This window comes from Hetaerina americana, unplaced genomic scaffold (genome assembly GCF_022747635.1).
Source record: "Hetaerina americana unplaced genomic scaffold, ioHetAmer1.1.p SCAF_3, whole genome shotgun sequence".
Taxonomy (NCBI): domain Eukaryota; kingdom Metazoa; phylum Arthropoda; class Insecta; order Odonata; family Calopterygidae; genus Hetaerina; species Hetaerina americana.
Genome location: NW_027286874.1, coordinates 30329181 through 30617538, shown reverse-complemented (window position 1 = coordinate 30617538; position 288358 = coordinate 30329181). Strand labels below are relative to the sequence as shown.

At 34.8% G+C, this 288358-nt stretch overlaps 8 protein-coding genes across 13 annotated transcripts; 4 read left to right on the top strand and 4 right to left on the bottom strand.

Moving 5' to 3' along the window:
* The first annotated feature begins 6092 nt into the window (after positions 1 to 6092).
* LOC139690839 (DNA excision repair protein ERCC-6-like) lies at positions 6093 to 38836 on the top strand. The gene is made up of 19 exons (XM_071588433.1): positions 6093 to 6481; positions 6570 to 6727; positions 6809 to 7013; positions 7102 to 7277; positions 10080 to 10358; positions 12626 to 12735; positions 12821 to 12952; positions 15020 to 15230; positions 17495 to 17650; positions 18926 to 19053; positions 19285 to 19646; positions 19745 to 19861; positions 20736 to 20912; positions 21754 to 21891; positions 28007 to 28117; positions 32928 to 34050; positions 35326 to 35548; positions 37552 to 37701; positions 38411 to 38836. Exons 1-19 carry the CDS (start codon positions 6269 to 6271, stop codon positions 38727 to 38729), a joined length of 4488 nt encoding a protein of 1495 aa, XP_071444534.1. The 5' UTR covers positions 6093 to 6268; the 3' UTR covers positions 38730 to 38836.
* A 4779-nt stretch (positions 38837 to 43615) lies between these two features.
* On the bottom strand, positions 43616 to 74265 carry Smurf (SMAD specific E3 ubiquitin protein ligase). 3 transcript variants are annotated; one of them, XM_071587365.1, is made up of 16 exons: positions 74145 to 74265; positions 70974 to 71012; positions 70468 to 70576; positions 70243 to 70376; positions 66398 to 66716; positions 65446 to 65568; positions 60481 to 60695; positions 59111 to 59417; positions 58152 to 58423; positions 56118 to 56311; positions 52877 to 53095; positions 50439 to 50617; positions 49856 to 49993; positions 49236 to 49419; positions 47363 to 47501; positions 43616 to 46470 (listed from the first exon to the last, which is right to left on the bottom strand). In XM_071587365.1, the coding sequence occupies exons 1-16, from the start codon at positions 74197 to 74199 to the stop codon at positions 46286 to 46288; spliced, it is 2811 nt and encodes a 936-aa protein (XP_071443466.1). In that variant the 5' UTR covers positions 74200 to 74265; the 3' UTR covers positions 43616 to 46285. The 3 variants fall into 3 exon arrangements, with proteins under 3 accessions (XP_071443466.1, XP_071443468.1, XP_071443467.1); XM_071587367.1 differs by having other exon boundaries at positions 60481 to 60665; XM_071587366.1 differs by having other exon boundaries at positions 60481 to 60677; positions 74145 to 74264.
* A 16954-nt stretch (positions 74266 to 91219) lies between these two features.
* Positions 91220 to 128371, top strand: not (ubiquitin carboxyl-terminal hydrolase nonstop). Its single transcript, XM_071587493.1, has 9 exons — positions 91220 to 91473; positions 91818 to 91950; positions 92030 to 92245; positions 92369 to 92541; positions 93547 to 93797; positions 97676 to 97925; positions 104102 to 104247; positions 122675 to 122824; positions 127386 to 128371. The coding sequence occupies exons 1-9, from the start codon at positions 91354 to 91356 to the stop codon at positions 127426 to 127428; spliced, it is 1482 nt and encodes a 493-aa protein (XP_071443594.1). The 5' UTR covers positions 91220 to 91353; the 3' UTR covers positions 127429 to 128371.
* Positions 128372 to 128799: 428 nt separating this feature from the next.
* Npl4 (nuclear protein localization 4) lies at positions 128800 to 197780 on the top strand. Its single transcript, XM_071588266.1, has 13 exons — positions 128800 to 128922; positions 129227 to 129307; positions 129526 to 129727; positions 129864 to 130056; positions 138129 to 138266; positions 146073 to 146196; positions 148942 to 149121; positions 157019 to 157156; positions 157247 to 157394; positions 174871 to 175031; positions 191842 to 191993; positions 194418 to 194556; positions 196858 to 197780. Exons 1-13 carry the CDS (start codon positions 128902 to 128904, stop codon positions 197215 to 197217), a joined length of 2037 nt encoding a protein of 678 aa, XP_071444367.1. The 5' UTR covers positions 128800 to 128901; the 3' UTR covers positions 197218 to 197780.
* On the bottom strand, positions 176496 to 180237 carry LOC139690779 (uncharacterized). Its single transcript, XM_071588337.1, has 2 exons — positions 179988 to 180237; positions 176496 to 179551 (listed from the first exon to the last, which is right to left on the bottom strand). The coding sequence occupies exon 2, from the start codon at positions 179549 to 179551 to the stop codon at positions 177734 to 177736; it is 1818 nt and encodes a 605-aa protein (XP_071444438.1). The 5' UTR covers positions 179988 to 180237; the 3' UTR covers positions 176496 to 177733.
* Positions 197781 to 208987: 11207 nt separating the features above from the next.
* Positions 208988 to 237396, bottom strand: Atg18a (Autophagy-related 18a). Of its 3 annotated transcripts, none has more exons than XM_071588809.1 (10): positions 237177 to 237396; positions 236685 to 236767; positions 234922 to 235088; positions 231395 to 231589; positions 230975 to 231246; positions 230684 to 230860; positions 227819 to 227926; positions 226773 to 226999; positions 219584 to 219727; positions 208988 to 210955 (listed from the first exon to the last, which is right to left on the bottom strand). In XM_071588809.1, exons 1-10 carry the CDS (start codon positions 237311 to 237313, stop codon positions 210846 to 210848), a joined length of 1620 nt encoding a protein of 539 aa, XP_071444910.1. In that variant the 5' UTR covers positions 237314 to 237396; the 3' UTR covers positions 208988 to 210845. The 3 variants fall into 3 exon arrangements, with proteins under 3 accessions (XP_071444910.1, XP_071444911.1, XP_071444912.1); XM_071588810.1 differs by having other exon boundaries at positions 219584 to 219640; positions 237177 to 237395; XM_071588811.1 differs by lacking the exon at positions 219584 to 219727 and having other exon boundaries at positions 237177 to 237393.
* Positions 237397 to 238948: 1552 nt separating this feature from the next.
* Positions 238949 to 256956, top strand: LOC139690107 (monocyte to macrophage differentiation factor 2). Of its 2 annotated transcripts, XM_071587345.1 has the most exons (7): positions 238949 to 239155; positions 239440 to 239577; positions 241117 to 241211; positions 243882 to 243969; positions 248855 to 249027; positions 250581 to 250833; positions 254658 to 256956. In XM_071587345.1, exons 3-7 carry the CDS (start codon positions 241117 to 241119, stop codon positions 254832 to 254834), a joined length of 786 nt encoding a protein of 261 aa, XP_071443446.1. In that variant the 5' UTR covers positions 238949 to 239155; positions 239440 to 239577; the 3' UTR covers positions 254835 to 256956. The 2 variants fall into 2 exon arrangements, with proteins under 2 accessions (XP_071443446.1, XP_071443447.1); XM_071587346.1 differs by lacking the exon at positions 241117 to 241211.
* Positions 256957 to 260660: 3704 nt separating this feature from the next.
* On the bottom strand, positions 260661 to 274496 carry LOC139689973 (pickpocket protein 28-like). The gene is made up of 10 exons (XM_071587130.1): positions 274297 to 274496; positions 270042 to 270275; positions 268982 to 269084; positions 268556 to 268707; positions 266460 to 266676; positions 264138 to 264408; positions 263919 to 263975; positions 263653 to 263839; positions 263487 to 263578; positions 260661 to 261075 (listed from the first exon to the last, which is right to left on the bottom strand). The coding sequence occupies exons 1-10, from the start codon at positions 274494 to 274496 to the stop codon at positions 260951 to 260953; spliced, it is 1638 nt and encodes a 545-aa protein (XP_071443231.1). The 3' UTR covers positions 260661 to 260950.
* Between the last annotated feature and the right edge of the window lie 13862 nt (positions 274497 to 288358).

Below are 288358 nucleotides of genomic sequence, written 5' to 3'. Positions count from 1 at the left end.
TACCCATGTTTTCTTTGAACAAAAAACAAATAAACAAGAATACCGAGGTTATCAGTTCAGACCAGGAGAGCAACGTCAAACTAATCCCAAGATTGCTGTCTATTGATACCATGACGTAGTACCTCGCATTTATTAAAAACCACTGATGATTATTTTTTACGGCGAGCGAAGCCAAAAGAAAAATTTCGTTAGAAAAAATGAATTATTTTTTGATTAGTGAATGACGCACACAAGGTCTCAAACGAACCCCAAAGCTGTTCTGGGGGGAACAAAGATATCTGCTCCGACATGATCACCACACAGTGTCGGAGGGTAGGAGCCCGGTATCGTGCCCAGTAGTGGAGGAGGAGAGGTAGCCTGCGTGAATATCATCGGAAAAAATCCTTGCATAACAGAATCGATTGTATCGGCAGAAAACAACAGAGGACAGCAACTGCTAGAATAAGGACTTGGAAAGTTAGGTGGATGTTGAGGGCGGGGATTTTAGAAGAAATGAAGCAGGAGATGTAGAGAGGGAGAATTCACCCAATACTAAGCCCAACGGCATGTGAAATTCATACATAAGTTGGCCAGATCCTTTCCTTGTGTCACCCATGGTTTCTCAGGAAGTGCCCAAAGAGTCACGCCTGGGAATCAAACCTGGATCCTACTGTTAATAATCCAACACTCCATCCCTGGACTACCACATCCTCACAGTATGCAAATACAGAGTTATAAATGACCGCCTATTTTGCTTACATTGTCTTCTACATATCCAATGAAATAATTTTTCAGGAAGAAGTTTTAAATGACAAAACTAAGCCTTTTATCCATCTTGTCCCACACCCATAATCACCTATCTCTATCACTAACTCCCCTGCAGATAGGAATAAAAGTTGGTGCCAGGCAACCAAAGGGGTAGCAAAGAATTGCTGAGCACATTGAAAAGTCAGTATGATAGCTATGGGATGAGAATAAATTCAAACAAAACAAATGTTATATGGTTTTTGAAAAAGAGAAAGGCTAAGTTACATATCAAATAGGAGTTCATAAACAAGAGCAGGTGGATTAGTTCACCTATCACAGGAGTGTTCTGGACCCAAATGGTCAAAGTAAGTGGGGCATTAAAAGGAGAATTGTGTTGGGCAAATAAACTTGCACACAGAGGAGGGATTTGATGAAAGGGACTTTGAGTGTGGAGGTTAAGATACTGCTTATCAAAACTTTGATATGCATTGTGGCTTTGTATGGCACAGAAACATGGTCATTTGAGCAAGATGATGTAGATTGGAGGCTCTCATAAGGTGGGTGTGGAGAAAAATGTAAAAGGTGAAATGGACAAAAAGGAAAACAAATGAGGAAATACTAGGCATGATGGGGAAGGAGAGGAGATTTTCGGAAGAAACCCAATGGAGGCAAGAAAGATGGATTCATAGTGATTTCATTAGGAATGGGATGATGAAGACTATGAAAGAGGGGAGAATGTTAGGCAAGCAAGGAAGGGGAAGGAATAGGACAGGTATGTTGGATGGAATGAAGGGAGGAAGGAAGTGGAATTTAAAAAATGCTTACTGTAGGGTCAGATTTCAGGTAGTGTTTTGTTCGGAGAGGCAAGGAAGTGAATCCCATTAACCACTCTCTTAAATGTACTTAAATATCTGATGGGAACACAATTTTATTTATATTCTGAACTACTGCTTTCAGCAAGAGTTTGGCATGCACCTACTGCATTAACTACAAATAATGCTAAGCAATACAATTGAAGTAAAAGAATTCATAGAGCCAAACAAGTCAATTACATTTGTTATTTCAGGTGAAACTTTACCTCATTATAACATTTGACCCCAAAACCCATTACATTCCTCAGTAAATACTGTGAGGAATAACTAAGTATATGTGTCTTAATTCAACAGACAAATTAATATTACATTTCACAGAAAATGGAATACAACATATATTTTTTTTTCAATATTTGAGCTGACACAAGCTGAAGTACCCAGTTACGCTCAGCACATGAATTAACTGCAAGTTTGATTTGCATTAAAGCAACTTTGTAAGCATTTAAAAGACTAAAATGCTACGTCAATTTGTAGAGTATGGAAATACAGCTTATTGGAACATGTAGTCTAATAAATAATTTACTCTTAAAAAGAATTAAAGGGGTGTGGTTTTCCAGTGGGCTGGGCTACTGACCTGAGATTTGATTTCAGGTAATTCCTCTGGGGACCCTCAGCTTCACACAAACTGTGTGATTTTTTCAATAACTGCAGGTAAGCCAAGGAAAGGAATTGACCCCCTACCCTGATGTGCGAATTTCACAAGCAGCTGGGCTTGGTATAAAGTGAACTCTACCCTCACTTATCAAACAAACCTTCAGGATGATTAGTGTATTTTAACATATTTTGTGGACATTTTCTTCATCCTGTGGCAAGATATGAAGAAAATTGAGAATATGAATCTTAATAAAGGTATTTGAAAGAATTATTATTGTTCAATTTCATTGCTTTGCCACTGTCATGGTATTTTATTATTGACTTTAATACCACAGCATTGGATTTCATTTATTGCTTCAATTTTGAAAATTTTAGGAGCAAACAATTGATGAAGGTAAATGATTGTACATTAAACAAAAAGCTCCTCCCTTAAACTATTGAAATTTATGTAAATACCAAATATAAATGTATCTCAGCTAAATGAATAATTCCTAGATGGCTAATAGGAATTTTTAACATGGTATATTTCCAGAATATGGTTAATGGCAGGTTTCATTTGTTCATGGGTCACATTACATTAGTTTGATTTGCACCCCAAGTCTATCATTATGAATATGCTACTGGAAAAAAAAACAGTTTCAGCCCATATTGCGATAACATCTTTGAGATAGAAATGAAAATGTAAGGGACCCTTAAAGTGATCAAATAATCATTAATTTTAACATTCAGGTAAGTCCCTCTTCAATTCTGCATACCTCCTTCCTCTCTTCATTCTATCCTAAATGTCTTCTATTCCTTCCCCTTCCTCATTTGCCTTACGTTCTTCCCTCTATCACAATTTTCCAAATCCTACTGCCAATCAAATTGCTTTTTATCCATTTTTCTGGCCTCCTTTGAATTTCTGGCAAAAATCCTCTCTCCTCCCTGAGTACATCCTCCTTCATTTTACTTTCCTTCAACTTCAGCTTCTCCATCCTTCTCCAAACCAACATTTCAAAAGCCTCCAACCTACATCTATCCTCCTGCTTCAGTGGTCATGTTTCCACGCCATACAAAATTATGCTCTATATCAAAGATTGGATGAAATCTTTAATCAATGTTTCTGTCATCCACTCTCTCTCCTCAAGTGAATGCTTCTTGGCCTAATGAAATTCTCCTTATTTCCCAACTATTTTGACAATTTTGATTCGGGACACTTCCAAGATAGCTACACTGATCTCCCTCCTCTAGTTTAATGACTTCCTGTTTTAATATTTAACATAGCATTCCTCTTTTTAAAAAAATCACATAACCTTTTTTAATATATTTGCTCACACCAATATTGATCACAATAACTCATCAATGTGTTCATTAATGTTTGCAAACCCTTGGCTAACTGGCAAACAAAAGCTTGATCAATAGCAAACCTAACTGATTTTATGGATTCCCCACCAAATATCATACCTATCTCCAGTTCTTTCCATGCCTCTTTAATTATTTCCTCCAAAAATATGTTGAACAGCACGGACATTGACACTCCTGCATTACTCCACTTTTTAACACAGTCTATCAAAACTCTTCATCCTCCAGTTGCACCTGAGCAGTCTGTGGCATATACAGGTTGTTGATAAGTATCCTATCCCTCCAATCTACACCTATTTCCTGCAATACATTCATTAATTCTACCAGTTTACTCTATCAAATGCCTTTTTGAAATCTATGAAACAGACAAATACCTAAACCCTAATTGTATTCTGTATGTATTTTCCTATCTATTAGTGACCTCATTACTGCTATTGTTACGTGAGCCTCTCCCCTTTCTGAATCCAAACTGATCATCCCCAAAGTAATCATTAGCACTGCTCCCCATCCTCTTATTTATGATCCTGAGAACCACTTTCAAAATCATACTTACTGTTATGTGGTCTTAACATAATGCTGCCTTTCTCTTTTTTAGAATCGAAACTAAAACTAATGTGATGAAATCTTTCGGCCAAATTCATCTCTCATAAATTCTATGAATTAGTTCTAAGAAACTCTACTTTTCACATTCTTGTTAACCTTTAAGTAGTTCCATAGGGGTTTTGTCTACCCTTACAATCTTATTTGATTTGTATTCCCTTAATATCCTTTCTATCTTTACATCAAGTAAGCTTGGACCTACGCTATCCTCATCTATGTCCTATTCTTGTTCTATGTCTAACATTGCTGGCCTAGAGTCTTTACCTTATAGTTCTTCTCTATTTTCCCTCCTTTCTTGATTCTTCCTTGACTAAACCGATATTTTTCCTGACTCATCTATCTTTGATTTTTTGCATGAATTTTCTCTCCTTACTTACCAACTTTTTACTTTCAGTAGTAATTTATTGAAATATGATTAAGGTAATTTAGTGGTCCTATAAATGCATTCAAGAGGAAAGTTATTTGGGAAACAAGTTTTGAGCAGCAAAAAATTATTTGGTCACAACATAATAAATGATTTCACCTTCTGTAATGGCTAACCATTATTACGAGAGACAAAGTATACCAATATTTTCAAAACTTATGTATTTAAAATTATATTAGCTTCAGCATCGTATGTTACCCCAAAGATTAAATATTTACCATTCCTGTATTATCTTTTCATAGGATTTTGTGTTCAAGATAATCTGCTTTAGAGCATATTTCCAAGAGCTCTGGATTAAGTTACTTTTATATATTTATTATTTCATCTCATTATTTTATAATGATCAAATATAAGATATGTCATCTAGAAACAAAAAAATACATTTTATATTAAAACATAAATGGTTACAGCTCATTATGCCTTGTAGAAAAATACTCATTTAAGTCATAAAAACAACTCTTGATTAAAAAATATTTTAGTCTAGATTTAAACATCTAATATTAGTTACTATCTTTTATTCCTCCTCATAAATGATTATAAATTTTAATGCCATCATAAAGGGGTCTGTCTCTTTTGAAACAAAGAAGTGAAATTCTGTATTACATGCACGGTTTTTGTCTTGCGGCATAATAATGGATACTCTCATTTTTTGTGAATAGGTACATGTTTTCGCAAACAAAAATACATGCATGATGCATACAGTACAATTCCCCTTATTCTGCAACATTCTAATTTTTCCAGCAACAAAGGGTGGTCTGCACAGTCAAAGGTGAGAGAGAGGTGTGTTTAACTACCATGACTGGAATATCGCATACTTCAGTAGATTGCATATTTTTGAGAATCTATGCAACATTCAGTAATTCCTTTGCAGTGACTGGGAAATAGAAATTAAGATGAATACATGTTTTTTACATTGAAAGTCAGTATGATTCCCAACGGGCTGGGCCTGTTTTAAGGTTTGGGGTATGTTTCTTTATTCACATTCCAGATTGGAAATTTTGTCACCAGTTTCATTTTTTAGCATTAAGTTTTCTATAAACTGGCGTGTCTTGGCACACAAATAAACTTCTAAATTCAGTGATAAGAATTATGATATGAAATTTATGTAAGGATATGTAATAAAACAGAGGATCAATAAATAATACATATTTAGAAAGATGTATTTAAAAGAATTCTTACGTGATTTTGACTACTGGTGGCGGGAAAACAATGTTCACGTAACGTCTATATGGAGGCGGCAGCTTTTCGCTATGGGGTTAACCGGATAGATAATGATGGAAGGTTTTTAATTAACTGGAGCATGAACAACTATCCTCAATCTGTGAGATGAGTTCGGTACTAACGTTTTTAAGTAAGTTCTAAGTCGACAAGCGTTCATTTCGGCGCCTCATTTCTGACCCAATCGGCAAACGCCTTTGAGATACTATTGGGGATGTGAGAATAACAAAAGAGACTTGTTTTCCGAATACCATTGATACCACCAGTGTAGCTGTAATGTTTTCATTCTCAACAAGTAGCACGAGATATTCTGTAACTGTAAATGTCAATACGATTTACGTTAATAGCTTTTACATTAGTAATAAATTCTTACTTATCCCACTCAGTTACTGGAAAAATCCAGTGCCAATGTTGTCTTCCTTGAAGCCAATGCTGCAGTGTTAATGTATTAGTAAATATTTGTGTCAAAATTTTGCTGGAAACAAGCAGACAGATGGATGAGGAATTGGACTCGTCAACCAGTGTTCCTGGTGAAGGCATACTACGGAATCTTTTAATAAGTAATATAAATGAGAGAAAATCACCAGAATTCGCGATGACAGCTGATGAAAGTACCCTCAACCAACCCCAAAACGTTAATACTGATTATTCTGAGACATTTCAAATCGACATAAATTGCATAAAGAGTGTGCCAAAAGAAAATCAGGCAAGTATGAAAGGCAAAATTAAAATCATCGCGAACTTTTCTTACAATAATGCAATCTTTTTAACTTACTTGTGGTGATCGCCTTTAGGCAATGGAATTGCAAGAACTAGGAGTATCAGTTTATGACCAGGAGACATTAGAAAAAGGAATTATACAGCAGTTCGATGAAGCCATAGAGAAAGAGAAGTTGGAAAAACTTAGAAAAATGTTTGACCTTCAAATCAAGTCTGTTCAGGAGGACATAAAGTGAGGAAAACTTCACTATTTCAAAACTTACTCTGCATAATAGAAAATGCACATAAACACCCTTAATACCGTTTTTTGCAGATTTGTTGAAGAAGAAGTCTTAAAGTATGAGACATCACTTAAGAATCTTCCAATTAATGATACTTTATCTGATTATAATGAAGCCTTGTCTTTGAGAAGACAGATCGATCAAGGACTAAGGAGGATTACTATGCTGAAAAAAAAGGAAGCAAATTTGTATGTTAAAAGAGATCACTCAGGGAATTGTAATTCGGAAAATGAAATGGTGGGTTAAAAGTTCTGTGACTAGTAAATTAAGATGAAGTGTGCTGGCTAATCTAAATTCTTGCAATTTGTTGACCAATGTTTAACAGGGTTACGGATGCAGTGATCAAAATGACTTCATTGATCATGGCTTGGAATTACTTGCCGCGGATAATGGCTGTGACCACTTAGAAGATGAGAAAGAAACTGAACAACAAAAAATGATTCGCCTCGGCCAGATGACTCCATTTGGAACTATTCTCTCAGGAAATATCCCAGTCACGGAGTAAATACTTTTTTGGAATCTAAAAATGTTAAATCGCTGCTTAATTGGTTGTTATCCTTGAAAACATGATCACAAAAGAAACTATACTTGGGGCCTCTCCACAGATAAATAGGTCGAACTAGACTAAGCCTTTATGACGGTGTAGAAAATTTTACTATTTGCCTGACAATAAGAAAATCTTTAAGATCCATGCATTATGTCATGGTTGATCAAACCACATAATGGGAGGCGTAGACTCTCGCATGGTTAGATTTATTATATATATTTTTCCTTTACTTTGCTATCATAACATAACCAACAATGGGTGCACTAACATTTATGGTGTATTTTAGCCATTTTTTTAACAAGCATCTTTCTAAAATTATATCAATTAAAAACCATATCCTGACACCATATTCATATGTATTCACATGCTTGTTATGGTGTAGATAATTTGTTCGGTCGTTGTTTTCATGAACTTCACAAATTGCCACTTTATCATTTATTTATCCTCAGTGATGACTAAATTTACTTAGTTCCTTTTTTTAGCATTTTGGAAAGTAAACTAAAATGATAAGAATATAGAACTGCTAATTAGCTTCTTACGCCCATCCCATTTTCATAGTTGAAGGAGCATTTTGTTTGTTCCAAAGTCTCCGTATCACATATTTATATATTCATCTCGTCTCATTATCACACTCAGCTTATAAAATAGTCCGTGACTTTAAAAATAGTGATGATATATATAGAAATCATTAGGCGATTCATGTAGAGAACGAGAAATCGTGGAGAAAAAATTTTGAGGATGTGGACATTAAAATGCTTCTTTGCAATCATTGATTTACTATTCTCCTGCTATTCTTTATTCTTAAATCTCTAACATTTGTATCCATCCAAAGTGCCCAGCTTAATACCCATCATCCAGCTCCATCCTAATCCACACCTTAGCTGTGATTACATTCTTGTCAAAAATAACCTATGATGATTCGAATTATTGTATTGAATGCATCACCGCTCTGTTTTCACATTCGTATTGCGTCTGGTCCTCATCATTTCCCTTCTACCCCAAATCAGTTTTCTCCTACCTCAAAGTTGCTGAAACTATCAAATGACTGTCATTCACTCCAACATTAACATCTTCTCTTACCCAATCAAGGACCTCCCCCCACCCTTCATACTTTTCCTATACCCACTGTGTTAGTAAAGGGTGCGACAACTTAACATCCATTTTTATAGGGGTTTTGCTTTATAAAAAAGGAAGTTATGTTGCTACACCCTGTATATAAAGTTCTGCTTCTGCAATTTTATTTAATGATACTGCTGCATGGCAAAAACCTTCAATGCCTAATCAATGATTTGAGGAAAAGTGGAGTATTAACCTAATTATAATAACTTTAGGATCTTTAATTCCTTATGTGGTGCTCAAAGTGGGGAAAAAATGTTTTTTAATCTCACAGCGTAGCTGGGTTATTTTCAAAATATGCTGCATTTATGATATATTTTTCTGCAAAAATAAAATTTCCTGGAGTTATATTTTCGGGACATTTAGAAGAGATAGGACTTAAAAGGGTATAAACAGTCATGAGCACTCTATGAAATACATGATTTGAGAAAAAAGCATTTTTTAAAATTTCAATGGTACTTTTTAATTTCCATGATGCTTACAAATGTTTTAGTTTTTATGTTTTTAGAGAGAGGTCCTGGATTTTGGGCACTATACTTTGCTGTCAAGTGTATAATTTGCTAAAAGCATTGCAGATGAAAATTTTCCTATGATGCTTCATTTTTTAAATAGAGTACCCATTGAAAAAGAGTGAAAAATAGAATGAGAGTCGAACCACATCCACCCCAATTAATCAAGCTACTACACCTTATATGACAAAACTGCTGGAATATATTGAGTCATTCCTGAGAAAAATGTTGTTATAAAATCAAGCTTTTTTCACTCTTGCCATCACTATTAAGTCATCTGGCAGTGCATTGTAATGGTATATACTTCAAATTATTTCATGATAGGTATCCTAAAAAAATAAACTAACTGCATAGAAACATGAGTAGCAGTTTCAGAGAGCATGGGTGACATTCTGACTTGCACTATCTTTTACACTATATGTGTTATATTAGTGGTTATGTTAGCTTTATGGGCATTTGTGATAGTAGTAAGAAGTTGATGTTTGAATTTATTGGAAATCAAACTCTTTATTCTCTTTCAAATTAGAAACACTTAATTTGACCAAATTGTGCATAGTAAATTGTAATGAAGAACTTGTCTTTTTCTCCATAGTGCTCATAAAATGGTAATTAGACTTATAAATTGTACATTGAGATTAGCTTATAAAATTTTTCTATTAATATTATTAGTGTTCCAGAGCCAGTGGAACAGGTATAAATCATGGTGGAAACATTTCAATACAGCTGGTTATCACGAACATGGTGTTTGCCCATTATCTTTCCCAATTACCTGATGTTATTTTGGTTGGTTTGCTCCTGGGCAGTCGTGATATGATAGAGTAAATTGTTATGCACTCTATGCTAGAATCAGAGCAGTAGAAAAGCTCCTCAATGAACTTGAAGTGACAGACAAGAAAATATACCAGCAATGCCCAAGAAAACTAAGAAAACCACTTCTTTCTTACTTCCATGGTAAAATTATATTGATCTTTTAAAACTTGATTTTCAAATCTGAATATGAGGCTGAAGCTAAGAATTGGGATCGACATCTCTAATGTTTGCATGCCCAACAATTTGCAACCTTTGATCAAAGGTTAATGAATTAGGATGGAAATAGATAACCTAAAGTGCTCTTTATTGCTTTTTTTTCAGGCCAAAAAAAAACATGATATCCAGTTTTCATAAATACTTGGAAAGTCAGGCTAACTTGCATCAAAGTTTAAAAAAGTCTTTGGATGTGAAGAAAAAGGCTGCTGTTGCCAATTTGGACAGAAATCAGCCAGGTCCCAGTGGTTTGGACTTCTCTCAGAAGTTTGGCGAGAAGAAATCCAGCCTTAAATCTGTTAAAAAATCAACTGTTCTCAAGAAAAAGGTCCTGCATCCAAAAAGGAAGAAGAGAAACACTTCATTAGGAACAGAGACTGAATTTCTGTAAGTTTTTAGACTTATTTGAGGTTAGTCTTGGATGTTTATGCTTGAATGCTTAAAAAGAGCAATGAAAAAATATATATCAATTTTGTGAAAGTCCTAAATGTGCATTTAATTCCCCATTAATCTTTACCGGTTCTTATTACCACTGAATCTCACAAGATAGGGCTAGGTTCATGGACAACTGTTTTCCATGAAATTCAGTATTTATGTTCCCCTTAACTTCCTGGCTGAAAAAATACATTACCTTGTTTATGAGATAATTGTATTTAAAATGGCAAAAAAGTCTGCAGGAGACTGATAAGTGATTGTATCATGATGAACAGAAGCAAGTATTTGATGCAGTGGTAACATATTAGGTTAACATTGGAACGGTGACAGTTTCATGGATGCCTTAGGTACAATTTTTTTACTGCGTTATTGTTTTTAACTTTTGCTAATTTTCTTATAATTCCATATGCATTGTCTCTATATTTTACTTTTGCTTTGCATTTTCCTCCTAACCTTCAGTAGGGTGATAAGTGTCATAGAAGCAGTAAAAACCCTCTTTATTTTTTTCAATTGGAGCACCTTGCAGAAATTCCACTCCCCGGAGATGCATATTTATTTTAATGATGTCCTCTAGAAAAATCACCTGCTTTGTTTTGCAAAAAAATCCCTGATCTGTTTCATTGTTATGAATCTCCATAGCAAATTCTAACATAAAAAATAAAATGCAGTATTTTTTATGGTTGCATTTAATCAAATTTTTTTAAATGTTATGAAATCAAAACATGCCACCTGGCAGATGGAAAAATCGAACGGATAATGACAAGCATTTGCAACAAAATCAGCAAAAATTGAATCATAACAACGCTGGAAAAACAAGTGATGAATTTAGATTGAATTGGTAACCTCAAGGTCAATACCTAAGACATCTACCATGGCAGCAGAGGGTAGATACTTTTGGCAATATTTAAATGTAAATAGATCTTATAGATAGATAATTTTTGTATGAGGAGAGTTAAAGGGAATGTAACTACCATGTTTCAATTTAAGTGTGTCATGATTGGTCATCTATTGACCTTACTGCCTCCTTTTTAGTTTTCTTATTGCCCTTTCATTTATTGATTTTGCATTTAGCACCTCGCGGCTGCTATTCCTGGTCTTCGTAGTCTCATCACTGTTGGTCATTGCTTCTTTTACCTCCAAAATTTCCCAATAACCATAGTCTTAGGGAATAGTGGGACTGAAAAAAAAGATTCCATGCTCTCTGTAGCTTTTGACCTTTCATATTTGATAAATTTGAAAATTAGAGGCAAAGCTAAGAAGAATACTCTGTGTAATATCACAAAGTTGTCTCAATTTTTATCATCAATATTACCTTAAAGTTAGTGTTGTTGCCATTATCTAATATAAAGCAATTGGCTCTCTATGCTAATTAGAAATCCAGTAAATGCTATTTATGTTAATTCCATTGGGGGGGGGGGGGGGGGGGAGATTAAATTCTTGTATTGTTATCATACTCCATTAAATGAATTTTTCCGGTTGGGGAAATTTAAATAATACACTAAATAATTAAAATTAAAGTTAGTTTGAGAAAAGTTGATATTTTAAGCCAAAAGTCTATTCATTTTTTTTTTGGTGATTTAATTGTGATGACAGTAATTATACAGTGCTATATATAAGATGGAGAAAAAAGAGATAATTTTATTTTAAATATATCTTGCATTCTTTGAATAGTGTTACCTTCATTTTATTACCCCTTTTGGTTGTTTCTCTTATTTTCTGCCTATAAGGCTTTTGAATTATGTCAAAGTAGATTTCAATTGATTTTGGCGGCTACATGTTCCTCAAGTATTTGATATTTTTACAAAGGCATCATTCTCTTTATTCTCCTCTATTATCTTCAATTTGGTCATTCACATAATTATTTGTCACTTCATCCGTGTGATGTCTGTAACCAAACTGTCTCCTTGCATGTTGAGCGTTCATTGTTCCTGTTGTCTTTAAAAAAATAATGTTAGTTGATTATTTGTCATATTTTTATGAATTAATTGTTATTTCCCAAGCCTATCATAGTGTCTTAGAATATTTCATAGTTTGTTTCCTCACTTATTTTATTATTAGTAGCTATATTTTTGAGACCTCAAATTTGGTGATATATATTGCAATGAAGACATTGTGATAATTAACTTCATACTGTATTATGCTTTTTAAGTCTCACATCAGTCAAAGATAAAGATGACTGCTGACTGCAAAACGGGTTCTTTATTTTGTCTGAACACCAGGTATTATGATGCTAAGCCTGGTGCATTACCCTCAGAGACATCAACGATGAATCTTGAGAGCAGTGGAAGTGAATATGTTCCATCAGATTTAGCTGAGTCATCTGGAGAAGGTAGAAATCACATTTATCATCAAAATATGAATATGGGAAGTAATAAATGGGACCATAAAATGAAACTAACTCGGTTTTTTTACAGAAATTTCCATTCCAAGGTCAAAATCAAACAAAAAGGCTCGAAAACAAAATGCTTCTAATGATGAATGGCATACTGATGATAGTGATTGGGAATACTCTGATGAAGAAAGTGTAAAGCGCCGTAGGAAGAAAAGTAAGAAATATTAATGTATTAAAAAGTATTCATGAAATTTTGCTTAATGAAATTTGCTACTGCAAATAATTGTGCAGTATAATGATGAATTGCTCTGCCTTCTGGCTGATCCCTGGTGTCTTTCTTAGTATTCTTTCTTAAAGAATCTCTTTTAACTTTCTGTAACTTTATTCATACTTTCAGATTATTCAATATCTTTCTATTTCTTCCCTGCCTGCTTTCTTACATTGCTGCCTTTAGTATGGCTTCATGTCTGACAAAGTTGCCAAGCCAGTTCTCTTTCCTTATTTTCATTGATGTGTGGCAGAAGAAAGAAATAGCCTAATATGCTCTCCTCTAGCTCCGGATTTTATATACTGTGAGATTGTACAATATAGCTGGAATAATTTTTTATCCAGCTCAGATGCGATTCCTTATAAATCAATCCTCATTCCTTTCTGTTGGAACTTGCAACTTGTATCATAAACTTGCGGTGGAGGGGATCGGGATGGTGCGGTATCTAATGTACTTGCTTCACACCCAGTAGGCCTGGGTTCCAATGCAGAGGTGGGAGATATTTTTCAATTATATCTACTTGAGGTGCTTTGTGGAGGGTACTTCGAGTGAGTACGCCATCCATCGAATGGAGCATTAAGCTGTGGACCCTTGGCGCCTTTTGTTATGGGTAGGCTAATGCCAAAGCCTCCACCCTTCATCCTTTCCTGTCTATCCCTAATCACGCAAATGACCTCAGCTGCTAGTCGCCTCCACTAAAAAACCACTTGTGGTGAAAAGTATGTAACTGGATACAAGAGAAAAATATTAAGGAAAAAATAGGAACAACAGAGATGCATTCAGCTCCAGATCACAAGGTTGCTTACAAGCAAGGCAGATATGGACCTGTTATGGACCAGATATGGACCTGTATCAGAGGTTGATGGAGATGTTGGGAGTGTTTTGATTGGACTACCAACATTTGTTGTAAGAGAGCAGATGAAGAAAGGGTTGAGGCATTTAAAAATTAAACTTGAAGAAGAATTTCATGCTTAAAATGAATGGATAAAGTATGGAATAAAGAGGTTTTACCATGTGCAGGAGAGGATAAACTTCTTTCCTCCACCATAAGTATGTGACATGAATTGCAAACATCAATTGAATGGAGCGAGAAATGATTTATAATGAATGAAATCCGTGGTGGATAAAAATTATTCCCAATAAATTGTGCATTCTCACAGTTAATAATTTGCTTTCATAATGCAGATCTACTCTATCCTTCATTATGTTCTTCTATCTGGTAGTGCTGGAACATGGGGTACCATTAACTAAAAAATCAGTTTGTTGTATAAACTTTATATCCTGTATGGTAGAATCAGTATTATATACCTTCATATTGAAATGTAATGAAATAATTGACTTTGTAATTCCACACACTTTATTTTAAAAAACACAACCCAGGTTTCAACGTTGAACGTCATCATCAGGACGTCACCTGATGATGACGTTCAACGTTGAAACTTGGGTTGTGTTTTTTAAAATAAAGTGTGTGGAATTACAAAGTCAATTATTTCGTTACATTTCAATATGTTATGCAAATTCCATAAAGTTACGCCTGAGACAACAAAAAAAATATACCTTCATGTTGAAGTATGTAAGAAAAATTAGTTCGTATCGGTCTTAAATCAATATTATAGACCAAATTTCATGGGCTGTAATTCAAATTCTAAGTTATGTAGGTATTTTTAATGGTTTTTCAGGAAATGAAAACATTGAAAAATGCATGTTTTCAAGAAAATTAAGTAGTGCATTCTAATTTACTAACCATATAAATAATCACATAGTTGAGAAACTGTATTCACAAATCCACTTAATTTTGTAATTATAAATTTCTGGACTGTTAAACATTTAGAACTCAATTTTATATTATCCTTTACTATTTTTAGGGAAATAGTTAACTTTATGATAAAGATACAAAAATTAATGTTACTTTTCTATTTTGCTAATGATTTATGAATGCTGATTTTTTTCAACATTGTGCATATTTGTTTGTTAAAAGAAAATTATTCTAAATGTAGAGTATATTTTTTATAGGAAAGAAAGTAATAGATGATGGGAACCTTGAAGATTTTGTTGATCGACTAAAAATTTGGGAAAAAGACAAAAAGGCTCTTCAGAAAGATAAACAAAAATTGAAGAGGAGAGAAGGTATTAATGGAGACAGTGAAAATGACAGTGATAATGAATTTCAGGAGCTAGATGGTGGCTTAAAAATTCCTAGCTATATATGGGATAAACTATTCAGGTGAGTATGAGATGATACATATAAAACTTTGGTTAAGTTTCACTCATGCATTTGTATGTATGCATCAGGAATCAACCATAAGTAGTAATTGTTTGTCCATGACTTTTGAACTGTGATTTTTTAATCTTTTCAGTTTACTACTTAAAAAAACAAATTTTATGAAAATTCTGCATATTTAATTTTTACTTACACTGCTTAAATAATTTCATTTGTTTATATCTCAAATATTAAAAATCAGCCAATAATTACCAATTACAGTGAATACAAAAAACAGAAATAATATGGTAAAGTTCAATGAGAATAAGAAAGAAAACAATTAGACACAAAAAATTACCTTAGAACTAATATAGTCTCAAAAGGTTAAACACAGTTTTAGTAACAAAAATGTTATTCCTTGAAATGGACAAATACCTCAGTAGGAGGCCACGGTTCTTCTTAGATGACTGGTGAAAGTGTGACGGAAGGTGAGAGAGTCAAGTGAGGAATTGGTTGTGAAGAGTAATTTGAATTATTTTAGGATTCAGTGGACCAAGGATTGCTGGAAGAGTGAGAGATGGAATTTAGGTAGGTGTGGAAGATTTCTGGCGCAGGCAGGGATTTGAAGGGAGTGGTAGGGAAGGATGCAATTGTATTGGAAGTTACCATTGATCATGAAATGGAGGAATTTAATGCCTTGAACAGTTCTGTAGATGGACATAGTATGAATTGTGTACATTAGGATTTCAGTGGTCGTCAAGGGAGATGACAAAATTAAGATGATGCTTGCAGAGTTTTTTAATTACTACAATCAAATTGTGGAGCAGTACGCAGGTATGGGAATTCAAGTGAAGTCAGTTTTTAGAACTGCAAGTCTGTAAAAGATTCCCACAATAGACATACATGTATATTTATATTTTATTTCTTTTAGATGAGAAATGAATGTAAGCTTATTTTCAAAGGAAATGCAGAGGTCCTTGTAAGATGTGGTGACAGAAATCATGTTGCCTGATTAAAAATAACGGTTGCAGAGCAGTTTTAATTTTAAAGGAAATTATATGGAGGTTTTTTTAATGGATGAGCATACAGGGTAAAGAGAAGGGGCCCAAGAATGGTACTTTGTGGGATGCCTGACGGAAAGGGAAAGCAACAAGAGTAGACAAAGTTGACCACATTTCTCTGGATATGTTGCATCAGGGAAGTCAGAAAGAATGGTTTAAAGATAACTAGATGTTGAAAATGTCTTGAGTATATTCAGTAAAAGAACATGATTGATAGCATTGAAAGCCTCAGAATCACTATAACATATGTTGAGTTTGGAAGAGGCTTCAAGAGCAGAGGTAATGTGATGACGTAAGATGGGGAGGTTTTTCTGTACAGGTATCTTTTCAGAGGAAGCTGTGCTCTTACCTGAGATGTAAGGAAGAGAGACGAAAGACAATCATGAAAGAAGCACTCAGAAAGGATCCAAATAGTGAGAGAGTTTCAATCCCTTTGACAAAATTTGGAGAGTTCAAATGAAGGCTGACTGAGAATTATTCTTTTTGTCAATAAGCCAAGTTTTGGAAAGGGTATTCTCTCTGAAATCACAAAAATCACTATGATGGGAAGCAACAATGGAGAGTTTGTTTTGACATTTCTGATTGTAAAACTTAAATTAATGACTGGGATGAATGTTTACATCACCTGCAAGGAGAACCAAGAAGGCGAGGAAAGTCCACCCCAAAGCAGAATGGAACAGTATAGAGTCAAGTGGATGGAATAGTTGGAGATAGTAGCCATTGAAACTGTGGGCATTGAGACCATTGCACCAGAAATTATATGATTAAAAAATGAGTGTTTTTATATGGATTGAAATCCAGTAATCAGATTGTCTGCAAAAAAGACAAATAGAATCATGAAGATGCACAATATAAAAATTCTTTAGTGCTATTGACTCTTAGATTAGTGGGACATTAGAAGTTAGTCAGAAGTTTTCAGTAAGCAAATTTACTTGGTATCTCCCCATTCCTAGTTATTCCCTAGGACCACCAGAGTTTTACATTTAGATAACATTTTGACTCGGGGTCCTTGTATAAGAGTGAAGAATAGTTGTAAAAAATGCAGTATTGACACTGGAACAAAAGTAAATTTATTATATTTTAATGACAAATATTTGTTATTGCAAAAAAATATTTATGCTTTTGCATTTTGTCCATACATTCAGTAAATTACCTACAGTAAATAATTCAACATAATGTATTCATTTTATGGCAGCAAAATTATTATATTTTTTGTTCCAATTTCAGTTATCAAAAAGTAGGTGTCCAGTGGATGTGGGAGCTTCATCAGAAGAAATGTGGAGGGATTTTAGGTGATGAAATGGGGTTAGGGAAAACTATCCAAATCGTCGCCTTTTTTGCAGGACTTTCATCCAGTTCGCACAAGTCTTCTGTTACTGGATGGTGGGTATTACTGCCAAGTTTCATAAATCTAGGTGTAGTGATGCCATCCATAAATTTATTTTGAGTGAAGCTCTACCAGAAGTGATCATAATTGCAATGATTATTGGTACTGATGTTTTCAAATTATGGCAGGATTTTGGTGATCACTTCAAGCATTTATTTATTTATCACCCCTCCAACATGTGCCAAATTGACCTTTATGTTAAAGATAGCATGAAATAAAATGGACAATCACAAATACTAAGGCCTCCTAGCCAGGTACCAAAACATTACCTACTGTTGACCTTCTTACTCGTAACTGTTTTGCTTCTTTATTTATCTGTGTAATATTTCCCCAAGAACAAGTTTTAATAATGCTGTGTGTAGCAATAACCTCTGTAATTTTTAACTTTCTATTAATTATAATATCTCACAATATAAAAAGCATTGAAAGTTTTTCTGATAACACCAGGAAAATGCTATGAAGCATAAATAACATTTAATTTAAAAAATTGGCTGCACATTTCAACTGTCAAGAAATATAAATATTGACTATTTTTTGACTGAACTCACTTTGAATCACTCAGAATGTGTTGAATTTGGCTTTGAATTGCATATTTGTTTTGTAAGCATAGACATCAATAAATTCTAATTGGGTGTTGTTTTATTAAGAGTTCACCACATTTTGGACCTTTCCCCGTAGAAAGAGTAAATATAATTGCTTAATGCATGTGATCTCAGAATAACTAAACATTTGGCTTGAAGACAACCATGTTTCTTCTAATGCAACACTTTTTTAAATTTAATTTTTAGTTCTAAGTCCTGCAATTTTTTCAGAATTACCGCTTATCACTTAAGAATTTGTCAGTTAAGCCTCTAGATGAGGGCTTATTAAGTTGACTTTTAGCATTTTAGTGACCCCGTTGTGTCATTGACATAAGCTAAATGGTCCATGCTTTCCTGTACTATTAGTATAATGGAGCTTTAATCTTAATATTTTTATTCTAATCAGTTCACATCACAAATCAATTCATATCAGTAATTGCATAGCCTGTTATGTTGAACCAACCTCAAATTTACACTCTTTTAAATTTAACCAAAGCATTTAATTAAAGCAAGGATTGATTCCTCTTCTCTTAAAGGGAAGGATTCAATTTTGAAATGAATCCAGATCAAAAGCTTTACGAACCTAACTCTTTTTATTTATGCAGTGTCATACCACCTGTGAAATAAAGTTTTGTGATTGTAAATTGTGTGTTGTAAAAATATTTTTTCCTTTGATCACACTTGAAACAGGTCAAAAGGTCTAGGACCCTCCCTTATTGTTTGTCCAGCTACAATGTTACACCAATGGGTAAAAGAATTTCATGAATGGTATCCTCCACTTCGTGTTGCCATTATGCACGATTCAGGATCATTTTCCGGTAAGAATAATAGAACTATTTAAATTTATTGTTGGGTAAATGAATAGTGCGGATAATTACTGCATGTATGAGCAGATTTGCAAATTAATGGGTTCTTCTGTTGGTGATGATTAACTTGAAAACAGTGCGAAATCTGTCATTGACTTAGCAAAAAGTATTGGTATAATTTCGATGAAGCATTTTTTGGTGGAATTTATTCTAGTTTCTAAATGAGATGTGATTATGTTTCAGGTAAAGGTGGTAAAGCTGCTCTTGTAAAAAGTGTTCGTGCTTCTGCTGGAGTGATAATTACATCATATGAAGGTTTGTCAAGGCAAGCAGATGATCTCACCCTTCTAGACTGGCATGTAATTGTTTTGGATGAAGGCCATGTAATTCGAAACCCTGATGCCAGAATAACATTGGCTGCTAAAAGACTTCGCACACCTCATCGCCTGCTGCTATCTGGCTCACCCCTTCAAAATAATCTTCGTGAACTGTGGTCTCTCTTTGACTTCATCTATCCAGGGAAATTAGGAACTCTTCCCGTATTCACAGCTGAATTTGCCGTCCCAATAACTCAAGGAGGATATGCTTCAGCATCTCAAGTTCAAGTAATGTCTCTCTTTGTTGTTTTATGTGAACTTGAAGATATATCCTTAAATGTAGGACCTACTGAAGTCATCTGTGATTTATGCATTTTTTCCCTTAGGTTATCACTGGTTACAAATGTGCAACAGTGTTGAAAGATACTATTGCTCCTTATCTTCTGAGAAGAATGAAGAATGATGTGAAAGATCATATAAACTTGCCCACTAAGAATGAGCAGGTGAGCCTTGTCAGAAAATTAGTTTTCTTTCTCCTGGAGTGAATAAATAATTTACCTCATTGTTTTTAGAACTTAATTTCTTCCTTTGACAATTACAACTAGAACATAACTAGTTTACAGTTCAACCTAATTAAATGCTTTAAATCCCACATTATGCATTGGACAATGAAAGTTTTCATGTGTAAATGACCAACTTATGAAAAGCTGCAGTCAGCATGTCAGTTATTGGGATGTAAGCTTCATCATATCAGAAGACAATAACTCAGTACACAAATAATACAGTAACGCAATAAAATCCTATTAACAGTTTAGGGCTGATTCATATTGACTGTGTTTATTTTTTTAATTCCTCCATTGATGGCCCACAAGAACTGATTTTAACAAAACTTAAAATATATTGTCTCACAGACTAACTCTACCTTTGTGACTAACATTTCTGCTGCCTGTTGGAGAAGGTTTAACCTTATATTTCAAAAATAGTTATGAGCTTAAGTGGCCAAGCCTCCAGGGCAGACATGGAGAAAAGCAAAAGCTCCTTTACTCATTTGGAATTACCTTAAAAAATCCATTATTACTTCCACTGTAAATGATGTATGCATAGTGAGCGCTGTATGATTAGTGATTTCATATTAAATTAAATACAGGCCAGAATAATTTCCATAGTTTGGTAAAAAAGAATATATTCAATAAAATACAGATTCATGTCTATCAAGCAAGAAAATGCCTTTAAGAAACTAGTTTAAGGTTATTTTTAATTCAGGAAAAATCTTTTTGAGGTTGGACAGCATATTTGAATCTGTTGCACTTTGTAAAAATTTTTATTGCATCAAATTATTATCAGTTAAATGTATTAATTTTATCATTTTGTTTTCAGGTGCTGTTTTGTCGACTAACAGATGAACAACGAGAAGTATATCGAGAATATATTAAATCTGGGGATGTTGACAGGATCCTTACTGGCACCTTGAAAATTTTTGTTGGTCTTATTAACCTGCGAAAGATATGTAACCATCCACATCTTTATACTGGTGGACCAAAATTATTTAAATGGGTGAGGAATCCTTATTAATAGCTGTGAGATCTGTATCAATTCGCTATGATGAACAACAATGTTTTTTCACTCATCAAGTCTGCATCATTATGCTTCCTGGCTTAAAATTATTTACATATTAACAATTATGCCATTATATAATTCTTGTTACAAAATAGGCATCCTTGTCAAGGATCATTATTCCACTATAAGTTGCTGTTTGTACCCTATGTATAAGTCAGAAGATTGATTTTGGTAGAAAATATATTTGTCATGTCTAACTATGTCTAAATAAATTTTAAATGCCAAATAACCAATTTATGGCACAAGAAATGGGTTTGAAAAAATAGAAATTTAGATAACTCAATAAATTACCTTCTGTAAAATAAATATTGAATTATTGCAAAAGAGTTTTCAAAATAATATTGTATATGTTTAATCCTCTTGTTTTTTCATAATATGGTTGGGAGCTCCAACTTGACCATCTTTGTAACGTTTACATGTTTTTACATAGTATCTTGCACTGTACTTTTTGTAACCAGTGACAGAGGACCTAAATAACTTTTAAAGATCTTAGTAAGGAAAATCAAATAACCTTTACTGTTGAAATTCATCATGCATGACCTGAAATATGAAATAATATGGCAGAAATCCAAACATAAAACTATAATATAGATTTTTTTACACAGATGTGTTTAATTTGCATTCATTCAATTATCTGCTCATTTCAAATAATGCGTTTTCTTTTCTATATTGACATGCTTAGAATTTCACTGGAAAATACTTGTAGTTAACTTGAATCCATAACATTTAATCACATAAAATCAAATAACTTAGTGTTCAATATGGTTTTAATATCTAGGACAATGAAGACACTGTTCCTGAGACTGAACGCTATGGTTACTGGGACAAGTCTGGAAAGATGATAGTTGTGGAAAATTTGCTAAGAATCTGGCATCGGCAAGGCCATAGAGTGTTACTCTTTACACAAGGAAGACAGGTATAAAATGTTGAAAGGGCTAGCATAAGATTTTTAGTGTGATCCTTAAAAATAATATTTTCTGCAGCAAACTAGACTATAAGATAATGATAGAAATCCATGTTGTATAATAATAATATTTTATTGTCCACTGACCATACATATCATGTAGATATAGAAGTCGTCAAATACAAAGAAAAGGACAAAATACAGGTACATTTTGACGCTATGAACTTGCTTGAAGAAATGAGCTTATACATTGAAGTGTGTATTAAAACACAATGCATTTTAACTGCTTGTCATTTAAAAATTCATTTAATGAATGATAACACTTAATTAGAAGGAGTTTCCTGAGTTTCAATTTGAAATTGCATAATTTATCATTCGTTTTTAATGAGTGTGGTAATTTGTTAAAAATTCTTACACCCATTGCCATTGGACTTTGTAAATGAAATTGCTGATTTATGATAACTTGTGTGGATGTTGTGGTGATTTCTTTTTGAATAAGAGTGAATATTACTATTTGCGTAAAATAAATGGGTATTATTTTTGATGAAGATAGACATGGCAAACATATACATAGATGGAATGGTGAGAACATGTAATTGTTTGATTAAGGGCCTACATGGTGTCCTATTAGCAGCCCCAAGAACACATGTAATAACTTTTTTGAATTATGAAAACTGTGCAACATGTGCACTGATGATCCCCAGGACACTATTCCATATGATGCCCTGGAGAAAAAATTAGAATAATACAAGAGTTTTAATACCTCTAGAGACACTTTGTTATGCAGGAACCAAATAATGTACATCACAGTGTGCAGTTTAGAACACAGATTATTGACATGAATTATCCACCCACCAGTTTGTTGAACATGTAGGCCTAGGAACTTATAGTTGGATGCACAAATAGCATTGTTAATATTTAAATTCTTGCAATATTGCCCGATTAAATAAAAGGGACTGTGTATTTTTGCAATTTAATTAGTCTTTTATCACAACACCTGTACCAGACACAGTCTAAGACCTTTTTAGAAGCCTTTGACTACTCTTATCAGAACTGATAAACTTAAAATCATCAGCAAATATTATGAAAGTAATGCTTTGATCATTTCTATTTATTAATGGTAGGTGATTGATAAATAACAAAAATAACTTAGGTCCTAATATTGAGCTCTGCAGAACTGCCTTGCCAACAGGATAGGAATTTAACATATGTTTTATAGATTTCAATGTTATTTGCACTTCTTGTGATCTTTCAAATAAATAATATTGTAGCTACGGCTACAATATTATTTATTTGGAAGGCTATACCTCTAACACCCACTCTATTAGCCTTACTCAAAAGGAGGGAATGGTCAATGAGATCAAAAGCACTCATGAGTGCTGACTCCTTAGATTTGCCTTTATAATAACCTCATGCAAATCAGAGATAACTTGGAATTCATCAGGAAACCCTACTAATCTAAAAAAAATAGCTCCAATAGTTAAGAAAACTAAGAGATATTGATCTTTTATTGTTTATTTCCTTTTTTTTTCATCTTTATTTTTGTTTACTGGTATTTGTACTTTGTGCTTTGTATTGCTAATTTTTCATTGTTCAGGAAATATTTCACATTTCATGGACTCATTTATTAGATGAGTGAGGGGTTCATTTATATAGCCCGTGGATTCCAACCACTGTCCAGGTATACCATCTATCCATGTAGACAGTTTTTTTTAATCTTCTGAAGGCAGACACCTCTTTATGATCACAGGGATAGAGAAATAATGTTTCTGGGATGCCATTTTCATGAGCAGTTATCTGCCTTGGAATATTTCCCTGGGTTTCTGTATAACTTAAAAAAAGATTCATTTATTCTATTTGCAATAATTTTGGTATAGGTGATAATAGTACTAGTTCTATCATATGCATCAGGAATTGAGCTATCTACCCTTTTACTAGTTTCCTTTGTTATTATTTTCCATGCATCTTTATTTTTATTATAGGCTATGAGCAGCTTGTAGTTATTGTACCATGTCTTATTTACCCTGATAAGGGGACTACGTACACTCTCTCTTCATTTTGAGATAATCAGACCTATAATCTAGGGTATTTGACAATTTACAGAATCCAGTTTTTCCCTCACTTTTCTAGAGTGTGCAATGATGTCATCAAAAAGCCAAGGCTCTCTCTCTTGTACTTCAGACACTTTTCTTTCACTCTAACAGTTGGAATAAAAAATTCAAATAAATGACAGAATTTGAGTAAAAATAATTGAAGCTGGTTTCATAGGAGTTGGCAGAGTAAACTTCTGCCCTAGTCTCTTTTTTCAATGCATTGATAAAACTCAATATTGCTCCCAGAATTAACCTTTTTGGAAATAAACCTGTCTGGTTGATACAGTCTGTCCAAGGTTAATGTAGTTGCCAGAATACAATGGTCAGACAGTCCTGGATCAGACACATGTGAAGCACTTTTTGAGGGATTGTAATTTGTAAGTGCATTGACAATATGTGTTTTGGGTGTACTTGTCACTCTAGTAGGCTGTAAAATTAGTGTTTTCAGACCTTAAGAACATCGCCAAACTCTGATTTTTGGATAGAGTCAAAAAGAAAATTACAATCAGTAACGGGTTAGAATAACATTTCTCTCTGGAAGATACATTAATTTCAATACTTTATCCAGTTTTTCTGTAAACAATTTAATATCACTATAGGGATAAACCCCAAATTATACAAATTCACAATTATCACATTTCCAGTTACAAGCCACCCATTCAAAGCATAATTCTTCAGTATAGGGTACCTTCATCTCACGTGCATCCAAAGCTACATTTTTGTTAGCGAAAATAGCAACAGCACCATTTTTACGCTTAGTTCGGGAAAAACTGAATACACAGTAGACATCACTAATTTTAATAGAACTTATTTCTTCATCACTAATTCAATTCTCAGATAAGCATAGAAAATCCGGTGCATTACCTTGCAAATATACTTCAAGTTCGTTTACTTTATTTCTGAGGCACTGAATATTCAAGGTGTATATCAAAATAGAACTGGCTTTCATTAACTATGTCTTTGTGTTGGGCAAACCTTCAGAAAAAAAGATAATTACCATATTTCTTCAAATCTAAAACACACCTTTCTTTAGTAAATGTACCCCTCAAAAATCGGGGTGCATCTTAGATTTGCAGGTTAAGATCAGATGTAAGAACGGGTGAGAGACAACATGTGTGACCCGCACAAATACGCTGTATTACTCCCGAGCATCATAGCGGTGTGCCAGTAAACATGTAGGCTTATTACAAGGAGATTTAAAGGAAATGAAACAGATGTCTTAGTAATCGATTGCAAAAGGAACTTTAGTAAAAGCACAGTAATGGAAAAGTGGGTACTAGGTAATGCTATTGTTAAGGTTGCTCTTATTTGTTGTTTCGATGCAATGTTTGGTGATCCCTTTAATTGTCGTCTTTTTTGTCTGAAGTGTTGGACGAATCACTTTGCTCCCACTGAGCATCTGAACAGAATATAGGTGCGTGTAAACGCATGTTGTGAAACTGGAGAAAGGGATAGACCGAGTTATAACCTACGGGTAATGAAAATACATGTACTTTCATCATCCTCGTCGGCAAAGACGTCATCTTCATCATCCTCCTCCCAAAGGACGTCATCTTCTATACCATTCATTTTATTGCTGATACAGCTTTTCTTGAAAGTCTTCACAATCTTTTCCTCAGAAATGGTTCTCCAAGCCGCAAAAACTCATCTTGTGACTTTGTTAGGAGAAGCTTGCTTGATTTTTCCTATAGCAGTCAACTCACGCTCAGGTGCAGACAACTATGAAATGTGTTATTCTTGGAGTCGGTCCTTGAATGGCTTATCAACGACAACATCCATCAGTTGCAAAGCAGTTGTCATTCCTGCAGGAATAACCACAAGTTCTGACTTCACCCTTCAGGTTTCATATTTCTTGCATCAGTAAGAGAGCCCCAGGAAGAGTCCAGTACAAGCATAGAGGGCTGATTCAAACAGTCACCTGATCTGTGACCACACATGGTGTTTAACCTGTCAATCCTTAATTATTCTGTCATTCAGTCTTTTTCTAGGGCCCAAACAGTGACATCTTTTGTGAACCACTCTCCTTTTGGGATCGTTTTTCTTTTTAAGATAAGAAATGGCAGCAACTTTCAGCCATCAGATGTAGTGGCCAACATCACAGTTACTCGTAGTTTTTCATGCATTGTTGTCTTCAGAAGAAATTCTTGGACCCCATTCCTCTCAAGGGTCTAATTTGGTGGCAAATCTAAGTAAATTGCCATCTCGTCTGCATTAGTCATGTCCCCGACATGGAATTCCCTTTTTTTCGAAGATCAAGTACGTGATTTTGGTAAGACACCAATTTGTATTTGAAGTTTGGGGTAATATACTTCGCACTGCCCCATTATTTTTACGTAAATTGTAATACATTTTTATTTTGCTGCTGCCGTAAAGAGGATTGCAGTTAATATGAAATTTTTCCTTGGATTTTGTTCAATGGAATTCTGGTTTTGAATTGAAGGTCCCTCAATAAAAGGTTATCAAATTGATAGATCCCCCTTAAACACATAATAGTAAATTGTAATACATTTTTATTTTGCTGCTGCCGTAAAGAGGATTGTAGTTAATATGAAATTTTTCCTTGGATTTTGTTCAATGGAATACTGGTTTTGAATTGAAGGTCCCTCAATAAAAGGTTATCAAATTGATAGATCCCCCTTAAACACATAATAGTAAATTGTAATACATTTTTATTTTGCTGCTGCCGTAAAGAGGATTGCAGTTAATATGAAATTTTTCCTTGGATTTTGTTCAATGGAATTCTGGTTTTGAATTGAAGGTCCCTCAATAAAATGTTATCAAATTGATAGATCCCCCTTAAACACATAATAGTAAATTGTAATACATTTTTATTTTGCTGCTGCCGTAAAGAGGATTGCAGTTAATATGAAATTTTTCCTTGGATTTTGTTCAATGGAATTCTGGTTTTGAATTGAAGGTCCCTCAATAAAAGGTTATCAAATTGATAGATCCCCCTTAAACACATAATAGTTTATAGACTAAAATAATATGCCATTGATAAAAAATTTAACTGAAAATGAGAAATTTGTTTAAAAAAATCAGTATGAGTTATTTGCTCACCAGTTGCATCATAATTCTGATTTCATGTACCATGCTTAATGCCATGTAGAAATAGTTATTTAAAGCAGCATTAATAGAATGCGGTTATTAAACCTTCAAGTCATTTGAATTTGCATCCAAGATTGATTAATATTGGTATGCATTCAGCATAGAGAAGGATTAAAAAATATAATCTACCTTCCAATTTATTTTTAAAAGCTTAATAGTAATTAAAGTCCACCTTTCTCTCACCCCTCTTTAGTCATGCCTTAACTCTCCATTGCCTGGTTTTCACTATACATTTTAGGGGTATAATGGCAAGGATCAAACTTGTGTCACAGAATCAAGAATTAAACACTTCCCATGAGGCTAATATACTTGTATTTGCTGGTAAATGCATCATTAGTAATGTACTTCAGCCAGTTAGCTTCTTTTTCTCATTTTAAAAAGGAAATATCTATCTTGAAAACTGGCCAAATGGATTATTTTCCAAGAATATAAATGTCATGATTTTTTAGTATCTTTCATTACACAGAATTTTAAAATTTGCATTTTTTTAACAGAATTTTGAGAGTCAGAAAGTATTCAGAGCTAAAGAATTAGTTATTATAATATTTAGTATGGGATTTCAGGGTATCTTGAGTTATGTTATTAAGGGCTTGTGAGTACAGTAGTGTGTATTCCCAGGGTTCATCAAAAACCTAATGTAAGCTGGTGGACTAATAATTATACAAAATTTTATGGTGATTTCCCAACCCCCTCCTCCCCAGGCATCCATTTCTTGTCAGATGTTTCTTAAGGTTTGATGAAAAAATATTTCAAATTTAGTGGAACACACAAATTATCTTAATTTTTGTTTCATCATTTTACAAATTTTCTCTGTTGATAAAGTTCTCACTCATTTGTATTAATATATTTGAATTCCATATATTGATTTAATGGAGTTGAATTGCTAACTATTTTCACTAAGTAATCTTTAATATTTGAATTTTCAGATGATGTGCATTTTAGAGAACTTCCTCATTCAACAAGGATATTCTTACTTGAAGCTTGATGGCGCAACTAGTGTTGCTTCAAGGCAACCTTTGATCAGTGAATTTAATCAGGTAAAATATATTCACTTAAAATATTTGCTGAATTTTCAGCTTATTTCTTTGGCAGGTGGTTGATAGTTTGCTTCTAGAACATTCCTTACTCTGATGTTGAGAGCAAAGAGCTCAGAAGCATGCCCAGTGCACGTGATGCTTTCTTTCACATCTTTTATGTGTCCCGTACCAGTGTGTCTCGAACATAATTTATCTTTTCTCTCTTGCTTCCCCATCCTACATATTTTCACTCTCATATTTACTCTCCCAAGTTTTTTCTAGGTTCGACCATGATCATTAAAATTTGCATGAGATAGTAATATTTTTCAGGCTGTAGGGCTGATGATAATGCTTCATATCCTCAAAATTTTTGCATGCTGATCCTAAGTTGTAAAAAGCATGACATTAAGTGAAGGCACAAGTTTTTTGTAATTGCTATTCCGAGTGAATGACAGTTGGGGTTTACTGCACAAGGTTTGTCCAATAAATATGCAAACTGAGGCTATAAAAACTTTATTTTGCAAACTTTAGTCTACATTAATTTGGTCCCCTTCAAAGTATTCTCCATTCATTGCTGTGCGCTTATTTCATCTTCTTTTTCACTTTTTAAAGTACCCTTGGAAGTCCTTGGCAGTTAAGCTTTTTAGTTTTCTCACTGTTTCTTGCTTTATTGTGTCCACATCTTTCCAGTGATGTCCCCTCATCACATTTTTGCATTTTGGGTAAAGGAAAAAGTTGCAGGGGGTGAGATCTGGCAAATGAGAATGATCAAGGATGGTGATTGAATTTTTTGCCAGAAACCGGTGAAAAATCAATGTAGAATGTGCAGGTGCATTGTCATGGTGAAGTATCCATCTATCATGTTCGGTTAAAATAGTGTGCTTCGTATCAGCTATCATTCAAATAGTTTTTCGATGATTGGTATGGACAAGGGACCGCACACGATCAATGTTGTCATAAACACAGATGGTTGAAGGTAGTCCCGGCCTTCCATCATCCGTGCGTCTTGTCAGCCATCTTTAAAATGCCTAATCCACTTGAAAATGGATGTTTTCTTTGGAGCATTATCACCATAAATAACTGCCAGCATTTCACTGATTTCTTGATAACTTTTACTGCACTTCACCAAAAAACTTGATGCTAATTCATTGCTCCGTTATTTCATCATTTTCCATTTTCGACCAACAGTAAAAACAAGGACAACAGAAACTAACATAACTGGCACTATTCGCACCGCTCGACAATCTGCCAAGCACAGACAGCTTGGGCCTCAGGCAACTAGTGTTGCTAGTAGGTGGGGCTAAAGTCCGCGTCGTGGCCACCAGATTGCAGCAGTTGGCGCATTTATTGCACCTACCAATATGTATGTTTAAGCGGTTTCTAAAATCTGGTTGTGTCGCATATGTATAACAGAATATTATCATCATTTGAATGTTTGGCTTCATTGTAGGTTTCAGTTGAAATTACTGTTTTCTAATCAAAAGTGTTTATTAAATTTTCATTTCCATTTTTTATTGTGCAAAAATTTAATTTATATTATATTGTTAGCTTAATGTGTAATGTATTATGTGGTATAAGTATTGATTTGAATCTAGGATTACATCAGTGGCAGCAGCTGAAAGTTGAAACATGTTCAATTGCAAAGAAACTGAGGAAGATACCACGACGTTAACTTTTGTGGAGTTATCTGCTAATGAATGCACATTAAAATTCAACAATTTCAAAGTATGAATAATGTTCACGCGTTGAAATTGTTGCAGTGATATGTTCATTTTTCCTATGCTTGCTTGTATGATGAAAAACTCATTCTACAAAGGTGTTTCTTCATACTGGGGAACAGGAAAAAGTCATATGGAGCTATAAGGAGGATGAGGAACACATTTCACAGTGATTTTTCTGAGATATTTAGCAACAGCTTTTGCAGTGTAGTGGTGTGGTTATTGTGGTGCATTCTCCAGCCAGTCTCATTGAAATTGGTCCTTTTGGATTGATTGGAGACTGATATGGAGACTTGGAGACTCTTCATTCATCCTAATAGTATGTTCCATTTACAGTTGTGTACGCTTGTATGACATGCTGGTACACCATTCCCTGAGTATGAAAAATAAGATGACTTTGACTTTCCTTTGGAGAAGCCACCATTGTGGCTTTTTTTAGTGTTGATGATACCGGAGATTTCCACTCAGAGCTTTGCTATTTGCTCTCAAGATCAAATTGATTCAGCCAAGTTTCATTTACATTGATAACCTTCCAAAGAAGCACGTCTTTCTGTAGAATCAACTTCGACCGTGAACCAACCTGCAAACTAACATCCTGTTCTTGGGGTGCAAGCCGTCTTGAATCCCAGTGCATGAAAACATATCAAATGTGTAATTGTCCTCTTACCAATGGGTGTGTGGCACCCAATAAAATTAAGTATTTCTGATGGTTTTTTTAAGTTATCCGAAGCAACAGTGATGTTAATGTTTACTTCCATTAGAGCAGTGATCCCACCTTCCTTTCAAATTGATTGTCATATCTCTTTAATCATTTAAAAAAAATCTTCTACCTGTGCTGTAAAAAAAAAGTCTTTCCATAAGTTTCATGTAGCATCGCATAGACTTTGGCTGTCAGTTTGTTCAAGCAGAAGCAAAATTTCACTGTAGGATTATGTATAATCCCCATCATAGGCAAACTGAACTTGCTTCAACTTGCAGCAGCTGCCTTATCTATGAAATACATGGTATTTCAATAAATAAATCTATTATTGACGACCTAAGATTCAATTCATAGCATCATGGTCAGTTCAACCTGAAGATGACACCATATATCGAAACCTAGGTCATCAATACAAGATTTATATTTGGAAATAATCAATGTTTATCTAAGCCATGAATCTTTTCTCCAAGTAACAATGGAAACTGTCTCCTGAATCAATTAAACCTATGCCACGTGTACATTTATATTACACATTGAATTAACAGTATAACAAAACTACAGTTTTCAATCCTAAGGTCAATTTCATAGGTGATGTTAAGAGTTCATTCAATACTAAGCCCAACGGCATGTGAAATTTACGCATCAGAGTTGGGGGGTTCCATTCCCTGTGCCACCTATGGTTTTCCAGAAAGGCCTGGTACTCAAAGAATCACACAGCTTGGGTGAAGCTGACGGTGCCCAGAGGTACACCTGGGGATCAAACCTGGGACCTTTGGTCTGTAGCCCGAAGCTCTACCACTTGGATGACCATAACCCATGACATAATAACCTAAAATTAAATTTTTAGGCTATATTTGTGCAAATAAAAAATTCATGAAAACTCTTTATGGAAAAGCCTTTGTAATCATTTATAAGGGTTGTTCTAAAATTATTACTGAAACGCTTGCTAAAATGTCTTCACAAAGATATATTTTAGTAATTTTATATCCTCATTGCCTGTCATTGAATGTATGTATTGTGGTTTTCTTTGTTTATTATTCACTCAGCTGTGGTGCCTATGCTGTCATGGAATAAGCTCAAATAACATAAGAACATTAACTATATCATTATCATTCCCCATGAACTTTCTTCTGTACCCTTTTTTAAATGCTAGTATTGCACTTGTTCTATATTTATTATAATTACATGTGAGTACAATCTTTTTAATGTCATAGATACATAAATTTAACCTAATTTTGTCACTCATTTATAAAATAATTGCTGTGAGTTTGATATTTAATGATTTTTCTCTTTGTATTTAGAGGAAAATCAACTTTTTTGTTGCAAACCGTGAGAAAAGTAAATGGATAAATATGATGTGGCCTATGCATAACTTCTTCCGTTGCATTGATGCTGTGCATGAGAAAATTATAGGTCAGGTACCGTTTCGACAGGCCATATTTTGTTCATATTATAACTTATTTTTTCAAGATTCTTGTTTAATTGAATTCTAACACACAAATAGCCATCCATTCCTAAAACCTTTAGCATTATAAAACTACGAATTAATTATTGGAAAATAATACACTGACACTTTTCTAGGAATGAATTACTGATTTTATTCAACTTTATTTATTGCTTTTAGAGGATAGTATCTTTAATCGGCCGCATATTTGCTTGTGATTATGATAAAACATTTGGTCAAGGTGTAAAATCAGGGTTAGTTCCTTTTTCAACAGGCCTCATATTATTCATATCAATTGGTTATAATTATTTTTCAATAGTGAAGAGGTTCTTATTTCCATCAATTTTAAAAATGATCAACAGACTTTTTATTTTCTGATGTGATAAGCTCAGCTCCATGAATTATTATGCTTTTGGTTTACCAACAGAAGTGGTTCTTTAAAATTACTTAAAATAACAATGGAGTTGTTGACTTATCTTAGTTGAAATAAAGTCATTGAAAATCAAAGAGAAGCTGAATATTCTGCAAGCAGAACGAACATATGCACATGTGACAGGAAACCTTACAATGCGAGAATCACTCTTAAAATTTTTTAGTGTTTGGCCTTAATACACTTACTACTGCTGTTATTATAAGCAAATTATCAAAATTTAAATTGTTCATTTTATTAAAATCCTATGATGTACTTCATTTATTAAACATGAAAATACAATCATAAATTTTTTTTATTCCTACCTCAGTTTTTCACAAACGTTGATTTTACGTATTATTCCTGAGGTACCTTAAAAATGTAAATTTTTAATTTCCACTGTATTAAGGTTCTGTGGAAGTATTGTTCAGGAAGTGTGTTACTCAGGATTGCTACAAATCCTGATGGTGTGTTTCTTTTAATTTATATTTTTCAGGAGTTCTAATGACTCATAGAAGAAAAGCATCTTTATTTCATCATCTTTTATGATATTGTTTCAGAACTCCTCCCACTTTGTGTTCCTGTTAACAACCCGTGTCGGTGGACTTGGCATAAACCTCACTGGAGCCAATAGAGTACTTATTTATGACCCTGACTGGAATCCTGCAACAGATACACAAGCCCGTGAACGTGCTTGGCGTCCAGGACAGCAACGCCATGTTACAGTTTATAGATTGGTTACAGCTGGGACGATTGAAGAGAAAATATATCATCGGCAGATCTTCAAACAGTTTTTGACTGATAGAGTGCTCCGTGACCCTAGAAGGCGGAGGTTTTTTAAATCTAATGACTTGTATGAATTATTTACTCTTCATGAAGATGGAGATGATTTAGGGAAGCGTGGAGCAAAAACAGAGACTTCTGCCATTTTTGCTGGCACTGGATCAGAAATTTGTGTTTCTACCTCTTCTTCCTCAAAGAAAAGAAAGGGCAATGAAGCCCATTTGAAAGAAAATTCTGGCGATGGTAAAAAAGTATTACAGAAACATAAAAAATTACCATCGATCTCTGCAAATGATGAAAAGTGTCCCCCTATGAAATTGGTAAAGAATAAATTTTCCATTCCCAAGAAAATCAAATCAAGTAGTAAAACTCCCGATTCCAATGGGAAAGGTGTTAGTGAATTAACAAATCAGGATGATGACATCTGTAAAGATCAAGTAATCACATTTTCCAAAGATAAAATTGAGATGATGAAAAAAATGGCTCAGAATTTAAGTGAAAAAATCGGGAAGCAAATGAAAAATGTTCAAATTTCAACTGAGAGTGAGAAGTGCAATCAGGGGAAAGGGAGGGAGTCCGATACCTGCGTACTTAAAATACATTCCAGTGTTTCAAAAAGGAAAGAGGAAAAAGTTCACGCGGAAAAGCAAAGAACTAAATCGCATGAAAATGATGTTTGTGCTAGTTTAGTAGATAAGCAAGTTTCTTGTGACCGAGTCGAGAAAAAAAAGAAGCATCGATCCCGAAAGAAAGATTGTGTCTTTGAAGGGGAAAAAGTAGCTCACTTAGTTAGTGTTGGAGAAGCATCATCCAAATCCAATGATTGCAATGAGGAAGATGGAGAGGACTTGAACCAAAGCCAAGATGACTATGTGTTGAAAAAATTATTTTCTAAGTCAGGTATGTATGATCTATTTTCATCACTGGAGTATTTACTAATCTTGTGATACTAGAAAAAAAAATGTATGATAATGTTTTGAGAAACATTTCTGCTCCACATGTACCTTAAATGGATTACATTATTATAAAGCTTTCACGATTGAATGTGTTGAAATGCAGAAGTGAAAATGAGAGTGAAGTAATGCATTAAGTAGATTTGCTGATGGAAAATAATCTGTAATGTTTGCAGTGAAATAAGATAATGAAGGAAAAGCTTACTATAGTGAAGTGCAGAAATTTCAACAACCTCTTTTTCCCACTCTTAGCCTAAATATTGTTATGAGGTAAACGAAGCGCTGTGCAATAACCTTGTCAGGCCTCCCTGAAACCTAACCCTTAATTAACAGCCTAAGAAGTTAGCATCCCTCCTCGACGAGATGAACCTCTGTTATTTCCCTTGCTCTCTTATTGAAACCCTAGTAAGAGAAAACAAAAGCAGCATACAAACTCTGATTTCATGGATACTTCAAAACTGCTTACCATATTTTGTAAAAAGTGTCATTTTTTAATTAGTATTTGAAAATGAAAATCCAAGTCTATTAAAAAAATTACTGCCCAACTGGGGGAGACTGAAGAAAATTTCATCATCATTTTCCCTTTCAATGATTGGTCTCCTCCATATTTTGTGTTTATTTAAAGAATTTAAGCCATTAAGCAAATGAATAACTGATTGAAGCACTTTTCCACTTGATAAAATTTCTTATTTTACGGCTGGGTTTCAATGTATTACATCATCATGATGAAGATGCAATGATGGGTTGTTTCGATGTATTACATCATCATTATGATGATGTAATACATCGAAATGCAGTCACAAAATAAAAAATTTTGTCAAGTGGAAAGAAAAGTGCTTCGATCAGTTATTCATTATGTTCGATTCGATTAGTAGCGTATCTTTTCTCAATACCCTTCATATCTCTGAGGTCTGCTTGGAACAAATTTTTACATTAGTTTTCTGGTGATATTACTATTCAAAGGGTATCTTGAAGTTATGACGGGAAGCAAATGTGAGCGGAGGCTATCTTATTTAAACATCAGAAAGATTCTCTGCTCCATTTTGACATTTTCTAAATGCCTGATCTAAAAAAAAAACCTTTATTTGACTTTATTTTAGACCTTTTGAGAAATAAAAGTTAAATTTCATCTCTTTAAAAATTATACCTTTTACTTTCATACAATAAATTTAAAAGGATATTAATGTGAATTAATTTGACTTATTGCAATCTTTACCTTCAGGACTTCAAACTGCCCTTCGCCATGATGTGATAATGGACGGTGGTGATGCAGACTATGCTCTTGTTGAAGGTGAGGCAGAAAGAGTGGCCCATGAAGCTGTTAAGGCTTTGAAAGAATCCAGGAGAAGCTGTTGGACTGCCAGGTCAGGTGTCCCAACTTGGACTGGACAAAATGGAAGTATTTGCCAAAGTCCATCAAAGGTTGGAGGAGAGAAGCCAAAGCCGTTAGTATATTTCTTTTGCATACTTTGATATGGATAAAAGTTATGGCTGTAAAAAATTTTCCTATATTTTTAACTAAAAATGTTGTTAATTAGTTAGTTTAATTTTTAGGAGTATTTGCTTAATAATATACTCTTTTTTAAATGATTATGCATAGTAAATTAGTTTGAATATATTGGTTATTATTTTGGTGTATTAAGATGTACCACAGTTATCACGCATTTTCTATAGCCTTGTGAGATGTCCTACCCTGACATAGGATCCATGTGATCTCATGATTTTTTTTATTTGGGGTGGACCACTTTTAGATATCCTTAAAGGAAGTGTAGAAGTACGAAAATATTTGAGCTAATCAAATTGAATTTTAAATATTTTCTCATCACCCTGAACCTCTAGGAACTCTCCACCCCTGAACTCTGTGGGAGATATTTTTAATAATTCATTCTGCCTAGACATTTGTAGAGACCCACAAAATATGTGATGGCATGGGAGCTTGCTAAAAGAACATAGAGAGAGAGATTTAATTTTTGTAATATACAAAATAGTACATAATTGTGAAATCACCCTGAAAAACATTTAGAAAGTCATTTTAAAAGCAGAAATGTATGTACTTTACCAAGGAAGGCTCTTTGCAGCAGTGATGTTTTAGCTCAGAGAAGTCCTGGTACTACTTACAATTCCATTGATTTCTATGAACCAGACTCTATTTGATGGAATAAGTTAATCTAACTTACTCTGCATTTTTAGCTTTCAGTTGGCATTGAAAACTAATGCTCACAAAATATAAAGAAAGAATCATTGTAATGGTTAAAAAGCCTACTTGTATTCAAAGATATGAATAGACATATGCCAATAGAAGTGAAGTAAATGCTTTGAGCACCATTGAAAAAAATGTTTTCGAATGTGAGAATTTTTGCCTATAGAATTTATGTCATGGACAGTATCATCTTTATTTAACAACCCATAGATTGGTTTGCAGCAATCATTTCGCTTCTCTACCCATCCTGTTTTCATAGCAGTGTCTTTATTATGTGAAAGTAGGAAATGTAGTCCATAAAGTCCTTGTTCATTTGGATTTTTGGATTTATTACATTCCAGATTGCAGGACGTTAAAAAGGAAGTGCCCTTCCATGATGTTTTTTTTCACTTCCAGGAAATTTACCATGTTTATGGGTTGAAAACAACAAATGAAATTATATTTTAAGTACTCTTACATTATTACTATTACCGTAAAAAGTTTCAAATTGTTAAGTTCCATCCCCCCTCCCCACCAAAACCTCCACAAATAACTTTACTTTGGCTACAAAATGGCTCATTTCTGAGTTTGTTTCTCAAAATTTTCATCCAGAAAATTGAGTTATACAAGATAAAATTATTGTAAATAAATTTAGTGTTTTTAACATCAAAATTATATGTAAGGAAAAACCATTATGAAAAGGATAAATTTTGTGAACAGATCAATTTGGTTTGTTTATTACAGTTGTCAGCAATTTTTCAATTTCTGTAAGGAATATTTTATCTTTTATAACTTTAGAAACAATATTCACATAGATTTAATAGTATTTATAGTCTCATCAGAACTAATGCCTTAGCAAATGTCATAAACCTCTCTAACTGTCAAATCAGTGCAAGTTGATTTCAAAAAAAATTTCCACAATATTTGGGATGATGAAAAAAATTTTCTTCAACTCATTTTGATATTTTTGAAGATGTTATCTTTGTAAAAAAAGAAAAAATGCTGCAGCTTCAATCATTTGATGATTTCACATAAAATGACCCTATTGGAAGATATCTGATGGTTCAGAATGATATGAAAATGTGTTGAAACTGCATGAACACAGGTTTTGTGGAGTAAATAGTTCCTTTCATCTTGATAACAAAACCATTGGTACTTACCAGGAACAGTTTTTCGGTATGGATGGGTTACTTGAGCTAGTATGTATTGATTTAGGTATTTTAGGTGTGTAATTCATGTGAATATATAAAGGTCTCTATCTTTTTGCAGTTTAAGATTTGGAAAGAAGAAATCTCAGGTCTCATTGGCTAGGGATGTTCAAAACTCATCCTTGGATGTAGCTGGACAAGCTAACACCCTCTCTTCCCAGGATCTGTTAATTCAAGTGAGAAGTAAAGAGAGTCTCCTGGACTATTTTAGGTAATTATAATTATTATGTATAAGAGGCCCCAGACTGATTTGGAATTTGCTGAGTGTGAATAGTGTTGTTTCTGTCGTTGTAAACAGCCAAACTCTACATATGAGACTCTGCTTCTAAAACTAATTAGCAGAGCAGTACTTGGACATGAAAATGGGTGTCAATGTTTGAGCCAGTTACATGTACATATAAATTGCATTATCTAGTAAAATATTATTTTGATTTTATTTATTATGAGTGAATGTGCAATTTTAACTTTCAAACATGATCCAGTCTAGAGTTATGGAGATTTTCTCACTTTTGGGAATGAATTAATTAATGTTCAAAATTTTTCTGGTTCATCACTGATTGTCTCAGGAGTGTGCTCCTAGACTCTTGTGATGGCCATTTGCAGATTTCCTTGAATGGGGTGAAAACTCTCTGTATTTCTGCCTTGAGTATTTAGTAAAGAATATTGAAAGGTTTTTTTAGATTTCCACATAATTTATTGATTATAAAGAGTAATAAATTTTAGCAATAAATTTCAAAATATCAAAGTAGGTGATGACCAAACACTCAAAACGATAGAAAGCCCATAGAAAGAAAAGAAAGAAAAACCCATAGAAGCATAATTGCTGAAAAATTCCTTGATTTGAGAATATGAGGGTTCATATTTGTTATTTCTCTGTTAAATTGTGCATCAGGGATAATTTCTAAAATGCTTATTCAAAGGTGGAAGAAAAGAGTGAGAGATGGGGATCAAAATGAAGATTCTGAGGTGAATGAAGAGTATAATCCACTGACTACTGGTGTGAGTAGAGAGCAAGCTGACTTATTGGATGACATCAGGGTATTTGTTGCATGTGGTGCCTCACATGATGGTGAAGCAACTACCTCTGAGATTTTGGCTAGGTTTCAGAACCGACTACCTCCGTCTGCTACACCACAACTCTTTAAAAGTATGCTGAAATCAATCTGCAATTTAAACAACCATGGTTCAACTGGTTCAGGATTATGGAAGCTTAAGCCTGAATTTTGTGATAGAAGTTGAAACTTGTTTATTATATGCCAATCAGGTGAACCTAATAATACACTCTTAGTTTGCATAATATTTAAGTGCAAAGATGTGTAAAACTTTCTGTGATTTTTGTATTTATTTTTGAGAGAATTAAAGTATTTTATTGTTATTTATAAATTGTAAGTAATTATTTTATTTTTTCTTCTCCAACATTTGATGAAACACACTTCTGGCCAGCAAATGCTCCTATACCTTTCAGAATTCGCGTTCTACATTGCTCTAATGGCACGGTTGCCACATGCCCAGTTGTTCCAAAGACACAGGTGATCATTTGCTTCAATTTGCTTTGTGTATTAATCACTTTTGTTGGATTTGGCTTGCTTGGAAGACCCATGCAGTGGATTGCTGTTTTGTTGTGAATTGGGAAAAACTAATGAGTATATTGAAGAAAATAGGAATAGATTGGAGGGACAGGAGGCTAATCCGCAACCTGTACATGTCTCAGACTGCTCAGGTGTGTGTGAGGAACAGAGAGTCAGGATGGGCAGTGTTAGGAAGAGGTGTAAGGCAGGGTTGTCCATTTTCACTGGTGCTGTTCAATGTATATGTGGAGGAAATGATTAAAGAAGCATGGGAAGAATTGAAGGTATGAATGAAGTTCATAAGGAATTTGTAAAATCAATTAGGTTTGCTGATAACCAAGTCCTAATATGTCAGCCAGCTGAGTCAACTGGAAATCAAGTGCAATAGATATGGGATGGGATACCTTGTACAATTTAAGGCATGTACAATAAATGTATGTGTATTTCATAAGCAGTGTAAAACTCATCTTTGAAGAATGTTTTCCTAAATGAAAAGTTCCTGTGAAAGGCTAGAGTAAAATTAAGTCCTGGGTGACAGATGAGGTGAGAGCAGCCAGCCATGAATTTAGGGAATAATGTACCTTGAAAAAAGGGCAGGATGGACTAGGTTTCATTAGGGAGTTATATAAAAGGTTATAAGTCTTTACTGCTTCATTGAAGGAAATCATATTATAACACAGTCATCAGCCAATCGGAGAATATGACTAAGTAAGAAAGTCGGCGGGGAATTTGTAAAATCATTTGGTTTGAAGTTGGAGTTGGTTGGTTGATCAGTTGAAGTGAATTGGAAACTCAGTGCGACAGATGTGGGATGAGAATCAATATTAATAAAACAAAGGTTATGCTATTTTCTAGAAAGAAAAAGGCTAAGCTAAACGTTAACATAGGAGGGCAAAAACTAGAGCAGGTAGAACAGTTTAGGTATCTTGGAAGTGTTTTGGATCCAACACGGTCAAAGTAGTAGTGACGTAAGGAGAATTTGTGCTAGGCAAAGAGCCTTCCATAAAGAGGAGGGAGTTGATGACAGGGACTTTGAGTAAGGATATTAAGAAAAGACTAGTCAAAACTTTAATATGGAGCATAGCTATGCACGGTGCGGAAACATGGTTATTCAAGCAGGAGGATAGATGTACATTTGAGGCTTTTGAAATGTGGGTGTGGAGAAGAATGGAGAAGGTGAAATTGACCGAAAGGAAAACAAATGAGGAAGTACTTGGTATGGTGGGCGAAGAGAGGGGTTGGTTGGGAGAAATCCTATGGATGAGGGCCATATTGATCAGCAGTAGGATGTTGAAGAATGTAATAGAGGGGAGAATGTTAGGCAAACGAGGAAAGGGAAGGAACAGGATGGGATGAATGGAGGAAGGAAGTACTATGAGATGAAGAGGGACCTCATGTAGATTGTCTCTTGTCTCCCTAAGTTGCTAGATTTTGTGTTTTATTAGGACTCACAAAATATTTATTTAGAAGCTGTGTCCATGCAAAAACCTACCTTAACTGGTAGACTACCTAATAATAATAATTAATGCTGACCCCGGTGGTGGCGGGGTAACGTCCTCGTCTACCATTCCAAGGGTCGTGGGTTCGATTCCCGCCTGGGTGGGTTTTCCTTCACCTAGGGCTTGGGTGTTTGTAAATGTGACCATTGTTAATAGTCCGATGTAAAGGCCAAAATATGCTGTTTTTTGACTAATGCTGAATAAATAAAATAATTATATCGAACCCAGGACCCTCCTGTCAGCAGTCCAACGCTCCACCCCCTGGACTACCGCAACCCATATATATATATACATATAATGTATATGAAGTTAGTACTACTAGACAAAGACAAAAACATAAAAAAGACGAGAAACTCACTACTTGGTTTTGAATTTTCGGTGGTCCAAGCCACCTTTCTCAAGGAAGAGGACAGAACTGAGGAAAACACGAGACTGGAAATGATGGATAAAAGGGGAAGGTAGGGAAAGATTAGTGAGGGGAAGAGTTAGGAGGGGGATTTTTAGAAGGGTGGGGATAATAAGGAAGGTGATAGGGGATGAAAATTTTCTTACTAGGAAAACAAATGAACTGGTAGTTCCTGTTCCAGTTCTCATCGGCTTGCATTCTCAAAATTTGAATAAAATTGATGAATAATAAGTTGATCACTATTTTCTATAGGCATTTTGGCAAATCATTCTCACTACATTAAATTGAGTTCTCATCAGCTTACATTCTCAAAATTTGTATAAAATAGATGAATAATAAGTTGATCACTATTTTCTATAGGCATTTTGGCAAATCATTCTCACTGCATTAAATTGAGCAAAATACTCACAATCACCATACATGCCAATTGATTTTAGTTGAAAAAGAGTAGGAAGTTAAAAATTTTACGCACTAAACTTATAACTTATTTCACTCTAGATGTGCCAATACGACATTGTATCATAATCTACCATAATGCCTGGGCAATTAATTTTTTGAAGCTTCATTTACTCATTACTAGAACTCTGGCCTTCTCTATCTTTAGGCATCAATAGAGCCCAGGTAATAAATTGAATCACCAGGATGAACTGACGAAGACTACCATGTAAAACTACACAATGACAGTAAGGTGTTAACACTTGTTCACAATGATTAACACCTTGTTCCTCACTAATTGGCCATTGTTGAGGATCCTAGAGTAGGTTATGTGGATGATTACTGCAATGAACAGATATAGAGATAATACAAGGAATCTTTTTGCTTATGAAACAATTGTGCCATAATGTTCTTACAAACTTTCAATAGGATATGTTTATCGACCTCAACAGATCATCAATTGTTAGCAAATTGTATTTTCAGTTTTTCATGCACTTTCTTTTGCCATACGTTGTACGTGCTCGAAGTGTGGTCCCATAAGTAACCCATCTTACCTAGAGATGGCAGTGGTTATGTAAAATATCACTGTATTAGAAAGTATGTAATCTATAAAGCATATGTTTCAAGTTTGAAGGCACTACATTGTTTAGTATTTGTTTGGCAGCCATCAATAGTGAACGTTTTCTGTGAATTTGTGAAAATTGGTCATCGTTATGTGATACAACTCTTTTATTTGAAAGGCCTCAGCCCAACCAATATAAAAGCTGAACTCAATTCTACTCTGGGTGAGTTTGCTCCTTCGTTTACAACAGAAACATATTGGGTAGCAGCATTTAAACGAGGCTGTACGAGCTGTCAAGGTGAGCCTTGTATTGGGTGACCAAATGAGGTGATGACTCCAGAAACGGTCAAGAAAATCCACGAAGTGATACGGGATGATCATCGACTGAAAGTGCACGAGCTAGCAGACATAGTAGGCGTTTCAAAAAGTACTGTACATTGCATATTAACTGAAAATTTGGACATGAGAGAGCTGTGTGCAAGATGGGTGCTGCATTTGGTCGCCACACTCAAGCAAAACAAGTGTCGTGAAGATGTTTCAATTGAATGTTTAGCAAAATTTCACAGCAACAAAGCAGAATTTTTGTGCCATTTCATAACCATGGATGAAACATGGGTCCATTACTTTACACCAGAGACAAAAGAACAGAACAAAAAAACAATGGATTCCAAAGGGAGAACCCGCTCCAAAGAAGGCGAAGACCATTTCAACTGCAGGCAAGGTCATGGTGTCGGTTTTATGGGATGCGTGTGGGATAATTTTCATTGCCTATCTTGAAAAAGGAAAAGCTATCAATGTCAAGTATCATGCAAAACTATTGCAACGTTTGAGCAAAGAAATCAAGCAAAAGTGGCCGCATTTGGCTAAGAAGAAAGTGTTGTTTCATCAACCAAATGCACCAGCTCACAAATCTGTTATTGTCAATCTTGTCAATGGCCAAAATTCACAAATTGAAGTTTGAATTGCTACCACATGCACCCTATTTGCCAGATTTAGCCCCCTCGGATTATTATCTGTTGACTAACTTGAAAAAATGGCTCAGTGGTCAAAGATTTGCCAACCATGAAGAAGTGATGTCGGCAGTTAATAGTTATTTTATGGAGTAAGACAGTTCTTATTATAATAAGGGTACCGAACTTCTTGAACATCGCCGGCAAAAGTGTATAGAGCAGAAAGGATATTATTTTCAAAAATATATTTTTTTGCAAAATTTTGTTTTCTTTTGTTGTGTTGGGTACTTCTGGGACCACCCTTGTAATAAATTTCTCCTATGGAAAAATCACAATGATCAGCTATATAATAAATTTTCTTGAAAACATATCATCGCTGGGTGACTTAAGCACCTAAAATAATCAAAGTTAGACTGCACTTGCGCATCATAAAACAAGGCACCCAACCAATTTTATTTTTCTTTAAACAATAAAATCATTTAGACTTTTTAAGGTCATAAGGTGTCAAAAGATTCATAATTCTAAGATTAAGACTCAAGTAATCAAGTTAATAATGAGCAGTAGAGATGAGATAAAGATCAGATAAGATGATAAAGGTAGATAATAATGAGATGTAGATAAAGATGATATTTCATTGCAGTCTGCAAAAAAACACAAAAGAACAGAAACCAAAAAAAAAGACAAAAACACTGATTAAAGGTTCAACAATTTATTTATACAAAATTAGGTGTTACTCTGTACAAGCTACTTACAGAAAAAGTGTCCAACAAATGTCTCTATAATCAGTCACAAAGAGACAGGCCTGGAGATATTTAGCACATGAGCAAATATAATTTTCAAGGCCTTCATACAAGGAGTTCAACCAAGCATTTTCACTGACATAATCTCATTAAATCAATCACATTATAAAATGTCAAAGGCATCACTGTAGATGTTTCTGGGAGGAGAGCATATGGCAGAAGGCACAGGGTGTTATTACTATATAATTATTATAAAATATGAACTAAGGTTGAAGTTAAAAAGTTACACAAAATGCTTGTAAAAATTTAAGTTTTGCATCAATAAAATAAAACATACAAGCATGTAAAGCTCACCATTTTAATTTATTCCTGTAATATATCATGACATTAACAATAGAGGAAATCTAACATAGTGTAGTCATCTGCACATATGAAAAAATACACAGGATACATTTTTGTATTCAATATACAGGATTAATAGGTACCAAACTGTAACATTCTAAGCAGGATTTTCAAACAGACAGGAATTCTATATCTTATAATTTGCCTTTTAATGTGGATTTTAAAAAATGGACTGTGCCACAGTGAGTCTCCAGTGTGCATACCATTGTTTTATACAAATAAGCATCAAACTTCAAACAGTAATGCCTTAATGGTTAAATCTACTACCAGTACTGGATTTTTGTACAGATTTCTGAATACTTGAGGGTAACAGGGAATGAGACACTTTTGAAAGGGAGTTAAATAGTAACTATAAATTCTTCAATTCACAAAAGATGAATTAGAAGATCTTTTATACAAATTCTAAATTTCATCTGTCTATAGACTAAAGAGTTCTCCAATTTTCATTAAAGGAGCTCCGTAAACATCATCAAAACATGATCAACACCGATGTGAAAAAACCCCAATTTATGAGTGGCTCAACCAGTAAAGTATAACTGTTAACATCAACCTCCTGGGAATGTCAATAGAAATAAAATGATATAACAGCAAAATGGACCACTAATGTGTGACTAGTACTAAGGTAATCATGCAGGTCTTTTTGTCATCAATTTCAAAAAAGGATACATTTCGCTGAAAGATCACAAAAAAAAATATTACTGATTAACTACTATCAAATATGGAATCAAAAAAAAAAGATAAGATAATTTACAAGACATACAAATACAGTTGATGACATGACCTACCTGACGACCACCCATATAATTAAAATGCTGCCTAGATTCCTTCAAAATTTAATACCAATAAGAGTCTGCTACAGTAATTATGGACCATAAAAACTTGTAAATAGTGAAGTAAAAATAATGCCTAAAGAGAAAATGCTGTGGTAAAAAGTATAAAATAATTTTTCAGTTGACACCTCAATACTATTCTGCACATAAGGCACTGTTTTTCATATGTACTAGTACAAATAGTCATACTGCAGTTAATATTTAACTTATTTTCATAAGAGAACTTACTGCCATGATTATTTGGCCATATATTATGGCATTTCTCATTTCCCAGTCCAAATTGGTCCACTAGAGAGACTTCCTTGTATGAATTTAAAGCTCAATATGTAAAAATGTGCAGACAGAAGTCATACTCATAAATATGTAGGTTGGCAAAATATTTATAGTAATTTGTAATAATTTATTGTGCAATTTAAATATGACATATGTGATAACACATTGCTCTCTTTTGTTATCACACCACCCTAAGGAAATCCACCACTAACTGTACAATTTCAATTCTAAATACTTTATGGACATGATTTTTAGGGCCATGAATCACACATTTCATTAGAAAATATTCATAATATGCCCTTTCAATCTTTACAATACTCTTAACCTCTTGGATAAAATTGAAGTATTGTCGATGATATGAATAGAGAATAAACTTAAAAGAAGTAGGAAGCAAAAACCACTCTGCTGGTTTCTGCAACAATCACAGTTGGATTAATTTTTCTCTTGGTAGTCTTTGCATTCCAAAAACCCATATCAGCAGCTGTTCTGCTAATGTATCAATACAGGCTATTCACATAAACTATATGAACCATAAACTTATTATTATGCATCTAAAAAGCTAAAAAAAATTCAATATCAATTATAAATACAATATGTACACTTTCAATATTACTTTTACACGCTAGGTTACCTCCTAGAGGTAATATCTTCCAAAACATTTCATTTCCCAAGCATGGAAGAAAAAAGGAAATAAAAATATTTCATTCCAAAACACAGCGTAACTTGCTTCTAGCCAGTAAAACCTGACAGGATTTTGATGCACAGAGAAAGAAATTCTGGAATACTTCCACAAATTACGTATCCAGCATATAAATTACCTCAATTACTTTAGTGCAAACATTTTACTTCAGTTATTCTGCAAAATATAGTGTGGCTTGTTATATATATGGCAGTGTTTTCTCTTATGCAAAACATTGAACTTGGTTTGAATTTTCATTAACCTGTGAAGAAGTTTTGTCTGATTAACAACAGATGATATGGATGACCAGTTGAATGATGGTAAGGCAAACATCTATCACAATCAGTGGAAGTGAAAGCTCCTATTTGGCCCAACTGATGATGCATCAGCATAGAGAAAACCAATAAGACACTGGATAAGAAATTTTTGAGAAAAATTAATTTTCTCAAACTCATTCAACAGCAAAGCCACACGTTTCTTCTACTGCTTGGGTAAGCTTTTCATACATTCGTTGGTATGTAGTGTAAGGAGGCAGATCTATGCGATTGAAACACGTGTGTGCCTTTGGTAAGTTTTCAGCAGGTGAGTCAACTACATGAATTGTGAAAAGGCGTGGTCCTGCAGCCCCAGTTGATCCTGAGGAAAAACGGAAGAAGAGTTAAAATTGCATAGAATATTAAAAAATTAGCGTAATGTTTTTATAGGCAATCATCGAAAAGAAGTTTTATAACATCCAGTTTAGTGAAAAAATCTTTAAAGAAAAGCACATTCTTACTAAATGGAGCAATAATCATGAAATAAAATACATTCGTCTACTTCAATCCAAACATTCGGAAATCCTAAAATGACAACTCAGAAACCAAACTGTCTTATATTTTGTAGCATCTTACATTCAAGCCAATATGGTGCTGCTCATGTAATTACATTAAAACTAAGCCACTTAGTAAAATTTTATATTTACTAGCTTCTTAGTGGATCCACAAGCAAGCAATTATGCATTTACTGTACAGTTCATTTGCACACAAACAGTTAAATTGAGAGTATCTCTATCTCCCAGTGCAACTTCCAGGCATGGAAAATTAAAAAAAAAATTATATTCACTGTCACTGGAAATTGTGTGCAATATTAAATGGTGCTATGATTGGAACCATAAAATTATTAATTTTATTTGCAAAGAGCAAACTAATGTAAAACTGCTAACCACATTTATATTTACACTATTTTTTCCAGCTGAATAAATACCTTTACAATTTAATGATTTCTATAGGTGGCAGAAACTCATACTATCATTTAGTTTTATCTTGAGGAATCTTTCCATAAGTCAACAAAAAATATTCTACCTATTTAATTTAACAGTAGTTTTAAATGTTCCACTCTTCTGGATTGCAAGGGAAAAATAACTCTCTTCTTAAAAGATGATGCAGTGTATCAAAAAGGATTATGTATAGAAATTCCATATGATACACTAGTGTTATTTAGATTATAGAATCAAAACCACACTGTTGGTACATTAAAAGAGAACCTTTACCTTGAAGTGCTTTGAATCCTTGAAGAGGCACTCGGGAACTCCCAGTCACAAACTGGAGTAATTTTGCTCTCATTTCTTCACTATAAGACTCTACTATCTGCCAAAACCACTTTACCACTGGAGTTTCGGAAGTACAGTGCTGAAAGACATTAATTTCATACATTAGACCATACTTCTACAATAAGAAATACAAGAGTATTTTCTAATAATAACAGTATACATAAATATTCAACTAAAATCAAAGAAAATCATTTCCCTAATGAAAAATTACAGAATATAACCCATTGCTCATCAAATGATGAAATAGATTTTTTCTTAAAACTATTTTAATGGGCATATAACCCACCACTTTATGGCATAATTATGCCAGTTTAATTAAAATTTATGCATTATCATATATTTAATAAGTACAAAGCAAACATATTAATGAAATGAGTAACTCTCAACCATGTTGCAAACTAGGGGTATTCATTAAGTAAAGCATAATAATTTCTTTCTAGGACATCAACAATGATACTGATATGTGGTTGGAATGTTGAGGCGTCTTAATTTGAACCTTGCACCTCCATTGTGAGAAGTAGCAGAGTCAGGTAGAAGAAGCCAGACCGAAGAGAGTGTTGACAATGGCGTCTGTCAGCGAAGCACAGTAACACCATCATGCTGTGATTGAGTTTCCCATTGCCAAGGGATAAAGCATTGGGAAACTCACTCAATTTTGTGTAATGAGTACGGAAATTACACTGTTGACCAATACATCATTAGTCAATAGGCGCAACAAGTCTGTGGCTGTAGAGGCCAATCTTTAGCAGACTAGCTACAAAGTGGTCAGCCCACCATATCTATGATTACAGTGATGATGAAGTGCAATGATTATCTGATATGGGTGAATCCAAGCATTAGTATCTGACAGTAGAGTGAAAATTTGTCAATCAGTGTTCATCATCACCAAATCATTCACTGACTTGGGTACTCCGAAGTGTGCAAAATTGATCCCCTAAGAGCTCACTCATGACCATAAAGCAGCAAGAAATAACTTTTATTTGAAATGCTTTAAATGCTACAAGGGTGAGCAGGACGGCTTCATATTCTGTATTGTCACTGCCAATGAAACATGGGTTCATCAAATCAAGCCAGAAACAGTCACAGTCAATGGAGTGGCACTATAGCCAATAGGCATGAAATAAAAAGATAAAATGGTGCCATAAGCAGGCAAGATCTTGATCATTGTATTTAGGGACATGCGAGGAATTATTTTGTTGAGTAGATAGTTATATGGATCCATCATCAACTCAGATGCCAAACATTGCTACGCTGCAATGACTAAAGCCATGCTTCCAACATGTTTGGCAAGATATGGAAAGAACCAATATATGTTTTATGCCTTTCTTTATGTAAAGGGTTATTCCCGTTAAATAAATAAATAAATGAACAGGCTACTGCAGAATAAGGCTCCATTCAAGTTTGAGAACTTGTGAAGCAATCAAAAAGCTTGGGGTCAGCCTCTGGCACCCACCCCACCACATTTGGCCTGTTGAAAGAAGCACGGTGTGGGATTAACTTTGTGACAGAAAATGATGTTCTGATCACTGTGAAAAAGCGACTTTGTGACCACAAGCAGGTACCGAGGGGGAGTATATACTCCCTTTCAGAATGCATCCATAGAGGTGAAGAAATGGGCAGATGCACCTTTAAAAAATTGTCAGTGGACCTGAAGCATGTAGCAATGCACTTCTAAAGTTGCGAAGTTGTACATGCCATGCTTCCAGAAAAATTAACTATTGTGCATTACTTTTTGAACATCCTTAATGCATGGTGAAATATGTTTAACATAACATAATTCCAGATAAATGTTACAATTACATTTGAAACATACCTTTAACCTTGTATTCAGCTTCCAATCTGTGATATCAATTGATCCTAAACCTCCAATAACTAATTCAAGCTCCTTCTCATCAAAGGGCCTTAAAAGTTGTGTTGGAACAAGTTCTCCAAAGCCCTTCTGGAGAGCCAGAAATTGTTGCTCAATACCCCGCATAAATCGATAATTAACATATAACCTGCACACAAAACAAGCAGACGGTAGAATTAACAAGGCAGAATTAACATTCGACAATAGAAAATTTTTGTCATGGGTTTTTACTCACAGAAAGACGTGTTCAATGATCAGGTACTAATTGATAGTAATTTTAAAAAAATTACAACTTCATTTACACTAATTAACTTTTTACTATCTTGATTGCTCTCACATCATCTGTATTGTCATCAGTTATATTGAATTGATGATCGTTAGCCAAACCATTATTAAATAATTATACAAAGCAAAATTGTGCTAACATATTTTGTACATTGAAATTAATGTTACTTTCTTACTTATATTACTATCACTTAAGGTATAGTAATCATATTTATTCATAATTATTATATTTTTCCTTCTCAAAATTCACAAGAACATCCACTCTTTACTTGGAACTATATACATGAATTGGCACTCACCTAACATATTCTTTTTTGTTTACTTCAGTAACAGAAATCTCTCTTCCTCCAACCTTTAACTCATGAACCTTAATTACTCCAAAGCTATTGTGTTCCACTGAGAAAGTTGTATCAATTACTCCTGTAATGTTATTTTCCCTGAAAAATAAAGAGAAACAAATTAATATGCAATGGATAAAAAATTTTCTATAAAATCCTATGAATTTATAGGGAACATTTTCCACACAAGCTAAAAAAATCATGAACACTGAAAAGCATAACAGTTTCAGGTTTAACTTTGTGAAATTCCTTCATTATGAGGGTCAAAAGAAACTTAACACTTCCACAGTAAAGATTTAATATTTCACGCCCATGGTTTTGATGCTGCACAGTATTTTCAGAAAAAAGAATTAATTGCATGTTTACAATGCAACAATTTTCTAAGTGTTAAAATCATTCGCCTTGACCAGGATTTGAATTTTTCTTCAGTTTTTCATGCATTAAATTTCCTAATAAAAGGAGTGAGAAGACATCCAAGTAGGGACAAATATGTAGGTACATAATACCCTTTAAACTAGAAATGAATTTCAACAAAGAAACTCACAACATCCACGTGAGACTCCGATGAAGCTCAGGATCAACACCTTCAATGTCACCTAGGATTATAGGTTTATTTAATATCATTTTATAAAATGGTGTTGTAAATCCACCATCAATATGGTGGCCATGGAAGACAGCAATTCCCATTACTCGGCCCACAAAGTGAAAATAACTCAAATGCTCCTGTGAAAGAAAAAAGAAATATTAACACCCATTTAAAATCCATATAATAACAAAATGCCATTTATAAGGCAGCTTGTTTTATGAGAGAGATTCAAACACTGCAATGAAATAAAGTATTACATATAGAATCCAAGTCTTTAGCCCAATAATATCTCTAATTATTTTGCTTCTCAAATACAAAAACCTAAATTAATGTTCTATATCGTTTTAGATGAAGTTATTAACTTATGAGGTGTAAACTAATTTGACTTCAAAACATCCTTTGCTTATAATGAAGAAAAACTAGACTAGCAAAAGTAACCATGAGTAATTCACAAACTCAGGTAGGTTTTCTCCAGCAATTTTTTAAGTTCAATTTCTGGAAACCAATCACCGATACAAGAAATATGCCATGAATTCAGCCTGCGCTTTTCATAACATTATGGACACAGAGGCAGAAGAGAACTGCAGAGAGAAGATTTGAGATTTTCCTCAGGCAAAACAACTGATGTGCCTTTGTAATTGTTCCCAAAAAACATTCTCAACCTCATGGCATAAGTTATAGCCCACTATGACAAAAGGAACTGCTGACAATGTAATTTCAGGCATCATCTATTCCATTAACCCACTTGATCTTGAGTCATATTAGGAAAACAGCAGATGGAGAAAAAGTAGCTATGAATGGATTTATTTTGCAACAGCATCTTGCATGCACTTCCATTTAAATAATATAAAAGAATCCATGAAGATTACAATAAGTTAAGACTATAAATGAAAACCATGGATGTTCAGGGGCAAACCAATCTGTACACAAAAAACATTTATTACATTGCTATCTTATTAAACTGGACATTGCAACATAAAAATAAGTATGTGAAAAAATTACAGGAGGTTATATCCTTGGATGATAAAAATAATAAAAACAATATTCACTGATATAAAAAAAGCACATTGTGTTCAATCAAGTAAAAAAGTTTATTGTTGGTAGAGAGCCAAACAATCACTAAATATATAACTAGTCACTACCATTTTAATTTTTATCCACACAAGAGCTAAGGTATCAGACCACAGCACTGTAAAAGCTTACGTGGTCTGTGCAATAAATGTGCAAACTGGCACAATCTGGTGACCATGACGGGGACAATAGCCCCGCCCCCTAGCGGCGCTGAGTTGCCTTAGACCCAATGAGCCGTCTGTGCTGGGCAGATCATCAAGCTGTCTATATGGTGCCAGTTATGTTAGTTTCTTTTGTCCTTGTTTTTACTGCTTGCCAAAAATGGAAATTGGCAAAATCACGGAGCAATGAATCAGCATCAAGTTTTTTGGTGAAGTGCGGTAAAAGTTATCAAGAAATTACTGAAATGTTGACAGCTGATTATCGTGATAATGCTCTGAAGAAAACATCCGTTTTGAAAAGGATTAAGCATTTAAAGTTGACCGTCAAGACACCACCGATAATGCAAGGCCGGGACGACCTTCCACCACCTGTGTTGGCAACTACATTGATCGTGTGCGGTCCCTTGTCCTTACCGATCATTGAAAAACTGTCCAAACGATAGATGATGAACCAAATTTAGGAAAATCCACAGGATGCATCGTGTGCAACCAAATTTGACTCAAGGCGATGGATGAATCCTTCACCATGACAATGCACCGGCACATTCTACATTGATTTTTCACTAGTTTCTGGCAAAAAATTCAATCGCCATCCTTGATCTACCTCATTTGCCAGATCTGACCCCCTGCGACTTTTTTCTTTACCCAAAATGCAAAAATGTGATGAGAGAACTTCACTGGGAAGATGTGGACACAATAAAGCAAGAAATGACGAGAAAACTAAAAAGCCTAACTGCCGAGGACATCGAAGGGTGCTTTAAACAGTAGAAAAGAAGATGGAATAAGTGCATAGCAATGAGTGGAGAGTACTTTGAAGGGGGCAAAATCAATGAAGACTAAAATTTGCAAAATTAAGGGTTTATGGCCTCAGTTCGCATATTTATTGGACAGCCCTCTTATATCCTATGGACCTTACCTCAATATCCCACATAATGAAACTGTTCTTACCGCATTTAAAGTTTGGTGAGATCTACAAAGTTTTTTAAAATTCCTTTACACATATATTCTAATCTAATTTTACATTTAGCACTGTTTTGGTCATTTTCAAGCAGCAGACTAATTACAATGAACACAAATTTATACTAAAAAATAATCATGAGTAATAAATATGTGAATTTTTTAAAAGACATAAATTAATAAAATGGAAACATAAACATAACTTACAGGATTAACACTGCTATCAGAATTTATTTGTAGAGTATAGTTGTCCTCACGAGAATACTGAAATAGGCCATATTGGGGATTCAGCATTTCATGTGATAATAGGTACAGCCATTCTCTGGCTACGCCACCATAGTCCAAGCCTTCTTCACCACGGAATTTCACCATTAACCTCTTCCTCATATCCTTAGGCCTCATCTTCATTATTAACCGATATGATTCCTATAAATAAAAGTAAATTACATTAGCATGCATACAAAGAGCTATAAAACTAATAGAATAATAGACGATAAATAAACAGATATAAGAAAGATATTTACTAAATGTTTTGTTTGGAATCTCTCGATTTGGAATGCTTTAGAGAAATGAAAAAATAAATGCTTTAAAAGAAAGATGAAAACTACTGTGAAAGTTTTGAATTATGGTCGTAGAGAGGAATGCTTAGGATAAAGTGGACTGATAGACTGAGGATTGAGGAAATGCTAATGAGAATAGGAAAGGGAAGAAACTGCTGAGAGAAATTAAAAAGAGAAAGACATCTTGGTTGGGGCATATGTAATGCCAAAACTGCTTGCTGAGATGAGTCGTAGATGGGAAGAATTAATGCAAAGAGAGGAAGGGGAAGAAGGTTTTGAATACTAGATGGATTATGTATGAATTATGCAATAAAATTTTTTTGGCATCATTACCTAGTGACCATGAGCTCTGGTTGCGGTATCAAGTCTCCTAAAAAAGTCCTGGGGTTAAAAGGCACTCTTATAAACATCAAAACCTCTAACAAAAAATTTTAAGAGCTCTGGAAGAGCTAACAAAGATCTCAGGAAAAGCTCAGATCAGCATCATTATCACAAAAACGAAGAATTTCTAAGAGTTAACTTCTCCTACTGAAGTCCAGGGATATAAAGTATTATTGGAAAGTGTGGGCATAGGTCACCATGTTGACAAACCAGTTCCCATTAGATCACAAAAGATAGTGTTGGGCTTGGATAGAGGTTGAATGGGTGCCCTTCATACCTTAACTGTGGTGCTATTGTCCCATCTGCAAGTGGCAGACAAGTTAATCATTGGTTAGTACAATGGAACAAGGGGTCTAGTGCTCGGGGCTCATGTGAAAAGCACCCATTCCAAAAATAAATTATTGGCAGGTGCCCATATAATCAGAATGGTAAAAAATACTTAGTAAATAATGTTCCAAGTAAAATGAGTATTTTGGATGATTAAAAATACAGTAATTAACCTTAAGGTTAGTTGGATAGGTGAGGGTAGAGCTCAACTAACATGAAAATGGCACATGAAATTCACACATCTGAGTAGAAGGGTCAGCTCCTTTGCCTGTGCAACCTATTATTTTCCAGAAATATCTGATACCCAAAAAGTCAGATTGAATGAAAATGAGTCAGAAGCATTACCCAGAATTAAACCTGGACCTTATGGTTGGTAACCCATCATTCTACCTACTGGATAATTGCCCAGCTTTTAGCAGAAAAATTACTTTTATTTGATAAAATCCTTCATAACTAAAAGTAATGCAGTTTGGAATGAGGAGTAGAAAAATCAAATCCAAACTTTCAAGCAAAGAAGTCATACCATTTAATGATGAAAGTGAAGGTGATGCTGATCCAAACCCTTTCAGATATATATGAGGGGGTATCCAAAAGTAACTGATGGTTAAAATGAGCTAATATGAACATAAAGGAAAACTGGGTCCTAAGTACTGCGGCTGGCAGAGCTTACATAGCACACATTTCTTCTGCTAGGTGAGAATAGCGCAACTTGTTACTGGTTCTAAGAATGCATTGCTGTCATCTGGGAAGGTCAAGGTACATCCCAACAATTAGTTTCGTAAAATCAGTTTGCTTGCTACCCGTTTTTCATCATGGTGTATTTAAGTGAGCATTGTGTCACTGTGAAATTTTTCTTCCTGCTAGGGAAAAACCCCGCAGAAAATTTTGTCATGTTAAAAACAGCTTACAAGGATTGTGCTATGGGAAAAACTCATGTGTAACAATGGTTTTCTTAATAAATGAAAAAGAAACACTTTGTTCCAATCCACCACTTTATTACAGGTACGACTAGTTTCGACGCTACGGCGTCATCCTCAGGTACCCGAGGATGACGCCGTAGCGTTAAAACTAGTCGTACCTGTAATAAAGAGGTGGATTGGAACAAAGTGTTTCTTTTTCATTTATTAAAATGAACTTCCACAAAGTTGAGGCTGAAACTATTGAACTAATGGTTTTCTTGTTTCAAGGAAGGTGAAAAGTCTCTTGATGACAAACCTTAAATAGGACATCCACGATCTTCTAGAATTGACGAAAATGTAGAAAAAATTAAAAGTCTGACCAGGTAAACAGTTTCTGCAATGTTTTTTACAAGCAGGAAATTTATTGACTTGATGTTTTAATGTCGTGAATGTGCATGAGTTGATATAATAAACTTATTGCATTATCCTGTTTATGTCTCCTCCTATTTTTCAACATCTCATCAAAATTTCAAAGGTTTGTAACAGAATTTGAACTGTACCTGGCATATAATGGGCTTAAATGTTTTGCCACAAGCATATACTTTCAGATTACATGAGTCAGGAGCGAAAATCTCTTGATGCGATTTTTAATTATTGAAATCAAAACATTTTTCACATATATGTGAGCTCATTGACAAGGCTCCCTATTCTGCACATTTACTCACAAAGTCAAGAAAACAGAGTAGAATAATTTTATTAGAACTACAATGGATTAGTCTCAGCTGCTTTTTACCACCAATTTCACATAGATGGTGAGGGTATAAGGTGTATAGTCCAAAGAACTTCACACATCATTTTTTAGCATGATCCCATACATAAAGCTTCCCAATTATTTATTTTTAAATATTTATGTACTCAAACAATGAAAATCTTGGAGAAATGGTTGTTAATTATAGGCACTGAAAATATAAACAAAAAGATAATTATTTCTGGCTTTAAAACAATACTCCTCTAAATGAATTATTATTTGCCACAAGATATTGGCCAAATCAGCTTCATATCAATAAGTGTTTACTGCATTTAAAATACATTATTGTATTAAAGGATAACATCTATCATCCCATAACACACCCTTGAAACAAAATAAATTTGGTACCTGTGAATGCAGCATCCTCTTCATAGATAATGGTAAGTTTTGAATGCAACTTTTGGTGTGCAAAAATTGAGACTAAAATTCACTACTTCTGAATCAAGACAAAAATATTTAGAGCATCTCATTACCTCAAATATTTCCATCCTCGATACCTCCAGCCTGCAATGACCACTCTGCGGTTGAAGAGCTTGAAGTTCTGTGCGCAGTTGCCGTAGTTTGGCCACTAGATCCCTTTTGTATTTCACAAAGCAGTCATTGTCCTTCGATGACGATGGCTGATGTTGAGATGACTGCCCTGCACTCCCAACTAGACCACCATTTTCTGATCAATGGAAAAATTCAGTTAGAAGATAATCCAAATTTAATTACTGGATTTTGCTATCAACACATGCATTTGTATGGAAGAAACATATCATTGAAGATGGTTTCAGTACCAAGAGACCCTAAATTAAGGCCATCTTAAGGTAAATTTCTTTGCCTTGAGCCCAAATGAGTATGTCGATACTACACTTAACCATATTCATGAGAATGATATAGTGCATACTTTTTTGAAAATGGAATGTACGATTGTTTCTCCAGTTCTGAGCTTTTGACTTTTTTCATTCTCCTAGTTGTTGCATGAAACCAAGAATCCTACCTAACAAAAATGTCACATTCATGAAACAAAGGGTTATTATCTGAAACTTCCTACTTTGAATTTTTATCAAGCAATATGAGGGTCATTCAATAAAAAAGAGAAAAAATGCTCTCATTTTTAAAATATTCAACGTATCTTTATCATTTTCAGGAGTGTCAGTTGGCAACCTTGGGATGAGCTCTGATTAGCTGTTCAATTATTTAACGTCAACAAAATCTTCAGTTCGCCATGGCAACTCCACTAGAAGATTGCACCTTAGAGCAGCAGCGCTCTGGTATTAGATTTTATAGTTGCAGAAGGCAAAAAACCAAGTGAAATACTTTCTACATGTTGATACTACACAAGAAAAGTTGTACGAACTGTGCAAATGTTACAAGTGAATTGATTGGTTTAAAAGTGGCTGAAAAAGTATGGGTGATGAACCCCAAAGTGGACGTCCAGTCGAAGTTTCAGGTCCCTTGTTAGAATTGAGGATTGATTGACTTATTCATGATAACAAGAATAATTACTGTTGAAATGATAGCTTATGCAGTTCAAGTAAGTGCTGGAACTCTTCACAATACCATTCATAACCATTTAAAGTTTAGATGGGTTCCCATGCAGCTTACTGATGCTCATAAAGAGTCAAGACTTTTAATTAGTCAAGACTCAAAGCAACAAAGTTTGATAGAAGTAAACACTTTTTTTGAATGAATAGTGACTTGTGATGAGGTCAGGATCAATCACTATGATCTTCTTGAGACCAAAAGACACATTATAGAGTGAAAACACACCCACCCTAAGCGGGTAAAGTGATGCTGACAACTTATGGGACTAACATGGCCCAGTCTACTGAGATTTCCTTGAAGGTCAGCAAACTACCAATAGCCAATACTACTCTGAGATGCAGGAACACAAACTTGAACCAGCAATTAAGATTTACAAATGCTGTGGACTGATTCATTCAGAAGTCATTTTTCAGCATGACAACGCCTGCCCTCATATGGCCCAGCTGACCTGTGATAAGTTTCAAGAATTGGTTTGGGAGGTCTTCCCTCATCCCGCCTACAGTCCAGACCTTGCCATCTGATTTTTACATCTTTAGACCACTCATCAATGGGTTAAATGGAAGAAGGGACCATTTGGTCTCAATTTCACCAAAATAAAGACCTCTTTCTATTTCTCTATCAATGCCCTGCAGGGAAATCAAATTTGCCTACAACAAGGAAGTCAAGGAAGCAGTGCAAAATTGTCTTTGGGGCAAACCGAAAGAATTCTTTGCCAAAGAAATTGGGAAGCTACTACAAAGATGGGACAAGTTCATTAATTTTGTGGGCGATAACATTAAAAAACAGCACAATTTGTAATTATCCAATAAACCGTTTTTGATTCATAGCCATTTTTCTCTTTACATATTCAATGACCCTCACACAACTGGCTATGATAAATAATGAATTACATTTTGCAGAACTTGGTGGTAAATGTTGATTGCAGTGCTAAATGTCAGAACAAAAATTTGGGGCAAATGAACCATAACAGAACTTACCTCTCTCCACAACGTCACCTAAAGTAATTGCCTCTGTGTTCTCCACCGAAGAAGTAAGGTCTTCAGGTTGAATTTGGCTGTCTTCTTCAATGTTTTGATGGTCACTTGGTGGCTGAACCTGAGTCTGTGGATCAAGCTGAACTTCTGATACAGAAGCAGGAACTGGAGCAGATGATGGTGTAGTTGAAGTTGAGTTCACACTAATATCCTGTCCGGACTCATGCTGTGATGCTGTACTACCACAGAGGTTTGGAAGAGGAGGAACTTGCTTCCTGAAACAATAGTATGAAAATATAATGTGAATTTTCCCAACTCTTCTCTAACACCTCTGATTAAGTCAAAAAGAATATTGTCAATACACCGGTGGCATATAATCTAAGGAGGTAGAGGATAGGAGTATTTGCCCCAAAAAACAAAGAAATGGGAGAACATATATTGCATCAGATCATAAATACCAAGCAACCCTCTAGTAAGGTAATAAGTGGGTCTCTATCAACTGTATGATGAAAGGCAACTAAAATGATCAGACCCATATTTACAGGAATGCATCCAGTACACCACTTTTCAAAATACATAATCCAAAATGTCTCTAACATCAGAAGAGTTGTGAACTTTAAACTTTATTGTTTCCTTTAATTATTTCTATTTTTTTCTGACATGAATCAAACTAATCAAGACCAATATTGATAACGCATAAATATTCAGCATTTCAATTTCACTAGACAAACAGAGGACTCTAATCTTATCATTTCACCGACAAATTGAATTATAATTTCCTGGTCTTCTCCATTCTCTATTCTGTGTGGAAGAAGTTTAAAACAATCATGATTCCTAGAAAATAGGTCAACATTCCTCAAGATATGCCCAGGACATATTTTGTAACCTACAATGCCTCTATTGCTAAATGAGCAAATGGAAAGCACCAGTCATAAAACAGTAATACTATATTCTTCACTCACTTAATTAACCCACGGATAACTGGGCCAGAGAGCCTTGGATCTGTAAACTGCGTAGTCCGGTTGTTGTGGTCCACAAAATAAACACGACCAGAAGCCGTCTGACGCATCTCCCAGCCAGATGGCAATGGTCCCAAATCAGCAGTGGCTACAGATCTCACGCCACTCACACCACTACTTCCTTCTTCACTGTTGTTAACACTGGACGCAGTTAACAAGAGGTCACGAGGAATACGGGGATCATGCCAAGTGCTTACACCAGTTGGAACATGATAAAAATAAACCTGACCCTGCTGGGTAGTCCTCAGTTCTGAAAAAAAGCATAGCATAATTTTTTTTCAAGATTAGTTTTTAGGATCAAAAAGTCTATAAATTTACTCATTAGAGCATGAGATTGCTCCCAGTAAAACATTATCAGCAACAAATTTCAAAATTTTCATGAATGAAAATTTTAAAAGAAGTAAGAAAGGAAAAATTCAGAGGAATAATGATTACTAATTGTGGTATTCTATTTTTTTTTATTTAGAAGTGAGAAAAAGAATGAGAAGTTAAAGTTGATATTCTTCCCAAGATTCTAATTTATTTATTTTCCTTCTAATCTGAGCATATGGAACCAAAGCCAACAAAAATTCTATCTGAGGCTGCAGTTTCACAGAGAAATATCTCATTAGGTTCTTGACATTGTTTCTCCAAATAAGCAAAGATGGTCCAGAGCTAGGAGCAGTATTAGAGAATCTGTCATCAATTAGACAAATACAATTGAGATTATGAAGTATGGTTTGCAATCAGTAGTATATCAAGTATTGCAGTAGCATATGACATATTCAACCTTATATGACCTCAATGTAAAAATGTTGGGAATTGGAATGAGAAACAAATATAAAGAGTATCAACGACAAATTTGATAAATGAATGTCAACTCCATGATAATTTGCAATATATAATCAAACCTTCCAAAGTCACTTCTTTGTATTTGGCATTGGTAACGTCATTCTTTGTAAGTTGGTACTTGCGTACAGTCACCTTCAGAATTGACATGGGGGATATTTGAATTCAACTGACATAATTTTATAATTCGAATCAAATCATTTATGTGATTCCCAAATGGAATTAAATCTTGAAGCTCCACAGATCACTAAATAAGCATATGAATAATTGTCTATATTTGCACATTTGAATTTTTATGTCACTTCAAACACATACTAGTTCAGTTCCAAATTATGTGACATTTACTTGGTAGTTCACTTGTCCTCCATTAATCATTCATTCCAAGTTTGAAAATCATAGTAACTTGTGATTGGATGTCATTTTAATGTCATTTTATTCTCACCAAATTATAAAATGATAATCTGAGATATTATAAGAGTAATTACCGTAGCCTTCAGGTAAATCCACCGGCTGACTAATGTGCGATCTTGCCTGAGCTCTTTGCCTTGCTGATCTTCTCCTCGCTGATGATGAAGATTGTAGAGCTCCATTTCCAGAGGATACAGCACCATCTCTGCCAGCATTCCGACCGCCTTCTCCATTTTCTTCATGCCTTGAACTTCTCCTTTCCCTAGAATGAGACCTGCATTTAAAGATGATACTGCAGTGTTAATTAAGGATAGAAAATATGGACCAAAGACTTAATATAAATACATGTATATATATATATACCTTGTTTCCTAAAATTTAGTTAAAGAGAGATCTCATTGGCTAGTCTTTGCATCTCACATTAATAGCAAAATAAAATCATTAATCTATAATGCTATTAAGATTATAATATTATGTGACTCTGATGCTATTCAATAATCATTACTTAATTCATCACAGAGTGAATTTCATAAGTAGTTTTATTTTATGCAAATGATTCATTGTTTGCCGACCTTTTTTCTTCCAAGGAGTTTTTTAACATTCACCATTCTGCTTGGAATTGATGGAAAAAAGGAGTTCATACTACAATATACCAGCAAAGAGTTAAACTTAAGTTTAAAAAGCAGTCTTGATTCCAATCTTAATTGAAGTAAACCTCGTCCTTACACGGGAACATTCAATTAACAAACTAAGTTATTTAATCACAATTTTTATTTTTTGCTCATTTAAATTACAGAATTAGTTATTATTTCAACTGACCCTTAGAAAAGCTAGACTTACAAGAAATTGATAGTTAAATAAATACTAATAAAAATGCATAATGATAGAAAATATATTTAATCAGAGAATAGAATTTTAAGAAATGAAATGGCATATTTTACTCATGACAACAATGGAAATTGAAGAGATACTCATTGGTTAATATAGTAAATAAATAATTTGAAAATATTTTGAAATAAAATAAAAATTGTTTGGACAATACTTATCCTTTTTTAAGTAGCTACGAGGGCGCTTCAATAAGTACCCGTGTTTGACGACAAAGGCCGTTCCTGATGGAAGTTTATGTTATCATTGTGTGCTGCCATCTTTCAAATGACAGTGAAACAAATTTCAGACAGATTCAAAGGTTTGTTTAGTTAGTTAGTTATGATCTGAAGCTAGGAACAGAATCTGTCCACTAAACGGCAAATACAATCAAGATCATGAAGAATGTCAAACACACCTTAGCTAGTCAAGTTTGTATTGGAATGTATTTAATCTCTTGCAAACATTGATGCAAAATTTTATAACACTACAAGTGATAATGAATAACATGCAATTTGTTACTTCAATATTCTTAACCCCTAAAATGCAAGGAAGTCTTTAGATGCACTCCAGAGGCAATGCCAAATTAGGGGGAGCATCTATAGACGCTTCACCTAAAATGATTTTTCATCCTTGGGGAGCATCTATAGATGCAGCTCTTTCAGACCTATGGTGTGCATGCATCCGCCATCAAGGGTAATTTTTTTAAACTCAATGGTGTTAGCAGTAGACGCAAAGGAATTCTTTACTTTTGTGAGAGTTTTATGGTATTTTTGAAACTAATGGATCCTTTACATTACTTTTTCTTTCACTTACCCTCGGTCACTTTTCTAAGGGAAGTGGATTTAGTTTTAGTGCGTATTCTTGGTGGCTGACCATGTTTTTTTTGAGATTCCTTCGCAGTTCTTTTGAGTAAATAGTCACAATCATACTTTGAACATTTGCTATTCCTCACTTATTTTGAGTAGAAATCAGGCTCTAGTAATGCTTTGCGTGTTTTTTTGCTACATCATTCTGAGATTTGTTTCTTCCATGTAACAGATAGACTTGTGTTACTCATTACACTAGACATTCCTACATTGTGATACCCTGGTCTTGAATTATCTAACCCAGAATGTGCTCTTCATTCTCTGCAGCTGTCATTGCACTTTCCGTCAGTGTGTAGTTTTTGAGTTTTGGAAAACTCCTTTTAGTGATTGGGTAACTTTTTCATATAACTCTCCATCAGTGTGTAGCTTATAATGTTTAGAACTCTATAATTTTTTTTGCTCCTTTGAAAGAATTTTGTTGAGTGTATAGTTAATAATTGTTATCCCATGCTCTAAGTTATCTATAAAATAACTAATAGATCACCTACACTGCCTGATTTTGTGAATAAAATGTCGGAGCTTAGTGAAAAAAAGGAAAGTCTTAGTGAAAGCAGCTCACTATTAGAGGATAAACCCTCAAATGTGTCCGTGGGGATGATTGCTGTTGCCAGAGGGAGAGCAGCAGCGTTTCTTCACAGAATACAAAAATTGCAGGAGATTTTGGATAGCAAAACAGAAAGTGAAGTGGAGGATGATGATGAGGAGGATAGCGAGATACCATGCGATCACATTCCAGAATTTTGGTTGAAAGAGGAAAACCAAGATCTAGATTCTCGGTTAGATTTGAGGCTTGTGCAAAAGGTGATCTAGTCGACAAAATTGAGTCATGAAATATTTGAACATTTTATCGATGATCATATACATGACTACATAGCACAGCAAACAAATTTGTACATGCAGCAAAAAATAAATGAAAAGGAGAAGCCGCAATTAAGTCTGGGTTGACACAAATGGATAGGAAATGAAGTTTTTTTACATTGATGATGTTGCAGGGTATTATACATAAGCCCACTATTAGCAGATATTTTACCTGCAACCGGCTCTTGGAAACCCCTATTTTTTAAGAAAGTATGAGTGAGAAATGTCTTTTTCTCCTCTTGAGATTGCTGCATTTTAAAGATAATAAGTCATTTAGTGACACCAGACCAGTATCCCCGAAGTTGTGCAAAATAAAGCCTTTCTTTGATCTTTGCATTGGCAAATTTTTGGAGAGAAACATTCCTGATGGAGATAGTTCTAACGATGAAAGTTTATTACTTTGGAAAGGTAGTCTAGGGTGGTAGGTCTACATTCCAAAAAAATTGTCGTGCTCCGGCATTGAATCTCACAAGCTTTGTGAAGCAAAGAGTGGATATGTTTGGAATATGATAATGTACACAAGGAAAGATCAGGAACTCAAATCGTGAGATAGAAGATAATGTGCAACATTTTACCAAACTCTCGCAAATTGTGCTAACACTATCAGAAAAGTTACTGAATAAAGGTTATCTGATAGGTTTAGACAATTATTACAGCAGTCCTGAGCTGTATGAATTTCTGAATTCGATAGAAACTTGTTGTCACGTAAGCTGAGGAGGGAACCTGCTGTAGAGAGTGCAATGTTCCACTCTGTGCAGCTTCATGCTTCCATGCATACCACACCCAAGTGCAGTACTAGATGAGAGTTGAAAATGTGTCCAGTGTGTAAATAAACCTAAAAACAAACTAAAATCAATGATGTTCAATAATGAAGAAATAGCCATAACGGAAAGCAACCATTTTTTTCCAATTTTATAGCATGAAATTAGCTAATTGTTTTTAGCAATAATTGTTTAAATAATTAAGGTAAGAGTAAAAATAATTTTTGTCATTTGTTCACTCTTTAACAAGTCAATAATATTATATTCCACCAAAAATAAAATTTATTTATTCACAAATTAAAAACCCCCTCCTGGTAGGGACAAAAATCTGTTCCCATTTAAGGGGTTAAGCTGATTACCAAAGGTAGTTTGACAATTGGATGAGCCTGAACTTATAGAAAAATGCCAACTGTTTTACTTACATAGAACTTACTCCATGGTACCCAGAGCTATTGAGTAACACAAAATAAAATAAAATTTCAATAAATAATATATTGATTCAAAGCAATAGACCCTCACAGAGCGATAACTCCGTATGCATCAAAACAATCATATGGATCAATGATATGAAGGAAATCTCACTATTTATTCCGTAATATATGTCAGTGTTTACTATTTTTTTCTATCCATTATCAGAGTTAAAAAAAGTTGTGCCATGAAAATTATCATTAAATTATTAGCATAATAAGTTTAAATAACAAAGTGAATTTAAATGGAACCTGTTAAATTGATATAAAATGCAAAGAATTGTTTTTCAGAATGCAAAGAAGTGTATTAGTAGCAGTCCACTGACTAAGGGTGGGTATTTAATTGATCCTGGCAGTACACACAAGCCCTTTAAAAACATGGCAAAATATCCTTGCACCCCATATCATACTAATTCATTCTTTAGCCCTTCATATCCCAAATCTACCTTAATTTCATCCAAAATGCATAATTTTTTCCACCCTCTACCTCACTTTCCCAGTATTCTATATCCCATCTTAGGCAGCCTGATGTCACTTGCGCTGCCTTAAAATGTTTTGTAATAACTATCATCTTTCTCATATCATAACTAAAAGCTCACCATTTGTTTTCTTTCCTTCTATTTTTTTCCATTCTTCTCCAAACCCACATTGTAAAGGCCTTCACAATCTATGCCTATCCTCCTGCCTCTAAGGCCAAATTTTTTAATCACACAAAACTAAGATCTATATTAAAAATTTCATTCGTGCATTTCATGTGCCTGCAATCAACTCCTACCGCTTTCTTAATGATTACTTACCTAATGCATTCCTGCTTTCAATGTCCTAACCACTCTGCTCACCATCATTTAAAAAACTTCCCAAATGGGTGAATTATTTAACTGTTCTGTTTGCCTCGCCCCCCCCCTTCTGTCTCTTCAATGTTTACCATAGCCTTCCAATTTCTTGAGATCATTACCTTTATTTTTTTGTAATTAATTCTAAGACAATAGTTACAAGCATGAAATTAAAATTCATTTTAAGTTACAAAAATAAATGATTATTCTTTGTGATACCATGCAAAGCCCTGTTCTATTAAAAGAATTTTTAATGGGGCTTAAATTTAAGCCCATGAGTCATTTTTTCATTAATAATAATGGAAAAAAACATTGTTTATCCTTGGGAAACTAGTTTAAGAAATATAATAAAAATTTAGTAAATAAAATAAATTTATGACCATTATTCACCTTGAATTAGATGAATTTCTTCCTTCAGTTCTACTGAGTCCATTTCCAGAACTTTCTCCAGATGTTTGATGCTGGCTCTGCCTCTCAGACGTTGTACTGGTGGAGATAACCCCATTTGAAGTCCTATAATTGGAAAATATCAAGAATTATAAAATTACACATTGTAATTATTACCATAATCTGATCTAAAAAACTAATATATGCATACTATACTCATTAATCTTCACCAAATTGTACACTATATGTATTATTTTCATTTACACACTAAAATTCTAAATTCAGACTGCAATAACATTCCCATATTCTCCTATGCTCATTTACACTAGATTTATATAAACAACATAGGCATTGATCATAAAAACTGCATCAAAACATTCTAATAATAGTGGGGTCAAAATAAATGTTACCAGTAATGAATGCTGCATGACAGGCTAACAACTACTGATTCAGTAAGAACCAAACTATCCAAAACATAAAGTTAAATAAGAAATCATAGGGGTTAGTTATTTACCTAAAACTAAGGAGATGTTATGCCAATTGCATATCTATAGTCAGGAGCAATGTTAAATTTTTCCTCTAGCTTGTAAATAATCCAACTTTCAGCAATAAAATACAACATAATCAAAAATGAACTGTACTTATGGATAATTGACACTAATTTTGGGAAATACCATATTTAAAAAAAATTTAGATGAGTTGTTTGAGCTGTGTAATGAAGGAGTTTTCTATGTTCAGCCAAAGACAAAATATACTTGTCTAGTAGTTAATAACGAACAAAATAAATGGATGACATAATATAACAAACTTGAAATCTGTAACTTACTAAAACAAAAATTAAATATCTTTAAATGTTTGGTTAAGGACACTATCATACTTGTATATTACTATTGTCACTAAATAAAAGGACTCCATCTTTCCAATTGCTTCGAGAGGAGCATTCAGAACCACTGACCTTGTTGGTCGGACCCATTGTGTGGTTCTTGTGGGATGATTCACATAATAAAGTCTGCCAGCAGGAGTTCTCCATTCCTCCCACCCCTCCGGAAGATCTCCTGTACAACTTCCATTAGAGGCTCCACTTCCATTACCAGGACAGCTCAAGTTCCCCAAGTCATCTACAACAGCATTTAGACTAACTCCAACACCACTGCTCCCCACCCCACCTCCTCCATTGATGCCCCCACCATCTCTTGACAATAGTGAAACAACTATCTGTCCTTTCACTGGATTTGGGTCATCTGCATCAGCCTTACACAAATCAAGCCTTTGATCTGTTTTGATAGAGTAAAAAATGACCATAATTAAAATTGAGGTAATTGGCAGATGTGATAAATGTGAACACGAAAAACTATCCATATGCTCATTTAAGTTTATTAAAAACAAGTGAAATGAGAAGGGTATTTAGCCATTATTATTATCAAGTAATCTATCAGTTAGGGTAGGTTTTGCATGGACAGAACTTCCAAATAAACATTTTGCGACTCCTAAAAAAGCACAATCCAGCAACCTACTCTACATCAAGTCCCTCTTCACCTCTGTGACCTTCCTTCCTTCCATCACCCTCTCCAATACCCCTAATCTATTCCAGCCTTTTTCTCATTTGCCTAACATTCTCTCCTGTATTCAGGAGTTTCAAGAATAAGTGTAAAGCGGCCAATAGGTGATAAACTTCATTAATCAGTGATTACTATACAATTGTACTTATTAAAATATTGTTTGTATGTGATGTGGATGGCGCTAGAAGTTGTATTGCAAAAGTGAATGAAGTGTTAATAGCACTGATTTTGAATGGTATATGAAATTGAAAAGTACATGATTATAGCCAGGTGTGGCCATGGACGGTTGGAAATGTACTCATATAGTGTGAACCTAGACCATGAGTGATGGTGAACGTGCAGTTGGTAATCTTGAAGTGTCATTGTACATAAGATAAATAAATGACAGTCTTTAACATCCCACTGCCAATCAATATGCCCTTCATCCATTTTTCCTGATGATGGATAGAAACATTTACTTTTAGATGCATTAATTTTTACTTCAACTTCTCTGCTTGTCAAATAACTTTCCATCCAGTCAAGTAAGGAACCACTCATTCCCAATGCATCTAACTTTCTAAGAAGCTCATGACTAACGTATCAAAAGCCTTATTGGAGTCAGTATATATGACATCTGTTTCTAAGCTTTTTTCCATACCTTCTATAAGATACTTTTAAAAACCAAAGGATTAATGACAGTTGATCTTCCTTTAGCATAACCATGCTGCTAAGGGATAGTGATTATAATAAAGATAGGAGTAAGATGATCTACAACCAATGATTCTGAGATTTTTGCTATATGTGAGAGCTTGGCAATCGGACGATAGTTAGACACGTTATTTCTGTTGCCCTGCATATGTATTGGTACTATATATGTGAATTTAAGTGGCACTAGGAAAATTACCAGTAGCAAGGTATTTATCAAACAGTATTTTTTTAAATTTAAGTAATCTACCGGTTAGGGTAGGTTTTGCATGGTTAGAGTTACCTAATAAATATTTTGTGGATCCTAATAAAACACATCCCAGCAAACTACTCTACATCAAGTCCCTTTTCATCTCTCTGTACTTTCTTCCTCCCTTCATCCTGTCCAACATCCCTATCCTATTCCAGGCCTTTCCTCGTTTGCCTAATATTCTCCCCTCTACTACAATCTTCAAAGTCCCAATGCCGATCAATACACCATTCATCCATTTTTCCTGCCTCCTTAGGATTTCTACCAACAAACCCCCCTCCTCGCCCACCATACCAAGTACTTCCTCATTTGTTATCCTTTCGGTCCATTTCACCTTCTCCATTCTTCTCCACACCCACATTTCAAAAGCCTCAAATGTACGTCTATCCTCCTGCTTCAATAACCATGTTTCCGCACCGTACACAGCTACGCTCCATATCAAATTTTTGACTAGTCTCTTCTCAACATTCTTATACAACATCCCTGTCATTAATTCCCTCCTTCATGTGAAAGCCTCTTTCCCAAATGCAATTCTTCTCCTTACAACCCTACTACTTTGACCATGTTGCTCCAAAATACTTCCTAGATACGTAAACTGCTCTATTTTTTGCCCTCCTTTTTTAATGTTTAGCTTAGCCTTTTTCTTTCTGGAAAATCGCATAACCTTTGTTTTATTTTACAAATTCCTCTACGACTTTCATTCCTACCTCCAATTCTTCCCATACTTCTTTAATCATTTCCTCCACATATATGTTGAAGAGCACCAGTGACAATGGACAAATGGACAACCCTGCCATACACCTCCTCCTAACACTGCCCATCAGGACTCCCCATTCCCCACCCACGCCGCAGCAGTTTGAGACATGTACAGGTTACGGATTAGCCTCCTGCCCCTCCAATCTATTCCTATTTTCTGCAATACACTCAAAGAGTTTTTTGGACTATACTCAAGGACAAGTTTTCTATACTCAAGGATCTTTTCTGTTTCAAATATTATCTTACCCAACTTATCTCTAATTATTAGCACTGATCTTCCCTTCTTACTTCCTGATAGTTTTTTTATCTTGCTGTAGAGTGAACCAATTTTACCTTTCTTTTGCTAACTTTCCATACTCTCACTGCGTCTTTCACCAATCTTCTTTTGCTTTATTTGTTTTCCGTCTCAATTCATTATTCAACTCTTTGAACTTCCTTCTGCCTAACTCTGTATTTACTGTCTTCTATTTTCTTCTTCATCTATCTCATTGTAATCATTTCTTCCGTGATCCATGGTTTCCTCGTCCTTTCCCATTAATGGTTACTATAGTTTCATTTGCGGCTTTCGATATCCCTTTTTTATATTTATTCCATAGTACTAAGCTCTTTACCCTCATTAATGATTTTACAGCCTGCTCATATTCCTTCCTTGACAATCCATTTCATTCTTGTACATTCAATATCCTAACCTGCCACCCCTGCCTTATCTTTTTGAAACGGACTCTACACTTCATAAGAACCAAATTGTGGTCAGAGTCCGCATCCGCTCCCGGGAAGCTGTGCAAATTGATCACACTGTTCCTAAACCTGTACCTATCCAGAATATAATCTAACTGGTACCTTTCTGAGTCACCTTTCAGTCATTTCAACATCATTTATCAAATGAAAAATTCTTGAACAAATCAAGTCAAAACACAACTTTTAAACCTAAGATACAGGAAATAACATATCCCCCTAAGTACTACAAATAATAAATACAAACTGAAAATGTGCAATGTTTCAAAGGTACATCAACAGAAAACAGATGGCGAGTGTACTATTCTGCCAAACATTTTAGGATATGAACTGGCATATTTTTGAATTTTTGTAAATGCAGTCCACATGGATGGTATATATGAGAAAGTTTTGTGCTCTAAGATAAAAGGATGACATATGGATTAGGAGTAGAGAACACAAAATGTTGACATCACGGATTGGTTTTGAGCTAAAATGAGCCCTTAAAATCTTGATGTTTACATTTCACTAATTTTCCATGAATGAGCACAATTATTAATTCAAAATGTTTAAATTAAAAATCATGCATTCCAATCACATAAAGTAGGGATAAAGACACCACTGAAAAATATCTGTCATCTCTAGGATTTGAATCCTCTGGGTGAGAAGCCAGTATGTTACCACCACACCATCCCGAACCCCATAGAGTGTACTTTTAATACATAAATGATACTGGAATTTGCAAATCATGATTGTAGTTTAAAACGGCAGCAATAGACCATAAGAACAAAAAAGTACAACACCGCTCAAGTGAATCTACTAGCAGTTAATACTTACAACCAGTGTCTTTGAGCCTCTGGATAGTATTAGACATTATACGGACACAGCCAAGGAATCCACCCCATTGCTTTTTGTGAATCTTTTTATGGTTCCAAACACTGATGGTAATGCCATCTGTCTTTCCTAGATACCTGAAATTGTTAGATACATTATTAGATTAGCACATTCTAATTAAACAATATGGATTTTTAAGAGAAATACACAAAAATAGAAGCTGAATACAAATCATAATGCTGGTTCCACTTGGGATCCAGAGTGGATTTGCAGGTCTCTGTACTATGACACTGCCCCGAACCATCAACACTAATTTTTGCAAAAGGATCTGGCAGTCCTGGAAAATGGTAAGATTTTAGTGAACGTAGAAAAAGAAAATAACATAAACAAAATAAAACAACACAATTTGAGTAGCTTCAGGCGTGATGTGGTGGAAGTTGAACATAATGAATAACTGATCGAAGCACTTTTCCATTTGATAAATTTTTTTCTATTTTACGACTGGGTTTCGATGTATTGGACCAGATGTTGAAGCAATAAATCGAAACCCGGTCGTAAAATAAAAAAAAAATTATGAAGTGGAAAAGAGCTTCGATCAGTTATTCATTAATGCACCACAATATTTTTCCAAAAGTAAGGATATACAACATTAGCACAACTAATGAAAATACTTTCCAAGCACACTAATAAAATCAATGATTAAAATATATTCTGAAAAAGATAAGTTTACTTACTGAACAATTCTCTCCTGGCTAAGTTACGCGCACAGAGTACTGTAAATAGAATTTTATGAATTAGGACATTTCCAGATGAAATAAACATCATAAGTTCTAAACCTAAAAAAATTCTAGAAGTTTCTTTAAGCTCATAGTATGTATATATACATTACAATTCTTACATTCTTACAAAATGATATATGTATACATACATACTATGAGCATAGGTCTGTCTGAGATACTACTATTTGTCAGGTCTGTCAGGATCAGATGATACTGCTTAAGGTCAGGTATGTCCTGAAGTAGGCCTCAAAGAAGGCTGAAAGTTCAAACAATCTAAAGTGTGAGTGTCCTTCTGTGTGTTATCTATTTTACTTTTGTGTTCTATTGTATCATCCAAATGTTAAGTATAAATATGTATTTGTTGGGGAAACCCAAACCGGCACAGGGAAAGGAACTGGCCCCCCTACCTTGATGTGTGAATTTTACATGCTGTCGGGCTTATTAATGGGTGAACTCTACCATCACCAACCAAACCGAACTTCAGGTTGATTCTTGGCCAATGGGTTAAGGTTGCCCACAAAGATCTGGTACCCAAAAAATCACATAGCTTGGGTGGAGCTGCAGGTGCCCAGTGGCACTTGCCCGGGAATCGAACCCAGGCCCTTCGGTCAGTAGTCCAATGCTCTACCCCAGGATTACGGCTACCCACTTCATATATATATATGTACATGTATATATTTGTTGACTCTGGCATAACTATGGAATTTGCATAACATTGAAATGAATCCCACTCACTTTGTTAAAAGTAACCTGGGTCATGCTTTCAAATAAAGTGTGGGGAAATAAAAAGTCAGTAATTTCATTCTATTTCAATACTTATTGTCAAGAATTTGAATCTCATCTTGGACAAGATGTTTAATAATCATTGCATGGACTTGTTTTTTAGCAATTTTCCACGTGATACAGGCAAAATCATTGCCACTACTTTAAATGCCAATTTGCCAATACCAGTTCCATTTCAATGATTTTCTTTTGAGGGCAAGAATTAAGTGCCAATTCATTTGGTGTAAATAATCAACCACACTTCCGCAGGTGGATATTGGGAATTGATATGCATAGCCTTTTTGCCACTCTTCTGACTTATCAAAAGAATTGATTCTCATTCCAGTTCAGGATGATTACCAGTAAATAAGGCTGCTTCCTTTTGTAATAATAAGGGACCACTGTCAGAAAAATTAACTAAACCTGGAGAGTTTTCTGATGAGTTAACTATCTATTCTTTACCGTTAAATTAGGTAGAGAGAAAAGTGGGCAAAGACCATATTGAAAACCCACGGGATGTTGAAGGCTCAAAAGGGAGGAAGATTGTTGAGCAAGTGAGGTAGACAGAAGAAAAGTATTAAAAAGAGCATACCCACTTTGGACAGCAGGATAGGAGGCAGATGATGTGTGCATTTGAAGAGTGATATAATGTTGCACATCTGTTTTTTTCATCCTTGAAGTTGCAACGCCCTGTATTTTACAGTATTATATGATTGTGACATGTTGACATATTCTTCAGGGTCCATTTATTCTTATCTCTGGCTAACAGAATACCTTTGTTTACAATAATAATATGTTGCCATATATCCAGCAGGGATGGTCGTAGCTACTACAGAGCAACCCCTCTCCCAAGTCTTCAGCCATCATAAAGGCAAGAAAATCAATTTTTGCCAAAGACTTAGAGTTGGATTTCTACATATGTAGAAACATAATAGATAACTGTAGCAAGAGTCTAGTTCAAATTGGTGGTGTGACTTATGGGCGGAAAAGTAGCCTGTTGGATTGGGGCTTTCATTAAAACAACAAGATATTTTAAAGGACATCTACAGCTAAACTCAGGTTGTGCAATTTTCTGGGTACCAGGCTCAATAGAATTTCAGGCTTCCTACCTTGAAGGTGTAAATTTCATACTACAAAGAGTTTTGTTTGAAGTGAGCTCGATCATCAACTCTCAAATGAGCGTTTGTGTTACAAATATCATTTATAAGGAGTATTTGCCTGATTTGATCAACTGAACATTTTACTCTTTTGATAAGCATGACTATGATAGAAATGTGTTAATTCATTTAATTATATAATATACCTTGAGGAATACGTGTTAATACAGTGCTGTAAGAGGTGTCGAACGTAAGTTCGCCACCTCTTACAGCATATATTAGGAGCTAAACATAATGCTCTACCACCTGCTTATAATTCTACCAAGAATATCGAGGTGACACGGTTCCTTAAAGTTTTTCAAAAATAATTTTGGGCTGAGAAAAATATTGAAAATGAGATTCATAGTGGCATATGAGACCGCACTGTAGCGGCGATCTCTCGTTTCATGCGTCAACGTTGCCTGGAGGTAGGACTGTAATATTTCATTCGATTTCAAGTAGCTCACATCGCAGTGCACCAATATTAGGCTGTATAAAACACAGCAATGAATGAACTAAGTAAAATGTATCACTTTACGTATACTTAAAGGACGAATTCTGTGCCAGACATCCCTGTACACTAAATATTCATAGAGGGCGATTGATTAAAAGAACGAACGTCGAAAATGTCTGTGTTGTTCATAATGTAAATCATTATCGTATCTTAATACGAAGTTATGCGAAACTTTCATTATAATGCCTAGTAACCCTGTGAGTCAGTGTGTAAAGGCAATTTTTATCGCACATTCAAAATTGTTTCAAACGGAATACAACTATCGGGAGTACTCTTGTGAAGCTGTCATTCATTATTTAAGAATAGTTCTCAACGTGAATTATGATAACATGCCAATCACACTCCTCCTGTCTTCTGCGGTGTAAAGCGAATCGTGTTCACTAAATAGGTAGTTCGGAACACATTTGTATCATACCTATTACGTCAATCTAAAATTACAGTGTATATTTTGGTAAATCTTCAGATCGACTTATGCACCCAGCCCTCACGCAGTATGTTTAAACCTATTCCCAATTGCGGATCGCTTTGAAAAGGTATTGGCTACATGTTTACCAAACAACACAAGGTGGTTTCATGCATAAAAGTCAAAACAGCACATAAAATACACTTAGTGGTGGCCATGTTGAAATGGGGATAAAACACTCCCTTTACACACTTTTCTCGCTCTTAAACAAACTGTGAGGGCATGCTGAATGACCTCTTGGCATAACTTACTTGTTAGACGAATTTTCATTGCACCATTTCGTCTGCTGCCACCTGGATTGGACATTTTATCAACATAGTTCGTCACCACATCACGTAAATGCGGAAACCTACTCCCCCCCTGGCGACTCAACAACCGATGTGTAGCTAGGTGTAGATGCAAGCGGATTCATCGGATTGCATCAATTGCTGGCAACGATGCAGCAGCGGTGAGCAGCTTCAAGCGGTAGCAACGGTTGTCGAAAGTTTAATGAACGGACTTGGAAAACTTTCGTTGGAGACGCGCGTAATTTATGTGGATTTTCGAGCGGATTGTTATGTTCCACTGCCAACTAAAATAATTTTCGGTAATATACGATGTGTATGCTGATTCAATTTCTTGTTCAATGAAGAGTGGTTTCTTAGTCGTAGTGTAAACAGCAGATTCTTCCATAATGGGAACCTATGCTTGTTACACGCTTGTATTGTTTATCGTTAAATTTTTACGGTTTCCACTATTAAATTTAGAAATGTGTAACTGTAATAAAGGTTTTTTCTCCTGTCTTATAAGGCACTATTTACTTTGTTCTTTTAACGTGCCATTTCCGTCGCTTATTTCTTTTACTTTGCTATTCTTTCTCTTATTCTCCTCTGTCTGTGGTCCATACGACAACACTAACATGTCGAGAAATCTCTATACCTTCAGATGTTATGCTGCAAGGTACTGTCAATGATTGTGCTCTCCTAGTGACAACATCTCGCTGATATGAAAAAAGGGTGAAAAGTACTTGGACTTCGGGACAAACATACTATCTTAAGATTTGTTACATTTTCTTCTTTAATATTTTATTTACCGAAACAGGGTTATCTGATATCATTTATAAGTCATTATACGTATATATTATATTGAAGGTGTTGAGGATCCGGTTTCGATACCCAGAAATGGGAAACCTAGCTGGTCGTGTACATGAGTATGGCTCTGTGAGTCGAAACGCGCGTCGTACACTTAAGTTTTATTTTGTGGAATAATTTTATATCCTTACTTTATTGTTAAACCTAGCAATGTTATTTTTCGATTACCTCATCTTCATGTGAAACTATAGTCGGCCCATGGAAAGGTACTGGCCTCTACCCTGACGAGAAAATTTTACATTTTGTTTTACTTACAATAGGTACCTATCAAACCAACCTTTGAGTTGATTACTGTGGTACTGCTATAAATGGCATTAGATTTTAACTCAACTCAATTGAATCATTGATAAAACTATATATAGATAAGATCACAATTCATTATTTTTTCTCTTAATCTTCCCAGGTGTTCTGCTCATGGTAGTAGTTTATTAATTGCTATTCTGCATACTTATGCTGAGCAAGTTTTTGTCCGTATTTTAGCTTTTCATTCCTCATATTCTCCGACCTTTTTACTACCTTGATCAAAAATTTCCCGGAATTTATTCAGAAAATTAAAAATACAAGTTTATTCATCTAAATCTATATTGTCCCCTTCAAAGTAATCCCCATCGACTGCAACACACTTATGCCAGCGCTTGATCCAATCCTCGAAACATTTTTTATATTCGGTTTTCGGTATGTCCATCAGTGCTTCCTGCGATTTTTCCATTACTTCCTCTCGGCTGCTAAAACGCGTTCCCCGTAATGGTTTTTTAACTCGATTGAACAGAAAGAAGTCACAGGGAGCCAAATCAGGTGAATTCGGTGGCTGTTGGATGGTATTTGTTGCATTTTTCGTCAAAAAATTACGAATAATGATAGCACTGTGCGACGGTGCGTTATCATGGTGCAAAATCCACGAGTTTTCTGCCCACATTTCTGGTCTCTTTCGGCGAATTGCTTCACGCAAACGTCTCATAACGCCCAAATAATACTCTTTGTTTACTGTCTGGCCTTCTGGCAAAAATTCATGATGCACTACACCGTTGTAATCCATGAAAACCGTCAGCATTGCCTTCTTTTTTGACTGAAAACGACGTGGTTTTTTTGGTCTCGGCTCATTTGGTGAACGCCATTCACTTGCCTGATGTCTGGATTGCGTGTCGTACTCATAAACCCACGTCTCGTCTCCAGTAATGATCCTTTTGATGAATGTGGGATCGGATTCAGCCTCGCAAATCATGTCTTTTGCGACGTCAACACGGTCTCTTTTTTGCATGAAATTGAGGTCTTTCGGCACCAACTTTGCTGCTACACGACGGAAACCCAAATCATTAACCACAATGTCTTGGGCGGATCCATAGGCAATGTTCAAGTCCTCCGCTATTTCTCTGATGGTTAATTTGCGGTTATTGACCAACATTTCTTTTACTTTATCAATTTTTTCACCGACTTTCGATGTCGATGGTCTGCCACTGCGTTCATCATCTTCGATTGACTCACGACCACTTCTGAACCGCTCGTGCCACTGGTAAACGACCGTTTTTTTTTAGAGAATCGTTGCCGAAACACTTTTCCAACATTTCCAACGTCCGTGCGCCACTAAATCCGTTTTTTACGCAAAATTTAATACAAGTTCGTTGTTGCAAATTTAAATCCATTTCTGCAATTGTAAAAAATCGCCAACACACACAGAGATAGATGTACTCTTGGCTACGTAACTTTTGCAAATGTCAAGTTATGACACTAAGATTTAAAGGGAATATCAACAACAGATGTACCAATTTAACAAAAAAAAACAGAACTCAAATCGGAACGATGGGAGCGCCACACGGTGGTTATTCCGGGAACTTTTTGATCAAGGTAGTATACCAAACCTGACTCTGGTGTGAATTACTACCTTAAACATAATTCAATTGAAGATAGTACACAACAGTATCAAAACACTATTACATCACAGAAACTTATATCAAGTTGATATCCTCTGCAAGGAATCGTCAACTTGATGTTTCTTACCTATTTCATGACAATTAACTGTTATGTGGTATAGGAATAGAAATGTTTGAGCATATATTTTGATAAAAATTTGGAATAGGATCTGCACATCACTCATTGCTGTGAAAATAAAACTGTGCTATCTTATTTTACCCATACCTTGAGTATTGTTCTTTACATATTGTTGATTGGTAAAAAATTATTACTATTATTTGATAGATGGTGTGTACAACCTTTCATCACTTTATATTATAATGAATCTAAAAAATGATGTCCCAAACCTTCTGAATACATTTCTATTAGTGTTGGTCCCTGTGAAATATATTTTGCAAGGTATTTAATAAAACTACTGGTTTAAAATTCTCTTGTACCGCTGTCCCTGATAATATTTCATTAAAATAAGCTTTAATCATTTGTCCTGTTACTCGACCTTTGGGAAAGGTAAGGGAGGTGGCCAGAAACTTTCCCAAAGTGTGAGTTAGAGGACTAACGTTGGAAGAGATTCCATGGAAGACCTGTTTGAGTGAGTGAGATTTGCAAGGGCTAAGGCATTTATGCATTCCCAAGCAAGTAAGTGATTGGCAGGCCATTAGGGTAGGGAGAAATCTTTTACAAGCCCTGGGTGTATGAGTGCTTGAGACTAGTAAGGATCAATGCTATTTAGTACATCCAACCTAGGGAGTGCATGATTAATTTGTATTTATTTTATCACTTGTGATTAAGGGGCCACTGGCGCCGGGAGAAATCTCTCGCAAGTCCTGTGTGGGTGAGTGCTTGATAAGGGCAAGGGTCAATGCTATCTAGTACACCTTAGCCAGAGCATTTTTGTTGTCATATTTTGGTTTAATCTTTTGTTCTGTTCTAACCCCCCATTTTATTTTTCCTTTCTACTGTCTCTCACCATATCCTTTACCCACTATTAAGAGTACGGCTGGTATTGATTCTTCCCATGATATTCGTATGGCCATAGTTACCGTTCCTTTTAATTCATCATCAATATCACTACAGATTTCAAAACATCTTTCCTACCTACGAGTACTTTAAACTTATTTAGAATATTCTTCGATCTGTGCATGGTGCAACTTCCTTGTTGGTGATGTTTACTTTCCCCCTTATGCTAAAATTCAATGTTATGAAGAGAGCAGCTAAGGCATTAAGAGTATTGCTAGTTCTCTAATCACCTTTCAGGTATTATAATATGTAGTGTTTATAATTTGCCAAAAGTACCCTGGAAAAGTAATAATGTGTTATGTTGTCACTGCAAGCTAGGTTTTCAACTAATTGTTTTTCATTTCATGTATTTACTGAAGATACAAAATTTTAACAAGGTTAATTTAGACCTTGCTTTTGTACCTTATGCAGTGAAATCACAATAAGCCTGACCCAGTCATTTCTTGAGATACGTACATATCATTGTATTAGTATTTAATGAGTGTGGTAGTCCTGTGGGTAGGTCATTAGGCTATTGTCCCGAGATACCTGGTTCAATTACAAATAATCCATTTGGGCATCTTTTTAACCAGGTCATTTGATTTTTCATGTACCAAATCTTCCTGGGAAACCACTGATGGCACAGGGAAAGGAACTGGCCCCTTACTATGATGTGTAGATTTCGCATGCAGTTGGGCTTAGTATTAGGCGATCCTCATTGGTTAACCAACCTAGATATTATTAATTGGTTCATAATGCATTATGGTATAAATTTGTGGTTTTTGCATACATTTTTTTTTCTTTCTTCATTACGGGTGATGTTTTAACACCCCACACGCCATTATGGCGGCTTTTGGGGTATTGAGTAAATGTGGATACAATTTTTATTCTAGTCTTTGTCAAGTTATTGACTCATTTGTATGGAAATATTATTTCTTCAATGGTATAGTATTTTTGGCTTTATATAAAATGTTTGAGAACAGATAAAATGATATCCATAATATTTGAACCACTCAAGGGATGATTATGATATCAAAAAATTAGCACAGATGTACAAAACTTCTAAGATAGAATGTATTGAAATTAGGATCTATACAGTCAAAATTATTAAGTACGTGCAATATATTTTTTATATACGTAAACTATTTCAAAATAAAAATATAATTTGCAACAATTAGCTAACAAATCCATTCATTAATAAAATAATACCCAAAGAAGGAATCAAAGACTGCATTTCCACAGGAAGGAATTTATTGTGTCAACTAGTTTTGCTACACTGTAGTATCATCTGGAATGGTTACTAAAAATATGCACATATATATATATATGAATCGTCAATAGGTGGGGTCAAGCTGGGGATGGAGGGAAAGTGAGGAGGAAACCAGGGTGGTTGTGATGTGAGTAGAGAGAGGGTGATGGGGAATGGTTGGTGAATGGTGGTCAGTCACTGAGTTCGGGGAGGGGGGGTAAAGGTCATTAGTTGTTCTTAGGTAGTAATTATGGAATGTCTTGGAGGGGGGAATGGAGAGGGAAAAGGTAGTCGTTGGTGATCACAATAAATTCTTTCCTGAGGGAAAGCAAAGTCTTTGATTCTTTCTTTGTGCGTTACAAATGGATTCCCGTAAATATCGGCCTCAACCATCTGTCACGTCAATAACAAATTTGATGTCCACATTTTGCAATGCTTATTTTCTTCTTAAGAAAACTTGTTCTATAGTTTCCACAAAGGATTACCTTTATGCAGCATTTTCGACATAAATAGCCACCACTCAGCATTATTACAAGCCTCTTTTGGTCTTATCTAACCCTATTTTTTTCATTAAAACCCTTGTGAATATCTGGATTTGAAGTTTTTCAAAATCTAAGATTCAAAGTGGACTATAGAATTTTGTGTATGTGCGAGTAATGACTAAAATTGGTATTTATAAGTTTTATTTATCATTTCCCAATACACAAGATCTATGCTGATTCATATAATTATATAGTTTGTTTATAATTTAGTATATATATTCAGTAATATAGAACCTCACCATGCTGTTAATATTGATTTTCTTGAGAGTGGTCCATACAAACTTCTTCATATTCTTATCCATGGTCTCATTAATGCCAGTATACTGTTGATTATGACTCTGTTATGTCTTCCTTGATCTTCATTGGCAAGCAGAAAATATTGATTCGGTGTTTTATCTACCTTTAATTGAACAGCTGCATTGTATTTAGCTTTTCCCATTAGTAAATATTTTACTAAGTTTAAATTTTATTTACTAAGTATATTCAACTAAGTCAGAATTTTCAGTTGCTTACAGACCGCACTTTCTCAGCATGCATAGAGTAGGATAATGCAACTAATTGCTCATGATAGAAAATGGTGTCTTGGTCATTTAATTTAGGTCTCTCGTAATAATTAAAACACTACTACCCACGAGCACTAAAATTGCTACGTTAGACCCCATACGAAAGAAGTCTCCTTTCCGCTGGGAGACTTCGCGAGAAGAAAACGTTTTATCTAGTCTCCCGGAGAGATAAGTTATAGACTTAGGCCACAGGTATGCAGAAATATATGTCTAACTTCATCTAAAACTCTTCCGATTAGGTGACCTTTTGTGGTTTTGGTGTAATCTACCTCGTATACTGATGATCATAACAAAAAAAGATTTATCTCTTTAATCACATTAAAATTTCTAATGGCATTGGGTTTTGTTGCTTTCATACGAAATTTTGGAAATGGAAGTTATATGCCCAAATGAGCGTCTATTAAGAAACTTTGTAACAGAGTTAGAGAGAACTTTTTTATGAAAGAAATTACATGCACGCTGTCTTTTCATGAAGTCTAAGCATCTGGGTAGTTTCCGTACTCGTTATGAGTTCCTGTATTACAACTCGCAAATTACAACTATAAGATTCACATAATGACAGGTTAAAACTTGTTTTAAATGAAATTAACAACCAGATGGCATATGAAACTTAGGAATGTCATCACTATACATATCTACTATGTTTCATAAATTTTTCGGAATTCGAATCAGGCCATTTTATGTAATAAGTATGATTGTCATTATTATAATTAAGAGATATGAAATTAAACGAAATATCTACTCAAGAAATGCCATAAATCTGTAACCAGCAGAGACAAATTAGTTCAACGGTGTGGAAAATCAACGCTTAGTAATTTTACTACTGTATGGATTTCAGGACGATTATTACATCACTTCAGTATTGTTATTTGATAACAGGACATGATGCCATTTTGGAAGAAGACAGGTTCAATATTGCATTGATATCAATGATTATAACGGAAAGTTGATTCGCTACGAATTACATATCGCATAAATAATTTTTCGCTGCGTTACTGACGTTAAGTTTCTTTCACACGGCTATTCAATGAACTAGAGATTAAGGTAAGGCGTGCGGGAGATTTGAGATGTTTTTGAGGCAAGGCTTCCGCGGTCATTATCCCACCGTAACCTTGCAAGGGAAAACCCGCAGCGGCAGGACAGAAGACGCAGAAGAAGAAAAATATAATTACAATAGGAACTTGGAATTTTATGACAATGTTGAGGACAGGACAATGAGAGAATATTAAGCGACAGTTGGAAAGCAGAAATATAGATATTTTAGTTTAATGTGAGTTGAGATGGAAGGATAGCGGGGATTACTGGATTGATAGTTAAAGAATAATATACAGTGGTGGGGATGAGAGCAAACAAGGGGTTGCCATAATATTGAATAAAGATTTAGGAAGTAGCATTGTAAACATAGAAAAAGAAACAGATGAGAGAATATTACTAGTAGAGATAAACGCAGAACCGACGAACTTGCTCATTGTTCAGGTATACATGTCGCCAATCAATCATATGAAGGAAGAAGTCGATAGGATATACAATCAGTTAGAGGACATAATCAAGTGTTATCCTGCAGGGAAACGTTTGATGTTGACAGGGGATTGAAATGCGATGGTAGGCAAAGGAAAGATGGTGATGAGGTAAGGGACCACAGTTTAGGCTCCAGGAGTGACCGCCTCCAAGGGAGAAAGCAATTGAGTTCTATAGGAGACAGAGTTTAGTCTTCACCAACACTTGGTTTGGACACCACAAAAGGCATAGGTATGCTTGGAAAGTGCTAGGTGACTCATTGAGGTACCAGTTAGATTATATTCTTGATAGGTACAGGTTAAGGAACAGTGTGATCAATTTGCACAGCTTCCCTGGAGCGGATGCGGACTCTGACCACAATTTGGTTGTCATGAACTGTAGAGTCCATTTCAAAAAGATAAGGCAGGGGTGGCAGGTTAGGATATTGAATGTACAAGCATGAAATGGATTGGCAAGGAAGGAATATGAGCATGCTATCAAATCATTAATGAGGGTAAAGAGCTTAGTACTATGGAATAAATATAAAAAAGGGATATCGAAAGCCGCAAATGAAACTATAGTAACCATTAATGGGAAAGGACAAGGAAACCATGGATCACGGAAGAGATGATTACAATGAGATAGATGATAGAAGAAAATAGAAGACTGTAAATTCAGAGTTAGGCAGAAGGAAGTTCAAAGAGTTGAATAATGAATTGAGACGGGAAACAAATAAAGCAAAAGAAGATTGGTGAAAGACTCAGTGAGAGTATGGAAAGTTAGCAAAAGAAAGGTAAAATTGGTTCAGTATACAGCAAGGTTAAACAACTATCAGGAAGTAAGAAGGGAAGATCAGTGCTAATAGTTAGAGATAAGTTGGGTAAGATAATATTTGAAACAGAAAAGATCCAAGAGAGAAGGAAGGATTATATATATAGAAGAACTGAATGGTAAAGAACTTAGGCCAACAAAGTTAGATATGGAAAGAGAACATGGCATAGAGGAAGATAGCTTAGGTGCAGGCATACTCGACGATGTGTCATCAGATCAGTGTCAGTTCCTGTTCCGAAAAAGGAAAAGGCTACATCACGTGAGGACTACAAAACGATAAGTTTGATATCCCATGCAGCTAAAGTTTTACTCAGGATCATCAACAAAAAGATAGAGAGTAGGACAAATGATTACTTAGCGGATGATCAGTTTGAGTTTAGGAAGGGGAGGCCTGTATGATGCCATTGCAATAATGGGATCACTAATCGAGATGAATATAGAATTCAATCAGGAAGTATTTGCCTGTTTCATAGATTTCGAAAGGGCATTTGATAGAGTGAATTGGGAAAAACTCTTGAGTGTATTGCAGAAAATAGGAATAGATTGGAGGGACAGGAGGCTAATCTGAAACCTGTACATGTCTCGAAATGCTTCGGCGTGGGTAGGGAATGGGGAGTCCTGATGGGCAGTGTTAGGAGGAGGTGTATGGCAGGGTTGTCCATTTGTCCATTGTCACTGGTGCTCTTCAACATATATGTGGAGGAAATGATTAAAGAAGTATGGGAAGAATTGGAGGTAGGAATGAAAGTCGTAGAGGAATTTGTAAAATAAAACAAAGGTTATGCGATTTTCCAGAAAGAAAAAGGCTAAGCTAAACATTAAAAAAGGAGGGCAAAAAATAGAGCAGTTTACGTATCTAGGAAGTATTTTGGAGCAACATGGTCAAAGTAGTAGGGTTGTAAGGAGAAGAATTGCATTTGGGAAAGAGGCTTTCACATGAAGGAGGGAATTAATGACAGGGATGTTGTATAAGAATGTTGAGAAGAGACTAGTCAAAAATTTGATATGGAGCGTAGCTGTGTACGGTGCGGAAACATGGTTATTGAAGCAGGAGGATAGACGTACATTTGAGGCTTTTGAAATGTGGGTGTGGAGAAGAATGGAGAAGGTGAAATGGACCGAAAGGATAACAAATGAGGAAGTACTTGGTATGGTGGGCGAGGAGGGGGGTTTGTTGGTAGAAATCCTAAGGAGGCAGGAAAAATGGATGAATGGTGTATTGATCGGCATTGGGACTTTGAAGATTGTAGTAGAGGGGAGAATATTAGGCAAACGAGGAAAGGCCTGGAATAGGATAGGGATGTTGGACAGGATGAAGGGAGGAAGAAAGTACAGAGAGATGAAAAGGGACTTGATGTAGAGTAGTTTGCTGGGATGTGTTTTATTAGGATCCACAAAATATTTATTAGGTAACTCTAACCATGCAAAACCTACCCTAACCGGTAGATTACTTAAATTTAAAAAAATACTGTTTGATAAATACCTTGCTACTGGTAATTTTCCTAGTGCCACTTAAATTCACATATATAGTACCAATACATATGCAGGGCAACAGAAATAACGTATCTAACTATCGTCCGATTGCCAAGCTCTCACATATAGCAAAAATCTCAGAATCATTGGTTGTAGATCAGCTTACTTGTCTTTAATATAATCACTAACCCTTAGCTGCATACAGGTACTATCCCCTAGCAAGCTTACAAACAGATGTTATACATACTGACTTCAATAAGGCTTTTGATACGTAAGTCATGAGCATCTTAGAAAGTTAGATGCATTGGGAATGAGTGGTACCTTACTTGACTGGATGGAAAGTTATTTGACAAGCAGAGAAGTTGAAGTAGAAATTGATGCATCTAAAATTAAATGTTTCTATCCATCATCAGGCATTCCCCAAGGATCCCACCTGGGTCCACCATTATTTAACTTTTAATGCAACAATTTCAGAGCGTAAAAATCATTCGCCTTGACTGGGACTCGAACCCAGATCCCTCAATATCCGGTCGAGTGCTTTAGCCACTTAAGCTACCGAGGCGTCCTCTTAAACTCTGAAATTTTGGGGCTTTTAAAGGAACTAGATGTTATGACGAAATACCGTACATACAATGTCACATGCATTCGTAGTCGTGCGCGAGGCGCCACTGTCCACGAGGTTAAAAGCCAACTTTAAACACGTATGGTGTTTTCCCTTTGACAAATTCCAAAGAAACTGCGGGAGATGCATTAAATTAACTAAAATAAATTAAAATAAAATTGTTGCATTAAAATGCACATTAGCGGATGACTCCGTTAAAAGTTACTGTTGCGGCATCTCCCGCAGTTTCTTTGGAATTTGTCAAAGGGAAAACACCATACGTGTTTAAAGTTGGCTTTTAACCTCGTGGACAGTGGCGCCTCGCGCACGACTACGAATGCATGTGACATTGTATGTACGGTATTTCGTCATAACATCTAGTTCCTTTAAAAGCCCCAAAATTTCAGAGTTTAAGAGGACGCCTCGGTAGCTTAAGTGGCTAAAGCACTCGACCGGATATTGAGGGATCTGGGTTCGAGTCCCAGTCAAGGCGAATGATTTTTACGCTCTGAAATTGTTGCATTAAAATGCACATTAGCGGATGACTCCGTTAAAAGTTACTGTTGCGGCATCTCCCGCAGTTTCTTTGGAATTTGTCAAAGGGAAAACACCATACGTGTTTAAAGTTGGCTTTTAACCTCGTGGACAGTGGCGCCTCGCGCACGACTACGAATGCATGTGACATTGTATGTACGGTATTTCGTCATAACATCTAGTTCCTTTAAAAGCCCCAAAATTTCAGAGTTTAAGAGGACGCCTCGGTAGCTTAAGTGGCTAAAGCACTCGACCGGATATTGAGGGATCTGGGTTCGAGTCCCAGTCAAGGCGAATGATTTTTACGCTCTGAAATTGTTGCATTAAAATGCACATTAGCGGATGACTCCGTTAAAAGTTACTGTTGCGGCATCTCCCGCAGTTTCTTTGGAATTTGTCAAAGGGAAAACACCATACGTGTTTAAAGTTGGCTTTTAACCTCGTGGACAGTGGCGCCTCGCGCACGACTACGAATGCATGTGACATTGTATGTACGGTATTTCGTCATAACATCTAGTTCCTTTAAAAGCCCCAAAATTTCAGAGTTTAAGAGGACGCCTCGGTAGCTTAAGTGGCTAAAGCACTCGACCGGATATTGAGGGATCTGGGTTCGAGTCCCAGTCAAGGCGAATGATTTTTACGCTCTGAAATTGTTGCATTAAAATGCACATTAGCGGATGACTCCGTTAAAAGTTACTGTTGCGGCATCTCCCGCAGTTTCTTTGGAATTATTTAACTTATTTATAAATGCTATTATAGTGGCAGTAGACCCAATTCCTTTTCTTTTGTATGATGATGACTTAAAAATTTTCTTAACAGTCAATCAATTGATGATCACCTAACTCTGCAAAACTGCCTTAATAGGCTTCAAAACTGATGTGAGCATAACTATCTAACTTTTGATTTAAAAAAATGCTATTCTGTAACATTCAGCCAGAAAAGGAGTCCACAGCTTTATGAATATAGACTATGCAACTATCCTATGGCCTGATTAATAAATATAGAACACCTTGTAGTTATATTTGACCCACAGTTGACATTCCATCAACATTATAACTACGTATAAGGTAAAGCATACCAATCGCTTGGATTTATCTTCCAATAGTGTAAAAGGTTTAAACATATAGAGCCATTGAAAGTTATGTTCATCTCATTAGTTAGGTCACTCGGTGAATACTGCTCCACTGTCTAGTCGCCTTACTACAATTTCCATATTCATACAAGCAAAGGCTGTCAAAGAAACTTCGTGCGCAAAATTGCATTCAAATTCAATCTTCACAAAGATCTTTACGTTATTATGAAATTGTACCTCTAATAAATCTTCCCTTCTTGCACAAACATAGAAAAATTAATAACATAACTTTTCTTTATAAATTACTGCACAACAAGATTGATTTCTTAGACTTCTTAGGGTAATAACTTATGGAGTACCTTCACATAACCTAAGATACGAAGCACTCCTGGAAATTAGATATCTTGCACAAAATTACACTTACTACTCACCTATAAGCCAGATTAAGAGAGATGCCAACAGTTGTGTTTCTATGGACCTAATCTCTATTTCACTAGGATCCCTTAAAAAAATGTTATTTAAAATATCTGAACATTTTTGGAATTCTAAATATTGCTAGAGAAAGCCTAGCCTACAGACATAGTGATGGTGCAGGTGTATATGCCTACATCCAGCCATTCAGAAGAGGAAATTGAAGAAGTATATGAAAAACTGGAAGAGTTCCAGGAACAGTAAAAGGAAAGGAAAACCTTATAGTAATGGGACATTTGAATGCTGTGGTCGCTGAGGGGCGAGAGGGAAGTACTGTGGGATACTTTGGATTGGGATAACGAAATGCTACGGGAGAGAGACTGATAGAGTTCTGCAATGATAAAAACATGGTAGTGGTAAATAACATCTTCGATCAACATCCGAGAAGAATAATGTCCACATGGAGGATGCCTGGAGACCAAGCACGATACCAAATCTAATACATCCTTGTCAGAAAGAGATATAAGAACCAAGCTAAGAAGTGTAAGAGTTACCCTGGCAGAGATATAAATAGCAATCACAGCCTGGTGGTCATGGACAGCAGACTGCAATACAAGAAGATGAAGAAAGAGAAATAACAACCCAGATGGAATGCAAAGATACTGGAAGAAAAGAGCTTAAGAGATAAATTCCCTGCGGCCATTGAAAGGGAAATAATAATGATAATACCTGCACTAACGGTCGACGGAAAGAAATGAAGATGTTAATTACCAAAGTGGGAGATGAGTTCATTAGTAAGGCGGAAATTTCTAAGAAGCCATGGATAACAGCTCAAATAAGAGGTCTCTTAGAGGAAAGAAGAAAATACAAGAATCCAAGAAATGAGCGTGATAAAGACCTCTAGAAACAGTTGCGGAACCTGGTCATACAAGAGTGCAAGAAGGCAAAGGAAGAATGGATAGAAAGCTGGTGCAAGGAAATTAATGACAAAATGAAAAAGGGATAAAGCGAGATGGCTTATAAACTTGTGAAGGGGCAATTCGGGGAAAGAAAAACAAAATCACTAAACATCTGAGCCGCTAATGGAAAAATACTAATAGATGATTACATTGGGAATAGATGGAAAGAATAAATCGACGTACTCTATCAAGCTCCCAAACCACTAGAAGATCGCTTAATTAAAGATGAAAGTATGATAGGTAAAGACGATCGGGGTCCGCAGATATTGAGAAGTGACTTTAAAAGAGCCATGACAGACCTGTGAAATAACAAAGCGCCAGAAGTTGACAAAATACACAGAGAAATAGTAAAGGCACTCGAGGTCAAAGCAAAGGATGCCCTCTATGGAATAATCAAAGATAGCTATGACAGCGGATAGATACCAGAAGACTTCGAGAAAAGTATAATGATTGCGAAACCAAAGAAACCGAAAATAGATAAATGTGAAGAACATAGAATATTGAGCCTGGTGACTCAAGCATCAAAAATCCTTACTTGGATAATTTGCCGAAGAATGGAAGGAAATTTCCCAGAAAAGCAATCCAGAATCAGGAAAAACCGAGGAGCAAGAGAGGCAATTCTCAGCTTGAGAGTTCTGGCGAATAAGACAAGGATGCAACCTCTCACCAGCAATATTCAACATATACTTGGAAGAGGCAAAAAAAGAAACACAAGAATTGGGTATCAAAGAAGTCAAGGTAAATGGAGAAGAAATCAACATGCTACAGTTTGCAGATGACATTGCAGTAATGATTGAAATGCGAGAGGACCTGTAAGCAATTCTAAGTGCAATGGATCAAGTACTGGGGGAATATAATATGAACATCAACTAGAAGCGAACTAAAATTCTTGTGTGTGGAAGATAGAAGCTGAATGCAGATATCACCATTTGAGGGGTGCAACTAGAGCAAGTGGAATCCTTAATCTAGGCAGCAGCATAACATGGGATGGAAGAAGTTCGACCGACATCAAGCAAAGAACAGCCCAAGCTAAGAACGAATTCATGAAGAAGAGGCAATTACTATGTTCAAAGAACCTAAGACTGGAAACAAGGAAGCAATTAGTCAAGACTTTTGTGTGGAACATGGCACTTTATGGTTCCAAGACTTGGAACATTGGAGAGGTGGACAGTGAAGAATAGAAGCCTGTGATCATGGTACTGGAGGAGAATGCTGAAGATTAAATAGACAGACAAAGTAAGGAACGAGGAAATATATAGAAGAGGATAGGACCATATGTAGAACTCTATGGCAAAGAAGAAATAGATGGATTGGACACACATTGAGGCACAATGGATGGATTAGGACTCTAATAGAAGGAAAAATAGAAGGGAAGATTCCACGAGGAAGACCAAGAGACATGTACATAGGACAAATTATGAAGGACATAAAACAGAGAGAGTATCAAGGATTGAGGGAATTGACATTAAATAGAGTATAATAGAGGGCTGCAGTAAACTAATCCTAGGATTGAAGTACTGATAATGATGAATTATTGCTGTGTGCATATCCGCACATGTTAAGCAGTTACTCCCAATGCCTATTTGGAACATTTTCTCAATTGATGCCAGAAGGTCTAGTTTATAATTATTACTAACATTTGTAATTTTGTACCATCATCTGGCCTGTAACAAATATTATATTTCAAATATTGTCTCCATTTTTTTTAATTTGGAATAATATTTAATATTGATATTTTGTCTACAATAATTAATCTACCTAGTTATGTTTGCGAAACTGTATGCCATCTGAAAATGTCTTTCATGCATTGCAAATCAAAATTCTTCTTTAATTCTACATTATATTATAATTCTCATTAATGAGTTTGTAAGTTTAAATAATTTGTACCTGTATGTAAATGTTTTTTTTATAATTATGGAACTAATATATATTTTTTCCTGTCTTTTTGTAAAAGGGCTGTTCCTGTGAATAAATAAATGAACTAAAAAATATCTACTCCATGCTTATTTAGACATTACCCTGAAATAAAACAGCTAACAATATTGGGCTGAAATACAAAACTGTCAAAGCCAGACATCACAATTACAGATAAAACCATTATGCTGATTCTCATGTCTATTCAGAACTGATAGAATTGAATAATTCCATGCTTTAGAAGAAAAAATAATTCAATTTAAAATATAATTTTATGGGGAAATATTTTTAAATAATAGTAAGGTACTTGATGAGCTCACAGCAAAGATAATTCATTGAATAAGAAAATATTTGCTTCATAATATATGCAAATACATATTTTATTCAGAATGAAACAAACAAGAAAATTTGAAAATATAACCCCAAAAAACTTCATTAAATTCACAAACCATGAAAAAATTCAAACTATGGTATCCTTTTAACAACAAACATACTTCTACTCCCAGAAACAGAAGTGAACAGCAATCGATATTGCAAGCAGAGGAGCACTTTAGGTATACAGGAGAGGCAGAAAGAATGGGATGGAAGTTGGATTATTTTACTTTACCCTATAAATATTAGTATAAATGATCCTTCTTATACCTACTACCTAAAGTATTAAACAGAGAGTGAGAGAAAAAGGTGATTTGCCCAATGAATAATGACACTTAAGATAATAGTGTTTATTAGCAGGCTATTGCCCTTTTTTACCAAACAAAATATACATAGCAATACTCAGGTAACACCAAAATTTATTATAAGTAAATAAAGTATCTACTTTATATTCTCATATGTGAGTATATAAACCACAAGAAAACAGTTATACGCAAAAAATATATGCCTATTGCCAAGAGACAACTGGTAATTAAAAAGAAGAAATCATCTAATTAATAATACTAATTTTTGACAGTTTAATATTAATTATTAATAGCTGAACCATTACTTTTTTTGCAGAGCAGCACTGTAGGTGTTTTAAAGGAGCATAATGACATGGTTGGTAAATTAATGCTGCTAGGCAGTTCATTATGTTGTCTCATAATTCTATTTGAGGTAATAAGGTAGGACTATATTTATTAAAAAATTTAATACAGAAAAACTTATTTTATCTTTCACTAACTTTTGGGATTTTGGGACATAAAATACAACGGAGAACAGGGTAATCTAGAATATCGTTCCAAACCTTATGTCAGAATTTGCAGTCGTGGACCTCTCTCCTTTGTAATTGGGTAGTTTAATTTATGAATTACAAATCATCATCACATTGTAAGAAAAATGTCCAAATTTTGTGTGTACCAATTTCAGGAATTTGTGTTGGACTCTATGGAGTTATATTCCAGAAATCATACCAGTATGGTACGATAAAAAATTTAATGATAACGGGATAAAATTAAAATCTATGTATTCCACTTACTACGAGTATTTTATAGATGAAGGTAACCACTATTTCGCGCGTACTAGTTAAACGTCACCGATAATGTGACGCCATAGAGATTTTAGCGTCGCTGATTTTCACGTGGCAATTATGCAAACTAACAATGTACAACGTATCGTCACACGGCTGAGTTCGAAGGTTGACCGATACCAAGGCAACTCAAAAGTTTCGTCCATCCACTGTAGAGGCGCTCAGTTTTTCATTGCATTGAGGTGCTGAGCCGGTGCGAGCTCGGTGCTCTAGAAGGTGTTAAAGTCATTATTGTCGCAATTGGTGCTACCTCGTTGAACAGTATTTTATATATTTGAGATGACAGGTCATGGGTGTGTTCATCTAAGCAGTTTTAAGGCGACTAGTGGAATACAACCGTACCGAAGTATTCATAGATATTTTGTTGCTTGCACATCAGCTGAGCTGAGGAGACATAAGGTATGTTTGTACGGCAGCTAGGATCTGTCAGACAAACGTATGTTTAGGTATACAAACTGTTTCTGTTTTATCCAAAATAAGAATATGAGAAAGAAAATGGATGGATACCCTTTTATCAAATGTGCGCCTTGTCTGTCAAAATTGGGCGTGTGATTTTCCAGAGAATTTCTATACGGCAGTCAGTGTTTACAAATACGATGAAGTTCTTTCCTATTGTCTGTAAATGTATTTATTTACTCTGGTTGCTATGTTGAAAGTGGAATAAATTGAAAATCGTAAAGATCACAATTCTTACGAGGGAATTATGTTATTAATATTGATCTTCGTCAATTTTTTTACTGCAGGCTAGGTCATGTTTTTGTCATATGTGCCACAATACTGGTTCCCGTCTCCATTCGTGCCTATATTGCATTTTCTTTGGCTGCTACTCCCTTGGACACATTCAACAACATGCTGAACAGAAGAAACACTTCTTAGGTATTAGAACTGCCTGAATTTTTGCGGTAGAAATTTAGTTGAATTTAGTCAAACTGATGTATTTTCGTTGCCATTATAGCTGTAGATCTCAATTACGGAATGGTGTACTGTTTTCAATGCGGAGATTACGTCTACGAAAAAGATTTGGAGAATATTGCCAGAGAGCATCAAATGAAAGCTACGAAGAGCCTTGGGATGAAAATAATGTATAGACCATGGGAGCCTTCTAGTCATGAAGTTGAATTACTTAAGCGCAATCCCCGTCGAAAACGTATTACTGAAAATTCAACTATAGGTATGAAATTTGTAAAATCTGTTTGACCCTGACTGGTATTACTGTTGCTTTGATGATTTCTTTGTAAAATTGTAATAAAAAAACCTACCAAAAATTCTTTATTATATAGAATTTTTTTTGCAGGCCTCAGAGGTCTAATAAATCTGGGAAACACATGCTTCATGAATTGTATCGTCCAAGCATTGACTCATACACCACTACTGAGAGATTTTTTTCTTGCTGATCGCCATTTGTGTCAATTTTCCGACCAGCCTGGAAGGTGTCTAGTGTGTGAAGTGTCCCGACTTTTTCAGGAGGTAAAATATATAAGAAGTTTATCTTTAAACCTGAATGTTTGGTATTTTTTGCGTTTACTAGCAGTCTTAATTTCTTGAAAAAGCCTTTGTTTGTGAAGAATTTCTCAACTTTTCAATCTGTTGGTAATAAAATTTCTTTCCGAATTAATTAATTTTCACGCGAAAGTTCTTTAGCCCTCCAGGCTAAGTACTCATGAGTGGCTCCAGCTGGAAAGAAAAAAATGAAGATATCAAGTGGGAAACTAAGAACTGACATTTGAAATATGCCTGCAGGGGAAGATACTTGTTGTATACCATTAGCTCTTCAAAGAAGCCTTTATGAAGAATTGTATGCTTTTTGCAAAGGTTTATTGAAATATGGCGTATAATGTTGAAGTCTAAATTATTTTATGGGCTCTTCACATAAAAATGTGATACCATGATTGGAATTGAATGTTTTATCAATATGGCCAATAACCATGTGCAGTTTTATTTCTGTGTAGGAGTTTCCTTGGTGACAGCATTGTAACTTATTTTGCCATCTATATTAGTTAACAAAATGATAATGTCACTACTAATTTATGGTCAAAAACTGAAATTATGGTTTTTTGCAGTACTCTCGTAATACAAGTGGGATGACATCCTTTTCCATGGGTAACTGCTGTTTACATAAAACATACATTTGGCTAATTATGAGGGTTAACTGTACATTATTTTTATTCAAAGCCTTTTAATCAAGTTGTTTTTGCCCTTTCAATAATGGGAATGATAGACTATAATTTCACCCTATGAAGTTTATGTACTTCATATTGTCTTATAGTGCATGTAATTTTCTAGAATCATTGCAGTATTGACGAAATATTAATTGTAGTTATTTTAATATTATTATATGTGTTTCCTTCATGTTTGGGTTCAAAAACTTTTAAGCTTTCTGATTTTCACGATGAACATTTGACATAGCTTGTTCATTTGATTTCTAGTATTTGGTTAGGTAAGGTGAAGTTTTATATGTGTATATTTTTTTAGTTTTACTCAGGAAACCGTGCTCCCCTGGTTCTCCATCGTCTTCTTCACCTTATTTGGACCCATGCACGACACTTGGCTGGTTATGAGCAACAAGATGCCCATGAGTTTTTCATTGCCACCTTAGATGTACTCCATCGCCATTGCAAGGGTTCAAGTCCAGTTCCTAGTTCCAATCCTCATCACTGCAACTGTATAATAGACCAAATATTTACTGGAGGTCTTCAGTCAGATGTTGTCTGTCAGGCATGCAAGTAGGTACCAAATAGTATGTACTTAGATTATAGGAAGTTATACTATGAGAAATAAACAAGAGTGGGCACTGTTACTTCTTATCATGCATTATCATTTTGTCCCCTGTAACATGAGTAAATGCAAATAATATATGACATTTATTTTTTAAATGCAATAATTATTAATTATGATTAATTAGGTAACTTAGTGCTAGTATTTTGTTTATTACTATGGCCTACATGATTTGATGCAAAAAAATCATCACTCAACATTTAGAAACGCCTAGAAACCAAATACTTTGTGCCAGCCTCGACTTGGCCATCATAACATTTTATTTTTTCAGTATGAAAAATAGTTTGTATATTTTAATGTGCTTATTTATGATAAAAACTTGTATTCCATTATTTACTCTCTTTAATAATGTATCCCATCGATTGAATTTTCGCTGTTGGTTAGTCGAGGCTACGACTTGTGTTTCAAATATCCATTGAAATCTTGTGATATGGTTGCTATGTGCTATTTAACTAAAAAAATTGTTTTACTCATTTATACAGTTCAAGTTGCAAATGACTTTGAAAAATATATAACATTGGCATAAAGCTTTGATGTTTGGTTGAAATAACTTTTTATCCAAAAATAATAAGCTATCGATATCCCTTTGAGAAGGTTTTCAATTTTCCTACCTATTTTTTATCATCTTGTGGATGACTAGTGTGTAGAAAATTCTTTTAAAATGATACCTTACTGTGTTGAAAAAGGTTATCACTTTAATTGAATAAAGAATGAACTCTCTTCCAAATTGTATGACATACCCAAAATTTAAGACTAAAGTAATTAATTTTTTACTAATCAAGTGATACTCTGCCTTAGGTGAATTTTTAAATAACAAGAATAAAGTTTTTTAATAATATACCGAGTTTTATTTTCCTGAGTACTTTCTTTTTGGATTTCTTTATATTGTCTTATTAGTATTATATTATTATTAATGGTGGTCTCCTGGTTAACATTTATTTTGAATGTATACAGAGACTGACCAATGCTACATTTCTAAGCTTCACATGGTATGACACAGAACAACATCCTACACTACGATAATCCCCTCTTAAGTTTTACTTTCTTTCTTCTCCCTTCATCATGTTCATGCCTTCCTTTTTCCTTCCCATACCTTACTTGCCTAACATTCTCCTTCCTCTCACAGTCCTTAATTTTCCATTGACAATTAAAATGCTCTGTGTCCACTTTTCGAGTCTCCTTCACATTTCTTCCATCAGCCCTCCCTCTTCAATCTATAGCAGTTATTCATTTGTTTTCCTTTTCATCTGTTTTAGTTTTTCCATTATTTGGTTTAGGGATCCCCTAAGATTTGCTATTTTATAGTTTCGCCCCCAAATTAGGGAGCCTCCTCATTCTGTTTATAGAGTTGCCCATAATAAAAGAAGTATTGAACTATGGGTGTGTTGAAATGAGTACTTTGGCCAAACCTGTGCTTGAATGAGTTGTAGTGTATTCTTGTTTGAATTTTTTCAAAGGTAAAGGCAAATGATTTTTACCATCTGAAATTGTTGCATAGTATCATGAAATGAAAATTTACTGAAATATCTTCTTTGTCCCAGTCAGTTTTCTTCAATATTTGAATTTAGGCCATAAAGTTAATACATGTGCTTTAGAAATTCCATGAAAGGTGTCAGAATACATGTCTCACATTTCACCAAAATGTATGCTAGTGAATTCTTCTCTTAATTCCACTCTATTATGTCCAATTTCCTCCAAAATACTTCCAAAAATGTTTATTGTTCTACCTTTTGTTGTTTATTCCCTCTAACTTTAATCTTATAGCTTTCCTTCTTCTTGAACATCTCATTACTTCTGCCATCCAGTTAATATTTTTCATGCCATATAGTGCACATTCCAGCTTTAAAGTACTCAACAATAACTACAATCTTTTGGCTGCCTGATTATTGCTTGATCATACGCAATTCTAACTGCTTAATCATATCACCTCCAACTTCATTCTTCACTCGAACTCTTCCTTGCCCCCTTAGCATTTCCCTGGTGAAGTAGGTGATAACGGAGAAACCTTATCTCACTTCCCTTCCTATCACTACCCTTCCAGATTTTTCCTACACAACCAATGCTGTCTGGAACCGTCCGGTTAGTATAGAATTTGCTTAGAAGTCCCTCCAGTCCACTCTTATATTTCACAATACAGGCTCACGTTTTGCACTCTATTGAGTGCCTTCATTTGACAAGTGTAAAATTTCATTTAAAAAAATGCAAATCTACAAAGCTGTCACATTCTGGTTGTATTCTGTAACTTTTTATCCAAGTTCTAATTACTGCTGGGGTCTCATATGTACCCCCATTTCTGAACATAAATTGGCCTTCACCTAGGTGCATAGTTGTTTGCACTTTTATGTAATCTTCTATTGATAAATCTTAGTAGTACTTTGCCAAAGGTTTTATTCAATTTGTTTCTTTAGTCCTTGCATACTGCTTCTCTTCTATTTTCTGGGTGGAGTTCAAAATTGACATAATACAGTCTTCTGGCCAGATTCCTTGGTCAAATTTTGAAGTAATTTCAAAAAAATCTTTCTTCAATTTTCCTTAAACCCTTTAGTAATTTCACCATGATATTATACAATCCTATTCCCTCGTTAAGTTTCATTTCCTGTTGTACATTTTCTATCTCACTTTCTAGAATTCCTGGGCCATTGGCAGATTTGTTCTCATTGCATTCCTTTTATGTCTAAGCTAGCTGTCCTAATGTCTTTTCCATAAATTTCTTCATCGTCCTCTTTCTTCCTTCCTGGATTCTCTTATTGTTCCACAAATAACCTGCCTGTCTTTTCTTTTAATGGTTAGTGTAATTTTTCCTTTTTTAACTATTAGGAGTATTCTATCATGTTAGTTAGGTTTTTGATGGTCTCTTACATGATATTTTACTGTGCTTCTAAGCCCTGCCTAATATGATACAGGATAAACCTCATACCACATATTACAGTAATTTGTACTGAAGTAACGTTTGCTCTCTCATACTTTCTACCTCCCTTCATTACATCCAAAATGCCAACACCTTTCCTCCCTCTGCTTTGGTTTCCCAACATTTTTGCCTCAACCAACATCTTCAGTGTCCCGCTGCCTCTTAGTATCTCTTGCATGCACTTGTCCTACCTTCTTCTAATTTCTGCTAATTTTTTTCTCCCTTTCCCAGACATATCTAGAACTTCATTTATTTTCTCTCTGTCCAAAATATTTGCTACCCTTCTATATTACTACCTCAAAAGCTTCCATTCTATGCTAATTTTTTCCTTTGATATATACTGACTCTTCTCCTTCTGTATTATATGGTGTTTACTCTTTTTCCTGTCTGGAATTTCTCCAGATCCTCTAAATGCTCTTTCCCCCATATTTTTCTTTGGCTCTGTTGTTTTCTTGACTGTTTTTGATTATTTCTTTGTACATTTTTCACCAGAATTCCATTCTAATCATTTCTCTTGTTGTCCTTGGCTGCCTAGATCCTTGTTTACTTATTATTCTTATTGTTTTCTCTGCATCCCTTTTTATCCTGGTTTCAAGGTTTACCCCACTTTCCTCGGTATTTCTTATCTCTATGCTGCCCATAAGATTTATATTATTTCTTAATAAAAATGAAATCAGGTGAAAATTCAAATTTTTAAATTTGCTGAACAATGTATGATGACTGTATTTGGAACACTTGACATAAACTGGTATTGTTTATCACTGTTCAATGTAGGGATCACTACTGAACTGATATACATATTCAAAACTGAAATGATTATTACCTATTTTGGAAATGTTTTTTAATTTTTCTCTTGGAATTAGTAATATCACGCCTGAAACGTCTCTTTTTATTAGTAAAACGTTTGTTTCTTTGCAGTGGAGTATCAACAACCATTGATCCTTTCTGGGACATTTCCTTGGACCTTGGCCCTGCACCTACTCCCAAAGATGGTGAAGTTTCTGATGCAGAACCTACTTCTCTAGTAGATTGTTTGGAGAGGTTCACAAGAGCAGAGCACTTGGGTTCTTCAGCAAAAATTAAGTGCAGTAATTGCCAGAGTTATCAGGAGTCTACTAAACAACTCACAATGAAAAAGTTGCCCGTTGTTGCAAGTTTTCATCTCAAGGTTAGTTTGATAACAAACCTCAGGCTTTGTGTAATTGTTTCATCAAAAATTCAGTTGCAAGTTTTATTCCATGGATACAATTTAACACTAAAGTGTATGCATACACACATACCTCCCCATGAACTACAAACTTGATTTGGCGGAAAGGCTTGTGCATACTGCTGAATCCTAGGGTTATGCTGGTTGGAGCAATGATTATTGTGTCTGGGAGGGTCACCCATGCCCTTGGTTGATGGGTGTGAACCAAACAATAGATTTGTGCTCACAGCATCTGTTCTTCAGTGAAGCGGCTGCAAAAGGCATCAGACCCCAGTGGGCTGGCCATTTAAGTGTGTCACATGGAAAACACTTTTTAGGAAGGCTAAAGGAAATCCCTAAATTATTTATCTCAAGAATATATGATGGATACAATTATGAGAATGAATCCTAGTAACAATAAAGACTGCTTGCTAGGTCTTATGTCATGACTGGCAGAGGAAGGGGATAGACTTCCACTGCTGTCATCTTATCATTGAAATCCTTGCAAATTGAAATGAACATCAGAAACACAGAAGACAAAGAAGAAGACCAAATCAGTTAGAATAGGGACTTTGAATGAATGAAATGGAGTACCTGTAGACAGTAGAAAAATATATATATGTGAGGATTGGGAGATAGTTATAGTGGAAGAAAGATGAGAATATCTCCATAAAGGGGTATCTAAAACCATTAATGTAATCATAGGAACAGTTAATGCAAAAAGAAGGAAACTATGGATTACAGGCAAGATCATTTGGAAGCTAGATAAGAGTTGGATATGAAAGAATTAAAGTAGAATTAGGAAGAAGGAAGTACAAAGATTTGAACAGTGCACTGAAGCTGGACACTAATTGGGTTAAAGAAGCATGGTCGAGGATGCAGTGGAAGGATTTGGACAGTTTTAAGGGGACAGATTTGCTGAGTGTGCTGTACAGGAAGGCAAAAGTGCTATTAAAAAGTAATGAGAGAAAACCTATGTACATTATCAAATATTCTCAAGAAAACTATTAACTGACCCATGAAAAATTGAAGGAAGTTTGAAAGAATACATCAAGAAGCTGTATGGTAAAGTTGTAAGGCAAGACATAAGAAAAGAAAATGATGTAGATGAGGACAGATGTGGTTCAGGCACACTAGGTTGTTATATAGAAAGGGCATTAAGGAAATTAAAATCCAATGATACGGCTATTATGGAAAACATCCCGTCAGAACAACTTAATGGTTTTGGAAAATGTGGAAGGAAAATTTTGTATGAGGTTATTCTTAGCAATTATGAGGGAGAAATTTGGCTGGAAGATTTCATCAGGCCATTATATTCATATCCTAAAAAAAGCAAAATGCATCCATATGTGAAGACTAGAGAGTAATAAGTTTGATTTGCATGCAGCTGAGGTGTTACATAGGATCATCAATAAGATAATGGCAAATGACTACTTAGGATATGATCAGTTTGGGTTCAGGAAGGGGAGAGGCACACATGATTACATAGCAATGATGATGTTGCTAATAGAGAGGAACATAAAGTGCAACTGTGACGTATGAAGGCAACTGTTGCGTGTGTGAAGTGTGCATTGGTGGTGTGGTGAAAACTACCCTTCAATGTATAAAGAATTATAAATTGTGAATGTGAAAGTGACGATGAGAGCATTGAAAAGAAGAGAAGGAGAGATGGTAGTGCAGAAAGTGTTTCAAAACCAGCTTGTGTACTTGATTATAATCAAGGAATGGGAGGTGTGGACCAACAAGACCAGCAGCTGACATGCTTTCTGTTGATGAGAAAGTTCATGAAAGGATATAAAAAAAATGTTCTTTTATATCTTTGATGTTGCAATGTTTAATTCTTACACATTTTACTCAAAAGTAAACAAAAAAGAAGAAAGGTATAACTAGTTTTCGTTTGGATGTTGCAGAGGCATTATTGGCAAAGATCACCCTGCCAAATTACAATGTTCCAAGGACAACCTTCACATGGTGACATATCTGTCCGATAGCAAGCTAAAAACTGGGCTCATTTTCCTGAACATATTCCATCAACAGCAAAGAAATAACATCCAACAAAAAGATGCCATGTATGTTTAAAAAATAATGTCAGAAGTGAGACAACTTGACAGTGTAAGCACTGCCAGGTACCTTTACATTTGCCGCAGTGTTTTGAGAAGTATCATACTTTATCTGATTATTAATTATATATATGTATATACTATTATGTATTCCAATCTATTGTATAATAATGTTGTCTCACTTTAAACATAAATATGTCCTAATTATTAACTTTATGAATAGATTTTCCAATGACATACATGTAATTTTCTTTTTCGTTAGTATATAATATTATTATTACAGTTGTAGTTAATAAGAAAAATGTCTTGATTAAAAAAAAGCATTTAACTTGATACTTTACAATATGAAATAATAATCACTTTTTATTTCATTATTCTCAGTTGATTGCCAACTACAAAATATCATTTCATTACCTACCATTCCATTTTAAAGAACCACAGAAAAAATAAATAGAGGATAGAAGCACGATATTCAGAAAATAAATTGAAGTGTAAGGGGTTAAGGGTAAAATCAGTCTCACCGAATGAATTAAACTTCAAAGATGTTATCTGCAATATTGCTCAATTGGAGGAGAAAGTGCCCATCATGTGGAAAGAGGTGTCCCATTTCTGTTTGACAGGACACAAAGCATTCCATGCCATGCCCAAGTGATGGAATGCTGTGAACACTTTGTCACATAAGTGATAGCCTCTGTATAATCAATTAGATGAAGTGATCATGTATGTACATGGAAGAAAACTCCAGATTGTGATGGGAATTGGAATGTGTTGATAGGTGAAGGGAGAGAGGAGAGTGTGGTGCGACGGTTTGGATTAGGAGAAAGGAATGACTGCAGGGAACAAACTAGACACTTTTGAAAAATGAAAAGTTTCTGGCGTCACTTTGTGGAATTTCTTCATATTGAAATTAAATTTAAAATACTTCGCCTTTCAGTAATAAAAGTGGTTTATGTGGAAAGGTGAGTATTTTAAATTTAATTTCAATATACACTTTTGCCAAAGAAATAGCTTAATTATAACTAACATCTGGTTTGAATAATACAGTGGACATTGGTACGCATATAAAATGCCAAGGGATACAAGGCAATATCAGTTAAAATATATTATGGTTAAGTATAGATTTAGAATTAGTGTAATTGACTCAAAGTTGCAATAAACTGGGGCAAGAAATTAAAAGAGCAAAGGAAGCATAATGGATAGAACAGTGCAAAGATGTGGAGGGTTTGCTGGGTTAGGATGAAATTTGCTCACTGTAGAAAAAATTGAAGGAACTATCAGAATGTATTGGAGGAAATTCCATTTATTATTTTTGAATGCAATGAATAAAATATTAATCATAGCATAATAGATTCTGGTGCTATGGAAAGAATATATTAAGAAGCATGTTAAAGATGAAAGGCAGAGTTTGGATCTAGTCTGGAAAAATGTTGATAAGGATAGCTTTGGGCAGGAATATTTGATTGTGAGGTATAAAAGGCAGTAAAGGAAATCTTGAAGACTTAGTTATTGATACTATCCAAGGAAAGGGATCATCAGCAGTATCTAAGGACTAAAGGACTATAAGTTTGACTTCAAATGCTGCAAAAGTACTAAAGGTCATCCACAAAAGGATGGAGAAAAAAGCAAATGAATATCTAGGAAAAGCTGTTTGAGTTTAGATTTGGGATTAGTATGTGTGATCCCTTAGCAATGATGATTTATAGTAAAAAGGAACATAGAGAACAATCAGAATGTATGAATGAATATTTTGCAGAAGATAAAGAGTACACTGGTGGGATAAATGACCCATCTAGAATATGCTCATGACTCAGACTGGAAAAAAGAGGCAGTGAAGTAAGTTTCCATTATGGACTTTTATTTTCAAAATATATGTGCCGGAAATGATACGGGATGCATGGGAAGGGTTGGAGGCAAAAGTGAAAGTCAGGGGGGAACCCATCAAATCAGTTAGATTTGCAGTCGAGCAAAAATTAGTTTGCTGGTCATCATTGTTTATGGGATGGGAATTAATCAAATGGAGATGAAGGTAATTAGATTCCAAAGAAATAGGAAGCCTTAGGTAAGCAATGAAGTTGGGGGATAAACCAGAAGGGCTAGAACTGTTAACCTGTTCAGGAATCATTTTATAAGAAAGTAGGCAATGTAATAGTAATGTAGAAATGAAGAATTGTGTTAGGTGAAGAAGCATGTACAAAGAGGAGTGAGTTGACAAAGTTCATGACAGGAACTTCAAGTAAATATATAAAGAGAAGGCTGGTTAAATTATAATGTGGTGAGTTGTTTGTATGACTGAGAAACTTGTAATTCAGGCAAGGGAATGAGCGTGGACTGGAACCTTTTGACTTGTAAGTCTGGAGAAGAATGGTGAAAATAAAATGGATGGAAAGGAAAATAAAGAAAGTTACAGGCATGATATTGGAAGAGAGATGGCTGTTTGTAGAAATTTGAAGAATGATGTAGATATTGAGAGGTAATGGAATGCTGAAGACTAGTAGTAGTAGAAGTTTTCAGGGGAGGCGACCGACAGCTGAGGTCATTTGCACCATTAGGGATAGATGGGAAAGTATGAAAGGTGGAAAAAAACCTGGTTTCGGCATTGGCCTACTCTTAACAAAAGACATCAAAGGATCTGCATTTTAACGTCCCATCCGATGGATGGCGCACTAACTCAAAGTGCTCTCCACAAAGCACCTCAAGTAGGGATCAGGACCACTGAAAAATATCTGCCATCTCCAGGATTTGAGTCTGGGCCCTCTATCAGAAGCCTGTACAATAGCTGCTTCACCATCTCAATCCTCTTGAAGGCGTCGTTCGAAGAAAGGAAATGCTGGGAGAAAATTAGAGGGAGCGAAAGAATAGAAGACATTTTGGATTGAACTAAGGAAGGCAGAAAATATGTAGAGTTAATGAATGCTTAGCTAAATATTTATTAATGAGTTTACAGGTATCTTTCATTGTGGTAGTTAGGTCTTGGGAGTTAAGTAGTGTGGGATGCGTAGGCCCATCAAAAACTTACCCTAACCTGGTGCAGTACTGCTGATAACATCTTCCTGGGAAATTACAGGCAGTACAGGAAAAGCAATTGCCCCCTTAGTCTGGATAAATTTCTCATGTTTCATTGGACTTAGTATTTGGATGAGCTCTACCCTCACATATCAGACAAACTTTTGGTTTGATTGTTGTGATTTTGTTATGAATGTCATAAATGTGAAAGAAATATACAGATCAGCTTGGTGGAAATGCATAGAAGGTGGCAGTATATCCCTAAAATAAATTGAAATGAAAATCTTTAGACAGCGTACCTCAAAAGAGAATGGCAAAAGTGTACGGGTGTAAGCATTTTTCCTAAAACTATAAGAAAACAATTTTTTCTGCCAATTTGTTTTGGCTTACAAAAATATATTTTCAACTTACCTCAAAGGACAAATGTAATTATCTGCCAGAAATAAATGAAGATCTTATACAATTCATTGGTTGAAGTAACTTGTGACTCGTCAATATTTTACCCCTATAGCCTAGGTTTTAGAGGTTTTCTTTGTTTTTAATCATTCATGCTCATTAATCATTTCTCTTTCAATCAAGTCACTTTCTGAATAGCCAAGAAGAGTACCTCATGCATTGTGCTGAAAGAATATAGTATTAGATTTACAGTGTATTTATGCTATTGAGTGTAATTATTTTATGCTGCGGTTTCAATGTCATATGGTTAAATGCTCCTAAATTATTTCTAAAAAAATTACTTTATTTGAAATGGAAGGCAGAGTATAAATGGGGAGTTTTTTTTCTTGTTGATGCTGATAACTTCGTATCAACATCTTTAACAAATTGAAAATAAGATTCCTGGAGTCTCCCTGTAAAATCTAAAATCCCCCTTCATTTTGAGATTAGGATTCTTATGTAAAATATAATGTAATTTGCCATTTAATTTGCAGTTGCTGATTTTCATTAAATTGTTTGTTGATTTTTGGCCTTCTATGATATCACACATTAAATAACTTGAATGAAAGTGTCTGGCTGTGTTTGTTGACCATCTGTTTAACAGTGATATTAATGCAGATTTGATTGTTTGTGTTTACAAATTCTTTCTTTTAATTTCAGAGGTTTGAGCATTCCAGCCGATTTCACAAAAAAATATCTACTCTCATTACATTCCCCGAGCATTTAGACATGACCCCGTTCATGTCTCACTGGAGAAATAACCATAACAATAATAAAGATTTAACTACATCTCATGGTGATAACAGGTATGTACACACATTTTCAAATATTACTAATGCTAAAATAGTTTTTTTAGTCCACACAGCTTAAATTATGAAAACACTGATATTTTATAATTGTTATAAACATTTTCATCAGTGTCCATTCGAATTTTTGTTCTCTCTTGTTTTATTATAAACTGTTGCATTATATCTAAACTTTGTATAACTGAAAATATTGGTTTCCTTGTTAAACTCAATAATGCTTTTCTTCTGTGTTGTATATTTCTCTAATCAGTAAGCTGGGAAAAAATAATAATAATGTATGTAATAATGTAAAGTATTATTAATTGTTGCCTTAGTTTTGTTACACTACTCATTTGTTACACTGTAACTATCATGTACATTAGTTTTTTGCTCTAATCAATGAATGAATTAAAGAACCATATTTTCAGAATACTTGTTTTTTTAATTTGTATCTCTTTGTGATTTCTTTGTAATTTTCTTATGAGTTGATCATTGAATTTGATTTGAAAAGCTAACAAATCAAAATTATATACCTCACCTACTCCCCAACATATGCTGCAACTAACCTCTAATCAAATCTTCACATACTGCTGCATGCTTATATGATGAATATTGAAAAAATATTTTTTCTGAATAATTTTACAAGTTGAACTAGCCAGAGACTCCTTAGATAATCTATCATATTCCATTTCCAAGAAATACATATCTGAAGGGACTCAATTCTACTTTCATGATGACTTCAGTTTTGGAGATATTTTTTCTAAAGGAAATATGCATTATATTACTCAATCTGTGCTCCAGCAACATACACATTCCCTTGCATGGGTTGTGATAATATCAAGCAATGTACTGGAAGGAACAAAACATAGGATTGTCAGTTACAAGATGAAATAAAATCACTGCAACATTAAAAACTTTTCTAATAAAATTAATTGTAGATTATTGAATGTAGATTAATATTGGCTGTTAGATGCTAGCATTGAAATGGATTACAGATATGTATGGGAAGGGATGGCATGCCTCTTTCTCTCTGCTGCCGTGGTAATAATTCAAATAAGTTATTATAGAGAGCAATTTTTATTGTGATCATTGTTATTTGTATTGGTATACATTGGTATTTTCTACAAACAAGGATTTCAAAGATGAAATACTTAGGTAGAAGTCATTTCAGAATACATATCAAGGTTTAAAATTATATCCATAGCAAAAGAACTTATTGGAAATTTTAAAGCAGTAGAGAGAATTTTCCTTCTAATGAAATGTACTAACGTGATAACATGATTTGTTTTGTATAAGTATTTGAATAAATTAAGTCCTCTATCATGGATATTGGTTTATGAAACCCATTGCATTGTAAGATAATTATTGAATCATAGGAATTTGTCCGATGCCTAATCTATTGCATAGTGATCAATTTGACTATATATATATCATTACTACATAATCTTTCATCATGACATTCAATAAGTAAACATTTTAATGCATTAATAACTTTTGGAACAAAGGATTGCAAACCCCAGTATCCTCAACCCTGAACCAATGAAATGAAATGTTTGTACTGTAATTAGGGTGTGGGAGACTAATTTATTATAGTTATATTTTGATTGTTTTCTCATAGTCTTAATTTTATGAATAATAATTTTTATTTATCATGTTAATTTTCATTTATGTTTCTTCAATCTGTTTGATTATAAATTGACATTTTTAGCATTATAATGGCAAATTTCTTAACATAAATAATTTGATGGACTGGCGTGATGGAGTGGCGTTTATTATATCTTTCATTGTTAAAAGAAAACTAGCCTGATGCTTAGTTGTTTTACCTTACTCTAAAACCAGGCAAAGTACTGCTTGGAAACCATGCATTTTTCATTTCCTGAACTAAGACGTGTTTTCAGTGAAATGTGTCTTGACACTGAATTATTGAGTAAATAATGAGAAATTATAGAGTAAGAAAAGAAAAAAATAGTACCTCATTCTTATGGTTGCTGGAAAGTAATGTAATTTGTCATAAAAAATCGTATTACTAACCTGATATATGATCCTGGCCCAATTCTGAAATAGGAAGAATTCCAAAATGAGAATATGAAACTGCCAATTCTTAATTTCTCGCTTTTCCTTCCACAATGAGGAAATGGAATTTAAAGCAATGTAAATGCTGTTCCTGTACCAAATTGGCAACATTTCAAAAGGAAAGAAGGATAAAAGTAGGTTTGATATGCAATTTCCTACCCAATTGGACATAACTGTATATGCAAGCTGCTAAGCCATTATTCTTTACACTTACTTTTTGTCCCTTTGTTCACTTATTTTGTGAACCTTGTCATATCTCTCAAGATCAAGATCAATTTAGGGAATATCGCAGAAATGTTCATTTTTTTAAATATAAAATTTATATGTTATATTTCATCTTTAACTTCAAATGTGGAAAGAGCAAGATGTTTAATGCACAATTTTTATATTATTTAAGTTTATCTGAGGCATAGGCATCATGTAAATGATTTACACATAGTTGATTTTGTGATATTAGTCACTTCAGACCACTCAACAGATCTACGAGAGACTTGAGAATGAATTCACACATGCTTATAGAGCGCGGACAAAAACAAATAGCAAAATTGTGCATAAAGTACATTGAAGTTCAATTCTTAAGTTTCAAAATCATATATGTATTTATTTTTCAACATAGTCACCGTTAAGGCTAACACATTTCTCCCAACACGTAACAAGTTTTTTCATTCCGTCGCTGAAAAACTCTTCCAACTCTTCTCGAATCTAGGACTTGACAGCTACCTTCACCTCATCGTCCAAGGTGTAATGATTACCCTTGAGGTGCCTCTTGAATTGAGGAAAAAAATTGAGGAAAAGGGAGGGTGTAGAATCGGTTCAAATTTCAGGTTTCGCAGAGCCTTTCCAGTTGTGCATGCGGCATGTGGACAAGCATTGTCATGTTGCAAGATTATTGGCACCTGGCTGCCTTTAACATGACTAACTTCTCCCTTGGATAATCCAATATGGTTTGTTATGCGCTTTTGGGTGATTCGCCGGTCATTTTGAATCAAGTCTTAAATGAGTTTGCGATGTTTATCATCTGTGGTATTGATCGGACATCCGCTCCGTGTTTCATCAACAGTTATGGCTTTACCAGGCTCACAACCATGAAATTTTACCACCCATCGATTTACAGTAGACCTATCAACAGCATCATCACCATAAACAGCCTTTAAACGACGACAAATATCAGTAGGAGTCGCTTTTTTAGCAGTCAAAAATTCGATAACAGCCTGCTGTTTATATTGATAGAATTGAGCTCTTACGGCAAGTAGTATTAAATAAATGAAAAACTCCAACAGCTGTAAGCAGTTTAAAGGTCCCTCAGGCTTTGTTTTCAACTTTCTTTTTGACCACATAGTGAATTTTCCTCACTAGCTCCTGCCAGATCCCATATTCCAGATTGGTCTTACTCACTTTCTCCTTCTCACTCACAACTCACTTTCTTCCTTCTTGGCGAATGTATTCATGTCTCACTTTGAGTGCACTTTTAAAGAAAAATTCAGTTACTTCCCTGCGGTTTATTTACAATATGTTGATGACATCTTCTCCATATTTGATATGACTAAGTGTAAACTTAATGACTTCATGAACAATCTCAATAGTCTTTTCCCCTCCATCAATTTCACAGTTGAAACGGAAAAGAATAACATCCTCAATGGTCATTTTTCTGTAGGTTGCCTTTCACTTCTCTCTCCCCCTCTAACGTTTGCTTAATGTTTGTGCTAAGCTTCCCTTTAACTTCCCCCTTGCCATTGCAGTAATGAGATTATTAATCGAGAGGAATATAGAACACAACCAGGAAGTATTTGCCTGTTTCGTAGATTTCGAAAAAGCGTTTGACAGAGTGAATTGGGAAAAACTAATGAGTATTCTGCAGAAAATAGGAGTAGATTACAACCTGTACATGTCTCAGACTGCTCAGGTGCGACTGGGGAACGGGGAGTCCGGTTGGGCAGTGTTAGGAAGAGATGTAAGGCAGGGTTGCCCATTATCACTGTTGCTGTTCAACCTGTATGCAGAGGAAATGATTAAAGAGGCATGGGATGAACTGGAGGTAGGAATGAAAGTGGGCAGGGAATTCGTAAAATCAGTTAGGTTTGCTGATGACCAAGCTTTAGTTTGTCAGTCAGCCAAGGGGCTGCAAGCATTGCTGAGTGAATTGGGAATTCAGTGCGACAGATATGGGATGAGAATCAATATTAATAAAACAAAGGTTATGCGATTTTCTAGAAAGGAAAAGGCCAAGCTAAACATTAAAATAGGAGGGCAAAAACTAGAACAGGTAGAACATTTTACATATCTCAGAAGTGTTTTGGACCAGCAGGGTCAAAGTCGTAGGGACGTAAGGAAAAGAATTGCGCTAGGCAATGAGGCTTTCACAAGGAGGAGAGAGTTGATGACAGGGTCGTTGAGTAAGGATGTTAAGAAAAGACTAGTAAAAACTTTGATATGGAGCATAGCTATGTACGGCGCGGAAACATGGTCATTGAAGCAGGAGGATAGATGTAGACTGGAGGCTCTTGAAATGTGGGTGTGGAGAAGGTGAAATGGACAGAGAAGAAGAAAAATGAGGAAGTACTTGGTATGGTGGGCGAAGAGAGGGGTTTGTTGGGAGAAATCCTATGGAGGCAGGAAAAGTGGATGAAGGGGATATTGACCAGCAGCAGGATGTTGAAGACTGTAATTGAGGGGAGAATGTTAGGCAAGCAAGGAAAGGGAAGGAATAGGATAGGGATGTTAGGTGGAATGAAGGGAGGAAGAAAGTACGCAGAGATGACGAGGGACCTGATATAAAGTAGGTTGCTGGATTTTGTGTTTTTTTAGGAGTCACAAAATGTTTTATTTAGTAGCTGTGTCCATCCTAAAACCTACCTTAAGCAGTAGATTACCTTAAAAAAAAAAAAGTGGCCTCACTGATTGCACATCACCAATCAAGGGTAAAAAACAAATCAGTTATTAAAGAAGAAACTATGCTAACCACAATACATTTGTGATTCAAAGATCCTTAATTCTTGAAGAGAAGATAAAAGAAGTTCAAAGATTCAGTTTTTACATTAATTTGGTGCAGGGATAAATTTATTATTTGAGCAAACTGAATGTACAGTCTGTAGGCTTTCAAGTTTGCTGATTTCCGTGCTCATTTTTAGATGTAAAGTGTTAAAAGTGATTGTGGGATTAAGCTGGTGCTTTCCAAGCATATAAAATTCACATTATCAGGATATGGGTGGCAGTCCCTTTCACTGTTATTCCAGTAATTTCTCAGTCAGAATTGAATCTGTAACACTGTGGTTATTAGGTGGAAAGTAGTAATTGCTGTGTTTAAATTAAATTTTTCTCTACAAAATTTGTTGTCACTGACGTAACCTTATGAAATTTACATTACATATTGAAATTAAATTATTGACCCAGTAATTCCACCCACTTTAATAAATTTTTCCCATTAATGGATATGTAATTTAAATATATAGTTATTTAATTGATTGTGCTAAAATTTAATTCTGTTATAGTTTTATCTTTAGGCATTATGTATGTGTGGTACAAGTTTCATTGATTTAACTACGCTATTGTGTCAGCGGCAGCTTTTATAATTTGAAACATGTTTAGTTTGCCTGTGGTGATAATGAAGGTAACACAGAGCAAGAAATATGTTGCATTGAAATGTTGCTTTCTCATGAACAAATCATCGACTGAGGTCCATGTAATACTAAGGACATTAATGAGAGCATATTCTTCCCTTCAGCACATCTGGGGGATGGTTAAAAAATGAGTGGTAATCAATTTTAAAGGAAAGTGGAGTCACTGCTCTTAGAGAAGCAAATATTTATACTGTTGCTGCCACTATGGGAAAAGATTATTTAATAATGTAGGGAGTGCAATGAGAAACTGAAATTTTCATCAGTTTTCAGCCTCACATTAGTAATAGAAAACTTGCAGGTGGGAGATGTTTACAGGGCATAATACAAAAATTCAGAAAACTAAACCATGACCATTTTCTACAAATTATTCAATGTATCCCCCTCCTGCCTGAATGATGGCCTCCAATCTCGGTGTGAAGCTTTCGCAAGCCTGTATTTACCCAATACAGTCCATATCGGCGAATGTCATTTCAATGTGGCTCTCAATGATACAAAATTTGGATGTCTGGACTTATTGGAGACCCTCTCGACCACATTGCACACATAGTAGTCCAACAGATTTAAATCTGGGCTGTTAGAAGGCCAGAATTCTTTGGACCAAAACATGTTGATGTTGTCCGACAACCAATTTTGCATCTAACGAATTATATGGGCAGGATGCTGTCCTGCTGGAAAATGTACAGCCTTCGATTTGACACAATTTCCATCCATGGCTTCACTACGGCTGTCCGAACACATAAATAAACTTCTTTGTTGATGTTTTTTCCCCATTGTTAAAGAAATGTGGTGGCATGACATCACCCTCACTGGACCCAACTAGCATGAGAACATTCACCAGGAATTTCGTTTTGGAAACAATTGAGACATCTTCTGGGTCATGAGTGAGCCAGCAGTCATTCCTACGATTGAGGAGATAACTTCAGGCGTCACTTTGTGGAAACGATACATATTGAAAAAGAAAACTTGGTTTTTCCTCATAAAATATTTATTCACGACCTAGGTTTCGACGCTCAGCGTCATCTTCAGGTGAAAAAAAAAATTTTTTTTTTCCACCTGAAGATGACGCTGAGCGTCGAAACCTAGGTCGTGAATAAATATTTTATGTGGAAAAACCAAGTTTTCTTTTTCAATATTCCTACGATTGGTTTTAGCATCCACAGCAATATATTTTGAAAAAAAATTAATTCACCCAGCATTATTGTTTTTTAAGGAACACAAAAGCAGGTGGCAACGTTCAACTTGCTTTGCCCTGGCAGCTTCAGAAAGCACCTGTCTTATTTTGATGGTGTAAAATTTGTTGTAGAGGTCCTCCTTGATGATTCTATCCATAGTATTTTCACTCACACCAACTGCAATTTTCGGATCAATTGCCCTGGATCTTCAAAAATGAGCTCATGAGTCTGTTGGATTACATTGGGCTTCCTGACAATGTGCTCCTTTGAGTGAGTTTTCCTCGCTGAAGTCGCAAAACCATTGTCAAACTTTTCCAACTCATTATACTTTGCAAAGACATCATATATCATTGATCTCAGGTACCTGAAGATCTGAATACTGTCGATCTCGGGTAACCAAAGGAACAAATAATTTATCTTGCTGAGCAACCAGTGTGTACACTTTCAATAATTGTGGCTATTCGGTTATACTCTGCGCTTGTTCTCAGCATTGTGACCGTTTTGAGGTTATCACTGTTCAGTACATATGTCAAGCTTATTTGGGTGCCAATTCATGTGATATAAAATGCCAGGAATTTCAAATTGAATTTTGTGCCCATGCACCCTCTATACACAGTGGGTTCTGAGTCTACTAATATACTAATACCCAACAACAGGACGTAAGTTAAGGTTTTTTTTGTAGTTGAAGTCGATGTTACAGAAAGATAAGTTTCTTTTGTATGTTTTCACAGGAGGTGGAACTTTGCTATATCATGTTAATCCTGAGAGATTAAAGTAAAATTCTGTGTGGACATTTCTGACATCACCAGGGCCAAAAAAAGTTTTGGCTTCTGTTGGGAAATTAACGGTCATATTCGTTTCTTTATTTAGGAAATTTTATATCACCATGTTGATATAGCATATGCCGTAATTGGAGCATACTATAGAGATGTAATAAAAATTCCCCAAGGCCACATCAATTGCAAAAGGTTACATTTTAAACAAACATTCTGAATACTGCACCAAAAATATGCAAGTCAGTGAATAATAAATTTCTGCTGAATATTTCATATCAATGTAAAATGTGTCCCTTATCCTCCGTATAGTTCAGACCGAACTCTCATATGAATTTTTCCTTCTCTCTGATGTGAAGAAAGACCATTGTGGTAAGCGTTTTTTTATCATCAGAAGCAGACGTAGGTAAACTGAAGATGTTTCAACAGGTAACTGCTGCTGCTGATGCAGTACTTGAGTCCAATCATTAAAATTTGTACCACATGTACACTAAGCTAACAGTGTTCTATTAAAATTAAGTTTTGGCTCAATAAATTATGCTAATAAATCAGATTTTGACCTCACTTTATTGAACAGCATACATATTTTTGAGTTAAGCCAATTCACATGATTTTTTGGTGATCTCAGCCACCTTAAGATTTTGAAGAGTAATTCATGGAAGGAGAGAATCCATTGAAAACTCCTCACATATTACTCACTCCTCATGATCTGATGAATTAGGGGAGGCGACTGGGACCACCAGAATATTAGGTCATGAGCAGGTATTTTTTCTTCTGTGCTTCTTATATTAATTGAAGTTCTGTCATTAACAACCCAGCAAGATACTTCTGAAGAAGTAACCAAATTATATTATGCTATAACTACCTTACCAGAAAACTCTAAAAGGAAAATTGTGCTTTGCGTAATTGCAAATATTAAAAACATTGTCAAATACTCATCCAGTAAAGACAATGCCTCACCGAAAAATCTTTGTTAATTTCATGAATGATACAAACCATTTTTTCCTCTAGCCCTTTTCCCTTAAGTTGTTTTATTCTCTATGTAATAGCAATTATTAACATCATCATATTGAGCCTCTTTTCTTATTAAGCCTCCTTGGTAGATTCTGAGTGGTCATAATTGCTTGAAGGATGGTTTGAAGCTTTTTGACTCTACAATGCTGCTGTCAGTGACTGTAATAATTGATTCTAGTCAATTGAATTTTCTGTATATTTAAAAAAAGTGGTAATGGTGATATTGATAATGGAAGGCTGCTGCTGTTTTTTTGGCTGTGGATAATTGGTTCTCCTTCAAGTAAAATATTCACATAACCCTCAATGATAATTAAATTGCACTCAAATGAACCTCTTTCTATGAAGGTATGAGTAGATAATTGCCTTAAGTTGTATATATGGATACATTATTTTAGTCATCACTACATTCAGTCGTAAAATTTGCAGTTTTGGTTATTCCTATTAATAAATTTCTAACAGGCCAACTACACTTGCTGGAAAACAAACTCAATGCGTTTACTATTTCAGTAGATTATCTTGGACTCAGTAGTTGACTTAAATTGGCATTATATATTCATAAATTCCTCTTTAAGGGAGAATAGTGTGAAAGAAGCTTATTGATTGTTAGTTGTTAATGGGCTAAAAGTTCAATATAATAGTCATTTCTGTGGCATAATAGTCTCCAAATTAAGTGTATGGATGTCTACTTGAGTCCTAGGATTTGTCCTCATTTCCCATGGCCATGACTTTCTTAGGTAAACGACATCTGTTAATGTGGAGGCATTCATGTTTGAATACTTCAAAGGTAAATCAGTGCATAGTAAAATCAGCTGTGGTGAAATTTCCTTTGGAGATGAAATTTTGTGAGGAGAGAGATCCAAGCTATTTTGAATGTGAAAGTAAGACTTGTAAGTTTTGTGTGGTTTGAGGTGTTAAGAATTTTTCCCTGTGAAGAGCTCTATGAAGACATTTCTGCCATAAGGAATTATATTGAACTATTCACAAAGTTGAAGGAATAATCATATGCATCATAACAAAAAATATGTTCAATTTGAAGTTATGGGTTATCTGTCCCTTGTCAGATTGTTTGATAAAATGTAAAATTTCACATTGGGTGATTTTTGCCATGCATTACGATTGGGAATTAAACAGAGGATATGTTGTGGGTTCAATAATAGTGTTGCTTTGCCAAAAATAAGTTTATTCTTTGCCATTCCTACTGGATTCCACCTATCTTAAGTGCAGAAATGAGTGTCTTCTATTGTCCAAGTCTTTGGAATTTGTGGCCATTGCTGGTCACTTTTGTAGAACCACTTTCAACAATACATTTATGAGAAGCACCAGAGAGAAAGAGGTATGCCTACAACCTCAACAGAGATAGAGGCCCCCAAATCAGTTGATCATAGATTACAGTTTTAAATAAGAAGCTACAATCAGTCTCTCCTCCTAGCCACTTGGCCCACTTAAATGCCTCTCTTACCCTCCTTTTTATATACATACATATATCCATGCTATGTTAGCAGCAGTCATTAGTTCCCTTTGATAAAGGTGACCAGCTGTGATCAATATATGCAGCAGATCTATCATCATAAGATGTGAAATTTTCTATGAAGCAATATTAGAAGTGATATAAATAATATGTTTAGATGAGTGCTGCTTGTTTGGGGAAACATTATCTCACATTTGGTGTGGATACCAATATTGTTTAAAAGATTTTAAAAATAGCATGATTTTCTGAATCTGCCTCAGATGTTGGTACATCTTAATTAAAACCGCTATAATTGATATAATATCATAATTGAAACAAGGTAATGTGATTACAAAGATGACCAAATGAACTGAAACCCAGGTGTATAATTATGATATGCATGGATGTGTGGTGTATGGTGGCATGTATTCAAAAGAATCATGCCTGATTTTTGGGCCTCAAAACTTAGACACTTTTATTTTTTTTTAAATGATTAGTCCACTGTATTTGAGGTATGGAAACAGGTTCACATTTTTGTGTGATGATAATAGTTATTACAATTTGTGAATACCATAGGGACTCATGCGTTCATAAGTTTTCTAAAGAACAATACATAGCAGTAATGCACATCAAAATACTAATTCTAATGAACAAGTGGTTATAATGTAAACTAATAAGTAATATGAATAAAAACAAAAATTTTAAAATTTCTGGAAAATTCCCTCTCACTTAAATCACATTTGTTGAGCCACAGTAATATAAGTATTATTGATTGTAAAGATTCTCTCGGTACAAGTATGGTAATGAAAACTGGAACTGACAAGAGAAGATGTGGTTTTAGTTTTATACTAATGTGTCACAGGTGGGTATATAGATGAAATAATGTGTTAAAATGTGAAAATTGCAGGCAGTTTATTCCAATTGTTTATGTGGGTTGTTTTTAAAGAAGAAATATCTTCAAGGAAACAATTCTATTCTCCAAAAACATAATGCCCTAAAACATGTGAGAGTATCCATAGGTATTATAAAATGGTTTAAGTGTGTGTTGATTAACTTAATGTGGGCAACTTTCTTTTAAGAAAAACTCGTATTTATGGTTTCATAACTATTTGGAAGAGGAGACAAGTTAGTATTGCCAGGAAGTGAGTCCGAAAACATTTTATATATGAAAAGGTAATGAGCAAGGAAACATAGATGTTACTGAATTTGATATAGGTTCGTAATGTAGAAATGATGCAGTGTAAGCTTGTTATTACCTATCTGTTTAGACAGAAAAGTTGCTATTTAATTGCTATTCATTTTGTAGAAATGTTTTTGATTCTGTTGAAAATGTAAAAAATCTCAGGTTTGCCAATCTTTATTTTTTAATCATGAATATATTTCTAAATTATTTAGGTTATTTCAACTCTTTACAGACATTTACACAAAGGTGAAAATGCAAGGTAGTGTTTGGAAGCTCTTTCTGCTTCAGTTGTTGTTAATATCAATTGCGTGTATTTTTTTTATCTTCTTGGGTGTGTGTGTGAACAAAGATATGCAATAACCCTGATTCATTTCAGTTGTCATCAAGAATCATTTCACACTTGAATTCTATGTTTTAAAATATGCTACTTGACACAAAAAGTATCTGGCCCTGTTATATTACTAACTTTAGTCAGTATGTTTCCATGTTTGTTCCATGTCTCTGACATGATCAAAAGTATGTACAATCCAAACTGTTAAACTAGACATCATCTGTTTGTCAACTCTATTCATATATATCCATAAACGTAAAACTAAACTTGTCCAAATCAGTAGTTTTGAAAACTTCAATAAATCAACTAATTGAGCATGTACAAAGTTCAGCGTTACAGAATTTGGAAGTAAAAATGCAGTGTAACCATACTAAAAATAACTTTTCCTCTTTGTAAATATGGCCCCTTTATAAATAACCATCCATCTCAAATATTGACACTTGTCTATGTAGGTATGTAGATGAGTGTCAACATTTACATTACTCCACACTTGACTTTGAAGTGGCTTGTACAACTTTAATAAAAGGAGCAAGGAATACAATAGTTTGAATAATTTAGACTTAAAAGAGCTCATAATTTTCTCCCATCCAGAAACGATAGAATCCAGCTTGAAATTTTATTTGAATTGCAAAGACATCCAAGTTTGTATTTAAGTATATATTTAAGGCAATTTTGGCATTGTGAAGAACTTTAAAGTTTGTATAATCTGACTTCAGTCCTAATTCCGATCTTCGAAAATTCCCTGAAAAATTGGGTCAATGGCCCATTTATATTCAAGTTAGTTATGTTATATTTGCTTGATTGAGGAATTACTAATAAGGGAGATGTTCCATTGTGTTTTTGAGAGACAGTTCATCTTCAGTAAAGGCCACCGGTTGTGCATTCCCTAGTAAAAAAATTATGGTAGGACTATGTGCTGATAACTTTGGCATATCCAGTAATGGGTGATTCACAAAAAGTACCTGGTCCAATTTAAAGCACTTAATAAGAAAAATCAGCATGGTTGTGAGGAAAATTGGAAAACTATTAGGAATGTGAAATCTAGAAAATGCCCTCAAATGTTTAAATACCATAGCATAGATGATTTGTTAGTTGATCTGTCTTCCGTAAGTAATTTTAGTTTTCCAATTAGAGGAATGGAGATTCTTAAGTAAACAGATGAAATAATTTCTCGAGATTTCTCAGAAAGAATTGACAGCAATAGCAAATTGATTAGCTTCAGGAGTGATGTGGTGGAAGTCGAACATAATGAATAACTGATGGGAGCACTTTTCCACATGATAAAATTTTTATTTTACGACTGGGTTTTGATGTATTACATCATCAAGTAACCAAATGAAGTAAACTCTTCTTCCACTATCCTTTGTAAACGTCTCTTTCCCTCCCCTCCTTGTTTCCTACCATGTCCTCTCCCCTGCCAGAATCTTAAATGCGTATAAGATGGCACACAACTTCATTTGGTTACCTGATGATGATGTAAGACAACAAAACCCAGTCGTAAAATAAAAATTTTCTCAATTGGAAAAGTGCTGTGATCAGTTATACATTATGACAGCAATAGGTTTATAAATGTGAGTCATAAGAGATAGCCCGTTTTAGGAAATATTATTTAGTTTGTTTAACTTGCTTTAGTATAGATTGAACCCGATATGAAATGGAGGATTGTCTAATGATGTAGATGGGAGATAAACCTATCAAATGAGAAGGAATGATTCAGGCATTGAAAGGAATTAAGCCAACAAAGAAGAATTATGTAAGAATTTAATGGCATTTTTGGTATTCAGAGGATCAGATGGCTGTAAAAGAATGAGTGAAGAAGATCTTACCTTTGAGAGTAAGAGAAGGCTATTTTTATTTTAGGACAAATATTACAAAATTAGTCAGGTTTTAGTAATTTTGAGGGGGTTATGTTAGAAATTTTCAATCAAACTTAATCCTAGTATTAGAAATTCCATGTGGGGTTCTATTTTAGTTGTTTTTATCTAACAATCTTTCAAATTGCCTGTAAATTTTTCAAGATTTTGTTTTTCATCCTTGTGATTAGTAAATAACATTAACATTGGTTGAGATGGTTAGAAAAAAATGTTTATGAGCATGTATAGTATGAGATGATGAGAAAATGAGTAATATCATGAATTACAATGATATTAAAGTTTTTAGAAATGGTTCCTGCAATATCCTGCTTCATTATTGTATGAAAGCCTAAATAAATGATGACTTGAAAAATATGAATTGATCGGCTATCTATTACCTTATGACCAAGTAAAAGAAAGTTAAGCATATGCTTAAAATAAGTCTCATTTTAAGTTTTTACAGGAAACCTACTTTATTTTACTAATCTCATCTATATTTTATCTTAGTGTACTTATTTCATCCTCATTGTGTTCACATGTTATTTCATACTTTCGTTGTACCCGAGACTGCTGCTATTCTTTGACTTGGGAGTCCCTTTGAACAAATTTACCCATCACTTTCTTGGTCCATTACATCCTTTCTTTCTCATACTATATTCTCTCTACCATCATATCTCTACAAAGAAATTTAACGCTCATCCATTTTCTTGTCCTCAGCAAATCACAGTATCTCGCCTCTTTCATACTAGTGCATCATTGCTGCATCCAAAACCCCTTTTTTGTTAACCTGTTCATTCCTCACAATAACTCACCTTTTTTTGTAGCAAAAATTCCTCACCAAAGTATTTTAAACCCCTGTACATACAGGTATATGTATTCAACTTTTATGCTTATCCTGTAATACCTAGTAGCAGATTGAGAGTACCTCTAGTGGGGCGGTCACTTCATTTTCACATATGAACAAAAATAATTTTATAAAATTTATTCCTATAAAAAAAGCTGAAAATCATTCTAAATTTAAAACTAATTGCCCTAATATAGAGAGTGAAATGCATCCTTCTGTAGAGAGTTTTATGCTCTAAGAATAAAAGGTGTTTAAAAAAGGTAAAGTCTGGAGGACGAGTATTGAGTTTGAGTTTTATTAAAACCAAAAGTATTCGGCAACGGGACATTTTTATCCAGTACTAATCCCCTATTATCCACCGCTGGGAATATCCATGTTTCACTTTTATATGTTAATGTGGTTTAAATTATACGCAGCTCTGTTTAATGCCTTTAATGTACATGTTTTTATATAGGTACTCTACATTTTATGAGCAAGATTTTCACCTTTGTATGTTCCCTATTTCCTCCTCCTTTCTCCTATTTGCGCCAAATTCACTCACTGCACAATCCCCCTTGCCATTCCCCTCATAAAATTCTACTTCTCCCTTTTTATACTTATTTACTCTCAGTTTCATTCTCTCTGTTATCCCAGGGCTCTCTGTAGATGTTGGGCTCCAAGACAGCATCAATGCATTGCCAGCAAATAGAAGGACAGGTATATGAACACATCCAATCAACATGCATGCCATACTCATGCTAACAACTCCCCACATTTGTCCTTAAACACACTGAACAGCCACAGTGAAATTGTGCATCTGTGTTTCACATAATACCTTATTTCAAACCATCTTGTTCACTTTTACTCTTGCCTTACTATTTTCATACAACTTTTTCATAGCTTTCAATAATAGATCATTCACTTCTCAAATTTTCTCTATTCATCCTGCCATATGCCTGCCTTATCCAAACCACAATCTAGTTTTTTCATACATCCATACATTTCTCAAGTACATGCTGAAACATAAGCAGATGATCTTTATGTCCCCTGTGATGAATCCACATCCATCCTAATGTTAGGTAATTTTCACATCCTTTTGTTCAACTCTTTCCCTGGTAACACTCTATAGACTAAAATGTCTGTAATTCTTACATCCCATGTTTTCCCTCTTCTTTTATGCAGAGGTACAATTATTGGATTTTTCAAATAGTATTTTCTAGGTACAACTAAAGTTAGTAAGCATAAATAAAACATTATCTCAGGTTAGTTATAAGTAATATTTCCCATGCTTCAACTTGCCACTAAATATTGCCATTTCCATGTGCAAATGTCCTATTATTTAAAATTCTCTCTGTTGCTAAAATCTCACGTTCAATTAAATCAACCTGCATTCATTTTTACCATTTTCTGTATCAACTGTTTTCCAAAAGTCTCTGCATTCATTCCACACATCGTCACCACTCTTGTTCTCTTTTCCATTGGATCCTTTTCTCTCCTCTTGCTTTTTACCAATTTCCAATGTAATTTTGTTCATTAAAAATCATTCTTTGCTTTTTCTCTTCGTGTAAATCATATTCTCGTGTTACTTTCTTTTGCAACATTTTAGTATTGATTCTTTTTCTCTTTTTTAACAGAATATTCAATATAATGTGGTACTAGCTGACTAGTATTACATGATATGGTATATGATGTTAAAAATTGGCTTTTTATTTAAATCTTTAACATTACCAAGCCTCCTCACCTGTAGTTACAGTCATGTGTCCTTTCGTTTGCACCCTTAGAATCTCTCATGTCTTCATTCTACAAGGCATCACCTTTTTATCTCCTGACAACACCGTTTCTGCATACACTCTCAATACTTTCAACAATCATTATATAAACTTTTCAAAGCATCACTCACAATTTTCTTTGTTTTTTTCGTTCCTCTTTATTCAATGTCAGTATTTATTCAAGCATACATTCGTATTAGAATGTTATGCTTTTGTCTCACAAATTTTCAACTTTCATTCACAATTGTAGATGAGTTTACGTGCTATTCACTTTCTTCTCAGAACTACTTTTGAAACTACGAAATAGTTCTCTCTTTCACATCCAGCACTTCTCACTGCCTGGTGTCCTTCATTGATGCTGTTTCTCATCATGCATGAGGGTTCTCCTAAATTAATGCCTTGTGTTTTATTATGTTGAGATTATGGCAATAGTGTTTGCACATTCCCAGATATGTCTATAAAGTTTCCCAATATGACATGAGACAATTTGCAACAGAGAATTATGAATATTGACATAAGACATGGAAATGTTTTGGAAGAAATGTACTTGTATCATTGAATTCCTCCATGGGGAAAAATTGCACTCATTGTCATACGTAAATGGGAGAAGATAGATGGCTTGTTTCTGCATATATAATTTTGATAGAAGTAAGTGAGAGAAGAGCCACGTAGGCAGTTCAGCATTTCTGCCAGCTCACAGGATGAAGAGAGCCTCAGTCATTTAGTGACTCAGCTGGTTATGGCTGGGGAAATGTGATGGACATGAATGTTATCTTCCGGGCTCTGAAAATGATATGGGAAATATTAAGATGTCAAAGCATTTATGCTAGATGGCTCTAACAGGAATAAGAAGACCTTCGATAGCAGGTCTGTCAGGACCTACTGGATCTGTAAGAAGTTGTAGAGGAAAGTATGGACTGTAAACATGTCAAACAACAATGTGTAATAAATACAAGCTGAACTAAAAATTATATTGCATGGAGTAGCCAAGTGCAACATGCCAAAGGAGGAAAATTTTCAAGGTACAATTATCAACATGTACATTGCATACTCTTTTGTGATGGAAATGGCATGATCCTCGTGTATTTCCTTGAACCCCGGAAAATTGTAAACTCTGGATGTATCATTGTGACATGACTAAGCTGGTGCCCAGAATTTTATTTGTCCTTTGTGTGTGTTCCTATCCCTTTTCCTTAAATCTGTTTCTATATAAATGAGTATTTGTTTGCCATTTGGCAGGATTTCGTGTTTGAATGTGTGTGTGAGTATATATATATATATATACACACACACACACACACACACACACATATATATATATATATATATATATATATATATATATATATATATATATATATATATATATATATATATATATATATAAAATCTCTTACAATTTGACAATGCCAGGCTATATACCAGTTCCAAATTGAAGATCATGGAGAAAGTTGCCTTGGCTGTTTCACCATACCTATCACACAGACCAGATTTGGTACATTTGCATTTGCTTTCATTTGTTCAGGCCAATAACCACCAAAAAATAGTTTTGTAGTTGAAGATGTTTTTAATTAAATATTGTTATTTTAATGTTTGATTATTTTGTGGTTGCCATAAAAAATAGGTTTTACTGCTATCCTCTTATGGCTAAATTATCTTTTTCTTGTTTAAAAATGAATTTCATTGATACTTTACGCGTATATTAAGCAAAAATGATCCATTTTCAGAGTAATTCCTTCTGACACCAGCCCAGACAATCATGTATCCTAATGCTATTATTCCATCACCAGTTATTTAAAACTTCCCTCAGCATATTGCAGAAATTATTTTTCATTCTTTTTGTCTTGCCATCTACTAATTTACAGCAAACTACAATTGCAACTTTTTGAATACCAACTACCAAATGTACTCTGAGTCCTAGTAGCATTAACACATTTCCTTCCATGGATCCCAGTCCTCAAATCGAGAATCAACCCTACACTCTGACTATTGTGTGCAACTGTCAACTCGTGACCCCAATGCCAAACTCTTCATATTAATTTCAACAATGTCTCAACTCTAGCACTGTTTCTCAAGTGTACCCACTGGAGGGATGTGCTATTCTATGGAAAACCTCATAAAGTTGAAGCACCAATAGTCCATGTTAAAGTGTGATGCTCATCTCTAGATATGCCATGCACTCCAAGGGTGATGGCCAGTATTCCATTGCCTATACTCACCTTTAGGACATAAATTTGATGTGCTCTCATAACAAGATTATTAGGACTTCTCAAGTTCATGAAGTTTTCAGATTCATGTGACGAAATTGAGTGCTAACGTTTTCAAAGTTTAATTTCAATTGTGACTAAAAGTAATGTTGTTTCATACTCATCATTGCTGAATTTCTTTTTTAGGTATTCATTATTTGCTGTGATAAACCATCTGGGATCATTAGATGCAGGCCACTATACTGCATTCATTCGCCAGCACAGAGATAATTGGTTTAAATGTGATGATCATCTTATCACCAGAGCTAAGATACAGGATGTCCTTGACAGTGAAGGGTATATGCATATTTCATTCATTAATCTTTTGTGATATAAGGTGAAGGTTATGGCTAAAGAGTGGATGTGCATGCTTTTTTCTTATTTGATATTGATATTTTTATTTCAGGCGACATTAGACAATGCTAGAAAGGTATATGTTTTATGTAAATGCATATATGAACAGTTAATCCATACAGTAAAACCTCATTATTCATTATTTCAATCAAACTCATTCAAAATAGTTGTAAAATTCAACTCTACGATCAGTCCCATGCATAAGTCTTACATCTGAAATTTAAAATTGTGAATTGGTCAAATAATAAACAAACATATCATATTTTTAAATTGATTTGCAATGAAAAATATGCTTTACAATGCTCTGTGTAAAGAATGTTATGACTTTCTGTATGATTTGAAATCTCACATATGTTTTATAAATTTCCTTTAAAAACTTCACCATTTAAGTGAGTTGAGTACTTCTGTAGCCTTTTTTCAAAATTTTCTGCCAGTATGCTTTTATTTACATGTGCATTAGGCTTTTCTAGTCAGATATAACTTAAAAACTCTAGTTTTAAAATTTACAAACTTATAGCTGCTATGTTACTTTATTGGTTTTATTATTATTATTATGATAAGCATTTAGAGGTCCGTACAAAAATTAGGATTTGTTTTTCAGCCTTAATGTTGAAATCTTGCTGTTAGCAAGACATGGCAATGTCAATTTCTCGCTGAAAATGTTTTCTTCATAATAAGAGATGCATTCAAATTATAAAGTCTCCTAATTTTTTCCAACAAATGACTTGTACCAGAAAGGTGGAACTTCTGTTACGTATCAACACGATCTTACTGTAGTTGTACAAATTCTTCACCACGTAAATGCTTCTGAGAATGCTTCCATAGGGGTTCCTTCTGTTGACTAGATAAACTGGTTAGTCAGTGGCCGTAGCTTCATGGGTTCATTTTCACATGACTTTCAGCCTTCTTTGGATTGTCATACCCATATATGCAAATTTTTTGCATCTATAACATCATCATGGCATGTCTCACGCAATTGACAAATTGTGATGGATGATAAAACACGCAAGTGGAGAAAACGTATGATTGCATGCCACTCTTGTACTCTAAAAATGCCATGTTTAATTAATGAAAATGATTCTCATGCTAGTGTCAGCTAAACAAATTCTATGCAGTGTATGTTGCTGCCATATATGTCGTATATTCATAAAGAGTGCACATACACATCATGCTCAACCATATTTTACCATCTTCTGAGTCCTAAGAAAAAATTGAGTTAACTTGTAACTTGAATGCACCTCTTCTTATAATTGTAAATCATGGCCTTCCATGGTAACACCATGGCAAAATAATAGGAAGTTAATGTACAAGTGTTCTTATAGCACCTTGTGGTAATCATTGGCATCTGTTGGGGAGATCAAAGGGATGTTGCAATAAATGAAATTATAAAAAGGAAATATTAATCATTTTATAAAAATGTGAAGCAATACTTTTCCATAATACTCAAATTGCCAAGCAATTGGTCAATAGTTCCTCACTGTCTTGATTCACCTTCATCACTAAACTGGATTAATTTTTAATTTTGTTGAAGCTATAGGAAATATGACAAGGCCGAATTAATTACAATAAGTGATCCATTTGCAGGTTAGAGGAGACTAGTACACAGGAATCTCATCCATACCTGGAGTGAATTTCTAGCTAAGATTAAATGCTCTGGTTGAATATGGTAAAAAAAGAATTAGGGTAATATGCTATGTTTGGAGTTAGTAGAAATCGATGATGCTGGTTTTTAGGAGAATGGGAAAAATAATCAACAAATATGGTGGCAAATTAAGTAAAGTCAGCAATAACCTCATCATTTGAATCTTACAATGTTAGGAGGATGGAAGTACTTGCCAATATTATCATTATCCCTACATATAATGCTCTACATTTGTTCAGGTTTATTATTTCCAATAGCCAGTCAGTTGTTATTAAATGTGTTATGTCCATACAAGGTCTGTCCAAAAAAAGATGAGGCTGGTCTTTCTACGCACAGACTGCTTTACGGATCACAATCAGTAAGGTGTCACCTCCTAGTGGTATCTATGAGAAGTAAAACACCACCTTGCATGTGGTCCTATCTTGACTTGCCTTCGCACAACAGTGATTCTTGTCTGAGCTTGCACATGCTTGCTATATAAATTGTTGTGTCTGTTAGAATGAAGGTATTAGTGAAGCAGCACGTGTGCATTGAATTTTGTTTTAACCTGGGGATAAGTTGAACGGAAACTTATGCAATGATTCAAGATAGATAAAAGAGGAAAGGTCAGAGACAAACATCAATGCAAAGATGCTCACGTCAACAGTGTGAATGAGTTAGTACGAGCAAACTGTAGGTTAACAGTCAGGGAGATCGCCAATGAAGTTGAGATTGTATTGGATCATGCTCCACCATTTTGACAGAAATTTTGGGCATCCAGCGCATCACATTGAATATTGTGCCGAGAGTGTTAACGGATGATCGTTCAAAGGATGACCAAAACATCTTAAAAACAGTTGTCATGGGGGATAAAACCTGGGTTTATGGTTATGATATTGAAACCGAAGCCCAGTTTTTACAGGGGAAGGGGCCATCTTCCCCATGAACCAAAAAAGCGTGGATGTCGTGATCAAACATGAAGGTGATGTCAATCATTTTGGTGCGGTTGGGAAGGGATTACTCATTATGAATATGTCCCCAAATATGCAACAATTTCAGAGTGTAAAAATCATTCGCCTTGACTAGGATCTCAGTCAAGGCGAATGATTTTTACACTCTGAAATTGTTGCATTGAAATGCACATTAGCGGATGACTCCGTTAAAAGTTACTGTTGCGGCATTTCCCACAGTTTCTTTGGAATATGTCCCCAAAGGACAAACAGTGAATGGACAGCACAAAATATAGGTTAAGAAAAGGTTAAGATATGTCATGTTGTGGAAGAAACCATAAATGTGGGAAAACAAGTCATGGTGCTTTCATCACAACAGCACACTGGTGCATACATCATTGGTAGTTACCAAGTTTTTGGCCAAAAACAGCACAATGGGGATCCCCCAGCCACCCTACTCCAGCGGACTTTTTCCTATTTCTTAAGTTGAAATCCACCTTGAAAGGACACCAATTTGAAACTATTGAAGACATCCAACAAAATTGTACTGCAGATTTAAAGACTAACCGGAAAGAAGCATTCCAGGCAGCATTCGAAAGCTGGAAAAAATGTTGTGAGCATTGTATTGGCAGTCTAGGGCAGTAATTTGAAGGCAATAAGTGTGATTAAAGGGTAACTAATAAAATGAAGTATTTATTCAAAGTCTCATCATTTTTTGAACAGATCTTTTAGATCTTGTATGTTAAATAATCCCAGTTGTTATTATTATTATTTTAATGGTCATTGAGTAGGCATACTAAAGAGCTGGTCAAACAGGTCACATCGGAATGACACAGTTTCAGGTGTAACATGGTGGAAATCCTTCATGATGGAAGAAGACAAGATCGTATCTGTTTTTCGATGGACAAAAAATTCATTCACTGGGTACTGAGCTTTAGAGGCTAGCCATGCATGCAAGGTTTCTTTTTAAATTTGGCAGAGCTGGTTTTTCTAGTAGTCTGCTGCTGTTAATTAAAGTCATAAGTTACTACCATATGTAGATGTTGGTCATTAATATTTCCTGGGAAATGCATGCAGTTCCATAAAAAGTGACATTAAATCTAGGTAGTTTTTGATGCCATACTTGACAATAAGTACTATATTAGAATATCTTTGGCCAAATTAGTATCAAGATACATATCAGGATGGTATCTTATTCTCTGTTTGTTGATATACTGGGGTGAGGTCAGCTTCTGTGCCCATGATCCAAAATGCATACTTTTCTAAAAGTGTTTTACCATTACATATGAGCTTTTTCCGAGATTTAAGTGAGAGTTGAGGTCTTCCAGAATTGTGGTGCTGCATCCGGGATATAACCTGCTGATGTTGTATATTTTTTAGCATTGCCGAGAGAAAGATTGGGGAAATTTACCTTATCTCCACAATTTAGATGCTTAATCCTTGGTTGTTCTTAAGTCTTAAATTAGCCATTGTGGATTTTCCAGCACTTCTGGTGTATGGACTTTGGGCTGAATATGAATGATACTTATTTTATTTTGTTAGTATGAATGTTTTCACTGATTTTCAATGTTTTTATGAGAAAATAATTTGCAAATAATTGCCTATTCAATCATTTGGAAATGATTTTTATTTTTCAAAGGAGTTCAAACAAGTTTTCCAAATTATTTGTAAAGTGACTGGCAAAAAAAGTTCATTTTACCTGGAAATTCAAAATTTTCATTTAATTTAATAAATTTTTAAAGATTCAAGTCAGGTTAATGAAACTTTGCCGAATGGTGTATTTTTATTTGTTATTTATGTAAAAAAACCTTTTCCTTTAAAGCTGCCAGAATATTTATCAAATGAGATGAAAAATATCACAGTTACCCCTACTTGAACAATCATTTAGAGTGAATCAGGCTCATCAACGTTAATTATTGTTATTTTTTTCTAGATACCTCCTCTTCTACCACAAGCAGATCCTTGAATATGAATAAGAGAGAATGGGTTCAATTAGAAATTGTATCCAGTGTTAGAATGAAACCAATGTATATATATGAGTCTACTGAACGAGGAAGTTCATGGTTGTGATTGCAGGTGTGAAGTGTAATTTGCAATTGATTGATGTGGATGTATCTATTATTATGTCAGTGTAAAATGTTAACATTGTCATTTGCAATGAGGCAGTCTACCAAGCAGTGCTAAATGTCTGTACATGATCTAATTAATGTCTACCTTATCAGTTCATGTTAAATATGATTGTGATTGAGGAATTACTATTGGTACATCTTTATGTAATGTGATGATATGGACTGCTTACTGTAAAACACTTCCTAAATACTTAATTGTAAAAAAAAAAATTGCGATTCGAAATTTGGCTGGTAGGTTGCAAAATTGTTATCTTATTTTGGTGTTTTCAAGTGGTTTGCAATTTATGGACATTTGAAATCACCGAAATTATAAAAAGTTAATTATGAGGATTGATTTTTTTCTGATTGACTATTGCTGATATTCAGTTATCAGGTCAGTGCTCACCTCTTAAATCTCTTCATAAGAAAATGTCGCGAGTTTTTATTATCAACTAGCAGGAATTTTGCAATGTCATCTTCTCAGTCGAATTTACCACTATGTTTGTTACTTGTATTATTTATGTTTTAACTTGAAAGGAAAAATCCTTTTGGGTGTGTTCTCCAGCGAAGATATTTATTATGTTTTTTATAGAATTTCTAATTAAAGGCGAAATCATATATGTATTTACTTTTGTTAAATTCACTGACGAAGGAACTGTATCTATTGGAGAATGAAATAAGACTGTTAATTATTTTATTTAAGAATAAATCACTTCTAAATAAGGCTAACTGGGCCATAAAATGTATCAGTGAAACTGTGTGTTATGAATTGTTGAATCCATTAGTATTCTGCATTGTGCACACACTAAAATCCTTTGCACAATCATAAGTTTTATTATTTATACCTCCCGCCAAATTTAAACGAATTTTGGAACACATATGAGATTCCGAATGAGGTAAGTAGTTTACGTTTTAATAAAAATTAATGAAGATCTGGTTTTCTATTTCCAAGTTTTGTGGGACATGATAATAAACATTAACTTTTCGTTCGCGCCTGGTAATAAGGAGAAACGAAAGCTAATGTAAATTCAACGCTGAACCGTTGAAAATATTTTCTAATAACACAAAAAAATGGGAAAAATATTGAGATGCATCTTTATCTATAATAATCAGTAATTATTTTCGGTTTGGTGAGTATTAAGTGGATTTCTACGAATGGTTCTACGAGCTGCTATGACTTAGAAACAAAATGGCGCATTTGCTACTTCATTTAGAAAATCTGTAGGGAGAAAGACGTCTGTAATCGCTGTATCACTTCCGGTCGTGTGTGGTGCATTTTATAACCGAAGATTCGTCAGCTGATTTCTAGAGAAAGAAAATTTCTAATAATTTGAGAAAAGCATGTCAAAATCCAAAAGAATTGTAAGTGTTTGAATGAAAAAGAAATTTTTGACGTTATCCTTGTCGGTGTTTATTTTACTTAGTAATTAATAATTTAGCAATAATTGGGTTGTAAATAATAAGAAGCAAACTAAGAAGAGTAAGTTAACAGAATGTTTGCTTTTCTCAATGAAAGAAGGTCATACCTTAACAGAGGGAAATAATACGTATCAAATGGATTACACTACTTTCTATGTTACTTGCGATATCATTGTAAAAGGAATAAAATTAGTAAGTATAATAATGTTGAATTTCTTGTTTGTCTTCAAAACACTTTCACAACTAGACGGTTCGTGTGCAATCCCCCGAGGGAACGAAAAGGGTTGAGATAGGCCCGTATGATACCACTAAGCTGCTTTATGAGAAGGTGAGAATGTCCATATTTTTCGCCGGTTTTCTTTCTTTACCTTTAATTATAAGTTCTGACATCCTCGGAACTGTCACATTCCTGATTGTAAGTTTCATTGTGCTTATAAGGATATGTTTTCTGGTTGAAAAAAACGTAGATACACTGAATCAAACTTTTACATTCTATGTTGACGTTCTGTTCATGATAATGACGACTCCATTCTTACATATAAATAGGTACATGATGCTTTTGAGCTGACTGGCTTTGGTTTTGCGCTTTATCGGAATCGAGACAAGAAAGACGAATTGATTTCGTCTCGTAGCCATACAGTGAGGGATTCACGATTGGCTCATGGAGATATGATTTACCTCTGCCCTCTTAATGGCACTTTACTGCATCCTAACAGCCCTTCTCTAAGCGATTATTGTGGTAATACAAGTAAGTTGTTTGAATAACTATTTTGTAAGTAAGTTTGTAAAATTCATTGATGTGTATAATATGGCATGGTTTCACAACATTGCTGAAAAATTCGAAAGGTGGCTTAACGTTTAACCACGACTGTGATTTATGTTAGGCGGAGAAATTGTACAGGGAAGCTCAAATCAGGAAGCATTTGAGAGAAAGCCATCCTCCAGCTCTTTGAATCAGTTAATTTCAAACCCTTCACGAGATGGAATAACCAACAAAATCACTGCAAAGGAAGATGATGTGGATTTGCAGCTTTGGAAAATGGATGGAAAAGTACAGCGTCAAAGAGATAGAAAGCTGTGAGTACTTTGCTAACATTGGTGATTAATTATAGGTATTATCATTCTTTTGAAGGTGAACGTTTAAAGATTCAACGATGAGTCTACGAAAGAAACTTGAATTGATTGGAAACTATGTAGTCTTTAAGGTAACATGAAATTTTAAATGGTGTTCTTTTATTTTACTGGTGTTATCAGTGTTGTAACACCTGAAACAAGACACTACTTGTGAATCATTTTTGTGTGTATCCTCATCTCATTTGTTTACTTTTGAGAAGATAGGATATCTAGGAAGCTAAGTCTTTACCACAAGTTAGAAAACTTAAATTGCCTTCTTTTTATTTTTCTGCTTTAGCAGAATAAATTCATTGTCTGTGCTAGTGATTTTTCCCACATCTTTGATTAATATTTTGCCATAATTAATTTAGCATGTTGATTAACCTAGTAAAAAGTTCACCTGATTTGGGATTCAAAAGCCAGACCTTCCATTTGCAAAAAAAATGCAGAACCTAATACTGCTCAGGATTTTAGGTTAAAATTGAATTTTTTTGATGCATTGAAGCTAAATTTTATATTATTTCCTCTGTATTCTGTAAGGAATGGACTAAGAATACTAATATTGATCATGGTTTAAGTTCTCCTCATCGTAAATTAATATCAGACATCTGGTAGATGGCCATTGAATAAATATAATTGTATAGGTTCATGGCCATATCAAATATTTTAGTTTGTAATTACGATACAGTTTATGTCTAGGTGTCTTCATGTCAATTGTGAGTAATGAAATTCATTTATTGCCCTATTTAAGATTAGAGTCTGATGCCTCTTTGAATAGTCTATCTTTAGTGAATCCAAGAGGAAAGTCATTATATATAGTTACTTCAAATTCACCAAACGCTACCTTAGTATTATAATGCAACAATTTCAGAGCGTAAAAATCATTCGCCTTGACTGGGACTCGAACCCAGATCCCTCAATATCCGGTCGAGTGCTTTAGCCACTTAAGCTACCGAGGCGTCCTCTTAAACTCTGAAATTTTGGGGCTTTTTTAAAGGAACTAGATGTTATGACGAAATACCGTACATACAATGTCACATGCATTCGTAGTCGTGTGCGAGGCGCCACTGTCCACGAGGTTAAAAGCCAACTTTAAACACGTATGGTGTTTTCCCTTTGACAAATTCCAAAGAAACTGCGGGAGATGCCGCAACAGTAACTTTTAACGGAGTCATCCGCTAATGTGCATTTTAATGCAACAATTTCAGAGCGTAAAAATCATTCGCCTTGACTGGGACTCGAACCCAGATCCCTCAATATCTGGTCGAGTGCTTTAGCCACTTAAGCTACCGAGGCGTCCTCTTAAACTCTGATGGCTCTGAAGGCGTCCTCCTAAACTCTTTTAGCGGATGACTCCGTTAAAAGTTACTGTTGCGGCATCTCCCGCAGTTTCTTTGGAATTTAGCTACCTTAGTATTAGTAATTCTAGTTGGCATTGGTTCTCAACATTCACTAATCCTGTGATAGATTTATAGTTTGCTGATTGTTCAAGTATATTTTCTCCAATTGTAATCAGTCATGGACTTTTCATGAATTTTTTAATTAATCTTCCTATGGGGTGACATTTTTGCTTGGAAATAGGCTTCCTGAGACTTCTCAGTGTTGAGCCCTAGTAAGTGATTGTACCTGTATGATCGAGATATGCCTATCTATAGTTGAAAAGGGGATAATACTGGTGAGTACCTGAAAATAATCAATGATCAAATGTCTTTCTTTTTATCATTGGGCTGAAAAATATACAATGAAGGCTTATTTGTAAAGTTGTTCCCCAAATTTCCTACAGTTCACACATAGACTTTTTCTCTTCACAAATGTAAAGAAACACCTTTGTTGAAATTGCTTTTCACCATCAGAAGCAGGTGTAGGCAAGCCGAACATGTTTCTACTTGCAATAGCTGCCACCTATTCATATCAGTGGAGTTCGTACATTAGGTAATAAGCTGGCAGGTTAACAAAATAAAATTTTTGCGCTATACATTATTTTGATAGTGTTTATACATGGCTTACAATTTGACAATCATCATACCTATTTTAGGCAATAAAAACCCATTTGCTTCTGGTAGCATTACTATCCATAGGTCTCCTCACTACTTCTAATGCTTGTTTGCCATTCACGTTACCAGTCTTCACATCAATGGCCTCTTTCCATTGCTTCTCCTGTGAATGGATTACTCCCTCTCCTGCAGTTTCAAGAACAAGTGTTTCTCCACTTGTATTTCAGACCAGTGTGCTATAAGGGCAGTCCGTGGGGATTCCATGTTGAGTGGTGTGGACCTTCTCTTGTCTCTGAATTCTCTTCTCAGGGTTACCCCACTTCTTGCACTAAGGATACCTGGAGTTGTTAAACCTCAGATTCAGGATTAGTCTCCTTGATGTTGTTCATTCCTTTCTTGCTCATTGGCGTCATTACCAGTGACCCACCCCTCCACTTGAAATATCTACTCTTAACATTATTCATGCTGTTCAAGCTTGTTAGCTCTTTTTAAGTGAAAAGATCTACTCCCCCAACTCAAATCTTGACTTATTTTGACCTTACCATTGCCAGAAATGGTATTATTTATTCCTGTGGGAGGGTTGGGAACAATATAATTTTCAGAGTGGGTTTCCAGTTAACTTCCTTCAATAGTTACTGCCCTTTGCCTGGCAGCCATAGGCTCTCCGGTATTCTATGCCTCTGTGCTCCATGTTCCTTCCATGTCTCACTTCAAATCGAGTAGTGAGAATGATTGCTTCTCAAGGGCACAGGTTCCAAAGCTGACAGTAGACAGAAGATTCTGTCTAGAACTTAAGTGGCAATCCAGATTGAATATACATGCAATATCCATGCATGTTAGTTTCCACTTTTCTGCCAAAGTATTTTCCCTTTATAGCATTGTGAAGTACAAAGAGACATAATGCAGGATACTGCACTCTTTCAGATTGGTCATGAATGAATGATTTGTATACTCTTTGCTATTGTGAGCCTGTAGCTCTCTCTTATGATACCTTAGTGCAGCTCTACCTTGACTGGGAGGTTTTGGAACTCATAAACAGTATCAATTTTATTCCAGACTGGGATGACTTTTATAAAATTGTCAGTAAATGTGACAAAGTACGTATAGCTCCCTGTAGACTTAGGGAAATTGGGCCAACCAATACAGAATGTACTCACTCCAGCACATTGTTTGTCTTATTCTTGCATTCATCTGGGAATGAAAATCATCTTGTATTCTTTTTTTATAATAGATACATATTCTTATGCCTCACTCAGGCATTGTTGTCAAACTTCAGCTTATGCAAAAATCTTTTTCAAGTTGTAGTAGTAGTAGTACTAGTTTTAGGGGAGGCAACCAACAGCTGAGGTCATTTGCACCATTAGGGATGGAGAGGAAAGGATGAAGGGTGGAGGCACCCAACATTGGCGTTAGCCTACTCTTAACGAAAGGCTATGAGAGGTCCGCTGCTTATCATCCCATTCGACGGACGGCGTACTCACTCCGGGATTCGAACCCCGGCCCTCTGGGTGGGAAGCCAGGAGTTCAGCTACTGCACCATCCCAAACCCAATCTTTTTCAAGGCACCTCAATTTTGTTATGATAGAATAAGAGTTATTTGTGACTGTCAGTGAGATGCAAACAGCTGATGTTTACATGCCATTATCTTTACTGTCTCACCATGAGTTCCAATTTTAAGACATTTCCCCTCTAGCATCCTCTGTGATATTATATTATTCTGCAGTTTTGGTGCACACTAGGCATCTCTGAAATCTATGTCCCATCTTTTTTCCCAGATCTTTCATCTGTTTCTCATTCATTCATGGATTATTTTCTCACTTCTCTGTGGTTTCAGTTCATGATTAAATCAAATGTACAGATTTCATCGTATTTTAACTTAGGACCACCCTTTATATTTCTGTGCAAGTCTGTGATCATGCTGAAATGCATGCATGACTGCATGCATGTATTTCATCATGACACACTTCAATTTTCTTCATGTTGACTATCTAGTTGAGAAACATAGTTCACTGCAGTAATCTATAGCTCATGGAAGCAAGCCTCAGCAATTGTTTTCCACCCTTCATTGTCTAATGGGTGCTGATGTTGTCTAAATATGAGCCATGTACTAATGACAGTAAAATAATTAGAATGGAGGAAACTGTTTCAGGCTTTATTTTATGGAGGTGATTCATCATGTAGATTTTGGGAATAGCTAGAGTTCTTATCATAACTCTTCAACTCATAAAGGGATTATGGGTGGAATACTTGGTTCATCTTCCTGAGAATTTCTTCGTTATCTTCCTAAACAATCATCCCTTCCAACGTACAGTGCATAAATGCAATGTGCATACTTCGTTTCCCATGAAAACATTTCATCTCATTTACATTGGGACTACAAATTTCTTCCATGAATACTGCCAGCATGTAGTCTCTCTTTGATCGCAACATATCTCTGACTTGTGATAGTTCTCCTTTTTCTACTCCACAATATGCCACACAAAGTGAAATTATTATGTTTGCTTAATTTATTTCGAAGTGAGTCATTAAACTCCACACTTTCCAATCTAGGCTCAGCAAACCTCTCTGGGCTGGCCCAGGCTTTTTCAAGTGTTTATGTTGCACAGGTAGACATGGCTTCAGGCAGAGATGACTGTTGACAAAGCCCTTCAATCTACCAACAATAATGTCCTAAAAAACAAAGTCAAGAAAATGCTTACATAAAATCTAGTTTTTTAAAATTATGATCAAACCTTCTTCCAACAAAAACTGCATTTAAGAAGTAGGCACTTCACAGTCATAATTTCTTCCTTGATATTTGGGGTTTTATCATGTCTCTTATAAATGAGAGAGATCAATATTATAATAAAATGTAAAAACTCTATAAACTTTTACAAAACAACAAATGTAAAGTTAATTTGTATAATATCCAGGGCTGTTGTGACACCACTATGAATAATTAACACATGTAGAAAGTATTTACATGATATTGATTATTAATACTTACATTTGAGAAAACCACAGTTATCAACCCAAAGGGTGTTTTGATAAGCAAGTGTTGAGCTCACATAGTACTAAGCCTAAGCCTAATGGCATGTGAAATTCATGCACTAACAGGTAAAAATCGGGGCCCAGTTCTTTATTTCCTGTACTGCCTGTGGTTTCCCAGGAAGATCTAGGGCCTAAAAAATCACACAGCTTGGGTAGAGCTGTGGGTGCCAAAAGGCATCCATGGGATTTGAACCCAGGTTCTTGGTCATCAGCCTAGCACTCTACCACCATGTCCCCAAATTTATATCAGTAGTTTTAATAAACAAACATGGTCTCGTAGTTCAGGGAAGATAAAAAGCAATGGCATTGCTCTAAGAAGTGACTTTTCTGTAAATAGTAATGTAAGTTTTTGGAAAAGAAATTTAGTTAGAGTTAGTAAAAGAGTAATCAAATGTAAATCATGATTGTTCATTCTTATTGTATTGTGTATTCAGTGGAGGTGAGTGAAGAAAATTTGTAGTGGCCATTACAGGTCACCTGGAATTTCATAAATAAAATGACAAAAATAAGATTTGACAACTTGCTAAAATGTTACTTAAGCTACTAAAAATGGAATCAATAATGGAGCTGGAGAAATGAGGTCTACCAGTTACAAGAAATATGAACTGTCCATCATACCTCCACAATAATTATATGTGGTGGAGTGGGTTCTACAAGAACTTAACCGCACGGGGGTGAATCAAAATGGAGAAGAGGACTCCAGCAGTGGCCACCCCATCTTTTCCAGTAAGATGGGAAGCCATTTGATGCCAGGAAATGCCATGAAACCATTAGACAATCAAGCTAAGAAGCAAATCTGTAAACATTCAACCGTGATGGCCCAACTAGGAAGATAGCATGAATTGCTGTGAAGATGTCTATGAACACTTCCAACGTTTTTAGTTTGGAAGATGATATCATGAACAACTAAATTGCGGTAGAAAGGGTGAGTAAGGCAACAAAAATAACTGAGAAAAGTGGGATTGAAGGTAATTGTCTGGAGCTAATGGAGGAAATCTGGAAGCACCTAAGTGCATGAGGAAGAGGTATGACAAGTTTACTTCCAAGCCATTATAATAGACAGGAAAGACATCATGAGGGTAAGAGGAGTGAGGTAGTCAACATTAGTCTACAAGGATACTTCAGTGAGCATACCATTTGAGAAATGAAAAAAATATCTTTCTGTATTCAGAAAGCCATAGAACTGTAATGCCAAAGGATTATTTAACCTTATTAAGTGAAGTGCTGGCTGAGTTGCCTTATCTTTCAACCAAAATAGAAATATCAGGAACCTTGGTCGATTATCATACACTACGTTATATGACGACTCACAATGATTCATCTAATCTGATACCAAACTTGTGAAACTTACTGAAGAAATTAAGCAAGCCGATAGTATTCACCATCCTAGAGTTGAAATCTGATTATTTTTATTACTGTTGTTATTTAGGTTATTGTTAAAGTTGTTGAAGAGTCTTATAGATGAACAGCAATTTCTATCCCAGAAGGTCTTCCAAATCACTATGATGCCATTTGGGTTGCAAAAATGCACCAGCAGTTGCTGAACCAAGTTGTTCCATCAGGGTGTATTGGAGGAGTATGCTCTTTACTAGTGGATGATGTTCTAATCCAAAGTATGGCATTCGGAGAGCATCCTGCCCATTTGTCAGAAATTCTAAGATTTTAAAATTCATGAGTTGATATCAACTAAAGAAATGTCAATTCACCTCCCCAAGAGTGGAATCCTTTGGTCACACTTTCACAAAGGAGGAGTTGGAGAGACAACCTGAAAATAATGGGGACAATAGAAGATGCAGATTCAGCTTAAAACCACATGCCAAATATATTATTCCATTTCAATTTTGTCCTGTCATTCATCATATTATGTGGTCTGTGTGGATGTTTTACTAGTTTTTATACTGTTCTTTGAAGGGATTTTTTGTTTACTATTACAACTGTTATAGATCTGCCCATTCACGTTTACTCCCAAAAGCCTATCAATTCTCCTTAAATATCAGAATCAAAACAGGACAGAAACCAAGAACTGAACTAACACCAACTGTAGTGGAAACTAACTCATCACAGATGTGTACCATCTACACCTGAAGCGTTCCCATTTTTTGAAAATTTTGACTTCATTTAATCTACATATCTTTTTCTTCCTCATTCTGCCCAGCATCGCCTATAGTTTTCTAGACCTCACTTTTTCCAAATGCTCACTACTGTTATAACTTCATTTTCACTCAGTTTAACTTTCTTAAATTTGTTTTCACCCCTGACTTCACTTAAATCTCAAGCAATTTCACCACTCTCACTCTTTCATACAATTATGCCTTTTCTTATGTATGCTTTATTTCTTTTTACCATTATATAACCTAATTTCTTATTTTATTTGAAATTATTCTGTATTTTTTCTTCTTCTGCGATTGGCATTCCATCTTTACCATATCTCATGGGATATTTGCATTCAGTCTATTTCTCATTGTAAACTATTTGTGATATCTATCAACAAAACTTTTCTCACCTATGCATTTCACTTTTACAAAAGGTATATTCCCCAGGTATGACTAAATGGCTGATGGCTATTGATGAGCTCATTTATATCTTCCAATCACTAATGCAAACAAGATAAGAAAGAAGATATCTAACTATCAAGTTTATTTCATCTTCAACGAACTTACTTCCTACCTCTTCTATGATAATATAAATAATTGTCATAACAAATAAAGATAAATAATTGAGCCAAGAGGGTCATTTTATTTTCTTTTTTTGAATTGAAAACTATCATGTACTGTCATGAAATTGTAGTAATATTTAATATATTTTGAGCTGTCATCTCAAGGATTGGTAGCTGTTTCTCCTTTGGTGCAAAATTTTGAATTTCAATGTTAGATTTTATGAGAGAATTCAGTTTATATCTCAAAGCAATGGATATAATAGTAGAAGACCAAATCTTTATAGTTTTGACGCCCATCCCTGATATTTTTGGTTTATTTTTAAAGAATTGATGAAGAATATTTTTATTCTTGTCAGATGCCGACATGGACCAAATGGCTGTTGTGTGCATTGCTCACCCCTTGAGCCTTTTGATGAAGTTTATCTAAAAGAACAAAATGTGAAGCACTTGTCCTTTCATGCATATCTCAGGAAGTTGACTGCAGGAGTTGACAGGTGAGTTACTGTTATGTATTGATGAAGCTCTCCTATATTGTTATGCAGGGTGCATTAGAAATACCTGATGGTTACGTCAACCTAATTATCTGCTTTAATGCTACAAAATATCTTTATGTTTACGGTTGTATTGCTCAGTGCTCTATAATATGTTGTGGAGATGCATTTGATACGTATAGTTTGTAGTGTGACTTGCAATATATTAATTGGCTTATTGGCCCGTTTTATTTAATTTTTTTAAGAATCAGGGATGAATGCCACTAAACAGTAACTTGTTGGAGTGGTACCCGGCCATTCTGTAAACATATCCGTTAAATGAGTCACCTATATATTGACATTGACTCAAAATATGAGAAAGGGGCTCCAAGGGATCCAGTACATTACTCCCAAGATTCATCTAGGGTATTGTTTCCTGTATTCTGTGAATAGATGATTATTTAGGGCACCAAGTTTTCCCAAACATGATGCTCCAAAGGTACCCACACTGTCCGACACCAATTATACCAATCAGTTAATCTCTGTTTGTTTTTACTATCAATACCAGTTCCATTCAAAAGTAATCATGCATATTTATTTCTGGAGAAAGTTCTATGTGCAGCCGTTGTGCTTTCTGACTAGTAAAACTCGTGCTATATCATTTTGTGTCAGATTAATACATATATGGTTTTTATGATAAATGCTTCTTTAAAGGAAACATTGCCAGGATATGAAAATAGGAACAGATGAATATAAACTTATGCAAACTTATGTTAGAATTGCTGTTAAACATTAGTTCGCCTTGTTTCTCTCACCTTGTACCATAATCAAAATGAGACCACCCCTAAAACTGCCATATGTATATGAATTATCATGCAAAACAGATGAAAATTGGATTTTTGGCCAACTTTTCAGGTGAACTGGTCCACTGTGGAGGGTGGGTCTGTAAGCCATGGGGGTACCAAGAGGCTCTTGGATCCCCCTGAAAAAAAACCAATATTACACCTATGCACAGTCATGTGCTGCACTTGTGTTTCAACAGGATGGAGCAACTGCTCTCACATCTTGACTTTCCATGGCAGTTCTCAAAGAATGTTTACTGGCAGAGTTAATTCTCATTTCGGGAATGCCAACTGGCTCACATGCTCACATAATATTTCAACACCAGATAGTTTTTTGTTGGGCCAGATAAAAAGCAAACATTGTACCCAGCTGATAACACTATTTCAAAAAGTGTAGCTTTGGGAGTGTATTCAAAGAAGCTCTATAAGCCTCAACCTTAAGTATTATCATCATACTTGTGATTCCCATGACAGAAATGCCTGGTACATAATGGAAATCGCCCATTTAGTGCCATTTTCAAAAAATGTTGTATTACAATAACGGTGCAGTGGAAGCTAGAATGTATTTATCAAAATCAATAAAATTTGTGCATTTATTTTGAAAAGTTATTTCAACAGAAAAACCATTAGGTGTTTTTGACACCCTTTTCTTTAATAATTACTTTCTTCTATTTTTTTATTTTTGGAATGCAGTGTTAGGGTGGAACAGAAATCTTGTTTTAAAATAATTTAAAAAAAATAAAGTCTAGTGCACTAGATTCTCTTGTGTCTTGCTATGAAGCATAATATATAGCTATAGGATCATTTTAATTAATTTAAATCAAAGTTAGTAGTTTGCTTTTTTGATTTCTTACAAGAAATCTCAGCATCAGAATCAAGTTAAACAATGATCTGAGAAGTCTAATTTATCAGTATCAAAACATGCATTGTTAGCATTATTATTTTGATAAAATGCAACCAGAGCTATGGTCATATTGAGCATTCAATGCCATCGTTAAAATAAAAACCAGACATTCATTCAGAATGTGATTTGAGTACAGCTGAGCTAAAAAGTAGAATAGTTAAAAATGCTTTCATGGCCGTAGGAATTCAGTAATTAGCTTGTTAATGTAGTTAACTTATGAAGTGGCACTCCAAAATGTCTCATAGCATTGCACATGACTTCCAAATTTACCTTAGCCTTGGCTGGTTTTTTTTTCGGTAATTAATGTAGGAGTAAACAAATATTTCAGTTCGTGTTGTACAGTGTAACCTCCATTCATCATTTTTCTGTATGCATTTGAGAGAAACAATTGATCCAGAATAATGATCCTGGAGTTTATGTATTATGAATAAATATGTCATATTTTTGTATATTCATTTATTAAATCAAAAAAGGGATGCGTGTAGTAATGGCACTATTGTTGTTACTTTTACAGTTCAAATCTCACAAGCACTTCTATTAAAAAACTCATATTTTGAATTGTCCCTTTTCAAAACAAATAACTTTCAACTCATTTGTAATAAGTTGGGGGAATTTTTGTTTTGATGGCATGCCCTTTACCATTACACTGGTTGACCATATATCCCAATTTATTTTTAGTGTCATAGTGCAATTATTGCCAGTGGAAGCGTGCTATCGTTCAAATGGGACACTCAGTATTATTTTATATTTATCAACATAATCACTAACATTTTCCCCTAGTTCCCCAAAATTAATCAATAAAATGAATTTAACATTGGATTACTGTGCAGATTATTTCTTTCTGCCACATGCTGTGGTTGGAATGATAGTAGTTTGAAATTGTTCAAATTTAAGCTGTTTTAAACCTTGAATTTGATTAGGATGACTTTATTCAAATCGTTTTTTAATGTTAAAAAGTCACCATATCACTTCTCATGGCTAAGACAAAATGTGATGGCCCACAGGTGTGAAGCAAAAGTAGTTCAAATGCAATTCAGTTCACATTCCATGTTCTCTTTCACGGTGGCATGAATTTCTGACACACTTTTTTAAATCATACTTACCCATAGATAAAGGAATAATTGTCTTTGATAAGCTTCAATTTAAATCAAGGCATGGTGATTGTTATTAAATATATTTCTTTACGTAGTGGCTATGAGTATTTTAATAAATAGTTTTTTGCTATTCAAAATTTTACAATTAATTATTCTTGATATATGAATTACTACTTATTTTAATGCATTTATAAGCACTCTAAAATAATCTTTACACTTCTCATGAATCATTGATTAAGATGGCTTGGTGACTAATTACAGAGCGGCAATGAGTTTGCGCCTATCTTCTTTTGGTTGGCCTACCTCTGAAATCTACTTAATGATACTTGCGGAGTGTGAATATTGTTATGTGGAAGATATAATTGAGTGTTGATTGAGAAGAAAACATTCTCAATGATAGGAAGTACAGAAGTGTTGAACTAAAAGAAATAAACCTTTAATTTGGCATTATGGGGTCATTCAAACACACTACTTGAAAAAATGGATGTGTGCATTTGATGTACCTCTGACATTTGTTTGTCTCTATAGATTCACTTGAGGCAGCAGGAAAAGTAATTGGTGATATACAAGTGAATAAGAATATTATGCCTCATCCTTTATTCTATTGTTTTGTTAAGAGACATGTATGAGGAATATTATGGTATCACTTTTTGACATTGTGTATCGTTTAAACTGTTGGTCACATTTACGACCTATTTTTACCAAACAAGAGATAATTGCAACAAAGACAAGTATTCAAAGCTGTTATGATGTGTGGCCTGGTTGTAAGAAATTGTGGTGTATTGTGTGTGCAATTCAGAAGTTGTTCCCGAGAATGGTTTACTTTGGTTGATTTTGGAGGTCTTTATGTTGGTTGCCATAATTTCATGGTGGATAGTGAAAAGACTGCCTCTCACGTTCACCTCATGATCAATCAACTCAATACAACCCATAATCCCTCCATTTTAGTCCATATTGAAGTGATTAATATCTGCCCTTGAGCAAATAGGAATCTTGAAGATATTAGCTCAGTGATGACTTGTGTCAAGAAGAAAGAATGGAAATGATAATCATTTTGAGTCCTGTAGCAAGCTACTCAGAAGGGGTAATGTCCCAATAAATGATGTTGCTACAGCCCTCATTATAATTCAAACCTCATTGATATTAAGTGATTACCAATTCTTAATGCTCTCGCATACATGCTCCAATTTTCATCATGAATCAGTCCAAAACTAAATCACTGCTTGGATTCAGGGGTATTTGGTGCCTCGAGCGTCGAGGTGATGACATTTGAGCCACTGCCTTGGAATATGTGAAAAAACTGTATGCTTGAAAGGAAAACCTCCTTCAAGACTGAATACCAGGAAATTGAAATTAAAATCATCCAAAATTCTTCTAGTTCTGTTGTAACTGGTGGGTGAGTGTATGCCATACCTCCTCATTCATAAGCACCTTATGTGTAACGATCCCACATGTGCATGAAACAAGCTACTGAACAATCATCTGAACAGAATTTTGGTATGATGTGAATTTTGACTAAAATGCAAGTCAAGAGACATTTTAGATAGTGGAGCAGATGCAGAAAGCGTACTATGGCTGCTCATAGAATCATTCTACACACAAAATATATTCTGTTGGGTCTTCATTAATTGTAGGGTATTGTAGAGGATTGCAAACTAAGAAGTAGCTATAATACTTTCAACAAATAAATAGCAGAGTGATTGTATTATTTTGATCCAAAGAAGAATTTGTACCAAGAAGATCCATGGTGGTGTTATAATTATATCATATGATAGCAGCTTAAATCACTCTCAAACTGAGGATATGCACGCTGTTATAATTACTTCATACAAATGTTAGGGTTTAAGATTTGGTTGGGTTTAAACTTTTGTTTTCAATCAGCCAAGGAAATAAGTGAGGTAGGGGGAGGAAAATGAAATGTTGGGTGGAATGAAGAAAGTTGGAATTTATGCAGAATTGAAGAATTCATGGTAGTGTGTGGGGTGTCAGGTTAGAGGAGGCTTAAAAATGGTTGGTTGTTCAGTCTGTCTCCACTACAACCTGCCTTTTATGGTAGACCACCAAAAAAGCTGGGTTAATTTTGAAAAAACGTCTGTGCGTTGATAATAAGCTTCAGCTTTAAAAAACATGGATGTATAAATGCCATTTTGCCATTGACTCTACATTTTTTCATACCATTTCTTACACAATCCATCCAGCTCTTTTCTATCTTTCACCATTACAACTTTTTCTATATTTCTTTCTTTAAACTTGTCTGAGCAGGTGGCCATTCCACCCGCTCAGACAAGTTTAAGTCAGAACTACAGTGGTGACTGTTATAACATTTTCAGAGATTTCAGGCACTATATTAAAGCTGCAAATAAAATAAGACACATTTAATCAGGTTCAAACATTACAACAAGGCTTAGCTTTAGAACAATGATTTCTAATTGTTTACTTATGAGTGGACATTTGAGTGTTAATGTGGGTTAGCACAATCAATCTAGAACAAAATTCATTAAATAAGATGGAATATCAAAGAATGTACATGGAAAGTTTTAATTTTTATGCTTAGCAAAGTAGTGTGTGGTAGATAGGTGATTCGTGTGTGAAATTAATCATTGATATGGCGGGAAATGAAAATTTATCAACCAGAACAAATATCTGTAGCAAGTTCTTATAAAGGTATGAGGGAAAAGGAAAGGAAGAAAATGTAATATTTATGGGGGTGATGGATGGTGTTGGAAGGTATGAAGATGCAGTCATGAAAGGAGTGAGATTTTAAATAAGTTCCTGGAATATTTAAGGAATCACTAGAACTATTCTCATTGCAAAAAAACAAGTTTTGAAAGGCATGTAGATAAAACCAATTCTCCTAGAAATAGTGTACTTTGTTCAGACCTATACTTTCTCCAACTGCTTGTAGATTAAAAAAAATTTCTTCTCTACTCCTGGTGGTGAATAAGCTCTCATAGTAATTGTGCAAACTCAATAGATATATTTCAGAATTGCATATTTCAAATCTTAAAAGACTCCTTTAATAAGTACACTTTGCAAACTAGTACAGTCCTTGAAAGTTTGAATCAGTATTGGTTTTAATTTTTTCTCCAAGGAATGTTTTTAATCACGTCGATGCAGTGTTCATGAATAGGATAACAGTAACAGATGCTCAGATAGTCCCATACATGTCCTAATGTTGAGACCATTCAAGGTGGAATTTTGATCATTTCCTGAATTTTTTGAGCAATAAAAATGTTTGTGCATATTTCCACATATACATTAAGTGCGCTCTGTTTTTGGCAAAATTGACTGCTTTTTTTCTTCGTTTCGTTTTCTCAGCATTAACCTAAAACATTAGGTATTCCTTATTATTGAACAGATATTATTATATTATATTTTATGAATTAAACCTAACCCAGCAACCTGAATCAAAGTCTCTGTAATGAGAAAATCATTTTTTTATGGTGGTATCTATGTGGTTCTTCATATCTGAAAATGGCAGTTGTGTCACCCTCAATGTCTCAAATACAAGAAAGGGTTAATGTTGTCTTATTTCCATTACAGTGATTTTAGAGTAATACTCGCATCATGATAAAGTATTTTCAGATGCATGTCACATCCTTCTTGGCAGGTTAAAGCAAAATAAAATGATTCCCTAATTAGCCTGATTAATAAACTAAAATGACTTGACTTCAAAACAGCCATCTTTAATCTAGTGGTGTAGGCAGGATTAAGATACCTTCATTTGTTATGATTTACAGGTAGAGATAGGTGCCTGACTCACTCAATGCTAAAAATATTGGGGACTGTACTTAGAGAGAGTTCCAAGTTTGAAAATTTCAAACCGTATTAGAAATGACCTTAAAAATTGTGACCTCACATCTGGCCGTCCTGAGATCAATACTAATAAAATCCCAAGAGTCCTTTTTAATGAGTAGGTTAAATTTAGTGGTGTTTGTTTTTTTAATCTGTGGAGCTACTAGGTACTGAGTTGAAGTTTTCAGGGATTGTATATGGGCACATTTTCTGTATATAAAATAAGGTCCATTGGCATTGGTATCCACTATGACATTGGAACTCAACTAATTTATTTCATTTGAATAATATTAAAAATATATTCCATCCTTTGTAGACTAATTTTCTTTTATTATATAAAATATAAAAACTTTCTTTTATTGACTTCAAATTTGGACTAAAATATAACAGAGTTCCAAGTTTTGTATTCTTTTGATGTTTTCCTGCCTTTTTATTTTATATTTTACAAAACAATTCGGACAAACACAACTTGTCATTCAATTACTCTCCATCATGTGGATGGCTGCAATGGAGATCCATTGTCATACCAAACATCTTCAACCATCTTGCAAAGGGGTAATGTGACTTTTAAGACTGAATGGAATTATTATTGGGCATTTTTGGTTTATTCACTGAACAGAGAATTCAATTAAGCTATGTTATTATTCAGCTTTTAAGTATAGTCCTTATCTTTTGATAATTCATTGATAATAACTGACATTCACCTTCCAACCAGCTAAATCGAAGAATATATATTTATGTGTATATATATATGTGTGTGTGTGTATATATATATATGTATATATATATATATATATATATATATATATATATATATAATATTTATATATATACACACACATGTACAATCGCCATATTTAGTATGCTATGAAGAATTAAATTTGGCCTATGCATAGTAGTTAGGGCACAAAGTTCGACAAATTGCAAAATACGCATTCTTCCAACTTATGTATTAATTTTTAAACCTATGCATAAGTATTTTTGCGTAGTATTACGATAATTCCTATCTGTTGAAAAATCATTCCCTAAATCGTATATTATTCTCATATTTTTTGTGTAATGAATGCAAATAATCATATGACCAACTTAAGATGGGTGTTCTATCTCAATCATCACCCACATGGGTGATTGTTGTAAGCACCATGCAAGATATTTCATCTGAGTGTTTTTAAAAATGCCTCTTAATTATTTCCAGGGGAAAGTTTGTAGCATTGGAAGACATTAGTTGCCGTATAAAACCAGGCTGCAATGATCACCCCCCTTGGCCAAAAGGAATCTGCTCGAAATGTCAGCCAAATGCCATCACTTTAAACAGACAGGTTTGTTTTGCTTTTTGGTTTCAATGGATAATTAAATTAGTGCCTGATTGAATCTTGTTATCCACTGAGCCTAGAAGTAGGAATCAGTTCTTTTGAAGAATATTTGTAGTGTAATGGCAACTGATATCTGTGAAAAATCATGGCTTTTTTTAATTTGATGTAATGTACTTTATTAAATCATTCATTCATTGCTATGCATGTAATTTCATTTGAGCAAATGATACAAATAAATTAAATTTAAATATAAATTTTCGAGCAAATGATAGAATATCTTCACAAATTTTAAATTCAAAATAAAACAAATGAACTTTTTAAATAGGGAAAGCTGAATGCTCAAACACACTTGGCTTCCAAAGAGACTGGGAAATGGCACAACAGTAACTTCAATGGAGTCACTTGCTGGTGTGCACACATATGCGAGAATTCCATAGTGAAATATTATTTGCCTAGACGAGAGCTGAAACCCATATCCCTAAAAAATTCTGTGCAAGTAGATGCCTTAGGTTTTTAACTGGATGAAGAACTCTGCAGAAAATTGAGGAATCCATCAGGCTTGAATCATTGCTGAAGTGAACGATTTTTACATGGGTAAATTCTTGCTCTTAGTTTTCAAACAAACAACTGACTCCACTAAAGTTACTGTTGTAACATTGTTTGCTTTTATTTTTGATTCCCCTAAAGTTAGTCACCTCTATGTGTTTAAATATCAAACACTGCAGTGGTACACTGCACATGACTATGATTACTTGATTGGTATGGCATTGTACGTACAGCAATTAGCCGGTGCATCTTATTCCTTATAGACCCTTGGAAATTTGCCGCATAAGGGTTAGCTTAAGTCATTTATCAAGCTAAAGCACTTCCCAGAAATCAAGAGATTCAGGTTTTATTACTGTTGTAAGCAAATGGTTTTTGCCAAGTAAAATTTTTGCAATTTGTTTGCAATATTTATTCTCTTTCTTCTTAGTAGAAGTGATGATGAATTATAAAAAAATTAAGAATGTATGCGTTAGGTAAAATTATCTTCAATTTAATGATGGTGACTAAATGTATTGCTAATTTTTTGTTGCACACATACTGAAATGCATTCCTAAGACTTACATCCACATTTATATCATTGCTTATGGAAGGAGGGTTTCTTTTTTTCAGTTTTTGTGCATTAATTTTTATTATTTCCATCAAATTCCTTTTACTATACATTTCCTCTCTATATTACATGCGAGGCAAATTAAGGTGATGAGTGAAGCTCAGTCCACAATGAACCCTTCTTCAGCCCCCATCTTTATTTATTCACTTGGGAGAGTAGTCTGGAAACCTAACAAATTAATGAGACGTTTTTTTTCTTTGCACCGATTTTTATTTTTCAACGTAGTCTCCTTTAAGTAAATACACTTTTTCCAGTGAGGATCGAATTTTTTTAACTCTTCCAAATAGTAGTTTACGTCTTCCTCCATAACATAGGCATTTATGTACAGGGTCCATGCAATTAGTATCGAGACTAGTTCCAAAAATCAAAATTTATTGCAGTTATCATTACAATTACTTAATAATCTTCAAAATACATTCCTCCTGCATCAATAAACTTAGTTCGGCGCACCACCACTCGTCAAAAGCCCACTGGAAGTCAGTTTCTAGAATACTGTTGAGAGCCTTTGCCCCACCGCTTGAACCACCTCGATGTAGTCGAACTGATATCCTTTGAGCTCCCTTTTTATTCACAGAAACAAGAAAAAAACAAAGGGAGCCAGATCGGGGCTGTAGGGGGGGTGAGGCAACGTTGCCATGCCAAATTTTGTCAGCAGCTGCCGCACAACAATCGCACCGTGGCACATTCCTTGCTCAAGACTTTCCGCACAAGCTTCGCACATGCTTTCCTCATGGCAATATCCTCTGTTACAATGGTGTGGACAGTTCTGACTGAAAGTCAGTCTCCTCACTGATAAGAGCGATGGTTAAACACCTGTCAGAGTCCAAAACGTTTTTCACTTTGGCCACCTGAGCATCGGTTCGAGCAGTTGTCGGGTATCCGGCACGGTGCTCATCTTCGATGAGCTCATGGCCTACCTTAAACATTTTGTGCCACTCAAAAAATCTTGCACGGCATAAGGCATCATCCCCATAAGCCTGTTAAATGAGTTCAAGGGTCTCCGACATGGATTTCCATGGTCTCCAAGTTTAACGCAAAACTTTGCAGCGTAGCGATGCTCAACGGTGCACTCCATGCTGGCGCGATGACACCACAAACCATCACACGTCACAAAAATCCACCTCCTGTCTCAATGCATGCCCAGAGACGACTGAACTAAAGTGCGCCTGAGTGGTGGGTGACCCCTCTACTGAGCCGAACAATCGGACCGCCCCATTCACCGCTCCATTGAGGTTACATTAAACCAGTCATGATACTTATTTTACAGACCCTGTATGTGATATCCTCCTCTGAAAATGCTGAAAAAACTCTGCAAAACAGCCTATAATTTTTTTATTTCTTTAATTTCATCCTAAACCTTGTATGTCACTAATGTTTCACAAGAATAAGTTTTCAAAAATTTCACAAAGTATTAGACAATTTATATTGTACCAACTTAGGTGCCTAAAATTACATGAGTTGAAGTTTTTCCTGTACATTTAGTAGAAATACTTCTTTAGTCTCAAAACAAATATTTTTGTTTAGAAATATCTATTTCTAAAATTATCTTAGCAAATATTGGTTTTAAAAAAAAATGTTTACTCTTTTTTCAATCACAGATTTATCGACATGTGGACAATGTAATGTTTGAAAATCCATATTTAGTTGAAAGATTTCTCAACTATTGGAGAACCACTGGTCATCAGCGCATTGGTTTCCTTTATGGAAATTATGAAGTCCATGCTGATGTCCCCTTGGGAATAAGAGCTACTGTTGCAGCAATATATGAGCCACCTCAGGTAATGAAGTTTTCTTTGTTTTCATACTGTTATCCCTATAATGCTCTCTAGAGTTTGTATCACCACAAACTCTGTATGATATTATGTATACATTATTTGGCAAACTCATGAGGCCAGAAGATGTAATCAGAACCAAATATTTGGTGCAAATGAAGATGCTCCAAGCAATCATAAACATAAATAGTAGGTCATTATTTAATTATGAAACTGTTGTCTATCCAAGCCAATAAACTCCGTGAAAACTCAAGAAACATGCAGACCTCATTAAATCTGCACCTTGGAAACCTCCAAATAAACATTTTATTTTGCAAAAATAAGCTATACTACTTGAAAACTAGGTGTTCATTAGCTGGGTTAATTTTTAAAGTAAATCATTGGTTATTTATTTTTATTTTGCAAATTATAGAATTTATGAGGCAAGAAATATTTATTTGGCTGCTTATAGAGCACTCAATAAAAGTGGAACCATTCATTATCAGCAACCTGAAAAGTCATCTTTGAATTCCTATCTTCGAACAACAGTATTCAAATATACTGTGAGTTCTTGCTTTATAATGGGTACTTGGCATGATGGAATTGCTTTGCAGTGTACTTTTCAAAGAAGCTTCTGGTTCACTTGATGGCAACTCACAGTGATCGTGAACATTCTTTTAAATACAATATCTCGCAGGATTTAATGTGCTCCAATCATAAATTTCCTCAATTCTACGCCACTGTTCAATTAGGCAACAGATTCCTGTTATAACTCAATAAGATTGGTAGGAACATTTTTTTATTTGATTTGAAACTTATTTAATCGTTGTCTTACTAGTAATTTTTACTTTTTTCTCCTCATTTACTCAGACGTTCTTTTTAATAGAGTTCTGGAGAGAATTGATGTTTTCACTATATTAGTATTCTTGGGTGAATTAATGTTCAAATTTCCATATATTACAATATGATTACAATTATCAAATAGTTCTTCTCTATTAAGATTATTTAATTATTTATGGAAGTGTTAAGTTACTGTTTGATGATTTATACCGGCATAGAAAACATAATATCGAATCAATATGGTCTGTATGATTTCACTAAATTAGTAAGCCAAGGGATATCCCATCTCTGTTGCTGCTCCATTCACTGATTATTTTTAAATGACATTTTATTAATTAAAGCAGGTTTTACGTAAACTTAGGCTGAGCAATGATGAATTAATTTACCTCTTCCAGCAAAGCACAACCTGATATCTAACTCTGAATAAAACCCTTCACATATTCCTCATTCATGCCACCTTCCTTAATTCCATCTAACATGCATATTCTTTTCTTACCCCTTCCTTGCTTGCGTAACGTCATGCCATCCATTACAATTTATATCACATCGACAATCAAAATGATCTGCATCCACTATTCCTGTCTCCTTTGGTTTATTACAGTAATCCCGTCTCCTCCCTACTAAAGTTTGGACCAGCTGGTTCTTAGTATTTTTACTCAAAATCCTGTCCTCAATTCACTCTTTTTGACAGCTTAAGTGTGTAATATGATTATTCTTCTGACGTGATTGAAGAATTGCATCATCCACTTCAGTTTTTGCCCTCCTGTTTTAGCATGTAAGTTAGCATTCCTCTTCCTCAAAAACCATATAAATTTTCTTTTGTATGCATGGATTCCCATTTCGTACATATCAGACATTATCTAATGCACTCAGAAATGCTTGTAATCCCTTTGATAACCGGCTGATTAGTGCTTGATCATCCACAAACCTAGGTGATTTTATAAATTCCCTGGCGACTTTCATAACTAGTTCTCCAGTTCTTCCAATACCTTTTTGGCCATTTCATCCAGATGTACAGTCATGGATGATAGTGAACATACGTCTGACCCGTCTTCGTGGTACTGCCCATTCAAACTCTTCATCCACCACATGTGCCTGAGTAGTTTGGCTCATGAGCAAGTTACAGATAAGTTGCCTATACCTCCAATCTACTCCTATTTTTGGAAATACTTCCATTATTTGTACTCAATTAACTCTGAAATGCCGCCTTGAAATGTATTTAAAAAATCATGATTTTATTCTATGTTCCTCCCCATTTGTGACCTCATTTCTGCTGTACGAATGCTCACTCAATGACATCTGCTATATGCTAAGTGAATGACAAATGTATTGATGAAAAATAAAATATTAGGGAAAAGTGAGATGTTGCGTGATGAATTTTTTTATTATTTTTTAAGATTAATTATCTTTACTGTGAGTATATGTTAGTCCAGTGGTAAAACATTTGGGTACTGACTGGAGGCCCTGGTTTCATACCTTGACAAGCCTCTGAGCACCCTCAGCTACACACTAGCTGTGTGATTTTTTGAGTACCAGATCTTCCTGAGACACAATAGGCAGCAGAGGGAAGGGAACTGACCCCCATACCCAGAACATAAAGTCCACATGTCGCTGGATTTAGTACGAAGTAATTTCTATGCTCTCTGGTCAAATCAATCTCTGGGATGATTACAATGGTTTTCTTTTTTGCTAGTATTGGTGTCATGTTAAAAACACTTCCATATTAACTTTTTATCCCATAATCTTATGATGGACACAATTATGAATATGAATCCTGGCAACTATGGAACCTGACCCTCTGGGCCATGTATCATGCCAGGCAGTTGTAGATGCAAGGGTCCTGTTGGTATCGCACAAAATTCTTGCAAAGTGGAACCGACAGGCAGCAGCGAAGAAGAAGACAGAGGATGACTGAACCACCCTTGAGTAATCCAAGCCCTGAGTTTTCCTTAACCCTTGAGTGCTTCCATGGGACTTTATTTACACTCACAGCCTTATTTTATTTCAATTCCCTAAATGTTCTCTCTTTCAATCCGGACCTAAGCTATCTTCCTTTAGGTCATATTCTCTATGTCTAAGCTTGCTGGCTAATTTCTTAACTGTACAGTTCTTCTATATATTCCTTCCATTTCTCATGGGTCTTCTCTGGTTCAACTTATATTTTTCCTGGCTTATTTTTTTATTTTTATCACAGATTTTCACTTCTTACTTCCTGGAAGGGTTTAACCTTCTTCTACAGTGCACCAATGTCACCCTTCCTTCGTAAACTTGGCATATCCTCACACTGCATCTTCAACCCTGCTTCTTTCAACTTATTAGTTTCCTATTGAACTTAATTATTCATCTCTTTATACTTTCTTTTACCCAAACTGTTGTATTCTTCCATTTTTTTCTCTCATCTATTTTCCTAATTATCTCATTTGTAATCCATCTTTGATTGTCCTTCTCTTGTTCACTGTTCTTATAGTATTTTTTGATGCTTTCAATATCCCTTTTTTGATATGTTCCCATTTTTCTTCTATCATACAAGTCTTTCTGTCCTCATTCATCATTTTGACTTCTGCCTCCTAGTAATAATTTCTGTTCATCCCGGTCAGCACTTCTACATTCCATTTTCTCAACCATTTTCTTATTATTTTCCTTTTCAATCTGATATTATGTTTCATTAGAACTAAATTATGATTCTAATCTGCATCTGCTTCCTGAAATTGTGCGCATTATTGAAACTGTTCCTAAATCTCCACAACCATATTATAGTCTAATGTCTCTCTAAATCCCCAGGCATTTTCCTTGTATGCCCATGTCTATATGACCCGCTCCAAACGCAAGTGTAATAAATCTGGGAAAAAATTTATTACAAATCAAAGTACAAATTTCAAAAATTCTTCAAAAAAATTCAAAACAGCACCCACTTGTATCAACACACGGATACCAGTGCCTCTGCCAGTCACTGTTTGTTTCCTAGAAGGTATCTATGTGAACCTCATTCAGGTGCGTCGTTATGGCCTCTTTGACGTTTTCCAGCATTCCAAAATGTTTGCCTTTCAAACTCCTTTTAATTCTTGGGAACTACAAGAAGTCAAGTGGTACCATCAGGGCTGTAGGGTGGCTGGGGCAGCATTTCCACCATGTGCTTGGCCAGGTATTCAATCACAAGGAAGGCAGTGTGAGCCGGCATGTTGTCATGGTGCAGCCTCCATTTGGTAAAGATCTCCTTCCAGACTCTTTTCCAGACATTCATGTAAAACTTTATGTTCACTATCTGTTCTTGAGGCGCAACTCATCACAGAAAATCAACTAATCATGAACAAGTCATTCTGCTTATTTTTGGGACAGACCCTGTATGTGGTGTTTTAAATTTTTTTTGTTTAAACCTTTTTTTTTGTCTTTTTTATATCTAATGCTTTGCTCTCAAATGTTTTTAGCCTCAATATTAATAGCCTATTTGCAATTTAATTTTTAAATACCCTAAGCTTGCAGAATGATAACTGTTTATAGAACATTTTACAGCATTAAAATGTGTACTATATTGAATTGTATATTCTGCACACATCATATCAAATTGTAGATGAAAAAATTACCTTCACGTATATGCAAATAACTAAGATCACAGAAAGAGAAAATGACGTAGCATTAACGAGGGAGCAATTAGGCTGGAAGACTTTGTGAGATCAGTGTTAGTTCTTCTGCATTATCCAGTGTAGGGCTTTATATGATTTATCTTAACTAAAATTTTAAATTAATTTTGGCTAACCTTTATTTTTACATTATTTGTGTTATAGTTTAGTTGAGGGTAAACAACGATCGTTTTGGAAGCTGTATATTTTTCCAAATATTCTGATCCATTTTCATATTGTTATTTCTGTCAAAACCCTTCAGAATAACCTTTCAGCAAGATTACTTGGTATCAGGCAACGGCGCAGAAGGAACATACAAAAATCTTCGATTCCATTATTTAAGTAAAACCCTGTTGTTTCTACCATTAAAATTAAGATTGCTAGGTAAAAAAACTGAGGAAAACAATAGTATTTGAATAGGATATTGCAATGAGGTAGTGTCTTATGTACAGGCTTCCCACCAAGAGGGCCCGGGTTTTAATCCTGAAGACAGCAGATATTTTTCGTGGTATCTCAATCCTACTTAAGCTGCTTTGTGGATATCACTTTAAGTGAGTATGCCTTCTGTCAGATGGCCCATGAAAACATTCTGTAGACCCTTTGGCACCTTTTTAAGGAGTAGGCCAATGCCAACACTGGGTTTCTCTCCACCCTTCCTCCTTTCATATCCATCCAAACAAGTAGGTAGGGATGGATGTAAAAGAAGGTACAAATGATCTTAGCTGTCAGTTAATTACCCTAAAACTACTACTAGTCAATTTGGTTCTTACAACATGGCTTCTATTATTTTAGCATGATGCCTGATAAACCTAAGGCTATGTGAGCTTGAGAATAATGCTTCGGAGAAGTTTAACCTAGGCTAATGATGTGGGCTTCCACATCCTCTACTGTGGGCTACAACAGTCCTCTTTCTTTTTTATTTCAATAGCACCTACAGCATGGTAAAAATCATGTAAATAGTGTGTTGTTTTATCTTCATAGTGTGGAATCCACTGAACTTACAAACATATGGGGTATGCTTTACTGGATTGGTGTTAAAGATATTTTTGAAACAACTTAGGAAGGTATAAACACCTTCTATTTGAAATGTTGCCCATTGTAACTGTGTTGATTAAAGGGAGCGATGACAAAAAGTAAGCGCTAAAAATATGAGGAAAGGACCTGAGAAATGTATCCACTGGCATTTTTGTTTTAGTAGAAGAGTTTTTAGGTAACTTTAAATAATCCTCTGAATCTACAAGCATGGTTTATATAATAATGGTATACCACCCTGTGCAATAAATACACAAACTGAGGCCATAAAAACTTTATTTTGCAAAATTTAGCCTACATCGTTTTTTCCCCTTCAAAGTACTCTCCATTCATTGCTATGCACTTATTCCATCTTCTATTCTGCTGTTTAAAGCACCCTTGGAAGTCCTCAGCAGTTAGGATTTTTAGATTTCTCGTTGTTTCTTGTTTAACTGTGTCCACATCTTCCCAGTGATGTCCCCTCATCACATTTTTGCATTTTGGAAATAATAAAAAGTTGTAGGGGGCGTGATCTGGCAAATGAGGAGGATGACCAAGGATGGTGATTGAACTTTTGCCAGAAACTGGCGATTAATCAATGCTGAATGCGTTGGTGCATTGTCCTGGTGAAGGATCCAGCCATCCATCATGTTTGGTTAAAATAGTGTGCACTGTTTTCCTAAATTCAGGTCATCAGCTATCATTCGGACAGTTTCTTGATGATTGGTTGGGATAAGGGATCGCACATGATCAATGTTGTCATCGACACAGGTGGTTGAAGGTCTTCCCGCCCTTGCATCATCTGTGGCATCTTGTCGGCCATCTTTAAAATGCTTAATCCACTTGAAAACGGATGTTTTCTTCATAGCACAATCACTGTAAACAGCTGTCAACATTTCATTGATTTCTTGATAACTTCTACTGCACTTTACCAAAAAACTTAATGTTGCTTCATTGCTCCGTGATTTTGTCAATTTCCATTTTCGACTACAGTAAAAACAAGGATAACAGAAACTAATATAACTGGCACTATACACACAGCTCGACGATCCCCCAAGCACAGATGTCTCATTAGGTCTCAGGTAACTAGCATCACTGGTGGGCGGGGCTATATTCCGCGTCATGGCCTCCAGTTTGCACCAGTTCGCGTATTTATTGGATAGACCTCATATATAATTTATATTTAAATGGTCCACTAGAATGGTATATAAATGGACCGCGACATGACTAATTTGTACCTGATGATGACGCCTAAGCGTTGTAACTAGTAGCACCAAAATAAAGAACAGTGGAAAAATACATTGTGTACTTTATTCTATAAACTCCACTGACTGTTGGTTGATTGACCAAAACTTACCCTTGGTCGTATGATTTTTTTGTGTTGGCAGAATTTGTAATATTTTAGAATAGTGGAAGAGATTAAATAGCTTGCATTAGAATTTTTGTAAGTTTGTAGAGTATATTGGGGATGTGATAGTTCAGTGGGTAGAGTGCTAGGCAACTGACTGGAGGGTCTGAGTTCAATTCACAGGGGTGCCTGTGGGCCCTCTTAGCTTCGCCCAAACTGTATGATTTTTCAGGTATCAAGCCTTCCTGAAAAACCATAGGCAGTATCCCTACCTGATGTGTGAATCTCATTTGCCAGTGGGATTAGAACTTGGTGAGTTCTACTCTCACCTATCAAACCAACCTTCAGTTTGCTAACTGTGGTTCGTGGGTAGAGTATATTATGAAAATGGATCTCTAAGGCAGCAAAATGTCTGTGCATAAAAGTATACTCGTCCTTGCATTATTATATTGAAGTAAATCTTAGGGTATAAGATCAACGGGCTTTACCATCATTTAGTAGAAATTACAAATATTGGGTGTGCTAAGATCCACAGTAGTGCATACTGAACACACTGGACTGAGAGTCTCTGTTATGAAAGTAGGAGAGATAGGGTGAGGAATGAGTAAGTGGTCATTAAATAACATGGATTAACTGCATCAGTGAAGTACAAGTAAGGAAGATGTGTGATATGTATCTTTGGTCATTTGAAGTGCATGGATGGGAATTATATCACCAGGCGGATAACGACTATAAGAGAAGAATGATTTGTTGACAAATTCCTCCAATGGCAGTGGGTAGACAAAGAAAGTCATGATATTAGGTGGTGGAAGAGACAGTCCAGACAAGAATTTTTATGTCATGTATGCAACAGTCCATGAATTAAGAGAGTTTGTTTTTTGTTTAGAAACCAACTTAAAGCTATTATATACCAGTTAAGATGACACAAGTATGGAATATGTTTTGGGGTTATACGAAGAAATTTTCTTCAGCACTCTTTTATAATGCATATTGTTGTTTTCTCATAAAATTGAGCACTAATAAATTGCTGTTCTATTGCTTTGTAAGACATCAACTGATCATGGTTTCATTTGTCATTTATATTTGTTTTCTGTACATCTGTTCTCAGGAAAGCACAAGAGATTCAGTTAGCTTGTTGCCTGATGAAAGGGAAGAAGATGTTGAAAATTTGGCCTCCCAACTTGGCTTACAACGGGTTGGATGGATTTTTACAGATTTGGTTGCAGATGATATCAAGAAAGGAACCGTAAGCAATGATAAGAGTTTGAAAGAATTAGGTTTGCTAGATAGTGTTACTTAAGCTACCTTTAATTCTTTATTCAAACATTTATTCTAGGTGAAGCATTTCCGAAATATTGAAGGCCACTTTCTTTCTGCTGAGGAATGCATCATGGCTGGCACATTTCAAAACAAACACCCTAATCCTTGCCGATTTTCACAAAATGGTTATTTTGGCTCAAAATTTGTCACTGTTTGTGTTACAGGTATGTCATCTCCTTTTATTTTTTATCACATTAAAATGTAATCATTGGCATGAGTGGGGCATATATGCAAGCAAAATATTTGGCAGTTAGCACTTTTGTTTCGTTGTTTAGTTTGTAGAATATATTTTATCCTTCTTTGCCATTTTCTTAGTAGTGTAAATATTTTTTCATAAACATATTTGGAATTCCCTCAAAAGGAAGTGTGCATATGCCTGCATCTTCCATAAAGTTTTGTGAAGTAGGAATCTTTGAATCCTTGTCAAAACAGAGCCAATAAATTGATCTTTCTGCATGCATGCATATTGACCATTTGTCGGCTTCAGGAGACTTTGCGTTGAGATATGGTCATAGGCTACCCTTATGAAGAGCTACATGAAATTTGATAAAAGGTATGCTTTGTTCATAATTTATAGTTAGTGATAATATATATTCAGCCTGTGTCAATATTTACTTGAAGATTAAGTTGTGAAAATATGTGACATTGTTCATTGGCAGGAAGAGGCAGTATTGGTTAATAACATCTCTTGTGTTGTTTCCAGTTTTATGATTTAGCTTGACTTTATTCAGCAAAAAATGGCATAGGTAGTTGTGCACTTGGTACTCATTCAAAAAATGCCTTAACATCCACTCATTTGCTCCTTTTTATTCAGAGCATGTAGCACCACTGTCATGAATTTTTATCATTTGAGCATTCAGTTTAAGGGAGGGTTTCAGAAACCCCTTTGCACGACCATTACTTATTATTAAGAGCTAAATCCTCCATTACCTCCAACATCCTTAATTATAAGTTATCTGGTTCTCCATCCAATGACAAAAATCAGATTTAATAAGTTAAATCTTTGTTCATTTTTCTTGAACTATTCCTTAATGACAAGTTCCAGCATTGGAAGTTTGCCATTTATGTTGAACAGAGAAACATTTCTTTGATGAGTTTTTCTTTGCGGAGTTAACATATGATTATCATTATGCATATCCAGGCTATAATCAATCCTTTCAATTAGTATCATCTGCGATGGGTCTGTGAATCGCAAATGCTTTCATCCGCATGCATAAAACTTGGAAAAAGTGACTAGCGATCTCTGTTGGCAGTTGCAGTAGTCATAGCAAAATCACAAAAGAGACAATTTAATACATACCTTGCTTTGTGGAATTTTTCCATTGTAGGATGAACTAGTATATACTGTTAATTCAAGACAATTCAGGACAAGTCTTTGTTGACTGACTTAGATTTCATTTCATTGAATAATTTTCAAAGTATAAAAATTATTTCAAAAATGAAACACCATAGGTATTGAAACCTAGACAATCCATTAAAGACCTGCCAATAGGAGTTCACAATGTCTTTGTTTGTTACCAAAGAATTTCACAAAGTGACACCTAAAAGTTTTATTTGTGAATTCATTATCTTTAATGGACCACCATTATTTTCTTCCCGAGTTATTTCAAAGTACAAGTATATTAGTTGGAATTTTCAAAATCGGCATTCTACTGCTAACGAGCAGTTTGTGACTATCATACATTTGGATCTTCTTTCTCACCCATGACATTTCTCATAAAGCTGCTTGACCCTCCACAATTGATCATGTTCTGGACAAAAAGATTAGAACTTGCATTTGTTGCATACTCTTGGTCAGTTCCCAATTTTGTGGAACTTCAGCCTCCCAAAACTTTATAAAGCCGTAGAGACTGCGGTGTTCCCCTGTTACTTTGCAAGATCATCTGTGGCTCATTTTCTCCAAAGTCAGTGCACCCGGTAACGTTGACTAATTTGGCTCTTCAGCTTGTGTGAGTACAATTTTCTTGTCAAACTTATGTTTTAAAATGATATAAAAATGATATATTTTTCAATGCCTTCATTGGCTCTTTTGTGGAAATTGAAATGAATTTTGTCAATTATAGTGATGTAATGCTTCAAGAGGTAATTCAGAATCTTGAAGGTGATGGCTTTGGATTCGACAAGATATGCATCGAAATACCAAGGAAACCACTATCTGATGAAAACTCTGCCAGAGAAGATGATATGGGAATTGTGGAAAATTTGAGTGTATGCCAATGACAATTTAACATTGAAGTTGCTTTTGAACAAGATGACCAAATGGAGATATTTAAAGGAAAAGATAAGGACAACTGTGCATATGGTGAATCTGGCTCGAGTCATGCTGAAGACCTCTGAAATGCAAACAGATGATAAAATATCAGGAATTTTGATAAAAATATTGGCCAAGAAACAACATCACCTGAAGCTGACTACTCATACTCTTTGTGAAGTGTCCTCCATCAAAGTGTTAAAACCTTTTTTTGGTGATGAGGTTATTTCCCATCAATTGCATTAAACAAATATGTATGCTACAGTGCTGATCCGAAAATAGTATGGAGAAATTGAAATGTATATTGCAATTCTATTCCTTGGTGCATATAATGCAGTTCCTATTAAAGGCATTATTTGCAGGCATTCCTGGATTTTAGGAATGAGTTTGTAATTTGATTCAGATACAGAGATTCCTACCAATAGCAAATGTATTCAGTGCTTCGAGAGCACTTCTTTGGATGTTTCTGATAAAATGTGGAAATATGATCCCTTATGGATGTAGCAAAGAAAAAATACAAATAATTTTCATTTAGGGAACTGCATTTTCAGTGCTTCAGTTGAGATGAATCACTGATTCCATAATTCTGCTACAGTTCATTCAAGGGAAACCAGTAAGATTTGGATTTGAAGTTTTGTGTTGCAATAGTCCAGGTGGATACCATATTTATCGGGGAAATTATCAATGGGAAAATAAATATTATGAAAGGAAATTCTGAAAGGCTGCAGCACCTCTAATTGGGATGCTAACAGTGAGATAAGAGCTAGGGAGAACAGAAGCTGCCTTTTCCAATTTCATTTTGATATTTATTTCACCAATTATCATTTACTCGTTCATCTACATGGTAGGCAGTATGGTGTGACAGGTGCAGTTAGAAAAAATAGATAACTGAAATACAGTCCATTGAAATCAGCTGAGAAAATGACTAAGATGAAAAGCAGAACTTTTGAAACCAGATGTCACTGACAGCATTGTCAAAGCCAGATGGGTAGACAGTACAATTGTGATAGTGGTGTCATGAATCCATGGGATTTATCCATTGTAATATGTTGGTGGATTCTATAAAAATAGAGAAGAAAGAATAACAGTCTCTCCATCTGGTGTTTTAGGAAATTACAATGCATTCATGGATGCAGTAAGACAGAATGGATTAGAAAAATTTCTATACCATGTAGGTGTGAGGGAAAAATGTTGGTGTCCAATATTTACATAGATATTTGATGCCATGTTGCACTATGTATGGGTTTATGCATATGCACAATACCAGGATATGAAATATCCAAAAAAAAGTCTGGTTGAGATATCAATCACCCAGCTGGAATTTCTATGAGCCATTGCGCAAACCTACTTTGAGAAGGTCAAGAATCCCCTGAAATCAGTGGGAACTGAACCTGGTTCTGAAGGGATGGAGACAGGAATAAAGTAAGTAAATTAAAAATAACCCAATCAATGTTATTACACTTAACTTCATGGGAAGTGGAAGTCATTCATAATTAAAGACTTGACTTCATAATTCACTTAGAATTTAGCCCATCTGCCTCCCATTAGCTCTTCTAAACTCTTCCAGATGTAAAGATAATAAAAAGTACATTGTGCACCTGAAGATGTTGAAACCTGGCAAAACATGGGTCATGTTAAACAAAGTTGTTTCTTTAAGTAGTCAGTTTATTTTTGGTGTTTCTAATGTGGTTAGGAATTCAAAGAAACTGCTGGAAATACCGCAACATTTCAGAGTGTGAGGATGACTCGGTATCTTAACTGGCTAAAGCACTCAGCCAGACCTCAAGATACCTGGGTCGAATCCCAGTCTAAGGGAATGATTTTTTAATCTTTGAAATTGTTGCACTGTAGACATTAGAAATTATGAATACAACCATCTAGTGAAATACAGCCCCCAACACCGAAGATGTATGTTGAAAACATTTATGATTAGGACATGAATGGAATGCTTGAAATGCAATGTGGGATCGTGCATTGATTGTTTTGTGCTGTTTTATGTGTATCACTAAAAATCTGTAAGATTATATTTATATTAGTTTTAAATACGTAAAGTATAAAAATTGATTTTAATGTTTTTATTAAAAAGTTTAATTTAAATTTGCCTGTTTCAAATAATAAATATTTTTTTTGCATGTTCAATTTTGAGTTATAGATGGTATGTGCTAAAGCCTCCACACTTAATGTGAGATTATTAATAGTTAATACTTTTCCTAATTTCCAGTTTAGTATATGTTAGTGCATAGCAGTACATATGATTCTAGACTATCAATACAGTCATTAACAGGAAAAGTATGGGAGTTGATTACTTCTACTCAAAAAATAATTACTATCAACATATTAGAGTATCCTTCTATACTTTTTTTATGGGCATTAACAGGGGAATTGTGGTAATCAATATTTTTCATAAGCTAGAAAGGGTCATGAGCACTGTTGATGGTTTTTCAAATTACTTATTTTTTAAGAAAAATAACCCTCAATACCATACTTGGAAGATAGAGTTCATATTCTCTAAATGCCATGTTGTGAAACCCTTATGTTTCATGGAATTGTAAGTTTCATGGATATTATAACATTTCGAGGCATGTGACAGTATTGGTTATTCTTGATGATGCCTCAAATGTTACTAACATTTTCAAGGTAGGCATCCTAAAGTTTCATACCTTCCGATATGTATTACTAAGATTGCAAAGCAGTTTCTGTAGAGAATCAACCTTTAGTCTAAATTTTATTTCAATTTCTAACTCCAGAGATTTGTTAAGCACAAGTAGATGTTTAATAGAAACTGAGTGGTATTTTGCATAAGTATGGAAATGATTAAAAATAAGTATGTAGTGTTCTTTTTTTTAGTTAAGTTGTATAGGCCCTTTGGATAGCATGATTATTGCTCTTTATTTTTATTGCACCAACAGAATAATATGTATGTTTAAAAATTTTTGTACTTGTTTTGTTTGAATTTGAACATCATGTTTGATTGCAATGGATATATTTTGTTTGTAGTGAGATAGATCATTTATTTTTTTAAAACATTATTCACATACAACAGTAGCGCCAATTTACTGTGAAAAATGTAACAAACATGGAAGAGGACAAAATAACAATAACAGCATAACAATAAACAACAAGAACCGAACATGGACAGGGGGAAAATTTAATTTGTTGAAAGGTGGGATAAAGCTTGGGTGGTGAAATTGTTTCATATACTATATGTATGGAAAGGATACATTTAATTGTGTTAGCATATCTTATAGTGTTTATAGCAGTCTTATGCTATAAGAATATAATGCATTAATAAACCTAGTATCTTATTCCTCAGCATGAAAATGCAGGGAAGCATTGTCTTAACTTCTAATACTTCAGGTACATACCTGCATTTTTATAGAAAATGCAGTGAAGAAGCATTAATAGATTCACTCTGTGAAAAAATTATTAGGGTGATTGTTTTCTCATTGAAAATTGGAAACAAGAACCTGGGAACAGAAAATATTAGACAACTAGATTACTCCAATTACTATGATATTTATATTGCGAAGTCTTTTCTCATTTTTAACTGTAAGAACAAAATAACCCCTTAAGTGTCAAATTGAGGGTACTAATGAGAAAAGTTATTCAAAGGATACAATTTTATACTCTGTTGTTATGCCAAAGGGTATTAACTACTTCAAAAGTGCACTAAATGTTGGACTATAACTCTCAGATTGCTACGGTGAGAGAGTTATTAATAGTTAGAAAATTGATGTTATTGAGCATCGGACACCTCTTGAGGATGTGAGAATTTTCATAATGGTTTTTTTATAATCATCCATCTCTCCTGAAAATGCCGCTACTCTAGTGCTCTAATTTTTAATTACCCTCCTCTTCAGCCCTAGTATTTGTGTACCAGTTAGATAAAAATTGCTATCCAATAGTCCTTTGAATCCAAAGAAATTCATACATACTGTTTTCATCTGTACACTTCACATAATTTCAAGTACTTCTAGACATAGAAACCATCAAATTCCTGCTATAGTACATCTTAATTTTTCAAACCACAAGATATTAAACTCGGGGCCTTACCTAATTGAAGAAAAGTATTGTATCAGTTTAATTTTGTCACGAAAGGATTAATTTTTTAGAAAAATTGTGAAAGTTATTGGTAAAATGGAATGACTGAGGAGTTGTTGAATGTTCTAAAGCAATGTATGCTAACGTTAAGACAAGTATGAGAGTGAATGTACCCATGAGTGACTGATTTGAAATAAAGTATAATGTGAAACAAGAATTTTTAATGTCACTAAGAATTTTCAATATTTTTGTTGATATTTGTGTGAGAAATAAATGCAGGCAATGCAGCGTTGTTCACTAGGAATTTGACAAAATTACAGGAAGCCTTGGATAAATTTATTGTAGTAGTGGAGAGGAATGAATCAAGAGGGTTAATTTTCCATGATCGAAAGTATGTAGATAGATAGATTTATTCGCCATAGAGCAATACATAATTGTATGGGCTTCATTAAGATTCAGTTACATTTATAGGTGCATTAACATAAATACAAATTTATTAGTGTCCTTGGCAAGGGGAATGGAAATAATGATACTTAGTGAGTGTAAGCTGTGAAGTTGTTGAATAATTGGGTGCCTCTGTTGTGTTCAGAATATATGTGAATGATGGTAGGATAAATGAAGATGAAAAAGATTTCTTCTTTTTGTACTCTGTGGAGTACATAAAATCATTGTTTGTACAAGGCAGTGTATAAATGTGTCCTCCGTACCCTCTTCATTACATGGCAGTAAATCAGTATACTAATAATTGCCGAGAACATATAGATAAGATACTTGAGGAGTATTTGTGGTGAAAATATGAGTACTATGGTGATTGATATGTGGGTATTTAAAGAATACAGATTTGATGGACTGGAAAATTAACAATTATGAAAGAAGTGCGCTACTCTGATTTAGTTAGAGAGGGTGACTTTTGAATTATCAAACACTTACGAGAGAAGAGTAAATATGGTTTAAGATGAAGGGGTGGACCAAAAATCATTGGTGAATGTGATTGAAGATACTCGTCACTCAAGTAATAATAGATGTCTCAGGAATAGGTCACATATGAAAAAATGTATGAAGGAGACAGGTGAAAGAAGCCTACAAGTATCGAGCCATATGGAAGAAATAATTAAAAAGGAATAAGTTTTCTGGAAAAGTCTAAATGAAAATGTAGCTGTCAGGGCAAGTTGGGCTTTGATCATCCTAAAAGGAAATGAGTTTAAGGGCGTGTATGTACTTTTGAACACTGTGAGGAGAACTTAGTGATATATTCAGGCTGATTTTGCCTTTTTCAGAAGTTGCTGAAATTTGCAATTTCATTAGTATAATTGAAATTGAATGTTATTATTTTCTTATTCAAAAGCTATATAAATGTCATTTCTAAAAGTATGAAACCTGAAATCTGCCTGATATAAGTTTAAAAATGGTGGCTACCTGAACTGAAGGGGATTGCAGTGGTTATTGTACTGGCTTCCCACCCAGAGGGTTTGAATCCCGGCAGTGTCGAATATTTTTCAGTGGTATCTCGATCGCTCCTTGAGGTGCTTTGTGAAGAGCACTTTGAGTGAGTGATAGCACTTTGAGTACGCCATCCGTCGGATGGGACGTTAAACTGCAGACCCCTGGGCACCTTTCATTAAGAGCAGGCTAATGCTGATGACGGGTTTCTCTCCACCCTTCATCCTTGCCTGTCCATCCCTATTGGCACAAATGACCTTAGCTGTCGGTCGCCTTTTCTAAATACTACTACTACTGAACTGAACCCATCAAATTGTAATTGTTACATAAATTGAAATTGTTTTTATATTAACCATATAGGTAAGCGCACACAGGGAAAGCTGTTAAAGTGTTGATTCATTTTAAACCTCCTCAATTGATGTTTAGCACTTGACTCAATACAATGAGAAATTTGCTACTTTTCGTGAAACAAATTAATTCCCCTTGGCGTTCTAAAATATTACTAAGTCTATTCCATCTAAGTCAAGTTAATAAATGCCATGTATAATTTTCACTTTTACATGGAATCTGAAATCTGTGCACCCAAACAAATACCCAAAATGATTAGTATTAGAATTAGAATTTGTTTATATGTTTTTGTATGTATTTGTATTTGTTATGAAATCAAAGTATTAGAATTTGTCTATTATTTTCATTATCAATAAATGCTCCTAGGCATTCATTGATATTCCATGCTTGATCTTGATGGAAGACAATTGTTTGGATTTTGAGACAAGTATGTCAATCACACACTCGAGCCATGCTGAAAAGCTGTGTGAATGAAAACAAAACTTAGTTTAACTCTCTTCTACTACTGTCAGCAGTACCAATGCAGTGATGGTATAATTTTAATGAAAAATTGGTAAGATTCGCTAGAGTAGTTCTCAAGATGCTGGTCATATGCTCAAGGAAATAGTTGGTAGTTAGAGACCTTGTGTAGGTGTGTATAATAAATCCACTGTCTGTCTTTCTGTAATCATAAGAAGTTACTATGTGTATATATCCAATAGGGTAAGCAAACTATATTTGTTATTTTATTTCATAACAACATAATAGGATGTCCAATGTATTCATGTTTGCTCTAGGAGTCTTTGTGTGGTACTGAATAAAATAAGTAGATGAATTAAGGTGGAACTTTTCTGGGTGCCTGGCCATGAAGGCATAACTGGAAATGAAATAGCATATTAAATAGCAGAAGATAGAGCAAGCTGCCATCTGATTGCTTCTGAGCCAATCATACCTAAAGTGCCTGCTGGAGGAATGTCAGAGATAGTGAGTTTGAAATTAAGCCAACACTCTGTACTCTGGCAGACTTAATGCAAGGATTAAGACAGGCCAAACTGCATAGAGGGGCCAAGGCGAGGGTTTTCTAAAAGACACCTTTCCTGGACAAAAGTATACAAAGGATGATAATAGGACTTCTCCCTGGCCACTATTAAGTTAGGAGATACCTGTACCTTTGTGTTTATCAGAAGAATGAAAGTACATTCCAGATAGTAGAAATTACTACTACAGATGCCTGTTGCCCTGTATAAAGGCAATAGGTTTCATTCACAATAAGGTGATTGGCACAATGGACCATTAGTTACTGATGCAACTATACTCCTGCTGTCAGAACATTAATCATGCATCCCTCTCTTGTCCAGTGATGGGCCCATCAAAATGATTAGAACCATTGTGGGATAATTGTATATGTATGGCTATGTAACACACATACAATAATGGGTAAAAGAGGTGCAAGGCATGAGTACCTACACTTGGGGGTACTCTAACAACTTCTATCTATACCCATTATTTACAAAATTCCGTTTTTCCTGAGCTGAATTATTTAGCTGCATAAGAGTGAAATTTTACAAGAATTGTTTTCCTAGTTATTTGATTATACTGAATCTACACCTTAAGAAATAATATTAATCGGAAATAAAAAAGACAAACAGCTGAGGCCATTGGTGCCATTAGGTTATAGGTGGGTTATTTGATAGAGATAGAATTTTCAGGAAATGGGTGAAGGACCAAGAGAAACTCAGCTTTAGCCAACTCTTAACAAAAGATGCCAAGGTTTTACACAATTTTTTAACTTTCAATATGATGAACAGGTTACAATACTTGAAGGGCTCTCCACATATAACCAACCCCAAGACGGATTAAGATATCTCTGAAAAATTCTTTACTCTGCTGGGATCGAACCTAGGCTCTCAAGGTGGGTAGCCAGCATACGAGGGTAATCTGAGACGTACCCAACCCAAAAAGAAAACAAAAATTTTGGAAAAAAATGTATTTATTTTTCAACATAATCTCCTTTCAGCTCTATACACTTTTCCCAGTGATGTTTAATAAGTTCGATGCCTTTTTTATATTGAGAACCATCTTGCTCCTCAAAATAGCCATTAACTGCTGACATCACTTCTTCACAGTTGGAAAATCTTTGACCACCGAGCCATTTTTTCAAGTTATCGAACAGAAAATAATCTGAGGGGGCTAAATCTAGTCAATAGGGTGCATGAGTTAGCAATTCCAACTTAAATGCATGAATTTTTGCCGTTGCAATTACAGATTTGTGAGCTGGTGCATTGTCTTGATGAAACAAGAATTTCTACTTAGCCAAATGTGGCCGCTTTTGCTTGATTTATTTGCTCAAACATTGCAATATGTTTGCATAATACTCACCATTGATAGTTTTTCCTTTATCAAGATAGTCAATGAAAATCATCCCATGCGCATCCCAAAAAACCGACGCCATGACCTCGCCTGCAGATGAAACGGTCTTTGCCTTCTTTGGAGCCAGTTCTCCCTTTTGAATCCATTGTTTTGATTGTTCTATAGTCTCGGGTGTGAAGTAATGGAGCAATGTATATCCATGGTTATGAAACAGTGCAAAAACTCTGCTTTGTTGCTGTGAAACTTAGCTAAACAATCAATTGAAACATCTTCATGATACTGGTTTTGCTCGAGTGTGAGCAAACGCAGCACCCACCTTGCTCACAGCTTTCCTATGTCCAATTTTCCACTTAACATGCAATGTACTGCCATTTTTGAAATGCCTACTATGTCTGCTAGCTCGTGCACTTACAAGCGACGATCATCTAGTATCATTTATTGGATTTTCTTGCTGTGCCCATCTGGAAGTTCATACATTGGCGAGACATGCCGAGCAGTGAAAACACGCCTTAAAGAGTATGAAAGGGCTACTTGGAACAAGCAGTTCAATTTATCAGCCATTGCTGAACACACTTGGAGTGGGCCTGGCCATGAAATCAAATTTGATGAGACCAAGATAATATCCTAAGAGAGAAGATATTATCCCAGGCTAATAAGGGAATCAATCGAGATACTCAAAGAAAAAGACAACTTCAACTGAGAAGATGGCTACCGCCTATCAGGAGCCTGGAAAAGGATTTGGCTGGAAACCCCCGACCAATCACGGAGCAGGGAGGGAGATGTGAAAAACACATAAACGTGGCCAAAACAACATCCCGGGACTGCAACCTGAAGACCCTCGTTTAAACATCGGTGAAACTGTTGTCAGAAAAACAACCTATGCGTGGACATCCCCAGAATAGAGACTCTTTTGTTCACTATTGATGGTAGCCAAACAAATACTTAACAATGTAGCCTCTTCAAACTTGAAACTTATGCTTAATAGATTGCATACTTTCTAATACAGTGATATTTTTCAAACAACTACCGCCATCTCGAGATCAGGTCAGGTACTTCTGGGACCACCATTGTATAAGCCACTGCACCAATTGATATATCCTCTGGAGGATATATCAATCCAATATCCTTTTGAACCCTATCCCATATTGATATATCATCTGGGGGAGAGCTCAGTTTGAATTATTTATGGTCTGAAATTATGAGTCTGTATTCAAGCATTGAAAACAATTTTTTCCCACTTTGTGTAATTTTGGCATCAAAATTTCTCTGTTTTACATTATCAGCTCTTGGGTGGTCAACCAGTAAATGGGTCAAAAATAATTTTATTTTGAAAGTGAATAGTGGGTTCAGATTTGTTTTAAAGATGATAAAGTATCAAGAAAAAGTCATTGTCACTGCCACGAGAAAATAAGGACTCTATATGCTGAGTATAACCTCTAGAAAGAAATCCAAGGAACACCAATGAGGTCTTCAGATCTCTGGCTTTAAAGACAAGTCAAATATGATATATGATGCTAATTTGAAAAGTTCTCGGAATGGAATAGAAATAAACGACTTAACTTCAGTGAAACTTTTTTATTTTTCAATGTAGTATCTCTGTGCACTAGCGCACTCAGTCCAGCGACGTTCCAATGTCTTGATCCCATCTCAAAAATTAAATTCCTTTAGGCCTGCAAAATAACTATCTACTTTGGCTGTTAGTTCTTTGTTTGAAGAAAATCTTCATCCACCGAGGAAAATGTTGAGCTTGGGGAGAGATGGAAATCTGATGGAGCCAAATCAGGCGTGTAAGGCAGGTGTGGCTACAATTCATATCTTAGTTCACGTATTATTGCCACGTTAATAACACTTGTGTGTGGGTGTGCATTGTCTTGATGTAAGATGACTTTCTTCCTTGCCAAATCTAGCCTTTTTTCGTGTATATTTTGCTGTAGTTGGTTGAAGAGGTTGGCGTAGTATGGCCCAGTAATTGTTTGACTAGTGGGAAGATAATCTATCAGCAGAATCCCTTTTGCATCCCAGAAAACTGAATTCATCACCTTTCCAGACAACTGTATTGCCTTTGCTTTCTTTGGTGGCAGTGAATCAACATGTTTCCACTGCTTTGACTACTGTTTTGTCTCTGGAGTATAGTAGTGGACCCAAGTTTCATCTGAGGTAACAAATCAGCGCAGCAAATCTTGTTGTTTGCTCATAAAATGGGTCAAACATTGATTGGGAACTTCCATTTTTTGATGCCTTTGTGATCCTGCGTCAAGAGTCATGGCACCGATTTTTTAATTAATTTTCTAATATGGTTCCACTGTCAAAATGTGATATGCCTGTTCAGGTGACATCCCTACAGCTTCAGTGATTTCTTGCACTTTCAGTTGGCAATTCTCCATGACCACTTCATGCAATTTTACAATAATTTCTGAGGTAGTGGCACAACTTGGCCGACCACTACGGAGATCATCATCTAAGCTATTCAAACCAAACTTGAACTTGTTTGTTCACTTGGCAACAGTTTAACATGAAGGAGCAGGGTCCACCCAGAGTGTTCTGAAAGTTGGCATGAATTTCCTTTGCTTTGATACCTTTTTTTATGCAATATTTAATCACAGCTCATATCTTATTTTTTTCCATCCTCACAAATGACTACATGGGAACAAGAACAGAGAGGCATCAGCACCATAGTTCTCTTTCCAGAGCACTGAAATGGTACATGTTTACAAATAAAGGATTACATATTACTGTGCAGGAAACTCATTGCACTATAGCTGGAATCTGGTGGTGATTCCGAGAACCTTTCAGAATACCCTCATATAACAGTGAATCTAATGAAAATTAATATTTAGTCGTGCAGATTTTGTAAGGTTCATTAACATACCTTTCCTGCATGCATTTAAAGAGGAAAATAGTTTGAAAAGCAGAGAGTGATAATAGCTGTAGGAATTAGCATTCATTATTTCACATTGTTTAGCCTTAAGTAGCAGCATATTGGGATTAAAAGACATGAATGCATGTTAATTTTGCTGACTTTTATTTGCAAGAAGTACGTCTGTAATTTAAAAAAATTAAGGGAAGCCAAAATTTGTGGAGTTTAAAGTTGCATTTGTAGCAAATGGGATAAAAATTTTACCCATTCTGAACAGAAACATTGTTGCAATGCTAAATAAAAATTTTCCAGGTGATTACTGGTAGATTCACTGAATTTACAAAAAAATGGTTATCTTAACATTCAAAATGTCACTAGTTAATATGTTTCTGCAACATTTAAAGGAAATTTTCCATGATTGGCCCTGCAATCTTTTGAATGTTCATGCAGTAATTATGAACATTCTTTGAATACTCTTTCAATATTCATAATTTGAAGTGCATATATTTAAATTGTGCTATGAATGCTCTTGCAATGTACATGGTTCAAAGTGAATATCTACTGCATAAAAAAATATTAGGTCTCAATGGACTGTTCCTAATCTTCAATCATAGTGAGAACAGTAGTCACATATTTGATGGATACCCCAATCGATTTGCAACCAACACCTGACATATGATTAATAAATGCAATAAATGATATGAGTAGTAAAAGCAATATAATGGATGATTGTGTTATGAAAGTGAAAGAAAGATAAGTATGAATGATAAATGAATGAGGTACATTAAGCATAAGAAAGGCACTTGTTAGAAAACTTTTTTTTTTTAAACATTGGAAAGAACAAATGTACACCAGTTCAAAACTAAGTCAGCAGTCCTGAGCTAGTTGGTATGTGTGGTTGATTCAATTTTCCTCTTATATGTGACCTAAGATGTAGCTGAATATGGTTACATTTATAATGGTAAACAGTGTGCTTGCCCAAAAAACTTGAATTCATTTAAAATAGTAAACAAAGAAAACTTGAGGTAATCCGAATTATATAATTTTAGCATATTTTATTAGTGTGCACTTAGTAGAAGCGGTCACACGAATTCAATATGTAAAAGTCAGATGTATGAGGACTCCCTTAAATGTATTGCAGTCCACTTGATTATAAGGTAAGCATCTGTATAAATGTGTTCACTAATATAATTATTATAAAAGTCTATTCTGTACAGATGATCATGATTGCAGGAATTCTCATAATGGTTAAGTAACTATTTGTGATGCATCGCCCTTTTAGTTTGAAATAAATAAAAATATTTTTTTAAGAATTAATTTGGCAGAAAAGTTCTAATTTGGAGAGTATAAGACATGTTCTGTGTGACATATATTCTCTATGCAACCAGCCAAAATCTACCTATTACTTATTTTCTTTTTGAAGTTGCATGTAAATTTCAATTATGATACAGTCTTAGAAGTTAGTTTCATTGCAATGCTTCTATTTTTTATTTGCAGTGACAAGAAAATGATTTTGTCCATAATAGTAGCTCTCCTATAATTTAATGTTATCAATAGTTATTCATGTATTCTTCTACAGTGATGTTGAACAATTCTACATGTAGCAGGGGATTATAAGATTTTGCCAAAATACGTTGAAGAGCATATAACCATTATTTTAATTCAGAAGTGTCTTTTATTAGACTACCACCATATGTAGTCTGCAGTAAAATCTGATTTTAGGAAAGACAAATTTTTCTACTGGGTGGAAAGAAATGATGGGCCCTCAAAGAAATGAATCTTTCTACTCCATTTTGTTAATAAAAATGTCCACCCAAATTAGCAATTGGTAAAACATCTTGACAGCAAGTAAATTGTAAATGTAGTAGGCCTCCATATCACACCCTTATCGAAGTTTCAGGTAAAATGTAGAAGTAAATAGGAGTTACTTAAAAAATATTAGTTCCAATGCATGTGACCGCACACCCATGGAGTATAACATGATTTTTGATATCTTCAATTAGTTTTTGTCTTAAGGTGCTAGATTTAATGGAGGTTGTTCCACCATTTGCAACTCACAGGATGCAGTTGGTAAATATATGCATTGTCCTGAAAGGAATCATCTGAAATTAAAATTTAATCTCTGGTGATGCAATCATATTTTGATTTAATACTTAATCAAAGCATGGCTGCATGATCAGATAAATGAAAAGGAGCATCAAATAACTTTGAATTTAATTCTAACTTATTTAAGAAACTCATGTTATCACTGTTGATACTCTTCTCCCGAGTATCATAGTATTCAAAGGCTTTGGCATTTCATCATTGAGCTATATCGCACTTAGCACTATTGTGCAGCATTACGTATTGGTCTTCCAAATGAGAGCTGTTCTCATACTACTCATGCTTGTCTATGATCTGTTGCTGTGACTTAACAATTTGGGATGTACTTAATTGCTTTAATATTATTTGCTTGTAAGCTTTCCCGGCCTATGTCAAAGAATCTCCAGCTTAAGTTTCCTTGAAAAAATTAAAGGCGTAAGTGGATTTATTACTTTGAACCATAACACTCCATGGGATACTGAATTGGTTGTACTCTAAGAAAAATAAATGAATTTTGCATCTTGTGAGCAGGACCATTTCCCCTAAATGAGCATTGTATTCTTTCCTCTTATTTCTAATTCTCTTTTATACGGTGATAAAATAGCAATGCAATGTTGGTGATTTGCCTTATGCCAGAGTCTATATTTTGACTCATCCTTGTACTTTTAACATCTAAAGTGATTACAGGGTCTTGTTCTAATACTCATCCAAGGCTTACCTCACTCCGTTCTCAGCATGTATGCTATCTCCTCTGAATCTCATCCAGCATTAATACTCCTCTCCCCATAATCGTGGATTATAAATCATTCGTCTTTCTCTTGTGAGCTTTTAGCATCTCATTATCTCTTAGAATATGTCACCGCCAACCTGCTCTGCTTTCTTCAAATTCCCCAAACGAAATCATTTATTCCTCCTCTATTTGTCCTACTTTTTTGTAATCGTCTCTCTCCCAACTTATTTTCTGAATTTTTCTCTTTCTTCCCATTTCTCAAAACCCTCTTTTGCGCATTCTCTTTCTGCAAATATCTTTTCTACACTGTATTTTTTTTACTATTAAGTCTTATGTCTTTGTATGGAGTTCTGTTCTCAATTCCTTCTTCTTTGTCGGGGAGGTGTACCAATGTTTTTTCAACTCATTGAGACCTTTTTGCATTCGGGTTAGCCTGTTTTCTGGGATTGTAACACTCACTAATATAGTCAATCCAGATATTCACAAATTAAAAATAATTTTTTTAACACTTTCAATCTGTAATGTAACATGACCAATATTATAATTTACTTATTTCATAGTCACTTTGTTGCTGCAACATTCCATCAGTTCCGCTGCTTTATTTTATTAATATGTTTACACCATATTATACAGTACACCTCATTTTAATCACTATGATATGTAACATTCACGCAACAGGATAGAGGGGGTAGTTCTTGGTCCTTTGGTTTCCAAGGAAGATTCTGTATCCAAAATATCACAGATGTGAAGTTGAGGTGTCCACAGTCACCCAGGTTTCAACCCAGATGCTCTTTGTCAGTAGTCATACCCACTATGCTTCCAAGGACACTATGAAATTACCGAGTGAATAATTTTATTTATGTAATCATTATTAGCTCGCCCATGCTTTATCATACGAGCTCAATATGCTCTAAAGAATTGACTTTCAGGCAAAATCTGAATGAAAAGTTATGAATCAAAGTGGAGCGAGTCAATATTCAATTTGTTAAACCCTTAGGTAACGATACTACCTAGGAATGGACAAGTTTACATCATACAACTATTTTTGAACAATGCAAACTTCAAATTAATATACTAATTGTTCCTCGATAGAACTTTTTCATCCTGATGTCTTATGATAGAAAATGTTAGATATTTATTTTTTCATAACCACCCTGAACATTTTATGGCAAAATGTTTTGAAGACATGCATTTGAAAAATTAATCATTTTATAGTAAGACTCTCATTTAAATAAGCCCAGCATACCTTGCTACGCATTGCCTTCGTTTAATATTCTGTGACTGAAATGGCATATGCATTGATAGATTAATTGGTTATTGCCCACAAAAATATGTCATGGCTATCCAAAAGATAAACTGCCATGTTTTTACTAAATATTTGTACTAATTTTCTGAATCAATCAAATCTGAACTTGGAAGTCATTGTTATACCATTGAAATGTTTTATACACCACATTAGTTACAAGGCTGACAATCAATCTCTAAGGCTTGAAAGATTTATTTTAGTTGAATCATGTAGTTTCAAATTTCTCATTGTTTCAGGGGATGCAAGCAATCAAGTCCATATGGAAGGATATCAAATTTCAAACCAGTGCATGGCCTTAGTTAGAGACGACTGCTTTGTGCCTACAAGGGATGCTCCCGAACTTGGATATGTGCGAGAGTCTTCTGATCGCCAGTATGTGCCTGACGTTTACTATAAGGTAAGTCTAAATTTATTCCACCTATGCATGATGAAGGAAATGGCGATTCGTATAGTAAATAAATAAAGAGAAAGTGAAGTAATGCTATGAAAAAGCCCAATTTCTGTTCCAGAGTTTAACTGTTGAGAGCTCAAATTTAAATAAGATCTTAATGGTCTATTTTGATTTGAGTAAAAACTGTTGGCTAAGAATCACTGAAAGTAAATTGTGACACGTGAAAAATATTTGGTTTCTCCTTCACTTTTTCTATTAACATAGATGCTACCAACTGTTATGAACAAAGGTATAGGTTTAAGGAGGGCTGGGACCAGTCTAGGCTTCTTTCGAACCTTACGATTTTATTTAGAAAATTGGTTGATTTTATTGCATTCAATTTCATATTCAGTTAGCAATTGAGCACCTATGCTTGAGGATCAATCAAGGCAGGGTAGATTCACTGATTGGGTTGAAATATTTGTAGGTTTAGTTTATAGGTTAAGCTGGAGAGAAACATGATTATATACTTAATGAGCTTTTTACTTTGGGTTCATTTTAATTGTATTAAATCAAAAAGAAAAGTCATTTGGGGCCTTTCCTTTTGCATTACTCCTTAAAAGCATATTATATACGCAAAAGTATTAATGAATTAATCGCATTTTTTACGATGGAAAATAGCAGTGAAATAATCCCAATATGCAGAGAAACGAAATATCAGAATGAATAAATATAGGATATCATTTTAAATCATTCTATGTAATCCTCTTTCTTTGCGTAATATTACCTCCTTTTGAAGTAATTCTCTATGAGAAAAGGTAAATTTCACTGAGCAATTACTTAATTTACTGCATATGTAGGTATGCTTCAAAATTCTTCTGCAAAAATTACATTAAGATTACTATTGTGGTGGGTAACATTTCCCACCTATCCTGTCAGTGCATCCTTAAAAGTGGCATTACAATTTTTGTTATTCTTTGGGTCCATTGCCAGATAATATTGATTATGAAGTAAGACAATATTTTCAAGAACCGCAGATAAAATTTTCCAATGGTAAAGAAATTGTGCCCTCCAAGATTACCTATGCTAGTCTTGTTATTTTTAAGTGACTTATGCATGCAGAGAACATTTTCCAGGAAAGATAATTTGATTACATATGCTACAAGGTTTATCAGTAATCTCAACCCATTTTACCATCCAGTCATTGTTTTGCAAAACTGTAATTATTCAAATTTGCCTGCAAATTTCTTCTTCTCTTCCTGTACTTTCTTACCCACTCATCACCTGGAACCTCCTTCACAAGCATGATCCGATTCTAAATCACACTACTCCTGGAAATTTTGATTTGTAGTTGGATCAGGGTAGAGCACATTACCACAAGCTAACTAAAAACAGTAAGATTAATTTAAAATTTGTAGAATTTTTCTTTTGTAATGAACATTGCAGTATATCTAAACCAATGGTACAAAGGAAAAGAAATAAAAGACAGCATTTTTATTTTGCGTATATTTCCATCGATTGGAGCTACACGATTTTATCACAAATTTAAGGCACTTCCTCAGTGCAACGATATCTTGCAAGTGACCTTTAGGTTTGAGGGGCATATATTTCGTGGTTGCTCCTCTAACCAGTATAGCTCACTCGGTATGACAATGGAATGTGTCCCTGCCACGATTGTGAACCCCTCCTCATCTTTCGTGGGCTCTTGTATATGCCATTGAGGGAGGAATACGAAGGACGAAGGTCACTACTTAAGTACAAGGACAAATCGCTTATATTTAATTCGCAGATTACAATCTAATCTCCCACCCCCATTGTACATGAATTTCACGCTCTTCCGGACGTAGTTTTTTTTATGAATTTTTGTTAAATATTTATGGCGACTAGCTAAAAGCTACAGATAAAGCCACAGTCAAAACTAAAAGCTGCTATGTGAATAAGGCACAAATAAGGATGGTTTCCGACTTTAGTGACTGATGTGGTTTGGTTTACTTGGGAAACTCTTTGAATAGGCAATTGTTAAAAGCTTTACAACTGGCTTTAGGGTAATATTAACATTAAGATATTATAAATATTACTTTTAAAAGAAATGAAGTTTGATTCTATTGCAATGGAAAAAATTAAAGGCATGTACATAAGTATAATGCCAAAAATGCTGGAAAAAATTTGATTCTGAAAGTTGAATGTTTGTTACAAAAACGTTAAATTTATTCATTGATGGCGACAGTAAAGATAGTTTTGTTCTGGCAGTTAAGAATAAAGTTTTAGGCTACTGTCCCTGAACTACACAATGAAATTGCTCACTTAATGTTTATTCACTTGAACAGTTCTTTGTGAGCTTAAAGGAATGTAGATACAGGAACAAGTAAAGAATCCAGACTCTCATTTGTACATGTACATTAATGCATAAGTGCCATGAACAATTTTGACCTTCATAACATAAAAATAAACATATGAAGCATAAGGAACTGAGGATGTAAAATGGTGCTCTTGGCACATACAGGGAGAGATGGCATATGGATCCTATTTAGGCCTTCTGTGTTGCTGAGATCAGACCCTAGACACGCACATTAATAGTATTGTTATGATACTCTCCAATAGAAGCTGTGCACGCACAGCAGTTTCCAAGCAAAGCTCTACAGAAAAATGGTCCAGCCACCATGTTGGCATACCTTTCAGTCCCAGGATCTCAAGCGACCGACCTGGGGAATAGTGAAAAGTTAAGATGCTCACAGTTTTCCACACTTGGAGATCATAATAGTTTTCGTAGGTTTGCCTGTTGGATCTCCATATGTTGATATCTTCTCCACAATCTCCAAACCCTCAACAACATGTCCAAAGATAGCTGTAAAACCACGCATTTCCTGCAGAATGATACGAAATTGGGAACCCACCATTCCCAAGTTATCATGGCGCTTTTGGGTTCTACGCATCCCAACAGCACCCCTTACAGCAGGAAACTTAGTATCATCTGGCATGAAATACCCATCTTCAAAGATACTACGTCCTCCTCTACCATTGTTCAATTCAAAGTCTCCAGTGATAACTGATTCACCTTCCCAACACTGGAAAATTTGGCAGCCCTTATAACTAACACCAACATCTCCTGTGCATAAAACACCAAAGTTCTTGGCCATTTTGGGAGCGACATCAGGACATACTTCTATGACAATTCGACCTAGAGGAATTCCATTCACATCCACGTTAAAATAATATAGTGGATAGGGAGAAGGGGGTGGACGAGACCCCAAAGACGGTGGCTGTTGTGGTGGTGGTGGAGCGCTGACCACCACTGCGCCGCTGCTTGAATTTCCATCTCCCACTGGTGGGGGATTGACATATGGAGGAGGTGGTGGGGCATGGTGAACGTGAGGAGGTACCGCAACTGGGACAGAGCTTCCAGGAGAAGATACAGGAACAGGCCGTGACGATGCCACTGGAGTTGAGTGAGGGTTCGCATTAGCATGGGATGGGGCTGGAGGAGGTGCCTGCGGTGCTTGTTGTGTCTGAGGAGAATACTCCGGAACTCCATTTTGCTGAAGATGGTGGGATTTAGTTAGTACATGTCTGGAATACAGCTGGGACATGCAGTAGTTGGCAAGGAAAAGGATTGGATTGTGAGAATGGTGATCTGAAGATCCATCAAGAAAAAGTGATGGCTGTTCATTACGATGAATGGTTTGCAATGCTTGTTTAAGAAGAGTGAAGTCAAAAACAATACCGCTATTACTAATGAGGTCATCGAGTTGACACTGCAAGAACATTTCCTGGTATTTTGCTTGGAGTTTTTGCTTCTCCATGGAAAGAGAAGCACATACGGAATGGGCATCAGCGGGCCCTTCGACTGCATTAAGTCCAGCCTCTGCTTTCCCTAACATGTCACGAGCTTCAGCCACTTCCGGAACATGGCTCCACCCATTTTGCAGGTCAGTTTCGACGTGTGTTTTAAGAGTAACACACGCTTCAAGCACCTTCAGTAGAAAGTCACGTTGCTGCATCATTAGTCGCTGAATTTCGGTCAGCATTTTCCCTACTGATGCAAGCTCCGATCTTGCCTCCGCCACCATTTGGTCTCTTGCCTCAGAGCGGGAATCGACTCGATGACCAAGTCCAGAGACATGGTCTTGGCCAGCACATGCACGACAGATCATCTCTCGACAAGTGTGGCACCATAGAGCTAGGGGCATTCCGTGGGTATGGCAATTTTCGCTTTGGGATACTTTGTTACCGCTGCTACTACCACCTCCCCGCTCCTTATCCGGTGGCTTTGACCCAAACTTGAGGGAAGAAAAGTTCTTAGCGAGCACGAGGACGGCGTTATAGGACTGTAGAGTATCATGGCCCCTCTCTGGCAATTCGGTGGGTTTCCAGCAATGTACACAGTATAACTCATGACCCTTGGTGAGCACCGTCTGCATACATTTCAAGCAAAAGAAGTGCTTGCAGCCTAGAAACTTGGGCGCACGGTCCGAGTCGTTAAATCGTTGTTTGCAGTAGCTGCAGATGATGATTTCTTCTATGTCGGATAATATACTTGGATCCATCATCTGAAAAAATTGAAGAATAATAAATGAAAATGCATCCTACTTCCAAAAATTTCTAATTACCAGAGTATTATATTCAATTAAGTATATTTTCAATCTTAGTGGTTTATTTACGGTGTGAAAAACTAAAGAATGATGTTTCGGCTAGTTCATTTGGGCCATACTATTTAGAAATGAATCTGTAAATTAAGCCAATGGTTGCCAATTGCGTTAAAGAAATTCGGAGGAAGAGTAAGCTTAAATATTAATCGGTCAAGTACGAACTGATAACACAAGTCACAGCGTGGAACCATTTCTTATCAGTTTCAAGCCATAACTCTAGTGCGCGAATCGGAAGTAACTTAATAATGTTGCTAATTAGTTACATATGAGAAATATCCAGGTTTAGTAATAGGACATATTTACACTAAATTTTATTCCATCATTAAAGCCATCATACCGTGATTATTGTTGTCGCCGCAGTATATCGGAAGTGGAAACGATGCTAGGCAAGATACGAGACTAACAAGTAGCGGTGAATTCGGATGATTTGGCGAAATATTAACAATTATAAGTAGCTTTCGATGCCCGAGGAAGCAGTGCGTATAATTTACATCACGACATACGGTCGCCGGCGGCTTAATTACAGCCACAAGCACGACCGTTGTGCCACATCATGATGTTTGCACTGAACCACTTGGCATGGCGGACCATGGGTGCCCAAGGAAAGCTCTTCTGTAAGTGTCCGCAACTCTCCCGTAAGATGTCAGTAATGTCCCTTACCTAGGTGGCGCTTTTGAAATTTTATATCGTTTTCTGAAGGAAAATTCGGATTTGGTAGAATTTTGTATGCTTGTTCACGGAATCATGATATGTATGATTATATTTCTGATAATGATGAATTATTTTATTCCGTGATATCGTTTATTAAGTTGTTTTTCTAAGGTCGCTGGACTTTGACAGATATACGAAAGGAAGCCATGTTTCAATCGCAGGGGTCTGGAAGTGGGTTAATGTTGACATATGAAATGTTCTCAGTGCCAGTAGTTTTTCATGGGCTGTCTTTGTTTCCCCTGAGTGTTAAAATATTGGATAAATATCTTGCCAGTATGCTTTTTTTCATTGAAGTACTCTGTTCCTGAAATGAGGAGTATCCCAAAAAACATTAATCAGCTCTGAAGTTGCAGTTACCTCGCATTAGTCTGCATTAAATTATTGTTTACGGAGTAAAATCGATAGGGATGAGCCGTATGAAGGTCCGCCAAGTAGTTTTTATGGGAGGGCAAAGTAATGTGTGCTTGCTTAGAAAATTTTTATTATGAAACCTAATACTTGAAAGTACATGTACGATTTTCGCACAATTTCATTGTTTTATCAATAAGCAAAGACCGAAACTTGTTAACTGTTAGGACTGTCGCTTTTTTATCCGTCCGAGTCTTCGAATTCTTGATGTAATATCACCGTAAGAGTTTTGACAAGTATGACTTGTATAATTGTTTAAATTAATTACAAATTTTACAAAATAATTTTTTTTTATGGAGACTGATTGTAAGTAACTATCCCTGTCCATCTTAGGATCATTTAATTAACAAAGCGCCATTGTCGGGTGTAATTCAAGGCCGTAGAGGTACTTCTTCCTTCAATAAATTTCCTTTTCGTTGATTGAGGAAGTAATCGCGTACTTGTCAGGGAACGCACTTTGTTCGCTCTAGTGAAGTTTACATTGGCGTTGTATTAAGGAAGGGAAAATTTAATATTAGTTCCTGTTTTATACTTAGTGCCGTATGATTGACAAAAAAATGTCAACCATTAATTTCCAATCATCTTGCCCTGCGTATTTAATTGCAGAGACAAATATGTTGACTGTGTACTAAAGAAATGTGCATCCCGTTTAAATAAAATTTCGGTTAAGTGTTAAAAAAATATTTGTTCTTATATCTTTCGTTTCGCACTCAAGGTCACAGAGAACGCAGACAGTAAGCGAAAGTACAGATGTAAACAAAAGTATGTATTTTTATTTTCATGCATTTGCGTTTCCACCAGATGTCACTTAATCAGATATAATGAAGGAGGGTATACCTTCGTCATATTTTCACGTCCTTTATTAATTATATGCTTATTATTTCCTTTTTAATATTTATTCCGAGTCTGTTGTACGAGTACTATGTGTCAAGTTAGAAGCTGTAACTATGTCGTGTTTCAAATAGCTACATTATTTAGAATAGTAATATTTTTGGATCACTTTTTCATTTCCACCAATTGATCAAGGTCTCTGAGAGCTTCTCCTTTAAAAGTTCCTTATTTTTCCAATTTCCAAAATTTAGCTTATAATGTTAAGTTAATATCTCTCGTTACCGATATTCCAGATATTGTTAGTTTGTCAAAATGTCAATACCTATTAATTCTGCTATGTTTGGAAAACATTTTAAAACCTAATGTTTTCGAGTATCATCCTTTTCTCTTCATTGTTCATAGTTGTAACAATTCCTCTCTTTAAACATTAGTAAATGGTATTTATAAATGGATATACTTCCTGTCATTTGGAGGCACTTAATTTCCGGCACAATTCCCCACAATTATTTTTCCCGCTTGGATTAACTAGCGAACTGTCTTATCTGTATACCTTTGGGGAAAAATCTTTCCTAGTGAAATTTGTACATGCATTCTAAAATTGATGTACCAAAAGACACAATTTTGCTAGATTTTTCAATTGTTTTTTAAACGCCAGAAAAATACTAATCAACCACTAATAAATACCTTATCAATTATAATTTTAATCCTTTACTGAAGAAGTTCCTTGTAGGTGATAACAGTTGAAAATCTAAGTCACTTGACTTGAGCATTGAGCCTAGACTTAAAAGACTATCCATCTTTATAGATATTCTCCAAGTACTTGAACTGTCATGTTGTGCTAATTTTCAAGTCGGGCATTCAAAATTATCACCCCAGCTCAATTCAACCTTGTCAACTCATTCCAAGTATTTGAAAGTATTGTATTGGTCCCATTTTTGGAACACATTATTATTGATCTGCTACGTGGCTTTTATCTTTGAAGGTTAACTTTACAAATTCAGAACTCGGGTGAAAATATACAAGGTCTTTCCCAAAAGTAGTCGGACTGAGTTAATTTAAAAAAATTATCTCCAGAATTGATACATTCACTCAATAGTCTTGGAAGTAGCACCCTTGTGCACTCACACACCACTGCCAGTGGGTTTTCCGTACTTCTTATGCCTTCTGGAAGGCAGGGCCTGGAATACTGCTAAGCCTTCCTCATCACAACCTGTTGAAATGCTTCCACCAAGCCGTGGTGACATGTGTTCAGCATGAATTTGAGGCAGAGAAAGAAGTCTGGTGGGGCATTGTCAAAAAATTTGGATCCCCTCTTACATGGTCAAGAACTCTTGGTAGATCCACAAGCGAGTTTCCTTTTGTTCGTCCGATTGCACTCGAGGCACCAACATCGCGCACACCTGTCTCATGCCCATGTATTTGGTCACTAGTTGATGCGTATCGCTTTCAGGGATGCCAAGTTCATCAGAAACCATGCAAACCCTCAATCTGAGATCTCAGTCCGATAAAGCCCTCACTCTTGCAAGATTTTTGTCACTTGTTGAGGTCAAAGTGCATCCTGAATGTTTGGCTTCTTCAATATCTTCTTTACCCTCCTGAAACAACTTTTGCCACTCAAAAATACCCGATCTACCCAAGGCATTATCATTATAAAATGCATTGAGCACGTCATGTGTCCCTTCCCCAGTTTTGCCCAGTTTCATGCAAATTTTGATGGCGTAGCACTTCCAATAACTGGTTCATGACAGAGCGTAATTAGGTCACATTATAGAGGTTTCACAAAATAATGATCTGCACTACATAAAGGCTGGAAGCCACCTGCCTCCAGCCTTTCCTGAGGCTCCCCTCCCTCGAACTGAGCCAGAGAAACCGCCGCCTGTACATCTGTCTATCCGGGGAAAAATAAGACATACTGCTTTTGGGACAGACCATGTATTCTGGAGGCCTTAAGTGATAGGAGTACAAGAAGTAGATGCAATGTATACATACTTTGAGAAGCCCTTCAATTCTTTTAGAAACACATATTTCTGGGATAAACGTCATGCTAGTGGATTTTATGGTAATCTTTTGACTTGGTTAAATTATCTGAATGAAAAGCAGCAGGATGTGTGTTTAATCAATTTATTAATGATTTTGGTTCACCTTTAAACCTGTACAATGTAATTCTCACAGATTTAAAAATGTACTGGACAGTAAATTTGTTGGAAAACCACTTCTTCAATAGATATGAATAAAAATATTAATGGTGCATATTAAGTGTAATGGAACCTTGGCATGTGTTCTATCATAACATTCTATTGTAGCAAAATTCTGGTTGACTGAAATGTCTTTTTATTTGGTAGTGTAGTGTTGAAGGTAAATTTTAGATGGATACTCACAGAACACACTAACTGAACACTAATTCCATTTAAATTGTACCACCCATCTATTCTGTCGAATGCCTATCCTTTTCATCCTCTCCTTCACAATCTTCCAAATTCCATTGGCAATCAAGATGCCTTGCATACACCTTTCCTGCCGTTTTTGGATTTCTCCCAGGAATCCTCTCTGTCTTTATCCACCATTCCTAATACTTCTTCGTATTATTTTGTTTGTGGTTGCTTCAAGATCGATGGTCATTTCACGTACTTCTTCGGTTTGTTAAGCCAAACTCAATTATTAGCATGACTAAAGATTGGTATAATGACTTAAAGATAGATGTATCAATAAAATATTTGGACAATCTCGCAAATCCTAACATTTGGCAGGTTTTTTCTAACTGGTATCTGTATGTGACTGATAACGTGTAATTTGTAATCAAACAATAAGCCCAGATCTTTTATGGTATTTGTTTTTTTTACAAGAAATATTTTCATTAGCATAATTCAAGTCATTTAATTACACTATTAAAAAATGGTCCCCTCATTATTGTTGCTACGTAGGAATTCATGTCATATGTGATCTACAATAATATGTAATACTTGGAAGAAAGAAGAATGGCATAAGAATATTCTAATGAAATGAATATTTATTTAATCAATGGAAGGCATTTATTTATTTATTTGTTTATTTATTTGCCTGAGGATCTGGGTACGTTCATGTTCCAAGATATACGGCACGTCAAAGGTCTTAACATAAAATACAATGCATTGTTACATATTCAGAAACTCATCAATAGTGTAGAATAAGTGTAGCATGAAAAAGTCCCTCACTTTGAATTTAAAGGTGGACATTTTTTCTATGCTCTTGATAACCAGAGGAAGGTTATTATATAATAATAGTCCCATGTTATGGGGGGGAAAAGTAGACTTGCAAGTTCTGATGAAGTTCACATGTAGATGACTGCAGGTCCTGGTATAATGATTGTGAATGCTATTGTTAGTGGTATATAATGAGATATGGCGTTTAGCATAAACAATAGCACTTAGCATATACACACATGGAAGAGGGAGAATACAAAGTTTTTTGAAAAGGGGGCGACATGGAGCTCTGAGGGGTGCATTGCACATTAGTCTTAGTATCCTCTTTTGGATTTTAAATACAACATGAGCACAGGGTAATGGGCCCCAAAAAGAATACTAAAAATTACGTGGGCATAAAACTCACCATAATAGATAGACATAAGAACTTCATTATTTACAGTTTGCCTGATAGAACGTACCAAATAGCACGCTGAACAGAGTTTTCTGCGTAAACTAGAAATATGGCTATCCCAGTTTAGTCTACTATCCAGGGTAACACCCAGGAAGGAGGCATTATCTTTCCTCGGAAGAATCACATTGTCAAAAGACACTGATATATCTGTTAGAGGCTTATTTTTATTTACAAAGTATATTACATTTATTTTTTCCTTATTAATATGAAGAAAATTATGATCCATTTATATCCAATATTGTACAAAAATGCTTTTAAAACATTTTTTTAACCATATATCTGCCAAAGATTTCTCTTTGGAAGTGCATGATCATTTTCTGTCAGGTTCCTTTTTTAAGGAACTGGTGATGATTGTTTCTTCAGTTCGAACAATTTTGTAGAATTCCTTCCATTAAATAGACAGAGTAAGTGTAGTTTTGCTCGATTCTATAAACAATGCAGGCATTTATGTTATTAGTGCATAGTACCATCATTTAAGATAAAATAATTTCCACTGCACTGCTTACATCATTAGTATGGCCACATTTATCAAATATTGAAGATTCAAAACCATTTTGTAAGAATGTAAGGAAGCTTGGCTTAGATAAAAATATCTTTTGCAAAAATTCATGGAGATCATAGTCTTAAAGCCTTGTGTGATACACCTGCAAACATTATTTTTGTATATGCTGCTGAATTACTTCATATCTTTTTCCTAAATGTTAGAGACTATACTACTTAATTTACCAAAATTTAACTCAAGAAATTATAGCCTGTTTTACATTAAGTAATGTAAAACAAATTACTTACATGAATAACACCACAATTAAGAGGGTTGAGAGGGGCAGATTTACTCCCTACTAAAGTTGATCCTCCCATCTTCAGCTTTGAAAGGAATGAGTAATGGTATTACTTTATTAAAATACAATTTTACTCTACTCCCTCTCATTATTTGATTTCAAACTGCATAACTTACTCGTTGGAATGATAATTTGAATTGATTGTTCATCCTGTAGGCCATCATAAGCATTCAAAATTGTCCTTAATCCACATCGCATCTGCTGTCAGTTCTTTTAAGTGGAGGTTGACATCTCCTCGGTAAATATATTTCTGTGATCATGTATTTTATTTTTCTTATTATGGTAATTAATTCTTTAAGAGTTTCCCTCATCCTTGTAGAGTCATGTCACCTGCTGTCCATCTCCATCAGCATGCAACCCAGTCTTAGATGAAGTGTTAACCTGATGTTTGCCCATATTCATTATATTCCATTCAGTGACCATGTGTACTATAGTTTTATCTTTTTTTTTTACATGGATTGAAGAATCAAAAAGGCATATCAAATCCAATCCATCAATGGTTATTTGTAATTTCAGTCAACCTAATCACTGTTGTCCTTGAGCAGTAATTTCATTACCACCTCTAAAACCTATTGTTCTGGCACTATCTGTGAGCCAAGCTCTTTGTATAGCCATGATGACAACCAAATGACTTCAGTGGAAGTAAATGTGATTCTTGTGAACAGCTGTAAAATAATTCAGTTGCCCTTTAATTTTACAATTCAGAAAACATTGGAACCTAATTAATGTTTATGACATTAGTAGTTCTGGGGTAATTTGTAGACATTTTGGGTGTCCCCAGCAGTAAAAGATGTTGAATTTCCCCCAGATATATTTAGCACAAGGTTTTAAGCATTTCACAAAGCATTCAATATCTGGAAATTTTTGTGAGTTTTGATTCCAACATATGGTTCTTAGAATATCAGTAAATAACTAGTTTTTGTTGGGAAACAGAAAGACTGGTATTTTCCATGAGTCTATTTGAGAGTTAGTTTGCAAAAGGCAATAGACCATGAGAGATGTGGAGTACACTTGGGAGGCAACCTGCTTTTTGAGAAGATATGGGTGGAATTGGTAGCCCGCTAAATAGTTCATCACCATAGAAGAGAATGAATATTATGAGTGTGCATGAGGTCAACTTTTGGATTTAAAAAATATGAAGATGTGAGTTGTTTGCTTGTTGTTTTGGAATGATGGAAAAACTACGACAATGAGTATGAAGGAAGTAGGTTATGAATGGATTAAAATTTGTATGGAGAAAAGCATGCAAGGTGAAAGGAGGCCTGGAAGAAATTGTACATTACGAAAGAGATATTTGGAAATTATGATCAATCACCCTAATTATTCCTTGGGCCCATATTGTTAATGCCTGGTCTTAATACCAAGCATTAATAGTGTCCTGGACTATAAGTAGTTACTTTTCAAGAACATCAACAACAAGATACACACCTGTTAGCTATGTTCTTATCTTTATAGGATGTTAAGTTTTTGGTACCCCATGGACTTAAGCCATCCTTGTTCTCCTGAATTGCATGGTGGATGCAATCACTTTTTGTAATTTTTTATTTAAGTATATATACTGTAGCAGTTGTTATATATAATATTCTTGGAAAGTTTTCCTGTAAGTGATAGCCCTGTGTATCTAGTCTATTCCCTGAACCGTGTATAGTTTGAATACTGCATATTGCCAATTGTTATTAAACTCCATGCCTTGTTAACTTTTAATTGTGCACAATATCCAGGATATGTTTTCTGCACATCAGTTCTATTAAAACAAATCACCAAAAGTATTGCCAATAATTTAAAAAAGTCAAAATTGAAAAGCAGGGTTGGATAAACAATATTTGTGAGAAACTTTTCCTTGTTTTATTGAGTGCTACAACTGACCACTGCTCAAAAATCACTTTTAAAAGTTCCTGCTATAATAGTATTGATTAGAAAGACACTTAACTATGTACTGCAATGAAAAATGCTGTAGCACTCGTAGATGTATTATACTTGTATATGGCCAGGTATTATTATTAACTAATATGGGAGATTTATCACTAATTACTATGTTTTCATGCTTTTATGGATTTCTTCCTGATTGACAGAGCCACCTAATGACGGTAATTATATAAATTACAGATTTAGGTGTGGTGGAACTTCCATAATAACTGACAGTTTTTGCCGATGGTAATTATAATGAAAAGGGTGGTTTTCAAAAGTGAGGTGGTGTGTTTTTCTTATGCTCCAAAATGGCTAGTGTGGATGGTATTATTTTAAGCATTATAAGTGAATGAGATGACATGTAGATTTAGATTTCGTATAATATTGGCATCCTCTTCATTTTTTCATACATGCTTTTAATATTCTTATAGTGATGGGGTTAATAATATCTAATGGAAGGCTACTTTTGTTATCAATATTTCCAGTAATTTTTCCTTTATCTTTAAAGTTAAGATGCCGTTCAAACAGTATCTTCATCCTGGAAATTGAGCTGTCTGCTATCTTTGTGTATTTCTTGAAGGATCATCTACGCTTTCATCAATTTTTTTCTCCGAATGCTCTTTTTAATGCTTTCTTGAAATTTTAAATCTGCTTTTAATCATCTAACTTAAAATAATAAAAGGAATGCTTGGAGAATTCTGTACATACGTGTGTCATTATGTTATGACAAAGGAGAGTTGGAGTAGACGGTCTAGAAAACTTTGAACAATAAGGATAGTCAAATGTAAAATGCTAGTCAACCTGTGAAATCTCATTGGAAAATACTTTTCTCTAGGATAACACCCTGTTTAATTTGAGAATACAGTGGAACCTCACTTAACAAGGACCTCACATAGCAAATAATTCTGATAGCAAGCCCAATTTTTCAAAAAATGACTTCTCTTAACACATGATTTTTACACGAAACAAGGAAAGGGTGCATTCCCAGAATTATTGCATTCCTGCTGTTTCTTGTTTGATCACAAATTATATTTTAATCAATCATATTCAGTTTATATTTAGCACTCCTTCCACTAACCACTTTGTGTCACTAGTGATCAATCTTTTTTTCAAAACTTGTGTTCAGACGTATTATTTGTTATTTTTTGTGAAAGCAATAAATCTGGCAAAAATGTCCCTGAAGAAAAAGCCACAAGAAGACAGCCATATGATAATAGAAATAGCCTTATGAATATAAACTAAACTCTTTGAAAAGTGAGAATAAGGTGTGAGCATGGCTGATCTAACAGGCATAGGCTGGCATCAACAATTTGCACTCATGAAGTACAAGATTAAGGAGATACTTCAAAGGAAGCAACCAAAATATCTATGTAAATGTTATTCATTCTTAACGATGTTGAAAGGTTGCTTCTCGCATTGATAAGCAAAAAGCAATGTTAAGGCAGTGCTATTAACATGGAACATCATTTGAGAGAGGTTATAATTGATTTTCGTTGACCTTGTTAAGAAGATGCCAAGATCAACAATGACTGGAAAAGTCATTCTAGTCAAGTATTTGAGTGAAGCTGTGGATGATTAAAGAAGTTAAAGAGAAGAACTGGTATCCACATATTCGTGAGGCATGGTAAAACAGTGGGCTCTGACTCAAAGGCAGCAGAGAACTTCATCAGTGACTTTAAGAAGTTTGTTGATTCTGAAGGATTGCCTCCCACAACAGATTTTTAATTGGGATAAGACAGGTCTCTTTTTTTAATTTTTTTGTAAATATTGAAAGTAAAATATTGAAGCTTTGGGAAAAGCAAATGTTTCTCAACAGCTTTCTAGTAAAAATTAATAAGGAATTTATCATAAATAATGAAATAATTACATGTATTTTGACATTTTTGTTTTCTACGTATCAAATTTGCATTCCAAATATGTTTAAACCAACGTAGAAGAAAAGATGAAGATCATTCACTATCCTGAACAGCATTTTATATATTTTCATTGAATAAAACATTATCATACTTTATATCTTTCAGCATTAAGCACATAATCATATTCTACATTAATTTATCTGGGAAAAATTGTTTAATTTAATCTTGTGTTTCTATTTACGAGAAAGATTCTGGGACAAATTATGTTAGTTGTGTGAGCTTCTACTGTATGAGTGCTGTGGTCACCCTATGTGATAGACAGTTATCCTAAGTAAATTTTCAATATTTTTTCACATTCACCTGTTTCCCTTGTAACTAGAATTTTTAATTTTTAAATTGGAAAGCTCAAAAGTTTAGTCTTAAAAACCTGGAAAGTTCCTAAAGCATTGGTAACACTGTATATTTAAGACATCTCAACTCAAAACAACAATAAGCCACTGCTGACATGACATGTCCAAAGATAAAAAATAGCTGAAAATATACATTTTCCAATTTTCCTTGACCTGAATCAAAATAAAAATAACATTGAAATATGTAATCTCATAACTTGCCAGTGAAGTTGTATTATAATAGTGATAAGCTTGTAATGCTCTGCACTAATGGACAGTGGGTGAGGATCAATATAAGATGTTTTCTGTTAGCAAAAACTTGTCTAAAACTTTTGTAAGAAAACTTTTTAAAAAATGGTTATGGTAATTGGTATATCAGTCAAAATAATTCTTCATTGTCCAGTATGAAACTGAATGCATAGCTTTTTATGGACAGCAACAAATTCCTCTAAACTGTTTAACCAACCATTGCTTCATCAATGTTTTAAAGATGAGTTCAATGTTTTCACATGCATTATCTCGTAAGTGGTATCCACTCTTAAGCATAGGTACCCTTCAGTGGTACTGGAATTTGCCTTTACCAAATCTCCACTGCAGCAATTCTTGGGTCTTTCCCCATAATAAGATATACCCTTGCATTATTTGGTTAGAAATATAAAATAGACATAATTAGTCCCCCACAATTGAATATCAATGTTGAATGCTTAATAAATATTCCATTTTCTTTTAATTTTAAATTTATCTATGTTGGCCAGCCACGTGAGGTATTTCTGAATGAAATTAATATAAATGCATGAGTCTGCATGATGTGAGATATTTATCATCTATTGCCCTGGCAGTATTAGGTTTACTTAATGAAGTAATGATTTTAATCAAAAAACTTAAGTTTATGTACAGTGTTGCAAATGTAATTATAGCATTTATTTGTCAATAAGATCTGTTGTCCTCTAAAAGGATGGGACTAAATGATTTTTGTGAGGAGACTATGAATCTGAAGCATAAACCCAGTAAAGAAGGTTATAAAAATTTGACATATATTTTAGATAAGTGCTTTGCATTGATTCCCTTCATTATTGACCATTATTAAATACTTTTCAATTTAAAAAAACATTAAGATTTGTGGGAATACTTTCCAATTTAAAAAATACACTAAGATATGTGGGAAATAGAAAAATGTTTAAGGAACAATTTATTGCACTGCAATCTTAAATTAATTATTTGTTAAACGTTTGGAATGCTATAAAATTTTGAAAAAATATAGGATTTCCAATGTATCGTGTCCTGTGGATCCAGTATATGACACTTATAGATGCATAAGGGAATTATGTGTCACCAAGACAGCAATTAAAAGCAAGGGTATAAATTCAAAGAACTACAATGACATTTACTCTGTTATCTACTAGCCTTATTGTAATTGTTCATGTTTTATCTCATTATCTGCGTTGTTTCATATGTGATACTTTAACTTGGTTCATCTGATATTTAAATCTGTGCAGTTACTCTTAAATTTTCATCAGCTTCATGACTTCAACTAATGATCCTGTTTTAAGAAATGATGCTTTTGTATTGTGAAATCAATACCTTGTAATAAAATGATCTATCACTTCACATTACAGGAGAAGGACAGCTATGGAAATGAGGTTCCTCGATTGGCTCGGCCCCTTCCAGTGGAATATCTTTTGGTTGATGTCCCCGCTTCCACACCCCTAACTCCACAGTTCACATTCCACTGTGACCCTGCTGTTGATTCGTTCCCTGTAGAAAACAGGTATGTTTCATTCATAGCTGAAATAATTATCAGTCTACTATATTGAATATGTGGATCGCAGTAGTCCAGGGGTGGAGCATTGGCTTACTGACCGTAGGGCCCAGGTTCGATTACCAGGTGAGCCTCTATAGGCACCTGTAGCTCCACCCAAGCTTGGTGATTTTTCGGGTATTTGGTCTTCCTGGGAAACCATAACCGGCACAGGGAAAGGAACTGGCCCCCTACCCTGATGTGTGAATTTCATCCGTTGTCGGGCTTAGTACTGGGTGAGCTCTATCATCACCTACCAAACCGACCTTCAGGTTGATTACTGTGTTTATGGTTTTATATTGAATATGTATGATACTATGGCATAGCCATAAGCAAGAGATTCCATGCATTAAATTAGTGATAATCTTACCAGGTTTCCTAGTAAATGGGAAACATTAACAAGTGAAAATTTAATGGGTCTACTTTTAACTAACAGTGTCTGATTTCCTGGAATGGAAGGTAGTGCGGTTTTTTTGAAAATATTATTACTATATATGACATCAAAGGAGAATAAATTGCAGTAGTAGTAGTTTTGAGGGGAGGCGACCGACAGCTAAGGTCATTTGCACCATAGGGGATGGACAGGAAAGGATGAAGGGTGGAGAGAAACCCGGCGTCGGCATTAGCCTACTCTTTACGAAAGGCGCCAAGGGGTCCGCTGTTTAACGTCCCATCCGACGGATGGCGTACTCACTCAAAGTGCCTTCCACAAAGCACCTCAAGTAGGGATCGAGATACCTCTGAAAAATACTCAACACCGCCGGGATTTGAACCCCCGCCCTCAGGGTGGGAAACCAGTACGTTAGCCCCCGCACCATCTCGATCCCCGAATAAATTGCTTTGAGTATTTCTTTTCAATGGGTAAATGTTCTTTTCATATAATGGGAAGGATGAATCATATTTGTGCGTTGGCTAGTATCCTAGTTTTCCAAGCCAAGAAGTGGGATTTGAATCCTATCTCATCAGCTTTATCAGTAGTGGTATAATCTCAGCTTTGGTGCAGTATCGATTATAGAGTGCAGTATTCCATCTATCTGGTGAGAATTTGATCTGTCAATCCCTTGAAGTCCATTTTTTTAAGACGAGGCTAATTCCAGTGTTTAATATCCCTTAATTCTTCCTCCATTTCATATAGACATGTCTAAACCTAATTATCTTTGTGTATTATTACATTTTGGGCAATAGGCCACTCCAAGAGAAACTTGAATTCATCATAGGCACATGCAAACAAATAATTTTGGGCAAAGTGTATACAAATAAAGTAGTTCTGGCCACTAAGGAAAGGAATCAACAATCACGGAATCAAGGTAGTTAGCAACAAGGATAATTGACTATTCTGAGAAAAACTTAAAATGTTTTGTGCTCTTGGTATTCTCAAAGTCCCATGTTTATACGAGGGTCATCCGGAAAGTAGTACCCGTTCGTGCCGCATGAAGTGCTGACGACGCGAGTAGCCGCTGGACGAGGTCAGATAGCTTCAGTGGCTTGTCTGCCTTCTCTGAGCCAAGTTGCGTGACGCTAGCATTGCCTGTGTTGTTTCTGTGATTGTTTACAATGTTTAAAAAAATTGAGAACGCCGCCAGTTGTGAAGTGAGGGCAGTGATTAAATTCCTCAATGCAAGAAACGGTCGCCCATGTGATATTCATCGCCAATTAAAGGAGGTGTATGGAGACAATGTAATGGACGAGTCGTCTGTTCGGCGGTGGTGTCGCAACTTCAACATGGGGAGGGGGAACACACACGACGATGAGCGTTCGGGGAGACCATCTGTCATTACAGACCAACTGGTGAGCTCAGTTGACGAATTCGTGAGGAACGATCGGCGCGTCACAATTGATGACATCTGTGAGCATTTTCCCAATGTTTCTCGAACAATTGTTCATGAAATTGTTAAACACCATCTGCATTATGCAAAAATTTGTGCAAGATGGGTCCCTCGCGTATCTCAATGAGCTGGCGGCGAAGGACTATGCAGCAGGAATACAGAAACTTGTCACACGTTATGACAAATGCCTTAATTTGCTTGGAGATTATGTTGAGAAGTAGTTTAAAGTATCCTCTTTCAAATAAAATTTTTTATGTTTGTTAATATTTACTTTTGTGTCTTTATTTCACGAACGGGTACTACTTTCCGGATGACCCTCGTAGTTTTCTCCCAGATCTGGGAACCTCTGTGAGGGGTCTCCTAGGTCATAATTTCCTGTGATTTTTAATATCAAATACTCAACCAGCACTCTCCGTACTGAGATATATAATAGGAAATATCTCTTTCCAAGACCCCAGAGGGCTACCCAGAGCTGGGAAGTATATGGGCATTGGTTTGAATATGGTTGATTCTTTGGCCCTTTATAATAACTCCTTTGTAAATTTTCATGTATATCTTTTCCTTTTAGATTTGTTGATGGCCACATTCAAGACTTTAATGCTCTCACTAGCTATCTGAGTCAGTTTCGAGATGGTGATTTCCTCTTGGCTGTGTCTGATTTTCATCTGCTACTTTACATTTCCACAATGGAGATGTTGCCACTTAAGGTAAGTTAACTCCCTTGACAGACCTTGCATTTAATATTAAAAAGCTTCAGTCATGGCATGACATACTATAGTCAATGCTGTTGCCTTTGGAGTGTAATTTTTGCTGGAATAAATTAGCCATTAAATTGTAATCATTTTATTTTTTTGAGCACCTAACGAGAAAATTTCGCTCACATTTCACATTAAACACCTGAGAGAACGCCTTCAGCAATAACTGTAAAAATAACATGATTTTCCATGATATTTAGGAAGATATTCAAATATAAGTGCATTAGGTAATAAAAATTGTTACAGCATGAAATAAAAATTTAAATTATTACATGTGCAGTGAACTCTCGATTATCCATGTTACTCTCTTACCAGCACCTCCAAATTTTAATGTAATTACAATCGTAAGGATAATTAAAATCAAAAGTTGTCAATTCAAACACTATTATTCTATCCGTACTTTCCCATTATTGGCTCTCTCGCATTCATTAGCCCTTATATGTACATATTCTCCTTTAAATTGAGCAAATGCATAGTTTACTCTGCAACAAACAAGTCATTTGGTATCTACTATGCATTGTTTTAGTCAGTTCCATATGAAAAATATTAATACGCTTTGTGATCCTTGTTTAAAATTCATCCCTTGCGATACATTTTGTGATAGTTCTGTGTTCTGGTAAATCTATAATTCAGCCCTTATAATATGTTGGAAAACTCAAAAAAATGTATATTCCATACCTACAAGACCCGAATCAATCACACGGAATGAAAAAGGAGCATTTCCGTGTATATATGTTTATGTCACCACCATTATTTCCACGCATTTCGGTTATCCATGATTTTTTATTATCTTCTCTTCATCATTCATCCATTAGCATGGATAATCAAGAGTTTACTTTATTTCTTGTTGCCATCACAGGGTGCAACACTTAAATACATGAAAAGATAATTAACAGTAAGCTACTAACATGAAATCATTAAAGTAACATGATATCTATTAAATTACACAACTGCCAACAGTGTTAACATTTTGCTATGAGAGAGTTGCATTGTAAACTTCAGTTGAAGCATTTTTGGCAATTTGGGAAGCTCCAACAACCCTGGAAAATTTGTGCACTGGAAGGTCACCCAGATAGTACACACCAATTTCGTTAAATGTCAATAGTTAATCTAGATTAATCTAACCTTCTGTGTGTAACACTTCCACAACATGGATGTCCTCTGGCTATTCCAAGTTATGTAAACCTTTCTCTTATGTTAGTTGACTTTAAACAGGTTGTCTTCACGTATTGGGTAAATATTCTCTCTGACATTATTATTATTGGTTAGTTCTAACCAGCTGGAAAATATTTGCCTGAAATAATTTAATAGTATTTTTTGATAGAATTGGTTAATTTCATGGATATATATCTCTTCATGTGAAATAAATCAAAGTAAAATATCAATCCATATAAAATCTTGTGGCCAATTCATTGAAGTGCATTAGGCATTTTTTTGCTTCAGTTTGGTGTTTTTGTATTCCACCACTAGCTGATTAATAATAATTCATTTATCTTGATGATCACAGAAATAAATGTAAATCTCTCCTTATTGGTTTACACCTGCATTGAGAGGTTAAAGTCCTTAGAAAGGAATCTATTATTCTATCTGTCATCCATCACATAAAATGTATACTTCTTGAGAAATGGCAAAAAAAGGTTGGAAAATGGCAAAGACATATTGACTTAAAAGTATGAGCTTTTCTTATTGGTTTCAAATGCATATATTTTGCATTTCCTTGTCAGTATTACATTGGTTCTAAGAGGATTACATTGGCTTGCCTTAAGAGAACTGAATTGCATTCATAAAACTTTTATTCGTAAGCATTTGTAAAATCATTATTTTTGAATATTCAGTTATGTGATCATTGTCAATTTCAGAGAAATTATTTTGTGTAAAATATTGTGTAATTAGAATCAAGCATTGCCATAAGTCGGTCTCAACACTTAGATACTCCTGGAAATATTCTTCTCACCAATAATTTTAAAAGACTACTTTACAAATATTATCTACGCTTCAGAAAATTCACCCTCATTGGCAGCAGCTACACATTATTTTCTAAAAAGAGGTATTTTATATTTGCTAATTTGTGCATGCTCATATAAGATGGTACATTATTGCCTTATATAATTTATTAGCTGTTTATGCAATCACTGTAGGCACACATAAGCTCATTGAGTGTCAAATAATAATTGGTTTTATAAGTTAGACTGCTGTATACTTGAAAGTGAGGATGGAACCTTAATTAATTTTCTTGTTTCCTATATTCATTAGGAATATATTGGTCCATTACTAGAAGCTGTTAAAAATAAAGATGAAGAAAAGGCAAAAGATTGGGCTCAGTCAGAACACTGGGCCACTGTTGAGCAGTTGATTGCAGCTAGTTCTAACTCTGGGGGCCCATCCTCTCCACTATCCTCTGGGTCTGTCTCAATTGGATCTATGTCTCGTGTAACCTTTGCTGATCTGGGAGAAGATGGTGCAGCTGGTGGCTCCGTAGGTTTAATTGGACCATCTTCACCGTCATCTGTCCCACTCCCTGGAAATTCAGCAACAATGTGGACATGCCGGCACTGCACTTTTCTCAATCGTCCACAACTCAATGCATGCGATATATGCAGCTTGCCAAGGTAAAGAAGATGCAACTGTGATTGACAGAATATATATTAAAAGTGCAGTGTTGACGAAAGTTTAAATAATTCTGTGAAGTTTTATACCGCATCGATAGTCAGCAATGATGTGGATGAACTCTTTTCCATCACTGAAGAAATTGCTCTTATCATAAAATTATCTCCTGTGATGCTAATAATGCATTTTTTCATTTTAATAAAGACCCAACAGCCTGAAAGTACATTTAGAGGCTAAATACTGTTTGACTTGAAAATCAAAAATGTAGAAGACACTCCGTTGTTCTTATTTACTTCACATCAGTTTGGTACATCAGTATCACCATAATAATGTTTATAAATTTGTGCGTTGAAGCTTTGGCTTATGTTTAAAATTACAAAACTTTTTATAGATAATTTGATCATTAAGTTCTTTTCAATAACTGGCAGTCAGCTTTCTGCTCAAGAAACTGTGATTGGAATTGTGTTATCTTAGCCTCAAGTTCTTGAACTGTGCTTTTGTTTCCGTTGGATTTTGTGAGTTATTTATTAGATGAAGCATCAATAAAATATTTAAAAGGCTCACTTTAATTTGTATAAGTTCTTATTTTTCATGATATTGTATTTATGAATAGAATGTAAGCTTTGACATTCATGCCTGATTTTTGGTGAGAAAAAATAAAAACTAGAATTGGGTTACTTTCTTATTTTCATGCATTAGCAAGTCCTATTAGTTGGCTTTAATGCTTTTATGTATTTAAATATTTGAATAACTAGGTTCTTATTTCAAGTCTGTGCTTCATTGATAATCTCAAAAGGTTCAAGCATTTGTTCATAGCATTTGAATTTTAAATTATATGATACATATGTTTTTGCAAATTGCCTGCATTAATGCATCTCATTTACATAAAATATGGAGACTAAGGTGAAGGAACACTAATGATGTCATCGGCCCTTACGCTCTCATGCCATATTTGGTTTTCAAACCTTTGAACCTCATGCCTTAGTTCTGTAAATTTCAACCCTTTTTTCAAATAATTTTTGTTAGTTTGTTTTATTTCAAGGATATTGAAATTTTAACTAATAACGAAAAACATATTTTGGTTTCTATTTAAAAATTTACTGGATGTGTAAATATTAGAAGCAATTTTATAAAAAATATTTAATAGAAAAAAAATTTTTAATGAAACCCAAAATTTTTGTTATATATAGCATCACTGTTACAACCTCAACATTTGTCAAAAATTGAAGCATATGTTATAAATTGATACATATTTATCACTACTATATCCAAATTGGACCCAAACATTCCCATTTGTTCAAGAGATAAAACGCATAGCATGAAGAAGTACTTTTCCCACCAACTGAATTTGTGTTTGGCCAAACACTCCCCATGCAAGCCTTTATTACATTTAATGCAGACAGTTCTGGATCTTTTCCTATTAATTTAAGATCTGCATACACAACAATTAGCTTCTTTTTTGGATGCAGTTTTGTTAGTCCTACTTTTGACAAACTGTCTCTTATTGAAACCTACTCTTTAACCTAATGCTCAATCATACTGATTACAAATACTAGCCTTAACTAAAGTTTCCCAGGTCCTTTGTAATTTTCCTTATATAGAATATAACTATATGGCTGCGTAGAATATAACTATTCAAAACCATTTTAGAAAGATATTGGTGGGTGCATCGATTTGTTTCTATAACAAAAAGAGCTAATGGGATTCTGTAAAGAACAGGTGAAAATATGTAATAGGAGGAAAGTCTCATGAAGGTACGTGTTTTGGACTAACAATATCCTGGAAGAGATGGATGGGATGGGGTCGCTCAGGCTCTTCAATGACTTCCCATCCGTTTTCCCCCGAGTTAGATTCATTCTCACTGTCTGTTATATATGGTACAAATTCAAAATCACTTTCAGATTCAAAATCACTTTCTAATGAGAAGAACGATTCACTTTTGTCTGATCCGTAAATTCTTTGTCAGTCTGCATAACTTCTCTTGAAGAGCCTGCCATTATGGATATCAGAAATTATCTGATCCAGGTATCATAGTTTTGGCACAAATAAAAAGTTAACAACAAATACACGCGTCCTCCTGGTAACGTCTGCTCTGCCAAATGAGAGAAAATTATTTGAAGGCAAAGGAAAATGATTGTGACAATGAATTAGTAGGCATGAAAAGGTGATTCGACAAAGCAAAATTGTCATACCCGACAAAATTGTAAGATGTAATAAAGCCAGACAATGATGCTCAAGAGTTTGCTGACGAAGTTGAGACTTAAGCATTACCATTCCTTGAGATAGGCAAGACAAAGAAAAATAACAAAATTTCAGCTAGCATTTTGTCTCACATGAAATATCAGGCTACGAATTATAGCATTGTGGTGGAAGACCACAGAAGGCAGTTCATACGATATGAGGGAAGAAGAATGAAAGGCATAACGGCGTTTACAGGTGTATAGCAAATATACCTGTATATAGCAAAACCTACAGACGTGAAGAGAAATGAAAATTTCAATGACGACTCACAGTCGATTAGTTGCATCTGATGAATGGAAAAGATACTAATGATTACTTTTATTAATGTATAATACATAATTAATAAAAATCACTCCCATTTTGACAGAATAAACAAACAAATATATTGTAATCAGTTTAACAGAGATTGACTTAATTTGCATTATATAACAATTTTAAAACCAGTTTGAAACTGGAGCTGCACCTTGAGCTTTCTAAGGCAAATATGAGGTGGCAATGAATCCACACCTTGAGAAGCTAAGGGTTAAAGCCATTGCAGATAGAATTTTGGCTCATACTCTTTATTGTACACTTCAAATAAGATAAAACTCACACTTTTTGTGATACACTGTAAACAGCAAATTCATTTATCCCATTCTGATAATTAATGATATTCTTGATCATGTCTAAATATTTTATCATGCTAAAATGATGTCACTATTATGCAAAATGAAATAGCACAAAAGATTGTTTTGCATTAACACATGTGATTGTTTTGTTGATCACAAGTAGTGTAAAATATTAAGTTACTTTGCCAAGCATTATTTGTTAAACTCATTCTTTCTAATGTCTTACATAATATCCATACAGATCCGTAGTTCAATTCCCAGTTAAGGAATTATTTTTGCATTATATATGTATATTTTTACATAGGCCAATGTTCCACACCCCTGAACCTTAGGATAAACAATCATCGCGCCTCGTGCAATCTCTTCTGCCCATCTGTGGGTCTCCCCATCCCTAAACATGCTTCCCATCATAACAGCCCCTTCAATCAGTGCTACAATGTTTCTGTTCTAGCGTCCCTTCCCCATCCGATAACCCTATAGAATTAAAAACTTTAGAAATGGCATTCATTTGGCTTTGCATGGCCTATGAGCATCTGGGTCTAAACATCGTTCACTAATGAGAATGGTCGGAATTGTCACTTTGTGGAAGCGATCTATATCGGAAAGGAAAATACTTGGTTCTTCCGCATGAATTTTGTTGTATGTTGCCTGTGTTTTGACTTGCAGGGTCTTGATTATGACTTTGTAAGTTGAAACCTGGGTCTTGGATGTTACATTATGTGTGAGTGAGCAGATTGTTTTCTTTTCTGATTATGCATTAATTCCACCTCCTCCCTCTCACTCTTTCCCTATTTCCGCTCCCCTCTAGTCTCTCCTCTCCCTTTCCTCTCCCCGAACCATTTCTCTCACCCCTCCCCTGCCCCCCTTCTCATTCTTGCATTCCTCAACTCCCCTATTCCAGCAGTCAGTACTACTGTTTCTGTTTCTTCTGAGGAAGACAGAGCTAAATTACTGATGCCATAAAAACTTTATTTTGCTAAATTCAGTCTACATCGATTATGTTCCCTTCAAAGTGCTCCCCATTTGTTGCTATGCACTTATTCCATCTTCTTTTCCACTGTTAAAAGCACCCTTGGAAGTCCTCAAAAGTTAGGATTTTTGGTAACCCCTCGTTTCTTGCTTTATCGGGTTCACATCTTCCCAGTGTTGTTCTCTCATCACATTTCTGCATTTTGGAAATAGGAAAAAGTCCCAGGGGGCATAATCTGGCAAATAAGAAGGATGATGATTGAATTTATACCAGAAACTGGCGAACAATCAATGGTGAATGTACAGGTGCATTGTCATGGTGAAGGATCCATCCATCATGTTCGGTTAAAATAGTGTGCACATGCTATAGCTGTTGCTCTTAGGAAAGCTTTTACCTCAGTGTCTCATAAACAATCAATTCCGAAGTTGGGATGTTACCATTTGGTAGTTTGGTGAAACAATTAAATTAAATTTTTTTTTCTTCTATGGTTAAAAATTGAGGAAAGGCTATGTCAGGAATTCCATAAAGCACTGCTATAGAGACATTATTTTCCTTAATTTTTTATCATTATCTTTCTCCTAATTTCCTGGACATTTTGTTTCCTCAGCAAAGTTACTTACCAATGAGTGCATAATTCATAGATCGAGTAGGAGCCCAACCAATACGTTTTCCAAAATGATATTAAGTGAGCATTCTGGTGATCACTGATCTCTCCACCAGGTGGACTGCAGTTTTTTCTCTTTCAATTCTCCCCATACCACCTGGAACAATAAGTCATTCCAAAAAATGTTTCTCATTCACTACAGGATTACCAGAGCATAGTATATTCCCAAGCAGAATTGTTTCTTGGACTCACTTTAAAGATCTCAGGCTTATTCAAATGGGTGAACTCAGGATATACTTAGCTCATTATCAAACCAATACCCCCCATATAACCTGGCCCTGACTTCTCAGAATTATAGCAGAATGAAGATATAATCTACCAGGATCAAATTTCTAATTTAGAAGAAATGATCAATGCACTACCATGTCCAATAAATAAGCAAACTGAGGCCATATACCTGTAAACTTTATTTTGCAAAATTTAGTCTACATCGATTTTGGCCCCTTCAAAGTACTCTCCATTCGTTGCTATGCACTTATCCCATCTTCTTTTCCTCTGTTTAAAGCACCCTTGGAAGTCCTCTGCAGTTAGGCTTTTTAGATTTCTCGATGTTTCTTGCTTTATTGGGTCCACATCTTCCCAGTGATGTCCTCTCATCAAATTTTTTCATTTTGGTCATAGCAAAAAGTCGGTGAGGGCGAGATCTGGCGAATAAGGAGAATGATCAAGGATGGTGATTGAATTTTTTGCCAGAAAATGGCAAACAATCCATGCTGAATGTGCAGGTGCATTGCCATGGTGAAGTATCCATTCATCATGTTCGGTTAAAATAGTGTGCTTCGTTGATTTTCCTAAATTCAATTCATCAGCTATCATTCGGATAGTTTTTCGATGATTGGTAATGACAAGGGAGCACACATGATCGATGTTGTCTTCAAAACCAACTGTTTAAATAGCTCAATAACTTACAGACATTATTACTATGGTTTCTATTTTCACATTCAATGATGTAAAATTTTGTGTGTTCATAAAATCAAATTTTTTGGTAAAGTCCATGTTAACTTTCACATTGACTGAAAATTGCATTAAATGTGAAAAAACTAGGCCTTAATCTCACAAATTAAATGGAATGAGTGTTAGGAGAGTTTATGGTAAAGCAGTGGATATCTGGATTGGATATCCATAGTTTGAATAACCTTGAATGAATATCCATATATATGCCAAATATGGAGATTCAAGTTATCCGTATTTTATCCCCTAATAAGACATGTTGTGAGTTGAAACATCTCAAATTTTCATGTTTGACACCTGCAGTCACATGATATTGTGAAGGGATCGCCATAACGATCACCTTAGAGAATTCTCAGAATTTGCCAACGTGGTATAATCTTCACAACAATGTTGGCTCCTGGCTGCATCAGCAACATTGGAAAAGCAAGAATCTTGAAATTATCACCAATACATATCTCATTGACCACAATAATGGTTACTCAGGCAGTAGAACCAATGGGCTTCCATGGAATGATTTCAATGAATATAATTTTCTTTGGAACAATTTTTCATAAAGAAATGAATAGAACCAATGATAGGAGGATGGATTCTCTTTAGGTAATAATTTTTACTTTGCTAATAACTCCCTACTATCATGTGAGTTTAAATGTTAAAGCTTACCCTTTTGAAATATTTCTAAGTATGTACTATAAATTAACTCCAATTAAGTTTAGCTCAGGGATCAAAATTTGAGGGGTAAATTTACTTCAGGGTAAGCTAAGTGCATATGACATATTGAGAATTTTAATTCATTACACCCCAAAAGTCCCAAAATTCAAATTTATTTCATGGTGAAACTTAAATTTGACTGTTTAATAAGCAATAATATTGAATTTAAATAAAAAATACCATAATTATCGGAATGAATATAATAAAAATGAAAAAATAACCAAACGCTTTAGCAGTAACATTATTTGAATATCCAAATATAATTAAGTATATCTGTGGCCCCAAATTCAGATATTTGGATAACTGGGTTGTGACTTTATGATCTGGATGAACAAAACACGCTGCATATTTCTGATTCAGATTTTATCCTTGTGCTCATCATCTGAATATTTATAGCACATACATATTTCCAGATTTAAATCACAGCCCTAGTAAACAGTATAACACTGGAAATGCATAACTTTTAGTTCTTGTAAGTGATGATAGATCCAAGGCTTTTAATTGACATTTAAAAGTAATGAAAGATAGAGTGTCCAGGGTTATCAGCCTTTTTAGTACCTAAAACATGACGTGAAGCTTTCTGCTGTCTAAGCAGCATTCTCTGATCTGGTTAAAGTCTCTACTCCTCTTTCTGAATATTTTCAGCCACACAATACAAAAGAAATCAAAGTCTAGTAAAAAATAGGCCTGCTTTTATTATTCAAAATCAGCTAGTATAGAGAGACCTTGATAGTCATCTTTTATTTACCTACTACTAAATGAGGAGTTATTTAGCAGGGTACTAAAACATGATTAATAAAACTATTATGTTGAAACTTCAAGGGCACTCAGGAATTTCAGTATTTCATTCCTAAGAATGGTTTACTGCAGCCCTTCATTCTTCTCAATTCAGTGTTAATTCCTCCATCCCCTGGTAGCTTTTTTATGTCCTAAATTTGTCCTGTGTTCTTTATCTTCCTCATAGGAATTTCCCTTCTACTATGTTTCAAAATAATCCGTTGCTCCTCAAGGTGAGCCTAATCCATCTAGTTCTTTTTTGTATTAGAGTTATCTATATGTTCCTTTCCTCTTCTCCTCTTCTTTATAATACCTTATTCCTTACTTTGTCTGTCCATTTAATCTTCATCGTAGTTATCCAGTACCATGTTTCAAAGGCTTCTATTTTTTGCTGGTCCACATCTACAATGTCTCTGATCCATAGAACCAGTACTTGTTCATGTGTATAGTTTTTTTTGGCCAGCACCCTCATACTGAACATTGCCTCTCTTGCTCCTCAGATTTTTTTCTGAACCCAAATTGGTTTTCCATGAGGCTTTCTTCTTTCTTTAAATTCTTCAGCAAATGATCTCAGTAATTATATTGGATACTAGAAACATCAGACTCAGTGTTCTGTATTCTTAACGTTTACATGTTCGATGTTTCTTAACGTTTACAAACTTCACTCTCTCCTTGAATTCTTATAATAGTTTTCCACTGTTGTAGCTATCTTTGGTTATTCCATGAAGGATATTCTTCATTTTGACTCCAAGTACCTTGACTAATTCTCCATTTATTTTGTCAACTCTTAGTGCCTAGTTGCTTGTTAAGTTTTTATGGCTCTGTTGAATTATCTTCTCAGTATTTACAGACCTCATTTGTCTGCATCTATAAATATTTGTTTTGTAATTTAGTCACCTTCAAGTGGTTTGAGCCCTTAGTAGAACATCTGGATGTATTCCTTCCCTCTCTTTCCAATATCTTCATCTTCCTTTAGTATCTTTCCATTAGCATCTCAGGCATTGTGAGATTTAGTTTTGCTTTCTTTGAATTGTCTCTTCATCAGGTATAAGACTTTTTGCTGTTCCCCTTATTTATATTGTAACTGACTTCCCTGCAGCAGCTTTTTATCTACTCATTCCCGGCCTTCTTGCACTCTCATTATTATCTTGGTTCTGCAATTTTTTATGAAGGGTTTCATCAATTTAATATCTTGAATTTGTGCATTTTCTTCTTGCTTCTACGAGGTCTCTTATTTGAGCAGCAATTAGCTTCATGGCTTTCACCGCTTTACTCACAAGTTACTCAGCTAACATTTCAGTTATGACATTCCTTATTTCCTCCCATCGTTCTTCTAAGCTAGTCTCGTGTATATCTTCAATTTTTCTGTCAATTTTCATTTGAACCTTTCTCTTTCTTGATTTTCCTTCAGTATCTTTGTGTCCCATTTGGGTTCCCATGTCACTTTCTTCTTATCTAAGTTGGCTGTCCATGAACATCAGGTTGTGATTGCTATTTATATCTGTGCCAGAGTAGCTCTTACATTACTTTATATGGTTCTAATATCTCATTCTGACGAGGATATAGTCAATTTGGTATCTTGCCATGACTCCCAGTGCCTTCCATTTGTATCTTCTCTAATGTTGCTCAAAGAGGGTGTTTGCCAACACGTTAATTTTCTACAACTACCATCCTTATCATTACAGAATCCTGTCTTCCTGGACTATCCCATCGAGTACAAAAGACCTCCGCTGTCGGTTGTTTCCCCTAATAACAGCTATTACTACATAATGTAATGGGAAATAATATGTGTATCCTGTGGCATAGGCAAAATGTGGCATACAAGTGCTTTCCGGGTTATTGCGTTTTCAGGGGCGATAAAATAATGGGGTAAATAGTTGAGAAAGGGCTGCCCTACTTTTCCTATTTATCGTACATACAACCCTTCCTTCCTCTTTCCCACGCTTCTCTTTCCCCAACTTTTTATCTCTCCTCAAAGCAACCACCAGATCCTCCTTCCCCACAGGTACCCTTCTTGATGATGTCGCATATGTGATGAAATTGGTCATATTGCAATTAAATTTAGTAGAATCTACAAAGCTTTTCTAATTGGTGAGATTTCAAAAGTTAGATTTCCTATGTTGTAAATAGAAAGAAATTTAATACATTTTTCAATTGGTTTATACTGTACCCTGGGATTGATAGATGAAAGATGGCAGGAAATGAAATTTAGACTTTGGGAAGATGAGAAGAAAATGACAGTGCAATGGAATCCTAGGAAAGGGAAACTACGGATCACAGATGAAGTAAATGATGGAACTAATGGAAGAGAGGGGGAAGAACAAAAACTCAATGACTGAGGTAGGACAAAACTGTTACGGGTGAAGAAATGAAACCAGCCAAAGAGCCAGAAATGCAAAAGAGGAATGGCTGAAGAAGAGCCTGTGTAAAGAAGTACAGTAAAACCTTGTCTAAGGAAAATTGGAAGCAGTTACGGTAATGTAAGGCACCAATTCAAAGAATACAAGTATCAAACTCTTTCTGGAAAACAATGGATAATTTCTTACTGAAGATAAGCCAAAGATGTAGAGTATTTTGAGAATCTTTTTGCCAGAAAATAAATGCATGCTACATTATTGGAAAAAGTGGTTACTGTTTATATTACAGAGAGAGGGAACTACATCCTCAGATTTCAATTTAATGCTGCAGTAAAGAACTTAAAAGCGTACAACTGAAAACACTCTTGGAATTAATAAAATTAAGAAATACTACGAACTTATGAGAAGGGAAATACATTCATGCATATACAGCCTTATATGTATTAAGCATACAAGGAAAAATAGCAATTGACTTTAAGAAGAATAAAATCATGTCTATGGCATATGTACTCAAATAGGAAAAAGTGAAAACTATAGAATAATTAATCTCATGACCCCTCCACCAAAGATTAATTAAAGGGAGTAATCTGCCAGAGAATGGAGTGGAAAACAGAAGAGTACTAATTGAGAGCCAAAATGAATTTAGAAGAATAAGAGATCATGCAGCTCTCAGATTTTTATAGAGAGGATACAGACAATTCAGCTGACTTTACTGTACCTGTAGGTTGTATGAAGCTTTTAACAGCATGGGGCTGGAATTATGCAACATATACTAAATAAATTGACTTATAAAAACTATTGAATCAATGACTAGATTTCAGCAGAATATGACCAGAGACAACTGAATTTAAACTCAAGACCCTCTGACCTCTAGCTGAAAGCTCCATTCGCTGAATTAAAAAAGAAGAAAAGATATTTATTCTTCACATTCAATTATGACTTATAGGGTTAGTTTTTGAGTTTTATGCTAGAATTTAACATACTCAACCTATTGTCTACAAACTCATGAGATGGGAAATACTGGGCAAATATGTTAGCATGTGTACCAGTGGAATTCCTACATTTGGAAAATAATTTCTAAAGATGAAGCTAGGAGGAGGAACCTTGAGGATTTCTGATGGAAAAGTGAAAGCCTCCTTTCTTGGAAGGATGGTGGATTGCAGAAAAGTCAGTGGTAATTTAGTGGAGATATTTTTGGGGATTACATTTCCAACTCATACTATTAACCTTTTCCTTCATCCTCTTTTCCTCTCCTCACCTGCAAAAAAGTGGGGTTTTGTCTTCTTATCACTACCTGCTCCATTGCCCTCTCCTCCAGCAAGATACAACATATTTCCAAACAATTTCCTTTTCCTGATCTCTTAACATATCCTTTAGTCAAACTAAAGGCCACCAATTAATTGCAAGGATTGTAAGATGTATAAGGGAAGGCATTCATCTTATGCATCTTTGAAATGGGAAGGATATGTTCCATTGAGATTATAGTCTAGTTTTCACTATAGTTGAACTATTATTTTTGAAAGATGCAAGAATTAGAATAAATTGCAGAATACATGTAAGCAAATGGAGTATTTATAATTAATTCAAATCCATAACAATGGATATTCCATCTAAAGGAATTTTGAGTGCTCTTCTTCATCTTTGCAAGAAGGGCCCCAAGAGATATAAAGCAAAGGAAATGTTTGGGATGCACCTACTCCACAGTCTTAAATGGGATTATTCAGTTAACTCCATGCTCAGCCTCATGACCCTACTTTCTCCTTCAACCTCTTTACTTCCTCCTACTTGAGCCACGATTTCTGTTTCTCTTCTCCTTGGGATTTGAACTTTGTGAAAATGAATAGCATGCACCGTGAGGGTTCTCTGGTAATGGCTCCAGATTTTAATGGTTTATAGTGTCTTTGAGGGTACATGGCCTCCTCCACATATCTTAAGAGTTGTGAGGGCATGGAGAGTCAAGTGCATATTATGCTGAGAAAGACAGCAGCAAGCATTAACCTTCTTTCATTATATGGGATCGTAGATTTTCGCGGCGTTCAGATGAAAGACTCTCCATTCTTGGGATGTCACCGCGTAGGTTGTTTTTCTGACAACAGTTTTGCCCGTGTTTCAACGAGCGTCTTCAGGTCAAAGTGAAGCTTCACTTTGACCTGAAGACGCTCGTTGAAACACGGGCAAAACTGTTGTCAGAAAAACAACCTACGCGGTGACATCCCGAGAATGGAGAGTCTTTCTTCTTTCATTATTTTCTCTTTCAATTTGTTTCTTATTTTAAGAGCTCCTTTATTTCCTCCATTTCACTCCTAGAAGGACCTTCCCCTGGTATTGAACTTGGTTCTCCTACCTCATTTGACACAACTCTCACTGCATGTCACTGATTTTTATTAATTATCCAAAGTTATAGGCATTTAACATTGAGGTAATTTCAGGCCAGATACCTAAATTCCATTCTGTCTCAAGATTCATGTCATTAAATTTATGGGCCATTAAAACATCTGTCTTTGCCATTAGAAATCAAGCAAGTAAATTTATTAGGCAAAAAATAAAACCTAGATATTACTGTTGCTGAAAACAAGATGATCTATGGTGATTGACAGTGACCAGTGCATACAAAACTTCAAATGAAGTTCTATATAACAAAATGGAGAAAGAATTCAGCCAGACCTTTGGAATGGAAGTTTTTGAAGTTAATCCATGAATTTGACATTAATTTAGTCATAGAAATTATATTACCCTTAAATATAGTATTGGCTACACTGGAAGATGTAAACTGGAAATGTACATTAAAATAAAACATGTATCAATTTTGCAAAAAAGATGTCTTTGTCGTGTCATGTAAAACATTTCACATTATTGATAAGATACAATATCCACCAAAGGGCTATCATTTACAAGGTCTAACAATATTAAAAGTCAAAGCAATAATAAAGTGCCATAATCTACAGAGAGTAGCAAGTGTGGTGACAACATCATTTGCACTCATACATACATACTATTTACATTCATCTTACAAAAGTTGGAATAGGTACCAAGCAGAATCCGTAATTACCAATAAATATGATATTGCAACGCTCATCGCATTATTCATTATAATATTGTCCTCAAATTAAAAAGAGGAGAAAATTGGCCTTCCTGACCATTTTCAAGGAAACCTTAGAAACATGGTTAAAAAAATGGGAATTCCTTCCATTACGGGCAGTTTTTTCACCAAAATGGAGGACGAAATGTTTTAAATATAGTTCTCTCCCATATATTTTTCCTGTTTTTATTTTTTTTTTACAAATATCCATGACTGAAAAATGCACACCAAAAACGTGCTAAAATAAATCAATTGAAACCTGCTATGCACACGTTTTGCTATCGTACTCTTATTCATTAGGAATTTAATTTACATGAAACACTAACTGCTAAGTATTTTGCTATTCACTTTGAGGAAGATTCTTCATCAATGACTGTATATTACTATGAAATCATTCAAAAATAAAATAATTTTCAAAATAAGAGGAGACAAAACATCTAATGGTCAAAAAATTTTAAATCATCAAATTTCTTTCAACTACTAACAAAATTGTGCAGTTTTTTTGGGTATTTAAAAGGAAGATATATTTCATTACATTCATATAATATATATTTAACATTTCACCTTTTCCATAAAAAGCAACATTTCAAGACACAAATGAGACATGAGAATGGCAGTGAGCCAAAACAACTGATGAAATTTAACAAACACACGATGGTGATCACTGTACTGCAAGCTCAGTTATTAATTTGTACTGGTATTACTAATGGCTTTTAAGTATAACACATTGCAATTGTTATGCATATTATAACATATTGCAATCACGAGGCAATATACAAAGAATCTTCTGGAATGACTTCCAATGCATTAATAGCATTTCCACACCAAAAGCTTACAAGTGGTGGATTTAGAAAACTTCCTGTGTTCAGAACTGTCTCAAAAGAGTAACAATATTAAATGGTCCTTCACAAAAATTGACAGTGCGGCACTTAGTGATCAGTTCTTGTGATTCCACATTCAAATATGGGTAAGCTGAAAAATCCCCTCTAGAAATTGAAAAGATAGTTTGAAAACTTCACGGTTCAATCACTGAAGCAAATTGTCACAGAGAAAAGAAAGTTTCCAAGCAGTGTGAGATATGAAAGTAACTGTCCAATGAGGTCTGAGAAAATTCTCATCTTCAGAGTAATCATAAACAATTATTACATAAAATAAAATTAACATACAAAATGTGATATTCCACAACTTTTAGGGAGCCCAAGGATAATGCTGTACATTTTTCATTCACTTTCCAAGTATATTTGCTCACACATATGCCAAATTCTTATTCAACTGATTTTTATTCAGTCTTTTGGGTGACTGGAGGAAATTCACTTTCATCATCAAAACGGAAACCACCTCGAGGAGGTGATTCTGTAGCAGCAACCATCTCATGGAACTTTTCAGAATCTGTTAAATGATAATGGATAACGATAAGAAAAAATACAAAAAACATACATATATATATATATATATATGTGTGTGTGTGCATTAAAAATCTAAACATTAACTTCTACTACTATGTAGTATACTAAACATGCAAGCTTACACTTTCCTGTCAGTCAGTTAATCCTTTTGATGCCAAATAATGGCATTAATCTGAATTATTGAAAAGTAGGACCATTATATATATTATTTATTTTGTCATACGCGGTTAGGATAGCACATCATATTCATAGTCACCCTTTACTGAAGAATTCTCATGACAGGTAATGACTTAAGAATTTCATACACAAAATATATTTGGACACTTATTACATTCTAATACCATTCCATACCATATCTACATTTTTAGGTACCCTTTTTTAGTTCATACACTATTTCTGATAAAAAATATTAGTAAGTCTAGACTTAACCAAAACTATGACATATATATCCTTGTGTATAGTGTAAAGAAGCCATTCAACATTTATGTAAATAAATTCCTTGCCAAGATGTACTTTGATATATATTATCATCCAAATACATGCTAATAACTTCCTATATTCTCTGGAACAAGTACAAACAAAAAAATGACAAAAACAAACCACAACAAATGAAGGTAATTCAAACAAAACTGCTTACATTAACAGTGAGAATGAATGCCATGTATCAACAATGTCAATAAAATATTTTGGTTTCCTTAATTGAATATGTGACAAAACTGTTATTCATAGATTAACATAAATTATGTACATCAATACAAAGTTCAAAATGAAAATGATTAATTTTTCTTTTCGGAGCATTTGTTCAATTATTCAAGACTTGGAAATCCTTGCTATATCAAATTGTGCACTAAATTAATCAACAAATCATAAGCTTTGATTTGTGCAATAAGCTCACCCACATTCCTTCCCAAGTCTTAAGTCATTTCTCACTTAGAATAATACCTTGAAAACCACTATATTAGGAAAGCTTACATTTAAGTTAAGGCACACTGCAAGCACACTGGAAAATATTCTCAGAATACATGCTTTCTCTTCTAATTTTTGAACGTTTGATTCGGTTCACAATACATTTGCCAAGTTCATCTAATTACACACGGAGAAATTATTATGCTATGGCTCCATTGACTAAGGGCAGAAATCAATAACATTAGAGTTCTTGTCACTTTTGCAACTTGGGTAACATGAGAAAATGTCAAATTCGTGAATAGTGAGTGATAGAGAAAGAATGTGTAAATGAATTCTCCCTGAAATGATTTTAAGTTCCTCTGAGGGATACAGTAAACTCTCGACTCTCGATTATCCATGCTAATGGATGTATGATGCAGTATGGATAATCAAAAAAACATGGATAACCAAAATATGCAGAAAATATGGTGGTGATATGAATGGATACATATGGAAACTTTAAATTATTTAAATAATGCATTAAATTGAAACCAATTAAAAGATAGTTAATTTCATATTTGTTGCATAGTAAATCTGTGTTTTCTTGCCTTAAAGGATTATATGGAATGCTCAGGACTAATGAATGTGAAAGAAACGATAATGGAAAAGTACACTTAGTTAAAATGCTTAAATTAAAATTAAATACCATTAACAACTTTTGATTTTGTGAAATTAAAAAGTTTTAGGATAGTCAAGGTATTTCATACTTATATTTGTCATAATGTATATCAAAGTTTCAACACATTTCATTATCTTTATAACTGTAATTTAATTAAAATTATAAGGTGCTGGGAAGAGAGTATAATGAATAGTCAAGAGTTTACTGTACTACACCATGAAGGATATTCCCTAACTTGAGTTGTTGTACCTCTGTTTTGAATGAATTTGGAGGGACCAGCAAGCCCCTTCTGAATGTATACAAATTCGCATACCCTTTTCTTGCCACAAATGGATCTGAACTCTCCCTCCCAAATCTCACATCTCCATGGAGAATGGTGATGAGAGTGTGAGAAAACATGTTTCACAGTAATTCTTGGTTTCCTAATTGTAGTGTTTTGTCTTTCAAGGAGAAATGGAGCATTGAAATTGGTATATGAGGAGAGCGACATCCCTCTGTGAAATTTATTTCACAGGCAGTCAACTTTTTAAGTAATTAGTGTTCCTACTTTTTTTAATATGCTATAATAAGGCATTTGTACAGCACAGTTTGCATCAGAAAAATAATTATGAATTGTGATAGTATTATAGCAATGATAGCATTAAAAGGTACACATGGAAGGGAAAATTAGCATGGACATTTTATTTTAACTCTCATTGAAAATTATTTTTCAATGGATATAATAAATCTTAAATAATATTACGACTCAGATGTGTTACCAAAGTTGCAAATATGATTTTAATATCAATAGCAAAAATAAGCCTTTCCATGTAATTTGCAAATTGATCATTGTTCAAGCCTAGTTTTATGTTAGGTAGAGTGAAACCTTGATTTACATTTTTAAGGGGACCATTGAAAAATATGTCAAATTGAAGCCTGACAGAAGATATAGAGTGAAAAGTATTTTAATATTTAAAAATTAAATTATTCTCAGGATTATAATAAAATAAATAAGATTAGTACATAGAAAGGTGCAAAATGTTAATACTAGTATTTACAAAAAATAAATTGAGGTGCACTTTAGGAATAATAAAACTACAATAATTTAGATACAACACGAATGCAATCATTTTATCATTAAGTGTTCTTCACCACCATCATGTATATTATGATCACATCTTCTAGCAAAATATTCAGTTTCTGCTGGATTTCAAATGTTTTTATTCCTCTCATGATTTTTAAATCAATGCAAATTGATAATGAAATGAAATAAAATAGTTACCTAAGGCCAGTCAACAGCTGTGATGCAATATGGCTACTCGAAACAAAACCAATTCTACCAGAAAAAACAGCTTTTTCATAGTGCAGAAAATGATTCTAATAGATGAATTTATTAAAATACACCAAATAATTTTAATGAACTAGTACAGGTTACATAGGGCAAATGTGAAAACCAACAAACCCAGTCTTGTCACCTCTACAGGCCAGAGAGATTTTACAGAAGTTCCAGGCTCAGAAACATAAAGCAGGTTTCCCACTGCATTGATTTAAAGAATACCAATCCAGGCCATAAAAAATTACATACATTTGAGAATCATTAAAATTTAAGGTTTCACTGAATTTAAATATTTACCCTACACATTGAGAACAGAATTCAAGACTTTTAATCTCCTCTTCTCATTTGGATTAACTTCAGACGTAGGTACAACGTATTAATGCATGTAATCCCAACTTCAAGAACCTCCGAAAAAGGAAAATTGGATTATGGAAAATAACAGAAAATCTTCAACTCTAGAAGGGAATATAGGACAACTATGTTGTTGGTACTCGATTAAATGGTGGGTTTAGATAGACACAACCTTCAGGAAATAGATAAAAGTAACAGAGGTTCTTCATCGGAGATAACTTTTGTTATTTGAGAAAAGGCATAATGTTACAGAGAAAATATTTAGCAAATTGAACAAATAAAACTTGAGGTGCAGCATTTAGTTTTTCACAAGGATAGATATTAGTGAAAAGAAATGGGAATAGTAAGCAAGTGGTTAATACAATTAAGCATGGATATTTTTCAGGTAATATAAGTTCAATAGCTACTGAAAGTGTCATTCTGAATGAAAATCAAAAGCAATCAAATTTCATCATTACATATTTGAAAAATTGATCTTGTTACCTAGACTCTGGGATCTGTTATGCTCTTCCAGAATGTAAGATACATATCAAGGACTTTGCAACAGCAATCATTGAATTTTGGGTACCAAAATCATACTATGCTGTAAAGGATTATTCTAATACAAGTGTGCATGTTTTACACTTCCAGGTCAGGCGTTACTTCTGTGCTATGTTACAGATAAAAGTTTAGCAGCAGTAATCCAAAATTTCTTTATGAACACAATTGTGTTCACTTGTTCACTATAATAATAAAGAAGAAACCAGTTAGCTCTAATATTGGCAATTGTGTGAGACACTTTCATCTTTTGTTTTATCTCCATTTCTTCAATTGAAACAGTTTTGCCTCACTGCCTTGGTGACAGCAATGCTTATAGAAGTTTTTACCCACATATGGGAATATTGTACATTCATTGTGAGATATTCTCCCTCAAATGAAGCCACTAGTACAGTGGATTTAATATATTTCAATCTGAAGATCATAGCACTTATAATTTACTTCAAATTTCTCTAGTCTGCTGGGTATTAAATATCTATGGTTAGTTTTACTATTCTTGCTCTTCCCCTCACTAGTTTATCTCACCTTTCCGTCCTACATTCTATATGCACAACATGGTTTACAGTGGCCTAGGAAATACAGATACAACCAATGTGTTCAAGTGTTTTCTTTGAGCTGTAGACATAGTTGGATTTATTATTTGAAACTATGCAATTTATGTCAAGCAAAAATTGCAATGAGAGCATTAATTACATCCACTCAGCACATGGGACTCTTAGACATTGACACTACAGTTTTGTGACAGCAACTATATTTCATTTGGTAGAAAACAAAAGAGAGAAATAGCAGCACTTTAGCATGAACTTCAAGAACTATATATATACTCTAAAAAGAAATAGTTCCTGTGATAGTACCTCAGGAATAAAAGGGTAAAGATAACTAAAACTACTGATGTGGCCAGCTCATTAATTTCTCATTAGGTTGCCTTTTTAGGAGAAAAAATAAAGGTAGCATTCAATAGTGACAGTAATAAATTGCACAAAAGTACAGAAGCGTTTACAAAGATGAGGGATTGGATGAAGGCCGCCTTAAGCAAATATGCAAAGAAAAGACCAGCGAAAAGTTTAATAAGCAGCATAGTTTTTTTTATAGAATCTTAGTTGTAGAGGCAAGAAGTTAAGCACAGACCGGTGGCTCCTGAGATGTGGGTGGGGAGAAAAATAGAAAAAGTACAATGGGGAGGAAGAAATATAAACAAGCTCTTGGCATGATAGGAGAAGAGAGAAAATTGTGAAGGTTGAAATCTTTCACGTTTAACCACCCATGTTGTTCTTGTGTTGACAACAGTTTTTTGTGTTCCAACTAGCATCTTCTAGCCAAAAGGCTGATACCTTTTATAAGATTATAATGATAAGATTTAGTTCTTCTTAAACATGCAGCTTAATGGTGATGCTGACCAAAATATTATAGTTTTCCCCTTTCATCAATACCTGGCACAAATATTCCATCATCAGGAAAGAAACCATCACACATTAATACTAGACAAACTTCAGAGATCCTTTAAGTAACAACAGATAAGGAGTCAACAAAATGCATTGCAGCTGTGGAATATCCTACATAGGACAGCTGAGAAGAGCAATTAAATTTCACATCCAAGAAAACCAGAGGGTCTAAAAAAAAAGTACTTCTACCTTTAAGTCATCACAGAACATGCCAAGTCAAAGCCCAGCAAAATGAAAAAAATGGATGAAGCTAAATTGATCTCACGAGAGCCACAAAGAAGTTCAAAACAACCTACCAATTTTGACAAGGAGGACAATTACCGGCTCCATGACACATAGAAATGAATCTTTCAAAAGCAACCTAAGGGCAGATCCCCATCAAGCTGCCCTCACAAAGATGGACAAAATGTATTCATCAATACTTTAACCTGAAGCTGTGAGCTAGAACACTGACAAAACCATTGCAAACACAGTAACTATGAATGATATAAACCTTAATGAATTCAGCCTTTACAATCTACACACTGTGAAAGCCTTCATTACAAGAAGAGGGTTGTTGAGAGGAATTCAAAGGCCAGACAAGAAGACACCGGAGATGCTTACAAGAAATGAGCCACTGAAGCCTGCAATAGAGGAGATCATTTTGGGAGAAGGATGGTAGGGAGAGGAACATAACAGGCATGCTGGAGGAAATTGAGAAAGATAGAAAGTATGCAGAGATAAAGAATTAGTTATTGTAATACATAGTATGTGATATAAGCATATTTTTGTCATGCTAGTCTAGGATTTGAAGTACAACATTGTGTAGTGTAAGAGTCCATTGAAAAACTACCCAAACCCGGAAGACTACTGCTAAAAATGATTCTTATATTAATAGATAAGTCCATAGTGCATGCACAAATATTTATGCAGATTCTGTAAAAACAACAGCATATCATTAGTTTCTGTTTAGTGTTTGCCCAGTAGTTTGTATGATAGTTCTCCTTTCTCCAAGACAATCGTTTTATACCATGAAATAGTATCATTGACCTTCCAGGGCAACTTTAAATAGCCAAATGAGAGCACTTTTCCACTAATTAATTGATGGAAAAAACTCTATCATTTGGTAATTAATGTTTAAATTCCATGATATTATGCCTAAAACTATGCTATTCACTGGATATCTTTGGTGAACATTAATTTTGGGCCCTTCATCTTAAAGGCTGAAGATTTTTCCCCATTATGTGAAATCATATCACCATCTTTTTAGTCTTGAACATTTTCAGGATTTCCAGTGCCTCAACTTTGGGTTTTGTCTCAGAAATTTCACCTTTTCTACTTCATATTTCCATAAAATTTTCAATGCTCAATTCCTTTGTATCAAATTGCAATAATTCAACAAAATCATAAGCTTTGATATTTAATTCTAGCATCCTGTCCATTTCCACAAGTTCACCAATTACATTCTCCTCTTCAAATTTCCTAAAGTTTTTGTATACACATCTGTAATACAATAGCAACACAATTATATCTTTAACATGTCATCTATAATGACACAGTGCCATCTACTGACAAGCTAATGACATAGAAATGTTATCATACAGTGTATAAAGATCAAATACAAAGAAGTATATTAATGCTATTTGACTGTGAACCCACATAACTAGAGTTTTGTGTCACTTGGATCTGCATGAGTCTGGAACTTACTGAATTTTTGTAATATCTGGATATTAATTTTTACCATGAAGTAAGTTCTTTAAATTATTTGTCATGCAAACCTAAATAAATAAATTATGAAATGCCCACAAAAAGCAGGAAGAAAACAATGAAAATTCTGTGTTGATTGAAGAGGAATAGAGGGTATGAGATGAACTGTTCATAACTTAAGAAAAATTTTCATAGTATAAGAATGAGGAATTAACATTTATTCCTCATAAAAAATTGCAGCATCATGTATGTTGAAAAGGCATTGTTCCTCCAAACATCCAAACACATTCAACTATTGCATTATGTCAGTATTAAATTTCTCATTCACAACAGATTCAAGTAAAATTCATTTAGGCATTCTGTTACCACTGAAGCCCTAGTTGTAGAGGAATATTATTTTGCAAAAAAGTGTCCCTATGTTCGACACCAGGTTTTTAAAAGAGTTCAAAATCTTAGCAAGGTTTTTAGAAAATGTTTTGTTTATTCATGCTGTAAATGCCTTTGAGGATTTTATGATTTCACTACTTTTTAAGTATAGTTGACCATCCACATTGGACCTGCACTATCCTATAAAAGGCTTTGGAAGAGAATGATGGCCACGAATACATGACTGAATTGGGCCTGCCTCCCATGGAAAGTGCAAACACTGGGCATGAAACCTATATAGATCTCAAAGAACACCACTTTGTAGGCAACTCTTCAAGGAAACTGACTTGACAATGGACTTGATCATAACCATAGACCACAGAGACAAGGTAGCCTACAAAAAATCAAGGATATATTGCACTACAGAAAATCGATTGGACTTGCTGTCCATGTTTGTGAGAAATGTTTGCAATCTAACATCACTACTCCTTTTGGGGGCAGTGTACAATGTATCCTACTTTTGGCAATCCTGAATTGCATTTAAAATTATATTTAAGTGATTTACAAATTTCATAAAAAATTGGGAGAATCTTGAAGTCACAAGTATTGGGACTTCATATACAGCACAAAAATTAATTTCTTCCTCATAATTTTAATATTTTGGTAAATATTGAGGATCCTCCATTTAATTTATTAATGTGCTGTGTCTCATTACGTAGGGTCCCTTGTGGGATAAAAAAAAGACTGCTTTGAAGAGTGCACCAGAATAACTGATACAAACAAACAGGGGCATTTGATATTTCTATTAAGTTTGTATGTACTGTTGCATTAGGATCCATGAAATACCACACATACTCTAACATAAAAATGATTGCCCAAGACAAGAAATAAACCAAACAATATCACCTAAACAGGTGAGATGAATCATCTTGGGAAAACTGTGAAGACCCTAACTTAATAACAATGTAAGTGCACATCCAGGAAACCATCGACAGAAAATAAATGAAAATTGACAAAGTTATCATTACAGAAATCACTAATGATATTTACCAAAATGATGAACTCCATCCAGTTCACTATGAAACAGTCTCATAGTGAAAAAACTAACATATTAATTCAGAAGATTCCTCAAATCCAGGTATAGGGTACCTATTATATAAAATATACCACATTCCATACACCACTTATCTCTCAAGATTAGGTCAGGGGGTTATTTTGGATAGATGAAATTGCTTTCACTCATTCTTTCCTATGCTCATCATGAGCATGGTGAAATACATGTTTTGACCACAGTCACGTTTTGGATAACAGAAGTTGATGCACAAACATTCATTCCTTAGATACCAGTACCTGACATGAAGCCTGGAGAACGGCCCCTCACTATCCCTGCGTAGCTACCTATTTGGCCTGGAGTGGAAGGTGACAAACAAAACAAGGAGTCAGTTGGGGAGTGGCTCAAGGCAGCAGGGGTAGTATGGAACACGTAGCCTTGGCCTGATCAAAAGGTAAGAACAAAATTGTTATATATGTTCAGCTGTGTTTCAAATTGGCCTCTGAGAAGTCCAACTTGTCTTCTTCATCTTCAACTTATCTTATTGTGCAACATTCATCCTATAACTTATTTCATTTATACTTCCTGTCATTTATTTCCAATAAAAAAATGATATATTTTTATGTCATATTACTTATCATACAAAAAGTGAGTTTCTATGTTTGATGACTTAAAATAAATAAAAGTGAACCTAAATTAACCGCTTCCAAAGTATGAAAAATAACATATTTATCCTTGTGAAACAGTGTGTAAGCAAAACTGTATATGCTTAGCTTGTAGGATGCTCAGTTAGAAAAATAATTCGTAAGCATATAGTAAAATTGCACTTTAATATATAATATGAGACCATGTCGGGGGTTGATATTTTCCAATGGAATGGAAATGTACTAGACAGAATATCTTTAACGCAAGACATGAGGATGTTCTAAGACATTGTTATGGAATAATGGGATTACAGATATGTGGTCATTTATATTCAGCTGATTTACATGGAGAAATGTCTGGCAAACATAGAGCAAATAGACATTTTTATTCTATCTGCTTGGAGCAAAATGTTGCCATTTTAATGTAGGCAAGGAGAGCAAAACATTTTTAAATAAAATGCTTCACTGTAAAGCATGTTAACCCAAAAAGAATGTAGAATGGCCTTCTAATAACAAAATGAAAGTAGGCACTGAATAAAGATCATACTTTCTAATTAATTAAGGCAAGGTAAGACATTATCCCATTTAAAAAGAATAGAGAAGGAATGTGTGAGAAATTAATTATATTAGATCTTTAAAGTATGCAAACATAACCACATATACTTGTGTATAAGTGCAGTTAAATTACCATCTTATGATAATTATATTATGATAAATAAGAAGACAGGTACCTATTTCAATACCATTACTCTTAATGTTAATTGAATAAAATTAACTAGTTTACAATGACTTGACTCATACATAGGAGATAATATAATCAATTATTGTACATTCAGCCATACTGCATCTACTCAAATTTTATACCCCATTGACCTGATAAGGTCCTACTTAATTTCCAAGTTCAAATTTTAACATTTTGTTAATAGTATGTTCTACAATGTATTAGGTGCTTGCACAATAGGCAAAAGAAGGGAGCATCATTCTCACTTTGACAAACAGGATGTGCATTGCAACCAAAAAAAATTTTTAAATAGACTGAAATTTCTATGACTTTATTAGGGGGCTATTATGAACATTACACACCGCTGGTGGAGTTTGCCTGACTGTAGTATGGTACCGTTCGAAATGAGTCTCACCACCCAGAGTGATCGCAAAAGTAAGAGTGACCCTGGCAGTTGGTATTACCCTGCCTGAAGTGAGACTCACTGTCCAAAGCAATTACGTATGAGTTTTGGAAGGAGTGATATCATTATAACAGGGTGGAGTTACACCCTGGCCAGGTACCCGGCCTTTAGAACTCCTACTATGCATATTTTCAATATGGCAGCAGATTGTTTACATTGGTGATCTTCACCTAGCATATTAAAAGCATTAAATTTGAGCATAAGAGTGCATTAAACACTTTTGTTTTGCATTACAATAACCAGAACAGTTGAGTAAAAGCAGGTGAAGTGAAATTAGCTATGTTGGTTCTCCAAAAAAGTATCCCGTCGGAACTGCGCTAAACTTCTCTATTTTAATAATGAAACCTATCTATTAATTTTGTTTAGTCATGCCTACTCTATATGCAGCATATATTTAGTGGATTTCAACACTGAGCTCTTTAATACTTTATTGTAAATACTTCACTTTCATCCGCATTCAATGCTTAAACAAATTTGGAGAATTAATGTACAAAACAAAATGATCATGTTTAGAATAAATTCACAAAAGGAAATACTCATGAATGTGTAATTAAACTTTTTGAAATATATAATGAAGAATTTGTGAAACATTGTGATCCTGTAATTAATTTGTTAGATAATTATTAATGTGTACACAATCGTAAATTGCCAAATCTCTTCATCTAATATTTTGACATTCTTTATTGATTACACAGAGTTACTCGAATCATTACCCTTTCATGTTTATGCTATTATAAGTAGATATAATCCCTTTTTTTGTATTAAATGAGCCTTTGTGAGCAGCTTACATGTTCCGAAATGTGATGATTTAGGTAATTATTCTATGATACACCAATGTCTAGTGCTAATATTGCTATAACATTATTTTTAATCATCAAATATTTTATTTCATTACCAAAGACATTCAAGAAAACAGTGAAATAGTATCTCATTGATAATGAAATTAGATTTCTTGTTGATGTTGTGATATCATGGGGGCTATTACCGTACCTATCGAAGCCCACGTGTTTACTGATGTATTGATATTAATTTATGTAGGTAACTACCTTAAGTAATGTAAAACCAAGGGCAACATTCTTACCTGGATTTTTCAATATAATACAGTAAGAGATTTTCCAATGTAAAATACCAATAATTGAAGTTCATTAAGCATCTTTTTGATGAGCTTTGTTGCAGATTACATAAAGTGTGTCATTAGATACATAAATTAAATAAGATGATATGGGTCAATGTTATGTAAATTATTTTGTTTCAGTTGAATCTGATAAACTGATTTGGGAAACAACTAGGAAAACAAGCTCATATACAAGAAAATGCGCATTTACACAAAACATGATGAGATTGTATGAACTGAAAACTCAAATGAATATGATTAAAGAACATATATTGCTGGTAAAAACATTGATGGATTAAAGTAACTGCAAACATGAAAGATATCACAGTGATATTGCAAAATATTTCAGCAATTTTGGAGGTGATAGAATTACTGTAATCATACCCAAATATTTTGAATGCAATGCCAAATCATCATGATTAAATACCTTTGATTAGATTAAAAATAATTAATGAAGTATATCCTTCGAAGGTAAGGCTTCATGACTAAAAAATTTTATTTCATCTAACCTAACTTTGACCAAACCATATCTGACTATAGAGTTTGTGGCTGGAATGCATGAGCTCTTTGTAAGGAGTTCTCTGATTAATGCCAGTTCTTTCAAATTCAAGGGCAAATATACTTGTTTTTGCCATCCATAAATTTCACCTTACGTCATTCTATTTTCTTTAATGCTTATAAGCTTTCCCTATTAGGTTTCCATGTAATCCCAATGCCTTATCAGGTGTCCTTCTAGTCGGTTGCCTCTACTTCTGTCAACTTGTACTTTTCCCTCACTCAGTTGATAAATTCTTTACTGCTTCTTAATCTGGAGTATTAAAAACATAAGCACAGAAACATTCAAGCAATCAAATTTCCTCTCTTTTTCTAGGATTGCTCAGTTTTTAACCCTCTAAAATACTACAATTTGCATATAGGTTAACATGAAATAATTCAATTTAAATGTCTAATCAAGTGCCCTACTAGCTGCTACTTCTATCAACGGGAACATTTGTTTCACTCTGTCCAGAACTTTTTCAATCCTAGTTTGTCCAGATTATTTTCAATATAGGCACCAGCACATTGAAAATGAATTTTCTCTTTCTACTGTCTTTTTCTAGGTTAGCCCAGGTTTCGACTCAGTACAATGCTGCAATCTATGAATAGGTTTACATAAACTGTTTCATGCCCATCTTGATTCCTTCACATGCTGACAGTCTACTATTGATGTAAAGTGCTTGTTTCGCCCTATCTATTTTTGCCTGTTTTAGATCTGGCCCTGGTGCTTTACTGTACTTTTACTCCTCAAGGGCTTGATCAAACTCTGTTATGCTAATGATGTGTGTAATTTTTTCATCTGGAACTGTTCACTCTTCTTCCAGGATATCATTTCCTAATTGCCCTGTTCACAATTCCTCAATGCAATTGTTCTGTACATATTTTTTCTATATACAATTTGTTACATCCCAATGCAAATTCCTTTTTACGAATTATTACCACCACAATTTTCTTTCTCGAAGGTTTGCTCTAATTATCAATATATTCCAGGTTAGGAAGTGAGCCTTTTCAGTGTTTCTTTTAGACATATGTCCTCAATATCTCTACATATCCTCAGTCCATTTTTCTCTCATTTCCTTATTTTTGTTGTTTACTAAAGTCTGTACATTATTATAATCATCTGTTTCCTTTTACAGTTCACTATTTCCTGTATTATTCCAACAGATCTACTTTGAATTCTTCATAAGATCTGGGTGTGGCTTCTGTCTACTTAATGCTGTCTTTTTCTGTATTCTGCCTTATATTTCTGAATGTTTTTGGGTACCTAATTGTTCATTTTACTCTCTACTGTTTTCTTCACGTAATCTTTATTGATATCTCTTTCGTAAAATTGTTGCAAATAAAATAAACTTGGAAAAATATATAAATTATAGTAATGATCAATAATTGACACCCAATCTATTCCCCAAATTGGAATGCTGCAGTAGACATTTCCTTTCTAAGTCAATGTATTTTACACTCTTCTCCACCGCGTCCGTAAATCACCAATGTTACACATTAATAATTTCTACCCAAAATTATGAACATTGCAGCCTAATCAAAGGAAATTATAGAAATAAGTTTCACTGTTTAATCATTCCTCAGTTTAATGCCAACTTTCCCATGGTAAAATTACATGAGGTAAATAAATTTGCCTATTACAATAAGTAAGATCAATGATTTTTAAATAGTTCCTAGAGGTCAATCACATTTTCAGGATAACTACAAAGCTTCAACTTCAGCCTTGGCTTCAACTCCATTTTTTTTTTATTCTCAACTCAAACTTAAGTTCAAGAGAGCAGACATTTTCAGGGATGATAATCATTTTTATGAAAACATCATGAAACATACAAATGCCGGGACTGAGTACTTGGTTTTATGCTACATAACAGCACTTTCAAAAATGCCAAGCAATAGATTTAATCTGAGCGCTTGAAACATTATCTTATGTCTCTACTTTCCCAAAATGGTGAGTTCCATGGTTTAGCATAAAAATTAGTTTTTCATACACATTTTTATTATTATAAACTTGCAAACATTAGTCCTGTGCAACTTTGCACTGGATATCAGAATAATAGCACAAAATGACAACATCCACAGTGCCCTACGATATTTTGCACTATCCTATATTTCAAAGAAAAGAGTGCTTAACTTTAAATTCATTATTTTGATGCATATTTAACCTACTCAAAAATGCAACACATGACCTCTTGCCAGTCATGTGCCTAGTTCCTGATAATAAAATAGTGAAGTCACTGAGATTTAACCTCTAAAATTTACTGATGCATATTAGCAGAATATGACAAAAGATACTATGTTGTTACTAAATAGCTATGTTGTTATTCAATAATTAAAATAAATTTTCACTTTGAAAATTCCAATTCTTTTCAGTAATGCACTGGGAAATAACCAGAGGACAATAATCTCTCACTATTCAGGCACTGTAACACAGAGGGTCAGATTAGTAAGGAGATGCCCTCGATCTGGTTGCCGACTTATAGTATCATATCAAAGCCACTCCCTCATGAGCATTGTCCATCCCTAACATATGGATGTTCATGCCGGAGTCCCACCACTTCACAAGGACTGAGTGTGGAATGGCTAAGACACAGTGTATGATTTGAATAAGATACATGAGTTGAAGTGGTTTGGGCATGTGTATGGAATGAGTGAGGAAAGATTAACCAAAGGTATCTGTTGGGCACCATAATTAGTCTACGAGGAAGGGGTCACCCTAGGAAGACTTATTTAAATGTTGTGGGAGCATCTACGATAAAAACAGAGGAGCGTGGAACACACACAATAAAAGAAAGTGCAGGAAGAGACTCATGAATATGGAAGAAGCTAGAGTAATATGAGAGTATAAGGCTAGATGGTAAAAGGCAAGGACAAAGCAACACAGGTTTTGCTGTCTAACCCTGACTGGGATACAGTGCCATGATATGTATACAGCCAATATATGCCTTTGAATTCCCACCTTGAAAGAGTTCATAGCTATGAGTTTTTCCCCACATAAAATTTAATGATTTTACAGTTTTATAGCTGCAATTTTCTGTTAGGACTGAATATACCACATTAGTAAAAAATAATATCTTCAATCTTATACTTCAATGAAAAGTTAAAATAAAGTAAATGATTTTTAATGATGTAGTGAATTTAATATTTAATTAATTTATCGATTAACTGAAAAGTTATGCTGAACACTGCTGATAAACCCTAGAGCCTTCCTTTCTCTCGTCTATAAACTTCCAAATATCACGTTAAAGATATAAATTATAAAAAGCCTTTATCCAGAGTGATTCCTGATATTAGTTCTAAAATTATGTGGAGATTACAGGTCACAATAATAGAATAAGTAAATGCATGTCCACCTATGCAACTTAATGGTGTAGTAATTATTGCCAAAATGTTCAGGAAAGCATGTTCAAATACATACTTGATCACTGTCAATAGGCAAAGGCCAATATTATTGATGCATATGTAAAAGTATTACTCAGGATTACATACAGGAATTGTATAGTTTAATTTTCAAAATTATGCATATTCTTTGAAATGATGGTCAGCATCTCTATACAAAAATGACATATATTATTGGCTTCTGAATACTACAGATTTAGTAGTAAGCTCAGTTGGTTCACAGCACAATATCTACATTGTGACCAGTTAAAATTTGTAGTTTTCAAATGTGCCCAGATCCTTTCCCTAAGTTTTGAGCATGAGCAGACAGGCTATGTAAATTACAATTTCTTTGTTTGCCTCTTTGTCAACCCAAGAATATTCCTTTTAACGTTAAGTTTCAACCAGTTCTTTGGCTTCATGCATTTATGCACACAGCACACAACAGCACATTATACACAAATATATATGGGTAGAAATTTAAAAGCTCATTCTCAAACACAAACTAGAAGAAGTTGATGCACTTATTAAATGAACTCATCTCATGCACACAGATTAAGTGAAGATTTTTCAGCTTTTCACCAAAAGTGATGTCAAGGAGTAGAAATAACATAAGAGAAAATTCTAAGGGCACCTGTTCCAGTAGCTGCTGATGTGTTTATCGGGACTGGTCTCGGAAGTGTTGAGCTCGAAGAAGCTGATGACGGAGGTAAATGAATGCCTGTTGCTGACGAACCAGTTCCAGCAACTAATGCAGCAGCAGTAATTCCTCCTAATTCCCCAGGTGTGGTAACATTTGGACCATCAGTAGTATCCCCAGCAGATGAAATCGTAGATGGAACATCAGGTTTTCCATCCAACCTGATTGGTTCATCATGAATATTTTTTATGTCAAGGGAAGAAAGAGCCAAAAAAGTCACGACACTATAGTGAACAAAGCAAAACCAATCAACAGATGATTTTATAGAAACTAGGTTCCTAAAATTAGGTAAAGCCACCAACAGTATTCCCCATGTTTAAAAATTATCCCTTGTTTGGGTGCTATAAGGGGTTTTGAAATTAGAATATTTATTGAATCCTCTGAGTAGCTTAGCTAATAATGCTATTTAGGTGATATTTTTTCTCCTAAATCCATCCTCATGACAAAGAAAAATATATACAGGTAGTCTCCAAGTTGGGAAAGACCTAATGTATGGCATTCCAAACTAAAGAATAGGCTCCCAAAGCTTCCCATTAGGATGAATAAGAGTCCCAATTATACATGGAAATTGAGAAGAAGGCATCAGTGGATAAAAAATCCTTTCCTGTAATACATTGTATTGTAAATCAATTTCATTTTTCACACATGACATTTTAACATTTAATGGCAGCAGCACTCAAAATCCTATGCTTAGATTATAGCAATTACATTTGGTAATCTTGAATTATTACCAGATATTTTTAAAAAATTTGATGCTAAAAAAAGTTTGATGATAAAGTTTAGCATCATATATCATTCATTGATATTTCTCAATGGAAAGGAAAAATTTCCCAATCAATGCGCTTTAAAGTGACAAAGATCTGGAATATCAAAAAATTAATATTTGATATGGCCCAAGCATCTTGGATAGATAGGCATTAAAAATGATCAAAACTAAAGATTATCAACTAGACTGCGGCTCAAATTGAAAATTTCCTTACCTATGTTGTTTTAGCAGGTTACAATCACCCCCTTCAGAGGTATCCAAGTTATAAATATACAGATATCCATCAGCTGAAGCAACCAACAAACGTAAAATTTTCTGCACCCTGAAACAGCAGGAAACAATTTTTAGCTCTTACATAGAAAGAAAGAGACATAAGACACCTCAATAGTGTCTTATGTCTCGGCCTCAATGGTGCTAACCATAGGAATCTAGTTAAAGTAGCTAGCTTTATTTTCAGAAAACCAAGGTTGTTACCTCCAGAGCATTAGAAAAAAATTTTTTGCAATGAACATACAGAAAAACACTATCAAATAATTACAATCAAGGTTTAAGGCATCATCAGGTACATCTCTGGGTGAGAATGGATTCATGAGATGAGTATGCCCTTCTGGTTTTTAATAACAAGAGGGGTTGGGGTGAAAGAATGCAAACGGGAGAGAGCGGCAAGGGGGTGTGTAGGTTCAGGAGTAGAAATAGAGGAAGAGGTACACTTGCAAAGATTATACCTAATGAAAGAAATATACCACTTGGCAGGTTGATTACTTAAAACCATGTAACCTACAGCACTGTAGTTTTCAAACCTTTGGATGCAAGATAATGACCATTTTCCAATATGGCCACTGGTGACCCTGCAAATTGGAAACTCTGCCACAGAAATGTAGCCGAGGGAAGAAAATTTCCTGTTTATGGGCACATGAAGAGGCTAGTAATAATATGATTACAATACATATCAAGGTTCTAATGGCCAATGACTGATTCAATTGCTTCCATTTGACCACAGCTCAATCATTATTTTTAACATTAACTCATATCCACCAACTGCTATTGAACTTTATTGACAAACATTGAAAATACAAAAAATGGCAAAAATATTAGCAGTGCAAAATATTTGGTACTTGTTTGTATTCTTAGACAAATATGCACTACTTTCAACAGCATTCTTCAAAGAAAAAATATAATTCAAAATCATCATCAAAATCAGCTTCTGACTTTGACATCGCTTTTGAATTGCTAACTATATGAGGTAAAACAAATAAGAATGAGTGAAATTCAGTTATGTTTGCATCAACTCTCACATCCATAGCTTCAGTCATGTAATCAATTTTCCTTGAATTTAAGGTTTAAAGGGATTCAATGACTGTGTGACATCAACTAAGTACAGGATTTACCATTCAAACTTCCTACACCATGGAAAACTCTTTGCTCCTTCTTTGTCAATCATACCCTCACATCTAATTGAAACCATAAATTGACAATCTTGCCTTGCAAGGAAGGTATACTGAACAAATAACACATCAGCACATAACCCTTCACATTTTGATTGGTATTCCAAAGCCATTTCAGGATATGATCCATTTTACATTTCACATTATTTTACTCTATGCTTTTACATATATGCTCCTAATATTAGTAGGAAAGTGCTAGTGATTCCCAATCATAGTGATTTGCACTGGAGAAATCATGTGCAAATGATACACTGCAATGCTTAAAATGGTAGTTCATTGCTCTCAAGATTTTGAAAATTATTTGACCATCTAGTGATCTTTTTGCTTTCCTCTGCTTAAGGAGACATCAGTTATTTTTACAAGCTCATGCAAAGAATATAATGACAGCATTAGCCTTTGATTCATAACAGTAGGGTACTATGTATTTAAGCAAGGAGTTTTAAACGTATGCCATTGCCATGAATCCACCAACTCCAACAGTGATCCCTGAGTCAATAACAACTCAACCCATTCTTGATTAGATTAACGAACTCCAATAAGTGCTTCACTGCAGTAGGAAAATAAATTGAAATGTGTGGTACCGTTCATGTCTGATGTTGCTCTTATCTGTCTCACTTGAACTAGTTGAAAAATTACCAAAGTGCTGCAAATCTCCCATTAGGCCCTATCTCTGAACTTATCCATTAACCACTACTACCTTACTTAACTGCCCAGTTATGCTACAATGGTACTCAGTCAAAACCAAAGATAGAGAAAAGTTTTGTTCACTTTAGAATCAAACAATTTCACATACAACTGGAATATAATGTTTAGTTAACTCTTTCATGTCAAGTGTAAGTGGATATTTTATTTTATGCATTGCATTTGCTCACAGAATTCACTTGATTTCAAGATCCATCAAGTCTTTTATGAATGGAATCCCAAATAGTAAAATTAGAGTGGCTTTAAATTAAATTCTCCACGCACATTGAGTTTCATGCTTGTGAAATTTTGAATTAACATTCCTTTCGCAAAACTCTTATTAAAAAAATGTCAACATTAGAAATTGGCCACTATTTAAATCTTAGGGACCGAAATTACAGTGCTGTAGGTGAAATCATTTAAAATGGTTAAAGCCTCAAATGTTCCAAGTGGCACATTTATACCACCAGGCGCACTATAGTGACAATTTTTTGTTGGACGACTCCATCTAAACATAGAAAGGTACCCAGTTAAAATGTTGAAGCAGAATAAGTTTTCCATTTGCCACCGACACCAATACATATAGCCTTTTTGATCCAATTTTGATGCATAACAATTAAATCGTACCAGGGACCATGGTTTAACTAATGTACAATGATAAAAAAAGTTAACACAGCTGTTGTGCCAGAAAGTACAAAGGCATTCTTTAGCTGATAGCTTGAAATTTCTGCTCAATCACCCGATCTAAAAAGTCTCTGCATGAAAGTTTTTAACACCTACATCATTCATTTTTGTTATTTATTTGTTTAGAGGATAGCCTGAGTTCTTGTTTAGGGATTAAAATTTTAACATAATAAGTCAAAAGAGAATAATTAAAATTAAGGAATTATTTCAGCACCCAATATCAAAATATCAATGGATAATTATATTTTATTACAGATATTATCACCTACATTGTAATAGCACACACGTTCCGCATTCCTTGAAAAGGAAGATGCACCGATGCAAATGCCCTCCCTTGATTGAACACATCAGTGACTTGCGAAGGGAGATAATTAGCAGATGCAGATACTGCCTTGGTCAAGTATCCCATCCATCCCTGGCACTCCTCAGGTGCTGCCCGGCAACTTCTAATGAATTAAATAATCCAGGTAACATAGCATATCTAATGAAATAACATTTACATTAGCCTAAAATACTTGATTCCCAAGCATAGTGACAATGATGATTCATTAGTAACTCACATGTCTTTGGGTTCATCTAGTCGGAAAACATGTACAGTCTCAGTATTGCTCGAGCAACACAAGAAAAATGAGTCCATAGAAAAGGCAAGACTGCAGATTGAGACACAACGTTTCACTCCTCGTCGGAACTCAAACACTTTAGAGCCATCAGCTACATTAAACACTCGGATGACTGTGCCTTTCTCAGATGCAGTAGCCACCCTGGCACCAGAGGGACTAAATGCCAATGCTGCTAATGGACTATCATGAGCAGGAATCATGGTTTTGGCATGCTAATCACAGAAACAACATCAAATAGTTAAAACTTTATAACTTATAATAATTGACTCCCATAAATACATTCATAACCTAAGAAAATACTTAGAAATAATGACACATAAAAATCATCACTTGGATTTCATCAATTACAATTGTACTTACAAGATTCACAGCATCAAAAATCTGGACTTCACCGATTGTGTTTGAACCAGGATAAGCCAGAAAACAATTATCACTATTCACAGAGAGGGTGCAGAGACCCATTGGGTTGGGTGGTGTATCTCGTATTGTATGCAATACTTTCATATCTCTTATATTATGTATATACAATGATTCCTCCAAGCAGACAACCAATCGCTGAAAAACAGATAATAGGTAATACAAAAATTAGAACACAAACATTATCATCATTTTTTATAAGTATATATAAATGTCCTATCCCAATATTCCCTCTTCCACAGAATCCCCTTATTAAATTCCCTAGTAGCAAAAAATTTCTTGCTTGACCTCTTCTCCTCAAGAGTCCTGTTCAACATCGTTATAATGTTAACTGTGGTTGTCAACGGTGTTTCACTTTGTTTTTGTTACTTTTTGTTATTTGTGCATTATATTAGCCAATTTAAGAGGCCTGAGCACTGTTTACGGTATTATTACAAGTAAATAAATGTTTACAATTCAAATAAAATTTTGGAAAAAATGTGTACATAAAGCTTAAATAATTATGAGCATTGTATGAGTCTTAGAGCACAGCATATGCTTTTATATACAGTAAAACACCATCATTTCAACAATCAAAAGTCCACAATATCCAGATTAAAAATAAAACTCACAAAAAAGATTCTTATGGTTCCTTATATAACCAGTCAAATTACACCGTCCTTTTATATGCCCATTACAATACAAAGCAAATTAATGCGAGAAATTTATGATTTCATTTTTCTCTCTGTGTTTAGGTAAGAAAGCATCTGCTGTCATAGGAATTTCATGAACAAACATAAAAATGAATGCCTGCCAATGATTATAATTGGAAAACTGTAGACTTCTATCCACATTACTAAGTGCACAAAATCTGATGAGTTGACATAGTTAAAGGCTATATTGAAAGGACAACTAGTTTCAATTTTCTTTTTCTTCTCCAAACTTTCACTGAAGTGGGACAAGTGGATCATACTGATTCTTAAGATATGGTGTGATTCTCTTTCATTAACACTAAAAAGCAGCAAAACCTCCGATAGGTTATGGGAGGTTTCCCTCATATTTCCTTTTAATATTCTTTAACATAGCATGCAGATCTTATAATTGCCCATATCAGCTTTATTGCTTCTTCTTTTGATATTTCAATACATTTTCCTCCAACAGATGTTTCATCCATTAATAGAGCGATAGTGGATTGTATTACAAATTGGATCACTTAGCAAGAGAATACATTTCCAAAATACAAATGCAACTTACACAACCAATAACAGCAAACATGAATTATTGGCTAACATTAAAATTTCAATGATTAACAGATACATACAAATCCACATTTGACATCGCCACCAAATCAAACAAGTCAGTTAGATCCTTTAGTCACAACTGTATTTTTGTATAATGGAGTGTTCTGCCTAATGGAAGGTCCTGTACACCACCACTTTTCCACGCCTGTTCTTCCATGTATCCTAATACTCTCCTCTACTTCAAATGTCCCCTTAATAGTCATTTCTAGTATCCAGTTTCCTCTTAATTAAATGAACAATCCAAGTGTTTTAACCTTGTTAACTAAACACCTCCTCATTCCTTATTCTATGCCCCTATCTTTTCCCTTTCAAGCTCCTTTAACACTTACTTCTCAAAAACATCAATCCTGTTCCTCTCTCTTTCCCCTAAAGTCCATGCTTCCCTCTTATACATTGGAATACTGCGCACATAGCATTTAGTTAATCTCCTCCTCAGCTCTAGCTTCAAATTGCTGCACAGTTAAATGTTCTTCTTATTAAAGGGTGCCTTTGCCATGGCTATTCTTGTTTCAGGTTTAAATTTGTGGAATTCCTTCATTATGAGGGTAAAAAATAGACTTTACATTTCCACAATATAGATTTGATATTTCATACTATCGTTTCGATGCTGCGCATCATCAATATCGGTTGATGTTGCGCAGCATCGAAACAATGATCGTGAAATATCAAATCTTTATTGTGGAAGTGCAAAGTTTCTTTTTTACCCTCACAATGGCTATTCTTGTTTTACCCCAACTTTAATCATCCAATTGTAATGAGTTCCCATCAGGGTGGAGTCCTGTATCAAGTTGACCAACTGATGGCAATTGGCACCAAAAGTGCAAGAAAAAATGTGTAACAGGTCTAGTAATTCAAGGTTGCTGCATCCTTTTGTATTACCTATATCCAATAATACTTCACATTGACAGCTGACCAAGGAAAAAGAATTTGGGTGTCTTAGGGGCCATGGAGTTCTTTAAGAGAGAATTCAATAGCAGCTATGTGATTATTCCATAATGTATACATGAACTTTGCAATACATAAATGCTTAATGGTATGCTGTCTAGGGAAAATATTGAAACAAATGATGTTTTGCAAGTCACAGGACCAGATCATGTCTTTGAATTTCATTGCAGTTTTATTGGCAGTTATCCATGCTAAAAAGAAGGTAAACTTCATTAGTTTTGGCAGTATATTGGTCGGCTAAGTAATTTTACTCTTGGCTTCAAATTATACAATTGTTGCATTGAAATGCACATTAGCGGATGACTCCGTTAAAAGTTACTGTTGCGGCATCTCCCGCAGTTTCTTTGGAATTTGTCAAAGGGAAAACACCGTAAGTGTTTAAAGTTGGCTTTAACCTCATGGACAGTGGCGCCTCGCGCACGACTACGAATGCATGTGACATTGTACGTACGGTATTTCGTCATAACATCTAGTTCCTTTAAAAGCCCCAAAATTTCAGAGTTTAAGAGGACGCCTCGGTAGCTTAAGTGGCTAAAGCACTCGACCGGATATTGAGGGATCTGGGTTCGAGTCCCAGTCAAGGCGAATGATTTTTACGCTCTGAAATTGTTGCATTGAAATATTTCAAATTAATTAGGGCATAAATAGCCAGGTCTGACTGTAGTAAAGATGCAAAAAACTAACTTACTCCCAATAATATTAACACAATAATTGATTGATTGCATGAGATCTCAAAAATTGTAGGTATTTATTCCAGATTCCACATAGTTAAGAGGATAAAATGAACAAACCATCAAAAAGAAAACCATGCCTGATGGGTGAGATGCTTGGTGCAGTGATAAGAAAAGGGAAACAGCATTGAATACAAGCAAAAGAGAATTTTTTCACTCTTGAGATCAGAAGTCAAATTTTCAATTTTAATTAATTCAGAAGAAAAGCAATGTTACCTATTATTTGCTTGTACGTATTTAAATAACACAATCAATCTAAATTAAATAAGTGCTTGTGGAAGGAGTCTTATCATTCCTTACACCGAAGAGGGTGTTTGCGCCATTGAATATCATAATCGACCCACCTATTAGCTTCTCTTTTTTGTGTACTGTATGGTTTTTGTTTAAAAGTGTCATCTAAGTGTGTTCATGTGTGTGTGTATATGTATACACAAAAACAACACTTTTGCAACTGAATTTGCAAAATATAGTTGAAAATACTAAAATATTATGTTACACATAAATTTTTACTCACAGCTCTATTAAGTTTAACTGCAAGGATTGTGTTAGAATAGCTGTAGTTACATATTTCAGTTCCCTTCTTAAAGTGACAGACTTTCAACTTCCTGGGAGAAGAAAGACTAACAACTGCCACGAGACTGCTGCTAAAGAGCCGCTCCACAATACAGATGTCTTCTGAGTCTGTGAAATAATACAGGATATCAAATATAAAAAACTTATTTTACACATTTGACAATTCCTAACACCTGCAACACTTGAAACATCCAAGTCATGAGATTCATTTCACAATAAATAGAAAACGAAATGATTAAGAGAAATGAAGGATAATCAGCTGCTCGTACTCCTTTACACTTACCTTTACTTGCCGTAGGAGCATCACTGCTTCCCACTTTTGACTTTCCATTAGCCTGTGGAATTGAACCCTTTTTCAGATTTAAGGGAAAATCTGATAGACTTTGAGGATAGAATCTGCTAGACGGAATATTATACTACCAGGATAGTGTTATGTAATAGCAAAGATAGGCCGAACAGTATTTTTTGAGTTATGGCTCAGGAACATTTTTTCCACCACTGCATATCTCATGCTATTATATTTGAAGATTTCAAAAGTGTGTTAATAACTTCAAACCTAAGCTCCAAAGCTAAATCCACCTGGGAAGACCTTGCTCTTGTAAAATATCCCCAAGGGTGAATCCTATGCATTCTATACTCATGCCAACATGAACGGTGACACTAAAAATGGAAACTACATAAACTGTATTTTATTGGTCAATAACCCTTCCGATGGCCATGACCAACAAACTTTAAAACTCACTGGCAATCCCCACAAGGTTGGGAAATAGTGTTTTAATATAATGAATATTTATTGACCAAAGTGAAACCTGCCTTTCATTTCTCATCCCCGGCCAACTTATTTGGTGTGACTGCTGCGATCCAATAATAAATCTAAAGGGTTCTCAAGTTTATTGTACAAGCAAAGCAGTAAAATCCTTGGTTCCAAATATTTTGAAAAGCTCAGGAAAATTTCAAAATATTCAAAGGAACGTTTTACTGGTGTACATTAACAATACTAAAAATCATTGATAAATAGCCAACATTAGAGCTATATAATCAAATTAGAAAAGAATTTAATTCCCATGATTTATTCCCATTTCGTACTGAGTTAACTTTAATTTTCACAAGTTGTCACTTGAAACGCATATTTGAAGTGAATTTCTCAACAAAAAAATTTCAAATTTAAAAAGTCATAAAATGTGAGATCCACAAATAAGCATAATTTTGCAAGGGCATGCTCATGTTTCTAAGCATGCTCTTTAGTAACTTACGTAAATGGTATAGTAACTACAAGCTATGCTTGGGCGCATATAATCTTACCAAATAATTAAATATCTTTTAACAGGGCTCAATACAAAGTTCATGTGCTTATAATATAGTATAAGGTTTTGAATTTGCTTTTGAAAGTCACAAGTATACACCATGATGCTCAATTAAAGGAACTGTGGAAGTTTCATCCACCTCAATGCCTCAAAACAATTGTTTCCATTTTTTAAAGAAAATAAGCAGGTTAAAATACTAAGATAGACGCTAGAAGTCCCACTTTCTCTAACCAATGACTGGGCACGGCCGAAGTTAGAAAATTCATTGAAAGTAATTAAAATCATCATATTTTGAAATTTAACATGAAATATTAATCGCCCTTATAGGCTAAAAGCAAGAAATGTGCTACATGCATATACTTCCATAGGAACAACTGGTGAAACGCAAGTCAATACTAACCATTTTCATATATCTGCTCTAGATTGTCGACAGAATTCAAAGAAAATAGGCGATAGCCAGTCTTTGTTCCGACAGCGAGAGACCTAGAATTAAAAATATATATCACTCCAACAGAATAAATGCCACAAGCACTTAAAATTATATACTATATACAATACACAAAAACATAGCTGCACATTATTAGTTCAATAAATATCTACATTTTTTACGAATAGAAATGGAGATAGTCTATCAAAACGGATTACTAAAAGTAAAAATTACCAGTGACACGTATTAAAAAGTTACGCAAATATGACATGATGACATTTTCAAGTTACTTTCACATTATGTGAAATATGAATGTCATGCTTAAATGGCGAATAATCTTGTTTCAAAAATTAATTATAATTCATATAATACGTATAGGCTTCTGAATAAATAACATAAGGTTCAATAATAAATACACAAATAAACAAATGCTAATTGCTATCCTTAAGACTTAAGTGAACTTACGTGCAGTCTTGATTAAAATTAACAAAGAAAACACCACTGTTGGGATCAGCTCCTTGACTTGCGAGGTTCATTAGTCCTGATATACCAGCCTTCAATCCCTGCGTCAATACATCTACGTTTCTGGCAAAATTTTGCATATATATTGCGTAAATGTCAGCGACCTTGACAGGCTCACTCCATATTGATATTGACCACAGAAACAGCTGAGTTAGCGTTGCGCGACTGTTTACAGTTTGCGAAGTGATGGCGTGGGGCGGAAGGTGCAAACGGTGTAAACATCAAGTTTGAAATCTGGAGACAGCCTCTGTTACCAATAGAGGGGACTGAGATTGTAGCAGAAATTAGTGTTATTCTGTTTAATAATGGATTATCTTTCGAGCATATTTTATAATTTCGGAGCTAGGAGAGTTGCGACATAGTTACGATAGGTACTTTCACATGAGGAAAGGGAGAGGTGATTCAACTTTAGGGCTCGTGATACAATGCCTCGTTTCTGCTGCCGATAATGGGTCAGGCAGTGAGTGATAAAGGAGAGTAGTTTGTTTATCTTCAAGCGAAGTACGTCGTCATATTAATGGGAATGAGTCGCCCCAATGTAAATTTAAACGTTTTGGATTCATATCGAACAGTGCTACAGACAACTTGACACTTCCACTGAAATCTATAGTGTAAAAATGATTTCAGGCAGTCGATGATGTCTGCTTCGTAGATCAGCGTTGTTCACAGCTATTCATTTTGTCTAAATGTATTCAATACCGAAAAATATTTTTCGGTATTGTATATATTTCACGAATATTTTCTGCATACAATAAGCGTAATGTCGATTAAAAAGCTTCTGTCATTTTTGGAAAACGTCTGAAATAAAAGCCTCATCAACTAACTTGTTTTCAAAGGTAACACCTAAACCAACAAAACGGGTGTAAGTACGGACCATGTGTTTAGATGTTTTATACTTAATGTTAATTGGTCTCCCCATGGATAACCATAAGTTGTCTAAAACCAGGATCATCTCAGAAGAACCGCGCAGGATGTTCATTTTCTAAATATATCATGAACATAATTAACCTCATAACATTCTTATTGCTGCCCATCATACATGTCGACTACTTCGTCATTCGCCTCACAAGTTCCTAATTGCCTTATTATTTTTGAGGAGGTAGTGATAAATGGTAATCTTTCAGCGTAGTCTGCTGGGGATATTGGCCAGTGAGCGAACATAACCTGTGTCTGACCTCGTATGTCGCTATTTAGCCCCACCTCCATTTCCGTAACCTCGCGAATTGAGGGTCAATGAAAGCTCTTTGTTTGATCGTTTAGGTTAATCAGGGTCCCCTTGAGGCAAATGTTTATGATTTGAAAGAGATAGGAAATATTCCTAGGCTTTCGACTAGAAAGGGCAAGTTCTTAAGAATTTACTATCAAGCAACCAGCTGAACTTCGTACTCGAGTCTGGTCAGACCAGACGATTAAGTTGGAAAATGAGGGTGAGCCACAATCGGTAACAATAACTGATAACAACCTTCAGAAAACATCTCAAATAGCTATGATATGAGGTTATTTTATTACCCTATACATCATGCGAATGTCATTGAAAGCCCTGATCATATCAAAAATTAAAATTTTTAAATGATAATATGCGCATGAAATACATAAACTAGTTCTCCTGGAAAACCTTGAGAAGTACTGAACAACGCATAACGATCATTTTCTGAACAAGAAGAGCGACAATGCGCAGTATCGTCTGCGAGCAGCACTTCCTTGACACAAGAGTGCCGATTGTCATTAATTAAAGTCGCAGACTATGTACTTTAAAGAGTTAGACTTCGTTGTTGCGGCATTTACTTTACTATAGTATATGTAAAAAATCAATTAACTTGTGTGATAATTGTTTCAGTACTTTCATATAATTATTCTAAGTTTATTAGAACCGAGTTTGTTTTCTAGTTATTTTCTGAATTAATCAACGCTTTGAAAATTACGTAAGTAAGCTACTTATTTACTAATTGTTTTCTTGAGTAATCTTTGAAAAATAAAAAATGTGATAAGTTTATGCTCGCACTGAAGAATTTTCAATCGGCTTCTGTAAATAATTTCAATATTTGCTGTTAAACCACTTCAATTAAATTTGAAATGATGAAAAACTATTCCGATATTGCAATTTTGGTACGTTATATTTCGGATCGAATGCAAATCTCTATTTATTATAAAAGTTTTGAAACATTTTTATCAGATTTTGTGTAACATTTTTCATTATTTCCGACAGATATAATGTGTTCAGTTATTAGTTGCCGTGAATTGCCCAAGTCATGACCCCATTGTTGTTATCACTAAATTCAGCGAAGATGGGATTCAACGCTGAATTGAAAACGATTCAGTCTCAGGTTATTAACAAATTAAAAGGGTAAGTAATGGATATTCATATTACTTAAACCATTTTCATTGATAATATATTTGCCTCTATCCCTGGCCTGGAAGTTAGAGAAAATGTCACTAAATTTTAATATTTCTATGCATCGCATAGATAATCAAGGGATAAATAAATAAAGCGGTATTTATGGAAATATATTTAGAATTATTTTGTTTAATAAAATAAGTATTTCGTGCATGGGTAAACCTAAAACAGAAGAAAAAGATTTACTTTTCTTACGTTTTACTTTATTTTCTGTTGTATGCTTCTATTAAACTTTTGATTGATTTTGAAGTGGTTAGCTAGTAACAGAGATGGGACGAAGACAATCCAAGAAGGAAACAAAAAAAAGATAGCCCAAGATTTACCCAGTGTGGAAGATTTTCTTTGGGTTGAGGCTAATAGTTTCGCGCTAGAGAAATTTTGAAACGAAACCTTTTAAAATGGCTTTGACCTCAGGTAATTGCTAAGATGTGACAGAGCTGCATTTAGTTTTCCCGCTGGAAGGAAGTTCAGTTTAAGTCCATCTGCTACCTGACCTCAGGTAATTGCTAAGATGTGACAGAGCTGCATCTAGTTTTCCCGCTGGAAGGAAGTTCAGTTTAAGTCCATCTGCTACCTTCGTTGTCGCCTGGAATAAGTATCCCCATCAAACAACAATTTCACACTTCTTCATGGGATTTACAGCGGTTTGGTCTGTACCATTGAGCGCCGAATATACTGCAACAACAACCACAATATTGAAAAGAGAAGGTCAGCCATTCCTGTGCCCCTAGATTTCATGGAATATACAGTCTGGTAACTGAAAATTTCTGATGAATGCTGGCCATAATTTTTAACTTTTTGATATTGTTTGATGCGGTAGCAGTCACACGAGAGTATAGAGCGTGTGTTTGGCTGTGGCGAGACCCTTGTACTTTTCTGGCAGCTCAGAACTCCGGATGCCCCTGTAGGTCTATTTGCGTTCGGGGGCAGCAGGTTTTGACTGCTTCAAATTCCTGAATTTGGCATTATGGACTCTCAAGGTATCCATGTATCACCTCAACATCAAGAAGACAAATAAAATTTGTGGCTACAAATTGCTAGTATCTTATGTTCAATAAACCTTCCAGTTCCACTAATTGATGATGAGTGATACAAATTTCACATCTTCACTCAATTTCCATTTAGAGCCCAGAGCAAAATGATGTTATTTTGCCCTGGAATCAATAAGCTGTCAATCACTCATGAAAAGCAAACACATGGGTGACTTAATGCTTCAAATTAAATGAGAAGTTACAAATGCATCCCCTTCAATCAGTCAGACAGATGAATTGTTTTCCTCATGTTCTTTTATGATGTAAAGATAACTGGGAAATGTTTAAGCGTGACAGTTTGTATTCCAGCAGAAATTATATATGGCATCCATTCCAGGAACTGAAGAATTCTTCTTGCCAAAAGATCTTCTCATGAACTTATTTGGTTGAATGTTGTCAATATATTTAATTCTTTCAAGATGATTAGAGCTGGAGTGCTTTCTTTGATATCTTGTAGATGGCCTTCCGGAAAAGTTTGATCTCTGGAGCAGGTAGTGAGGATTTGACGATGGTTGGAGAAGTCGGAAGAGTCCAGATGGCCGAAGGAAGAAGGTGGAGTCTTCCATTCCTGATGTAGTAATTTTAACTCTTTTTTTCCAGGCTATTAAGATGCCCTTACACTTTTCTGATGAGGCTATGTTTAGTTATCAGTACATTTTTGTTCAGTGTTCCATTTGACTTAAGATTTGAGTGTGGTGCCCTAACGAAATAGAATCCATCATCACTCCTTGAGTATGTAATGTATCATAGCCTTATACTTCAACTTTCTATGCTCTTTTGCTGCTATTTCTTCAAAAGAGTTATTTTGCGAGCATGGAGTTCTAGTTTCATTGTGGGACAACCATTTAATCCATCCTCAGTTGGTGAAAAATATCTGTTAGAAGTTGGCTATTCATTTGGAGTGGTTTATCCCACAAAAACCTTGCTGTTTATAATTCCCTTCCTAATCGGTATTTTATCCTAGAGTATTGATATCAATTTCATTTGTATGTGAGAATCAAGCCCTCTCTATTTCCCATTTGACTCATTGCTGTTAACACAGACTCACACCAGCAAATGTAAAACAAGTAACTGTTGTAGAAGGTTCACATGTCCAGTGGTTTTTCCTTTGCTTTTGGAAAAAATGGATTCAGTTTTACTACAGGTATTGATGTGAGAGATATGCATATTCAGGATTCATGTCACCCCATAGAGTACCTCCTGGTAAATGTATCTTCTATGATTAGGTACACTTTGGTGGGCTCTTTTCTCCTCATGTATTCATTGGAAGTATGTAGCAAAGAGTTTTCATGTTCCTGGAAGCCCCCATCTCCTCTCCGACAATTCCTTCACTATGATTAACCATTTGCCCTTCTTCCAAGAGGAAGAGGTATTGCTACCTGAAAAGGTCATGAAAGGTTGAGGGTAACAAAGCTGACCACTCAATAGCTAATGAAAACAAATGGCTATTGGCTTATGGCTAATGGCTTATGGCTATCAATGCAGTAAAAATTAATATTTTAAATATAAATGAACTTTTTTAAATATTTGTTTGGCATTATCAAAGTTCAGGATGATTTGGTGAATTGAGATACCTTACAATATTTTGAAGCATTGTCTTTGGGCAAGGTAATTGTTATAAACTGGAAAGACAGGAGGGGTAATTTTTTTATTTGAAACCATTTATGTTAAAATAATATCAATGATATATATGTACTTCAGGTTCTGAAAAGTAGTGCATTAGTTTTATTAACATTACTTATAGTACATGCCTGAATTTCTGAGGCCGAAATGCATTCCATTGATTAAGTCACCCTCAGTTTCATTTAGACAGAAATAAAATTACTGTACTGAGTATAATTTAACTTTAATTTTTAAACTTAACATGCAGTTTGATGTGTCAACGTCATTCAGTGTGCTTTGGATGATGGCATTGCGACATGAGTCGCGTTATACTTAAAAATTTCCTCAGTAATTTAATATAACCACAAAAAGATTGAATTTCATGAAGTTAAGGCTTCTACAATCATCTCGATTTCATCTTCATTTAATGTCTTCAAAATGTGACCATCATTCAAATGATCTCTACACATCTTGTGTATGCTTTTACTTGATATCTATGCTATTGATTATATTTAATGCAAATCTGTCAACATCATTCCATTTGTCTAGCTCAAAAATAAATTTTATCATGCATTTGAAGAAGCATTTGACAGAGTAAATTAGGTACAATCTAGGAAAGTATTAAAGAAAAAAGGGGTATGTATATTGGAGGGATAGGCGATTTATCTGTAACCTGTACGTGTCAAACTGCTCAGGTGTGTGGAGCGAATGGAGAATCAGGATGGGCAGTGTTAAGAAGTGGAGTAAGACCAGGATTTCCATTTTCACTCTTACTTTTCAACTTATATGCAGAGGAAATGGTTATAATGGATTGCGAGGAACTGGAGATGGGAATGTAAGTTGGTGAGGAATCCATGGAATTATTTAGGTTTGTAGATGATCAAGCTTTAGTGAGCCAGTCAGCCCATAGGGTGCAGTCATTGCTGAGCATGTTAGATAATTAGTGTAATAGGTATGGGATGTGAATGGATGCAAACAAAGCGGGAGTTAATGAGGGGAATGAGAAAGAGGAAGTGTAAGTAAAACATTAAAATAGAAGGGCAAAAACTAGAACAGGTGGAACAATTAGCATATCTTAGAAGTATCTTGGGTCAAGTTGATCACAGTAGTAGAGATATAAGAGGAAGTGTTGCATTAGATGAAGAAGCTTTCACAAGGAGGATGACAGGGGCATAAAGTAAGGAGGTTAAGATAAGACAAGTGAAAAATTTGCTATGGGCAAGATTTTGTGTGCCCCGGAAACTTTTTCCTTGAAGCAAGATGACTGGTGTAGATTCAAGACTTTTGATGTGTGGGAGTGGAGAAGGATGGGAAATGGGCAGGAAGGAAACCAAATAATGAAATGCTAGTCACGGTGGGGGAGGAAAGAGGATTGTTGAAAGAAATCCAATGAAGGCAGGAAAGATAGATGCTGAGAATTTTGATTGGCGATGGAATGATGAAGTCTGTTGTAGAGGGGAGGATATTAGGTGAGCTCAGGGGAAATTGAGGATTGTAATTCATCAAAAAATTTGAAATTTTCTTTTTTAAGTTATCCATTACTTACTTTTTGAATCACTTTGTGGCACTAACATTGCTGTTCATTTTTTCCTTTTCTCATTATATTCATGTCTTTTATAGGGTTCATTGGATGAATGCCAAAGCCAAACCAGATCAAGCATATGTACCAACAACTATTGAACATGTTGCAAATGTCATGACTCATGGTGTAAGTTCATAGTCATATTGAATTTGTTCATTTCCATCTTTATCAAGTCCGAGTATTTTTAATGTTTCTTCTATAACAATAAATCCAATCCCTCTGCCTCATTGTGCAAAAGTGGGCTCAAACAGTATCATTATAAAGTTAAATAACTTTAAGCCTTGTCATGTCTTTTTTTTAATAGTTTGCACAAAAGTTTATATGCATGAAGTTCATGTGCCCTTATACCAGTGGTAATTCTTTCTTAGACTTCTTAAAGGATCAATCATTCCACCCTACTGAACTAGTTGAATGCTGTAGAATCCTTCTATATGTGATTGTGAAGCAGACACCTCTATAGAAGTACATTCATTCAGTTGTTCAGTTCTTTCATTGTTGACAGTCGGATCACAAACAACAGGGCTTTGTTCCACTTGTTTTGTGTGCAATTTTGGATTCCTTGAATAAATTATTTTATAGACTATAAGCAGCCATTTCAAGTAATGCCAGGCTTTAATTTAGGTTCATTTGACCCGAATTGTATCTTTTTGTATAAGAGTCGTTAAGGATAAAGAGAATTGTGTCATTTGTGTGAGGCAAATGAAAAGCAGAGTCTCTGGATAAGACACTTCTTTCATCAGTGGCTAATCCTATATTTACAATTTTTGATTTGGGCATTCAATTGTCATAGACAACCCCAAATGTGTGGCAATACTGTGAGGTAATTGTGTATGTATTGCAAATTGTGAACTAGTGGTGGTATGTGTGTACTACCCACAATTATTGGGTGATCTCATCTTTAACCTTGTCCATCATAAATCCCTTTTGCTCAATCTGGTAAAAGTTATTATAAAAGGCATTACTTTTAATGATTGCACCATACCTTCAAACTAGATCTCAGATTGTGACTTGAAAAACAGAATTATATTCCTTCAGCACACCTTTACCTCTGTGATTGTTAAAATTTGTTGTCTCAGGCGTAACTTTATGGAATTTGCATAACATATTGAAATGTAATGAAATAATTGACTTTGTAATTCCACACACTTTAGTGTGGAAAAGTGTGTGGAATTACGAAGTCAATTATTTCATTACATTTCAATCTGTGGTTGTTCCTTAAGGGTTCATTGGAGTGCCACCATATTTCTGTTTCATAAAAAAGCCCTCCATCTTGCATTATCTGAATTGAATATTTTAAATCCAATACTATATTAAGATGATACCATTGTTATGGTCACATCTCTGTCACAAATAAGGTTGATTGAAAATATTAGCTAAGTTTCTGATACTTGAGAAGTGGGCCCATGAGAGTTTTGTATTTGATGGTTTCTAGCTCAACTTTTTGGAAGTTTATGTAAATTAAATGAAGAACACTGTGTATTTTTCCATTATTCTTTATTGTAGTACCACTAGTTTCAACACTTAGGCATCATTATCAGGTGCAAATTACTCCAGTTGCTGTCCATTTATATACCATTCTTGTGGGGAATTGGGTGGGTAGAAGAGAGAGAAGGTAGTAGGTCTTTTGTTGAAGGAAACGGATGCTTTCAGGATTGGGGAGAGGTGTTCAAAGAATAAATCGTTGACCAAATGACTCCCATGATTTTCTTCCCAGATGCTTGGCGAAGTGAGATTACGCAAGGTCACATTTCTTAAAACAGCGTTTATGTTAATCCACTCGCGTTTTTAATGATCTCCCTGATATAGATAGCACTGCAGTCCTTACAAGTTAACTTATAAATGCCCCTTTTATTTTGTTTTTCCACTTAACCCTTTTAAGTGTTCAAGAATGATTTTTAGATTGTTTACATTGCAAAAAGTGAACCAAATTTGTTTCATAGGAAAGAGGTTTGCTATCTTTAGTGAAATCAATCCATAATAAGGGAGTCTTCTCTCTACCCATTTTTAGATTTATTGGAAAAAATACTACACAGATAATGTTCCCTCAGAACTAACAATCTTTTGTTTAAACCAGTTAATATGGATGTAAAATATTAAAAATGGCGTAGACTTGGGCAATCTCACTTTGCCAAGCATCTGTGGGAAGAAAATCATGGGAGCGATTACAACCCGGAACTGATACACCAAATGGACAAAGGAAGGAGCATAGACAAGTGGGAAGAGCTGGAAATCAGAAGGAATATGAAAAAGGGTCATTTGGTCAACGATTTATTATTTGAACACCTCTCCTTAATCCTGGAAGCATCCCTTTCCATTATGGAAAAACCTAACTACTGTTCCCCCCCACTGTGAACCCCTCTAATCGCCTTTCTGACACTGAACACCCCTCTCCTCCTCCCCATCAACACCGATCACAACCCCTCCTCTTACCCCCCCCCTCCCCCCCTTCCCCCTCTCTCCCTCACCCCTTAACCCAAAATGGTATATAAATGGACGGCAACTTGAGTAATTTGTATATGATGATGATGCCTAAGCGTTGAAACTAGTAGTACCAAAATAAATAACAGTGTAAAAATACATTGTGTTCTTCATTTTATTAACATGAGAGTTATGTAATTATGAAAATGTTTTAATCAGAATGGAATGTACTTTCTGTCTGTGAAAAACAAACGGGCATCTTGATAATAAAAATTAAGGGAAAATCTATTGTGCAAGTTAGTAAACTAAGTCAACTTCTTATTAAGAAAACTTTTTGTAACAGTAAGTAAAAAGACAACATAATCTATATTTTGGTGAATTGTATTCTCATATTATCTAAAGTAATATTCTCTTGGGTTCCTCAAAGTTTTTCAAATTATGTTAAGCCTGTAAAAATGGCTAATCACACCAAAACCAGTTAGGCACCCATGAAGATCATTATTTCAGAAGTGGGGTCTCTCTCTCATCATCATTTACATATTTGCTACAATCTGCAATTGCTTCATCTAATTTTCTAATTAATCTAATCATGCCTTTCTAATTTAAATTTATTTTAGTTTATAATTTGTGCTTCTTTAGGTAGCTCATATTTAAAACATGGCAATGCTAAAATATAAAATTCAAAATGGTTGGAATTAACAATCGACAAATCTGCAACTTCTTGAGCCTCATAGAATACTGTAAAAAATGCAGTGTTGTGGTAGTGAATCTTACATAAAATGTGTCTATGATTTATAACCCATTGTGATTCACTCAATTACCATTATTATCTAAGAATGGATGTGTGCCTGCTGCATTTTCCCATGTTAATGCCAATTCTTTTTCCCTGAAGTCCATTGACACCATAAGCCAATGGTATGGGAAAATCTCATGTCTATTATCAATAATAATAATTTTTATTTGCCCAGGAAACATAATAATTGATGAAAATATAATGCATGTAAATTGGATATCACATACATTTAAAAGAAAATAGATATTATAGCAAAAAAGTAGCATGCAGTGTTATTGAAGTTGAATCTTGCATAGATTTACATTGATAATTTTTTGCCATGTATGTATTCACTTATAGAATAATAAATTTCATTATTATTATATTTTTGTTTTAAATTATCAATTCTATTGATATTTAATATTTTCTGTTAGTTTATTATACCATCTCAGACCCATTTCAAGGGGTCCTAGTTTTATTGTAGCTGTGATTATGGGTCGATAGTGAAGTAAATTTCTTGTCCTGTTAAGTGATCATGAAAATATGATATTACTTTGAAACCCTGTAGTTTATTTTGTATGTACAACAGTGTAGATAATATGCAAATACATTGTACTGGAAGTAGTTGTAAATGAGTGGAAATTGATGTGCAAATTGAGTTATATGGTTAACCAGAAATAATTCATGCAGCTCTTTCTTGCATTTAAATATTTTAGTGAAGAGATGTGAAGAACCCTATAGAAATGTGGTATATATTTAGCATAAGTGCTTCTATGCATAATCACCTTCATTGCTCCTAATACTAAAACAATTATGGATTTTTCTTCTATTGTGAAATTCAAACCGTGTCTGGTTCAACCTGAAAAAATAACTCTTTAATCATGCTCATAAAATGCATGTACTACATTAATGTGCAGGTGATTAACATTTACTTCTACTATTCCCAAATCCCACTACATATTTTATGAAATTTATCCATTTGCAAATTTTTGATTTTATGGGTGTTACAGAATTTATTGTTAGTTTTCAGCCTTTTTTCATTAAAAAATCACATTCTAGTTTCTCTTTGGCCATTTTTGTTTCTATTATCACTCTATACATGTACTTATTAACCCTGACATGATTGGAACTCACCTTCAAGAAGTACTTAAATATGATGTGGATTTAATTTGGTAATTAATGCATATCAGAATATATTTTAATCAAATAATAGCAGAATCAATAGCTGGTAGTAAATTGGACATGTAAAAGGGATGTATTTGAATGATGATTTTTAGAAAAATAGTTGGTGATAAACAGCAATTGGAAGGTTTTCCCCTTTGAATGTTTGACCTAGTAGTATGCTACTGGGTCTATGACTTAGACAGCTGTTATTGTACTGTAGAGGTAGGGAGAAAAATGAGTTAATTGAACACAGCCTATCTATGTCAATGCAAAAACGTAAATGAAAACATTTATGCATATTTCATAATACTTTTAATCGATCACAGTTTGGTAATTTGTTTAATGATCAATGCACGGTTAAGATACATTTATGGTTTGCTGATCCCATAGTTTCATTTTCTGTGATCCAATAAATCTGTTGGGTTATGTTTACTATCTGATTGTATGCTGTCCATTTCCTATCCATGCATCATAGTTGTGATTAACATATTTTAAGTTCATGAGGACCATCATTATTAATTAATAGATCCTATATTTTGGTGGTGATATTAATTTAGCTTGGTGTAGTCTTACCACTTTGTTTATAATTCCTTAATTTTGTATGGATAGTTCTTACTGAAGTATCTGTAGTTGATTCTCAATAAATGTCTGCTGCAGGTTTGGGTGGCTCCAAGCATTTATGCTTGCACAACCTTGGTTCAGCGCTCAGCTAGCTGGCCTCAGTACTGGTCAGCTCTCATCTATGGTGCTGCCTTAATTCTCCTTTTCACCATCTCAACTTTCTTCCACTCAGTCTTTTTCTGCTCAAGAGAACGCTCTGGAAAAATGGGGTATGGGTATTATCCCCCTTCTTCATGTACATTTTAAATCCAACATGAATTGTATGCATGTGTATAAATATTCCAAACACTGCTGCTGTGTAAATCAATTATAAGGTGGTTTAGTAGCCCAGAGGGTAATGTAAGTGAATGACTGAACTGCCCAGGTTGAAATCTGAGTGATGCATGTGGGAACCATAGGCTTCATGCCAAGCTGTGTTTTTTTCTGCATTAAGATATTCTTGCAGAACTGTATGACTTAGTATGAAGTGAACTACACCCTCCCTTATCACACCAACCTTTTTCATTACTTTAGATGGTTGGAATCAAATGCATGTGCATTTTTATCTGCTCTTTAAACTGTTTTTCATCCTGTACATATTACATGATCAGCCTGTTTTAAATATTGCTGGTATACTCTCCTTTCTATTTGATTCAATACATGCATAGCTATGGAAAACATACTTTCTTCCAAGGGGCATTCTGAAGTTTCATAATGAATTCAATCCCATTTACATTGAAATACATGTATAGCGCCCTTAAAAGTTTTGCCGCTCCCAAACCACTGACATATGATTAACATGAGTGAATCAGAATGCATATACAATTTAATTTAAAGCCATGATAAATTCCAATACTTCATATGTTATTAAGTATATTGAAATCCTCACCCTAAACATAGCATCATGTTTATATGTTTCAATTTTTTATGTAGATTTTGAAGACATCACATGCATTTGTGCCCTCCATTTAAAAAAATATATAACATTCATTGCACCATAAGAATTACACTTATGTTTGCTTAGTCATTAATTACTGAGAAACAGTATGTGAGCTCTGAAATTTTGGATATGCTGGGATCTGGGTTTGAATCCCAATCATAGCAAATGATTTTTACCCTTTGAAAATGGTTGTGTTGTAATGAGAATTAGTGGATAACTCTGTTAAAAGTTATTGTTATGGCATCTGCCGCAGTTTCTATGTAGTAGAAACAACTGCATATATGTTGTATATACTTCCTCCATCTCAAATCCACTATCTTAGCTTTTCTGCTTCTTATCATTTCATTGTCATGAGGGCAATGTGTTGCCTCATAGTAAAGAGTTATGGTCTAAACTCATAGTATATCAGCTCTCCCTACCATTGCCTGCTTTATTATTTCTGTCTATCACAGTACTGCACATATCTTTGAATTGAGATCCTACAGGAACACAGATGGTACATGTAGATAGAGACATTGGGAAACCTTCTTTTCCCTTCTAAGACCTTGTGTATCTTAAAGAGCTGTGACCATTATTTTTCCCACATTCCACTTTCACTCCTGTAAAGAACTTGACTCCTTCCCTACATCCCATCAGAGCACAGCCCTTTGTTTCTGCTGCAAATTATTTCAACTATCATGGAACACCACTGTTTATAATTGTTAGAAAGTGAAATATAGGACCTCACCTCCAGAATTTTATGTATTAATCAGGATACTATAGATTTTGCATTAATGGTATTTTATTATTATTTATTTATACATATTAAGAATGATACTAATAGTACTACTCTAATCATTAAAGGCAATTAAAGGATCTTCTACACCGGGGAGACCGTGCAATGATTTATGTTTTCATTGCGGCTTCCTATTTCCCTTGGCTTACCCTGCGGCCACTCCCACCTGATGGATGGGCTGCAGAACTCCGTTGGGTTGTTTGGCTTCTTGCATCCCTCGGAATCTTGTATCAGCAGCTCTACCATGAACAATACAAATGGTTGGAAACTCTGTTTTACCTGGTTATGGGTATTGCTCCATCAATTGCCATCTTGTCCATGGTGAGTTAACTTTTTTCTTTATATCAATAATTATTAAATGTCACGGTCACATTTAAATATTAATTGCCATGAGCCTATCTAAATGATATCTTTTATCTTGGGTTACATATACACACATTTTTTTAGCATCAGCTGTCATTACCATACTTTCTCCAAGGTTCATAAATATTAAGCACTCATGTGTTTAAAATCCTGGCAGTCTTAACTTAATGTTTCAAATGTATATAATAATTGTCAGCATAATATATATGTTGATGGTGTATTACCATGAATAGCTGTTGAGGCATATTTAGAAATTTTCTTTTCTGGACTTGCCAAAAATTAGCTTGTTGAACTGAAGAAGAATTTGGTTTGTGACTAAGTTAATGGATTAAACAAAATGAGCTTTAACAACCATTAAAGTTTGCTATAATGTAACAGGTAATTACAAACAAATATCTCTTTAAGATTATGGTAAAACATTTGCATAAGTATTAATTACATAGCTGTTTGGAAGTTGGAAGATGCTCCACAGACAAACATCAGTGGAATACCCAGAAAATTAATCACACAGATGAAGTCCAAGGTCCAGGGGGTATTTGCATAGAGGGGATATTTCTGGGCAGTAGGAAAATAAATGAAACTGTTGAATTTCAGGGCCTACTGAGGGTTGTGTGACCTTCAAGTTGGCCATCTAGTATTGAAGACTTAAGCTTGTAAGATAGCATAAAATGATATTTTTGCAAAATAAGTTCTGCCAGTAAAAATTATTATCACTCTTCACTGAACATCCTATGGATGTATATTCCATTATTTTCTTATTGTTCATCAGCTAAGTAGAGCCCAGAAATTGTGTTAATTTTTTGCCAACATTCGATTTACAATATTTCTTTTTTTATGATGACTAGTACAAGTTAAGTACCATTTGAGAATATAATTAATTATATTTAGCAGAAAAAATTATTTTATAGGTTTAAAAGAGAAATTCTATCTGGTCCCACTATTTTATACTTCATTTTACAGAAATAATTTGCCCTAAAATATATAGGGTGGTTTGAAAAGTCTTTGCAGAATTAAAACTGATTATTTTTTAGATGAATCATTTCTGTTGTTGAAAATAGTCTACTTATACATGTATGGTAATTCTCACTTTGTCCAACACTGCTCCAGTTGGTTGATTCCTCCGAATGATGTGATTATTCCAAAATTTCAGAACAACTTCATTCCTTCTAATTCAAGGCCATATTCCTTCTAATCCAAGGAACTAGGTTTCACTCTGTTATACTGTATCCTCCATGAGAATATATTTGGGTACATTCTTATCCCTATGTCTTGATGGTAGATGACTATTTGAAGCAGACAGTTGTCCTTAATACTTGATAATACAAGGGCAATTCAATAAATACCCGTGTTTGACAACAAAGGGCATTCCTGAGGGAAGTTTATGTTATCATCCTGTGCCGCCATCTATCAAAGGATGGCGAAACAAATTTCAGACTGATTTAAAGGTTAGTTTGGATTTGGCAGCCATTCAAGTAAGACGTGTTTCGTGATTTTCGCTAAGATGGAAAAAGGGCAATATTGTTTGGTAATTCGCTTTTTGTTTTTGGATGGGAAGAAATGTGAGGAGATAAAAGCAAAGTTGGATGTTGTTTATGGGGACACTTTGCCATCTATGACCACAGTTAGATATTGGTTCAATGAATTTAAACAAGGGCGAACATCTGTTTTTGATGAGGAGCGACCAGGATGCCCGGCAGACGTGGTTACTGAGGAAATCATTCAAAAAGTCCACGCCATGATTCTTGCTGATCGACGAACGAAAGTGCGCGAAGTAGCAGAGGCCGTGAGTGTGTCAACCGGAACGGCAATTAATATTTTACGTGATAAGCTGGTGATGGAAAAATTGTCGGTCCGATGGGTGCCGCGATTGCTCACGATGGACAACAAGCTGATCCGGCTGTCAACTTCATTGTCGCCGCCAAACTGCATGAACTATGTTATGAATTGCTGTTGCACCCCCCGTATTCACCTCCGTGCTCCCTGCGACTTTTTCTTATTCCCTAACATGAAGAAATGACTCAAGGAAAAAAAATTTAGCTCAAACAAGGAAGTTATCGCCAAGACAGAGGCATATTTTGGAGAGTTTGACAAATCCTATATTTTGGAGGGGTTAAAAAAATGGCCGGAATGTTGGGAGAAGTGTATCTTTCTTAAAGGGGACTGTGTTGAAAAATAAAAAAAATGTTTTTGAAAAAATGGTTTCTTCATTTCTAACATGGGTACTTATTGAACTGCCCTCATAAGTATTAGAAAGTGCAACTAATGTTGGATTATGATCGGTAACAGAAGTGCCGTTGAAATTTTATGACAATGTCTAACCTTTGGTGCTTGGAGGTTTGGAAGCATCTGAGTTTATTTAAAAGTGTTCAGAATATGTGCTTTTTATTGCAAATGTGGTGAAACCAGCATGGCTTGTTCACAGTAATAAAATCCATTATTGGAAGGCCTAACTGTAACCACTCTAGATAACCAATCTGCAGTCTTGCACATTCAGCTACCCATTTCAAGTACCTTTTGATTAGTGATGTCAGTTGCTGCTGGATTTGAAATGGATGCCTGGTTGATTACCTTATTTGACATTATATAAGATACACATTTTTTCCAAAATTATGGTTCAAAAAATCACCTGCATCTTGTGTGTAAAGGTTTGAGCTTCCATGGGTTAGTGCTCAATACTTAATTCTATTTTTACTCTATATGGTCAGTACTACCCATTTTGACTCCACTTTATTTAGATCATTATATTTACTCTCATAATATTTATTATATATGAGTAATTGGTTGCTCATCACCAGTATGTGACATGAAAATATTGTTGCTTGCTTCTTCTGCGATGTCAAAAGAGGTACGAGCAAGATATTGCAGAACTTGATCATATAATATCAAAACTGATCATAAGAAAACAGTGTGTGCTCTTCTTATTGAGTGGAGTTATTTGTTTTAAAAGATTTACCCTAACATGTATGACCATAGGTGACAAAAGATTAAGCTACACAATTCTATTAAAATTTATTAATAGTTTATTTATAGTTTGACATTTATTAATAGTTTCAGGACAAAGTAATTTTTTTTGGTAGTTACATCAATGATTGTGACATCTATTTGGCTTTTCTGAACCATGAGAACCTAAAGGAAATAGAACTTAACTTGGTGAGGTGTCACACTTTCCTATGGATTGTTTTAATTTTTATTATGGTGTGTGTCTTATATGCCGGCCATTAAATATTCCATCAAATATGGTAAGTGTTAGTTTTCTCATATATTGCATTCTACAGCTGCATTCTAAATTCTATAGGATTTATACATGTTTAATGAAGTCTCAGATAAATAAGAGGTTGATATTAAGGACTTAGAGAGGGAATAGGCTAAAGTGCAATGGGATGTCCTAGAGGGACAGTCTTGTTGTCATTTTGAAGGGTAGGAGTCATTGGTGTTGCCATCAAAGCAGAAATTTCACCAAATAATCAATGTTGTATCTAAAGTAATCCTTCTAAAAAAACTTCAGTACACTTGGATCATTTGAAACCTGCTGATTTTTCCATTGAAATAGATTATCCATGTAACCAACTCCATTAATGATTTACAAAGTTAAAAAGTTATACATGTATTACAATTACTATGGTGTAAATGTCAAAGTTATGAGTTATGCTGCAGATTCCTTGCAACCCTAGCTGTTGCTTGTATGTTCAGATAATAATCTTCCCCTGATTTTTTTTGCTGTTTTTCCTACCTCAAATTAATTGTGCTTAATTATGAAATTCGTATTCTCATTTTCTTCGCAGAGTGACTTTTCTGGGTTAACAGAACTTAAGATTGGTGGCGTGATATACATATTAGGTGTGTTTTTCTTCAAAGCAGATGGTTGCATACCTTGTGCTCATGCAATTTGGCATATTCACGTTGTATGTGCAGCTGGAGTTCATTATTATGCAATTTTAAAGTATCTGTATATGCAATAATCTTTTCATTGATGGTAATTGAATCTTGTTTGGTCTGAAACTATATCTGCTACATTGATAAAACATGATTTCACCATTTCTTTTAATTTGAATAAGAGGTTATTTGCTTTTCAGAGGCTTACGTAGAGCCCTTAGACCTAACTGTATTGAAATGGTGTACAAATGTACAGTTTAAATGTTAGCAAATATTTTTGTAAATGACTTTATAGAAGCTTAATGCGAGTTTTCACAATTAAGTTTATGAATCATTGTTTTCCCACTGTGTTGGAGAATAGCATTCATGAATTATTTATGATTTACAGGGAATTATGCATATCAATGCAAATTTATAAACCTCATATTCAATTTTTGTATGTTTTATTCAGATTTTTGTTTGTGAACTTTTGTTTTGTTATGTTTTGAAGTTGTTCTACACATAAGGAGTCAAAATATTTGATTGATTGTTGGTTAATTGTACTGAAATACTCCTGCTACTACAGTGAATACAAATGCTCATATTCTTTATCATGAAGTGTTCCTTGACTTTGTAATAGTTATTTGTAGCAAAATATTCAAACCAAAAGCTTTATTTTTGGAGTTACTTGTATTTTTTCCACCGCAATTTTAGATGTAAAGGAGGAGTAACATTCATTGGTGTTGTTGATTTTTGAAATCATAATTAGATTGGTGCTCTCTATTTACTATAATGTCGAACATTTACTGATGTTACCTATGAATTGATAATTTCAATATTTGTTTTCATTTATGGGCCATATTGAAGGGATGTTGTAGGTGTGTATTTTTTTAAGCCAGTGCACCTGGTTTCATAATCTCATTGGTGATATTGCTTTATTGGTATTGATCTCTTTATGATATTACTCTATTATTGAGTAGTACTGCACTTGAATTCTCTGTTAATTACTCTGTAAAGATATTTGCCTTTTAAAATTTTATTGGAAACTGGCTTGAGACTTATAATTTGTATATGTTCTGATATTTTCCAAGATTAGGTACTTATATTTAAAAATTAAATTGTACATTAGGCCTTAGTGTTTCATCTCAGTGTAAAGATGTAATTGTATGCATTATATCTGGTATCAATTCTTAACTAAGTAATTTTCTGCCATTCATAAAATCATAAGTTCATAAAATGTAATTGATAAACTTCTCTTGCTGTTCTGTTGTTTGGACGAATTTGATTTTGACCATATATTTTCAAGGATTTTGAAGGAATCAGGAAAATAGAGATGAAATCAACACATAAGAAAATTGGATTGTAAAATTTGAGGTGCTCTAGAAAGGCAATGTTGATATTAAATTTGAAATCATTGTTGTGTTTAAAATTGTTGACACACTGATAGCATTTAAAAAGCATTAGTTACAATCCATGAGACATTAGCATCAATGTAAACAAGTTGAAACACTCCTTGATTGGAATTTAAGCTATTGTGACATGGTGTATAGTTGTAAAGTTTTCTGTGTATTGAAATTTCTTTTTTTCTACACCTCAATAGGGGAATTTTTGGATATCCCTCATCATGTTCTCTAATGAGAGTAAATTTGGACAATATACACATTACACTTGGTAAAATTACTTGTTTCCTTTGCGAAAACAATGGGAATTCATACTATTCTAGCCGAATATTAGTTCTTCCTGAATTTGTTATTTATGGTATCGGTTAAGAGTGTGTGGGAGTAAATGGATTATTTACTCTAAGATTAAATGGGCAACTATGATAAATATAATGGTAATTTATACTTCTCTGGTACTCAAAAGAGTTTCGAATTGTTTTAATCCATAACATTGAATTCCAAGATCTAGGCAAGTTTGCAAAGGAGTTATAAAAATTAATATGGCTGTAATGTAAACAATTAATTTACACTTCCATCACAAACTGATGTCTGCCTCGTGGCCCACAAAAGAAACTTCACTGATGTTGATTACACTGTGTACTGGAAATGATATAGTAGTATATCTGTGTTGTATTATCTATGATAATGGTGTTATATTTCAATTTGTTAACTCATCCAAGATTTTTTTAGATATTTGTAAAGGTTTCTTCCATCAATGTAATTGTGCACCCCTTTAAAATGTTTACAAATGGATAAAAATATATATGATTGAGGAAAAATGTTTATCATATCTTACTCTTTTTCTTAATTAGTCTTCATTGAAGTTTTAAAAAAATGAATGTTTAAATATGACCTTATATTTAATATTCATGATATAAAGAAGTAATGATTGACTATGAAAATGATTAACCCCTCTTAAACTCTCCAAACACAATGTGGCGACTAAAAATAATGTTACACACCTAACACAGGTAATCTACTACAAGTATAACCTATACTGTGTAATTTGGAGGTAGGTGGGGTGGGGTGGGTGGTAATTTGGGGTAGGTAAATTTTGCATATTGAAGATTCAATCTATGTAGACAGATATTGAGTGTATTATTGTAAAGCATTTAAGGTTGCCATACATACTGAAAACTAGAATTGTTACTAGTTCAAGGGATATAATTGTTGTCCTGGCAGGATGGTCATAAAGTTATCAAAATACTGGATCAAGGAACATTTGTCCACATCTAAACAAAAAGAATGTAAGCAGTGCATCTACCACTAAAATATTGGCTAGATCCTTTGTACCATATAAGGAGGAAAACAGTTACAGCAGCAGAGGCAATGATGATGTTCCACTTAATTGAGCATTTCCATTCCCATAACATCAGTACAAGGGTAATTTTCGAAATATACTGCACGTTGGGGATATTTTTTCAGCCAAAATAAAAATCATGGAATAAATTTTCTTGTCATTGGAGGCAAATAAATACTTAAAGATACATGAGCTCTCAATGTAATACATGCTTTGTGAAATATAGCATTTGCTTGCTTTTACAAAGTCCACATAGCTTAAAAATTCTTCCATTTTTAAATTTCCAGAAGCAAATCATGGATTCTGGGTGCAAAAGGCAAGTGATTTCCGATTGATTGCTCGTCAGAGAAGTCTTCTACTTTATCGAGCAGGATCCTCTTTTCTTTTAATGACTCCTGCTTGCTTAGTTTTACCCACTGTCTATGTGCATGTGCCCATTTTATCCTCCCATCTTGTTCTCTCTTTCTATCATATTGGTTACCATTTTTACTTTCCCCAACCATATCCCTTGGTCCCAGCTTTATCTCAAATTTTAGAGGTACAGTTCATGAGTTCTATTCTCTTTCAGCCTTTATCGATGTACTTTTTCTACTGTCTTTTCATGAAGGCTCTCTCATCTCTGGTCAAAGATTTTTATAATGTTAATTGTAACAGTCATCTTACTTTTTTGTTTCATTGAAAGAGATTTATTGCTATCCTAATAAGAAGTTTTTGTTTGATTTTATAGTAAATGATACCTTTACTGTATTTTTAAAATTTTTATAGTATTTACTGAATCTGAATACAGTAAAGGTTTCAGTAAAAATTCAGTAAATTTTATAATATCTATATTATATATTTATAATAAATAAAATAAATTTTATAATGAATGAAATAAATGTTATCGAAATCAGTCAATAATAGTTGCTGCCTCCCCATTATTTGACCTCCATAATGCCACAGATAATCTCACTATTGGTGTTCAGGTTGTGATGGCTCATGTTTACAACTGTTCTCAATCTTCACTGTTTCCATTGCCTCCGTTAAAGCATATCTTGCAAATGTGTCTCATAATAATCGTACAAATCATGTGAAGACAAGGTGCCTTAATAAATTTCTGCCTATTGAAAGATTAATTGAACTTATGAACTATTGAAGTAATCTTTACTAGATAACTTGCAGGTATGAAACCTTTTTTTAGAATGAAGCATATAGATGGGAGAACTTACATAAATGAAAGTTGAGTGAATTTACCATAAACTAGAAATGGGTCAAGTTCTTGTTAAACTGTGTTTTTGAATAACAATACTCGGAATTGATAAATTTTGCCTAGTATTATGTTTTTATCTCATTAATGTACTGTGGACAGAATAATAAAACTGAATTAAACAATTGAAGGCTATTATGCAAATACATTACAACGAGGGGTTTCAATTTACTCAGCTTTTTACAAAATGATATTAATTAAAGTTGGGACTCTGGACTGTCTTGGGTAAAAGTATGGCCGGTGTATCATTAAAATTTAAGATGCTTCAACTTTAAATGTTTAAATTGTTATTCTTTTGTTTTTAATACTATTTAAATAAAGATTCTGGTTTGTGGAGAAAAATAAAAAGTTATTTTTAATTATTTTATATACTAATTTTAGTAAATAAATCAAGTGGTGGAATCTGTTTGTGTAAAACCTCATTTGCACTTATTCCCCATGCATTTCCCTTCATAGCATGCAAAGCCAGTACATTTTTTTATATTAATAGATTTTTCAGTTAACCTTAAATATGTATGTACTCTCTTTCCAACTGCTTGCTTACTTTATATACCTTCGTCAAATTCATTCATTACTTCTAGCATAATTCATTGCATGTGAGATCTCTTAACATTCACTCCCTTTAATCATTTTAATCACTTTAACTAATGACTTGCTCAAAAATTCCCATTTCTCATGGGTTAATTTTTTTCATATCTCAACACCCTATTTCTAACCAACACCATATTTTATATGAGACTTTTGTATCATACTACTTGCGAGGGGTCTATAATAATTCAATAGTTATTGAAGAAGAAATTTGAGAGTTTTTTAATTTTAACATTCCCATCAAAACCTTAAAAATATTATCAAAACACAATTTTGTGTGAATCAAGAACAATGCCATTTTACAATCATAAAATACCTAGGTGACTGCCCATCACTTCAAGCAAATGTAACCGCAATGAATTAATTCCCATAAATTTATTCACAGTCTTTATTGTGGATATTATTGAAACTATCATACAGGCATTTACATTATATATATTAGCTATAAATTTACATAGGGATAACAATGTATTGCTGATTGAAATACTTGCTAAGCTAAGTGTAAATTTTCCATATTAATCAAAGGTAAAATTTATTTACATGAACTTTCTAGGTCAATCAGAAATGTCATAATAATTTATAGGTCAGTAAATATTTTTATTTGTTGAGTACAAAATAAATATGGTAAATAGATAGTCAAATGTAAACAGGAAAATTTTCATAATTTGTTACATTTTGCTTAAAGAGTTTGTGTTTATTTGGAGTGATAAGTTCTGATAAAACTATTTCTGGAAAATATCAGGAAATATATTCATAAAAATCCAGATTTTATGTTATCCTGTGCAGGAAACTCCATAATTAATGTGATGTTTCTTCTAGTAACATTGAAAATGTTCCTATAATACATAACACATAATTATTTCATTTAATAGAGATCTGGTGGCCTATGTCATAAAATAATTTCCCCATGTAGAAGGAAACATTTACTGGCAGTACATTAATCACTGGCAATGCCTGCTGGCTCTCTTTAGAGTGGTTGAAAAATTAAAACATCTTCGGCTACAAAGGTAGTAAAGCTGCCCCAAATGCATGGCTTTGAATATATTTGCAGCAATATTATGGTACAGAATATCAAGTAAATGGATATGCAAAGTAAAAAGCTGTCAAATTAAATTCTGTACTCCCTAACAGCCATGTTAATGTAGGAGAATAATATATTTTAAATATTAAAGTACTTAGAAATATGTTTTTGTGTATTGCATTAACTTTTGTTTCATGATGTTATGCATTCACGATGGGGAGGTGGTATTCTGAAGGGTTACACATTGGACTACTGACCAGAGGGTTGAGGTTTTTTAGTCCCAGTGATGCCTCTGGGCACCCTAAGCTTCACCCAAGCTATGAATTTGAGGTACCAGATCTTCCATAGGAAAGGAAACCCCCCCCCCCCCATACCCTGATGTGTGAATTCCACATGCCATTGGACATGGTACTTACAGTACAACCAGGGATTGAAGGGTGACATCATGCCTACCACATACATAGGTATACCTTCTTTTTCAAACCCTTACTGTGATAGAAGTGTTTTCAATTTTCTGGATCCTTTTATCTTTCATGTCCTACTTCAAATGATAACTTTGATATTTTAATATTTAATGTTAGTTGGCTGCGACTTGTTATTGTTCACTTTCTCCATATTTATGAATGAATTTATTTTTGTTTGCGTCGTTTTCCTCTTAAATTATTAAATAAACGTAATGTGAAGAAGTATACAATTTCCACTAAGCTCAAGAAGCTAAATCCCATGAAGAGACCAAGGAGTCCGCCGCAGTTGGCTGAAAATATAAATATCAATTTGTTATTCCTTTTACTAACTCATGCATGCTTCAGAAGACATGATTATAAGCACAATAAGTAAATAATGGGGAACTGCAAAGTTTTTGTTTAATATGAATTTATTGCCAATTGAATCTCTGGCATTGTGATCATTTTTTAGTTTATTTAGTACCCTGTGAGCCATCACTATGGTGTGTGGCAGGGAGTCATTACACACCAGACTTCCTTTGACTCAAAAACACCTTTCCCTTCAGGTGTGGCTGAACAAAGTTATTTTATTCAGATCCCTTATCGTTTGTGGGGAAAATGCCATCTTAAATCTGTTTTACACATAATCTTTCGAATTTTATTGACTTGATCTCTGCTACTGTAATACAATTGTGCCATTAAAACATTTGATAATGAAAGTGTTTGCTGAGTGAAACTAGCTATAGTCCATTTTAACATGCTATATGAATAATCAGGTAAATAATGTACCTTTTTATGCCTACACTGTACACCTTGATTCTAAAGTATAAGAACCAAGTATTAATTCCTGTTTCCTTAAATTTAAATCTTATTTTGTTTCACTTTCAATACAAATTGTGACAAGTAGTACCAAAATTTAAGATGGTATGGAGCACATGTTGATAAATCCAATTTTTTTGAATTTTCTTCACACATTTATGAAATTAATTTCACAGCCACCTCTATTTTGATGAAAAAATAACTTTGACATCTTCTCTTAATAGAAAATAAGACTTTTTAGCAAAGAGTAGGAGAATAACATTGTAGCGATTCAAAATCCCTGCATAGCGTGTTTTTCATTTGGATGCTCAGACTGTTGATTATATTGCTAATTTCACAGTTTAATGATGGACAGATACAATGTTTTATAGTTTTCTTCTGTTTCAAAATGTATGCCACAAACAAGTTTGATGTTCTTTCAAAGGTTTCTATACCACTGGTGCATTGATCTAAACATTTCCTCTGGGTGTTAACTGTGTTCACCATTTGCTTTTCTATCCGAGACAACAATTTTATGGCATTCCATTCAGCTCAAAACTGTTGTTCAAGAAAGCATATGCATTCAATGAAAACCCAGAATAAATGCTGCATCAATTAATTGGCTACTATCAGTTTGATAAATATTAATATGCTACTGATATGCAACTCGTATTTACCAGTTCATTATGAGACTCCCTGTAGTTTAAACTTCACAATGTAATAACATGTGAGCACTATATCCTTCGATAGCAAATCTGATAAAAATCTGTAGTCTATTAAATGTATTAAATCTAATATCAGGAATGTTGATGAAGTAACATTAACAGTTGTTCCTTTATCCAATTATCCTTTTTGAGATCAAGAGTCATATTAAGAATCTTAATATTATTTGCCTAATTTTAATTTGGCTCAAAAAGGTTGCACGATGGTGGAAGCAAACAGCATGGTTTTACTTGAGGGTAAAAAATAACAGAAACTTTGCACTTCCACACACTATTAATGTCCTACGACCATGGTTTTGATGCTGCGCATCATCATCAGGTCAGATCAATCAGCAAAATTAATTCTTGTTGCAGAAAAATCACTAGTATTTTATCAAATTCTCTTCTCTTTGACAGAAATTCATTGGTGCTACATAAACAAATATGTTACAAGGATGGATATTATGGGCTCATTTTCCTATTTCTTCCAAAGCTCATTTTTCCACTGTCCAAGAGAAGGTATTCCCTTGGGTAGGAGAAATATGTAAACAGAAGGTGATACCTTTTGAACACAGATTATTGAACAACTTTTATTTCCACAATCTTTTCATTATTGACGTCAAATCTCTGTCAATTGATTCAAGTTGGCTAACAGTACAAAAGAAGCATATTTATGTTCACAGAAAAAACAGCATTATTCTGCATGATGGGAAAGAAATTTTTTGAATTCCAAATAATGCATTTAATATATATTTTTTATCAAGTGGTATGTATTAAATCTGAATTCTTCATGAGTGAATTGTCTTTGTCTGGATTTTTTATTAAAGGTTATTTCTATAGAATTTCTAGCAGAAGCTTTCTTAATCAGCAAAGAAAATTATGAGAATCAATTTATGGTGGATGATTAAGATTCATCTCAATAGCTTCATCCTAGAACTTTTACTAATGATTGTGGCATAAAATGCCCCAAATGATCCAAATTGTCAGTTAATGTATGATTCAATTCCGCTAACCATTGCTTTTGTAACATTAACAATAATGTGCTTTTAAATAAAGCTACTGAGATATATTTACACACTACAGAAACTAGTATTCATTGGAACCAGTACTCATTGGAAATGTAGGTAACACGGAAAGGGGTTGATGCATGGAGTATGTTTCTTAGGTTTAGACTATGTGCAAACGTTTTTGGAATAGATAAATTATGAATTTAACTCTCTTACCAAGGAAATCTGTTTGGCCATAAAGTTCACCTCTCCGACTTGTTATAAACTGCCATTCTTTGAAGAAAATAGACAATTTTCCAATTTTCTTTCTGGAAGTAAAAGTACATGGTCTTAGATTCAGAAATAATCTAAATGAATTCTTCACACCTTATGCAATACTGACCCTGTATATTCACTCTCAGTCACATTAAATGCTTCAAATATTTTTTCAACATCGAATTCCCCCATTGAAGTTTCAGCATCATAATTCAATTCTGTACATGCAGGAAGGCAATTACATCCTTCATTCTTACTTTCCTTACTCCTTTCAAGTTTCATGGCATTAACGATTTCCAGATATTGCAGTTGCTCTGAAAATTAGTTCATTAGAGTTATAACAGTTGTCAAAGTGATAAAACATTTGTGTCTGTACAGTATTTATTACCTTACCTGTAACATTTTTTACACAAGTCAAACTGCCAGCACCACAGATGGGAAATTCATGCCCTAATAATTTAGAGTAGATACAACTGCAATGTTAGTTCATAGATTCTGAATGCTCAATCAATTGTCAAAATAACCATCCTCAATTGTCATCTGATATGTTAAATTCATATGATTAATAATTAAAAATGACAAATATATTTATATCAAATCATTTGAACTTACTTGGCATAAAGAACATCATGCATTGACAACTTCTCAAAGTTGCATTTACAAAGCATTCTAGCTCACAGTTCCTCTGAGTGTAATGTGTGAAAAACTGCAAATGCCTTTCTCGTTGGAAGAGACACCGGCGTCTAGATGATGGGTACTCTTGCAATTCTTTACTAGTACCCATTATGTTTGGCTTAACACTTACAACCACATCCTGACTGAGTGGAGCACGAAAGAATTGTTGGCTCATTCTAGGAAATTCAGAAGGATTGTGAAGTAGCACCTGCATAGGATTAATAAAAGTAATTTAAACTTTAACTTCAATAGACTCTCATTTTTTTTATTCGGGACATAATAGGATTTTCGATGTCATGATATCAGTTCAGCCTCAGAATTCCTGTTCTTAAATTCTATGAGTTTTTCATAACCAAAATCAAGAGTATGGATTGAGTGGCTAGAGAATTTTTTTTCAACTTCTCCAACATTCCCTGACTTTTTAATTCGTTTTTCCCTAATGCTCTGCCCAACAAATTACTACAATAATTCCTGTTATACTCTTATCCAAATCCATATTTGTCCCTTCTTGTGAAAATAGTAAAATAAAGACGTTAGGAAAATATTTGATAAGTTAGACTGACCATCTAGTGAGAAGACACCTGAACCTAGTCAAGGCAAATAGCTTCACTTCCTGTGTACCTTTTGTTTTACTCTGTGCCAGGCATCAGAAAATGTAAATCATAAGCAATATATTGTCAAGGCTCTAGAACTGTGGAAGTAATTGTTTATCGAAACTCTCAAAACATTTTTCAACTTGATGAAGTTTTCTCGGATCTTCCACTGGGTCAGGGGTTCCATATTGGCTGACATTTCGATGCCTGACTCATGTAGCTTTCCTACTTCTAGAAAATCTAAATTACTTAGTTTTCTTGTGATTAATCTTCATCTGATACCTCTCAAGTTGCTTCTGTAGGCATATCTGCAATAACTGCATCCCTTGGCTGACAGGTTAACTATTGCTTAATGTCATGAAGTCTTCTCAGGTCTTCCACCAGGTGAGGGGTTCCATATTGGCCGACGTTTCGATGCACGAGTTGGGCATCGAAATGTCAACCAGTATGAAACCCCTGATCTGTGGGAAGACCCGAGAAAACTTCATCAGGCAAATATGCCGGGAAAGCACCAGATCCTACTTTATTTTTAAAACTGATGTAGCCAGCACATTATTTTCTTATGACCTTGTTTTGATGACCCAAAACGTGGACAGCATTAGTAGTTGATAGTAACTTGCATTGGATTAATCAAGTTTATTTAAAGTTTTTTTTAGTTTAGTTTTAAATTAATATGTTTCAGAAATCTCTTTTTCCTAGGTTAAGATGGATTCAGAAATCGCCCAATTAAAGAGAATGAGCAGCAACAGGGCTGTTGCTCCGTCCCCTGTTAGAGACTTGTCACCTATTTTGAGACAGGTCCGTAAAAAGACCCTACTTTTAAAAATATTGCCTTTAATTCTCTCAAATGACAAAGGCCATTGTAGGCTCAGAAGCAGTATTATTTCCAGCAGTTCCTCCTACTTCAAAAATTTATGGTCCCTATTTCCTCTATATCCCATGCTGACAACAATTTAGTATGCTATAAATACATATGTTTTGAATAGTGATGCTGGCATGTTAGGTGATCAACTATGTTGTCATCTATAGATGGTGTCTTTCACCAGCAGGATACTCTACTTCAGATTTTACAAAAGTTCACTTTCATTCATGTAACATCCTGCCTAGCTTATCAGCCAGGGATTAATCCCCTCCTCATTACTCTCCTACTTTGGCTGTCCTCTTTCACATTGGCTGGCCAGCATCTTTCTTTTTACTCAAACTTCATTTTTTTATGATGCATGCAATAGTTTCATTTATTGAAGTAAAAAATGCAATCAATTTTTTACATTTGAATTACGAAACTTAAAAAATAAGTCTTTCTTAAAGGAACACTCCACTTTTACCCGACTCTAATACTTTGTTCACAATAAAATTATAATACCCGTGACCTTTATTTCTTCACCATGTGAGTTTTTTTAATTTCCTATATTTGACCTCTATAGCAAATGGCTGTCATAGATTGTCGGATTTCTTAAGTGAACACATTCAAAAAGGCAAAACATACAAAAATATCTACATATGTGGGATGTTACATTACTCACACATGTTCGTGTGAGATGAGACAAATGGTGAACACAATGAGAAAACTCAATCTTTTATTCACTAAATGGTTCAGGTAACACACTAATAAATCATTAAAAACAATATTTAAATATTGTTAATGAAATAAATTTTACAATAATACCTTGAATCCTCCAATTGTCCTACACCTGACATCATAATCCTCAGGATCTGCCCTTAGGTAAATGTGAAGACCAGATGTGGCGCCTGCACCAGGACCTCTTCGTGGGTATGTTTCGATTGACTCACTGTTTGGATAGCCATCCTGGGCAGTCCACTGAGACCATGAATGATCAGTGGGAGCGTAGATATCATAGCTCTCATTAAATCCTTCTACAGTCCTTTAAAAAATGGAGTCATTATTCCTTCCTCATAGCCAATTAATAAACAAAAATGACCTAGATATTATCTATAATATCAATTTGTTAGTGGGATACATTCAGTATGTTATTTCAATGCTTAATAATACTCATCTTTTTCTTAGGTTAAGTTTTAAATTTTACTCGCCTCCTTCTGTGATATAAATATATGTGAACACTACTACTGCCTTGGAAATTAAGTTTTTCTTCTGGATAGTAACTTCATTCAAGTCAAAGAATAATGGCGCATAGGAGAAACATTGTTAATCATTTTTACATTGATTATTAACTGTTTGGTAGGAATGTCAGGAGAACTTTTGTTTGTCAACCCAAGCATTGAAGGCTCAATTATCACTTTGGGTATGGGTGTTGTGTAACTTTGAATATTCATAAATTAGAAAGCCTGGTGCAAAAATTGTAAACATATGCATGCACTTGTGACATAATTACAGCACTCATTGGTTTTCCGCAGTCCTTTTCACTTTGTGTGGTCCAGATTTTATTGTGATGTGACATGCATGAACATGAAAATATGAGTTTCATGTAGTTTCAATAAGTTGGGGTAGGGTAGGGTGTAGGAGAGGAGCTGGCAGGTGAGGGTTGCATGGAGAGGATTCTGTTTTCCTTGACCGTGTTGATGATTAAGGGGGAGGGGAAAGGTCTATTGATGGGCTGACTCGAAGGGCAGTGGTGAGTGGAACGGATGGTAGTAACACAGGGGCCCGGGTATATTGACCAACATTGAGGAGGGGAGAGTGGTAGGAGTACAATATTTGTTCCAGTATGTTCAGCCCTTTTGCTGAAAGTGGAATGCATGGGGTTCACAATGATGCTAGTGCTATTCTCTTTAAGACATATTTAGCAAAATATGATACATAGGTTACTTTTTGAAAACAAACTTCATATTTTGTCTTTAAGTCTCTTTTCCATCCGGCCAAAATACTTGAGAATTGATGGACAGTCATTACTCGGAAATTTATTCACTCTTGTTTTTATGCATTTTGTCTGTTTAAATCTTTAGTACAGCAAATCAGGTTTGGCTTTCTTGAGGACATTGAAATTGTCGAAAGTATTACAAAAAGAGCTCTCATAAAAATAATCATTTGTTGTACCCATACCATTCCCCCCTACTGTATGTTGGACAAAATTCCTAGACCCGTTTGGCATTCCCATTCTCCCCCCACCAGTGCCCTTCAACTCTTCAATCAACAGATCCCCCTCTACCTTCCCTAGCTGTGAACTTGTTCAAGGCCAACAGAACCCCCTCCCTGCAGCCCTCACCCACCAGCACCTGGAAAACTAAGTCTGTGTTGTCCTTATTTGACATAAGGCAACTCCACCAAGTGACACCTGATATCATTAATCATGATGATCCCAGTAGGCACATTGGCCATTGATAAAATCCTTCCTTTAAATTCATCAAAAAGAAAAATTTTGAAGAAGTAAAAGAACCATGGAAGAAAGTCAAAATTCTACTTTATTTGACAATAAATTTTGAGTAAAAATCTTGTCATAGCAATAAATCTTAATTTATACAATTTGAGGTCCTGTAATTTATAAAAGTAAACCTAGCAACACTCAAATCCCCCAGGCTAGATTTTTGAGCCATTCTTACACTTACACACCACTTTACCCATTACCCACATCTCTTTCCTGATGCTTTGACCAGATTCCTTTGTCTCTCTTTCCATTTTGACTCATTGACTACTATATTTGAACCTGATATTGGCATTTTAATGCTAAAACATATGATTGGTTAAGGGATTCGCAATAGGGACATTTTTTACTACATACTGTTGACTTCACTCTTTTGTAATGTGCATAGCTGGCTGAAAAAATTACTTAACACAAATATACTTACATGTTGTTAGAAAATATCTGAGACGTAGCCAGCATATTAAAGGTATAGCAAACTCCTTCTTCTGTTAATATTGGTCGAAATAAATAACCACAGCAGTTTTCATATTGTCCTTTCCATTCACAATAGAATAGGTCATCACAAGGGGGAGCAGCCTGCAAAGGGAAGCAATGATTCAATAATAAGAGAAAATGGCTATGTTTGAGATATTTCAGAGTTTCAAACATCTTAACTACTGGTAAAATTCAAGAAAATAATGACACAATATTTATTCCGGAATGAAATTTGGAAGCTGAATACCTCAATACATTATATGTATGATGCCTTAAAGCAGAGTTCTGATAGTTTTAATTTTTTAGTAATGATATGATAATAATTAATAACCTAGCTTTGAGTCTAAAAGTAAAACCCCACAGTTGGTCAACCAACCTCTTGGAAGAATTGAATGAGACTAGTATCTGTTGTCAAAGAAGCATTTTCAATATATTCATCTTCTTCACAGAGCAAACTCCTAAACTCATGCTTCATGCGACTGAAAGAAAAAAGCATTGGATTCAGTGCACATTCTTTTAGTAAAAATATTGGTGGAAATCTCTCTTTAGGGCTGTTTGTAATATGGAAAAATGGAATACCCACTCAGGACTCCATTATTTTATACTTTAGAATCAAACACTGTATAAATAACTTCATTTCTTTATGACACTCACAATTAAAATTAAATTTCAAGCCAGAAAATATTTTTAAAGCCATAAAAGACCACCAATGAAAACAAAATGAGGGTAGTTTGAAGCTGACAATAGAATTTACCTTGTTCTAAACCCTTTAGTGAGTGAAATTTTACAATAAAGTTAGAGGAGCAGTTTCATTCTCTCAGCTGTCTGCATTTCACCAGAAATTGCTGCCACTTAGAGAATCGCACAGTTTTCACCAAAAGATAAAAGCCAGATTCATGCCCCAGATTTAAATATAGGTTCTCCACTCAGCACATGAATATGCTTTACCTCTTAGATCCTTTCACCCATTACATGTTCCCGATTCCCATTAGACATTCATGATGCTGTCATTGAGATTCTATTAATGGATTTCTAGACATATGGTAGCTACTATGTACCCAGCTCATTTGTGTCAGAAAGTCTTGTTGAAAGCAAAGCATGCTTAAGCAATCTCTAATTGTAATGTAATGTGACTGAATGTGTAGGAATCATGAAGATATAGCTAAACAAAATCATATATTGTATTCTTATCTTCTTATTTCCTGAACCTTCTCTCTGGTGTGTAATTCTGACAGTTAAATGAAAGAACTAGAGATGTGTCTTACTACTTAATGCTATATTAATCCTTTTAAATCAAAAAACATCATAATCAAATCACAAAAATTGATAAAAATGTTGATGTTTGATCTTGTCTGTATATTTCATAAGAAAATTGAAAATCTTACTCAACTTATGGGTAAAACATAATTATTTTTAAAATTACTTACTTCTCCTGTGAAAGTTCTTTTTTTTTCACCAGCATCTGGTTAATATACGTGTAGTTAAAAGCACTTCTTTTATATTTAACCTCTGAGCAAATAGTCACAGCAGGGAAAGGTATTTGCCATACAGGTGTTGATGAATCAGCAAATGAAACAATGACAGGAGAGTTCTCCCATTTTCTATATACTTTCAGTATCACTTGGCTACATGCATATATACTTAGTCCGAAGGCAAATATCCAGCAAATCCTGAGAAATAATGAACCAGATGAACATTAGTAGGGTTACTAGATATTGACAGTATCAGGGTAGTTTGAACAGGATTACCAATTCCTTTGAAATTAATATAGATGCAAAAGTAGGAATACTAGAGAAAATTAGGTGGTGCAGCTGAAAGGGTAGAAGAGAAAAAAGGGGGAGAAGTGTTTCTAGCAACACATGTTGAGCCTCTCACCTAAACTTCCCTCACTATAATTACATGATTGTCATTAAATTCTTCCTCCCGCATAGTTTTAACTTCCTCTGCCTCTGACTCCACCTATTACCTTTCTTGTGAATGACATTCACTTAAGGAACAATACATTCAACAGCTTCATTCACATTAAACAAATTAATCATCTAGGCCATCTTCACATTAAAAGATTAAACCAATTAATCATCTGGGCCATTTTCACATCAAGAGCTACTAACATGCCATACCAAATCTCAATTCCCTTTTTAATCTCCATTTGCAGCCATCCCTCTCCAATAATTCCCTCTCATTTCAGAATTACATTAATAATGAAATTATTCTCCATTATTCTTCCAAATAACCCACTTTCCTTAATGACTTCATTCCTGAACAAACAGCTTCCCATTACCAACCATTTGACCACTGTAATAGTCAAGGATTTCAGGCATTCCTCCACGCCAGGGTGTCTCTGGGCGACAACAGTTTGTCCAGCCATGCTGCTGGCATCTTCAGGTCAGAAGATGCCAGTAGCATGGCTGATGAGACTTCTGTCACCATTAGACACCCTGACATGTAGGAACAACTGAAAGCCTCGACTATTATGGATAAATGCCATGGAAACCTCAGATTGTATTTGACAACTGCTTCTCTATTTAGTTATTCAAAAACCTTCCACAATTTTGGGGTATCATTGAGGTAAGAACCCCTTAAATGTCGCATACCCTGAGCTCTAAACTGCATGTGCTCAACATAAGTTCCATACATTAATAACTGTAGCACCAATAACTCACCTCTTCTTGCCCTTTTCCTTTCCTTCTCATGTTCCTCCTTTCTTTCACACTTTGCTCTCTTCCTCTACCCTTCTCTTTTCCTCATACAATCCCTTCCTGTTCATACCTGGAGAACAGTGCTATCTGGGTTTCACATCCATGTCTGGCGTGGGTTACATGACTACCAAAGTGTTAAAATATTGTCTTTTCTTGTGTTGTCTATCATGTTATATCTTATTTTGTATAATATGCTCATGAGAATATCTCTGGGCCAGGTTACTATGTATCTCTCATCTCTGATAAACAGAAAATTCATGCTGATTTCAATTATTAACTGTGGTCAACCAGTTGTTAAAGGTTTTGATGGACCAAAGGATCTAAACACTGCTATATCTCTAACTCTCACCTTATATGAAAGAAGAGGGAGGTCACTTATATACATCAAGAAGAGAATAGCCCCTAAGATTTATTTATCCTGAGCTGTGCCAGTTGGTTTTGTGAGGGGATCTTACATTCAGTACACTTCTTAGAAAAAATACAACCATCTGAGATCTATTTGATAAATATGAGGACAGCCAGGTGAGGGGAACCTCTTGAATACATCATTTTTGACATTTGTGCGGGAGCACAGTGTGCACTGAGTGCAAATTCTGTTGATCCGGCTATACAATTGCAATTTCGTTGGTACATTGAATTTATCTAAATACACAAATAATCTTTTGAAATAAATGAATCCAAATAATCTGGCTAGTTGTCGCAAAAGTGATATTGGCTTATAATTGCCTACTTTGCTTTTATCACCATTACTTGATTATAAAAAGAAACAACCATACTTGTTTTCAGTTAATGAGGAAAAATTCTGCCATTTGGATTTTTTTTAAGTAAGAAGAATAAAGATTGAACAGTTATATAACTACTGAAATCTAACATCTTTCCTGAAATACCATCGATTTCTAAGTTAAAATTCTTAGATAATTTTTGCAGGCATGATAATACCCCCCCCTCCCCACCTCTTTCATCACAGGAGTGTAGGTATAAGGAACAATCAGAATGAACATATACAAAGATGGGGTGTATTGCAATACATTTGATTTATGCTTCACTAAGTCATAAAAAACATTGCTGATTGAATTGGAAATCATCTGGCCATTAGTAATAATGTTGTCCCATTTATCAAAGAAGCTTGGAAGATTTCTATATGTCCCTCCACCAAGAGTTTCATTGTAATTTGTCATGTTTATTTTAATTGATTTAGAGCAGTTATTACCTTTTGCCATCACAATTTTTTTTTCCTTCTTTAATAGTAGTATTTTATGTTTTTTGTTCCAAAGGAAATATAAAAGAGCCTCAGGTAATTTGTTGAGTTTGCAAAATAAAGCTTTCTCTTTTGCTATTACCGAAAGTTTGACTATTGCAGGAGTTAAACATGCTTCGATGTAGTTTCCAGGTGTTTCAACCACTGCAATTGTTGTGATTTCACTTTAAAATAGAAAGCAAAATTCGTAATAAAAATGTCAAATTGTCTTTCATGTAGGCTACTAGAAAAACCTTTCTGGTCTTCATTTGAGAGCAGACATTTAATTTCTTTAGCATTCTACATCTTATTTCATAAGATGCTCATTGCAATCCCTTTAGTGATTGGCTGACTAAAGCCTAATTATCTGCAAATCTAACTTACTTGATTAGTTCTCCACCTTCTTTTATTCCTGCATCAAACCCTTATTCCCATGACCCTCTTACCCTCTCCTCTCTGTAAAAGTTGAAAAGCAACAAGCAATAACAGACAACTGTCTCATCTCAAAGCTTATGACTGCCCAATCTAGGTCTCCATCAGCTTTTTGCGCCTATTGAGTCTAAGACATGAACACATTTCTGCTAAGTCACTTATCCCATCAGAGTACTCCTATCTTCTGCAATACGTACAATAATTATACCAACGCAACTTGTCAAGAGCCTTCTCAAAAACCAAAAAGCAAACGCCAAAAATACATCCTGATTTTAATCTCTATTCTTCTCTCTATTCTTCCAATCAGTGACCTCATCACTGCTTTGGTATCGCAAGTGCCTCTCCATTTTTTAAACCACAATTAACAATCCTAAAACTTATCACAATCATGAATTTTCCTTTTGTATTTCCTGACATTTCTTTTACCTCCTGGTACTCAACACTTACTTCATCCTATCTATCTACACACTCGATTTCTCACACTGCTCTTTTAAATGTTATATTTATGTAATAATAATCTAGAGAAAGTACAACACTAATTGTATTGCAACATCACAATGCATTCAAATAAAACAATACCTCACAATAGACCAGACAGTGCTACAAGATAAAAGGCTAATGTTGATATACCTTATGAATATAGCCATATTAATTGATGATAACATTACAGAATAATACATGGGGTAATAAAGAATATAAATAACTAAAAATTAGACTTTGAAAATTAAGGAAAAAGCAATAAGAAGTTATAATATCACTAATTATGGCCCCTATAAGAATAGCAGCAAATAATTTTATAAATACCTTAAACCACTCCAGATAAATAAAAACATTCATAATAGTTTAGAACAAGCTGTATCACTGCAAAACTTACCATATAGTCTGGCCATTCCTAAGACATCATATTCATATCTCAACATTCTACCTTGACCATGTGCTTTAGGTATATTGCAAACACTCATCAAAATATGCTCAAGTTTAAAGATGCATTTTAAAAATACCATCTAAGTCTAAGTGGTCTAAGTCTGTTTAAAGCCAAAGACTATCTAAGACTCATTAAGGCCAAATAAAAGAGTTAAGATTAGGAATGGGCCAATTATAGATGAGACTAAAGGTTGCTTAATCAATTAAAAACTTGCACCATCTGAGTTTGTCCACCTGCTCAAAAATAACAATTTTCTAAATTTGCAATTTAACTATACGTTATTCTTATGATGAGCCTTGAGAGCCATTTGCAACTATTAACTGCACTTTAATTATGTATGGACTTATATTAATACATAGAGGGTCTACATAGAGTTGGGTCTAATGACATACACTAACCTTTCAATTAGTGGCCGTCTTTCTTCTCCCATGTATTTTAAGCCATGTAGACTTGTATTTCCACAATACTCTTGAAGGTATGACGTTGCACCTCGAAGTTTTTTTCGGCACTTAAAACTACAGAGGAAGCACACTTTCTTTTGTTTTTCTTCTGATGTTAACTCCAGTTGCTCTTTGGAATCGGTGTCATTATCAACCATACTTATTACAACATTTGCTAAGCTTTGTGGATTTTTTTCACTCGGAACAACTCTTGATAACTTTCTAGATGAGGAAGGGGTCCCTCCGCTGCTTGAGTACCTAAAATGTCAGAAGTAAACCTTTTTTGATTTTGTTCGAATTTTTCTGGAATTTATTTTGTACATCTTATATCTGGGGGTTGCAGAAGTCCATGGGCAGAGCATTGGACTACTGACCAGAGGGCTTGGGTTTGATTTTCACTCAAGTCTCTTTGGGTTCCACCCAAGCTATGTGATTTTTTGGGTTTCAGAATTTTGCCTAACCAGATCTTCCTTGGAAACCATTTCTGGTACAGGGAAAGGAACTGGCCCCCAACCCTGATGTGTGGATTTCACCCACTGTTGGTCTTAGCACTGGGTGACCTCTACCATCACCTATCAAACTGACCTTCGGGTTGATTACTGTGTTTATGGTAAAGGTTTATCTTTATCTAAAAATGCCTTGCTAGAGTCTCTCCAGCAAACATGGCATGAATTAGAGCTGTTAAGCCAGCATGCTTGAGTGGGTGTTGTAAATTAAAAGGCAAACCAGACAAAGTGTGGCTAGATTTCTCCTGATACAAATAAACAATATCCAGTTTTTCCAGTGATTTTTTTTTCATGTGGAGCAGGCAATGAGCTTAGTCATAGTCACATTGACATAGAAAATTTTCCCTCCATCAACAGTTTAGCAGCTAAAAATGAATTATTTATATCAGCAAAATTTACTAACATAATCAAGTGTGAATGAGGACCTTAACTCATTATTCATCACAGGGACTTGGCTGGAAGTGTATCCAATTAAATTATTTTATTTTGAATTTCCCTTATTTTTACTTTGTAAGTAATCAGACCCACCTATAATACAGCCTTTTATGTATTCCATTTAGGGAAGTCCTAATAACAGATTCCAATTCATGAGTGCCTACAAAACAATTCACTAAGCTTAATATGTATCAGCAAAACAATATGAACAATTTCAACTAAACGGAATTACTAATTCAAATGTGATTGTAAAAAATGTTAAATGTAGCTTTTAGAAGTTTCACTAATGATTTACCACTCAGGTGGATTCTTCATGTGATTAGTATCATTACTATGATCGATGAGTTTTTGCTACAATATGTGCATTAGATAAGATACTTGTATTGATTAAGGTAGTTTAGTATGACATGGTAGATTTACCATTTGAGTGACTAGCCCAGGTAGTTGGTGGACTTCAGGGAACATTGACCCCTTTATGAACAAATAACATTTCTGTACTGCATTGGTGTACTCATATTCATTATGTGGACATGCTCAGTTGTGTACAACCAAATTATCTTCTTCCTCCCCCTCTCTTTCCCTCGCCTTTACTTCTATTAATATTTTATACAAACAGTCCTATCATAGAATTTGGCCAATCTAATTCATTTTTTTTTCTATAGCTCTCAGAAAAATTGTGTCATATAGTCACTAACATGTACTAATTTTTTATTACCCACCGAAGTTCTTTTTAATTTTTCCTGAAGTCATAATTCCAATCTTTTTAAATATTTATCTTTATTTATTTGAGACAATGAATGTTTCTAATCTGTAATTCCAAACAAAAAAACTAGAAATTCTTGTCCTCTGTTCTGGATAAATTTTTTTAGTGGCTATATAAACTATCAGGTAGTCTACCGGTTTATGTAGGTTTTGGATGGACTCAACTACCAAATAAATATTTTTTGACTCCTAATAAAATACAATCCAGCTACCTACTCTACATCAAGTCCCTCTTCATCTCTGTGTGCTACCTTCCTCCTTCATCCCGTCCAACATCCCTATCCTGATCCTGCCCTTTCCTCGTTTGCCTAACGTTCTCCCCTTTATTACAGACTTTAACATCCCGCTGCCAATCACTACACCCTTAATCCATTTTTCCTGCCTCCTTATGATTTCTCCCAACAATCCCCTTTCCTACCCCACCATCCTCATTTGTTTTCCTTTCCATCCATTTCACCTCCATCCTTCTCTACTCCCATATTTCAAAACCCTCCCGTCTACTTCTACCATCCTGCATCAGTGACCATCTTTCCATGCCGTACATAATAATGCTCCATATTAAAGGTTTGGCGAGTCTTTTCTTAACATCTTTGCTCAACGTCTCTATCACATATTCTCTCCTCCTTATGAAAGCCTCTTTAGCTAGCATAATTCTTCTCCTTACGTCCCTACTACTTTATCCCTTTTGGTCCAAAACACTTCCGAGATTCATAAACTGTTCCACCTGCTCTAGAGTTTGCCCTCCTATTTTCATGCTGAGCGTAGCCTTTGTCTTTCTGGAAAATCGCATAATCTTTATTTTTATTGATTTTAATGCTATAGCTGTCACACTGAATTTCCAATTCACTCAGCAAGTCTTATAACCCCTTGACTGGCTGACAAACTAGAGCTTGGTCATCAGCAAACCTGACTGATGTTACGAAGTCCCTGCCGACCCACACTCCTCTCTCCAGTTCTTCCCATGCCTCTTTAATCATTTCCTCCACATATACGTTGAACAGCACCGGTGACAATGGCCATAGAAAATATGCTACCCCTTCCTGCCCATCCAGACTCCCCCACTCCACCAGATGTCCCCCACTTGCACCTGAGCAGTCTGAGACATGTAAAGGTTGCGGATTAGCCTCCTGTCCCTCTGATCTATTCTTATTTTCTACAATATACTCATTAGTTTTCCCCATTTGCTCAATCGAAAACCATTTTGAAATCTACAAAACAGGCAAATACATCTTGATTGTATTCTTTATTGCTCTCGATTAGTGATCTCATTACTGCAATGGCATCGTGGGTGCCTCTTCCGTTCCTAAACCCAAACTGATCATCCCCTAAGTAATCATTTGCCCCACTCCATCCTTTTGTTGATAATCCTGAGAACAACTTTAGCTGTGTGGGATGTCAAACTTATTGTTCTGTATTCATCACATGATGTAGCCTTTACCTTTTTTGGATAAGGAACTAAAGTTGATCTCACGAAGTCCCCTGGCCACATTCCTTCCCCATAGATACTACCAATCAGGCCATTTACTCTTCCTTCCACATTTTTCTAAGCCTTTTAGTAGTTCTGCCGAATTTTATCTACCCCCATGGCCTTATTTGATTTCATCTCCCTTAATACCCTTTCTTTCTCATCGTCAAGTATGCCTGAACCTAAGCTATCTTAATCTACGTCATATTTTCTTTCTATGTCTAATCTTGCTGGTCTAAGTTTTGTAGCATTCAGTTCTTCTATATACGAGGTCTGTCCAATAAATACGCGTACTGAGCCCATAAAAACTTTACTTTGAAAAATTTAGTCTACATTGATTTTGTCCCCTTCAAAGTACCGACTATTCGTTGCCATGCACTAATTCCATCTTCTTTTCCACTGTTTAAAGAGCCCTTGGAAGTTCTCTGCCGTTAGGCTTTTTAGATTACTCGATTTTTTTGCTTAATTGTGTCCACATCTTCCCAGTGATCTCATCAAATTTTTTCATTTTGGGAATAGTTAAAAGTCAGTGGGGGCAAGATCTGGCGAATAAGGAGAATGATCAAGGATTATGATTGAATTTTTTGCCAGAAAATGACAAACAATCCCTGCTAAATGTGCAGGTGCATTGTCATGGTGAAGTATCCATCCATCATGTTCGGTTAAAATAGTGCGTATTGTTTTCGTAAACTTAGTTCAACAGCTATCATTCAGACAGTTTTTCTACGATTGGTAAGGACAATGGACCACACACGATCAATGTTGTCGTCAACACAGGTGGTTGAAGGTCATCCCGGCCTTACACCATCCGTGGCATCTTGTCGGCCATCTTTAAAATGCTTAATCCACTTGAAAATGGATGTTTTCTTCAGAGCATTGTCACCAGAAACAGCTGTCAACATTTCAGTAATTTCTTGATAACTTTTACCACACTTCACAAAAAACTTTGTTGATTTGTTGCTCCGTGATTTTGTCAATTTCCTTTTTTGACGAACAGTAAAAAGAAGGACAATAGAAACTAACATAACTGGCACCATACGCACAACTCGGCAATCCACCAAGCACAGATGGCTCATTGGGTCTCAGGTAACTAGCGCCGCTAGTGGGCAGGGCTATAGTCCAGCACATATAGAACAGATGCTGTGAGGACTAACCTTTGTCTGGCTCATAAGCTTCACCCTATCTGGAATGCGAGATTACCAGAAGCAATTATTATTGCTCCCATCAATACAGCTCTGGGCGTCATTGAAACGCACAAGCTGTTCCACCATGCCAAGGTTGTAGTCCATGGGAGGGCTTTTAACTACCGATAGTTGTAATTTATTTGAAGCTGTTTTCAGAGTTCTGATTTTACATCCCATCTCCCTTGTACATCCAACATTCCTCTGGACCACACTTCCTAGGATTTAAATTAGGGTTCCCATCTTTAACCTTTTATAAACAACTTTTGTCAATTAGTGGGCCAAATAACATATGTATTTCCTTAGTCTGAGCAAAGTATTAGGAAAATTGTATTAAATATAGAGATGAATTTGTGCATTAGGATTGCTTTATTGCATTAGTCAGTAAATAAAATACATAACTAAGGAAGAGACATTTTGAATTATGCAACCAAAAATCACAATAATCAACCCAAAGGTTGGTTTTATAGGTGAGGGTAGAGTTCACCCAATACATAATGATTTATCGTCACTAAGCCCTATTACATGTGAAATTCACGTATCAGGGAAAGAGGGAGGGGTCAGATCCTTTCTTTGTTGTTACCCAGGAAGAACTGGTACTCCAAAAATCTGGGAATCAAACTCAAGCCCTCCAATAGTATCCCAATGTTCTCCCCATCCCCCTCGTTGTAACAACAAAATTTTTGAAATAATTGAAAAATAATTTATTTATAATAAGAAATTGCCAAAGGTTTAATATAAAAAATCAGTCATCGTGAGCTACTACAAGACATGCACTAAAATATAAGTGCAGTCTGGATGAGCACGGTGGTTGTGCACTACTGGTCTATGATCACTTTAAACATTTTTTTCTTAGCTACTATCATTAATTAAGTCTTCTTAACATTAATTTTTATTTCTAAATATTTTCCCTCTCTCTCTTTTATTCATAATTTTCAGTAATTTTTCTCGTACCCCTTTTATTACTGCTTGATCATCTGATTATAGATTCAACTTCACATCTTCTCCTCCCATGATTATTCTGTCCTCATATTCTAGTGCTTGTTTCATCATTCCAATGCTTTGATTTTTGAACAATGTTGGGTAAATACAGCACCCTTATCTCACTTCCTTCACTATGGTTATTTCTCATGTTTCTACATTCTTTAACATGATTACTACTCTTTATCTTTCATAAAATTTCATGATAAATCTTCTATTTTTATTTTATTAATATTTTTGTTCAAACTGGACTTTCCAACCTCTTAACAATTTTAAGCTCTGATTGTTTTTATTCTTGTCTCCTTCAATTTTATAGACTAAATGAAAAATAACTTTTTCAGAATTGACAATATATTTTTTAGTGTCATCATCAAGAAAGTCAAAAATACCTGGAGTATTTCCTTCCTTATTTTTATTGTTTGATCTAAAAACAATGAATCCTTTTTTTGTTCAGTGAGGCTAAGAAATGCATTATTGTAAGTTTGTATTAATCCAAGATCTACCTCAATCAGTAGATTACCAAATAATACAATGGTATAATCATGCAATCGTTTAATTCATGAACTACATATAGATATGATGTATTTAAAAAATATAATACTTGGTCTGTCTCTGGCCATAGTGTATTGAATCAGTTGCTGAAGAGTCAGTGACATGGGGCAAGAGAGAGTAGTTGTACCCCAACCCCCAATACTCAATACATTTCAGAAAGAACCTCTAACATTTTACAATAAGTTGCATTAATGTCAACATTTATTTATATGCCTTGGTTTCGACTGTGTTCAGGTTTACTACAATGTCTCTTAAAGTGGGCAGTTTTATGTAGAATAAGGCTTAATGATGAGAAATTCAGAAATCATCATAGCAAAATTTTCTTCCCAAAACACAAGGTCTAATCATCATCTCCTGACCCACACTCCTCCCATATCTCCATAGGCTTCTACCCTTTACACATACCCTGCCCTTAACTCAATTGCCATGTAATATTTTCCTCTTCTAGCTGAATTCTCTGTGAATATCCATCCCACGAGCATGAACTGTATAACTACCAAGTTCACCATAGTCATAACTATTGGAAAATAACATAGCTTGAATATATTGTAATTAATTTTCAAAGAGGAAATATCAATAAGAAATTAAGACCAGTGTAACATGATTGTGAGACCTGGGAGATCATTCAAATAAAGGTGTTAGCATAACACACAGTACAGCAGGTGTACTAAAAGAGAACTGCTGTAGCTCAGAAAGCAAAATGGTCCACTTGTCTCACTTCAACAGAAGTGTGAATAACAAGCAAAATAGAAAAGAGCTTTAAAAAATTTTTGTTATGAAGGAAAGAAAACTTCAATAAATACCTTAATGATACATGCTATGCATTACCCATATTCATGGTTTAGGTAAGAATTATACATGTGCTTCACACCCAAGGTTACCCAATTGATTTTGCATATTTGTACTAGTTATCCATGTCTGCAGGTGCTTCATTCATAAATAAAACAAATTAAAATTTATGACATAGCTATCTGCCTGAGAAATGACATGATGATTTTATTGGCATAATTCTATTTTCCACAACATTAGCATAATTTATAATAGGTTGCTTTGCCATTGATAACTGGCAAACACCTCCCATGCCACATTTTTGCCTACCTTTGACGTAGGCAATTGATTCAACGTGTTCCGACTGTCACAGTACCCAGTAATGCACTATTGCATATAATACTACAAAAATTCAGTGAAAGTGTGCTCCCCATATGTGCCACACATGAGCACTAATCAGTGAATGTTATGTCTCCATGTAAAATAAAATGTACACTAGTATATATCCCATATCTCTGTGTCGAAAATATTATGTAGTTGAATATGTGTGTATTTCCAAAGAAACTGCAGGAGATGCCGCGACAGTAACTTTTAACAGTCATCCGCTAATGTGCATTTCAATGCAACGATTTCAGAGTGTAAAAATCATTCGCCTTGACTGGGATTCGAACCCAGATCCCTCAATATCCGGTCGATTGCTTAAGCCACTTAAGCAACTGAGGCGTCCTCTTTTTGCATATGTATGTACTTTGTATGTAATAAAACCATAAACACAGCCCCAATGTCTGTTTGGTTGATGATGATAGAGTTCACTGGGTACTAAGCCCGATGGCATGTGAAATTCACATATCAGGGTAGAGTGGCCAGTTCCTTTCCCTGTGCCGGTTATGGTTTCCCAGGAAAATCTGGTACCCGAAAAATCACATTGATTGGGTGGGGCTTTCCCGGGAATTGAACCTGGGACTCTCCGGTCAGCAGTCTAACTCTCTACCCCCTGGACTGCCTCAACCCACTCACATGTATGTGTATACACATGTATATATGTGTGTGTATATGTATATGTAATATATATATATATATATATATATATATATTATTTATATATATGTATATGTGTGTGTATAAAACTTTGACAGCAACAAACAACATAAGAACACATAAATAGATCACTCACAAGTTATTTCTTGAACATTTTGACGGAATTCAACTCCATCTTCATCGGAAGAAATAGGATTAATGAATCGTGTGTGTGTGTGTGTACATACATACATACATACACCCTTTTTCTGTGACATACAAGGAACTGGTACTGTCCGATATTAGGGGGTGATTGGTTTTTAGAGTAGATATTAGAGGAGGCAACCAACCGCTGAGGTCAATCGCACCATTATAAATAGGTGCGTAAATTAGTAGCGTTAGGTTTTTTTAGTGAGGAGGAGTAAGCAGGAATAGAGGAAACGTGAGGAATCCCAGTGTTGATTCTAGCTTACTCAAATGGTGTCAAGATGCTCTTGTTCTACTTAGGTCTACCCATTCGATGGATGGTGTTCTCCACTGAGAGTGCTCTCCACATAGCACCGCAAGTAGGGATCGAGATACAACCAAAAAATCCTGAAATTCAAACCCAGGCTCTCAGGGTGGGAAGCCCATACATTAGCCACTGCATCCCGATCTTGGCTTTTATAGCAAAGAATAAATCAATAAGAACCCACATCAGACATGGGGACAAGAAAAAAATTAAGAACATATTCCCAAATCGAGCAAACTTGCTTTTACTTTTAATAGAAACTGGAATGGCTTGGAGTGACGTATGGAGTCTTTAATAGCTTATCAATTTCACATTTCATAAGATTGTACCGTTTTTTTAATGAATAAAGTATGTTATTATTATATAACTTATATGGAGGATAATAAACTAAAAATTAGACATTTGAAAACTAAAATATTGTTCTTCATGCCACTGCCAATTATATGTTTTTAATCCAAATACATAAATGTAAATCGATATGCATGATGAATTACCTGCGACATTTAACCCCTAATTTTTGCGAGTCTACCGATCTTCTCATTTTGGGTCACCTGCCAAAAAGATTAACCTTACTCTCCTTGCCGCTCATTGTCACAAGGAGATTCCAATGAATGAAGAGAAAGGACGTGGTTTGAGAAGAATTTTCAAATAAATTTTTATTATTGGCTACATTAGAATCGTGCAGTTTCAGAGCCTAGGGGAAAGAAAGTATTGACGGTGCTATAGAAATGTATATTAGAGTGGTGCCACAATACCATTAATAAAGAGTTTTCAGTGGAGTTCGTCACGAGTGACCATATAACCTAGAACAACAAAACCTCCATATTACGGTGGCCTCTGCGTTTATTTCAACCAATAGGACTATTTCGCCTATCTATGCTCATTATGCTTACAAATGTTCCAAGGTTTTTCATGCAGAACCTATACGGTTATACCTACTGGTGCTCAGGATACTAATGCTGGTATTCTGAATGCGATGCCACGTGCGGAATACTCAATTACAAAACCCCATAAAGCATGTCCTTCAGTCGTTACTTGTTTGATGCTCTTGTTTGTTCCTATTTGACATAATTTCCACGGGAGCGCGATCATAACCACATTCTGCGTTGCAGCCCAGTATTTAAAATAAAACTATAAAAGCTATATGATTAAGTGGAAATAGAAGAACACTTACGTTTGATATTCGTTCATTGTAGAATATTCATGTGCATATGGAATGTGACGCTGTCTTTCCTCTTTATTCGACTGAGAAGAGCAGGAATAAGCATATTCGTGGTTGGATGCTAGTTTTATAATTACGGTTATTTGCGTGACTAAAGTGCGTGACGAGTTGCTCCCCTAATTTCTGTTCATTTAATATTCCCGAGTGATTTTTCTCGACACCGCATTTTTTAATTAGGTTTCCACATTAATGAATGGAAAAATATAAAATATCAGCGAAATTTTTAATTATGAACGCTTTTTTCCTGTCTCGCAATTTTATTAGCACTATTACACTTAAATGGGCGTGCTATACATTACCGAGTGATACTTTTAACTAATGAAGTTAAATAAATGGAACTAAAGCCTTTATCTGGTATTAAAGCAATCCCTTCAATCGATACATGCATAGCCCGGGCTGAAAATGCAAATCATCGTGTCATGCGTGTTTTATTTGTGTAAAAACATGAGCCCCAACGTTAATGTTAGGACTAGAAACTCTTGCCACATGTATATGAATGATTCCTTGCATTCTCTAAAGCTCTCTGAGTGGTATGCCACTCTTGTGAACATCCCCCACTATGGCCTGAAGATTATACAGATGTTTTTACAGGGCAACATTATATCTTTATAGTGAACAGATACAGTTACAAACTTCTATCCTTCAGTCAATAGGAAGGCATCTTAATTTTATCGTTAGTTTTAATTTAATTTCAATCTTTCACTAATCTCCTTCCATCTCCCATGCATTTACAGATGGGTCTTCTATAAGTAATTAAAGTTACCTTATTTTCCAGGAACAATCTTAGATTGGTTACAAGACTTGACTGAGTTAACCTCTGGAAAGCCCCCTACCAAATATCAAAACACAGTACAAGTTCCAACATCATTTTCATAGGGCATCAGTTTCTTATGAAGTTTCAGCAGTCATTCCCCACTGCCAACTTTCCTTTATCATCCTTTTCATTTCACTGCAATGCATACCCTTTTTCAGGTCATCCATCATTTTGATTATTCCTGTCACCTTTTTCTTCTCTCATTTAACCCTGCCTTCAATAATATTCTGTAAAAAACTGTCTCATTCTAACCTGAACCGTCTAGTACACTTTTTTTCTTTTCTACTGTTTCTAAATGTGTTCTCTTTTTCAAAATTTCCTTATTTTTTCAGCATCCAACTCCACCATTAATTGAATTAAAATGGTCCGTAATATCCATTTCCTATACTGACCATACTTATTTTGATCTTCATTTCTTTCCAACTTTTCAAATCTTAAGCTGATAAATATCCATAGTGCTGCAAATATATCTGCTCAACCTCTGTAATTGCTATATTTAATTAAATTTATTCATCACTATAAACCCACATTACCTTGTTTTTTATTTATTTGATTTTCTGCTAAATATTCCACGATTTATTTTTCAAGTTGAGGATGGAGGTGCACCATTAACAGGTAAGGTTGGCATTTGAGTAGGATTCCTACCCTTTGCACGAGTTTACTACCAGAATGTTTCATGTTCAAGCTTTGGAATGAAAAGAGTGGAGGAGCTACAATCCTTTGGTTAATAATTTTGTCATATCCTGTTGCCTTTGACATCACAAGAATATAGCTACTAAAATAATTGTTGCCTTTTTTATGGCTATCGTTGCACGAGCCACTGTGGTGTTCACTTTCACGCATATGAAGGAAAAAAGTTTCACCCTTAGATTATTTGGAGTATTTTTATCTACTTCCAGTCAACATTTTGCACCAGTTTCACTGTATTGGTATTAATTTGACATATTTATCTTAACAAAGAGTATACCCTAAAAGCCTATGTTTTTCTGTTTATTGTGTCCATGATGGCTAATTCTTTGAATGACTACTCTCACTTATTGGCTAACCTCAATATGTAGAAGTGATGCCATATCTTCCGCCTTTTGAACACGTTAGATAGCTTTAATTAATAGGTTTATGTCAGACCATGAGAGTAATATATGCTAAGCAAAGAGTCTGTAAGAGGGTAGGCAGCATTTATCTTCAGGGACAGTACATTGTTGTTCAATTCATTAAGTGCATGAGTTACTCAAGTAAAATAAGGGTATATTTTCAGGTTTCATTCTGCTTTAGTGTGCATTTCCTGAATCCTTTTCAAGAACTCCTGACTCATATAAATGAAACTTCATGATTTTTCCCAAATTAATAATTTGTATTGAATCTCAAGCTTTGGATGTACTCCCTTCAACGTATTCTACCTATTTGCAGGTTAATTTTAAATGGTCCCTAATGACAGTGTACTTACAAGTAAGAACTTGATACCATCATGAGAACTTCCTCATTCTTTGCCTGACATCATTTATATTTTCATAACTTCTGTATGACTACATGCTGTCCGAAAAACCTACTTCCTTCCTCTCTTAAGTGGGATGAACACATCTACCAGGTATGTAAGAAAATCAATTCAGTTTACTACCAGATATCTGTTTTAAAACACACTATATGTTTAGATGTCCTAAAAATGTTATATTATGGCTTGTTTTACTCTGTAACTTCTTATGGAATTGTAATCCGGGAAAAATCATCCTCATTAAATCAAGCATTTTTAGTTCAGAAAAAATAGTAAAATTCATTTGTAATCAACCTTATCATGCACATTGGCTACTTATTTTGAAATATTTGGGAATGTAAACTGTACCTTGTGTATATATCTATCTTGCAGTGACTTAAGCTATGAAAAACATGAGTGATTTTACAATTAATAATAATTATCATTGTCACATTATCAGAAGAGGTAAAGATACACATATGAAAACCTGTCTTTGGTAGCTGAAGGACCAATATCGATATCCACAAAATTGTTTAACAATCTGCCCATCCATTTAAAAAATGAGACTAGAATTTCACTACTCAGGGAGAATCTATTTGTATTTCTGGTTTATGAGTGCTATTGTAGCATAAATGAATATCTATATAAAACTTAAGAGTACATTTATTAGTTTCCTGTCACAACTGTATTTTGTATATGAACTACTATATCAACCCTTCTACTGCTTCCTTCAATGTACCCACTACCTTTCAATATTTCCTCCATCCACCTCTTCTGCCTTTTTCTTATATTCCATTGCCATTTCCTCTCTTTGCTCACCTTACTTAGAACCTCAGTTTTCGTCTTCATCTCGGCCCAACATAGCTTCTCATTATGTGCCACAACTACATTACAAAAGTGCAGTCAAATCTATAGTCCTCTTGTCTCAAAGACCAGATCTTACCATCACATATATGCATATATTTCAGCAAACATCCTTTACTCTTGGTTAAACTCTATGATAAGGTGCATTGAAATTCTCATTTGCATGTACGTCTGACAGATGTTTTGTGTATGTTACTGTGAATAGGATATATATGGATGAGAAAGGTGGCAGCCCAAGATCTTAAAAGTTTGGATGGGCAGATGTAATTGAAGGTTTAGATGCAATGATGTGAATAGCCTTCTTTTGCAGTTTAAATTGACTGGTCAGAAAAGAGGTGAGGCCCAGAGAATGATATCATTTGTAATATTGGAGTCCATGAGGCCATAGTAAAACTTTAGTAGCACGCCTTTGCTCACTGTTTTCTTCAAAGTTCTTCAGAGAAAACTTGTTGAACTTAATTTTCCTAAAAGGCAGTTTATATGGGTTTCTCATATCAAGTTTCCAAGAGCCAAGAAATTTTGTCGGTGTGATAAATATCTATATTATGGCTTTTCACTGTTGTTTGACTGGGTTTGGATGGGTTGGGAGAAAAATATATTGCCTGAGATTTTTCATTGTGCAGTTTCCAACTTTTTTCTTTGAACTAGTGTATTACCAGCCACAATCTTGATGTACTCTTTGTGATTATGAACACAAGTTGAATAGGTTGCTTATTCCCTCAGTATACTCCCATATTTCATAATATCTCCATTAACTTGCCCACTCAGTATAGTTAAATACTTTCTCAAAATCCTTGAACTCTACAAAGACATCCTGATTTTATTCTATGTTGCTTTCTACTAAAGTTCTCATAGTTGCAACGGCATTAGGCATTCCTCTCCCCTTTTTAAACAAAACTCATATTCACAAAGTTGTTTGCTTGCACATTTATGCATCATTCTCAAAATAACTTTTTCTCCATATGGAATTAAACCTTTAGTCCTCACATTCTGCCTCTTTTTCTGGAATGGGGCCAAAATTGATCAAAGGAAATCCTTTAACCGAACTCCCTCCTTATATATTATATTAAAAGAAGCAGTTACCAGTGGAGCTTTGGTTGGATGGTGACATTTAAAACATGTAAAAACGATATACTTGATATGACATGCAAGTTATAAATGAAATTGAAATATATATCAGTTTATTTTACCTTATATTCACAAAAATATTGAGATTCATAAATTAGTTGAAAAACTAATAATTTCATAATGACATCCATCCTGTTTTTCATTTAAAAAACAAAATCCACGTTGAAATAATTTGAAAAAACAACCCATGGATCGGTGGAGTAAAATCAGTAAATTAAATAGGTTTCTCAACTTTTTCTAAAAAATGTGTACATTCACTAAAAAAATTTCTTGTTAATTAAAGTTTCTTCCTGGAATCATTGTGCTCATTGATCCACTCATCGTTATGGATGAGGTCCACGGGCTC

Coding starts and splice junctions, on each gene's coding strand:
- LOC139690839 (XM_071588433.1), top strand. CDS start 6,269: ATGGATGAGGAATTGGACTCGTCAACCAGTGTTCCTGGTGAAGGCATA. Junction 17,651..18,925: donor AAGTCTTCTGTTACTGGATG/GTGGGTATTACT, acceptor CACTTGAAACAG/GTCAAAAGGTCTAGGACCCT. Junction 19,862..20,735: donor TGCCCACTAAGAATGAGCAG/GTGAGCCTTGTC, acceptor TTTTGTTTTCAG/GTGCTGTTTTGTCGACTAAC.
- Smurf (XM_071587365.1), bottom strand. CDS start 74,199: ATGTCCAATCCAGGTGGCAGCAGACGAAATGGTGCAATGAAAATTCGT. Junction 71,013..74,144: donor AATGAAAATTCGTCTAACAA/GTAAGTTATGCC, acceptor TTCTATTTACAG/TACTCTGTGCGCGTAACTTA. Junction 65,569..66,397: donor CAATGGGTCCGACCAACAAG/GTCAGTGGTTCT, acceptor TTCCAATTATAG/GACTTCAAATGGGGTTATCT.
- not (XM_071587493.1), top strand. CDS start 91,354: ATGACAGGTCATGGGTGTGTTCATCTAAGCAGTTTTAAGGCGACTAGT. Junction 97,926..104,101: donor TTGCAAGTTTTCATCTCAAG/GTTAGTTTGATA, acceptor TTTTAATTTCAG/AGGTTTGAGCATTCCAGCCG. Junction 104,248..122,674: donor ACATCTCATGGTGATAACAG/GTATGTACACAC, acceptor TTTCTTTTTTAG/GTATTCATTATTTGCTGTGA.
- Npl4 (XM_071588266.1), top strand. CDS start 128,902: ATGTCAAAATCCAAAAGAATT. Junction 128,923..129,226: donor TGTCAAAATCCAAAAGAATT/GTAAGTGTTTGA, acceptor TTTCACAACTAG/ACGGTTCGTGTGCAATCCCC. Junction 146,197..148,941: donor CCATCACTTTAAACAGACAG/GTTTGTTTTGCT, acceptor TTTCAATCACAG/ATTTATCGACATGTGGACAA.
- LOC139690779 (XM_071588337.1), bottom strand. CDS start 179,551: ATGATGGATCCAAGTATATTATCCGACATAGAAGAAATCATCATCTGC.
- Atg18a (XM_071588809.1), bottom strand. CDS start 237,313: ATGCAAAATTTTGCCAGAAACGTAGATGTATTGACGCAGGGATTGAAG. Junction 235,089..236,684: donor AGAGCAGATATATGAAAATG/GTTAGTATTGAC, acceptor ATTATTTCACAG/ACTCAGAAGACATCTGTATT. Junction 227,000..227,818: donor AACCTGCTAAAACAACATAG/GTAAGGAAATTT, acceptor TGAACCAATCAG/GTTGGATGGAAAACCTGATG.
- LOC139690107 (XM_071587346.1), top strand. CDS start 239,483: ATGACCCCATTGTTGTTATCACTAAATTCAGCGAAGATGGGATTCAAC. Junction 239,578..243,881: donor GTTATTAACAAATTAAAAGG/GTAAGTAATGGA, acceptor TGTCTTTTATAG/GGTTCATTGGATGAATGCCA. Junction 243,970..248,854: donor CAAATGTCATGACTCATGGT/GTAAGTTCATAG, acceptor TGTCTGCTGCAG/GTTTGGGTGGCTCCAAGCAT.
- LOC139689973 (XM_071587130.1), bottom strand. CDS start 274,496: ATGGTTGATAATGACACCGATTCCAAAGAGCAACTGGAGTTAACATCA. Junction 264,409..266,459: donor GGACAATTGGAGGATTCAAG/GTATTATTGTAA, acceptor AATCCTATGCAG/GTGCTACTTCACAATCCTTC. Junction 263,579..263,652: donor ACTGAGAGTGAATATACAGG/GTCAGTATTGCA, acceptor TTTTACTTCCAG/AAAGAAAATTGGAAAATTGT.